Source organism: Homalodisca vitripennis, chromosome 4 (genome assembly GCF_021130785.1).
Source record: "Homalodisca vitripennis isolate AUS2020 chromosome 4, UT_GWSS_2.1, whole genome shotgun sequence".
NCBI classification, from domain to species: domain Eukaryota; kingdom Metazoa; phylum Arthropoda; class Insecta; order Hemiptera; family Cicadellidae; genus Homalodisca; species Homalodisca vitripennis.
The window spans coordinates 115748071-116019419 of NC_060210.1; the positions used below are offsets into that span (position 1 = coordinate 115748071).

Here is a 271349-nt window from a genome sequence, read left to right on the forward strand (position 1 = left end):
AATCCTAATGCATACAGTAATAATGAATTTTTAAGGTAGGTTTAGTTTTTTTAATAAATTATTATTACAACAAGTCTAGTTTGACGAAATTGTTTTTAAATCTAGACTAGCTGAATATTCTGAACGGAAGTTATTCTACTAATATGCAGAGCAAATTGCTCCCTAAATTTACCTTTGCTGTTTCCAGAAGTATGATTAAATAAGCATCTTCTTTTCAAACTGTTCATTATAAATGAATTTTGCCAGGGGGTATTACTATTATGTATCGTCTCTATTAATATTATTCTAATAATCCAATGACGGCAGCAAAATTTGAAGTTTTCTTTATCAAAAACAGGTTTAAGACCCTATAATTTAAAATGTCTCTTTGTTAAGTCTGCGTAAAAATCCAGCTTTTCTTTTCTACAAATTGATTCAACACCAGGAAAAATAAAAACAATTGTATTTTTATTGTTCAAACTGGAGCTAAAACTTTCATGAAAGAATGATATTTGCATGGTTGCCAGTTTTAATATATTAGTAGGCTACTGTAGATTAAATGTCTGGTAATCTAAGAAAATCTTAATTCTAGTGATATAAAAGATTTAAAATCCTGGGTTTTTAAGAACCCTTGTCAAGAGCACACTATTATTCGTCCTTTCCAGGTTGTAATTTGTTTCACTAATTATGAAAATATTTTGTTCTGCAGTAAACCCAAAGGAGAATGTCAATCTCTTTGTCTCCAGACAATGCAGCGGTCAGATAAGAGCAAACAGGGCGGTAAAACGTGGAACTGGGACGGCTTCTTCTACAACACCTTTGGGAACTGTTGTTGAGGGAGGGAACGGTATAACGGCTCTGCACATAACTTAATCTTATCCATGCATTTTATTTTCTAGTGTTATTCTTTCATATTTACAGATATTTTTGAAGATTTAAGATCCTTTTTACTTTGATCAAAGTGAGAGATATAATGTGTATCTTGTATGTTTTTGTTCATCCTATCATCGCTGTTGTCCACAAATTAAATAACTACTGTTAAAAGGAAATCATTAAAAAATAAATGCCCATAAGAAACAAAACAGAATGAATGAAATCTGTATGAAAGAATAGTAAGGATTTCGGATTTTTTATCTATGATCGTTTTTAAAACCTGAAGAAGAGGGTAGATTTCAATCATTGAAAATTCTTTGTTTGAAGTTTATGTTTGACGATGGAAGGATTGTGAAGGAAACAGGATTTTTCCAGACATTTGCCATCGTTCAGTGAAACAAAAAAGAAGAGATCATATTGCAGATCTCAAAACATCGAATATATACTTTATGTAACATATAATGATGGTACATGTTCAAAATACTACCATCGTTTTGAATTATCAATTACAAGCTTTAAACAAAAAACCTGTTTTCTTATCTGTCTGTTTTTATCTTACTTAACTGCAGCAATTTAGTCCAGAAATGAATTTAAACAATTACCGGCCTATTGCCCTAGTACCCGTTATATCAAAGTTAATAGAGACTATTGTGAAAAACCAATTGGAATATTACTTTGAGTACAATAATTTGATTTCTTCATCTCAGTATGGGTTTAGGAAAAATCTTTTAACTGTTAAAGCTGTAGAAAATATTGTCTCTTATGTATTGAATAGCTTTGAAAATAAGGAAGAAACAGCTGCTGTGTTATTGGATTTAAGTAAGGCATTTGACGTTGTACCTCATGATGAACTCATTCAAAAATTGAAATATTATGGTTTGGAGAACAATGCTTTGTCTTTGATTATGTCTTATTTGAGCAATAGACTTCAGCTTGTCATAGTAGGTGACCAGAGATCAGGACTTAAGAGCAAGCGGGGTTCCCCAGGGCTCAGTCTTGGGCCCCTTCTTGTTTACTGTCTACATTAATGATCTCCCTAAATTTGTCCCTGGTAAGGTTGTCTTGTATGCTGGTGATACTACTCTGTTATCATCAGACAGAGACTCAAAATTAAATGATGTCGTTACGGGCTATATGAGGGAAAGGTCCTATCTCTGGTTCTCTGCTAATAAATTAACTGTCGAGGAAATTGTCTTTAGTTTACGTAATTCTAAAAATAAGTTTGTAAAACTACTTGGTATCAATTTAGACTCAAAGCTTAGCTGGGGAATCCATACAAACCATTTATGTATTAGATTAGCAAGAGTAATATTTCTACTAAAAAAACTAAAATTGTATACAAGTCTTAATCTTGTCATTAGTGCATATTACGCTTTTTTTAATGTACACCTTCTGTATGGGGTTTTACTGTGGGGCAACTCTAGTGGAGCCAAGACTGTGTTTAAGTGGCAAAAGAAAGCCATACGCTGCATAGTAGGAATTAGCGACAATGAGTCCTGTAGGCCATTTTTTGAAGAACTGGGTATACTTACGCTTCCATGTATATATATATTACACAGTTTAGTTTTTGTTAAGGAAAATCTCGACTCTTTCAATCTTAGAAGCTTTAACCATGAACACAACACTAGAATTAAAAATACAATTGATGTACAATATGCTAGGTTAAGTAAAACTCAACAGAACTATGCAATAACCGGAGCTAGGCTATTCAATAAGTTACCATTAAGTGCTAGATCAATTTCTGTTGGTAGGTTTAAGAATGTTGTTGCAGAGTGGCTCAAGAGAAAAACGTTTTATTCTGTAGATGAGATTTTTAATGCTAATTTTAGTGCTTACAATTTTAAATTTTTAACATAGATATAGATTGTATTTATTTTAGGCTCTGTAGGCCTACTTAGTGATATTTTTAATATCATATTTGACATTGTCAATACAACTTTGTAATTGTTGGACGACAATAAAATTATTCTGATTCTGAAATCCATCCTTTAAGCTGATAGTAAAAAACTGGACAAGTCCCTCTCAAAATGGTATTGCCTATCTATCCATCTGTGCTATAACTAATGATAGAAAGGTCCTGGAGACTTGGAACAAATGTTTCTCTTAGATCAAGGAAGAATTCTAATGATTTTGGAGTAATAATAGCAAATTGCAGTAAAGTTACAGTCAATTTTGTCATAAGTAAGACTAGGCAGGACATGCAAACACACTGATGTCAGAAACATAATATTTTGTGTTACTTGCATGGGTACAATCGAAACTTTTCCTCAATACAAATGATAAAAATATATTCCAAACTAGAATACTACATTTCAAGAATTGGAATCCATCCACTCCTTCAGGGGTTAAAAAACACTGTCCTGCACCCTCAGAAACATGCTTGATTTTTATTATATACAACTTGTTCTGTTGAGTTAGATGTCTGCAAATTTGTCACCATATACTGATTTGTGTTTGGATGGTAACCTCATGTCTAAAGGTTTTATATAATGTTTGTAACTATATAAAGATAGCAACTGCCTGTAATTTTTTATCATTCTGTATAAAACACTTGAGAAAAATTTCATTTTTTGACTAAAATACTAAATAATTGTATTTACTTAGAATAAAACATCAAAACTTTTTAAATAGTTAGAGGGTATTTACAGAATGCAAGTATAATTTCAGTGGATGGATGAATACACCACATGCATAATATATTGGGTTTTGAATCAATACTCCGAAATTATCTGTCAGCACCATCTGTACTTTTAATTCTTCTGTAAATATGAAAGAAAGTACCAACAAAACAGTAGAAAACATTTACTAACTAATATTATAATATTCTTTAACTCTGACTATAAGTTAATGGTCTATAAATATGTATTTATGATTCAGTATATTGATATAAACACTGTAGGGAACCTTTGTTAGGGTTTCTCTTTATATATGTTTTATACTAAATAGGGGCATTGGTATGTATTTTATATTTTGTATCAGTGAAAATTTAATTTCAATAAGTTTGAATGTAAAAGTTTACTTTGTTCATGAACTTATATACTATTTTATACAGTAAAGTACAAAAGGTAGTGATAAATAAATACGGCTCACTGTCATAAGAGGAATTTGACAACATATTGAAGTCACTCAAGCTTATCCCCCCAACACTGACTGTATGAAGGAGGGAGTGGTGGGGGGAGGTGAGCCTTCTGTAATCCGGGATGACATAAACAGGGATTTGACTTCCAAACAGAATAACTGTCATGTAACAAAACCATGTATCGAGTAGTGAGGAACAGATATATTTCAAAAATATACAAACCAAGGACATTTTACATTTATATACTTGGAATGCCCGAAAGAGTTGTTTTATATATATTAAAACTGTATTGTCAAATGACTATCATTTTATATTTTTACAGTTGTAATTGTATTTTAACTGTAAATTGTATATTTAATTATAAAAGTAACAAGAGTACTTTTGTAAAACAAAACTAATATAGAAAAGCATCAGATTCAATAAAAATATTACATTTTTATATTGTATGCTATTTTCCATCTCAGGTTATTATAATAAATTACGATTTCACCAAATAACAATTTCCAATTCTACCACTCCTTCACCCAAGACATAAATTTTCTTCAAAGCATTGCAACTTTATGATCTTGTGATTTTTATTTCGGAAACTTAGCTTCTTATGTTTTATGTAATATATTCCGTTTGGGAATTCTATTAAAATTGAAGTTTTAAAAATTCTTAGTTATATTCCATTCTCAAAAAACTCCCAAAAATCCCTGCAATTTCCATGCATGTATCTGCTAAATATCCCAGCATTATTTTTCCCATTTTACAGACCTTTGTAAAAAAAGTTTTTTATAGTTGTTTCAAGATGATTCACTCTAATAAACATGTAAAATATTTATTATTGTAATATATTCGCTATAAATAAGTTGCCTAATAAACTTGTTTTACATTTTTTGACTTCGTATTTATAAGAGGTAAATTTTTATACATTTTATTTTTATTTTCTACACTAGAATGAAATTTAAAGTTAATAAACTTGTTGTACTTATGTGATATAAAAGAGGTCAGAAGAAATCAATCAAGATCAACATGATCATTCCAGGTATAAGTTTTACAGAATTACAATCAAATTGTAAACAATACAAAATGCCTCAAATGAGCAAGGTATTTTTTGCTAGTAAATCTCATTTTTTGGGCAGTCTCTAAAGGGTTGAATAAGGAACAATGAAATTCAAAATTCAGATTTGAGAATCAAGGTACTTGGAAGATCTGCAACATTCTGTTCTAACTATATTTAATGAAGAAATAGACTGATGCCGGAAAGGTGTTGAGATATGTCATCTTCCCCTAGGATATTTTAAAGGCCAGCTGTCAAAAATAACATAAAAAATAAATAGAAAGAACAATAATATTTAGGAATAAATGAAAATACTTCTCCAAATTCTGGTCAATACAATTTTTATTTAACTTCTCTGATAAATACTTATATCATGGTATATATAATATTTAACTATCAACAATATTTTTCCTAAATCTAGTTTAAATTCCTAGTCAGGCAGTGTATAACAAATCTTTGATTAATGTATAAAAAGCACATGAAATAATATAAATACGTCAAAAAGTAAACAAAAATGATAATAAACACCATTATCATACTACAAGATTGTAAAAATTATAAATATATATCCGATAGTACAAATAAATGTATAGTACCATATTTTTCCACAAGTAAAATATTGTTAGTACTTTTTTTTCATGTTTTAGTGCAGTGAAGATGCGCTAAGCAGATAGACATAGCAGTTGAATACAACCTAATCGTATGCAACTTATACTATTTAGATTAGTTTATTTTTTTGATAGAAGAAAAACTTATTTTAATGTGATAAACAGATCATAAAGTTTTGGGCGGAGAAATTCGGAGTATGAGACATTGTTTAATATATTAAGGCACATATCTGTGCTTAAAATTCTAATTGAGCGTTACTCTAGTGGAATGTCTATTGCACCAAAATTAAGTTATTATAAATATCAAAAGTAAAGAAAAATCACTGAAGCACACCTATGAAATAAGATAACACTATTCAATAAAAAAGATTATTAATGTAAAAAATAATATATTTGTGTCTGTCAAAATCCAAACTACTATAAAAAAAATATTGTGCGTTCCTAAAAGTAGCCACCAAAGTTTACCAAAACTATCACAGAAAGACATCAGAAGCAGCATACATAAAAATAATGTCACATTTTGAACTATTCAACGAAATGAGTAATTTTAAAGTCCTATTTCACTATATTTAAAAATAACCAGAAATTTTAAATATGTTACAGATTTATAGTACAACTTCTCTTGATTTTGGTTAAGCTATCAAAGACTAATTTTGACTAGACTTAATATTTAACGTTATGTTTCCTTTACAATGTTAAAGAACCAACGGACGTTTTAAAACCTACTTTCATGCACTAGGTTCAATACTTTGAATTTTACACGTGAGAATTACAAAATTAAGTTATTTCGTAAAACATGTTTAACTTTTGATCCTTCCCTGGCCATCATTGTGTCTTGAGTCTGAGAGACTGTCGGCAGAGAAGGTAATGTTACTGTTGCTTGCAGCCGTCCTTGGGTTGTTTCTTCTTCTTCTTCTCCAGGCTCGAAGTGCGACGCTGACCCTGTATTGGCATGTACGGAGGAACTGGACCCTCATCGTACTCTTCAAACTCTGTTAACCAAGACATTATTTTATCATTTTCACAAAATTAATCAGCCCTTAATCCTTTGAGCATTTATCAAAGAATAGCTCTGTAATAACAAACATTTTTAATTTTGTCAATGTTATTATGAAGTTGTCTTCTTTATGTATGCACAGAGGCTAATTGTCTTTACTGTCAATGGACATACTTAATAATATACAACATAAAAATTTATTTTTATTAATTTTTATGGCAGTAACATTTTACGATATAACAAATTTAGAATTATGATATAGTATAATGTGTTTTTTATGTCATCCCAGTGCTAGGCAGATATTTTAATTCGTGGTAGGAATGACAGTGTACTTTAAAAAGTTAGTCAACAGGAAATATCAATCTATTGAGACAATATATCAATACAAGTCTGGGTTATGTCACCAATTCAAGCAGCAGCCTGGATGTCAATTGTTTTCTCTATGCATATTTCTACCAAAATTAAGTGAAAGACTTTAGTTTATTAAATAACATATTTAATTAAGCACAAACAACCAACTGGTAGATTTATGTGAGTAGAAACTGTATAAATTGGTGGGAAAATATTGCATTTTTTACTTTGTTTTAGTGATTAAGTGGGGTTTGTCATTAAATTCGGCTAAGAAAATATTACATAACTATAATTTATGTGGCAGACTTAGTATACTATATATAACATCATTTTATATTTGATACTAGTAGAAAAATACTTAACCATGATACATTAGGTTGGACTAGATTTTTCTTATAATTTTAATTATCATTAGTTAGATAAAAATAGTCATCCAACTAACTAAAGTACTAACTAAACTATGTATGTTTGATTTAAACATAAATACAACTAACTTTACCTAAGTTGTACATGTTCACTATACATAAATTATTATAATGTTAATTGTACTAGGAAACACTTAAAATTGTTACAGTAGGTACAGCCCTTGCTGGGGACTTCAAGCACAAACACACCAAGAAAAGTTACCTTGGTAGGAACTAGAGAGGGTGGAGTGGGGAGAGTAGGTGGGGTCGATAGCCATAGCGATGTTCGGCAGGGGAGACTCTCCAGGACTCAGCACCTCTATAGCTTCCGGATCAGGATACCTGAATAACACAATTCCACATTAGTGGTCAATAGCCATAGCGATGTTCGGCAGGGGAGATTCTCCAGGACTCAGCACCTCTATAGCTTCCGGATCAGGGTACCTGAATAACACAATTTCACATTAGTGGTCGATAGCCATAGCGATGTTCGGCAGGGGAGACTCTCCAGGACTCAGCACCTCTATAGCTTCCAGGTCAGGGTACCTGAATAACACAATTGCACAGTGGTATACTAATGTCTATTTCATTACACAGTATGAAAGTAAGTCTAAAACAAAGTCAATTTTTTAAATTAATAAGCTTATGAAATGTATTTTTGATCTGATTAACTGGATTTTTGGATGAACATGACAAAAAATGGCTTAAAAGCAAAACATTTACTCGCCTTTTCATAATGCAACAATTTTTTAATAATAAAAATTTAAACATACTCATAATAGAATGTAAATTAATCACAAACCTTTAAAAGGAGATATATCATTTTTTTTAAGCAGTGTTATTTAATATTACATGCTGTATCTGTATTTTAGTGTGGAGGAACTTAAAGCTCCTATGGTAACAAACATTTTACTCTAAACCACTCCATTGTCATGAGTTCTTCCTGAAGGAGCTTTCAACTCAATAGGTCCTGAACTAAATTTTCAGTTATTAACCCTGGAACTGGCAAACGCCCGATATCGGACGTTTTAGTCGCATCCTAGATGGCAGCGCCTGATATCGGGCGTTTTAATACGTCTTTTATTTCTCAATGTTACGTACTTAAAACACGATCAAAGAGTATCGGTATTGATACCAATCGAAACAGGAAGGTTCAGTTTATGTAAATAATACACTAATAAATAATTTTATCGTTTCGTTATACGTCCATACATTTTATAATCTCTGAACTGTTTGTTTACATTCTCCCGCGTACCGCACTAGTTGTGCGCGCAACGATGAGTCAACTGGTTTATTCGGCTATTGTTATTTCGTCAGCTGCATGGTGTTCTGTCTGGTTTATTGTTTGTTTGAGTTTGTTGTAATGATGGTTGTGTATATGACACAATAATAGTAAGTTTTTTGTGCGTGTTTACATAATGGATCGTAATTTCCGCGATCGTTCAAATGACATTCGAGAACTAGTTGTACATTGATACCAATCGAAACAGGAAGGTTCAGTTTATGTAAATAATACACTAATAAATAATTTTATCATTTCGTTATACGTCCATACGTTTTATAATCTCTGAACTGTTTGTTTACATTCTCCCGCGTACCGCGCTAGTTGCACGCGCAGCGATGAGACAACTGGTTCATTCAGCTATTGTTATTTCGTCAGCTGCATGGTGTTCTGTCTGGTTTATTGTTTGTTGTAATGATGGTTGTGTATATGACACAATAATAGTAAATTTGTTGTGCGTGTTTACGTAATGGATCGTAATTTCCGTGATCGTTCAAGTGACATTCGAGAACTAGTTGATCATGAAATAAGCAACGATGAGGATTCCGATTTAGACATTCAATCAGAACATAATTAAAAAAATATATAATAAAAAATTAACACATTGGAGTCTGGCTCGCTATTTGCTGTTTTTATAACCCGGTCTGCATAAAATTATTGGTTTTCAGATTTTTTTTTTAGAAAACTCTAAAATATTATGTATAAGATATTATATTTTCTTGAAAGTTCTATCTTTCCTCTTTAAAATGATATGTAAAACTGTATTCCTATAAAATCTAATAATTTAAAAAAAAAAATTCAAAACTTACATTTTTTTAAGAAAAATAAAAACTCCTGCATGTCTTGTGTTACTTGAAAACTAACTTTTGAATAAATAAAACAAGTAATTTCAATTTTTTTAAAGGCATTTACTATATACATATTTACAAATAATTATTTTAATTGCCAAAAAAATTTCAAATGCTAAAAAAATTATTGTTGTCGTAGACAGACTGACGACGCGCCAGGCCACGCGTCAGTGTATAAACAAAAGCCTCAAGCGGGTATGACGTAATAGCGCCTAGCGGAATTTTTCTGAACTAACCATTAAAGCTGGCTTTCTAATGCAGCAGACGGCACTCGAATATCACTCGAGCAACTCCGTATATCAATGTTTTATATATATATGTACCATATATGTTATATATATATGTATGTATATATGTACCGTATATCAATGTACCAATGTTTTATAGATCAATGTGTCAAAAGTTATTTTTTATAAGTATGAAAATAATGTTTTAGAATAAGTTTAGTTATGTAGTTTTTAATCATTGACTATGTACCAGTTTTTATTAGATTGTGATACCAGAAAACGTATTGTACAATAAATATTTGTCTATTGTCTATTGTCAATCGGCAAAGCTGTGCTCGAGTCACGCTCGAGCGCCGGCCGGGGGTTTAAACAATGGCGCTCGGGTCTGGCTCGAGCGTAGACTCGAATGTGTTAAAAAATAGAAAATTAATATAAACTAATAGTTACAAGATTGTACAAATCCAAGTGGGCTTTGAAGTTCTTACTTTTGTTGGTAAGTAGTACTTTCGAATGTCAGTGTATGATTTTTGTATTGTTTACCACATGTAAAAATAAATACCTTATAAACTATGTGTTGATTATTTTTACTCAGAATTAAATGCTCTTCCTTTTCTATATTTTGGATTTTGCATATCACTAACAACAACAATTTTACAAATCAAAAACTTTGAACTAACTTTTCTTTTTTCGAAATTTTTTTTTTTTCATGAAGAGTTAGAGTAAGGGTATTTTTTTGTTTTAATTATATTATGTGAAAAATGTTCCTTGAACAATGCTGAATAAATAAATATATAATATGACATAGGTACTTTATAGTAAACATGTAATAATAAAATAAATATGAGGCAACGTATGAAGTACTAAAACACTCTGCCACTGAGAGAAATATGAGCGACAGTTCCAGGGTTAAAAAACAGTATGTTGGTGACCATTTTGCATTTCAATATTGTGAGTTTGAGTACCTGTGCCTATGTCTGGGGCTGGTCTCATGCTCGGAGGGGGGGTGATGGTGTGGAGGGGGAGTAGTGGGGGTCTCCCCTCTAATCTCCTCCTCAGCTGCTGCAGCCTCTTGCTGCTTCCTCAGCAACGCCTTCTGCTTGGCTCTCTCCCTCGCTCTTCTGGCCTTTGCCCGCTCCTACCACAGACATCACAATTTACTTCTTTTTGTCAGGGAAAGAAAAGGGAAGGATTAATAAAATCCAAAATATTTTTCAGAATCATAAACTAAGAAAAATCTAATTTATTGAACACAGCAATGATTTATAAAGTGTCAAATAGATTAAACTTCTACACTTCTAGTATAAATGAACTTCAACAGTACAAAGTTTTGCCATTTTAACTGATTATCAAATTTCTCAATGGTATATGTAGCTTGACAACACAAACTTTCATTTATCCCATTGAGACTCTTGTTATCTATGGTACAAAGCAGAAGTGAGTAAATGGTTTCATACATTTCACATTTGTATCATAAAAATCTCTCTTTACATACCATAATAATCCACTAAACTCTAACATATCTAAATTAACAAATTCCATACTTTATTCAACTTTAGAATTCATTAATTACACAAATTATTTATTAAATTATCTACTTACCCTCTCTTGCAGCAGTTTGGCTAACTCCTTGTCCTGGGCCTCTATGGCCATCAGCCTGTCCCTGTCCAACTGGTCTAGCTCCTGTCCACTTAATCTCTCCTCCTGCTGCTGTAGCAGTCTAGCCAACTCCTGCAACACAAATGTACATTCACACGTTATAGCCAACTCCTCCAGAATGTGTGGGTGTTGAATTAAACATTGAGCACCATGAAACCTCCCAGTTCTAATACAGAACAAAAACCGTATACACTGCTGTGGTGGGAAGGATTGATTCAATGCGAATGTTGATTTTAGCTCCAGTTCACCTTCCTCTTATGTGCAGCATCTGAAATCTGATGCTGTTGCAGACTTGACTCCTGAAATCTGAAGTCATGTTCATCTGAAGGGATCAAAAAACAGTTGGCAAAGAACGAAGATGCTCAAAACGAAACCCCCTGCATTGTTTCAACATCAGAGACACCTAGACTACAAAAAGTAGTGGGAAGGGTTGATTCAATGCACATGTTGAGTTTAGCTCCAGTTCACCACCATAGTTGCGTTATGTGTAGAAGACTCGATTGCTCCACCGTGCTTTAGGATTGTCATCGTATTGTGCACTCAATTTTGTGCACTGATGAGACAATGAGAATACCTCTTCACCTAGATTGCACTATTTTTTTGTAGTCTAGGTGTCTTTGATGTCGAAACGATGCAGGGGGCTTCGTTTTGAGCTTCTTCGTTCTTAGTCGCCAACTGGTTTTGGATCCCTTCATACGAACATGACTTCAGATTTCAGAAGTCAAGTCTGCAACAGCATCAGATTTCAGATGCTGCACGTAAGAGGAAGGTAAACTGGTGGTCCAGGAAGACACACACCGCTTGCGGTGGCAGAGTCACCAAGGACAAGCACTCGGCAAAAGACTGCTTGCCGATTCTAGCTCCGGATTCACCAGATGGCTGATGGGGCTGGGGAGGGATCGGGTTAAGCAAGTGATTGCCTTGATCACTGGACACGGCCACTTCAGGAAACACCTAAACACTCTAGGTTTACGAAATGAGGACTCGGAGTGTAGACTCTGCAATAAGTCTGAAGAGACTGCAAAACACATAATACTGGACTGTGAGAGACTGGGAGCAAGGAGAAGGGCTCTTTTCGGTGATAAACAACCAGGCGACGAACCAGATGCTAGTATCGGGGAAAAGCTTCTTAGCCTAATTAAGGGCAACGAAGATAGGCTTACCCCTCTAACATCAAAGGGGCACACAATAAGCTCAGGTTGACGTGTGAGGATCTAGGAATCCACCCCAATATCCCAAAGGAAAAAAAAAAAAAAAAAAAAAAAAGGTAAACTGGAGCTAAAGTCAAGAACTGTATGTTTTCATGTTGAAAAAATATAATTTAAATTATGTATTCCCTTAATTTACTCTGTTGTTGCTTGCAATGCAATTTTGTCTACGCAATTAAGATTATTATTATCCACCATGTAAACTGAACATCACACAAAGTGTTTTTCATCTAACATACAAATGTAGCTGACTCCAAAACTTAGATTTCAATAAGGAGGTTCCAGACACCATGTAAAATAGACAGGATATTTAGGCTGCAATATCGGACATCAGACTTAATACTGAAGGAAATTTTTTTTATAGTTGAGAACTATTATGAATGCTTAAATTAAACAAACTAAAACAAGTAGAAAAATAGTGGTTTCAACAATACATAATCTATTCTAACCCAGCATTTTCTATAGCGTAACAGAAGTTACCTTCCTAACAAACGTTCATACCTTCCTTACAGCACTTGCTACCTACATTCATGTCTCTACAGATTATGATTACATTGACGGTATAAATAGCTAGCAGCAGGTATCTAAACAAAACAGGTACAATTCTACTTTGATTTTAAAGAGTGATATTTGCATTTAGTATCGAATTAGTCTTATCCTATGAACAAAACCAACTTCCTGTAGGATACATTAACCTTACCACTTGAGGTTTCTTTCTTCGATACTGCTGATGACCGTAAACGATGAGACGTTCGAAGACGCGGGCCGCGCAGTTGACGAGTGTAACTCTAGTCACGAGCTACAACGTGCACTAGAGCCCACTCGCCACTCACACGACCCTACACCGAGTACATTCTCGCAGTAGCAGTAGTCTTCTGGTTACTTCTCATTGTTTGGAGTAGCTGTTCACTTCTAACTTCATATTAGTTCATCAAACTTCATGTTGAATAATACACCTTAAGTTTATGGATTCTTTTGATGAACAAAATTATACAAATCGCTATACTTCCAGTTTTTAATCTGGCAAAACACAGATCTACAAAGACGGTTTTATTACGTGCTTTTAAACAACATTTGGAGTTTTTGTACCACTAGTGAAAATTTTAAATAAATTACAATTGCAAAAAGAAACAAAAATTACAATACACCAATTTGTCAAAAACTTAACCCATTGCCATACCTCCCATATCTGTCGGTGCTGGGCCCTGTTAGGCCAGCAAATATTACACAAATTGTAGTGTTTTAGATAAATAACCGTACAAATAGTAAATATTAACATATTTACAAAAAAGTTTTACTGAATTGTTCAGATTTACACTGACTTTTATGTAGATACCTTTACAAATTATTTAAGAAAAACTTATTTTATTTTTAATAAACAATTTTACAATTATATATTTTAAAACTTCCTTTTTTAAAGCAAACATTTTTTTCTACATTGAAAATAATTTATGCCATTTAAAAACTAATTTATTTAATGAATTAAACATACTTTTATGCAAAAATAGGGCACAAATGTTAATTTTGCTACATAAAATATTTTTTAAACATGAAATAAAAATGTTTGCGATTTTTTAAAAATTCAGCCTACACATTGTTAAATATACTAAAATTTACCACTCTTATTTACATGCCCTATATAAAAAACATTATTAATCTCAAAATCACTTCTTATACGTTTTTGACTCATTTTGAAACTCAAAATAATATGAACGTAAACAATAACATAACCTTGTTAGCGCGAACCGGCAACTAGAGCTATAGAATTGCGACGTAGACGGCAACACAGCTGTCCGCTGCTCTCAGCTGTTGAATTGTTTATACTTATTGTTCTCATCAATGACGTAATTTATTTCATTTAAAAAACCTTTCTTTAATAGATAAATTAATGTAGATTAACAGACAAACATTAATTTTTATGTTTTTGTTTGTATTAATAATATATATTGGATTTTATTAACGTATTACACAACTACGAGATAACTCGTAGTTGTGTAATACCAGATAACTCCTTTTTCCATACTATGAGATAACTCGTAGTTGTAGGCCAATGGGTTAATGTTATCAGTATATCACATGAAAATTCAAATTCAAATATTTATTGCACATTGACATTTGAATAATTATATCAGTAATACAAACAGGTGCATGGTCAAGTTAAAAAAAAGTCTAACTAAACTACAAGCGTTGCAGTATGTACTGCATGAATTGTCTATATAGTATTGTCCATACAAAATAATAAATCATCCTTATTTTACATAGACTGAAGTGATAATATGGTGTAATAACAAATAATTGCATGGGTTGGGATTTTAAAATTGATTAGTTATATTATTTGAAAAATCTTTCTGCATTTAATTTACACTGTAATAAGCCTTTTCCATGAGGTTTTTAATACTATTTTGAAAATTATTATTTTTAAGCTCTTTTAGTGATTTTAAAACTTTACGGACAGTATTCATGAGATTTAATAAGTAATTTTAAAATGTTCAGAGATAAATCACTTTGAGTGCACATTTGTACAATGGTCCAATCTAAGTGATAGCAATCTCAGAGCAGACCAAGACTGTTACATTACAGGTATTTAAAGTTCTACTCTTTTCTGGTGTTTCATTTTAATTCATTACTGAAAAGAATGTTCTCCACAAACATAATGAAAAATCATAAAATTGCACTAAGAAAGATCATATTCATAATTAACGTTTCTTGATTTAGAATGGTTTTGTGTCAAGAGAATTGGAAACTATATTAAGCAAACACCATTAATAAAACTTATACACTGATTTTCAAAACGACATCTGTAAACTAATGATTTAAAACTTAACTTTACAATGTGTTTCAAATGCACAACACCTCCTCATTTGTTAATGGTTTCTAAACAAGCTTGTTTAAAGATAGCGAGTGACATGGCAATAATAAATATTGATTGACTCTATAGACACAATGTTGTGACAGTTGTTTGTTACAAGTTCTCTTTCCTTGTTAATAACATATTTATACATTCTCAAAAACACTTTGAGATATGCTTATGTTTACATGCATTTTACATTAGAGTGATTCTGAAATGCATATATTAACTTCTCATTTTAGTTCTTTGGATACTTATTTAATTTTAAATATACTAGTATTCTGGAAAAGAATATTATTTCACATCTAAATTATATAAAAATTAAAATTACATATCTGTATATTTATACAATTTTAGGTCTTTTTTCAAACAAATAAAGGTTTGTTTCCCATACACATTGTTCAAATGAATGTAAATACATCATAAAAATAATCCTAATAACTAAACCACCATAAGTTTCACTTTATAATCAAACTATGTTTATTTAGTACAATAATTTAATAAACTTAAGCTGACACATTATATAATTGTTTAGTCATTAGACAATTCAGACTACAGAAAAATAGCTAGATTTAGTAAAAAGGCAGATACTTTTGGAGAATTTGAAAATTTACTGTTAATTCACTTATACATTAATCTATGAAATTAATTTAATTTATAGATTAATAATTTTATTTTATTGCAAACAAGTTTAATTAATTTAGTCACACATGTAAAAATATATGAAACTGTTAATATTGTAAAACACTCAATTTTGTTAAAGGTTGAAATGAAATGAAAAATGCCTTTTTTGAAGAGGTGGAATTAGCCCTCTCTGCCACTCAACCTCATATATAAACATTTAATATAAACATTCAAATTAAATAAACTGTTGCCTGATAAATCAAATCTCATCAAGATATTATAATGAATAAACTTGTTCAACATACATCACAAAACAATACATTTTTCAAATTATATACAAACATAGAATAAGACATACACTTGGATTAATTTTTATTAGATAATTTACCACTGTGACAGATAAAACTACTGTCTTTTCCATTTGAAAAATCAACGAACAAATTATTCATTAAAATTATATCCACAAAAGCAGCAGTTAATGGAACCAGGGAAAATGTTTTAAAATCTTACTTTATAAAATTTGTGCAATGCACATTTACAGACAAAATCAAACTACCTTACGTAACACATTATTACACTAAGAAATACAATATCTAAGAGCTTTCTATGTAGCCTATTATTAATGAAACGTAAGTGACTAAATATACAAACTCATATAGTGTATTTTTCTAACCAATACACAACATAGTCAACAGTCAATCTTTAATGCATTAGCAGTACATTTGTATAGCAAACATCATTTTACAGTAACAAACTAATATTTGGATGGACTCCCATACCACAATTTTCTCATGCAGACATACATATTGTTCATTTCCATTCATCCATCACCAATTATTTCCCCTTTAATTCAGAATAATTCTAATGATTGTGTAGTCTCCCAGTTTACTACTTACAACTCACACACATTATGAAATGTGTGGATGCTAAGTGTTTCAACTGAGTTTTAAACGCCTTGATCATTAGGACATGTTTTATATCATTTGGTAATATGTTGGTCAGCCTGTAAGGGCAAACGTTCATAAATAGCTGTCTTATGACTCGTAGTCCGGTAGTTAACAGTTAACTCTGACTCTAATCTGGTACAAGTGTATGTCAAGCCATAAGTCAAGGCACATATTGACAATATAATATTTCCAGAATGTAGACTCTTGGCAGAGTCAACATCTTCAAATTTTTGAAAGATGGCCTGCACGACTCCCTGAATTTCATCTTTGCGATTACACGGATTAATTGTTTTTTGCAGTTTAAATGCTCCCAGAAACTGTGTATTTGAGCAAACACCCCACAGCACCAATCCGTAAGTGGGGTGGGGATCAAGTCAAAATCAGCAGTCTTCAGAAACTAAGTAGGGTAGTATTTGGCTAGGAACCTCAAAACATGAATGCCTGGGGATAATTTGAAGCAGACAAAGTCTACATGAGTATTCCACGTCATACCTCGACCTAAGTGAATTCCAAGAAATTGCATACAGTATACTTCATTTAGTATGGTATTGGTCACCCTTTCCACTCGTGTGTCGGACGTCGTCCGACATTGCTATTTTACCGTTCCACTCGTATGTCGGACGCCATCCGACATTGCAATGACGTCAGCTTTACTTTATTTTAGGCGGACTACGATGTTTCCGATTTGTGCTGCGATCGCACGGCATTCTCAGGAACTAATAAATGACAGCTGAACTACGATTGGTCGGCTGCTGATTTATTTTGCTTTGTCATTGTAGTCACGTTTCCTAACCAATTTTCAAACGCGTTCGCATTAGTGACTCGATATGTCGTTAACAAGTACATCTTTTCTTTCTGATTCAGAAGTTATTGCTGAATTAGAATGAAGAGGCAAGGAACATCAAATAAACATACAAAAGCCAACAGTTATCTGTCAGTATAACAAATATATGGGTGGCTTGGACCAAGCAGACCACTATATTGCTTCCTACAAATTTTCCCGTAAATCTCTGAAATGGTGGAGAAAGCTATTTTTCTGGATGTTGGAAGTGGGAATAGTAAATAGCTTTCTCTTGTTAAACACGAATGAACAAAACCATGGAGAAAAAACTATTCAACACAGGAATTTCAGAGAAATCCTCATCACTGAACTTGTAGGCCATGTCCGTAACCCTATGAGTTTGAAGCGGGGTCGTCCTTATTCAATATCAGTACAAAAAGAAGAAAGGCTAAACAAACACCCAGCTCATCCAACAAAAAAAATCTAAAGACTGTGCTGTTTGTAGCAATAGAAAGGTGCCAGGAGGAAGAAAGGAAACACTTTACTATTGTAAAACCTGTTCAAAAAATCCTGGTCTTCATCCTGCAGAGTGTTTTGAATGATACCATACCGTGCTAAAATATAAAATTATTAGTGTAAGTATCAAATTTTATATCTCTATGCTACAAATTACAAATAAAATAAAATTATTATACAATATAATAATCTATATACTTTATTGACTTCCAGTTTGCTAAAAATGGGTTTTTACTGAAAATATGCTAAAATAAATACGAGCTGAGGGGACAGACTGGTGAAAAAAATCTGAGTGGAAAGGGTTAAATTACCATATTCGAAGTCCACTGAGTGCATAGAACAGTTTCGAACATTGAATCACATGCGTATTGCATGATTGCACCATGTGTCAACGGTGATTTTACGTCATTGATATAAAGCAGGAAGAAAATGGGACTGAGAATGGATCCTTGAGGGACTCCAAGGGACATATTTATGGAATTTTAAATCTGTATGACTTGAGTTCTTTGACTTAGAAATGAATTAAGCCACAAGAGAGGCACACATCAAACACCATGGGGTTCTAATTTCCCAAGCAGTGTGGAGTGGTCAACACATTCAAAAGCTTTGAAAAGGTTGAGAAACCCATCTACTGTGCTATTTCGGCCTTCCAAACCCCCCTACAATCATATTAACAAGACTCACAATTACATCTGTTAATGGTTTAACCTTTATAAATCCTAACTGGTAATTTGAGAGTTGATTGTGTTTGTTCAGAAATTGAACCTTTTGTGTTCAAAATTACACACATTACTACAGTATAATATTTGCCACAACTCAAACAGCAACCTGTAACTTAGAAACAAACAATTACGATTTAATATCAATGTGTGATTACTCTGCATGTCACACTGAAGACACAATGCAATTGTCTTGTTGAGTGCAAGCGGTCAACAATAGCTGCTGCAGAGAGCACTGTGTAGATTAGAGTGCCTCACAACTTCCCTCCTCCTAAGATAACAAATCATCAACACGTGATGTATCGATGACACAGATATGTGTGGATCAGCATCAACAAATGTGACAACAAGTACACTCAGTCACAGTCCCATTGATATTAATAGCATTTCATCCTGGGAATTCCTCACATTGGGATACTGCTCTAATGAACATTTCTAAACTTGAAGCATACACAGTATATCGATCAAGCAAAGTCAATGGCATATGTACAAGATTAAAATTTATGTCAAATAATAGTTCTGCAGATTTCTATGAGATTCATAAACGTGTTAGTAATAAATAATAAAATCGGGTTCTAATCCACAAATTTAAAACATTCAAATCTATATTACGATTACTCTTATTTAGTTCCAAGTACAGTATCATAATTCGTATATTAATTCATAGGCTGAGAGCTTCATTCCTCCATGGTTGGAATAAAAATATGGGTCCTATTCTTTATAAATAATTTGATCTATTTTCTCAACAAGTTGTAAGAGTCCTCCTTGTAGGTCACCTTAAAGAAAGCTATTTAAATTTTTGGTAACTGAATCTTTTGCTTAAAATACAGTAGAGAAAGGATGAGCACTCATTTACTAGTACACAGATGAAAAATTTCTTGTCATGTCAAAGGTCAAGTTTCTCATAATCTATATCTATCCTCTTCATTACTTTTACCCACTTTCCGTTCAACTTCATGGTACTGACAATATATGTATACAATACAATTATCTGTTATATATGTATTTCCTTTTTATTTATGTATCAATCAAAGCCCATTTATAAATATAAAATTAGAATTAATAGATAACAAATTAACGTTCCGCATTAAGTATTTAATAATTTTTAAACTGCTACTGCAAATCAGTTTTTGTAGATCACAATAATATTTCCATAGTCATTTTCAATTTCACACTAACAGCCATGTTTCAATGGCCACCTCTTGACAAAAAGGAGTATAATTTCAAACTGAACTAAAAAGAAACTTTTTAGTTTTAAAAGAACGTACCTCATCCCGGAGCTCCTGTGCCCTCCTGTGTTCCTCCTCATTGAATTCTCCCTCATCATCCACCTCATCATCCTCCTCTTGCTGCTGCTGGGGAGGTGGAGGAGGCCACTCTTCCCTCACACTCAGACCTCTACCAACACGACAAACAGTAAATAATCATCTGCCGTCAAAACACACTCATTATTTCAGAAAATTTAGTGAGATCACCTCATCAGACATGTCTTAAAGTACTACCTCAGGTATTCCAAGGCCAAATTAATTAGATAAAATACTAAAAGTATTACAAAAAGCAATCTTTATCAATCAAAACACGTCATAATTGAATCTAAGTGCGTTCAATAAAACTGTGTTAGTGACAAAACTGGCAATTTTAGCTACTCCTAATTTTGGTTTTGTTTGGTTTCATAATGTGTGTGCGTATGTGTATGTATGTTTTATTTGGTCACCTCTACTGCATGAGGAATTGAAGATTTTGAAGGATAATATTGCATTCATTGTGACAAAGATTATATTGAATACACTATTTTGCACATCAAATTACTAATTGTTGAACAAATATTGAATTTTTACCACTTACTAGAAAAAATTTCTTCACACAACAAGATCGATTACAGTCCCAATAATCTAGACTCCACAAATCCGGTCACCAAATCCAGCCAATCCAGATGGACCAAAACAATATCATCAAATTAAAGTGTACTTTAATCTGTATAATGTACTACTAGTAAACAATCTATGGCTACTGTCTTTACAATACTGCCTTGAAACAAATGTGTTTGACAGTGAATTTTAGAAAACTTTATATATATATATATATATATATATATATATATATATATATACTGTATATAATTTATATATATATATACGAGGTGTGTTAGAAAAGTAATGAGATTGGTAACACTGCGGGAGATCTGGCAACGTTGTGTCTACCGGCTGACGCTAAACCTGTTTATTTATCCCTTCCACTTCCTCAGTCCGAGTTACAACTCCGTACAGTTAACACATTAGTTTTGACAGCGCCATTAGTAAAGTTGTGTTTTAATTGTGCGTCACAGAAATGGAGCATCGAAATTTAGAGCAACGTTGTGCAATAAAGTTTTGTGCTAAACTTGGTGAATCCGCGAGTGTGACTTTTGAAAAGTTGAAACAGGTCTATGGGAAACAGTGCTTATCGAGAGCACAAGTTTTCCGCTGGCACAAATCATTTTTTGGAAGGCCGAGAACACGTTGAAGATGAACCTCGCTCAGGGAGACCTTTGACTTCAAGAACGGACGAAAACATGGATCGTGTGAGGGCGCTTGTGAGATCAGACCGTCGTTTAACAATAAAGATGATCAGTGAACAGCTAAATTTAAACACTTTCACCGTGCATCAAATTGTGACAGATGATTTGAACATGCGAAAGGTTTGTGCCAAATTGGTGCCGAAAAATCTCACAACTGAACAGAAGGACAATCGAAAAAATGTGTGCGTTGATCTTCTTGAGAGGATTGCTAATGACCAAGAATTCTTCAATTGTGTGATCACTGGTGATGAATCCTGGATATTTGAGTACGATCCTGAAACAAAGCGGCAAAGTAAAGAATGGCACACTTCGTCATCTCCTCGGCCGAAGAAATGTCGAATGAGCAAATCAAAGATCAAGACCATGCTAATTTGTTTTTTTGACAGGAAAGGTATCGTACACAAAGAATTTGTTCCACCAGGACAAACTGTCAACCAAGTGTTTTATAAAAGTGTCCTTGAAAATTTGAGGAAAAGAGTGATCCGTGTGAGACCGGAAATTGCAGACAAGTGGATGCTTCATCATGACAATGCTCCATGTCACACGGCCATTTCCATCTGTGAATTTTTGAACTCAAAACGCATTACTGTTGTTCCTCAACCCCCCTATTCACCTGATTTAAGTCCTTGTGACTTTTTCCTCTTCACGAAATTGAAACATGTCCTAAAAGGACGTCATTTTGGAACTCTGGAGAACATTCAAAAGACTGTGACCGACCAGTTAAAAGCCATACCAATTGAAGACTTCCAGCGCTGCTACCAAGAGTGGGAACGACGACTCCGCCGATGTATAGCTGCCCAAGGAAACTACTTTGAAGGGGATAACATTGTTGTTTGAAAATAATAAAAACTTTGGTTAGTATGAAATCAGTCTCATTATTTTTCTAACACACCTCGTGTATATATATATATATATATATATATATATATATATATATACTTTTCAGTAAAAGAGCAAGTACTTTTCACAGTATTAAATAGATAAATTTTAATAAAAGATCCAACAGATTAATAAAAAAAAGAAAGCATTAATGAGTTTATATATATATACTGAATATACTGAAAAGTAGTCAAATAATTTTAAAATAAAATAATTAGTTTCTTTTCAGAATCAAAAACTGCTAAATTTGTGTTTGCATAACGATAAATCACTTTAAATATTTTGGGTACAATATAATTATTGTATAAGGTATTCTGTGTTCTTTGTGCACTAAGACAAAAATTACCTACCACATAGGATGTTCCTCGTTGCTATTTCTGTAGATTTTAAAAAGTTTACCTAACTTTCCAAATAAAAATTTTGAAAACAAAAACCACAATAATAAGTTCCTTAAAATGAAGATGAATTCATTGACGTCCTAACTCTTCTCTGTATATAAGGAAAACTAAGTCATGCAAACTGTCTGAAACCGCTATATTGCACAAATCTTACAACTGACTATTACCTGAACTGAGCTGCTGCAAGTTCAGTAACATCAGGCAGACCTACGCTGTTAACGTCCCCCAGTGGTAGATGGGTTGGAGATGCAGGGTGGACCATGGCGGGTGGCAGTGGCGGGGGTGGGGGTGAGACATGGTTCTGTCTCCGTAACTCCTTCTCCTATCAAAGTAATTTCAACATAAGAGACATGTTCACTTGCTTACATCATAAAACTGAAGAGTCCTGTAAACTGGAACAGCTTTCAGAGGAAATTTGAGATTAGAAGTTTGGAATGTGTCTGTATTTATTCAATTTTTCTTTGGAGAAGAGTTAAGAAAAAGTAAATATCTATATATGTAAACTTCCTTTTAAAACCTTTCAGAATTACATTTGAACGAATGCTCTGAAAAGTATAAACTAGCTAAACTCATGAAGAAATGGAATAATTTTTCAAGGATTGTTTTCTGACATTAATGCTATTGGGCTTTAATTTCTGTCTGTTTTTGTCACCATACCTCTTTATCTGAATCCTCACTGACATAATCTTCATTTGAAGGCTTGAAAAAAGAAAAGGGTGAAAAGTACATTTAAAAAATGTTTTAGAATATTTAGTTGTATGATGTCTATAGATTTAACATGCAGAACTTAGCATAGCATTATTCCCACTACGTCTCTCTTATCATGTGTTGATCACTTGAAGCCTGGCTATAAACTCATAAACGTACAATCTACTCTTTTACATACTATGATGAGAATCCTGCCTACTGAAAACTGTAATGTCACAGAAATCCACGATAAAATGGACTCTATATAATTTACTATGTATGGAGGAGTATCAAAAGGAGGTCAATAATGGAGAAAATATTTGTATGCAACATCACAAAGATTAGACTTTCTTTAATTTTGTAAAAGTCACATTCATTCAAATCTCAACAAATTTGTTAATGTAAAATTTTAAGATTCTGCAAAAAATGTCCTTAGTGTAACACATACGAAAGCTGGTACTTGTATACATATTATTAATGACAACAATATTTTAATACAAGATCTCTATTCTACATTTTGTTCACAAATACAATAAGAGTTTTACTGATGACAAAGAAATACGAATTGAATTAAGAAATAATTGTTCATGTATCTAAACAATGTTACCTAATTGTAAAGTCGTGTTTTATGAATTTATTACACTTGAAATTTGTACATATAAATTAGAAGTTCAATGCTTAATGTTTAAAAATTATTAGAATAAAAACCGCTAAAACAAGATTTACAATAATTTTACACTCTTAATTTATCTTTTATTGTGTAGAGTTCATAAATTTAACCATTTTATTTCTAAGTTGCAAAATAGAAGAAGGTTAAATGGCATAGGGACAACATTGAGCAATGGTTATATTAACCACACAATTAACCAGCAATTGATTGATAGAAACGTAGTTCAGATGTATCTAATCTAAAGAACAATTGTATTTGTAAGTTTTCTTATTTTGCAATTTTTATTGCCTATTGGGCACTGAAATAAATATGTAAAATGAACAAATATTCTAATGTTTCATATGTTACCATCTATCCTCTAATATCCAACCGGGCACAGAAATTCAGCCATGAACAATACTACAGTAGATATATCACTCCACAAAACGTGACAAGCGCACAACACGATTGTGACAAATATCATCATCAATATTAACACTGTATATCTGTATAATGCAACATTCAGTAATGTTCTTATATCTGTTACGTTTTCATGAGCTGGTATCACATTCAGGAAGCATTGGTTATGGTTATGTGATACGTATTTCTCAGTACTTCCTTAGACTTAGTTCTAGTGTTGAATCAGATTTAATAATATGTATTGCTCAGGATTCACATACTTATTTCATATGGATGAGGAAGTATATTAGTGTTAATCACACGAAAAAGTCTTTCGATGTGTACTGATAGTACAAATAAGAAAAAAGTTTTAGGATGTTTAGTTATTAAACCGTATTCACATAATAAAAGATTAAAACCTATTTTAAAATTTTGTCACCTTTTCAAACATATTTTAATTTGTATAGGTTTTAGCTCACTTTTCTGGATTATCAGCTAGCTAGAATATAATTTATTGGCTGAGCTTTAGCAAAGCCTATCACTTGTATGGGTGGAAAAATTTCATTTCTGTCTGTCTGTCCGTGATATATCAAACCTTACAATATCAAACTGTCAGACAAATTTGTGCATAAAGCTCCAATTCTATATGAATAATACTGAGTTAAATAATGTCATTCTATAGGATTTGTTTGAGCATTGGCGAATATTTGTACTGGTTTGATGGGCAACAATGACGGCAACGAGAAAATAGCAGACTAAATAAATTGGTAAAGAAACTCAATACACCCATAAAGGATTAAAACATACGTAGCCTAACTATGCCAACACAAAACTTTTACTGTTTAAACAATTATACAAAGCCCAATTAATGAACAAAAATCTAAACGTATTATTTTGAAAAACATGTCAACAACGTTATATATAGAGTTTAAATTTTGCATGATACTTCATTTCTACAAGAATGAGTTACATGATGCCTCTTTTTCGTTGCATGATTATCTGTCCGCATGACATCTCAAGAGTAAAATTAGCTATAACATGCAACTTCAGCAAATCCTGTTACAACAAGCGGTGTGAGTTACTTCTACTTTGTATAACCGGAGCCAGATATACTATTTAAATGTAACATTTGGTGTAGTTTTGAATGGTATTAGTAATATTAAAAATATGTAGAATTTATGTTACAACCCAAAAACACACAAATAATAAAAAATCTACATTATTTTAGCTAAGAAAAATAAACTAGCTAGAGCAGACAATATTTTAGACACAAAAGAGTGAGCTGATGCTCACTTGGCAAATTTAATGTCACCAAAACAAATGATCTTCACTAGATGGATGTGTGTTGCTCATCAGATAAAAAACAAACAAACAAGACAAAACATAACTTACAGTCTATGTAGAATCACATAATAAAATTATATTTTTACTAAAATAAAAATATTGGATCCAATTTATTGAAAAATTACCACACAATCATCTAATAACAGTGACATTATATGTTTAGATACATTTGCAATATACTGCTAACTACTCAAGACATAGAAACAACATTTCACTGATGCCATAGCAGCAAAGGCAATGCAGACAGCGTCCAAATTAATTTTATGAAACGTCTTAAAACTGTGATAAATTGGCGTAATTGTCACAAGTATTGAAACTGTAATTACCAGTAATAACATCTCACTTTGTGCAATATTTTGACAAACTAGACAGCTGATAAATGCAGACTCTCAAAAATACTTCTCAGTTAGAAAAATCTTCTTGAAATAATTGCATCTTTATAAATTCCTTAGAGACATTTCAAGCGAGTAAACTGCGAAAGACTTTAATTCCAATTAATTCCACACAGCATACCATATACATATTAATGTAAACCATGTCCTTATTGACAAATCTACTGTCTTCTATTGAAGCTCGACTGACATACCTGCATCTGCCGTGCAACCCTGATATCATGCAGCTCTACGCGACGACGCCTCTCTTCCTCCTCTTTTTGGATCCTCAGGGCCAGTTGTCGAGCAACAGCCGCATCCCTCTCCTCCCTGCACAAAGACTGCCCCTATAGCTTCCAGTTTACACTATTTAGATTATGATGCAGAAAGTACATCCTACGCAATGCCCATGTAAAATGTGCTCTAAAGGTCAAAGTAAAACCACATATTTCCAAAACATGTTTAAAAAAATTTACAAATTTAGAATACACCCTTATACAGCCTCCAATTATTTTTCTAATAACCAATTAAATGGTAAATTTGAGATGTCCATAAGTAACACTACAGTAATATGGGACTCTTCCTCTACCTTCCCATCTAGGAGCTACAGCGGGAATTTTTGGCCAGGGAAATTATACAGAGGATTCCACTTTTAAATATAATTTTGTAAAAGATGTAAATTATAGAAAAAAAAAATAGAATTTGTTTCCATTTCCCTACCACTTTGATATTAAACACAAATTTTTAATTCAACTCCAGCACAATATGTCAATTTCAAGAGAAAAACATTTCCTCGAGACAAAGCTTTATTCACAATATATAGCCTATTTTAGGTCATTTATATATGATCAAAACTTTTTTTTCTGCAAGTGCTACTAAAAACTGGAATTCTTATGTTAAGCATTATATGTTACCAAAAAACATATGCCTATTTAAAAATGTTTGAAGAGTCCTTAACTCGGAAATAAATACAGTGTTTTTAGGAAAATGTTTAGAGAACAATAGATTTATTTTTACCACCACAATATACCCTAGGTAACAGTTTCACATTTTTTCAGACAAACAATGTACATTTTCCATATAGAGAAGACATACAGTGATATTCAGCACGTCAAAACCTGATTGGTACATTCTACCAGCATCAAGACAATGTTAGTTACGAAACAAGCACAAATTTGAAACAAAAAAGTATATAATCTCAAAGATATTAATATCCAACACTCTTTAAAATGAGCAACAGATCATACTACTTTCACTTGGCCTAATAATGAACATATGTATACAAAAAGGCTGACGGAAAGACACAATGTTATTGCTTTCTCCACCATTAAATGTTTGCAACAACAATAAATATATCCAAAGTAATGAATGTAGAGAAATGACAATTTTATAGGCTACACTTCAGAAAAATGCTAACAAAATGTCACAAGTAAACTTGATACCATTACTATTCATAAAATGTATGAAGGTTACGATTTAAGTAAGGCAGTAACTTAAGAAAAACTTAACACAATCCTTTTATAAATGCAAAAAAGTTAATTACACCATTTTCGACCCTTATTATGTCTATTCCCATAGGGAACAAACAAATAGTGTGAAATTGAAAATAAAACTAAGGAAGGAGAACTAAATGTGAAGATACTAGGCTAGATAGAAGAGAACGCAAATACAAGAGTTTGCATATCAATTGTACTATTTTTAATTGAAAGTACATCAGATCAAGCTAATACTAACTGTTCCATGACCATTTGGTGATACTGTGCAATGGCCTCCTGCTCTTCTCTCTTCTGCTCGTCGCGAGCCCGGGGGAAGTCTTCCCTGACGATTGCATTACGGGACTTGTTACCCGTCAGGTGCTGTTCCACTGGAACACAATCGATAAAATCAGTTTGGGAATCTTAATTAGGCATTTAATTCAAAAATTAAATTTTGTCTTCTGACACACTTCAGTGTTCCAATCATTATAACACGTAATATGTTCCACAATCATTATTGCATATAATATGTTCCACAATCATTATTACGTGTAATATGTTCCACAATCATTATTACACGTAATATGTTCCACAATCATTATTACGTGTAATATGTTCCACAATCATTATTACGAGTAATATGTTCTACAATCATTATTACGAGTAATATGTTCCACAATCATTATTGCACATAACGTGTTCTACAATCATTATTAGTGTTTTTTTAATAAAATTATAAAACTACTTATAACCATACAGCGTGTTAGAAATTAAAACTGCTTGGAACCTGTTACAAATTTAAACTATTATGTATTAATTTGTTCAATCAAAACTTAGCAGTATACCTATATACTTTTTTATATAACCTTGCAATGTAAAGGGTTTGTTTCAATTTAATGAAACATTTTAAACTGGTAACAATTACTTTCCAATATTACTCAACAACAATAAAACCTCATATAACCATAAGGTGCCCAAATATAAGATTTCATGTAGGATTTGTAATGTTTATATTTAACAAATTTCAAATGATTTTACAAAAAATGTATGTGTACTGTATTTTTTTCTAATCTTGAGGTACAACCTTTTTAAACATTTAGTAGTTGTTTTTTCACCCTGTTTATATTGAATACTTCAATGTATATACATGAGTATTAATCAAATTTAACATCATAATTTTACATCAAAATTTAAGTTATGTGGGTCTGATGATGTGTACCTTGAACACGAAAGGTCTCACAAAAATAAAATTTGATAATTATTGGAGTATTTGTTTATAAATTAAGTATTATATTTCAATAAGAAGAAGCTAGTAGAATGTATCATTATTTTACTTGCTTTTTTAAAAAATTTAGACTGACTCAGCCAGACCCTCTATCGTATTTGCTATGAATAATAACACAACATACTTGTACATAACCAAAAATTAGTGCAAGTTAAAAATACTATTAAATAAAAAAATGATACCAACAAAAAATACATTAGCTACTGTCCTCTATTTATTTATCAAGTTACCACATTTCTAGGTATGTTACAATATGATACACATCGCTAAAAACTTTTCTACAACTTAAATCACTTTTCACGTTGTACATTTTTAAAAGGAAACATACCCTCTAGTTCTCAGTACTCTCAGTGTTCTGATAAACAGCTTAGAGTGACCTGACCCATGAGGAGGAGAGAGTTGACCTACAAAGCCAGCGGCGTGACTGATCTCTGTGACCTTTCCATTCCCATTCCCGTTCCGACACACTTACTTGCACGATCCTCGCTTATCTACCTCACTTTAGATCAGATTCAATCTCCCTTTTCTTCACAATATACATTTCCTGCAGACCTTACTATCGCTTGTTTTGTTGCATTCATTTAACCTGATTCAGTTAAAGTTACAGATATTATTTTCATTTGTAGTTAACAAACTAGATTATTTCTGTACAATTTTGAATTGTTTCTTCTGTCTGAGAGTGTTTACTTTCTTATCCATACATAGTGTAGGAAAAAATGTTGTGATTAACTTAAAAACTTGTTTTGTATAGTGGAAATATTTGTTTTGAAATCAAACCGTTATAATATGGTTTTCACATGAATATTTGGCTAAGGCATGGGCATAAGTACGTAAGCAACAACAATGAAAAAAGCATAATGTTGACCATTTTTATACTATAAATTTAGTCATAAATATTTAAATAAGTATTTTAATGTTTTAGGAATTTTCTGGTGCTTTACCCAAAACCGTGTTACAAGCTAAGGAAGCTAAATCTTTTAACAAAAACTCTCTGATGATTTAGATTAAATGTTCATTGGTTAGAGCCTATAACAGATATATAAAACATTGGGACATAAATTACAGGTTTCATAAAGAGTATTTTCTAAATGGTCTTTTTGTACACCGCACCTCCACAGGCACTCCAAATTATCTTCTTAAAATCTTTTCATTTATGTATGTAATGTTTATATGAAATTGAAACCATCGGAATCCAATCAACATCCCAAATTTGAACTCTGTAACGGTGTACAAATGGCAAATGTCAGACATTTTGATATAAATGCTTTACTCAATCAAACTAAACCATTTTGTCAGTGATATATCTTTATCAAAGGAAACAGATATTACTATCTCTATGTAATGTATCTACAATCTTACATACCTACTGATAAGATAGATCAACAATCCAAGTTTATCTAAACCAACCCAGGTTGCATTATATGCTATCATAGAAGTTATCACTTAAAGCTTATACACCCAGTTTCATGGATTTGCACCAATTATGATCCGAAGCTCGTAACAATTTGTAGGATATATGTGCATCATGTTGGACTATTTTAAGATGAAATTTAAAAAACCTATTTTTTTCCGTTATGTATGTACATGGAATGGACCTTTCATTCAAGGCTAGTCTATCTGGGTAAACTTATTTAACATATTTATGCCAATGTAGATCTCTACATCCACACGCACTCTTTTTAAATGCCTGGCGTGGAGCTCTAGAAACTCATGCTGCGTTTGATTTGTATAAGTTTAGTCCAGTCGCATTTTTAATAGACTTATTAAATGTATGTTACAGCATTTTGAAATGGTATTTAATGCTTTTCGTGCTAAAAACAGTTTTATTTTTTTTACATATATAGTGCAAAGTACATATGACACATTAAAAAATCAATAAAATCACGATTCTAACTAACGTGTTTATATTTCAATTTCACACCAAGTTGTCTAACAAGTTTCATGTGCAGATATTTTGCACTTTATGGATCCATGATAATAGAACCTTTCAATCGCTTCAACGGATTGATTACACATTTTTACTTTTTTAGACTTTTTTTAACTTTTCATGAAATTATCTGCTATTATTTGACTTTCATATATTTTGTACCTCACAATCTAAACATGGAGGAAAAGTTGTACAAAGTAAGTACATGACCAATCTATCAGTTGTACATATCATTTAATACAAAAATCATGATTTGGACTTTTATACAAATTATACAAAACTACATAAACCCATATGTTTTACTAGCATACTACCCAGAATTAAAATTAAAAAATATATTATTGTTAAATGATAATTTTTAGATTTTTTATATTTTAACCCATTTTGCCAAGCATTTAAAGGGAATTAAAAACATCAAAATATTGCATCAAAAATTATATAAATTCTTTTTGTAACTGTACATAGTATTTTACTAAAAGACACGGGAGATTTTAAAATTAAAAGAAATTAAACACACCAGTTATTCACTCTATTTATTTGCATGCCAAACTTTATCAACATCAGTCTATTTGTTTAGACAAAAACGATTTACACAAAAGAAAAAAACAGTTTTGTAAACTGTCTATTTTATTTGGATGGTCTCAAAAACTGACTTGTATCACTGAGAAAAAATTGCATCTTTTAGATCTACACAAACCTTTACCTAACAACATGGAGAAGAAAGTGAGAATACAAAGGATAATGAATTAAAATAAATAAAAGGAAATATTATCTGAGGCACTATTTGCTTTTGTAATAATGAAATTGCCTTTATAAATAATATAACACATGTCCTTTGTTATCTCAAAATACGTTAGGCCTTTCTTGGTGATTACAAAAAAAAGCAAAAATATAAAGTAAACTAACATGTCCATTTTCAATCTAGAATACAATAACATTTCAATGGATCTTCACCTTTATCCCTCCAAAAAGGGTAAAAGAATCCGTACAGTTTTCAAAGGTTCTGTATCTAATTTAATAATTAAAATAGGATTATGGATTGTTACAGAAGCTATAGAAGCCTCCATTTCTTCAAGTACAAAGTACAACTAATTATTTATTATACGATTCAAGATCGATATGAAAAGAAATGCATGTTGAGAGGTTATTTATGATGTGTTCAGAATTCAACTTGATTACTAACAAAATTATAGGTAAAATCTTTAAGATTAAAATAAATAATGGAGTGCTAATAGCTTAAACTGTAAACAGCCACATAAACAGCCACATCTGATAATGTGTATCCAGCCACATAAAAAACCACTGTACAAGGCCAGTTATTAAAGAGATAGTAGGAACTTTCACCAAGAGAGCTTGATCGTTAAAAACTCATCCAATCTGGGAGTTTCACGCGGTGTGACCTCATCTCTCACACTTTCTCCCAGAGAATGTACCAGTGACTCGCTGGGTGCTACAGTCTTAGCCTACCTTGACACTGCAGTATTCTAAGTTGATGTGACTCATTTTTATGAAAATGTCAAATTGTGTATTGAATCTGTGACTAATTTTGTAACTAAGAAGAAAACTTTGGACATTCTTAATAAACACAAGAGAGCTAAAGAAGGAAGTTGAACAAAAAAATTAAATGCCTCATTCTTATTAATTTAGAAACGTAAAACTGTAAATATGATATATGAGCACTAAGCTCTAAATATTAGAAAAACAAACTTTGCCCACAATGGCTATGTTAAGGGTATTTTTAATGTCAAAGAGTACCTCTTTAGAGTAAATCTTTCAAAAATTACCATATTTCATATTTGGATTTCAAAAATGTAATTAATTGGATACCAAAAATAAATAATTTGGATAAAAACATGTTTAATATTTACCCATTGTAGTCTATAAAAATATCAAAATCAAATGGTTATTACTACTATGAATTCTAACTCAAAATAACCCAGTTGGTGGAAAAAGTGCTGCAGCTACTACTTTTATGACTTTTATGGGACATTTCGTTGGTTGTGACAAATAAATTGTTGTTAAATGCACTTAGTAGGCCTGAGATATTTTGTCTAAACTTAACACATGTATAGTTTATTAATGTCTTAAGATAAAATTAGTATGAAAATTATTCATTCCGATATACTTCCATTATTAATAAATAATAAATCCAAACGGCCAGGCTAGCAATGATGTGACTTTGACTATAGCTGTAAAGGCAACTAATGTATGACTATGTTGATGCTTGTACAATCTGAATGACAAATAAATAGTTATTATTATCATTACTACTAATAATAGTGCTTAAAAAATACAAAAAAAGACTTTTGTCATTGTGTAACATGTACAACTATCCACTTCACTAAACACAATCCTGTCTATAGTCGTGTTTATAAACAGGTAAGAACCACCAATTTAAATTGAATTTTTGCATGATCTTTTAACTGATTGTAATAATCTCTATTATTTTTTCAATTTCACAACTGTCAAATTTAAGTTCATAACTTTTTTTGTTCACCTGAAACAACAATCTTGATTTTTACATGAAAATATATCAGAATATCCTAGAAATCTTCATTTTTTTCATATTATATAACATCCATTTTATTACGGACTCAACAAGACTTTCTTAAAATCGTGACATTGTCCTTACATCTCTGTAATAACTCTTGTTAGAATGGTCCTAGTTTTGAAACTTGGTACATAGGTCTCCAAGGAAGAAATCTATTGGTTTTAGAGTTAAAAAGTCAAGGGGCAGTCTGTCCGTCTGTGCGATAACTCTCGATAGAACTGTCCTACACTTGAGATACATGGGTTCCTCTTGTTTACAATAGCTCGTCATCGAATTTTCCTAGAGACTTTAATTTTAGTACATAGAGGATCTTACTTGGATCTTTTGGTACAAGGAAGATCCTATTGATTTTGGGGTGAAAAAGTAAAAGAGCAGTGTGTCCGTCTAACTGGTCTGCTTGTGTGATATCTTGTTACATTCTGTCGCGTCCTTTGCTATTCCTTTGCATCGGTTTATAATGATGTGGCTAATTAACCCTAGAATGGTAACGCGTAGTCTCTCAGACGACGCAAGCTACAAAAACCGGTCCAGGTGGTAGGTGCATGACGTGACCGACCCCCCATCACCAATACCTTCCCCCTGCCAGCCAAGGTCAATGCTGGATAGGGTTCCATTTTATTTCATTCACTCAGTTCATTTCAGTGAGTCCATAGTCGTCTCGTAGACTACGCGTTACCGTTTATGTAACTTTTTTGTTCCTGAGTAAATATATGAAAAGTTGTTTTGTGCGAATGTAGTGTTAGTTTTTGTGATAATTTTTACCGTAGATGGTCAAGTAACCATGGCTGATGCACTGAACACTAGTTTTTAAATAAGAGAAATACTATCTGAACTTGAACGAAGTGATTGTGATGAGCAAGAAAGTGATCATGATGAAACGTTTTTTTTTTTATCATTTTAATCAACTCATTTGTTATTTATGTCCATCAGGCATTGTCAAAAAAATTAAGCCAATGACAAGAAGGGCATTTGCTAAAGAAATATGTGTTGAACTAACAACTCCACACATTCAGGGAAGACAAAAACTGCCAAATTTATCAAGGAATCTCAAACGCAACATTGAAGATGTCGTTGGCCCATCAACATCTGAGGCTCAAAGTGTTATTGAAGAAGCAGGAACAAGGAAGATTTGTGCAGTTTGCCCAGCGAAAAAAAGGAGAATGACTCGATTCCGTGCACAAAATGTTATAAGCATATTTGCTTGGAGCACCGAGGAATGCAGTGTGTAAAGTGTTCCAATAAAGACTGAAATCAACAAAAATCAGGAAACATGACCTCTAAGATGTAAATAATGTCATTTGTAAATAAATTTAATTTTAATTAAATTTTTATAAATTTTTATCATTTTTTTCCCTAAAGTAGTCTGAGAGACTACGCGTTACCATTTATGTGTGGCAAATAGGCGTTACCATTCTAGGGTTAAGGAGAATACTGTTTAGCCAGTGGAGACACAATAAGCGGAGTGACAATTTCATGAATGGCTATGATGGAGTAGCCGAGAGGTCACCGGACTGGATGCATACAAGATTCCATCCGAGGCAGAATGTTAGCCATGCTCTGTGGGTAGAGTAGTGCGGGTGATTTCACACAACTACAGCAGTTTCCTGGCGTGAGGCCCATTGTTTCAGAGTCACGGATGGCTGGTCTAGGCCTGCGGAAACTGCTCTAGCTGGCCTCGCTAATGGCCTGGCTTGCGACACAATTGCCAGATACCTGCAGAGTGACTACCATTCCATCATAGGCTTGAACAATGCTGGGAAAATCTAGTCTATTTTAATTACTATAGTCTTAAGAGTTGACTCATGACATTAAGTTTACTTTTCTTTTAAGAAAATCTATATTGAAACCTTGTACCTCTGTTTACTACACTAGATTGAGGTTTTTTCTTTAAATTTTTTAATGGAGACTGTACGTTTCAAAAACGTTAACCAAGACCATCCATCCTTAACATCTGGGTGGTCTATCTCAAGGGGTTTTGATAACAACGAGCCAAGTTTGGGTCCTAGAAAGATAATGACTATGGGAGAGATAATACACACAAATTATAATCTATGTAAAAGATATAATAATCTGTTTGAAATTAACTAGTTAAATAAAAGGAGTTTGATAATTAATCGCCAATAGAAAACATTTTTTATTGCATAATTAATACTTTACTTTTTTAAGTTTGATGAATAACAAAAAAGAAAATAAAAAGTATGTATGTAAATAAATAAAGTCTGAATCTCGGCGGACCAAGTAGACTACTTTATATGATTCTATATATATAAACAAATACATACAAACACATATCGGTATATATTTTAATTAATACCGATATTTTGATTTTTTTTTATTATTATTTTGAATAGCTTAAATATTTAACTAAGTTACATTATTTGTGTGGTTTAATTATTAAATTATGTGTAATATATTTGTGTGAATTTAATTCTACTAGTACAAAAATAAGTGTTATCGGCGGTGTTTTCTCATAAAACAACGGTTGTTTCACTATAATAGACTCTTAATTGATAAAATTAAATATGAAACACTGTTAACGTGGGTCGGCTGTAAACAGTAGGCTACAAATACTTTTACAGTTTAAATGTTTATTCATGCATGTGGAGTAAAAAATAGATAAATATTTATCTTTGCATATTTTTATTCTGCCAATTACTTTTATTTAAAAAACCCCCATTACTGGATTTGTTCACAAGGACCTGCTTCTTCTTAACTTTAATGAGTGTAGTTTACATATACACGTTTACTTCAATAATGTTTATTTGAGCCAAAAATGATTATTTTAGTGGGTGAGGTAATTTTTCCCTCTTAAAATAGGGGTGCCAACTCAACACTTAAATGTAAACCTCCACCCTCAATTATCTCATTTTAATTTCAAAAGAAGAATGGCAAAAACTAGTGATCTCTGTTTTAACCCTGTCTAAAATTGTAGTAGATGTGATGAATTTTTTTAAAATTTATTCAGTCTTTCAAATAACACTACAGAATTAAAGTAGACTGAAAATGGTTAGCTGGAAGAAGAGACAAACCAAAAACCATGAAGTGTATATTTATAATCGTACTCATTCAAATATTAAAAGATTGGGCTTGACTCCATAGACACTAGTATAGAACATATAAAATCTAAAAAATCAAAAACTCTTAGTTATAATTCAATAAAAATACCTTCTTCTTTCTGTAGCCTGTAGGCAAGGGCACCATCTTCATGGACGATCCACTCCTTGCAAACTGTAACATGAACAGTACACATTAACAATGCCGACTAGAAGAATACACACAATCACTCAAACTCTAAAGGTTTGTAACTAATATGACACAAATCGATTAAGGTGTTTGCAGCCATACAGTTTCCCACCATTAAGCATTGTTTGGTTTTAATGAGGGGCTGATATTCCATCAATGTCTGTAGTTTATAAGCTCAAGGCAGCTTCTCCAACTCAGTTAAATAGTGATACAAAGTTCTAAAACCTTTTTACATGTGAGAAATAATCAATGAAATTTAATCCATTTTTGGTAACAATCGACCACAAATTAGACTTTTCGGAAATAATTTGTTTTAAATTTTGGTTGATCTGGGACTAAAAAATTGGTTTGTTACATAAGCAAATGGACTGAAACTAAACCAAGAAAAAACTAAATTGGTACAATTTTGTATCACTCGATCAAGTTGTCACAAAATTTACCTACTTCTTCTGACTGAGCCGAAAGGACTATTATGATTAAAAAAGAATTTTTAGGTTACATGGCATATATATCTAATAATGTCATATAAGTTTAACATCTGTTTAAATAGTCGACAGGTGTATATTTATTTGATTTGTTTATTATTTAATTAGAGGTTAATGTTCACACTGAAGATGGTTTATACCGAAACACGTGTCTGAAATAAAGGAATTTTAAAAGGGTTGTAGTTTGCGATTTATTATTCTAATAATACACATATGCAAATTACATGCACTGCTAGTTTATAAATTTGTATTGACAATGCCAATTTCAAATTGTTTTTGATCAACTGCATTTAAGTTCTTGATTCTTGATAATCCCTATTTATTAATAAAATCATGTTTTTCTTCCTTATCTACATATTAACATAGTATAAAAAAGGTTTTTAGTATTAAAAAATTCTAAAAAAAGCCTAAAACTGTTATGATAACATTTATTTACCACTTTAGTCTTTTGTATACACGTATATGGTTTGGTCTACAGTCATAATAATTACCTATAGATATCAATATAAATGTTTCCAAGTATAAAATAATATGTTATTTACCTAGTACTATTACAATAAACTCTAAATCTAGAAGCAATTTTCACCCTGGTGATTCTTAGTAAGCTGCGGCACTAAGTACCTGATATAGCATCCTAAAAACTCAAAGCCATTATTAAAGTCTGCAATCTATACGATAAGTGTTGCGAAAACCTTACAGACTAAAACCGATTTGAACTGTTATGTTCTTTATAATTACCCTCAGATATCAATAAAAATTGTTTCCAAGTACAGTATAACATAATTTCACAATAGAACTCCAAACTCAAAACCAAACTTTTTACCCTGGTGATTCTCAGTAAAGCGGCATCAAGTACGTCATATATATTGCAAATAAACATGCCTGTTTAATGTCTGTAATCTATATGATAAGTGTTGTAAAAACTTTACGGACTAAAAGCTGTTATGTTTTTTTATAATTACCCTTAGATATAAATAAAAACGTTTACAAGTGTTAAATGGTTTGTTATATACCTAACTTCACAATAAATTATAAATTGAAAAGTAACTTTCACACTGGTGAGGAATCAACTAAATCACATAGTATCGCAAATAAACAAGCCATTATTAAAAAAAAGTCTGCAGGCTATACGGTAAGTATTTTGAAAACCTTAACAGACTAAAAAATGCTCCATACATAAGGTTCACGTGGTAGTTAGAACCCAAAGAACGAGTCTCATGTCCGACAACAGTTACAAGACACCCATATTCCACGAGCTCGAGTGAATCTCTCGAGTGACAATAATTGTCGACAAAGGTCCACGATCTCGAGGAGCGAGCCCAGCGAGCGCCAAGGCCGCGGCTGCGGCAGGCAAGATTGACGCGGAATGTGACTCTCTGTCCGCCTCTTTGTGACTCACGTCTTGCTGACCTTGTTCTCTCTGTACCCTACTGTCCGTTCAGTGTCCGATACAGAGAACCATGCCGCGAGCCTCACTCTGCGCAATCACCTACCTCTTGTGGCATGTCACAATGTAGCCTACCAGTCTGTTCTCATATGTTACATTCCGTCTTGTATTTCCGGTTGTGATTGTACTAGTTCACAAACTTGTTCACATTCTTTGATTCGTACTAGAAAGAAAAAGACAGCATCACCATGCGCTTCAACTACAACCAATAAGTTCTCAATTTTTGAGCAACGCACTATACACGTACTTACTGACATGTTAACTCTACCGTGATTTAATTCTAAACCAATATACCAATTCCAATGACCAAATATCAGCTCCGTCCATAGTGCAATGGAAAATTGACCGAGTTCACCTTTTTTGGACTTTTTGAGATCTTACTCTAAGAAACACCGAACCTAGCTGCTAAATACCGATTCGTGGGGCGATTTAGTCCCAAATAGAATGAAACGAGAATGTTGTTCGAATACCTCATGATCATTACATTCTACGATACTTGTAGCAAACACTGCTTACAGCTTATTAAACATTTACACGGAAAATAAGTTGTAAACGAACGTTTGCAAAATAAAAAAATATGGTAATTTGCAGACAATCGTGCAATAACAATCAGACATCTAAAAATATTGTTTGACACATCAGTAATAACAATGTTTTGGCCTTTCAGTATTAGAGCTTTTCCATGTTATTTATCAAACTGAACCATCTTTTATTAGTTCAATGTTAATCTTTAAAAAGATATATAGGTATACATCCAATTTTTTAAAATTACGCCATTCAACTATTTTTGGTGTTTTGTTAGTATAGCTATTTATAAACTTTAACATCGCAATGAATAATCTGAGGAATTTTGTCTTAAATAACAAAAACAAGATTAAGAAAACTAAGCAAACAACAATCAGGCATCTAGCAAAACCGTGATCAAGCAGAACAATGGTTTAAAACAGATGCTGTTAAGAATATTCAAGATGGCATTCAATATTAGCAGCAACTAGCTAACCAACAATTGTATGCTGGGGGATAAATTAAAATAAAATTATACTATTCATATTACAAATCAATTAATTGACATTTATCGTCCAGATACTTCCCTTTTTAAAGTCTTGGTTCGTTTTCTTAGCATTACAACATTAATTATTAAACCTATAGTTACTTTTTTAATTTAGTTTACGAAACTAAAAATGTGACTCATCATTTTTCAAGAACAAAATTTATTAACTAAATGTTTATTTCGTTAAATAACATCGATCATAAAACATAACTATACATTAATGTAATAGTATGTTGAGAGCAGCTAACTATTTATGCAAAAGCCTGATGTAACATATAAAACATTATCATTTTTCAAAGAACAAAATTAATTAACCACATTTTTATAACATCGATCATAAAACATAACTATAAATTAATTTAATAGTATGTTGAGAGCAGCTAACTACTTATGCAAACGTGTGATGTAACATTAAAAAACATTATGCGTCGCATTAAAGTAATGCCAAGCGTAACGTAGGCTAGTTATACACACAACAAACGAGCAACTGACATCCATATTGATGAGGTTAGGTTACTTATCTCACGCACATTTCCCGCGTTCTCGCGCGTCCGCCGCGCCGCCCTGGCAACGCAGGCTGGCAACCACTACACGGCGTACACCAACATCAATGCCACTCACTATAGCTTGTACATATCTTTATAAAGGCCTGGTCGCAATTCCCACGGGCCTGTGAAACATCGCCATACCGGTCCCGCATGTGTCAAGCGAGCTAAATTACCTGTATCCGTGATAACTTGCGTAATCATTATTACAAAAAGTAACTTCCAAATTATTTGATCAACACACTGCACCGCTACTGTTACTTGAGGGTTACTGGTTGCGATCTGTTGTAGAGATAGATATGCTCCAAGGTCTGATATTCTTATCAAACAGGCAAGAATTACTTAGATATTCTTCGTCGAGCAGGCATGACCGATTTCCCATTGATTTTACGTACCATGCAATGTCTACAAAATTATAGTAATTTCAAACGTCAATAATTATGCACTATTTCACGGAAAATAAAATATCGGATAAGTAATGTAATAAATAAACCAATGTTCTTTGTTTGAAGTTTGTTTTTTACGATGGAAGGATCGTGATGGAAACAAGAATTTCCAGAAATTTCCTTCATAATAATGTTTACAGTGTATATATTTTTGCCCCAACAGATTGACCCTGAAAGTGCTAGGAGTGTTTTTTTCTAAAATACCCAGAGATTTTCTCCACTAATGCAAGTATTTTTTAATTTAAGATATGTCATTTGAAATTAATTAAAATTACTAATGTGTATATTATTTTTCAGCTAATGACATAGATTCCAATAGTTTGTCTCATGCCAAAACAGTTTAATTTTTTCCCCAAAAAAGTATGTCACTTTTTAAAAACACTTTTTTCAAGTTTTTTGTTACCTCAAGGTATGAGAAATCTGAAAATCAAAAATCTAGTTAGGTAGTCAAAATGTAATGACATTATGCACCTTTTTGATTAGTAGTAAATTAAAAGCATACTACTTTTTACACAAGTGAAAAATATTTCTTATAGTAGGCTACGCTGATTTTTTTACAGTGTATATTTTTGTTTTCCTACTAGTCCGATTCCTGTTGTAAATCGTTTTGGCTTGTCAGAAAGCTGCTTGCAGGGCACAGGACAAACTAACAGAATCCAGGGTTCTAAATTACACATTTAGACGTGTTTCAATAACCAGAATCCTCAAGAAATCGGGAACCTAAAAAGCAAAAATAAAACATTTTTAGATCTGCTTTACCTTTTCCCATCATCAGAGCGTCGCGGTATCTCAGTCTTAATTCATTGTACACAATAACTTTACAAAGATAGTATGTATTTCTAAATACATTTGGAATTCATTTTTGCTACAAAAACCCGGGCATTTTCTACTCATCTAGGCGGAATCCAACGACTACTACTGCTGGAGTCAAGACCTGTCTCTCCAGGGGCAGGCAGGTGAAGGGATTCGTCGCCACAAAGTAATGATATCCGAGCACAATAGACCCGTAGAGTTAATGATACCGGTCGGCGTAGGTAGAGAAAAGGGAGAGGGGGGAGGGAACAGGCCGAGGCAGGTGTTTAGACAAAGCACAAAAAACCGAACCGAACATTCCTTTCACTTCCTGTCCGCTGCTACCAACCCACCACGTCACTGCCAGTGAACACACTGCTGCCAACTTTACCGCAGAGAATAACCGCTCTGCGCTGGTAGGTCCGGTGCCCCGATCTCTCTCTCCCATGTCGATGTCGCCACGTCATTGACACAACCGAGAAACTGACCTCACTGGTCAACTCGACTCTGTGTCCATCACCTCTTCTCTGCGGCGTCAGATAACACGAGAACAGGATTCTGCAGCTTCCGGCGAGCAACTCTGTGTTTTCTCCTTGTCAAACGACGCTCGACTTACTCGTTCAAAAAGAGTTTGCAACGTCTTATATTCGTAAACAAGCATGTTCCAACTTGCGGCTATACGACTATAAATATTTACAATGTTTAAAAAATTATAAACGATAATAGGTGTGTTTATATAATGTAGGAAAAGAGGTTTCGCAACACTTTCACGAAATACAGGTGAATAACGTGGCGTTCTCCGAACACACTGTAAAACAATCTGATGCCGTTATGAGTGCTGCGATGATCAAGTAAATTGCAATGAGACGTTGAATATATTTTTTGAGTTTTGATCATGAATAACAGCTTTCAAAAGGATATACTATCAATTTAAGCTAGAAGAGAATGACAACGTGTACAAAATAGGTAGGGGGGAGAGAAATAGATCATGTATCCTATAAAATATTTTCTCTGTATTTGTTAAATGACAAAATATTACTACAGTATGGCCGGCGAGAGATGACTACTGAAGATTAGACATTTACTACTACGCTCTTGCAGTTAGTCGCCAGCAACCCTTACAGCCTGCTATCTACCTTGAGATATCAACTAATGCATTGCAATAAAAATTGGTGATTTGGTATAATATTAGAAGACCATTATTTTTTGAAGGAGTTGTCTTACCGGGTACCTAAAAAACTACATTATGAGAAAGAACTGACTTTATTTCACTTACTGTGAAAATTGCAAGTCATTACGACGATCGGTTCATATTTTCTGTGATGTCGGTGAGAAGGAGGCCACTCTGCCCCCATCTACTACTTGTTATTTCGTGATATACGAAGGTTTAGATTATGATAAAATTATTACTAGTGGAAGTTAAAGTTACGAGCGCTCACGTGATCTGAGCTTCAATTTGGGGACTTTCTCGAGTGACGTTTTTCTTTTTTCGCCTGAATTGCCGAGTCCGACGTCATATTACATTGGAAAGTGCCGATCGGTAATGTCCCTCGCCATCTGTGCGGACTTAGGTGGGTCAGCGCCACCCCGCACTACTGGCGAAAAAAACCCTTCGAGATAGTACCTACATTCGAATTCACGTGAGCAGTCATTAACTTTTTATATTTATAATACATTAGTGTGTATTTATCTACTTATATGGCCTAATAACAAATAGTAGATTGGGACACAGTGGCCTCCTTCTCATCGACATCACTTCCTTTTCAGAGGCAGAAAACAAGAACCAATCGTAAAATGACATTTAATTTTTAAAGTACGTCAAATAAAGTCTGTTCTTCCCAATAATATAGTTTTGTAGGTCCCCAATGAGAAACCCCCACAAAAAAGTGGCCTCCAGACAATACAAAAGTAACTAAAAATTATATACAATGTGTTCATGTAAATGTGTCATGAAAAATAAATGTAAAATCGCCTAAACATAGTATAAAAAATGTGATAAGTTAAATAGTGAAGTGATAATTCTAATGTAACTTATTTCTGTTTACTAGAAGTTGTCTGTCCATTAAGTATTTCATAAATAGACTACAATGTGTTTGGACTCAATTTTCTTTATGATATAAAAATTAACCTGTGTAATATAATTAATTGAATTAAATAAGAATTGACACAACTGTGCATTGTACATCAGTAACAAACTCGATAATTGAGATAGCAGCTGTTACATTATGGGCTGTAAACTTTAGAGGCCATTGCAATCCTGACACAGTATAAACAGTTTTAAACATGTTTTTGTTAAAAAGAACAATTAAAATTTGTTCTACAAACACACTAATGGACTTTAGAAACAACGACAAAATTGTACGTTTGCAATGGTTAATACTTGGCAAAAACCTATAATAAACAGTGAAGTTGTGCTAGTGCAAATTTTCAGGTGTTATCCAGATAAAATAATATTTATACTAGCCAGAAATGTGTGTATGCTTGTTTTTATGATTATTATTATTATGAGTTTTTACCATGAAAATCAAAAGTAGTGAAAATCAAGTTAGTTATATACTGTAGGCAATGAGTATTCCACAATAGATAGCTACCAATAAAAGTTAGAATCACTATATAAAACTTTCAAAAAGTGTCAAGTCAGAGCCTTTTATTGCATACGCTTATATTACTACCATCACTCACTATAATAAACCAGTGTGTTATCTGCAAAGTAATAAAACCTGAAAACTAAATTAATCCCAAACTAAAATCTATATACATTTTCTAATACATATCTCATATGCTTGTTCTCTCTAAAGCATATTGTTTAATAATTTAATTTTTATGTTAATTTGTTATAAAGTTGTATTAATAAAATTTGTATAAATGTAACTTTACCTTTTTAAAAAGATCTCTAATGTTGGGAATGCAATATATTATTTCTTTATTTTTTGTGTTATAAGAATGCTGAGTTACCTTGCTCAATATATTTAAATTTTATGAACCGTGGTAAATACAGATAAACTGTAACTATATATATAAATTACAAAGATGTAAACTTTTATAGAAAAAAATAGATCACACACCATTTTATTTATTTATTAAAATTTTAATACTCTACTTTCACCTTAAGGTTCTATCACTGATTCCAGTACATGTAAATTAATCATTCACTGTTCATAGATCGCCAATTTACAATTTACATTATGTTGATTTAGTATAATTATGTGTTTTTCCTTATTTTAACAGCTACTATTTAATTTATAATCTACAGTTTGAACCAACTATTTGTTTTTTAAATATCAGCATAACATTTGGGTCTGCAAACCATAAAATATGTTCTGGGATTTTGAATTGCCATTAAAGGTCTTAGAATTCCTTCTTTCATCCTCATAAATGTTTGGTGATTTCCCATTGATTCCCTGTTTTGAGGTACTTGATAAGAGTTTGCTTCTGGCCCGGATTGGCTATCCAAGACCATGAGTATCCCTTAAAGTTTTATTATGGCATATAACAAATTACAGCTTCACTTGCATAAATATTATCTGGTAGCCCACATCTAGATTTTTAGAATCTGCACTTTGTTCATTTATTCATCGGCCATTGAAAAACCATATGGAATTATTTATTATTAAACATAATGACATCTTAAGTCATTTAAAATGTTATATAATTAATGTTATACATTTTCATTATTTATTTGTTGTTGATATATGTAACTGTAGAGCCAAGCTATCTGTTATTAATTCACATTACCAATTGACTTTACACGTTGCTGCATTCTGACACTGTCTGCACCAATACTATTCCCTGTTAAATGTCAATAAATTGATTGATTGTTATCACTTCAATAATAGAGTATTTGAGAACCTTCAGATCATAGCTGGCAGTATTCTCTAGACTTTGTTTTATGTGGGTTATGTAATAATTCTGAGCAATTAATCAAAAACATTCAAACTCTAAATGTTATTGTATTCACATTACTCATTTTGAAACAGAAAAGTCATGTCATGTCAAAATAAAACTCCACACTGTAAAAAATTAGTTCATAATCTAATCCAAATGTGTTAAAATTTATATTGCAAAATACAACGACAATATCTGAGGGGTTAAAAACACAACAGTCCAAATGTTGTATGAGAAGTGGCTTTAGGTATCAGCGGTTTCCAAAAACAAAGGCTGGTGTATTACTAATACATTTCGACAATCCTGTCTACATTATTTTTACATAAGACTTTGGTGGTCTTTGGGTCTGGTGTAAAAAACCAGATGATATCAGATCACAGGCTGTTCTGATTACACAAGAGGGGTAGGGAGAGTACAATACATGTGAGAATGTGGGTTGTACTGGGAGTGTCCATTACAGGCCTGTCTCTGTTCCTTACATTCCAACACTGGCTACTGTCAACGCTGACAACCCAGGGTCAGTTCATTAATAAAACTTTTGTCAACGCTGACAACCCAGGGTCAGTTCATTAATAAAACTTTTGTCAACGCTGACAACCCAGGGTCAGTTCATTAATAAAACTTTTGTCAACGCTGACAACCCAGGGTTCAGTTTATTAATGAAACTTTTGTCAACGCTGACAAACCAGGGTCAATTCATTAATAAAACTTTTGTCAACGCTGACAACCCAGGGTCAGTTCATTAATAAAACTATTTCAAAAGACATTAATATAGTGAAAACTACTCTTAATGTTACTGTTACAACAATTCTAATCAACCTTAAAAATGCTGAAGAGAGATAAATTGGAAAATTTATATTATAGCACAATTTCGACTCTGAGAAAAAGTACCCCTAATTACATAACCATTACAAGTCATCGAGGGATTTTCTTAATTCTCGTGTTAACAATTGCCTAGATATAGCTGGCAGTTGAAACTCTGCTTTTTTATTCAATTTTGATTTTTAGGGACAATATTACAACATGGTTTAATATTAACGTGGTCAGAGACATAGATGTCTTTACATTGAGAATATTCATCATTGATGACCATAACGAATCTTTACCACCAAATCATTAAATTATGAATTTTAACAAAATATAGCCTACTACTATTATCGTACTAAATTGTAACATCTCTAGCTAATAACTGTGTTTGATTTATGTGAAAACTAGACTTACGAAGTTAATATACTAAATAGATTGTGATAAAATAAGCGACTAACATTTATGATATCAGAAATAAATATTAAACAAAATTGAGAAATGACTGATCCTGAGGTGATTGGGGTACAGCCAAGGTAATGCACGCTATTGAAGTCTCTATACAGGGTGTCCGGCAACCATTCGAACAAACTTTGCCACATTGTTCAGCAGGCCAAAACTAACAAATAATGCAATATAACAGGTGCCCTATTTCGCTTCGTTTAGCGTCTGTCTGTCTGTATGTGTTTTTTGGGGAAAAAATTACTACTCAAAAACCACTTAAGATACAGAATTCAAACTTAACAGTTATGTTAACCTAGTGTTGGTCCTTTTCAGTGAAAAAAATAAAACAAATATCTCATTGCATTTCAAAATGGCGGCCGTTCAAAATTTTCAAATTGTATTAGCTTTGAAACGGCTACTTTGACAACAAATTCAACAGGATAACTTTTTTTAGCATATTTTATTACCAATTCAACAATTTTTGTTTCAAAAAGATTGAATAACAAATAACTGAGTTACAGCACCTAACGTAAAAACAGGTTAAATCCATGCATTGCAAGTACATACAACAATGTAGTGGATTTTTACGAATAAACTTTTTAAGGTTCTTTATTAAAATAGTGAACAATTATTATAACCTGAAATTTAATATTTATTTTTTAAATTTGTTTTAAGGTAAATTTAAAAAAAGTTCTTAACCAATTGTGAATCCTGGTTTTTACATCTTAAAAAAAATGTTAATAGGGCTACGTTATGGTTGGATATAGGGTTTTCTTACATGGCAATTATGTGAAACAGCGTAATTAATTCAATGTGTTTGAAAAATTTTATTGAACATATTTTTTATTAAGAAATCAATGATTACATTACTGTAAAACTTTCATAATCGTTGCTCAAAGTGGCGTCCTTGTAACTCGTTGCAGATTCTGAAGCGTCGTAAGCATGATTCTCTCACCCCTTCAAAAGGATTACTGTCTTGAATAACTGCAGCAGCCTCAACAACTCTAGCTACTAGATCCATTTCATTCTGTATGGGAGTGGTATACACTAATTGCTTCATGTGTCCCCACAAGTAAAAATCAATGGGTGTGAGGTCTGGTGACCGTGGAGGCCAACGGATGGGACCTCCACGTCCAATCCAACGATCTCAATACACTTCATTCAAATGTTGTCTAGCAATTAGGGAAAAGTGGGCCGGTGCTCCATCGTGTTGGAACCACATTCTTTGTCTAGTTTCAATAGGAACATGTCCCAACAGCTCAGGTAAGATTTCCCTCAAAAAAACTTCATAAGTTCAGTCTTTTTGGTATAATGTGTGGCCCAATCAAATATCCGTCTACTATTCCAGCCCAGATATTGACAGAAAATTTGTGCTGAAACTTACGTTGCACAATTTCATGAGGGTTCTCTTCAGCCCATAAATGGCTGTTTCGGCTATTAAATATGCCAACTCGAGTAAATGACGCTTCGTCAGTAAAGAGAACATACCTTAAAAAATCGGGTTCATCAAATAATTTGTGAAGGAACCATCGAGAGCAGTCTACCCTGAGAGGAAAATCTGCAGGTTCTAAGGCTTGTACTTTCTGATGTCTGTAAGGGCACAAACGTTCTTCATTTAACACTTTCCAAACAGAACTTTTGCATACATCCAAATTATGAGCAATAGCGCGAACGCTGGTGGAGGGGTTTTCTTCTACGAATAATAAAACCTCTTCTTCAAAATCAACAGTCCGTACGGATTTTGCCCGTTCTACAACATTATTTTTCAAATGTCCAGTTTCCCTAAGACGAATATGAACGGCACTGAAGACGCTATGAACTGGGTGCAGCCCATCTGGAAAGCGCTCTCTGTACAATCTGCTAGCTAATCTGGCATTGCCTCCAGCAAGTCCGTACACAAAGTGAATATTAGCATACTCTTCAAAAGTAAAACGGTTCATATCGTACAAGAAACAAAGTAATAAAAGAAATTTAAATTAACAGGAATTACAAAGAAGAATAGAACATTCAAACAGTGACAATCACGTTCAAAACATAGACTTGCTCAACAATGTCTTGATAGTTTGTTTATTAGTTTTTCTTCATTTAAAACACCTGATTTGGTTGCTGATTGTTGGTCAGCTGTTTTCATGTAATATTATGCTATTGTTTTTTTAAGAGCATTGTGAATAGTTTGTTTCTTTTTTATTTGTGTGTGTGTGTGTAACACATTGATTACTGTAAATGGAACAAAAATGATAGTAACTTAATATTTTTTTTAGGTTATAATAATTGTTCAGTATTTTAATAAAGAACCTTAAAAAGTTTATTCGTAAAAATCCACTACATTGTTCTATGTACTTCCAATGCATGGATTTAACCTGTTTTTACGTTTGGTGCTGTAACTCAGTTATTTGATATTCAATTTTTTTGAAACAAAACTTGTTGAATTGGTAATAAAATATGCTAAAAAAAGTTATCCTGGTGAATTTGTTGTCAAAGTAGCCGTTTCAAAGCTAATACAATTTGAAAATTTTGAACGGCCACCATTTTGAAATGCAATGAGATATTTGTTTTATTTTTTTCACTGAAAAGGACCAACACTAGGTTAACATAACTGTTACGTTTGAATTCTGTATCTTAAGTGGTTTTTGAGTAGTAATTTTTTTCCCAAAAAATACATACAGACAGACAGACGCTAAACAAAGTGAAATAGGGCACCTGTTATATTGCATTATTTGTTAGTTTTGGCCTGCTGAACAATGTGGCAAAGTTTGTTCGAATGGTTGCTGGATACCCTGTATAAAGTATTACATAAGAATAATAACCCATTCTCAAGATTTAAAACTTGCTTGCTAAAAGATGGTAAGAAACTGGATTTTAATTTAAATTTTTGTCATGAATAATTTTAATTAATTCTTAGTGAATATTATTATTACAATATTGTACTGTACATAAAATGAGTACTTTTCTATGTAATTTTCTATGGGTACTATTCTAAGTACCCATAAATGTCATGAAATGGTATAACTGCAGAAAGATGAAAAATTTAAAGTATTCTGTAGGCTTAATCATTATGAATTCATATGACAGAGATCTGAGGATGTTGAAAAACCTTGCACAAAATATCAAATCGCTATAAGACACAATTTTAATAAAAAATACTGTGTTGTACTAATCAAAATAGTTCTTTTATACAGTCTGATGTACATTTATTTCTTTCTTCCAAATTTAATAAAAACCTGTCTTTTGAGAAAATTTAGTTTTTCGTACAGTGTGTAGTAGTTTGTTTATTATACCTGTATGGTACACGTACGTGGAGAAGTTTTCAGCTATTATGATTTAACAAAAGTTTGGGCGTCGTGGGCTCTTAGACTATTACTCTAATTTTACATATCCACAGATTAATTCATGGCCACAACAATTCATGTTACAGACAGCACAGACATAGAACAAGTATATTAGTCTGTGCAACAAAAATATTTCCCGTTTCGATGTTTTGCAACTTGTCACGTCCACCTCTTTTTTTGAGGTCTATCCTCATATTGTTTTGTTGAGGCTGACGATAAAATAGGTCAATAACTTAAACTCGTGTTTTGTTTCAGGCCATTAATTCATATTCATTATTTAGTAAATACTCTTAAATAAATTTTAATGTCACATGGTAAGGAAATATAATAAAATTATATGTTACAAAAATGTATAATTTCCACAGGAAATAATAAATGGTTCAGACTCACCTTAACTATGTAACTACGACCTGACTGTCACATGTATTTGAGGGTCGACTATACACTACACAAGAGCCAACGACCTACTTAAGATATTGTTTATAGCTAACTTTATATTTGAGGTAAAGTAATGAAAATTCATCTAACCCTGAGAGTATAACCACCATACACCCAACATCCAACCAATATATAAAACATTGTAGATCTATTTAGGCCTAGCTCATTGCTACTTCCTCTGCTTCTTCTGTACATTACCTAGACCATTTACTGTGAAGTAGCCAGCTGAGTTGTTCAACTGGCTGTAGTATTATAAGTTTTAATATTATTTACATGTATTAAACCTTGCACTCCAAAGGCTAGCAGCACTACGAAAGGTTGCAGACAGCTTGCGTTAGTTTGTCCTCGCAACTCGTATGTCCAGGTAAGATTGCTGCGCTACTTTCAGTGACAGCTCGGTGGCCATATTTGTTGTTTGAATCCAGATCAGAATTATTTTTCAATATCGTCCGCGTTATTTGCATAGTAATTTAAAATGTTTAAAAAAAGAAAAGAAAACTAATTTAACATTTATTTTTAATAAATCTTTCTAATACAAAAAAAACTACATTTGGGAAATTTAACTCTTATACATATAGGCTATTGTTAAAAAGATATGGAAATAAAATGCTATATATGAAGTAGGCATTTACAGTTATGTTATACTCAGACGTGAACTATTTAAAATTTTTCTCAGTCTTTTTACAGAATAAAACTTTTAAAAATACACACCTATGTGTAGTCAAGAATAGTTAGAAACGTCTTTTATAGGTAAACTGCTTGCAAAAAGACTCTGGGTGATTTGAGTGTACGCAGGGGGGTGGGGTAAATGCCCCACCGCCGATGTGATGCCTCACTCTCCCAGTCTCCCCACCACTGCACGGCACTCGCTCTATCGGATCATCTGATTGATCCGGCTCATTCGGTCTTGTTCACTGCTGCAATCCGTTCAGTGCAGAGCTACTGAGCCTTCCCGCTAAAGCGTGTTATACCAGTCATCATGTTGACCGAACAAAATTTACGAATGACAGAGTGAACAAAAGGATCCGCTTGCAAAAAGTGACCGAATAGAAGAAGAAACAGCATATCTTATAGTGAATAACAATAAATGTATTGTTTCAGGAATCTAGTAAATGTAAATATATCTATTAAAAACTTACTAATAAAATGTAATTGAAAGTTATCAGATACATTAGTAAATATTTGAATTGTTAATACTTATGAACAATGGACTTGGTTGATTGATATGCCTTTAATTTATTATAAGTGAGGTTATCCCCTTACAAATATTTTAAATAAATTACTAAAAATCAAACAGACACATAACTTAGCTAGTTTGAAAATAATTTATTTTTATAAATAACAACATATTTTAAACATCTAACAAATTAAGTTCACATTACTTTTCATAATATCCAGGCCTCCTACTCCTTCCGTCGAGTTATACAATCACGGTTTTATTCTTAATCGGTCAACAGTGAAGGACAGAAATGACCTAGTGTAGACTAACGTATAGATTTATAGTTTTAGTTAGTTACAAATGATAAGCAATTTTTTTAGGAATAAGATCCTTAAAATAAATTAGGCTAATTAAATTTATTCAGTTGGCAGGAAAAAGTGAACGAAACGTTCAAGGTGAGCTTTTGAAACAATCTGATTCAGATTACTTGTTCACCTAACTAACCCGTTCGAATTGAACGGGTCAAAATTGAACGACACATCTCTACTGGCCACTGCGTAGCTAACCTCGGAACAAAATGCAAGCTCCCTGGATATGTCTATGGCCACATGAGTCTGTTCAATTAATATTTTACGCTTAGACTGTGACACTCGTGTCACAGGTCTATACACAAAAATAAAATATGGTTAGAGTACAGGTAAGTAGCTGTAGTGTAAACAAAACTGTGCGAGCGAGACACAAACCACATAGCTGATAAACAAAAAAGAGGCTGGTCCCACTCCCCACCACTGCTTGCCACACCACCCCGCCAGAGGGGGTCCCGCCCTCCTGCACGGTACTGCTCAGATATTTGCTTCTGCGCAGGTTTCTTTTCAAGCGGTTTATAGGCCTATATAGTAAAATGTTCTAGGTTTCTATCTCTTTTATCATTTTAGTGTATAGGCTCACTACGCATCATTCGTCTTATTTGCACAGTCAATGTTTATAAAATAATTATAGGCCTAGGCTTATTTAAAATGTTATGCTTTACCTAAAAATTACTTTCAAAAACAGCTGCTCGATAGGTTCCAGCAATCACCATTCATTAGACAAAAAGAGAATATTAGAAAATAACTACTATGTTTAGTGGCCAATGATGCTGGCCTTTTAAAAATTGGCCAGTACAGCTGGACACACAAGCTGAGATAACATTACGGCAAAACTTAATCTGTGATTCTGAGAAAATGGCGGTTGCCAGTAGAGCTGGTGTTTTTAAAAGCCTACCTTATTTCCTTTTAATTTTTCTGGTAGTGCTGAGTACACCTAGGCCTAATAGACCTATTTATAACAAAAAACTAGCCTAATTTGTAAAAATACTTTAATTTACTTGTTGTGTTAGGCCTATTATGTATAGACTAGTTGATTGCATAAATATTATCGATACTCATTATAATTCAATATGGTAAGCTACATACTAAAAAAGAAGAAATTAAAAGTCCAAAATAGTTCAATAATTCTTTTGCAAAGGTCTGCAAAATAGGTCATTAGTAGATACATTCTTTATTCAATCAATCAAATCCTAATTTTTTACATTTTATTTATCTGATACTTTTATTAACCTTTTGAAGAATTTTTCACACAAATAAAAGAGACCTTATGGCAGCTGGGGACCTAACTTGCAATATTTCATTTAATGTTTGTTAAACTGTTAATACAACTACATTCAACTAGCCTAGATACAACATGAATGTAACAAACCTTCTGTTACTCGCCCTGGTTTCGGCAGTGTATCTGATGTTCTGGTAGGCCCTGAACGGGTGTTGGTCTCGCTCATTGCTCTTACTTCACACTGCATTGTTTATGCATTACTAAACATACGTTTCACGGTAGATCATGTTGCTGTCTTAACCACATTCGATTCAAAAATCACTTATTCCGCTTTACTCATGTCCAAACATGTCACTTGAAAATAAATAACGGTCAACTGTGAATGAAGAAATAACGAACATTAAACAATAAAAATCAATTGTACTTTTTGGTAATTAATCTTTCCGTTATCCTTCCGTTTTTTACCTTCCTAGTTTTAATAATTATGTAGAACAGAAACCAAAGACGAGACGAATTTACCGACACTGTCACTACATGAAGTCTGGTAAAGGAATGAGAATATGATAGATGGGGGAAGGGACCAAGGGACTAGTAAGTGGAGGTGGGCCAGGACCTGAGAATACAAAAGAGAGAGGGTATTACTCTACCACCACACACATAACCATTGCGGAGCGCGGTGGAAGGGGCAGGGCAAATAGTCAGAGAAGGAGGGAGAACACGAATTTTTTACCTAGTGTTGCCAACACAACTAACTAAACAGTAATACACTGTGAGTACTTTGAAGTACTCGTCATTGCTACGATTTTATTTTCTAATAACTGATGATTTGTATGTTATAGTTAAACGGGCCTAATATTGAAATCTTATTTAAAAATTGCAAATGATCAATCTAATTCATGATTTATTTAATAATATATTGGATTTATATCGCTTTGAATCACTGTAAAAGAATTTATGGTATCTTGATATCTCTCTATACTAATACTAAAGAACATAAATTTAAGCCTTTTGTATTGTTCGCTTTGAATTTTATTGTATTTAACTGACAAAAAAATTTAATGCTAGCAGTTTTACCAATATTTTAAAATACTGTTCTACTTCTAGACCGTATAGCACCGGAACTTGCGGTTTGTGAATTGTCATGATGCAAGAACTGAAAAAACCCTCAGAGGAAATTGTTTTAAAATAAGTAGGAGTAGTCATTTCCTCACAAACTTTCATCCTTTCTTTATGCATTAATTACTACGAAGGAATCCTAGACAGTTTCTATCTAGTAGTACAGTACAGTACGTACATTTGTTTTCATTTAAAAAAAGACACCTTTTAAAATTGTTAATTTTGTTTAAACCTTAACGTGTTTCTTTATAATATATAGAAGTTAACATTTTTTATTTTACTTAATGAATAAAATATGTTGTTTACTGTAATGAGGTGGCCTATTACATTGTAATACTGTTTAATGGCATTAAACATTTGCACCTTATATTTTCACTAAAATCCAGATTTATCAACTTTTTTCGTCCTTGGCGTTGCTTACGTATACATGTGCATCTGTGTTCCATGAAGAAGTTCACATTTTTGAACAGCCATCAAATGAGTGTATACGTTAACCAATCTGTACGAATGTTTACATACACGTTGGACGTATAATCAAAAGAGTACCAACTAACTTTGGTATCTGCAGTCTGCAACAGAAACAAAATGGCAGATGCCGACTTCAAAGCATATTACAGGAACAAGCTCGTGCAATACAATGACGTTTTATTCTGTTAGAAATGTAATAATAATTGTTATTTTTCATTTCATTTCTACAACTGAACAGTAATATTTTAGGCACTTGTTTTTATGATGGGACACTATAAAATAGAAACAATAACGAATTTTTATTAAAATCTAACAGAATATACAGTTATTACTATGGTTGTACTTGCTGCCGTAGTCGTATGACCGCGTATGTAAAATATTCATATTTTTTTTTAATTTTGAAAATTATACAGCAACTCTTTAACTATAGTTTAAGACTAATATTATGCAATTCTGACGACTATAACCTATAATGTAAATTATTTAATGAAGCACTTCACATTCAATTTCGATAAGAATTTCAGTATCTACATAATCACTAAAGTACGGTAGTTAATATGAATGCTTCTTACTAACTTTGAATAGCTTATTTTATTGTATAGGCTAAACTAAGCCAAATATATTCAAGAATGCATTAAAGTACCTCTCTGCAACAGAATTATTGAAAAATGTATTTAAGCAGGAAACTCAAGACAAAAGCCAAATTACGAGTACATTTACACATGTTGCAATTTTTTAATTTTGTAGGTGGGGTTAATTAAGGAGCATAATTTACACAAGGGGTTTAAGGAAAACCTTGTATAATTGTAACATGTAGCAGTTAAAACCATGTTTTTTCAACACTGTTATTTGAGACTTTTTGCAACTTTAAAGACCAGTGGGGTGTAGTCTGGTTGAATTTTTGGAATAAGAATGTTTCCCATATGTTTCAGTACAATCGGTTGAACAGCATGACAACACATGAAAGCATAACAACCAGACAAATTCACTTTTAAAAATATTAACATTAATTAAGATAAATGAAATGGATCTGATAATTTAAAATTTAATTTGCAAAGGAGATCGATTCAAAATTGTATTTATGCGTAATACAGTATAAAACTGTAATGAATGGATAATAAGTATGATATACAAATAAGTAATAAGTATGTTAACAAATAAGTATAATATACAGCATAACTGATCATATATTAGATTTATTACTGTGTAAAGTTATATTTTAAGTATTAATAAATATTTGATCATTATAATTTTATACAAATTTTCAGGCTCCCAATTCAGAGTTGGGGGAAAAATATCTTCCTTTTGTTTTCTTAATGACAAACCATAGAAATACAGGTGTTTGGTTATACATTTCTTTTTAGAATACTGTCATTGGATTATATTATACATGACAGGAAAAAGTACCTAAACAATGATTTTTTTTAAAGGAAAAGTAGTGAAACCGGGTTTTCCAGCTGGTGAAGAAATGTGTGTTCCTTATATAAAAATACGATTTACAGTGTAAATGAGACATGAAAATATGAAGTCAACATTTTAAATTTTACCCTGTAATAATCAGCTGTTATTTTGTTTTGCATAACTTTTCGAGATCAGGTCTGTGACATTAATTATCCCTAATGCAGACATGACCTGACTTGCAGTGTCTTAAGGATAAATAAATATAAACTGTTTTTACTAATAAATACCTTTAACCCTTTGAGGTCTCATAAAAAATCACACCAACTATCCCCAGCTTGTATTTATTTTTCTCCAGTTTTACAGCTTTTTTTACATTATACAAACAAAATGTTTTAAATTCAGTTTTATGTAATATTTTTTTATTTTTGTTAATAATTACAAAAGAACCTTTACATTATTTTAAAACAATTTGTTTATGTTTATGTGTAAAATATAAAAATAAAATATCAAATTTATAAAATGTATTTTTTATTTCACAGACATAGCTAAACAATAGACTAAAATTGCATGGACAAAATAGCAAAACACTACCATTAGGGACATGTTTTACTTACTTTACAGGTTATTTTGGTGTGATCATTTTCCTCACATGGGATCCAACCTACACTTTTCATTTTCAGTGCCTCTTGTATCATAAGTAAAGATCAAAGTAGTATTCATTTAACATAAATAGAAGTTCAAAGTGTCGATTAACTCAAATGTAAAACAACAGTTAAAAAAATGCTGCAATATCTGGTCGACCTATAGTCGACTGCCCTGCCGCAAGGGGTTAATTTAATGTTTTAAAATTTTGTTTCTGTTAACGTTGCGTTGTACCGTACTTGCTCTTCACAGATAACATGAAAATGATACAAAAGATGATACTAAGAATGTTTTGAAATTTCAATAAAACTGCCATTTTTGTTAGTATCAAATTTTGAGACAGGGTTTGTAGCATTGTGTTCTATCAATAAAGACCTTTAATTTGATGTGCTACTTGACCTATGCTCCCATTAAAACTTTTTTTCTGACTCTTTGCGGGCCGTCCCTCCTAGAAGCGTAGATGGAGCGTCCTCCACTCCATTACGTGTTAAAAATAGTTTTCCATGTGGTTAAATAAATATTTAGCTGCCCGAGACTTCACTGACACACTGTATTACAATGTACAGTATATATTACTGTAACCAGTTCCGAGTCACAGTTCATCACTACAATCCAAAAGTATTGACGTAATTTGTCTAAATGTGTTTAACAGACCATGTGAGATATATTAGTTGTGATAATTAATCAAATTAAGTTAGAAATTAAAAAAGTATAATCCTATCTTGCCTAATTACCATCTGTACATCATGTGTTTATGTTTTTTTTTTTTCTAGGAAAAAATTACAAAAAGTGTATGTTTTACAATGCGGCCGTAACAAATTTCTAAACTGATATAAATCTAATACAAAAGATTTTATGAAAAATTCATATAGAATTTTTAAATATGAAAATTGTGGTGGGGAAGTGTTATATATCAACACTACTCTGGTTAATAGTATACAATGTTAATACTTCGTTCTCCCAAGTGGCACAACCTCCAGTCTTGAGGTGAGCAACATTGAGGCATGTGTAAGTTGTGGTGGGGAATGTGTTATATATCAACACTACTCTGGCTATAGTATACAATGTTAATACTTCGTTACTTTATTACACATTATTACAATTTTTGAATCAATTTCCATTGTAAAGTAAAATTTAAATTAGCATTGCCATTTCATTTATCCTTACTAATATTATAAATGTGAAAGTAAGTTTGTTTATGCTTTCATGTGTAAACTGTTCAACCCATTGTACTGAAATTTTACATGAACATTCTTAGCATCCTGGCTCTAATATATTCAAAATCTTATTCTAAAAATCTCTTTGGGCTATACCCCACTGGTGTCTAGAAAAATCCCATCTTGGTCTCTAAAGTTGCATTACAGAAAAAAGTATTATTAATTGAAAGAGCCTGTTAAATGTAATAAACCTTTTTGTGTAAACATTGTTTTATGACAGCAAAACTGTGTTTAATTAATTTAACCACTATTTTCAGTTTGTTTACATTTATAGTGTGAAAGCATGAAGTAAACTTGATAGTAACTACATTGGTTGATGCTACATTCAGCACAGAGTAAGAAAATATCCATATAAAAAAATTAAAAGTTTCAGTAAAAGTATACTTTTAACCGTACATTTTATGGAATAATAAGTACGTAGTGCTTGGTCAGCACTTTAATGCAAATGTAAAAGACAAAGTTACTATCTAGCTTTTATTATAAATGTAATAACTGTTATAAAAACCATTGTTGTTGCCTTTTGACAGAAGTAGGTTTCTCAGATATGTGTATTGTATATATTTTAATCAAGGTTCAAAGGGTCTGAACCTCCCAAATTTTTTATTTTTTTCAATTACTTTTAGTAAACTTTTTTTTTTTTTTTTTTTTTTTTTTTTTTTTTTTTTTTTTTTAAAGGAGAAGCCGATCTCCTTAAGTCTTAAGCCGATCTTCAGAAGTTATGATATGAACTTCTGAAGATCGTTCTCAACAAAGAAATGGGTCAAGAACTTTTTAAGGAACAAAATGGTGCCTTACTATCTGTCCACTAAAGGAAAATATTAGTTATCTGGATGCCCTCTAAAACCTGGCTACGTTATTGGTTTTCATGATCGGGAAACAAGGTAAAATTAACTGTGGAACAAAAATGTTAAGACCAGAGTAAATTACAATTATCATAAATATATACTTTTTACCACATTTTCTTGATCGTGGGAAGATGGCAAATTCAACATTGGCGTCGGAATTCTAATTCATGTGAATCAGAAGTGCTCATATACATGCAAAGCGTAAGGAATTGCGTGCAAAGCCGCTGGTAACTGCTAATCACATATACATATTTGTTTACTAGAGGCAAAATTAATGCAATTATGGATCTTTGTGGATTGCAGTTGAGTATTTAATATTGTGTGCATTTCTGGACTGAGTTAATAGATTGTAAACAAACAAAATATTAACAAATTCTGCCTGCGTTTAAAACAGTAGAGAAAATACACTACCCTTCCTGAACACGTTGACTGTGGCAGATGTCTTCTGGTGCTAAAGCTGACACAATATGTTCAAGGTCACTCAGTAAAACTTGTAGTGAAGGTATTTAAATACAGTTTATTAAAGGATCAAACGTATTAAACAAACAATATTCTTTTAACTCTAATATTGTTTTTATTCAGAATTGCAGAACATGTGAGCTGATTCTGATGAAGAAGCTATTGGAAGTCAGGTTTCATTGGCACAATTGGTAGGCCAATAACTAATTATCAAGACTTGATTGACAGCTGCGAGTCAGAGCTGCTATCTACTGAGCCTAGCCAGTAGGAGGATATTTACAGCAAATAACCAATAGTAATAATAGTATTATTGTCTAAATTGTTCGTTAAGATGGTATCTTCCAGATATTGTGTTTAACAGTTGTAACCCCTCCTCCATACTTAGTATAAAACAATATAGTAATAAAAATCACAAATTTTGGATTTTTTACTATGAACTTTTTGTGGAACTTCTGAGTCAAAATTTAATCCTCCCCAAAATGTTTGCTATCCAAATACATTGGTTGCAAACAAACAATTTGATCTGTTTTTTTTTTTACAAAATTTAGCTTGCGCTTTAATACGTTAACCTACTTTTTGAGTATATGTTGGTTTTGTCTGAAAGCTTAATTAAACTCAAAATTATATCTCACGATACTGATTTAATTTAATGTTCACCATTCTTAGTCCATAGAACATCTAAAAGATTTCATACAAATTCCCACAAAATATGAAAAACCCAGCTGCTTTTTTTTGGATTACAATGTAAATGAAAACATAACGCATTAATAAAAGTGTCCATATTATTGAAATACATGGTATAATGCACATTTAGAGTTGCACTATAAATGCTTACATTAAAAAAATTGTCAGGTACAATTTTGGATATTGTAAGCAGTGGTGTGTAAATAAAACTATTTAATGGGTGGACTGTTACACTGGGTAGTTTAGGAAGTATAAAATATCCTTCAAAAACAGAAACTCAGGAGTCTTTCCATTGGAAATTTTTGAGCTTTAAGGCCTCATAAATTTGTTCTACCTTGAAGAAAATTACAGGGTGCAATTTTAATGTCTTTCAAAAATTCGGGGTGGGGGGACTTGAACCCCCTTGTATACCTCTATGACTTGAAGGAGGAATTTTAGTAGCAATGCTAGTGTATTACAGATTCCACCATAATGTGAGCAAGATTAACCAACAAAATTGGTGTAATCCTAATCAAGTCTTGAGGCAGAGGTTGGTGGCAAAGTCTGTGTGTGTTTTCAATGGCAACTTGAGGCAGGTTAATTTCATTGGAAAAACCAGTTTATAATCAATATTACAATGAAACTAGTGTGAGGAGTTGTCATTGGCTCTGGTGTATTCCTAATGTTACAATGACTCTGATGGATGAAGCAGATTATTCTTGGTAAAGCTGATTCACTCTTAAGAGCCAGCCGTAGTGAAATGACCTTGAACTTTACCCATAAGATCAATGTCCAAACTTCAAACACTTTGTTCGCAGAATTAAAGGAGATTTCTCTCATTTTAAAGATCAATGAAGTGCAAAAAAGTTTGAGGTTTTTTACTGAATCACCAGTAAAAATATTGTTAAAAATTAAAAGTTTTTTGATAAATGTTTTCTTTCAGATTAGACATCTACTTTAATTATACAATTGAAAAAAGGACATAAATGAGTTTGAAGATTAACATTGTTCTCATGGAATTAAAAATCAAGATGATCACCCAGTACAGCCAGCCAGCTCTTAGGATTGGAAAAAGTGAGAGTTTATTGATTGTACAATTGGGAGAAAATATGAGCCACTTGTGTGTGGTAACTTAAAAACACCAAATGTATTAATCTGCTCCATAAGTTATTTTGATAAATGACCATTGATTAACAAATATCTCATTACTTTCAGGAAACCAAAAGTGGTTATAATCTAATAACACTGATGAACTAACTTGTGAACGTAAATAATCTTTCTTCCTTACTTTTGATCATACATTTTCAAGATTTCTTATTTTGGATAATTTTTAATGGCTAGCAATATCTCAGCAACTTAAATATGCATATAATGATCCCTTTAAAATGAGACACCTCTCAAAACTTGAACATATAGAAATTTTAATAAAATTGCTTAAGGTGGTGCAATTGATTTTCTTTATTTCACAGCTCTTAGATATAAAAATAACTCATGATCCCATGGGTCCATAAACACCTTATGAAAAGTTTATAATATCTTCAGATTCAGTCCTCATTTCTTGAGCTTGTTTAAAAATTGTCCAAAATAACTTTTTTTAAATCTTACATATACTATACCTTTCATAACCTAATGATCGTAAATGTCCGAAATCTTGTTCCCCTTTTAAACCTTCCATTGTCAATAACAAACTTTACACAAAGAATCTAGGATTCTCTTTTCCTTTCTGGATCGTTTGCATTTCATGTAAATGCAAAAATGGATCATTTTTCATCAAAATTCCTTCCAACTTCGTTTGCTATTTTATAGAATTGTTCGGTTGTTTGTTACAGTTCTTTGTACAAGACATACTCTTACTTCAATATAACAATATAAACATTTCCTGTACAAACATTTCCATTATCGTAACATTGAACTCACAAATTAGCAGTACGTAAGTTGAGGTCTTTTAATTTTTCATTACTTCATTTAAAAATCAGTAGTTTCAGTAAGGGTATGAAACACAGTCCTGCAAAGCATATGCTAACAACTTTTACCATTTCATTTTGGATACCTTTTCCTAAGTAATGTACCTTTATTTCAGTGTTAGAAGCCGTTCGAGTATGTCCATGCATTGTATGACCAAATAACCCAAGATATGCCAGGATTTCAAAAAAATTTCCAATGCCCGGCGTGGAATTTTTGATGTTTTCTCGAAGTGCTAGATTCTGAGCTCCTAAAACTTGCACAAGAGCAATTTAATCTTTCCACTATTTTTCTTCCTGTTTAATCAGGTGTGTAAATTATTCTTTTCATGATTACCTACAGTTGCAGTTATATTTTTCGAATTATTGGTCTCCTGGAAACATAACCTGGTGGTGAGATTGCATTAACCCTCTCCTGGATGTTCACCCCCAATCACCTCAACTTAGGTCCGATCCACCAACTGCTTCATGATTGCTCTCTGCTTTGTGCTGCAATCATACGGCTACGTTTGGAATTGCTAATACAAATATCTATCAACAGTTCTGTTGTACTCATTTATTGCATGTTTTTTATGCTTAGTGATGCTATGTAGGAGTAATATATGAAATATTTTATTGATCTCTTTAATGACAGTGATTTAGCCATTTTTCATCAAAATTCCTTCCAACTTCGTTTGCTATTTATTTTATAGAATTGTTCGGTTGTTTGTTACAGTTCTTTGTACAAGACATACTCTTACTTCAATATAACAATATAAACATTTCCTGTACAAACATTTCCATTATCGTAACATTGAACTCACAAATTAGCAGTACGTAAGTTGAGGTCTTTTAATTTTTCATTACTTCATTTAAAAAATCAGTAGTTTCAGTAAGGGTATGAAACACAGTCCTGCAAAGCATATGCTAACAACTTTTACCATTTCATTTTGGATACCTTTTCCTAAGTAATGTACCTTTATTTCAGTGTTAGAAGCCGTTCGAGTATGTCCATGCATTGTATGACCAAATAACCCAAGATATGCCAGGATTTCAAAAAAATTTCCAATGCCCGGCGTGGAATTTTTGATGTTTTCTCGAAGTGCTAGATTCTGAGCTCCTAAAACTTGCACAAGAGCAATTTAATCTTTCCACTATTTTTCTTCCTGTTTAATCAGGTGTGTAAATTATTCTTTTCATGATTACCTACAGTTGCAGTTATATTTTTCGAATTATTGGTCTCCTGGAAACATAACCTGGTGGTGAGATTGCATTAACCCTCTCCTGGATGTTCACCCCCAATCACCTCAACTTAGGTCCGATCCACCAACTGCTTCATGATTGCTCTCTGCTTTGTGCTGCAATCATACGGCTACGTTTGGAATTGCTAATACAAATATCTATCAACAGTTCTGTTGTACTCATTTATTGCATGTTTTTTATGCTTAGTGATGCTATGTAGGAGTAATATATGAAATATTTTATTGATCTCTTTAATGACAGTGATTTAGCCATTTTTCATCAAAATTCCTTCCAACTTCGTTTGCTATTTATTTTATAGAATTGTTCGGTTGTTTGTTACAGTTCTTTGTACAAGACATACTCTTACTTCAATATAACAATATAAACATTTCCTGTACAAACATTTCCATTATCGTAACATTGAACTCACAAATTAGCAGTACGTAAGTTGAGGTCTTTTAATTTTTCATTACTTCATTTAAAAATCAGTAGTTTCAGTAAGGGTATGAAACACAGTCCTGCAAAGCATATGCTAACAACTTTTACCATTTCATTTTGGATACCTTTTCCTAAGTAATGTACCTTTATTTCAGTGTTAGAAGCCGTTCGAGTATGTCCATGCATTGTATGACCAAATAACCCAAGATATGCCAGGATTTCAAAAAAATTTCCAATGCCCGGCGTGGAATTTTTGATGTTTTTCTCGAAGTGCTAGATTCTGAGCTCCTAAAACTTGCACAAGAGCAATTTAATCTTTCCACTATTTTTCTTCCTGTTTAATCAGGTGTGTAAATTATTCTTTTCATGATTACCTACAGTTGCAGTTATATTTTTTCGAATTATTGGTCTCCTGGAAACATAACCTGGTGGTGAGATTGCATTAACCCTCTCCTGGATGTTCACCCCCAATCACCTCAACTTAGGTCCGATCCACCAACTGCTTCATGATTGCTCTCTGCTTTGTGCTGCAATCATACGGCTACGTTTGGAATTGCTAATACAAATATCTATCAACAGTTCTGTTGTACTCATTTATTGCATGTTTTTTATGCTTAGTGATGCTATGTAGGAGTAATATATGAAATATTTTATTGATCTCTTTAATGACAGTGATTTAGCCATTTTTCATCAAAATTCCTTCCAACTTCGTTTGCTATTTATTTTATAGAATTGTTCGGTTGTTTGTTACAGTTCTTTGTACAAGACATACTCTTACTTTAATATAACAATATAAACATTTCCTGTACAAACGAGTTTCGTTTAGACTTTGTTTAGCTTATAAATTTATTACATTTTTAAAATACCATCTATTATAGAGAATGTGATAATATTTCAATGGTTTGTAATATGTTACAGTTTTGTTCGAATAGAGTTGTTAAAATAATAAAAACACAAGTGTTCATCCATGGTGGAGCAACTCTATCAGTCCAGCCCAGTAGGTCAAAAATGCGTTGTGGTAATTCAACAGGGAGAGGGTTAAATAAGTTTGTAGCAAAAGCAGAAACCTGAAACCTCACATTTTGAGTATTGCAGTCATGCATGATTGACATATTCACAATTGCTTAATTAAAAATTGTGATCATCAAATAGGCTAGCCCGCACATTACTCTTAAAAGCAAACATTTAGATAATGACCATCATTATTATTATTGTAAATTTTATATCATTATAATAACCAAATATAGTACTTAAAATGGATATTTTAATGAATCGTACAAATAAGACAAAAACGTGATGGAAATAAAGGTTTACCACTAGAGGATGAATGTTACAATATCACAAAAAATACTTGTGTCCAGTTTTATTTTGAAGATCTGAGTACAAAATACAAACTGTTCTTATTTTATACAAACTCATTTTTTATAAAAACACTAAACTAAACATTATCGTTTCACACTTACACAATTATTTAAAAATAAAAAAATTAACTAAACGTATTATGTTAAAATAAGAAAAGAATTTAAACTACTCACTCACTCAGCACTCATACGAAATTAGTTGAACACTCAGTTACAGTTTTGTTACAAAAGTGCAATAAATTATGACTTGAACTGAATTGAAAATGTCACTTTTCTTATGACTAAATAATAACACAATTCATTGTACTTAAAGACTAAGCGTATAAGTTCCGTAAATATTCACATTAGATAAGTATGAATATACATGATCGATTGCGAAATTACTCTATAGATAAAAAATCACAACAGAATTATTGACCGAGTTGAAATTGAGAAAATAAATAGTTTTTGAAAGACCGTTTTACAATTATTTATGCCTAACTAATATGAAATGTACAACTTTCCTGAAATATACAACGAAATAACAGTTATAAAATCTATACTGAGGAGTTATTGGATCTTAAAATGTATACCTAATATACGCTTGGTTTTAAAAGATTATAAAATAAACAGCATTTCAATCCGAGCAGATATCATCAATGAAATGTAGACAGCTTTGACATAAGAGTAACTAACTTAAGTTGAGCTTTACATAATATATATATATATATACCTCAATGTGGAAGAAGTGATATAATCGGTTGACTTCTGTAAAACAAGAAAACATCCAATGTTCATGGTAGTTTGAGGATCAGGTTCAAACACAATAATATGGCAGTGATTAAATCCTGTACATTGCTTCTGGTTAATTGGGACAAAACTAGCCCAAAAGTCTGTTACTTCAAGTTATAATAATGTATCCAATTTAACAATTTACCCTACCATGCCTTGTGAAATTTATTGTATTCCAAATTCACAGTATTTTACATTAATTTGGAGAGTATTTTAGAGTTAATTTTAACATTGATGGTGTTAATTCAATTAATTTTCTAGGTCACCATTAAGCTAGGCAGGTGAGTGCTTTCAGAGTGCTAACAAAAGTCAGATTTAACCTACACTGGTATATAGTCGCTTTGAATTCATTCAATTCAAAATTCTTGATTCCTTGCTGACTTAGCGCTTCCCTGAAGAAATTTTATTCAACATAAACTTACAATCATGCAATGGAGTTTATCATTAAATCACACAAAATCTATGCCAATAAAACTGCTACATTTCCAACATGATATAACACTCAAGATTGCGGCAGAAAGCAGTTTTACATCATGCAAAGTTTCTACAACAACTAATAACAAGAATCACAATCAAAGAATAAACAAATTATTTAAGTTAAAACACCGCTGATGAATTGCTGACAAACAATTAATCTTACTCAATTTGTGATGTGTTACTTACAGTTTAAATGAACTAAAACCATTTCCTGTTAGTCTCTCATAATTATTTGTTAGAAACAAAACTTTTATTGTAAATAAAAACAACTAAACACTCCTGAAACAAAATTTAAAAAAAAAATTACCTTTGGAGGTTATGAAGTAGTGTAATATAGAGCATCACTGGTACAATAACGATATGATACAGCAATAAAAAAAATGTAATAAATCTCAAAATTGTTCAGAAAACATTCCCTCATCCATGTACAAGAGAACACTATCTAGACCCATGGTACTAGTAATCAAGGAAGAACAAATTCCTAAGTTGTAAACAGATAGATCCTACAAGAACACTTCCTCAACACTATACTAGGGATCCTAGAACATTTTCAGGATTCTAGACTTGGGGCAATTCCTCACCTACAGTATGTCAAAGGTACACATTGCAGGATATTTTACTTTTGACAATTTGTCATCATCACTAATTCAATGGAGACAAAGAAGAGATTTCTCACACATAATCCCATGTAACCATGAGGTAGCGAAGCTACACCTACAAGTGAGTCTAAGCATTAGATCAGGCCAGTGCAAGATTTTGCATGTCAGTGCGCAAGATCTTGCCCAGGATTGCTACAGTACCGAGACATGCAAACACTGTCAAGTTATTAACGAATGAAAAGAATGTAACCAGATGTACAGCAAAGTTTGGGATTGAATGTTAAAGCCACAGATATGAATGTTGTAAGGAAGAGGCAAAGGTCCTTTTAGGACTAAATGCAGAGTCCTAACTCATCCTTCATAATTGTATTGAATGACTGGAATGAAGAGTTTAGAAATAATTATAAATTGTAAACAAAATGTATAAATTGTTCAGTTTGATTCAAACTACAAAGGCAAAGATTTGATTTGATTAAGATATGATAAAGAAATATAAGCCACAGTATTGAAGTTACAGATAATAGTTTCATGAGATTATTAACTATTAGTCAATTTAAAATCAATTACATTTTAAAAGTGCAATTAGTGCAATTATTCTAAGTTTTGTTTTCAAGATCAGTGGAACCATTACAACCCATTAAAATACATTTATTTTTTACTGTACTGAAAAACTAAACACCTGTGAACCTTTATTTTTTTAAAGGATTTCTGAATAATAATGATTATCTGTACACTCAAGGTATTAAAATGTTCAATTTAAGACTTTTATCTGGACCTGAAAGTACTTTTTCATAATATTTTCTATTTCCAATTAAAAACTGAAGAAAGTGGAAAAGTTTTTGTTAGTAGATAAAACAATGGCAGTGCTTTTGTTTAGTACAATACAAGCAAATCTAATATAAAATAATACAAAAACAAGTAAAATACCACAAATTTACTGGTCGATTCAGTCATTTAGCTGACAACAAAACCGGTTTTTAAAAACATCATCTAGAAGTATAAGGCGTTTAAAATATTAAATCAAGGGATTATTAACGTAATACTACACTTTATTCATACAATAGGATGCACTTTACTGTTTCAAATTTAACTAATTAACGAAAAATTTTTAATTTTACTAGTTTTAACTGAATCAAAACGAATTCAAGCTGCCACTTAGTTTTCTTTACCAATTTCACTGATGCCTGTAAAATAACACTTGGCCCTAAAATGTTTAAGTTGTTTCACTTTTAACTGAATCAAAGTGAAATAAAGCTGCCACTTGATCTTTTTTACTGGTCTCACTGATACCAGACAATAACACTAGTCCTAAAAGATTGAAATCAAGTTAAAACAGAGTTTTTATCATAAAAAAATAAAACGCTCTAATTGTTATGTATGGGTAGCATACAAATTGGACTACAATCATTCTTGTTGTATATAAGTTAAATAACACAAATGTGAACATGTATTAGTAAAAATGTAAATGATTTTGTTTACAGTGTTACAGTTTACCATTGAAAATAAACACATGCTAACTTAGTTATTAAGAACAATCCAAAATAGATTAACAGGAAGAATATAAATACATTCAAAACAAAACTGAAGAAACTGCAGCATCGTATTCCTCATCAAATTTAAAGTGGTTAGTCTCAGTCTTAACAATGTTTAATATGACTACACTTTATAACTGGTTAAAGGTTAACATATACATGCTACTAACTATGCTATTGAATGTAGAACTGTTAGTCAATGTTATTATAAATAAATAATATTATGTCAGATAACTTAGTGAAAACTATTAAGTCCTAAATCACATTATTTAAAACACTGAAAGTAAAATATTGCAAGCACACTACACATAAAATCCTAACTAATTTAATGTGAAAATAAGGTGTTTCATTACATTTTAAATAACAATACATTTAAATGAAATGTATATAAATAGCAGTGGAGAATTTGTATTAAAATCAAATCAACAGGTTTGAAACAAACTAAGCTCTCACAATGAAGTGCAGCTTTGTTCTAATGATCAGGACCGTATTCAGACCGCTTATTTCGGACAATTGTACCGGGGCCCAGGCCAGTCCTGACACACTTGTACAGGGATGGGCCCAGCCAAATATCTTTTCCGGGGCCCGCCAAAGCTGAGTACGGCCCTGCCAATAATATGTGTATGTTTTAACACATTGTATGCAGCAAGCAGACACATTATGGTGTAGAGGGTGAGACTTAAGTTTGACGTCACTCTGTAGAGGTCAATGAAGATGCTAAGTATTAAAATATTACTGAAACTAATCACTTACCATAAGAGATTTGTTTCTCTCAAACCTGTTTCATTTCATTTTCAGTAAGTAACACATACAAAACCATACTCACTTTCTTTTTTATATTGTAACTGTCAAATATAAAAAGAACTGTCTAACTTTAATTAAACAAATAATCTTGTCACCTCTATGCTTCAAGGTGCTATAACTGTTCTTATTGTACTAAACAAAATCAAACAAAACCACCATTTCAATTACAACATGGTGATTTTGTTTGGTCTTACCGGAAAGTTTTAATGTTCAAATTAAAATGTACTTTAATGTACTAAGTCAAGATTCATTCTGAAACAAGGCAGCCAGCTGTAGGACAAAAAGATCACTTAATACAACTTACAGCACAGAGATAACAGTCAAAGATTATGTAAGGCACAGCAGCAGAGATGAGGTATGGGCAGGAAAACAGGATGTCCAAGAATCACTGGGGGTCTCAGATACAAGTTTTAGGTATGTATGCACAAGTGTAGATTTAAAACTTGAATTTGAACACGAAAAGTTAAAGCATTGATAAACAGAGATGGAATAGAATGGAATATAAATAAATTCAACTTCATCTGTACATGTATTTAAATGTAGGCAGCTTCGAACAGAGAGGAAAACATTCAGTTAGATGGTGCTCTGAGTGTATTTGTCATTTTCCGTTAGTGTTCCTTTACAACTGCGTTCCACCAGACCCGTTCCATTCCTGTTCTGCACAGATGTACCTACAAGGGATTGATGAAGCAAGGGGGGGGGGGTGATGCTGAATGCACCACTCTTGTATAAAATATGTTTATGGTTAGTGGGAGTTAAAATTGCGCCTAAAAGAAGGTCCGTCATATTCGTAGGTTTTCTAGGAGATCAGGTGTTGACGCCAGTGTAGAGGTAAGTCGGCCGAGACGTGAGGTGAGTGAGTGGACGCTAGACGTACGTGGGCGTCAGTCACGACTGCCGAGGGATGAGAGGTGTTCGCTCCTGTGTGCGCAAGGAACTTTGACCGTGGGACCATACACTTCTGTCTGGATAGCCTTGACGTCGCATTTGTCTGAAACACAACAAGCTGTTAAATGAGTAGTTGCTAGTGCTTTCTCAAAATATTGTTTGAAAATGCCTTTTAACAAAAACATAACGTTAACCTTTTAATGAATGGTAGTTTGAAAGAATGGTAGAATTATGTATTATAGCAATTTATAAACCACGATCTTTTGGTATCTGTAATTTCAGAAAAATGTTTCAAAATTCAGTTAAACTTTGAAGATTTTGTAAAGGAAGTTGGTGAGGATTTTTCTTAAAACGTATTACTGAGCTTTAAAACTATTTATTATGTAGTTTTTCTTTTTACATTATTAGAATATACACATCTCTTAAAATGTGCATGTATTATGACTTTATGACGATAATATAATAAAATATAATATTATAGTAAATTATAATACTATTTAATTGGTTACTAAAAAACTTAAAATAAAGTTACATGAACAAAAGATACATAAAAACAATAATTGTTATATTATAATAAAATAATTTATACAATTTTATTATATTACAATATTTGAAACCTTTATTTGTTCATATATTGGAATCTGACCTTGTATTGACAAATAATAGCCTTGTCCAAGCAATTTTACTAATATTTGAATTTTGTCTTAGCGTACTATTAAATACTGCCTTCAAAAATGTAAAATGATACATAGTACTAAATTCTTTAATAATATTATTACAAGTAAATAATTTTCATCACTTTCCATTTTCCAAGAAAAAAGAAAATTCCCTACACCATTTCCAAAGAAAATGAAATTTTCCTATATGTATAGAGTTGTACTTTTACCCTATAAAACTGCATTTACAACCAATAAAACTTGATTTTTATATATTTTTATAGTATAATTTATTTTTGAAATATTTACAAGAATTTGCGCCATGTACAAATTAAGTTAACTTTCAAATGTATAATAGGTTGGAGTGAAAAATTCTCTTTTTATAAATTCCTCTCTAATAAAGCGGAATACTCACATCCTGGACCCTAATGATGGGAAACGTTATTTTTAAAATATAGCTTTATTCTTCAGATAAGCTTAAAAAAATATAAAAGAACAAATTAAAATTTTTTTTGCTAGAGCTTAAAATTCATTCTTTGCAGTTACCTTGAAACGATAAAAATAGTTTTGGACATGCTGCTGCATATTTTCATACCACACAAAAACCTGAACTTTACAAAATAATTCTAACATCAGGTATTTAGCAAAAAGTGTTGACATAAAAGCCATATAAACTATCTTGCCACACCAATCAACTGTCTGATCTGTGTTCTAATTGGCTGAGAGTTCGGAGCAGGATCTTGTATGGCATTGGGGGGAGGGGGGAAGAGCTGGTAGGAGGAGAGGAGTTGGCGGGTAAAAACAAGACGCAAATCCCGCTACAGGTGTGAGAGTTGTGACGTCCCTTTATGTGTTGTTCCATATTTTTCAGATACCAGAAACTAAAAATCTTCTACGATTGTATTCTAAAATTGTCCTATAGTAAGACAACTGTGGAATAAAGTGTCTTATTTTTATCCTAATTAAAATAGGCCAATACACTTTCAAAGAGATTTAGATTTTTTAGATATCTAAATACACTAGAAAATAATCAACAAAATAGTTATGTACAACACATATGGCTGCTAAAGGTGAATGAAACAATCACGGCATAAAAACTTAGCACAACTGGCTTGGCCGGTTGCACAATCTACAGCGGTCAAAGGGTTAAAGCTACGTTTTCCTAGCTCCGCGACTGGTCTTACTCCGTGCTACGTAATTAAGGCCAAGTGCGCAGCGTGTTTAGTTGAAGCGCACTTAAATACTGCGCAGCGCAAATGTGTTTTCCTAGGATTTGTCATTTTACGCAGCGTAACGCACGACATACACTCTCCTTGTCTAGTTTCATCTTTTGAAGAAATGTAGAGTTTTCATTCATATGGACTGGAAAAGGAATGTTTTGGCAAAGTTATTGCTCTTCGCAGACAAGGAAATGGACGAGGATGTCGACATTGCTGTTACTCTTTTATAAAATTTTATACAATTCTATTTTTTCACGTTTCTGGCTACGGGAGAATCATTCCGATCATTGACTTTCCAATACAGAATTTCTGTGTCTACAATATCAAATTTTGTCCCAGACGTTTTGACAGTGTTGTCAAGGACAAAATAGAACATGTGCATTTGCCACCACCATCGGAGATTGATTGGAAACAGAAAGCCGAAGAATTCTGGGTCAACTGAGATTTCCCAAATTGTATATCTGCAATAGACGGAAAACACGTGAGGATAGTTGCACCAGCTCATTCAGGATCCCTTTTTCACAATTTTAAGAACTTTTTCTCCATTGTATTGTTTGCTATGGCTGACGCAAACTGCAAATTTGTACTGATCAATGTCGGAACATACGGCAAAGAAGGAGATGCTGGAATCTTAAAAATGTCTAAAATGGGGAAATTGATTCTAGAAGTAACTATTTTCCCACCTCCTGAAAACCTACCTTCTTCTGAAATTAAGCTACCATTTGTTGCAGTAGGAGATGAAGCATTTAAACTGGATAATGATGTCATGAAACCCTACATGCACAAATAAGCAAACGAAGATGTTCATAAACGACACTTTAACCCTGGAACTGGCGGTCATGTTTCTCTCAGTGGCAGAGTGTTTTAGTACTTCATACATTGCCTTATATTTATTTTATTATTACATGTTTACTGTAAAGTACCTATAACATATTATATATTTCTTTATTCAGCATTGTTCAAGGAACATTTTTCACATAATATAATTAAAACAAAAACAATACCCTTACTTTACCTCTTCAGGAAAACAATGTTTTTTAGAAAAAAGAAAAGTTAGTTCAAAGTTTTTGATTTGTAAAATTGTTGTTGTTAGTGATACGCAAAATCCAAAATATACAAAAGGAAGAGCATTTTATTCTGAGTAAAAATAAAACAACACATAGTTTATAAGGTATTTATTTTTACATATGGTAAACGATACAAAAATCATACACTGACATTCGAAAGTGCTACTTACCAACAAAAGTAAGAACTTCAAAGCTCACTTGGATTTGTACAATCTTGTAACTATTAGTTTATATTAATTTTCTATTGTTTAATTTTTTATTATATATTTTTTAATTGTGTTCTGATTGAATGTATAAATCGGAATCCTCATCGTTGCTTATTTCATGTACAACTAGTTCTCGAATGTCACTTGAACGATCGCGGAAATTACGATCCATTATGTAAACACGCATAAAAAACTTACTATTATTGTGTCATATACACAACCATCATTACAACGACCTCAAACAAACAATAAACCAGACAGAATACCATGCAGGTGACGAAATAACAATAGCCGAATGAACCAGTTGACTCATCGCTGCGCGCGCAACTAGCGCGGTACGCGGGAGAATGTAAACAAACAGTTTAGAGGTTACAAAACGTATGGACGTGTAACGAAACGATAAAATTATTTATTAGTGTATTATTTACATAGATTTAACCTTCCTCTTTTGATTGGTATCAATGTACAACTAATTCTCGAATGTCACTTGAACGATCGCGGAAATTACGATACATTACGTAAACACGCACAAAAAACTTACTATTATTGTGTAATATAGACAACCATCATTACAACGAACTCAAACAAACAATAAACCCGACAAGAAACCATGCAGCTGACGAAATAACAATAGCCGAATGAACCAGTTGACTCATCGTTGCGCGCGCAACTAGCGTGGTACGCGGGAGAATGTAAACAAACAGTTCAGAGATTATAAGACGTATGGAGGTGTAACGAAACGATAAATTATTTATTAGTGTATTATTTACATAAATTGAACCTTTCTCTTTCGATTGGTATCAATAACGATACTCTTTGATCGTGTTTTAAGTACGTAATATTGAGAAATACAAGACGTATTAAAACGCCCGATATCGGGCGCTGCCATCTAGGATGCGGCTAAAACGCCCGTTATCGGGCGTTTGCCAGTTCCAGGGTTAACTACGCCACTTGTCGTGCTATTTGGTATTTTGTGTCACATTTTCAGAATTTTTTTCACACTAATAAACTTGAAACCAGAAACAGTCGACTTAGTCATATTCGTAAGTTACAGTCTTCATAACTGGATCAGGGATGACTTTATTGCACGCAACCCCAAAGGACCAGTGACTCATCCGCAGCACGAACTTCCTACACAAAACACGATCCCTTTGGCTTATGTCGGAGGCTATGCTAAAGCAGAAGGGTTTAAAGTAAAAAGCAGTTTTACTGATTACTTTAATGGAGCTTACTACTCAAATAAAATAAAAGCTCTGTATCAGAAAAAAAATTTTGTAATGTGATCAAACTTTGTAGCTTAGTAATTAAGGGGAAGAGAGTTTATTTATTTTAATGTTCACTACCTCAGGTTAAATAACGCCAAATTTAAAGATTTGTATTACCATCAGTAGAACTTGTACATTATCTCATCTGTTCACTATAATTATTAATTTGATTCATCTAAATTTGTTCAAGTTAACATGAAAGTGTATATAATAATAATATACACACAGTCGTCAGCCCTGCTGCGTGGTGCGTGATTGACTGCTCTCGAGGCAGTGCTCCCAGTCGCGCAGCAAAGACCACGCAGCGCGGTTCAGGCTTAAGCACGCAACGCGTAGGTAGGAAGACACCTTCATTGGTTTATAGAGAACCGGTGGTTTCGTCAGTTACGGAGCACGGAGCACGCAGCGCAAAAAGCCCAGTCGCGGAGCTAGGAAAACATAGCTTAACACAAAATAGTACTAGAACTAATTTACATGAATAATCAAATTGATATAAAATGGGACCGACAAGTAAACAATGAAAACTACAATATCTACTCCCCTCTCCCCCCACACAACTCACCTGTGGTGAACCTCATGGAGGTAGAGGGTGCTCAGACTCATGTCAGTCAAGGGATCACCCTCTGCCATCATACTGGTTCCCAACGTTGGCTCCAGGCAACTGTAACATACACAACACATTGCTTACTTACGCTTTGTCAACAGTCCAAGCAGTTTCTTACACGATAGGGCAATCTCGATAAGTACACTATGTTGATTGATCCTAAACACACAAGCCCAATAAATTTAATAGCAATAAAATAAGTAACAAAATAAAAATCATTTGAAATATAAAAGAATGTCTTTAAATTAAAATAAAATGAAGTTTGCTTTCTTAAGAAATTCAAAATTTCTAGTGTAATTCTAAACTTAAGCAAGGGTTTTCAAATCTCTTAAAATATTATAGACCCATGTTTCTCTTATCAATTTTTTGTAAGCCCATTCAAAATAATTTAATAGACTTATAATTTGCCTGGAAACTACTGAGTTTTTTCATCTTCATAATTAGGTTTTATAAAAGTATTAAATATTAATATGCATTATAAAATCTTCTTTCTCAGATTTGCATGAATAGTAAACACCTTTTTAAAATATAAGTTTTGTTTTAAATATAAAAAGTGCATTTGGTACCCATCAACCGTGACCTCAATTTAACAATAAACTATATAGGCAAGAACTCGTTAGCATGTATGGATCATTACTTCAGTAGTTTTACCATCATTTTCATAATAAGTAGAAATTTGAAAGCCTAAATCCACAATGTTGGATACAACAGAATTTGCACAACATTCTAGTGTTTACATTTATGCAAAACATTTATGCTACTATCCTCACTGTCCTAAAGTCGGTACATGACTGCTTTTGAAGAGAAGGTGGTAACCAACTATACTCCAAACTCTAAAATGAAGAATTCCTCTTTAGAATTAAGGCACTATTGGTTCATCAACTAATGAAAATTTAGTGTGGAAGATAAAGTATCTTAACATCCACAATTTTAGGCTGGCTGATGAGTTTCTGAACAATTTAACAGCAGTACAATGAAACTAACAAAGATAAAAACTATTATTATTTATGTTAAAATCTTTCCTAAAAAAAATCTTCCTGAACAAAATTGTTAGCCTTAATCGATTTTTCTGTGCGTGCTTCAAAACAATTAATAATTATATTAAGTTATCTTGCTAGGACACGTTATAGTGACCCTAACACATAAATACTTGTATTCTTTAATTGCACTGTTAACCCTTATAACGTCAGTATATCTTTTCACGACTTCCAGCAAACGGCACAATATTTAAAAAAAAAATTTTAAATGCGGAAAGTTCATTTTTATTTTTACTTTCTATAATTATGGTAAGTATAAAAAAGTTAAAATTTTAAAATTATCTTGTACGTACATATATTTATGGGACATTAAATTGTAGATATAAATAAAGTCAAAATAAAAGGCACACAAAATTTTATTAGCTAAACTATAAACATTACCAGACAATTATATAAATTACACTTGTGATAAATATAAAAAAGAAATGCATGATTGTAAATATACAACTAACCTAATAGTGTTCTTTTATATAAACAGAAAACACGACCAAGGAAACCGACTCAGCGATGGTTAGACACGCACTACCTGAAGCCAAACTGCAAACAAAAGCGCGCGCGCTGTACAGCGTCTGTGCCGTGTGGCGGGGAGAGTGTTTAGACACCGCGTCTATTGTTTCAAACAATGTAACGCGACAGCTATATTTTGACGCTTGACATAGGTCAATAACCCACACACATGGTTGACGCATACCGTTAGTGACATTGATCGGATTTAAAAGGAACTTAAATTTGCTGTAGACGCAGTTTTGTGTCGATGCGCCGTACCGCGTCTTTGCCGTTTAGAGATAGTTTGTCTATGCGCCATACGGCGTCTGTGACGTTATAAGGGTTAAAATACTTTCAAAACATGGGATTTTTTACATCTTTGCTATTTTTCTTCTGATCATTCTGAAGATAGTAACCCAATAGTATGAATTTAAAAATGTATAACAAAACAAATCAAGTAGGCCCTACTGGGCTGATAAGAGTTAGAAATAGATTGAATAAAAAATTTCTTTTGACAGAGATTTTTCAATATTCTAACAGTATCTATCCCCCAGCAGGGATCACTTCTGGCTGGTTTATACCTTCCAGTTGAAGCTACCACTGGGCACAGCAAAAACCAATGTGTCACTTAAGCCTGGGCAACCTTATGGATGTCCAGGACCAGCACATCACTGACCGAAAATGTTGAGATTCTGGGGTGCAAGGGTAATTCGATAGATCTAGTCTTCTGCAGGAGATGACTGTTAGATTTGGTGGGATTTATTCCCTGAGTATCAGAGGTTCTTGCTAGCCTCAAGGGTGTGCCACCCCCTGCCTGCTTTGACTGGAGAGGTTGGTTCAGAGTTGGCGGCCTCCCCTTTCTCCAGAGAGACATGATTTTGAGATTAGTGCCCTAAATACTTCCTCATGGATCTCGATAGGAGGTGGTCCCTGCCCCCTAACCTTAACCTTCCTGAGTATCCTGTCACTCCAGAAGCAATGCAAAGGTCCTTATACGACTAGGTGCATGGATCTTAATAGGAGGTGGCCCCTACCCCCTAACCTTAACCATCCTGTCACTCCAAAAGCAGTGCAAAGGTCCTTATACGACTAGGTGCAATTTATAAGCTTCTTGCCCTAAGAGAACAAAAACAGTACATCTAAAACGTCAACCTGACTAATTTACTCACCTGAATTGAGGGTTATGTGCGGGTCCTTCAGCACGGCTTGTTGGTATCTGTATATTGCTAATGGGAGAGAGGGGTCCAACGGAGGAAGAGGAAGGCCCTTGCCGCATCATCAGCATCTCACTCAACTAGAACATCATCAGTTTATAGATTAATTTAATTTGCTTATTGTTGGGTACGTTTTGAATAAATGTACTCAGTTTTCATCCCGATGAGGCTATTATTACCTATGAACACACTTTAAAAAAGCACAAAAAGGCCTAGTAAAAACCACCTTAGATAATCTAAATCGTATCTTACTTATTGCCAAAAGTCGTAACCAGATTAACTTTTTTTCTATTTCTGGACCCAAGATCACATGAAAAAAATGGGCATCAAGAAATGCCTAGTAAATTTCATGACCTTTGAGAAAAATGGTGTGCTTTGAGAGGCCTTAACAGCCCAAAAATCCTTACATTTTTTCATAGCTATATCCATGTTTATGGTCAAAGCCACAATTTTTTTATTTTAGCCACAGTAACAGACATCCTTTTTGCCCACCTTATCTTCCTTGCCAGGCCAACGCCATTTTGCTTTGTTGTTATCTCTCTACTTGGCTTAAGGATTTATTTCTTTCTAGCTAGCAATTGTCATAAAATTACAGTAATAAACAAACCGAGATATTCAATAGTACAAAATTGTCTAATTCTATCTATAACTCTAAATTATTACCCTTTTTAGAAACACAAATCACAAATGTTACGACACATTGAGAACGATGACATATGATGCAATAAACAGCTGTCACAGACCGGTTACCGATTTTCCACAAATCACATAACCTAACAAGATACAATAAGTATCTAGAGACAGTGCCCAGCAGAAAGCTTGTAATAAGCTGTTTAAAATAATATATAGTGTACCATATTTCACACTGAAAAATCTAAATTCCCGGAGTATATGTCATGATATGACTACTTAAGTTCATCATTACGTTCAGTTAAGCTAAACATCGGTTTCTTATGTCAATGTAAAACAAAAAAGACAATCAATGGAGTGGATCAAATCAAGTCATCACAAAACCCACAAAAGTCGTTCATGTGCACAGGTGCTTAATTTTTTTGTAGACAAATTTAATTATAAAAATATTTTTAAATCAATACTTAGTGGTTTTTCCCTAAACTCTATGGCGTTGCATATTTAGGCAAATTGGGCTAACATAAGGCAGTATGCTAGATGCCATAAAAGTACAAGGGTAAACACTAACTGGTAAAAACTGTCCATTATATTTTGCAAAAATGTCAATTGTTATCCCACTACTAATATCCATGGAAATTAAAAACAACACAGCAATTAGTACTTTAAAAAAATAATCAAAATTTCATTTTGACACAAACATTTTATTTGTTTGTAAAATTAAAATTTCCAGTCTCTTCCACGTTGTGCAACATTTGGAACATTGCCAAATGGATAGTAACACTTACCAGTGTGTCTGCGACATTCGTACGATCCTGTTACCAATGATAGTCCTGTTTTCTGTTATGGTTATATATGGAGCAACTCTAGGACTCAACATCTTCTATCTCCACATACAAAATTATGACCACATGTTACGCAGCACTGCAATGCTAAATCAACTGCGAGCCCTTCGTCAGTCTTTCCATAACAAGCAGAAGGATGAAAAAGGAGATAGGAAAGATAAAGAAGACGGACCAAAAACAACAGAAGAAACCACTGAATATGTCCTATTGTGAACAACCACCAAAATTGTAAATTGTCCAATATATATTAAACAACCGTAAGATTATGAATTAAAATTACAATTTATTTGATCAAAGAAATTGTATAATTTTTGTTGAAATTTTAATTATATAAAAAAAATTTTGTTATCAAAGAAGCCAGACACATCTTTTGAATTTCTTTTAACAAAACATGCAACCCTCTTTAATACACTTGTAACATTATCCCTAGAAAGCTAAGGTTCGTAAAACAAACGTTAAAGCTAAACATTCGCCAGGGAGAATACTATTGATAAAAACATTTTAATTTCATGTAACAATTATTTTAGTGAGAAAAAAGTAACACAAAACTTTATGTACATCATTGATAAAGTTTTTTTTTCTCAACTGAACACTTGGTGCAGTTCTCACACCATTTCCCTTGGTGTTCGCCACATATTGCCTTTGAGCAGTGCCAGCAGAAATGGGTGGTCATTCTTCGCTTCTTTGAAGGACAAAATGCACAGATTTTTCTTCCCTGGACTGAGGACCTATTTGGGCAGTAGGAATATCATCTTTAAGGATGCTGGCGATAGATTCCTTTGGCAAAGTCGTGATGCGATATCGATGTTGAAGCCAAGGCTGGACAAGTTCACAGTACAATTCTCTAGCAAATTCACGTCTCGAGACCGGCTTTGAGCCCTGAGCAGTCATGTTATGTATGTAAATTACATAGCAATTGACTAACATTATGTTTATTATGCCATAAAAACACACAATGGCCATCTTCTAGTTTTTCGGCTGCACGACATGTTATTGCACATCTGATCAAGACTGTCAATGGTGCCTTTGGTTGCGTTATAACATTCGATAATCTCTGGCTTCTTGGTAGTAGGATTGATGGATGATGGTTGTTCATGAGTAGTTGAGAGCAACAAGACGACTCTGTTACTCTTCCTTTGTACGACACCATTGTCTTATGCCCGTCAAAACAAAACATTGAAGACCCAACTGGTCAATCTCCAGGTTCCTTCAACTCTGGAGGAATTTCAGGTTTGTTCCGATGTAAAGTCCCAACTAGAGTCATATGTATTGGTGGATTTAGAAGTTGTGTTGCTAGTGAGACCGAAGTGAACCAGTTGTCTATGGTGAGGTTCCTATTTGAACCATAGACGCTCTGCGTCAGCTCCTTCACGAAGAACTCAGCTTGTGGTATATTCCGAGGAGTAGTTCCTTTACCCGGATACGGCATGGCATTTATCATGTATTTAGAACCTGTATCACAAACCGTCACAATCATGACTACATACTTTGCCGGTTTGTTAGGGATGTACTGTACATTCAAAACTTACAACGACCTCTGAATGCCAACAGCTGTTCATCTATTGTTAAGTAGGATCCTGATTTGTAATTGTCTCTACAGGACTCCACAAACATGTCCTATACTTCCCTTATTGGAGCAAAGTGATCTTGCTTACATCTTTCATCCCTTGTTTCATATGCATCAAATCAAAGGGCCTCCACTAAAAAAATCAAATCGTGCACAGCTAATTGTAACCAAATAATAGTCACCACAAAATTCTACATTGAACAGTTTGTTAGAGGGCATGTGATTATCTTTTTGACTTGCTGTCAAAATCAGCACACCTAAAAATGCATCAAACTCCTCTCTAGTAATTTCTGAAATTGTGCTTGTAAAGTTGGTGTAGTTTACTCGTTTTCTTCTTATTCCAGAGTTAGTGTGCCTAATAATACTGTCTTTCATATCATGTGTATAAGATAATAAAAACACATCCAAAGGGTTTGTTTTGTTTCTTGCATTGACAGTTGGACCTGGTCAAATATGTACCATATTTCTTGCAGATGCTCCAGTATTGGTTGCTTGTGAGGGAATGTTACTCCACAAGTGTCCGTTCTTGCCCCGCATACGCTGGTTAGGACACAAAAAGTGATGTGGATCATGAGGAACTGGTGGTGGTCCATTAACTGCAGTTGGTTGTGATGCAGGACAAGCTAAAGCTGCTTGAGGTCCAGCACTGTTGTTGAAGCAGGAAAACTAAAGCTGCTTGAGGTCCAGGCACTGGTGGTGAAGCAGGACGAGCTAAACCTGCTTGAGGTCTAGGCAATGGTGGTGAAGGACGAGCTAAACCTGCTTGAGGTCTAGGCACTGGTGGTGAAGCAGGATAACTAAAGCTGCTTGAGGTCTAGGCACTGGTGGTGAAGACGGACGAGCTAAATCTAACTGAGGTCCTACTGCACTTATTCCTACCATAGGAATGTCTGTCGGTGGAGGATGGCAATAAGCTGTAATGACAGCAACGATCGTCTCATCTATAGTACACATAGATATAGAGACATACCTGTCTCTCGTGTAGCAATTTTAGCAGTAGGTTTTTCCAACAGGTCATCATTATCACTAGCAGAACTAGTATCTGGTGACAAATAGTCCGGGTCAGCGTCTGTATCATTACTGTCGTCTATACCAGAGTAGTGTTGTAACTCAGCGGCGTCATCTTCTTCAGACTCAACGTCATCAGATAAACTTTCATTCAAACATTGTAGAATACGTTCTTTCTGATCACTATCCATTTTGATAGTTCACCAATAACTATATTTTAACTATTACAATACAGTTATACTATTATTTACAAATTATTCATTTACAAAAACACACAGGTACAATAATAAAATCACAAAGAAACACTAAACTTTCGTACATATGACGAGCATGTAAAAGACTACTATCGTCAGCAAGCCGGCAACAACGTAAAAAAACAAAACGTAAAAACAACATACAAGCTAACGTTTCGTCTCCACGACTACGCATTCGACATATTGCACAAACTATACAAGCGTGATAGCTACCAAACTACTCACGGACCCGACTGAGGGGTGAGTGGCCTTACGTGGAGAGGAGGGAGTGCTCAAACAAAAACTTAGTGCGACCCACCTGATAAACCATAACGCGTCATCATAGTGATGACGCCTTAGCTTTCTAGGGTTAAATAAACTCTTACTATCACAATTTTGTTTATAATATTCATTCTGTTAATAAATAATTTGTTCAAAAGATTTCATTATCAAGATTTAAGTTTTATCCAAATCAACCTATAGATTGATATTTATATGTACCATGTTTGATGTAGTTTTAAATTTTGAACATAAACAAAACTAAATAAATTTTGTAATAAAGACATTTTAATTTCATGTGTTTGTAAAAATTGTTAGCATTTCAACGACTGATTGGTATGTCTTTTAACTTAACTACATTGCAGTAAGAAAATTCAATATACGTGACACAAAGAGACACAACAAAATGGATAGTGTTTTTATTGCATATTCAACACTTAACTGAAACCGTTCCTGAGCTGTTGGACGCAACTACTGGTTCTTTCATTTGATTTTTTTCCATAATACATTTATAACCCGGGATCACTCGCGTGTTTTAGACTAACACCGTTACTCGCGTGTTAGGTTGAATCTAACATTTGGAAAATATTGAATAAAAACTCATTTTCCATTAATTTTTTTGTTTTTATTGTACATAATTGCATCTTAAAACAGTACTTTATACATTATTATGAAACATTTTAAATGGTTTGTTATAAAAAAAATATACATATTGATTATATGAGCAGTTTTGAAAAAATGCCCTCGAGTGCCAAAATAAAAAAAAAGATTGTAATATTCTTAAAATGTACATTTACATAAACATGTACAGTCTCTGATTATCACAAGGTGTTCTTGATCATTTACTCTGCATCTTGAGGGTTTTCTGCAGCTGCGCACTGGAAGCATGTCAGCACTGTAGAAGAAATATGCTCTTTGCATACTGCGTGGTTACAACCACTACATCTGGCCTGTGTATACCTGTTTTTTCTAATAGGACAGTATACACATCGGGTTTTTTGTCCGTCTTCTGGAGGTGGTGCTGGTGTTGTTGCAGGTGTTCCCACAATGCTCTTGATCTTTTGGCGAAGTGAAATTGATAAGTTCGTCAGTGATGACCGTCTTGTAATGTGGGGGATTGCAAGTGCTCTAGCCAACTCGGTTAAATACTTCCGTCTGGGCATTAGAATGTTTGTGTTACTCTTCAGAATTATCTGGCTGTTAATGGCTCCAATATTCAACAAAGAACAAAATACAGTGAACGGCCATCTGTTACTAATCCTTGAAACACAATATTCTGTTTTCATTCTGTCAACCACATCTACACCTCCTTTTTGTGAGGTTGTAAAATGTGATTAGTTCTGGTTTCAAATTATCACCACTTTTCTTCGTCAATCACTCCTTGTTTGTGCATGGTTGATCCGACTAAAACATTTTTATTTCTCTTTGGAATGTATGAGGCTAGCATACAGTTGTTTGGGCTTTTGGAGAAGGCAAATATAGTACTCTTTACTGGACGTTCACGTAAATTGGTCGTGAGTTTCTAAAGGCAATTGGCGCTTATTTTTACGAACAGTTCCTACTACAGTAAGTCTGTGATTTGCATAGAGGTCATTAGCCAATGGTATGTCCATGAAATAATTATCCATTGTAACATTTCTTCCGGAGTTGTCAATGGGTTTTATCATACGTTTTACAAACACTCACTACATCATTGCTTAAATCAAACTCTCCTGGAGGCTGTTTTTCCAGGATAAATCTCGAGGTTGTTTGTAAAAAAAAGTCCTTGCATCAACCAGTGCGTAAATCTTTATCCCGTATTTCGCGGTTTGTTGGCAATATATTGCCTGAAGTGGCACTTGCCCCTAAACGCCTCCAACATTTCGTCTAGAGTTGTTAATGCACCTAGATTGTAGGTGTCTTGACATTTTTTTTACAAATGCCTCAAACACGTCCCGTATTGGTGCTAAGTTATCCTTAGTTGATCGGGCAGGTCTTGTGCTCTTCTTATCAAATCTTATGGCCTGAATGAGTGTTTGGAAACGCTTTTTAGACATCGTAGCCACAAAGAAATCAGGAGCAGTGCCATCATTTGCCCAAAGCTCATCAATATTCAAATGGTTACCTTTCTTGACACCAGCCAAATACAAAATACCAAAAAATGCATGTGTAATTCGCAAAAAATCTGTTTGAGGGCAGTCTTTTTCTCCTCTTGTGTACTTTTGGCTCATAACTAACAGCTGTTCATTTGTTACAACGTACTATTTCATCAATTAACGTGTTCGGGAAAAAACAATTTCCACGTGTCATAAATTGTGTTAGAATGACGTGCCATAGCCTTTACTCCAGGTAGTGTTGTAATTATATTTTTGCCTAGGTGTTCTTAAACTGGGAGGTTCATGTACATTCCATCCCGTGATTTGGTCTCTTCCTACATAGTACGGTTGTAAGTTAGAGACTAATGATAGATTAGGCCTACTTACAGTTGGTGGTGTCGTAACACTGGGTTCACATGGATTAGCACTTTCAGTAACTTCATTAGGTTCATTCTCGAAGTCTGACTGCTCTGAGTTGGTGTCTTGATCATCAATTTCAGTTGTTGCATCCAAATCTGACACGTCATCGTGCAAACAAATTCTCCTCTTCTTCTAACCAACCCAAAATGTGTTCATTGTTCAATTTTTAAGTATCTGTTTATAAATGTCACTTAGTTCAAGCAAACAGATTAACTACACCACAATATTAAAATTAAATCAACAAAAAAACTAAAGTTGAACACAAACAAAACACTAACGCGGTTACTCGCGTCGTTAGGTAGCACCTAACAAATGAGACAACATCGTTACTCGCGCGGTAGGTTGGCACTAACAAGCGCGCGTATGGCTAACACTCCCCTCCCCACCAGTTACCCCCACCACACGGAACTTACTCTTTTCGCGCGAAAACATGCTCACAAGACACTTCAACGAGGAATAGACAAAAAGACGAGAAAAATATAGTAACTTTGACTAGTAATATTGTACTCCATTTACCAATGTTAGGTTCAACCTAACAGCGCGAGTGATCCCGGGTTAAAACAATTGTTTGGTTCTTTTTCAAAAATCATATATGAAATTTTACTTCTGCTATCCAGTATATATTTTTGTTTCCTCCCTCCAACAATACAAAATTCAACAAAAAATTTACAAAAAATTGTTACTAACAATAATATGCAATTATATATATATATATATATATATATATATATTTTGATATAGTAAGTATAAAGACTATTTTTATTAATTTATGAAAAACGTTTTGCAAAGTCAAAAAATTGTCTTCCAACTCAGCAGTGTTTTGCAAATTCTGGATTTTAAAAAGTTCCAAAATACTACATCAACTGTCAACAAATAGAATGTTAAGGAGTATGAAGTAATATTGAAAAGAACACTCAATTTATAAGAGAGCTAATCAAATAAGCCATTGTTAATATCCATGGAAATAGAACCACTTTTACTGAAAGCCACATCTGTCCATAAATTATCGAGGCTGCAAAATTCTCGTTGACTCTTTCTCCAAAAATTTCAGACGAACCAGCGGACATGTTGATCTGGTTGCTATTCGTTGGAATTTTCTTCATGTGCTGCATTGGTTCCCTCTTCTCCTTCATCCAATGCTGCTGACATGGGTGGACTCTTGGGCTGGATAATTTTGTTGACTTTCATTGCAGCCGTTGCCACCGGTGCAGTATTTGATATGAGCTCAAAATTTTCATACATGGAGCGTAAAAACACAAGAATGGGTAGGTATGGTGCCTCAATCAAAAGAAGCATATTTTTTAGGAAAGACAAAAAGGAGAAGACAGCTGAGAAAGATAAGGAGAACACAAAGGAAAAAGAAGAAGAAGTTACTCATTTATAACACCTTTTACCACACAAACTTATTGTCTATGTAAAAATAAATATTTTGACTTAAAAAAAAAATGCTACTAGAATAACATGAGCTTTATTAATTACTATAATTTTATTGTTTTAAGCTATAGAATTGCAATTTTTAAACTGCCAATCCAATATTTTTTTTCATATCACTTTGCAAAAATAATTTAAAAAGCAAATGAAAGATAACTTTTACTCATTAACTGTATGAGCCTAATAGATTAGTCGAATAATACAGGGAAAACCCATTTTCAATTAAATTAAACATGTATTGCCTTTTAATTTTAATAACATACAGATGTCAATACTGAGAACATGAAGAGAAACCATGTTTTACAATCATTCAGGCTTACTTCGATTGTACAAATGACCAAACCATAGGGTTCTACCAAATGAAAAGATTACTGAAGTTTGGTTTCTAATCTTACTGTAGCAAAACCGGTATTATTTGTATTTAATATACACGTTTTATATCATTTTAGTCAACAGATTTATGAAATGATCACTAGTCATCTCCAGTGTTACCATCACATTTGTTTTAGAACTAATTTCCCGAATTCAGCGCACAATTATCATTTGGCGCACAGTGCTATTTCCAGCATTATCGCAGCCACCATCACACAAAAAAATTGTATATACAGATGTTGAACAATAATTGTTTAATATTTTGTAATTTTATATTGTTTACTTAAGATTATAAACCATACAAATAGTCCTTCCACCTCAGTTGCACGAAGTAGGTAGGTTTTGAGACAGTTAAAATATAATTTATTTGCCATGGAATTTACAATATGTATTTAACATCGCAAAAACCGCTCAATATAAAAAAGTTTAGGGAACGTTATGTGCATTTCATAACACAATTTTTTATTTCGTCTATGTCCATAAATAACCAAGCTGAGAATTAAGAATATTGTAACAGCTGTCCTAATGGAAAATAGAGTAGGCTATCAAGCTTGTCAACAAACTTATTTGAGATATTCAAAAGATCAATTGATGTACCAAGTTAGAACATGTTTGAGGCTTTTCTTTTTAAACAATTATCATTTCAACAAGCGTGGTTTATATATGTAATTTCAATAAACATTGAATCACAAAAGGTACTTGCTCCGCTGAGAGAAATTTTTTTTAAATATATACAAAAACTTTGGAACAGGGAGTGGTTTTGGGTTCTGGGAATGTTTAGTTGCTACAAAAAAATTTTCAGTAAGTGCCTAGTAGTATGAGGACAACTGCAATAGGCTGATTTTGTGACAAAATCTACGTAACGAAAGAGGTAGCACACAGGTGATCAGACTGCCCCTTAAACTTTTTTATGTTTAGTAGTTTTTGGATTTCTTTTGGTCCGTACTGAACATTATTTTACATTCTCTGCACAAGTTGTTGTTCTCAATGAAGGATGCAGATGTTGTAACATTGTTCACTGTCACTCAGATTATTCACCCTGTGTATTTTGCTGTTTACAGTTTATTTATCATGTTTGTTATTTTCTTGTCATTTTGAGATATATATAAAACAATGTCAAAAAATGTAACAGATTTCTTTTATTAACTTTTTTAGATAACTACCACTATTTGTTAGTCAAATCTCAAATAAGCACTTTTTTATAAAAATATTAAAAAAAATTATCAATATAAACTTTAGTACATATAAAGGGCGAATTAGACCACCTGGGCCACTTATTTGTAGTGGTAAAACCAGTGAAAATAGAAACTCTGTTTCAATTGAACTCCTATTTTGTGGCAAAAAATTCTATAAAATTATCTTAAACCCGCAAAACTCTGTGAGTATTTTATTTGGGGGGGGGTGGGGATGTTTTTAAAAACAATTAGTAAAAATGGAATATATGGTACCTCATTTTAAAGGTATATTGACACAGATCATACAATTTTTTAAATTTAGCTTGCTGTAAATGTAAAGAGTATTAAAAATCTATAAAACTAGCAGGTTTTTTATTGTTACTTTATTATAACTTATGAAACTCCAAATTTTACCTAAAATAGTTGATTTGCCCTTACAAAATATAACTTAAAAGAAATTTCCTACAAAAACCTCCCCCCCCCCCAAAAAACAAAATACCTCTTGCAGCTTTTGGAGGGTTCAAAATAATGTTATATAATTCTTTGGCCACAAAATAGGGGTATACAGTTGAAATTTGAGTTCATATCTTCACTTGTTATAGCCCTACAATCAGTGGCCCAGGTGGCCCCTGTATTTCTGTTTTCAGGACAAAATTTCCTACAATTTGGCTATTCTAAATTTAAGATGTACATATTATTTCACTTTGCAAGCTATTTTTTTGTTTTTGTTAAAATGTTTTTTTCTTAAGCAAGAATTAAAAAAAATTATAATTACACAAGCTGAAACCATAGTTCATTACAAAAAAATGATATACAAAACTTTATATATTACTTATTGTTAATATAAATTTTACAAGGAGGATCTGCAACACTACACAAAAAGGCGTGCATTTTACAAAATATAATGAACGCCCGGAGTTATGAAATTGCAATTGTATGCATATCCTCAAGGTAAAAGAATTCATGAAATGTTGGACTAAAGGAATGGGTACTTTAATTTTAACATAAATAGTTAATTATTAATCAAACTTTATGCATGAATGTGTTTCTTTGATAACTCGGATGAATTGCATCATGCGTTTTGTTGGAAAACTAAACATGTTTTACTGCATTCATGTAACTTTTCAGTACCTACATTGTTAGTATCTATGGATACCACATACGACTAAAGCTATATTTTGTATGAAAGGAAACCTGCAGTTACACAAAAAAATTCTAGTTCTCAAGTATCATGTTCTAAATTCTACCCTCACATGGACATATTAATTTGGCTGCTTCTAGGTGGAATAATTTTTGTGTGCTGTAGCGGCTTCTTAGTCTCCTTCGTCTCCCCTTGGTGTTTTTTCTGTTGACATGGCCGGTTACGTGGTGTGGGCTATAGTGGCAGTGTTCTTGGTGGCCGTATGTCTAGATGTGGCTGCGAGAATGTCAGCTTCGGGAGATCGAGGTTACAGACCACCGGTGGACACCGCTGAATACTACGCGCGCGCCAGGACAGCCTCTCATATCAAGAGAGACAGACTGAGACGGCAGGTGGAAATGGAAGAAGAAGACTTGAGGAGGAGAGAAGCAGACTTGAGGAGAAGAGAAGAAGAGAGGAGAAGAGATTAGACAGAAATTAATTATCACTGGTTGTGTGGATACTATGATCGTACATACTCATTTTCTGTTACATAAATGTTGTTCAACTTTCAATGCAAATAAAGTGAGTAACTAAACTTAATTGTAACAAATTATAAATATGCAACTGGCAAAACACATGTGCTAGAATACAATGTTTTAATATACAATGATGCACCTTTCAACCCTTTTTGATCGATTTTATTGTGTACAGTGTACATTTCAAATTTGATGAATTCATCTTCAGGTACCTGACAAGGTATTTTATTGTTGGTGAAGCCTATCACTCGGGATGGAAAAATGTAATTTTTGTCTCTGTCTATTCACAAGGTATCTCAAACATTAACTGACCTATAGACTTAAAGCTTCATTTATATATTAGCAACACTGAGTTCGATGAAGGTGCATGTCACTCAAAGGGCTTCGGCTGAGCGTTACCAAATATTTTAACATTCTTACACGAAACCATGATATCAACGAGAAAATAGAATAAAATGTATAAACAAGCTGAGTACAGTCATATGGAATTTTAAAATGGAATACACTAACACATGTAGATTATACATACTGAAAAAATAAAAAAATAAAATGGCAGTCAAAAGTTGATGACAATATATGATTTCGGGCTCTCTTGTGTTGTTGTACGCTCTCTACCTTACTGAAACTTTTATTACTTAACACTGCAAAGAAACCTCACTCAATGGACAAAAATGTGAATGTATCATGAGGCAAGATATCTTGATAAAGATTATCTGCAGGCTTTAAATGTTGTATGAAACTTCATTCTTACATAGACAAGAATGAGTTATATGATGGTGCATGTCTAACCATGAAATTTGTCTGAGCATTATTGAAGTATTTAGTAAGCTGACACAATTTCATTTTTGTCTGCCAAGGTGATGTAAAATTTCTTTTCTGTATGATGTATGTCTGTCTATCTGACCACAGGACAATCTCAAAGCCTACAGGCTTGAAATTTTTACTTTCAACCTTAGTGGAGGCTGATATGTGGGTGGCCAACTTTGTAATATCTTAGCCACTTGGGCCAGTAAAATTCTAAACATGTAATTGTATAAATATTAGAGTTGGAGACATAGCTCGGAAACATTTATGGATACTGTAGGAAACACTTACCCCGACACCAAGGGAAGACAGAGAATTGTCGTTGATAATTAGCTGCATGGCGGGTGTAACCGTCTCCTCCTTGCGGGCCGAGCGCACCTTGGAAACAAATGTCTCTGCTTCCGTGGGCGGCTGCCAATCCGGATTAGTCAGTGTGAAGTGGATCAGTGACAGTTCCGTCTTGCCATCCTCCGCCTGATACAAACATCATCTTTATAAGTTATGATTTGTCACTACAAGGTATTTACTAGTGAATGACCTAACCCAGATCTAGGAATGTTCTGTTCTTTTAAATACTTACAATTTAATGAACAAGACACAATCAGTATAAAATATACTCCCAATAGTCCCTCCTTTAGCAGCTACAGAGTGAAACGTATTATACTTTCGGGATAGCCCTCATATATATTGCTGGTTGGTCTCCACATGGTTTAATTTATTGGAAAAACAGCCCTTGGGCGTAGCAGATTGTCATGTACAATAAAGAAATTTTCCCACCATATAATATGGTACACGGTCAATATAAATTGAAAACATGATTTAAACTATTTTTAAAAGATACAGTGCACCTAACTGATACTTTGATGTCATCATTCAGTTTACTGAACCGAATGAACTGACCTTAGATAGCCTACCAGCACTTGAGCTACCATGTACCTGATTGTACTGGTTAACGCAAGGCGGCAGAGACTTTTTGGCATGCCATGTAGGATTGCCATGGCGATGCACATCCATCTGAGCGAACGAGCAGACGTCACCAACACCCTGCACTTGCACCGTGAAGTGTCGCAAGAAGTCCACGATGTCCAGAGCCTTGGGTCGCAGATAGAAGAAGAGAATGAATGGTGTGATCACAGGCGACAACAGTTCCCCCAGCAGGTATGTCTGTAACATTTGGTTGGACATGGATATTAAATCTGCAACATCAACTAATTTCTTCAGTACAACTACTTGCACTGTGAAGCGTCACTATAAGTCCACTAGCTGGTTTACAGAAATGGCAACCTACCCCACAAATATTTGTCAATTCTTTTATATAACCGCCATAGTCTTTATCCATCCAATCGTTTGCATCATTTTTGGAATTATCACCACTTTCATAAAGTATGAGTATATTAAATATGAGATGTTTCAACAAATGTACAAAATATAAAATATATTCTGGTGATTGCTTTTACCATTTTACTGTTCTGAAACAAATGGCAAGCCACAGTGAATCAATGAGAAATTATAACTGAGATCACTACAAGGCATAACGGAAACTACATAAAGGTGTTTCCACCATTATTCGCTAGATAGCATATGCATTCAGTTGAAGTATTATCTCTGCAAACAATAGAGTTGCAACAACAGTAAGTTGCACAGAGTAATTTGGGTTACTGCTGATGACAAAAGACGGAGTTTTGAGTAACATCCATGGTTACTTCTCAAGGGGTTAACAAGCACGAGTACTCACAGCTTTATACTGGAAGAGCTGGGAGAGTTCGTTGCGTACTCGGGAGGTATGAGCATTACCCCGCCAGTTGTCCGGAAGATAGTGCACCTGGGCCAGAATGGCTGTCATCAAGTTCTCGGGACACCATACCAGGTTTTCGTCGGGGATAAATACCCTGAAATAGACAGATGGCATATTAGTAGTGATCGCAAGATGTCAGTTTATATCTTATAATGCGATGACAGAAACTCTAAAACTCCTCATACGTTCTATGTGATTGTAAAGGCAAGAGGCAAGCAGAAAATGCCACAAATCGTGTTAACTGTTATAGTGTTAAATTCCTGATGGCGTAAAACTGTTGGTGTATACATATTACTGCTGGCTCAACAAATCATGAAATGTTCAATTTAAATTAATTCTCTGTTCTTTATTCCAATATTTTTATACTATGAGGCATAATACATTCTAAGTGATAGTATTTTGACACACTTCTGTTCTCAAAGTTCATATAATTAACAACTAAACTCTTGATTGAAGTTCATGTAACGAATAGACTATTGATTAAGTTAAAATATTTAGTAGTAACAATACTTGAAATCCACTTTAGGAATGTTAATTAAAACAAATACCTACGAAAATTAAAAAGTCCAAATGTAAACAGTGATTGATAAACACAGATAACTATGCCACAATAAAATCACATTTACTTGATTTTTCTATAACTTAATTTAATTATAAGTGTTTTAAAATTGTTTGAAGTATAAAACTTTAGTACAGGATTGTTTTACTCTACTCTTTGTCAGCTAGGCAAAAAGTCCAGAAGTACAGTTTTTACTAAATCCTCTTTTATCTTTATCTCAATCGACTGGGCAGTGAGCTGTGTTGTATGATTTACCTGAAACCAGCTATGATGGCTCCGAGTACAGTGATGGCAGTCAGCACATGATCCACAGTCAGGACGACCCCACTGTACACCGTCAGAGCCAATAGAACAGCTAAGATAGATGTTATGCTGTGTGATTTACCTGAAGCCAGCTATGACGGCTCCAAGTACAGTGATGGCAGTCAGCACATGGTCCACAGTCAGGACGTCCTTGTTGTACACCGTCAGAGCCAGTAGGACAACTAAGCTATTTGTTATGTTGGGTGATTTACCTGAAGCCAGCTATGATGGCTCCGAGTACAGTAATGGCAGTCAGCACATGATCCACAGTCAAGACGTCCTCGTCGTAAACTGTCAGAGCCAAGAGGACAGCCAACATCGAACCAGCTACAAATACCACATTCCTGGACAGCCAGTGTTTCATTAAAAACTTCCACTTTCAACATTTTTCTCAAGCATATATCACTTTCTAGAGACAAATTGGAACAATAAAAGAAAAAAAAACTGGAATCATCTAGACTCGCATACACTAAAAGAGAAATAAGAACGTTCCCAAAAAATTATCATCCCTGTGAAAAAGAATGAGCCAATGTTCTTTATCTAAGCTCAGAAGCCCTTTCTATACGTTGAAACTAGTGACAGATATTTCATATCCCCCTTGAGACAAATAGTCAATATAAGACAGCACAATCTCTAAATTGTCATCTAGATTGGTTTTAAATTTGATACTGATTCCCAACGTACTTACTTGTAACTATAGACAGTCCATCCAAAGTAATATTTAATTTCCATTACATGTTTGTATTTACATTATAAATTTAATTCCAATACTTTGTTAATTATAACATAAACATACATTAGTTTCATTACACACAAAATTACATTTATGTTATTGGTCTTACATATAAGCATTCATATGATTAATAATTTTGCAGTTCCCGAAATCAGGATTCATTTCTACCAATTCAATGTAAAAATCTCCAAAATTGGCCAAAAATACAGAATAAAGGCTGTAAAAATTATAGAAACAACTATTGCAAATACTGTAACAAACTGTAATGAGACATTAAACTTGTAAAAGACATTTTTGCAGTTTCTGAATTAAAATATGGGAAGAGAGTGGAACAAAAATCAAAACCTTCTAACTGACTCAGAGACATTAAATTCGGACATGATATATTCTTTATATAAAGAGGGCGGAGCTAGCGTTAACACTTGAATTTTTTTAGTTCTACTTTCATTAGCCACTTTAACTTTTATTAACATTATCATGGCATCAAAATAGTTTGCCTTCTAAATAATTTCTGCATCCATGTTAACATTAACCTCGGCATTGTCAAACTCTTCACACTCAACACTGTAATCTAATGCACAGTATACCTTTTCTTTCAAAACACGATTTACTTTTTTAATTTTCGTTGCCATATGAGGCTTTACTGTGACTAGGAAATGCATGAAGCTTTAATGGAGAGCATCCCAAATTGGCTAAAGTTTTATTAGAATAATCAATACTTTGCTTTTTAATTTGTACTGGAGTAAATTCGACATCTGGAACTTCTTTGTCACTTCCAGTGTTGTCATTTTCTTCGGTTTTTTCCCACATAAGTTGCAACATGTTAGGCATAATTTTTGTCCTGGTTGTATGTTAATTTCTCTACCAGTTAATGATTTCACTAAGGCCATGCTTACTGGCCTCAATGATTTGTTGACAGTTGATTTTTCGATAAGGCTTCTGTTGATTTTACCAAACACGATTAGTTAGTTACACTAAGATTGTAACGATGTGTCTTTTTTATGGGTCTCGGAAATTTTTCTGCCACATCCTTACGTAAACGCTTCAGATTTCAAAATTTACAAAAGCAAACTTGCTAAAACTTTTTCTAACAGGAGATTTAAAAACTTTTGAACCGGCAGCTCAGACAACCTAAAAAGGTTACAAATATTCCAAATCACTTCCAAAATGATCCTAAATTTATAGCATTATAAAATTGGGTATGAAATTTTTTTAAACTTGCCCTTAACTGAGAAATTATTGTCCAGGCCACCTAGAATAGTATTTAAGAGACTGCAAAACTTGAAGAATATGCTTTTAAGCTCAAAATTCATGTTAGAAAAAATTCTCAAAATTTATCTTTTGGCTGTGAACCATGAAATAAACCACGTTGTGGTATTTGCAAAATTATGGATAAGACCGATTAATTCCAAAGTAGCGTCACTAAGAAAACTTATCCAATAGATGGTAAAGTGGACTGTACCTCCAACAATTCAATTTGCCAGCTAACCTGTAGGTTTTGTCCAAGGACTACATTGGGCAAACTTCAAATTCTTTGCAGGTAAGAACGACTGGTCACAGTCTTTATATTAATCACAAAGACGAAATAAAACCCCCTACACTCCTACATCATAACAAAAGCTTTGAGGATTGCTATAAACTCAAAGCTATAAGCAAAATTAAACTTTGTGAAAAAAGATCTTGACATGTTTGAAACTAGGGAATAATGACACCACACCAACTTTATTGTATTAAAATCGAAACAACCATATGGACTCATTTGCCAAACTATTGTTTTCCACTTGAATCCTTAGATTCTGATCTACAAATGTATCTAAATTAAAAATTGTCATTTACATTTAGAAAATTTATTATCAAGCCTTTCTTCTTTTGTTTGTTTATTTTATTCAATGTAAGTTTATACATTGTACTTGAGAAAGTTGTAATTACAATGAAATATTGTACATTAAATTATTGTAGGTTTCTTTTAAACCACTATAAGAGTATATATATATTTAATTTAGGTACATTTGTATATCAGAATCTAAGGATTCAAGTGGAAGACAATAATTTGGCAAATGTTGAGTCCATATGGTTGTTTCGATTTTAATATAAGTTCGTGTGGTGTCATTATTCCTTAGATTCAAATCATTTCAAAACCTTTTTTCAACAAAGTTTAACTTTATTTATAGCTTTGACTATATATAAAGTTTTCAATAAACATTGAGTCTCAGTAAAGCAAGTACTTTTTGGGATTTAATTTTCGTTGAATATTAAACCAGACTATACCACTTATATCAATTTAACAAATGTTGAAAGATATTTGGCCTATCGATCATATGTTAGTATGCTTATTTAAAAACATATGTGAAAACCCACTGTGAAACCATATTATCATAATATTGATTTTTTTTTAATTATATCAAAAAGAAGTATAAATCCTAGAGCAATAAAACTTCACAGGTCATAAGAAACAAATGTGCAAAGTTTCATGCAAATCAGAGATGGTGGAAGACATTTCATTAACGTATTGGGTGATCTGATATGGAATGACCCTGGTCCGAGAACGAGTCCAACAGCAGCAGGCCAGGAAATAGGAAGGTCAGATGTTCAGGCCAAATCCAGTTGGCCCAAGGCCAGACTATAATACAACAAACATGTTTCTTGCCATAAACAAGCACCCAAGACAGGTTTTTAACTCTAGCCCAAACAACACATAATTCTGGCGAGTGCTAAACAAGAAAATAACCTAACAACTTTCAGAAAGGGACACCTAGTTTGGACGTAGAAAAGTACATAGTCATCTTTACAAAACTGTTATTGTCTCTATGTCCAAAGATACAACCCCTAACTGCACAAGATAAAGAAAGATAACACAAGTGACACAAATGATCTGCCTTTGGGATCAAATGATTGGGAAGCTAAAAATTAACTAACCATGGAGTAAAAAATGAAAAACAAAGGGGTGCCAGTAATATCAAGCCCATCAAACACGCTGAGTCATTTTCCGATGAAGGCACCATTGAAAGTGCCGAAGAGTGCCAACGATACAGCACATTAAGAAGTGTCAATAACCACAATTCAAGTTACATCATCAAGATTCATTGAGTCATATATATATATATATATTGTCTTTTTGCTGTTAACACGCAAAATCATTAGTAGAATTTGCTAATTCTGTACTAAGCTATAATATTTCTTGTAATTAATTTAATTTTAAATTTTGCCTAGGCTATTGTTTATACATATAAACATATATATATATATTATGTGTTAACAGCAAAAAAGACAATTTTTATGGTTTAATTATGCAAACAAACACAATAATAAAAAGGCACTGGTTAAAATAGAATTAAGAAACTGACCGTTTAGTATTAAATTTAATAACAGATTAACCACTTTGTCCTATATAGAAATGCCAGATTTATTAGTAATAAATCTACACTATGTTGCCACACTAAGTTATAAAGTGGTTTCACAAAGTTTTAATGAAATTGTTGCTGTTTTTATTTGATACCTTAATATTAAGACCTTTAATTTTTTTGTTACCCATAAACTAAGGAACAAGATTTACCAAACCCAAAGTCTTATTCCCCCCCAAAAAAAGAATAAAATCGCTTACAAAATATTTTTCAATTTTTAAAATTGTTTCACACTCATGTAAAACGTTATTTCACATAAAATCTTAAAAGTTACTAGAAAGCACATTTAATTTACTCTACGTAAATAAAATTCTACTCATATATACAATTTATTTCATTAATATTAATTATAAAAACAACATACTTTGGACATTTAAAAAAATCTTAGAATATGAATTTTAAGATTTTTGTGACCATTCTTACGGACAACTAAAAGAACAAAGTGGGCAATACGACATGCAAGCAATTTTTATTTAGTATTAAAAACAAAACTGAAAACTAACATTTTTCAAGACAAGGGATATAACTTTAATGTGTACTCACTTGGCAATGATAGTCATGACAGGGGATGTGAAAATGTTCATATACTTGGAGGCTGGCCGGTACGCACGGTTCAATCTGGCGTTAAGTTCGTGATCGAGTTCATTGAAGTGACGTAAGTACATGCGGGCATACAGTGACCAGCACCGAGACCCCATGAAGCTTGGCTCCCGTTTTATAGTCTGCACAGAAATATATTATTGTTTTGGAGACTTTCTTCGCTTAACAGAGGAGTCGGATGTTCATTGAAGTGGCACAAATACATGCGGGCATACAGTGACCAGCACCGAGACCCCATGAAGCTTAGCTCCTGTTTTATAACCTGAACAGAGATATATCATTGTTTTGGAGACTTTCTTCGCTTAACAGAGAAGTCGGATGTTCATTGAAGTGGCACAAATACATGCGGGCATACAGTGACCAGCACCGAGACCCCATGAAGCTTAGCTCCTGTTTTATAACCTGAACAGAGATATATCATTGTTTTGGAGACTTTATTCGCTTAACAGAGAAGTCGGATGTTCATTGAAGTGGCACAAGTACATGCGGGCATACAGTGACCAGAACCGAGATCCCATGAAGCTTAGCTCCTGTTTTATAACCTGAACAGAGATATATCATTGTTTTGGAGACTTTCTTCGCTTAACAGAGAAGTCGGATGTTCATTGAAGTGGCACAAATACATGCGGGCATACAGTGACCAGCACCGAGACCCCATGAAGCTTAGCTCCTGTTTTATAACCTGAACAGAGATATATCATTGTTTTGGAGACTTTCTTCGCTTAACAGAGAAGTCGGATGTTCATTGAAGTGGCACAAATACATGCGGGCATACAGTGACCAGCACCGAGACCCCATGAAGCTTAGCTCCTGTTTTATAACCTGAACAGAGATATATCATTGTTTTGGAGACTTTCTTCGCTTAACAGAGAAGTCGGATGTTCATTGAAGTGGCACAAATACATGCGGGCATACAGTGACCAGCACCGAGACCCCATGAAGCTTAGCTCCTGTTTTATAACCTGAACAGAGATATATCATTGTTTTGGAGACTTTCTTCGCTTAACAGAGAAGTCGGATGTTCATTGAAGTGGCACAAGTAAATGCGGGCATACAGTGACCAGAACCGAGATCCCATGAAGCTTGACGGCCGTTTTATAACCTGGACAGAGATATATTATTGTTTTGGAGACTCTCTGCACTTAACAGAGGAGTCGGATGTTGCATCTCGTCCATGTTAATTTTGACAACTTTAGGTACACGTTTCTCAAAAACTACAAAAGATATCAACGTAACTTTTTTATTGTGTACTTTACTTTAAAAAAGTGCAAATTGAAAGGAAAATTTTGTAAAACATTCCTTATTTTCAGAAAAAACTATGAATTTTTTGGAAGTATACAAATTTTATCCTAAAAATATAAATGATGTATTATTTAAAAATTAATTCTTCATAGTTTGTAAAACCCTGCATTCAATTTGAAGAGCTACATGAAACCTATAGAACAAACCAAAAATAAAGCCAATGTCTTTAGGAGTTCCTAAAAAAATGTGCCAATATAATATTTCACAGTAAAATATAAACAAAAATGCAAAATCAAAATATAATACTATCTATACCAGAAGCCGCCAAAAACCCTACAAATTAAAACAAAATATATATATAAAACTTACATTGAATTTGATTAAAAGTACTGTCCTTGGCTGGCAATGCACGTATTCTAACATTTAATCCATGACTGGAAAAATTTCTGGAGGGCTTCTTTCGGAAGGGCTTTAAGCTGCTTGGTCATGGACCTTCTGCTTTCTTTTAATGGTGTCAAAATGTTTTCCTTTAAGCACAGTTTTAATTTTTTGGAAGAACCAGTAGTTGACATGATGTTATCGGGTGAGTATTGCGGATGTAGACAAACAAAAACACTTTTTCCGGCCAAAAACTCGCGAATGAGATGCAAGGTGTGACACAACACTTTGCCGTGATGAAGAAGAAAGTCATTCTCCCATTTTTCTGGTCTCTTTCTTCGTATGTCGTTTCGCAGATATTGCAATACATTATAAAATTCAGAGTTCACAGCTGTTCTCCTTGCAACAAACTCTGATCGTGTTATACCCTCACTATATATATATATATAAAAAAAAACAATGAGCATGATTTTGATATTCGATATTGACTGATGTACCTTTTTAGGGCAAGTAGATGCACTGGTTTTCGATTGGAAACAGCGTTTTGGTCTCAGGGCCTTATCCTTAGACCAAACTTTCATCTCCAGTTACAATTTTGGCAATAAACAAAACTAATGTTAATGTGCATATTGAAACTTGTTGCTGCCTGTCTTAATAAATCACATCATATGGAAGTAGTGTCTGCAGCTGCCACTATAAAATTCATTCACCGTATGTTTTGATCACACCATGTAAGTAACCAATATAAACTCCCCCTTAAAAATTAAAGTCTTTATTTAATTTGAAATGCATACACTTGATTGATGTTTACCACTATTTTGTATAATGTATGATTACCCACCTGCCACTACTGTTACATAAATGAACTAACTTAATTTTAATATTGAGTATATTGCTGTCTAATGCTAACATGGGTAGTAGAACAATTTATTGAGATTTTATGTTTATGTAAAAATAGATTATCTTAAACTTCAAAGTTTAGTACGCATAGTTAAGCCTACAACAACAAATAAAGGATATTTGTTAACAGTTTTTTTTCAAACATCATGTACATGAATGCAACAATGAAATGGTTGCTAAGTGTTAAGAGACATTAAAAGAACATTTCAAAATTTTATCCATCAGTGCCAACATCTCAAAATTCTAAAATGGATCTTCTACTTTGGTTACTAATAGGAGGAGTCCTGGTCATACTCTTCACTGGAGGGTTCGCAATATCATGCAGGCGCTGACATCATGATTCCCCCCCAGAAGGCTGATCTTCCTGATGCATGCCACCAGATCAACAATGCACCAATAACTTGTGTCAATATTACAAAACTGTAAATTATCATCGTTGTTGTAAATGAATAAATTATGAACTTCCTTTGACAATTTTTGTTTAGTGAACTCGTTTAACGCTTGACCCTAGAACAGTAAGTTTTATAAATAATTACTCGATAAATACGCATTCGCAACTTTACAGCAGATTTGATTTAATTTGAATTTTTTTTTGTAAGTATTTGTAGAAAACAAATCATGTTTTATTATACATACACAAAAATACACAACACAGTTTCTTTTCTAGTAAAACAAAACTATGAGATGTTTTAAATCTATGACTGTAAAAATATTGTAATGAATTAACTTAACAATACTTTTAGCCAGATTTAGCAATTTTTGCTAATTGATGGAATTTTAAGCAGATAGTGAGATTTGCAAGATACCTGAGGAAAAATTCTGGGATTAGAATATTTTATACTTTTGAGTAGTGAAAGTTAACATTTGAAAATGTGCTGAAGTAGAGAATAATGGCATGGGATTTATTTCACTGTCACCAGATCTACTTCGGGAAAATGCTCTCTATGACTAGCATTGAGTAGCCTATTAACTTACCTCAGTATAATTGAAGAAGGAATAGAGGATCTGCCACAGCAGAATGAAAGGGAGCAGTGCCAGGTTGAGCAAAGAGCAGTATGTGATGATTGTTGACAAGCGGTTTGCCATTTCATGCTTCTTGTTGCCTTTCTTGTAGTCGTCCTTTAGGTTCCAGTTCTCAAAAGGCGACCACGGACCCCCTGAACGTGAACGTTTTATCATAATAATAGAATTAGTAAAAGTGAGAGTAATCGAAACAACAGTTTAAGTCTTTAAAATCCAGTCAAACTGAAGACAACTGTTCAGGCTCAACATGCTAGTCTGTCGCTGCCTTTATAGCAGGTAACTACTAATCCCACATAAAACATCTGATTAGAATGGAACAAAACACTCACACTAGCCTTACTGCTTTCAATAACTTAGACATAGTTATTAAATTATTGTAACTGCTACACTATAGCTTGAGTTACAGACTAAAGGTTGGATTATTTTTAGAAGAAATATATAGACTGATGATTTAGCGAATGGATTAGCTAAAAGCTAAAAGGTTCTCAAATGGATTTTATTGCTATGACCGCAGATACACAATAGCTGCCTCATACTTTTACACATTTCTTAATGACTTTCTTCTAAAACCTTTGTTAATAAATGCTATTATAAAGTTAATAAACATTTTCCTAAAGAACTTTAATTGAAGAAGTTCTAATCTCAACAATATACTGTTGGAATTTTTATACATTTTTAAAAACATTATGTAATTATTAGTTATAACATTTTTATGAAATGTTTTAATTAACTAGTGTAATAAATACTTAAAACATAACATTTTCTTACACCTATACTGGATTAACAGTGTGTTGAGATTCATGCCCATAAACTTCCACATCTCTGAGGTTATAATTGAAGTAATTGAAGAGAGAAACTGGGAAAGTCCACGTTAATTGTCTGAATTCCATGGATAAAAAATTATCCACTGGTCATATAAGTAGTGAAACATTTATTAACGATCCAGGACTCAGTTAAGTTAGCACTGCTGTTGACCGTATGTGAACCAGCCTGTTTGATGCCAGTATGTGTTTGCAGCCAGTATGATGACAGTGCAAAACTTTCTTTTAACTTTAAGTAAATCCAGTATATGTTATCAACAATATCACTGCAAAATTTACTTAAAAATATAAAAATGCCTATAGTTCAAAAATTTTAAATGGTAAGAGAGGGCTCCCATACACATTAAATTAAACAGAAAGTAAAACGTATGTAACCACAGTGCCAAAATATTTATTTACATGCCGTTCAATCATTTCACTATACAGAAAGTGAAATCTCACTAGTACATATTACTTACAGAAAAGGATAAAGTTTATGTTGAACTTGAGACCATGTGAGAAGTATATGACTGGTCCTACCATTGGAATATTGAAGTGGACTGGAAGTAATGATTTGTTAACCATCGCTACCATGTAGTTTTTGAACCTGCAAATACACACACACTGACATTGTATCAAACTTAATTACAATACACATTTTGATGGCATATCTGACAACCATCTGCTCTGACCCTTATGTCATTTGGTGTATCAGAGTGCTGTACATAGTTTTAATAGGAGACTTACAATTCGGCTCTAGAATTTGGAAAAAAGCATTTGATGGTTTAATTTAGTATAAGTATAAATAACACAATTCTATTTGAAGGACAAGTAACTGAGAGATTACATAGCACCATGGCAATGGTCTGTGTGTTCTTGGTTGTTACTACTAGAGAAATCTAACTCGGAGATTTCAGACTTAAGTAACCACCAAGAAAGAAGTAAACATTATTGTCAATCCTTGTAATTTAATACAGAAGTAGTGTTAACTGTAAGTTTCCCTGATCACTGAGGCATCCACATTTTTCATCTCATTTCCTAAAACTTTATAGGGTCAATCCATTTCAAATCACCCAATAAAAATAAAATTTGTTGCTCAACATTTTTAATTTGCCTAATTTTTTTATTATGAGTTCCCTATGGGTAGACAATCACAAAACACTATTTGAAAAAATTTTACAAGCCGTAGTTTTTTCCAAGCGGCCATTTTTAAAATGGCGGTTTTGCAGATTTTAGTAAAATACGCAGTTTGCGAAAAGTTTAATTGCCAAGCTATTTTTAAAGATATCAGAATAATCCAATAACCAGTGTGTTCAGCATAAAATGAACTTCAATTTGACATTATAATAATGTTTCTTTTGTGCAAGAAAGTCAGTCAAACTTGTTCTGCAAAATCTCTGAAGAAAATCGTCAATTGTTACTTTTTAAGACCCTAAAAGTTTAAGAAGGAAAAGAGACTCACTACTAATATTTTATTTCTTTGTTGAAAACTAATATAACTACCTACTGAAAAAGTTTTAGCTCTGAGAACGCTCTCTCATTTTTTTTCTAGAGCTTTTCAAAAATGGCAGAAAGCCTAATAATGTCAATTTTCTAGGGTTAATAACTCAAAAGGGACTGAATGAAAATAAATGAAAGTTTTACAGAATGTTCTTTATACAAATAGGAATATCTCATAAAAAAATTATGACTGAGACTTAACTACATTTAGAGATATACAGCATTGAATTTCAGTTAAAAGCGCTACCCTTTTTCTCGCTTGTGCGGTACCAAGTTAGCAAACAAGGGCTTGTTTAAATCATTATGTTAACAATAAACTTATATTTAATGCTCAAAATATTATATTCCTTATTTAAACCTACTTAGGATTTACAATAAAAATAATTTAAAACCAGAAAAATAATGGTATAAATAAACAATACTAATAACCACAAAATAGCACTTGCGCACTTTAGGAAAAATAATTTGCTTAGATCTATTATACTGTCAAAATGTATATGCATTTTAATTTATGTTCTAAAATATAATATTATCAAATACATTTTATAAAATACATGATGTAAAAATATGTGTTAGTACCTGAAGAATATTTTAAAATAGTAACTCATAATCTTACACAGTGAGAACAATAGGTAAGAATCATAATTCTTCAACTTAACTTACCGATACAATTTTTGTACTACACTTGCATACAGTATCCACATAATATTGTTCTTCTGTGCATTTATTGGTTTCAATTACTTTTTGGCTGCAATTTTCATCAGTGAATTAAATAAAGATGATATTTCATTACATAGTTTCTCATTTATGTTATGTGTCCTACCAGACACAGTTGTTAGTTCCAGTGGAGTCACCTTTTGCACTATTTTCTTAGCAGGCACCCAGGCAGTGTCATTTTTGGAAAGCTGGAAGGCAGTTTTTGGTCCAGAAGGGTGAAAGAAATGCACCAATACACAATTGTTGACTTCATCTTTATCTTTGATTTTACCAAGCCACCACTTGTCATCATAGATACAAGCAACATAGTCATTACTCGTAAAAGATGATACATTTGTGAAAAGTATCGATGTTTGATGATCATCAAAGTTTGAGCCTGCAGAAGTAACAAAACATCTTATTTGGTTGCCACTTATGGGGATGTATCCTGTGATAGCTTCTTGTTCCTTTCACTGGTAAATAGCATTCAAATCTCTCAGTAAGTTTTGTTTCCATTTGCTTGATTTCGGCTGAAGGAACAAAAATATACTGAACTCCAGTAATATTTTCTCAACAATATTTGAACATATCTTGTGGAGTCAGGATATGTTCAGTGTAAGGTCTTTTAAGTGAAGCTAGTGTAACTTCTCGTTTCGTGGTTCCCCAATACCATTGCAAGAATTCTTCCCGTGTGATGAGGCAAAGAAATTCCATTCTGTTTATAAACCGAAATCATTTTTGTGTAGGCAAACATTAATGAAGTTTTTCTTATTTTTGTACTAGCTGCTTGCTCCAACGCTAAAGTAAATTACCATTTCAAAATTAGGGTTTATCTTCTTTATTTCACTAATTAGGTGATGTTAAAATGTTTACACAGTCGTGGTATTGTGATCAAGATGGTCACTAATTTTTATTGTAAATCCTAAGTAGGTTTAAATAAGGAATATAATGTTTTGAGCATTAAATATAAGTTTATTGTTAACATAATGATTTAAACAAGCCCTTGTTTGCTAACTTGGTACCGCACAAGCGAGAAAAAGGGTAGCGCTTTTAACTGAAATTCAATGCTGTATATCTCTAAATGTAGTTAAGTCTCAGTCATAATTTTTTTATGAGATATTCCTATTTGTATAAAGAACATTCTGAAAAATTTTCATTTATTTTCATTCAGTCCCTTTTGAGTTATTAACCCTAGAAAATTGACATTATTAGGCTTTTGGCCATTTTTGAAAAGCTCAATTATAATGTCAAATTGAAGTTCATTTTATGCTGAACACACTGGTTTTTGGATTATTCTGATATCTTTAAAAATAGTTTGGCAATTAAACTTTTCGCAAACCGCGTATTTTACTAAAATCTGCAAAACCGCCATTTTAAAAATGGCCGCTAGGAAAAAACTACGGCTTGTAAAATTTTTTCAAATAGTGTTTTGTGATTGTCTACCCATAGGGAACTCATAATAAAAAAATTAGGCAAATTAAAAATGTTGAGCAACATGACCTGGGTGATTTGAAATGGATTGACCCTATAACTGATACCATACTACAAGGATGGCCAAAAACAGCCACCTGAAATACTCTACCAACCTGACTCCCATATAAGGAGCTAAAAATTGACCTGGCATAGTTGGCTTTGTTATCATTTCTCTGCATATCTAGCACTGGCTACTAAGTAGTGATTTTATTCATAACTATTTTGACTCTCCATTAGATACACCATAACGGGCCATTAATTTGCCATTGTTTTACACTTTATTATTTGTTTAGTTTTTAAATATGCAGTATCTAAATAAATTATATTTAAAATTCTCTCTGTCTAGTTATTATGTACGATTTTATGAATAAAACAATACATACTTTAACATTTTCATAAAAATCACTTATTATTAAATATCAAAATAAAGAACATTTTTATATTCAAATAAATCCATATGCATTTTCATTCACATGACGTTAGCTTTAAACTATGTATAAAATGTACAATTTTAAAAACATAGTTTTCTAAAATATAAGGAAATATAAAGCTTAAAAAATGTTATATATGAACTACACTGGTAATAGGATTTGCAAGGAACAAAATGATCTGCCAATATTTACACAATAGTAGGTTACTCCTGTTAGTAACAGCTTTTGAAAATGGTTTTCAATAACAAAGGAACTTATGTCCTTATCAATAAAGAGTTGAATTAACAATATATATATATATATATATAAACTTGGCTGTCTAATTAAATATTTTTTATAGATAAAACAGTTTTATTTTATAGACTAATGCAAAGATACCATGATAAAAATTGGCATATTGCAAAATAGTATGCAAATAACATTATTTTTACAAAAAACGGCATCTTTTGTGATTAAAAAATTTTTGAAAAGTTTTATTTTGAAAAAAGTGTAATATTGTTATGTTGCATGTGATATTAAAGTCCTTTAAACTTGAAGGAAATTATATCAGTTTAACTTTCTAGATCAATTAGTGTTTCAGATTTTGCTATTTAAAAGCAACAAAACTGTATTAAAATATTGTCTAATTCATATTTTAATCTTTAACAAGCAAACAATAATTTGTAAAAAACATCAAATTTTAGATATTCAACATGCATGTTGTGTACTACTATTAGTAGACAAACGAAATCGTAAAACCCAGAAGCTCATGGTCTAAAATAATTTTTATTGGTTGTTTTCATATGGAATGACACCAAAGAGAATTCCAAAATCCATTTCTCCGCTTAATTTGAGACGGTTTCATAGTGTTCACAGTGACAAGTTTGATATAGTTCATGGTTTCAGTTACCGCAGAAATATGTAAAGTATAAAATGATTGAATGGTTGTCTTACTTAATTTACGTCGTGTTATATTTATGTTAATACACTTAAAGGATTTTTCATTTAAATACAGGAAATTTTATTTTTGACAGGAGGTGTAATATAATTATATGTTAGTTCAAATTCTAGGAATGTTTAAGTTATTATGTTGGTAACATACCTTTGTAGTTTATATGTTATATTAAGTATTTGATTTTCACAGCAAGAATCTGTTTAATAAGAGTATGGCTATTTAATTTTGTATGGAAAATTACAATTAATCCTTTCAGTGCCAATGACACCATTAAGATGTCCAAGAAGAGCTAGCATCCATTTAACTGGACGGCTATAAAAAAATTACAGAAAATCAAAATAAGGTCTAATGTTTGTAATATTGTTGTTTTTGTATTCACTGTAAAATTCTAAAAAACACTTAATGTAATGTGTTTGAACTAAATATTGCCAAGTGAACACTAAATACAAGTGGCATTGAATATCCGCTCTATACTTCTTGAGACATTATGACTCACTCAGCCGTCATCTCCTGCCTGTCTTTGTTATTGTGCCGTTGTGTACTGTTTTATTTACCAAGTAGTGTTAGTTGAATTCTTTCAAACAAATGAAGTAAAATGAAGCGAAATAGATCACCAATAAGTGAGAACACTGTTCGTGGACTGTTACATGAAGAGGACGTAAGTGATGGTTTTTTTTTTAACGTCAAGTAAAACAAAACTTAACAAAATTTACAATATCAAATACTAGCAAAACGTCCATGTTTTTAATGAGAAATGTGCAAAATGTGTTTACATATTCTTGTTTTTAATAGGCCTAAATGTTTAATTTTTGCATTAAAGAGTTTTTTATGCAAATATGTGTAAATATCAATTGTTTATGTATTATAAAAAAATATTAAATATTGCAACACAACCTTTTTTTTATAAACAAGTGTAGAAAGTTTATTTTTCAGGTAGTTCAGTGAATTCAGTTATACACTATAATACCTGTGGGTGAGAGAACTATAACACCATATACTGTGTGAGGAATTTTTTAACTGTCATTTTATTGGAGCAAAATGGAAAAAAAGAAAATAATTCAAGGTAAGTCATTATTTATTACTAATATATAATTTTTTAATGCTTGCACAATAAAATAGTTTTATAGTTAGTTTAAAGAATATTTATATGAAAGGTAAAAAAACCAAGCATTTTAGTTCAAAATTAACAAAGTAACATTTAATGTATGCGGCTGTAAAAAAGTAAAGTTTGTTGGCCTGACTCTCCTTAATACAGCATAGGGCATATTCTTTGGCACTTTTTGTAAAGTAATCTAGAAAAACTTCTGGCACTGAAAGGGTTAAATAGTAGATCCATTATGTAGATATACATTAGATTTAACACTTATTGAGTGAATATGGGAAGGATGAAATATCTCACAATTTGAATTATGTAAACAATTTTCTGGTCAACAAATTATATGATGGTCAAGTAAAAAACTTGTAGAAAACCAACAAAATCAAAGTACAACAATAAGAATCCTTAAAATTGAAATTCTCATGCAACTCTCTATGTTAATCTTATGAACAAGTTTGTTACCTGAGTATCCGATGGTAAATATCCAGCTCTGTAAGATCCGTCTTGTGAATACACATCTGTTGCTCATTTTGGACCTCCCGGATCCTCTTCTGGACCTCGTGCCATGTGATATTGTCTAATTCCGACTAGAAACATGGAATAAACAATTTGATTGCTTAATTTACGAAAAAACACTCCAATAATTAAGAAATTTTATTTCTGTTAGTGGTACAATTTTATTGTTCATACCTCGTTACATTACATTTGTACTGTGTTTTTGTTTGTGATGTCTCTTTCTTTAATGACAAATATAATTTTGTCTGTATACTTTTTATGATTGTTGAATCAATATCAAGAATCAACACAATCCTAAAAATAAATTTTAATTTAATATAAATAATAAAACCCTTTATATAGACCCCAAAAAGTAAACAGACAACTATAATGTTCTCTACCCATTGACAAATTGCAGTGCACTCAAAAATGTGTACTTTTATGTGTCCTTTGAATCAGTAGACCCTAGAAGATAGTTTCCAATTTAAGTCTGCTGATTTAACTAGCAACAATCCCTGGGTTTGTCAATAATCCTTGGTAAACTTAAACTGTTTTTATTTGTTTATACATATTTAACACATATTTGGAAATAACTTCTAAAGATATTAATATTGAAGGAGTAAGTTATCTTTTAGTAAAAATTTCAACATCATTGAAATTTTTTAATTTTTTTATTATATTCAAAATTTAAAAGATGTCTAACTTAATTTTTAATTTTAAAATCAGTAATAAATATCACTTAAACCTTTTGACGCACCTAGTATGTCTGTCACTTTCCGCTTAAGTACGTTTGGACATATTCTGTATGTTCCTTGACACTAGTAATTTTCTAAGTAATTAGTGGTTATGATCATTCAAATCGCAAACTATGTTGTACAGAATTAAACCAGCATTCAATTTTTAGCTCTGAATTAACACTATTGAAGTAAATTCTATATACTTCATCGGCCTTTGTTGCGATCCAGCTGTGAGCTGCCGACATTGTTCACAAGTCAGCTGTCTGGTTATTGAATTGTGCCGCTTGTGTTTACATCATCTTTGCATTAATTTTACTTTGTTTTGAACACCTTTCAAGTTATCACAATTATAATAATTATGTGGTGATTAGTTTTAGATGTGTAATGCAGAGTTTTGAGTGTGTGTAAGTGAACCATGTCTATTGTCAGTATTCAGTCTACATAAGAATTATGTTAGTTTGTTTTTCATTTATCTTGATTACAATTGTTCTACAGTTATGGCTGGAACAAATAATATCAGAAGATACTGACACGTAATACAGACTGTTCGAAAAGAGTTTTAGACCTAAAATGTAGGCCTAGTTCTAAATGGGAATATTGATATAAAATTGAGTTTGCTATTCATGAATTAGGAGGTGCAGATGCAATGCATATAGGCCTAAATGATGATCCTAATCCTAAGAATTGTAACAGACATCATTAAATACTGTACCAGGGTGGCCACTCAAAACCTCTTTTCAAGTCCCCAGTTTTCCAGATCAAAAATTTCTGATTCTCTAGTATATTTTCAAACCAAATAAATAACTGTAATGCTGCATTTAACCCTTACGTAAAGTTCAACGGAACGGTTTATCGTCACTAGCTGTATTTGCAAAAAATTCCACAAAGCTGCAATGCTCTAGCATTTTGTCGCTAGCGATATGCGAGAAATTTGGTGACGGTTTATTACTATCACCTATTTTAAGCTCCTTAATTTTTATCTCTGTGTCTTTCGATGTGTCAACGAAAAATCGTGTATACCTAATAACTTTCCTTTCTGTGATGTTTAGAAAATACATATATCCAATACGGAATAAACGAAGATAACAAATAAATACCAACACAGCGCTACCATGGAGCAGACTGCAGTCCAGCATTGCGGATCACAGGTCTGCAGTGGCCAAACTTTTGGTATGAGATCGCGCCGGTACAATAGGTTGGTCCATCTGATACTTCAGCAAATACTTTCATCCCAACTCTACTTAAGTAATTTATCTTTTTTGGGGGAGGGAGGGGGAGCAAGCCTAAGAATACCACACTACATCAATGTCATTTTTAGAGATTCTCCTTTTAAATGATATAAATAGTAGATTATAAAATGAGCTTCCAGAATACATTCCCATGTATGTAAAAACGTATGGATATATTAAATTTACTTTTAGAGAGAATCATTTATATACAACAACACAGTAGGACATAGAAATAAAAATTAGCAATCACCAGTTTTCCGCTGACCAGCTAACGTTAGCACATAGATCCAGGAGACACGATGGCGTTGACAAATATAGACTTAGAATAAAAACATCAATTTAGGTATTATTAATAAATCCCAGTATTTTGTTACTATATGTTTCTAAATATTTTTTTATACACAAAGAACTACAAAAACTCATTTCACCTATCATTAATTTGCATACTGCCGATCGTTTTGTCCATGAATAGACGGATCAGACTCTTGACGATACGCCAAAATAAATATAATAAATACTGATTATGGGTAAAATATTATTTGTTAAACTATAGTAGTTTGTTACTTTGGTTATCTATCTACACTGTTTCATATGGAAAGTACAAAAATGTTTTAGCAATCGGTAATTTGAGTACTGCTGATCTGTAATCATCCAGGAATAGATTTTTTCTGATTCGAGATTCAGCCTCCTCATATGAGTAGTATATTGTGAAAAGCATATATAAGCACTTCAGTTGGTATCGGAATTGAGTAAAAAGAGCCCCGGTATCATCGGAAACGATCCATCCTTAGTAAAAATTCTGAGGACAAAATAAAACTCATATCCACGCATGTTTCCCGGAGTCCAAAATTCATGCATAATGCACGCTTTAACAAAGATCCTCATCATTGGCAGTAGGCCTCGTCAGAGTCCTGCGAAAGTACCATGGCTCCCAATATATATCCCACTGACGGCCAATACATGAAGAATACACCAGAAAGTTATCTGCTGTGGAAATTACCAAAGTACGGTTAGTTCGCGATCTGTAAAATAAACAGATAGACAATAGTACGGAACAGTATCTTCTACAGTTGCTCCCAGAATACGAGCACAATTGATGTTATCAATTACTGGCTCCTAAATATTTTGTGTCAAGCCTTTAATAAAATGCAAGAATAGAATCACCCCATCATGTCAAAACACAACTACAAAGTAAATAGACCCACGAAAGACTGTGGTTCGTCACAACGTGTTTGTTAGATATATATATATATATATCGTATGGGGGACAAAGGCAGCTATCCATAAATAAATAAATTAAAAATTACAATTATTAAAAAGTACGTAAGAACAAAGTTTTTGAGTCATAAATTAAAAATAATATTAAAATCTCCCGTCACAAAGCTAAATCCAAATTACTGAGCCAGTTTAGAGACCCATCCTCTAAACCACTCAGACCAGCCAGACCACCAGAAAACAATCGCAAAGGGCAGTCGTTTACAATGTGCTCAATTGTCTGAGAGTTTGCGCCACAATCACACGTCTGGTCGTCAGTAATACCCCACTTGAATTTCCAGTGATTGCTTCTCCCAACCCCAGTTCGAAAACGATTCAATAAAACCCATTCCTTTCGAGGAATTTCCAAGCCACCCGCTGCTTTCGTAGGATCGGATATCAAGAACTTGTTCCGTCCATCGAATGATTCCCAGGATGACGCCCAGTTAGCATTAGGCGTAAAGTTCTCCTCTATCAACTGGGATGCTGTTCGTAGTGATGGCTTGCGTGATTTGAGCCGGCTATCTTGCTGAGGAAGGTCGCGCGTAACGGGCAATTCGGGATTGGACACGATCTTATTGAACTCTCTCAGAAGAGCCTCTTTGCGTCTAATCTCAGGTGGTGCTATATTGCTCAGCACTGGGAGCCAAGGTGTTGGTGTTGCCATGAGAGTTCCAGTAATTGTCCTCATGGCCCTATTAAGAACGACATCGACCTCTCGCACATGTGCACTATTAAGCCACATAGGAGCACAATATTCAGCAGCGGAGTACACAAGGGACAAAGAAGTGGTACGCAGTACTTTAGCGTTGGCTCCCCAAGTTGATCCAGCAAGATGCTGTACTATATTAGTCCTTGTTTTCATGTTTGCTGCTGTCTTTTGAAGGTGACTTTTAAAAGTGAGAGATCGGTCTAAGGTAACTCCCAGATACTGCGGATGTTCATTATGTTTCAATTTGACACCATCAAGAGTTATATTTAACTTGTAGTTCGCCAGTCTGTTATTTAGGTGGAAACATGATACTTCAGTTTTATTAGGATTTGGATTTAGCTTCCAGGCTCTAAAATAATCTGCGAGGACTGAAAGATCATCAGTGAGTGCCTGTTCTGTTTTCTTTATGTCATTATGTTGGTAGGCTAAGGCAATATCATCCGCATAAATAAACTTTCTGGATAACGTTGTTGGGATGTCGGCAGAGTACACGTTGAACAACAAAGGAGCAAGTACTGAGCCCTGTGGAAGGCCGTTTTTAAGTTGCCTGAAAGAACTTTCCTCACGGCCAAGGCATACTTTTATAAGCCTGTCGCTAATCATTGAATTAAGAAGCCGCAGAAGGAAAGGGCAAGGAATTAGATTATAGAGCTTTACTAAAAGGCCTTTTCTCCAGACAGTGTCGTAAGCTGCAGTAAGGTCTATAAAGGCTGTAGAGGTTTTTGCTCTCCTTTCAAAACCATTCTCAATAAAAGTTGTTAGCGCAAGCACCTGGTCACAGCAGTTACGACCAGGTCTAAAGCCAGCTTGATCTATAGGAATGCTGGCATTGAGAATGGGAAATATTCTATTATAGATCAACCTCTCCAGCAGCTTATAACACACACTCAACAGGGCTATGGGCCTATAGCTCTCAATACGCTCTGGGTCTTTATTGGGCTTCAAAACTGCGATTATTTTAGATCTTTTAAATGCTGCAGGCAGGTTACCTGTAGCCAGTATTTCGTTGAACACTGTAAGAAGCCAGTATTTAATTTTGATTCCTGAGTACTTTAGGAATTCTGGGAAGACGTTATCGATAACGGCTGCCTTCCCAACTGACAGAGCGGAGATGGCCACTTCAATTTCATCAAGTTCAAATGCTCTCGATATTTCCAACGGAGCTTGCCGACTGCTTTTAAATTCGTTTAACTTGTAGTTAACCAGCTTGTCAGATGGGTGGCGAACTGACTTGGACAAAGCAACAATACGCTTTGCTATTGCACAGGGTTTCGGATGTGACAAAGAACTGTTCGTCGAAGGCTTGCCGGTGGAGAGCTTTCTCAAGAGGGACCAAGCTTTACGGCTACTATGGGTGAAGTTAAGATTTTCCATTGTGTGTACCCACTTTTCTCTTCTTGCTTTCTTGTTTGTTAGATTATAATAATGGCTGCGAAACAAAATGACACAAGGCTCCTTATACGTTTATACGTGTTGGACTATTTGGTTTGAACAGTTCGAAGCATCCGACCAATCGTCACGTGTGCGGGGAAGTCGTTCAGGTAAATAGTTGATTGGAGAGCTGACGGGATTTCCAGCAGTCGTCCAACCAATCCCGTTCTGACAACGAAACTGACATGCATGGTTGATTCGGTCTGCTGGTTGTCTGCCGTCTGTAGACTGGCGACAGTATTAAACTGCGTTAACATTGGCAAGTAAAGTTGCGAGAAAATTTATACAACTACTGTTGCAAAATGTGAACAAGATAAGCAATTTTACTCACGAGAACTATCGCAAGTACTTGATACAGTTGTATTGCTGGTTGTTCCGAGAGTCTGTTCATACAAGGCAGTGATGTCTCAGCAATGTTTATAATTGGAATTGTAATAGTCTTGGAAAGAACTGTCCGACACTGGTTGCAACAGCGCTAGCGAGAGCTCTTGCACCCGTTGAGACACTTGTGCAATTTTTTGTCAGTGTAAATACAGTTTAGTTGAGGTTTGGATGTAACCGTGATATCAAAACTTTCTTTGTTTTAACCTATGTAATCTGATAACCAATCGGAATGTGTGCGGGGAGCAATAATTCATAGACAGAGGTCTCTGCCACGATACGAGTGGTAAGTGGTGAGCGCTGGATTGAGCGGCGACTTAAAAGTTTTATGTTTGTGCACATATTGTGTATGACAGACGAGACCTGCAGGGCGGTACCACACAATGTAGCTTATCTGATGCCAATTCTAGACAATGTTTCTCCTACTGCTCAGCCCTCAGCTCATTCTGTCATTGCTGTGCAACATTCCGGACGCAAACGCGCCTTTCTTGGTGTTACTTGTTATAGCTTAGCCCCTATTTTCTTCTCCATAAGGTATCTTATCAGGCCTGGTAAAAATCCAATTGAAATTCTGGTGTACTCACAACACCGAGTATGTCAAACTGTCATTTATATTATTCAACGAACCGAACTATTAAGACTGTTTATAGCCCTACTTCAATGATTGAATAATACTTAAATACGTGAAACCAGTTTGTATCGCGGTCACTACCGCGTTACCGCTTAATGCGTACCGCTCGTTTAGTGCAGATATCCGGAATGGTCGGCCAATTTTAAATTGTCCAATGCATTGTTAGTGGTTTTTTTTTTTTTTTTGAGGGAGGAGGGGGCTTGCCGTGGTACAGGCGTAGAACTAACCAAAATGAACTCCACTACACTAGTGAAGGCAACCCTTAGATGAAGCTCACGAACATATGTCGACATTCAATCACAATTTCATGATCCATGTTGTGAACAATACAATGTTTTGAGATTAATAAATTCTTAATTCATGAAGCTGTCGAATTATGTCTTGATTTTATAAGTTCTTGGAGATGGAAAATTTATTTTTTTAATTTTCCCAGTTCTCAGAAACATTCCTGGCTTATTCCTGGTTTTCCCGTTCGGAAGGCCACCCTGTGTACTTACTATGACATGAAAAAAATTATGATGGTGAGCAAACATTTATGGGTATGTAAAAATAAGATTGTGTATGTTTTTACTTGTAAAAACAGTAAACCTTTAGTAATACACTACATAAAATAACTAATACCATATCTTAGCACCAAATGATGTATACAATATTGAGCCGAATTGCCAAAGTAAGTCTCGTATATGGGGGTAAAAGAGGTAAATAAGTAGCTTACCAAAGGTCTAATATAGTTTTAATCAATAATAAATACCTTGAAAATATTGATATTGAAATTCAGTGAAAAAAGCCATGGCATTAAGAACCTTATTATACTACTAAGAATGGAGGTATCGAGTATTCGAATCGACCCAATACAATACTCCATTCCCATTCACCTCTATTGAGAACAGAATTATTACTGAGATAATGAGAGCGTGACTTACGTCGTGTATCTTGAGAGCGGAGTTGAAGAATGCCTTGATGTTCCAATACTGGAAAGCGTGGTAGACGACCCGCACACATTGTATGAGCCAGAAGACAATAGACATGAAGGTGACCACCCACCAGATGGCACTTACATTTGCCACACACTGGTCCATTGGTAATATTGCATCACTAAGAGCGATTTTGCGCTGACTGGCTGTATGGTCCGTCTCATTGTTTCTGCAACAAAAACAACGTGAAGGATAACACTTTATGTTTTATAAGATGATCTATGCACTCTTGAAAAGTCTTGACTAACTGATACAGAACAGTAAACAACTGTTTAAGTATAAAAACCTCAACCCTTTGAGTAAGAAGATCCCGCACTAGTTACGTAGTATCTTCAGTCCCACTGAAAACCAATTGGTTTGAAAGAATTTACTGTGGATCTAGATTTAGCAATATGTTATCTAACTGAGTTCTTTGGGAAGCTCAGATGACCTTACTGATTATTTAATTTTATAAACGACCCTATTTTACTGATGTTGTATTTAACGTATATAACAAAATATTCTGTGTGCGCTAGAAACTATCAACTCTCCGTTGTGGTAATTACCCAGAAGAGGGTTAAGTTTACTATTAACAGTGAATGATTTGAGAGGAATATAGGATTTCTGACACTTGCCATCATTATGTTACATATATATTTTGGTAAACATTCGCATAATTATGTTACATAAATTTAAGTAACACAAAATGATGTCAAATATCTAAAATCCTATTTCCCTTGTTACAAAAATGAAAAAAAAAAAAAAAAAATGTTTTACGCAAAACAATAAAAGGTTATAAACTTCTCTTTCCTATGGTACAATGTTTTTAAGGTTTCATATTAATTGGAAACATAAAATTGTAAAGTTTAAGCTTGCACTGCAACCAATGACAAAATCTGTTCACCACCACCTCCAATCTATAATTTGATTGACAGATTCTGTTGCCATTTTTAAGGTTATGATACAAATTAACCTCTATTGTGAAATAATCTCTGACGTTAAGGTTTCTTTAAGGGCACTGAAGATTACAAACCTTATCCCGTACAATTTAGAAGTAACTGATAGTCAAACCTACTTCGACTGGCACATATACTTCATGTTTCCTTAGATTACAATAGACTCACAAAAACATAAAAAGCCATTTTAATTTATCACTTAAATTGTACAATTAACTAGATTTGATAATAAACAGTTACACTAGATATATATTTTTAACTAAGTTATACACCTGGCTTTTGGAAAATTAGTTTTATGCAACAGATTTTTTCCAAGTGACAAGTATTTCATCTTTTTTAACCATAGTAATATATTTATAATATTGTAATACACTCAGGGTTTAAGCTGCAATCGCATTTGTTGCACTTCGCAAAGAGCCGAAAAAATGTGACGCTACTGAGAAAAGCTCTCGCAAAATTGCACCAAAAGCGACAAAGAGCTAACCGTGTAAAAGGTATATCGCAATTTAAAAACAGTTTAGAGCATTAAAAATATTTTTTCAATGATACTATAAGATTATACGTTTTGTCACCACCTTTAACTTCATGTATATAAAATATAAAACACATGCGGCGCCGCTGGTCAACAAACTGAACGTTAACCAAAAACTAACTAATAGAGCTAAAATTACGGGTGTTACATTAAACTTAAAATTGTTTATTTCTGCCTCTAGACGTACTAAGCAAATTATTTACAACCAAGTTCTGTGTCTGTAAGAATGAAAAAGGTACTGGTTTTGGCGCTTTACTATTAAACTGCAATTTTTAAAGTTAAATTTTTCATTGTTAAAACTGCCATTGGAGGTCCAGAGCTCATATGAAAAAAGCTGATGGGAAATTGTCTAATATATTAAAACAATATTTAATTTACTACAGCTCATTTTTGAACTTAAGGGTGCGAGTCAATCCCGCATGATCGTCATAACATCGCCCTTGATGGTTTGACGGGTTGCGCGTTCCAACAAGCATGAGTCAGCCGCAGCAAATTAACAAAATCTTTAACTGAGTTAAAGTGATGTAAAAAACTATAGTTTTAATTGTGTTTACAAAAATAAATTGACAAATACCGAGTTCTTCTAACCGAACCCGGTTGAGAATGAAAGTTAAAATGGTTTAAAAACAACTGGTTCGACTTTTATCCATATAATTCAAACATTCTAAGATTATACACTCCAAATTAGTACTCTTGTATAAAACTTTGGTCTTATGTACTAATACTACTCTAGCTGTAATATGCAATGTTAACAAACACTTTGGCTACCAAACGTCTCAGTGTATGGTAATGTGATTGTCATCACACAACACTACTGTGCCCCTCAGTAGTGAATGTGATAGGATTAAATGTTTTCCTGGTTATGGTATTCAGGTTGTATCATTGTAATTTGGTTGATATGCACCAAAAGAAGTACCATTTTACGTTCTTACCAACATAAAAACTTTAATTAATTGTTTTAAACAATTTAATTTATGTTTAAACGCAAAAATAAACAAGCTACATTTTATTTTAACTCCAGTAATTTTCACTGAACTAGTTAGTTTGTGGTTAACGTTCAAACTAGGTTATCTATACTTTTTGATGCAAGAGTAGTATCCAATGAATTGCCATGCTTATTGGTATGACAGCAGTGCTGATGCGCCATGGCTGACAAGCATAAAAAAAGAACTTACGCTTCTAAACATCTTGTTTTGGCGTCTGTAACTAGTACTGGACATTTTTTGAGGTTATGTTATAGTCTGATTTTATTTTGAAATGACAGACATTCGTAAAAGGTTAAGTATGACCAATTTAAACAATTTGTTAAGATCTTTATTGAGAGTACTAATAAAAAGTAATCCATTTCAATGAGGTTTAAACATTGGTGTTTACAAAACAAAGAAGGCTAAAGATTAAATAATGTTGGTAGGACCTAATTATTTTTTAAAAAGATAAATTATGTTAAAAGTACCTTTTTTGTAAAAAATAACCATACTATTTAATGTAATTTTATATTTTCAATTAATAGAAGACTTTTTTTGTACATTTTTACAAATAAATTTAAAATTGTATTTTTCTAACCATAGGCCTACTGCTTTTAATATAACCTCTTAAAAATCTTTTAATTATTGAGTTTCTAAATATTTCAACAACTATACAGGGTGTTCCGTAACTCTCTTGACAAAGGTATACCACGTTATTGCTCTGAAGAACAAGACAACCATATTTCACCATATGAACGTGGGTCTCTGATGCTTAGTTTTTATAAAAGAATGAATATCTTAAAAACTAATATCAATCATACTAAATATCATTAGTCCTGTTTTTCAATATATTTTTAATTTGTAGTTTTACCAGATATAACAATAACTTTAATAAGAATATTTTTAGTATTTAGTTATTTTATACATATTGACCATTCTCAATACATGTTAATGTCAATAAGAAATAAATGATTTTGATTTGATTTAAAAACTAATCAATTAAATTACACAAAGTTTGACTCAAATGTTTATAATAACAAGACCAGTCACTAAAAAAATATAATGAAATTATCTTTAGTATTTCCAAAATGGCGGCCATTAAAACTTTTAAACTTTGAATATCTTAAAAATTAGCATTTTTTTTCAAGCATTGTAAGAATAACAGTTTTTAAAGGATTTGATCACAAATCTAATGATACCAAAATTATTTAAATTGAATAATAAATAACTGATTTATAACAGATGTATTCTGACAAGACATGGCCAACATTCAGGTTCTCAGTGAATAAACAATACAAAAACTAAATGGCAGCTCTGGACAAAGGTCTAGAGAGTTACGGGACACTCTTTATATATAAATAAATGTAAATATTGGTTCTGGAGGCTAAAGTATTTTAGAAATTCAAATGGTTTTTCAATCTTGGATTACCAATGTTATCAGTAAGTGCTATGAGACAAATATTTTTACTAAAATGTCTGAAGAGCTTGTAGCATTTTTGCTACAAAAATTTTCATCTCAGCTTCAACCCTGAATATATTATATCATGTAACAATGATTTAACTATATTTTTATAAGTTTAATTATGCAATATACTTATATGAATATTTTAAAATTCTCAAATGGCAGAATTAATTAGGTTAGTATTTTATTTAATATGAGTTGGTAACAAATACTCAATCTAACTTTGTCAATGCTTGACAGATTTTACCAATGGCTTTGATGTAACACTTATTCATTAGATGAGTTTTTTAGTTCTAATAATCTTAATAATCTTTTAATGCATTTTAATTGACAAGTTGTTAAACTGTTTACTGATTGTGCTTTTATTGTTTGTTAATTGTTATTGCATTTTAAATTCTATTTATACAGACAGTATGTTTACTTCTTAATTTATAGTCTATATTTATTTATTAAGATGTTGACCTGTTGAAGTCTAATAGGTTGTAGCTGAAAAACTACCTTCTACAAAGTGCATTGGTACAATAACTGTTGTTTGACTAAGAACTAATGTATTTCAGTTTCTGGGCTCTCTTTAATTTACAATAATTTATGTTTACTTATAACATTTTAAACTTTTAATTTTTAGATTATAGATTTGTTTTAATAATCTATCAGTGTATTAATTTAATGAGCCACCATAGACTATATTTTAACTAGGCATGTTTCAGTACAAACTGTTGTACTTGGACTTTGTCAATGATTGTAATATATTAGTATTGTAAGATTCAACTCACCGGAAGAGAATCTGGTAATCGACACAGTTCAACATAAAAGTGGACAGCAGCAAGATGAATATAAATTGCACAAGTTCCAACACCTCCTGCAGCAAGATACACTTGAACCCGTGTTTCTGGTGGTAGCGGTAGATGTGGGTGAAGAAAGAGTCCAAGTCTTCCACATGATTCCATCGAGCAGCTGAAAATAAATTCAACGTTCTGGATTGGCAACAGTACTTATGTGATCTTTCAGTGGGAGACAAGGCAAAATCAATCCATAATTTGAAATTTGTTTTTGACTATGGAAGGATTGTGAAGGAAACACGATTTTTCCAGATATTTGTCATCGTTCAGTGATATCCATTATGCTAAATATTGAACTGCGCTTCATTGCACTTTAAAGTCCTCTCCTCCAAGTATACATCAGCGTAACTGATGACTATTATACAGTACTTACTCTTGCTGCAGTATAATAAGAGGTCACTATCACAATAGAATCATAGTATATCCTTAAAAACAGTAAAAAGAAACTAAATATTAAACGGTTTTTTTTGTTACATTTTATATATACACAACATAGTCAGTTTTAATATAACATAATTCGTGTCCACACTTTTGTTTCTATAGTTTAGACGATCATAAATATGGTTCTATTGTGGTGGTGGTGGCCTCTTATTATTTTATAGTCCTTACTTTTTGTGTTTGCCATAATTTCATAAAAATGAGCCATACAAGATAATACATACATTGTGTGAAGTCATGCTCGTCAAACAAAGTAATTACAAATGTAGACTACCTCAAAATAAATAGACTACAGGACATGTTATCTAACAATTTAGATTAAGGTTATAATTGCCAATATTAACTGAAATAGCACATTGCATTTTTCCAGCAATGACAACGTAATAGTTTGTCACCTACTGCTTGTAACCTACGGTCTATTGCAACATCATATTATATACAAAGTGTCTCAAATTGATTGCAAGAGAAAGAATTTACATAAAATAGTGAATTAAATGGTCGATTTTAGGCTCACTATTTGTATATTTTATTATTTCATAAATTATCTGTGCGTTTATTTATATATATATATATATATATATATATATATATATATATATATATATATATATATAAGTAAATTTTTGAGACAATTCAATTTATTTTCTTACTTTATTTTTCATTGTACATTGGTACTTTGTTTTCATTGTATATTTATATTAAGTAGTACTGTTATTTATATTGAAATAGACTTCCAACTATTCAATAGCAATACAAAACTATTAATAGCATTAAAAACAAACACTATTATAGTATTATTTATTTAAAATGTTCAAATTACTTGTAATTCATGTTTTTCAGGCACTCTCTTAAATAATGGAAGTACGACAAAATAATACAGGGTAAGTTTTAGAGAATTCTCACAAATAGGCCTATTTAGATACCTAAAACTTCTCATATATTAAAATACAAAAAAGTTTAAAAAATGGTCTTATATTTGTTTTACAATCCTTTGCAGTATCAAAAAGTTAACTTTATAAAGTAAGAAGAATTGAATTTTAAACTAATAACTAAATAATGCAATTTCCATTAAAAATATCAATGAAGTTAAAAGAGTTAAAATTGCACTTAAAAACTGTGACTTGTAAAACTTTACATATCATATGGCAAGTATGTAAAGGGTAATGAGAAATATAGTTGTAAAGATTAAACATTATTTTCATATATAATTTCTCTACAAAACTAGGATTAATTCGGTACTTAACAACAATCTCACAGAATTCTCCTTATAGTCGCAACCAAAGTTTAATAAAATCTAAAATAATTAGACATTATCATTTTTCCAGCATCTTGGGTGATAGGCTCCACTAACGCTCATACAACAACGTACAATGAATTGTACACAATTTGGTTCGTCTTTACAAAATAAATAACATTGGTGTTTAAACTTTTTGTGTTAAATTTGAACCATTGGCTTAGTTTCCTAAAGTTATTGTATTAATTATTTTAGAACAAAATAATTAAATATGTTAAAGTTATGCTAAAAAGCACATTTTTAAATCTTAATATAAATATTATTGGGGCTTGAGAAAAATTTAAATACAAAAGTTGTATGTCTAAACATTTCTATCTACTCTTGTTGTGGAGTTTTTATTCAAAACATAACAATTTTTTAGTTAAGTACAACATTTTCTGAATACAAATAAGCAAATTTTAAAAGACTTTTACTATGAAAATATAATCATTTCCTGTGAAAATGTAAAAAGAAGACACCACAAAATGCCATAGAGAAAATAAAAGTAATATTGAGGAATAAAAGTTTGGAGAATTTTAATATTTCATTCAACACACAAGATAGGCCATTGTACATTGTGTCACACATAAAAAGGAGTTACATCGTTTTCACCACAAAACCGCATATACTTTCAATGAATTCATATTCTACAATAAATAATAATACTAATATTACAAGGTTTTTTAAAATTTAATTATGTGTTTTATTTGTGTTCAAACATTAATACTTGTAAAAGAATGATTATGTTCATGCCACACATAAATTCACTTTGCTGTTTCTTTTATGAACAAACACAATTAGAAATAACTTTTCATACAAAAGTTCCATATTTTTTAAATGTAGAACATAAATTCATTCCCATTAGAACAACCAAGGTGACCCCATAAACCGAATAGATAGAGGTTTCCAAACCATATTATTTGAACATTTTTTCCTTAAGTTCGTTCCTAAAGAAATATCCTAGTTTTTTGGGATTTTTTGCCCAACTTGTTTATAAAATACCTAGTAAGTGATATTTCATTAAGATATTTAAAAAAATTAAATAATAAATTACATTTTCCGCTTTCTGGAACAACTTGGATCCTTGTCCCTAAACCTTGAGGGGTATCCTCGGACTCATCGTGTTCCTCAGTGAACTGTTGGTAACTGGTTTCCATAGTTTTCATCATTGTGAATCAAACCTGCAACATCATGTCTCATTACACTCAGAATCTGTACAATCGTGAATCAAACCTGCAACATCATGTCTCATTACACTCAGAATCTGTACAATCGTGAATCAAACCTGCAACATCATGTCTCATTACACTCAGAATCTGTACAATCGTGAATCAAACCTGCAACATCATCTCTCATTACACTCAGAATCTGTACAATCGTGAATCAAACCTGCAACATCATCTCTCATTACACTCAGAATCTGTACAATCGTGAATCAAACCTGCAACATCATCTCTCATTACACTCAGAATCTGTACAATCGTGAATCAAACCTGCAACATCATCTCTCATTACACTCAGAATCTGTACAATCGTGAATCAAACCTGCAACATCATCTCTCATTACACTCAGAATCAGTACAATCGTGAATCAAACCTGCAACATCATGTCTCATTACACTCAGAATCAGTACAATCGTGAATCAAACCTGCAACATCATCTCTCATTACACTCAGAATCAGTACAATCGTGAATCAAACCTGCAACATCATGTCTCATTACACTCAGAATCAGTACAATCGTGAATCAAACCTGCAACATCATCTCTCATTACACTCAGAATCAGTACAATCGTGAATCAAACCTGCAACATCATCTCTCATTACACTCAGAATCTGTACAATCGTGAATCAAACCTGCAACATCAATCTCTCATTACACTCAGAATCTGTACAATCGTGAATCAAACCTGCAACATCATGTCTCATTACACTCAGAATCAGTACAATCGATCACATAGAGGATTGGCAGCCTCCCATAGAATTGAAGGCAGAGAAGAGTTGACCGATTGTATCGTTTTCATCAAGGAGAACTATAATTATTTATTTACATTAATTCTACCTATTGACAACACTAGTAATGTTGATTAACTCAATTTTATTAGTTTAGAGCCTCAGGCAACTATGTGGAAGATATAAAATATTGCATTTATTGAACAGTCACTCAGAATTCACAGTGTACAGGTATAATTTAAAAAATGTACAATAAAAAGAAAATGTTAAACATTTTGAGTTTTTGAAGAACCTCCCTCTAGAATTATTACTCAAGAGACAATTCATACGATGCTAGCTCTGGGATTTCAGGCTCAAGGAGACTCAAGTTTGAGATCAGGCGTTTGCATGAAAATATTCTAAAGGAAAATGATAATAATATTTTTAAAGCCAAATTAAAAAAGTATATTATAAGCCTTAGTTTATACTCGTTGGAGGAATTCATGTCATTAAAAAGACCAAACTAGCAAATATTTTTAGTAATAAGATTGGCCATATGTATGATGGCATTTTGACACTATTCTTGTACACTTGATGTATTCAAATGAATAAAGATATTTGATTGATTGATCAAGACTGACTGTCTCTAAAGACATGAAGCTAATAAAATTGTTTTTCATCATGCAAGGAACCTGGTTTTCTCAGAGCATGATTTTTAGAATGTTTGTTTCTTACTTCTTAACTGCTAAATGACGTCATCTCAAGAGTTCTCTGAGTCAAACAATGATCGTCAAAGTGACCAAAAGAACATATCAGGTGTCTAAGTTGTTGAGTGAGTTACAGAGGATCTATTGAGGGTATTAGTGCTCATCTTATATTTCATATAGTCTATTATTTACTCCCCCTCTCCTTTCTTTGTTTAAATTGCTGCTACTGTAAAAAATATACTTATTCAGCCTCTAAAATATTGTGAAATCAATCAATTTCTTGTCAGACACACAATCAGAGTAAAGACAGGGAGTAGGTGTAGAGTGAGAAGAGACATTTGACCTGAAGCCGGCACTCTTGTGTAGTACATATCTCCAATATATATTTTTTAATGGTTTTAATTTATTAATATTAAGCTAATTGATTTATATTAATTTGGATTTTAATTACTATACAAGAGAATTATTACACACTACTGTCACTATACTGCACAATTTTATTATAAAAATATGATTTCTTCTATAAATTATATTAAAAAGAAAGACAATGCTGAGTTTCAATGATTTTTATTAAAACTCTTACTGTGTTAAACGCAAAAGTGTGTGAGAAAGATTATTAAACCTGAAAGCCATTAATACAAAAATTATTGATTAAAGAAATTAAATTATATTATGATCATTACAGTTGAGTAGATATTATGATAGCGAGAGGGTAATTAGTTGAGAGGCTAAGCATGGTCTGTCCTAGACTAGATAAGCCTGGATATTGTGTTGCAGTGGTTTACATCATTCTTTTGAAAAATATTCTCACATTAGCACAAAAATAATCCTTACTTCAATATGAAATGAAATAATGGGAATAATCATCAAGGCCTTCTCTATAGTGTTTATAAACTGCACTCTAGCAAGTGATTTTACACCTTCAAATGATTTTACAATTGTTTTGTAGCTATCAGGCCAAATCATGAGCAATATTAAAAATTTCAACCTTTTTAACTTGATGTTCTGTCAATTTTGCAATTTCTAACTAGAAATAAAAAAAAACCATCAACAATGACTAATTCATTACAAAACTTTAGGTGACTGAATATTGTATTAGTTTACTAGAACAATGCTTTCCGGCCATAACCAATTTCTAAATTACGAAAAGGTAGATTGTAAACACAATTAGTAGATTATTTTATCATATATTATAACAAAGTTATTTTTTATCCTAGATAAATATAAACAAATTTGGAACTCTACATAAAAATACAAACCTTCAAACCCTACAATGGTTGCTTTCTAGGATTAACCTTATGAGTTTATATAATGCAATTTTAGTTTTAAGTTGATATATATAAATTGATACTCCACTCACTGAAAAGGGTAAAAGGGTAATTTTTTATGTTTGTCTGTATATGTCTATATGCACTAGCTATAATTTAATTATCAAACCCATTTTGATCAAATTTAGAATCAGGAGTAATTAAAAATATGTATTAGCCTTTTTAAATTTCAAGTTTTACAGTTTTATTCTAGAAAATTACTATTGAAATTACATTTAATTATATAGTCAAATGTAGTTACAATGGCCGCTTTCTAGGATAAAGCTTATGTATGTTTATATAATAGAAACCAATAGGTGATTATAAAAAAACCCAAAACAAAATTTATTAAAAATAATTCTTATAACAAATTACTAAAATTGATTAAATTTAATTTTTTGCTCTAAAATTTAGGTAAACTGAAATAGAATATGGATTGACATATGTATATCACATTCTTTTTGTGTATCTTAGATAACTTATTTAGTTTTTATCATATCTGTTATCTTTAGTACAATGAATAAATAATTACGTGTAACCAATAATATAATTGAGACATAAAAAACACTTTTATGTTAATAATAATATTGAACAACTCGCAGGATTGTTAAAAGATGTATAAACTGCACTGCATGAAAATTCTCATTCAACAAATTTAATTTTGGTGTGGTATCAAAACAATACTGGAATGATGGGTATCCAAATTTCAACCATCTTGACTTTCCTGAACGCAATGGCTACGGTTTTTACAAATTATAATAGTAAAAATGTGAGTATGAAGTTAAAGATGGGTTATTTTGAAAGGTCAGTTAGGAACAAACATTTTATAACTCAAGTAACCTGTATATTAGAAAGTATTTAATCATTTACTGAACTCTTCAAGACATGACTGAATGATTCATAGTATTAAAGATACAAGGAAACCAGATTGGATAAATTGAGTTTAGATTCTAGAAATTAATGATAATAAAACCAAGCCAACTGATGTGTAAACTCGGCATACTACTACTTAGTAGATCATCAATAGTAACGCATCAGACAGACAACACTAAATCGTGTGATGTACTGATAGTGTTACTCCTATACGCAGCAGTGCCATATCAGGCACAAAGAAGAGGCTATCTTTGTCAATATTATGAGGATAGTTATGCAATGCTGGCTTGCTTGTGATGCAATGTCTTTGTTATCATTACAACAATTCCCGTCTGAGCAATACATTGATTATTGGGGTGTTATGTTTATTATTGTTTACTCACTGTTTAGCACTTTATTTATGTAATGTAGAGATAAGATTCAACAAAACAGTATATTGTTATTTTAGACAATAATGGGCATTATGGCTTTTGGCCCTTCATTAACCCTACAGTAAGTAAGCCATGGTATTCCAACCGTTCAGCCTCCATTTGCATATTCACATGGAATCTTCTGAATAATTATAAAAACAAACTTGCAACACAATATACCAGTATTATAATAATTGTTTTTTCAGAGAAGTGCCTACAACTTACAAAACAATTTAAAAAATAATAAATAAAACTGTAACTTTAGGACCTATATACCAATTTATCTTTAGTTCAAGATCAATATGTTTTATATGTATGAAGAAATATTGCTGTTTGTTAGAGGCCCTAACGTAAATTTCTGGGGAAATGAGCAAATTCGTCTGTTAAATCTCTTTATTATGTTCTCCTGAAATTTTAAACGTTTAAAAAAGTGATTGCTTCCAAATGTTTTTAGCCCTTAAAGATAATTTTACCTGCTAATAAAAACATTAAACAACTGAAACGTGCCTACATTCACACACACAGTCATATATATCGTAATGAGCATATATACAACTGTATGTAAATTCTGCCAAAGTAAACAGCAGAGACACGACACAGGTCATTAATACTCAAACAATACCAAGTTATATAACAAGTTATGGCTGAGAGCTTTTGATAATTAACTGATTAAGATAACAAACATGAATTTTACTTAGAACACAATAACTTATAGACCAATTCAATTCGAATGGTAAGAGATTGGATTTTATACAGTTTTCTGCTAATAAAATATTTGCATCGCACAACACAATATATAAAAGGTAAATATTTAAAGCTTCTATCTCTCCTCTACTTATTCCAATATTTTTCAGGTACTGATATCAAAACACTGATAATCATTGTTATGTAATGAGTACTTCATTTCGGTGTAGTTGACATTTATAGCTGCCATCTTGGATTCACCAATTCTGAGGCAAACCGCTTTTTAAACGTAAATATGATAGTGTAACACATGACTTCAGACTAAATTCTTAATGCTGATTGTGTATTCAAAACCATTTCTGTTCAATATTTGCTCTTAAGATGGAATTGAAACAAATTTATTTGATATCAACTTTGCCATGTAATATTGCCAATAATGTGTGTAAATACCAAGATCATAGTATTCAAAAGACAACTGATTTACAATAAATCTTATACACTACAGTAACCGATAATACACATCTTTTTATAATTGTTTAACTAATTTTCATTATATAACTGTGTGATTATCATTGATGCCAATTACTCATAGGGCTGGTAAAATTTCTCTTTTGTCTGTCTATCTGTCCGTACAGGATACCTCGAGGATTAATTGCAGTCATATTGGGTCTGTAATAAAACTGTTAATAACAGTAGTTTTACCAACTTTGGTGTAACCTCAGATCCACAAACGACTAATAGATGTACCAGATATTATTGAAGACCAGTACGGAGTATTCATACGTTTAAAATAATTTATTTATCTTGTCAGCTATTGAATGACAAGAAGACAACACGCAAGTGTCAGTCGGCAGACTATCTTAATGAGACCTTGCGCTGTGAATTTGCAGCGGCAATGTACGGGTAGAATCCAGCCACCACTTGTTTCTTGTGTCAATAGTTTAGGATTAGCGAATGTGTTAAATGTACTACATTTGAACAAGTCTTGGGTGAATTTGAGCTCTAAGCAACATTCAATATTTAAAAATCTTTATATTCATATAGTTAAGAAATTTAACCACTAAGATATATAATACATTTTTCTAATTAATTTTTTTACAAACTTGTACTTTTTAATATCAGTAAAAACGTGAAATGGGGTTTTTAGGTTTACTTGCAATACCGAGAAACCAATTCTTCTCGTGAACTTATTCTTGATTTAAATTGGCTCAATTTCAATTAAATTTGTTGGCCTATGAAATGGATATTTATTTTAAATTATTTACTTTTAACAGTGTTAATGCTATATCCTTAAGCCCTTCTTTCTAAAACTCAATTTTTACACTTTTTCAAAATTCAACTAACATAAAATACAGCAAGGTACTAATGAAGTATTTTGACCTCTTTAAAAAATAAATATTTTTGGACCTCTTCATGCAGTGTGAAAATAATAAACCAAGGCCTACACTCACTGTGATGTGACTACTACATATGAAAATCTCAGCTCATAATTACAAATAATTTTTGTAAATGAATAAAAATGTTTGTTAAACTCATCCAAACATTAAAACACAAAATGTTCGTTTTGTTGTACTTTACAATGGTTACAAATAAATCAATGAGTTAAATGTATTTCTGGTTTTCATATTTACAGCTTGATGTTTGTTCAAATAAATGTGCTCCTAATGCCACAATATAGTCAATTGATTTTATTTTCTCACAATTATTTAATGTCATTGTATTAAAAATGTACTTTACCCTTGAATATAAAATACGTAAGTTCTAAAATTTCCTCAAACATTCAAAACATTATTTTTGTTTAAAACAACTCTTATACAAAAAAGTTTAAGAAAATGTGGCTAAACCCCAACTAAAAGCAACACTTTATAAAAGTGATAAAAATGGAGGAACAGATGTATTAGGTCATATTAATGAGAAGAATAAGTAGGAGAACAAATCAAGCCCACAGGTCATCAAATGGTGAGCAATTAAAGTGCTTAACATGTACACCACTCTCCTGTACAGTTTTTAGCCAAAATTTTAAACAAAAAATATTACAAGTGAACAAAAATTAATAAAGTAGTAAAAATAGTAACTGGAAAACTTATTTAATCAATTGTAGAGAGGTTTGTTGGTGGGTTAGTTCAATGCGAATGTTGACTTTAGCTCTATATTTTCATCTGTCACTTAGAGCAGTGTCTGAAATCATGAGACTGTCACAAGCCTGACTCCTGCAATCTGGAGTCCAAGTATGTCTAAAGAGATGACAGTAAGTCAGTGAAGAAGACGTTGAAAAATAACTCTTTGCATCATTTCGACATCTAGACTACAGAAGCCGTCCAGTGTAATCCATATTAGTGTTCTCATTGAGTGTTGCTATCAATTGTGCACCTGATGAGACAATGAGAACATCTCTTCATATGAATTACAATGGATAGTTGCTAGGAAATTAGACAGACCTCTTTTGTAGTCTAGGTGTCTCTGATATCGAAAAGATGAAGAGTTTGTTTTTTAACTCTTTGTCACCTACTTTTTTGTATCTCTGCAGATATGGACTCTAGATTCCAGGAGTCAAATCTGTGGTAGTGTCACATTTCAGATGCTGCACTAAGCAGAAGGTTAAATGGAGCTAAACTCAAATAAGCAATTTATTGTGTTACTCATCAATCAATTATATGATCAAATTTGTATCAAAAGCAATTATAAATTATTGGTCAGAACTTTTTAAATTAATATTATTTTTTTAACTCAACATAAAAAGAAACCATCAAAAACAATAATTATTTAAAATGTTGGTGTATAGGCTACCTGGCAGTTTTTCTCACACAATGTTCCAATTTATCTTCTTTATAAATTTTACTTGATGGTCTGCAACTTTTGGTAAGGATTATACTTTTTTCAAGGGGCTTCTTTTAAATGCCCTTCGAGAACATTCAAGTTTCTGAGTATAGTATCTGTGGTATAGAAGAGTTGAAATTTGTCAAAATGATAATCGAAACAACAATAATGACTAGGAAGCTTGAATTATTACAGTATGTTTTTATCTAGATCAGTTGCATTTGTAACCTAGTTCCTTGCATTACATGCTTTAAAATGAGTAATGGATTATAGAGCACCTTCTGTTGTTTGGCCATGACCATTTCGGCAATCAATGTTTATATACAAGTTTAAAAAAAGTGTAGTACCTGTAGTAAAACAATGACATGTTTGTTATAAATAAGTTTATTTTAACTGATGACAATCAATACCTAAGTTATAGATGAATAACACTTTGTAATCAAATAACTGATTATTAATATTAAAATCGATCATTTAAAGGCACCCTTTATTAGAATCTACCTGCGCATTATTTTGGCTTGAAAAATAAATAATTACAAAATATTACGCCATAAATCTATTTACTCTCAGATATGTTATTCATAAAGGAAGAATTATTCATGCAAATAGAATTATTCAATCATTAATATTTTTGTATTCGGAGGTTCTTTTCTTATAACAGCATTTTAAGAATAAAATACGTTTGTACAATTCTGTTGAAAAAAAAGTTAAAAGCAATAAAATTGTAGCACACTGGCGTATAGATGGAGCCAGCATTCTACTTATTTTTTTTTTACAATGGAGAAATAGCCTAAACACGCAATAGCTTTTTAATAGAGCTATAATTATTGCTTTATTACTTATTCCATACTTCGTAGTGCCGCAATGCCAACATTTGTTTATAGCCGTTGACTGGGAATAATGACTGTAAATGTTTACATAAAGGTTAATAAAAATAGTATTCAGGCTACGACAATTAGTTTGCAGCAATAGAGAGAATTGCTGGTGACCCCCAGGCTCAGCCGATTATTAACCCTTTGAGTGCCAACGTCCGATTTTACCGGACGACAAAAGTTGGCCGAAAAGTGCCGACGTCCGATTTTACCGGACGTTCGGGAAAAAGTCACTAAAAATTGTAACCTTTAATATTTTAAAATAATATCATATTGAAATGTTTGTGAAGAATCGTTCTTTTCAAAATAAATTGTTGGTACACTTCCGATCAAACTTTAAATTATGAAACTCACATATAAACATTTTTGGTTGCCATAGCTACCAGAAACAATGTGACAATATTTTCTTAAAAGTTGTATAACTTACTCATTATTGAAGATAATAATATAAATGTTTCAAGATTTACAGACAATTGCATACACTTTCCAGTGATATGGACTAAAAAAGGATATGAATTTTTTTGGTCATAATAATTTGGTTGAAAAATGAAATTAAAAAATATTTTTTAATTTTTTTAGGTAAGTCCATTTTTGGTATTCCTAAATTTAGTTTTATGGTAACCTTGTTATTTTATGTTAATTAAACAGAGTTTTCAGAGAAGAATAAAAAAAGAATCATGTTGATAGCTTATTAAATAATCAAACTGTGAATTTTTTACTAAAACCTTGCAAAATGCCTGAAAAAGGGCTGGAACTTTTAGGTACACCCACTAGAAAAATACCTGGCACTTTTCAGTATACCCACTCAAAAAATACTTGGCACTCAAAGGGTTAAAATCTTCATGACCTAATTGTTTTGAAATTTTACAAGTGTGGTCCTATGCCCAATAGTAAATATACAAAGTAGAATCGAAAAGTTCCTGGGAATTGATTTAAATATATACCCAGCACACATATATGTGTTGTGTAATTACGAATTTTCTATAAAAATGTTAAACTGTTTTTATTTAGCATTATTTTAAAATGAATGAATTTTATTTTCCCGTAATTTCGATCTAAATTTCTTTAATTGAAAAACTGTTGCAAGCTGGCCAACTCAGTTGAAGAGATTATTTCTACTTCTTCCTGAGATATTCCAGATACTTTCAAGTTGGAGTCATTTGCATACAAACATAGCTTGCTATTTACACTGTATATTCATTTATTATTTATATTAAAAAAATATAATATGAATAGAAGAGGTCCAAGATTAGAGCCATGCAGTATTCCCCTTATACTTTGTTTTAATATGAATAGAAGAGGTCCAAGATTAGAGCCATGCGGTATTCCTCTTATACTTTGTTTTAAGTCTGACTTATAATTTAATATTAACTCATTGTTGGCTATGTATATGATTTTTACACTGTTGTGTACCCAAGATGTATGATTACACCCTCTGAATGGAAGACAAAAACATCTCCAAGGAAATATACAGTTTTCTTGAACAAAAACAAAGGAAAGGTTATGCTGGAAGTGTTTTTTTTTCTACTAGTACAAAGGTTTAGATAACTGCCAGTTCATTACAGAGGAACAAACAGTGACAAAGAACATTATATGGAAATTCATAGCTGCTTAAGAGATGCTATCAAGAGGAAACGCCCTGAAAAATTGGTGGGAAATAATTTAATTTTGATTTATAACAACGTCCCTGAACATCGGTCTTTTTAGTGCATAATTATTTAACAAAGAACAGTGTTACCACACTAGAACATCCACCCCAGTCACCTGACCTAACAGTAGATGATTACTTCCTGTTTCCGTGGTTGAAAACATTGCTTAAGAGAAAACTATTTGCAGATGTTCTCAAGGACACGGTGACATAAACAATTAAAGAACTTTCACATAATGATTTTCAAGTGTTTTGAACAGTTGTATGAACATTGGGGCAAGTGTATTGTTGCAGGAGGAGAGTATTTTGAAGGCAAATAGATTTGTATACTTTTAATTTTGTTCAATAAATATATATGTTCCTATTTCGGGAACTTCTAGACTACCTCGTTCAGAATATATTTTATTACCCGATTCACCCCTTTGGGAGAGCACCATTACCCATTTTAATCAATCTAATGTTGGATGTTGCTGATGTCAGCCGTTACATCATTTCGGATACGTAAAACAACAATAATGTTGAAATCAGAGGAATTTGACCCAAATAAAAAACAAAGTTCAAATCAGACTGGCACAAGTAGTTCAGCCCATCAGTGCGGGGCATACGAAAAACATCCCTCAAGGTAGTACATATCACTAAAAGATCAAATTGTAGGTGGTCTGATCACGAATGCCTCCGGCCATTATTGCTAGCTAGGAAACGCAACTTGACAAAACAAACAAACATTGTAAATTCACCAAACCATCACTTCCTTGTAAGAAAAGTATGTAGTTCCACTTTTAATGTTCTAAAGAACAAAGTACGATATATCTGGCTTTATATATTGATATGCCTAAATTATAACCATCAATATAACCAACCAAAACTGATTAATTAATTTGAAAAATAATTAACTTGTATCACCAGTATCAACTGTAAATACTTGATAATAACATTTTACTTTTTAATAAATGACTACGTCGAATTCAAAATGACGATCAACTTTAGAATACTTATGAAATTGCTATACAAGATTATCAAACGTTTTTTTCTTGCCTTCAAGATATAGGTGTGGTACCAAAAAGCTCATTATGTGGACAACCACAGTCACAGACATATGGAAGGCATATTTGGGGTCGAGTGAATGTGGTTTTGTGTATTTTACCATCAACCGCAGTGACAAGTTTTTAGACCCGGCAACTCGTGCTAAGACAGTCAAAAGCTCATTGAGGGCCATGAAACGAAGTTTAAAAATGGCATGCTAACCGACCTGCTTGCAGATAACCTCTTGAGTATTTGTACAGAAGAGAGGTATGGTTTTCTGGAGAGGGTGCGTTTAACTTCTTGAAAACCGTTAATCATTGCTATTTAGAAGAAAACATATAAATAGTTCTGCAACTTTCCTATTTCCTAATTTAATTGTTTGAGTGGTCATTACAGTTCCTTTATTATTTGTGATGTTGTCACTGTGTATATTATTAAACTAAATTATTTTAATTTCAAACACAATTGTTATTTATAAATAATTGATATCAATTGAAAGTCTTGTATTTGATATACGAATATTAGGCCTATGTATCGATGATTATACTAATCAATACAAAAAACCGGGGGTACTTATGTATTATCACCACCGCAGCAAAAATTTAATACCAAGAAACTGTTAAAAAGGTAATGTCCTCCGGATAATACCAAAGTACCATTATTAGTTTTCTAGATATAAAAACATAACTGAACTATAACTTTGAATACTTATAACGTTATTCAGTTTAACATTTTGATTTTGTATTATTCGGTAGTTTATATCTAGTCTTCCGTTTGGTTGAAATATAATGGTTTTCTCCTTAATAAGTCAAACACTTAAAAAATAGTTTTTAGTTTAAAATTTAATTACAAAAATTATCTTGCAATAACTTGTCAAACTCTGTAAAATTATTAGGAATATAATATATTAATCAACATCTAACCTGAGGTCCAGATATTTGTTACATTTCAACAAAATTATCCAGAGTTGTTTATTTGTTACGGCATCTCACTTTCTGTACTCCTCAAAAGTATGTTCGTACTGCCTATTTCACATACTTTCAGTCAATCATGAGATATGGCCTGGTCCTATCAGGAAACTGTAGTAAAATAGACATTATTTTATTGTTGCAAAAAAAAAAAAACTGTTAAGAGAAATAATCAAGGTTGGTATACAAGACATTGTAAACCCCTGTTTGTGAAGATGAAAATTCAAACTGTAATAAACCTTTATATATTTGATCTTACTTTATATATAATGAGAAACCCACGTTTAATAACACTTGCCAATGATGTACATAGCTACAACACCCATAATAAAACACAAAACAATAATTAACTTTCATAGATTGGGTAAGTCAATCAATAGTCACTCAGTTATTTTACTTGAGATTTACAATACATTGGAGCATCTCATTCTTAAATACACTGTAAAAATATTTAAACACAAATTTTTACCATTGGTTGTTAACATCTCCATTTTATTCAGTTGAGGAATTTCTCACCACAAATAATTTATGTTTCCAATCTGTTGTAAGTTTTGTGTTTGTAATTACATTTGTATAATTTTATATATTGATTGTTAAATGTTATATTGATTGTTAAATTTTATATTCATTGTTGAGTTTTATATTTGTTGATGAATTTTATATTTATTGTAGAATGTAATACTTATTAATAATTGTTATATTCGGTGGGGACTTTTGTAAAATTGTATACATTTTGTTATAATCTTGTCGCTTTTTATAATTGTTAATGCCTTGTTCTGACTAGTTTTAATGCAGCCTGCTTAAAAAAAACAAAAAGGACTAGAAAAACTGTCTCAAACCACTAAGTTTATATAATGTTGTTGTAAATGCTACTGTTGGATATGATTTTTATTGTATTTAGTTTGTAGAATAGGGGCCGTTCAAGTATTACGTAAGCACTATGGGGGGCGGGGGGGTCTTTGCTTTGCTTATTTTGGATGACATGGGGGGTAGGGGAGTCTAGATGATGATTACGTCATCGGTAGTTATTTTCTTTTTTACACGAATGGCAACCCACACTTTGTCTTTGCTTGAAAACGAAACGCATTTTCGGGGATTCCCGCAAGTAATACATACGTTTAGTGAACAGTGCGCGGTAATTCCCCTACTCGCGTTAGAACCGAGTAAGGGAATTACCGCACACTGTTCACTTGTCTAAATTTCCTCTATCAGTGTATTGTTTCGTTTGGATCCTATAGCGAGTAGACGTATTGTAAGCATAGTAAAGCAAGTTAACATTTGTGTTACCATTCATTCCATTAGCCAAAGTTTAATGTTTAAAGATGTCGTTTCAAATAGACAAATCCAAGTTATACAAAAAATTGTTTGAAAGTTTAAAAAAATCTCATACAAGTACGAAAGTACAAAATGTACAAAAGTTAGTTAACAAAGTGTGGCGAAATTACAAATTACTAGCAAAATCCGACAAGGAACTACATATTATTGTATCTAAGAGAATCGAAGAAGAATTGCAAACGGCGACTAAGAATAAATCCAATCTACTACATTTTTTTTCTAAGGTGAGTGACGAAATCATTTTAGGTACCTATGAATACCTACTAGAAATATTAGAAATCACCAAAAAGTTTCTCTTTGCTAATTAGAAAATATTATGGCCTATCTTCAAGTATAGAGGTAATATTCATTATATAGATTTATTTCTTATAATTGATTCCGTCAATTGGTCACAAAATACAGGATGTTAGTTTTATACATATATATATATATATATATATATATATATATATACCTACAGAAAACTATACTCTATTCAAATAGGTATTTAACAGAATGTAAACAATCTTTATACGTCTTTTTATTGAAATATGTGGTTTAAAATTGTAAACTGTGTAAAACCTGTTTTAATTCATTTAAAAACTCAACAAATATTAAAATTGCTTTTCTGTAAGTACATAAAGGTGCGTACAGACATCGCGAGGCGTGCGCCGCGAATGGTTCGCACGTATACATGTGCCGTAGCATGCCTCAGGTTGATGTATGCGAGACGAACCATTCGCAAAAAGCCTCGCGATGTCTGTACGCACCTTTACAAATATCTGATTTTATAATTGCATATTTCAATAAAAAGACATATCAAGATTGTTTACATTCTTTTAAATACCTACTTGAATAGAGTATAACACCCTGTATTTTGTGACCGGAACGAATTGCTCGTTTAAAGATATTAGATTTAAAGCCATAGGGTTTTGTATTTACCATATATATTGCCATACGTTGTATTTATGTAGCTTAATAAGAGAATCTTTAGCAGAACCCATAGAAAGTTTTTATTTTTAGGCAACCTGTAAACCTGCAGAAAAAACAGAAATTACACAGCCAGCTTCAAATATTAAAAAACAGGAAGAAGATAAAATAAAAACCGGTAATGAATCACAACAGCAATGCGAAATTAATAAAAATACAGATAAACAGAGACCAAAACCTTCTCAGGAAGCTATGAAAAATAAGATTGCTCTACTCGAGAAAAATTTGAATGCTTTGTATTCTGCCAGAGATACTATGCCAAGCCGTGCTGAAGTTGATAAACAGATCATTAAGTTGCGCGAGGAAATAAAAACAGCAAAACAGTCTTTAAACAGGAAGGTTCAAAACGCAGTTGCCCAGAAGAAACACAGGGATGGTATGAAAAGAAAGTTAGAAGATTGTCATGAAAATCCAGAAATGAAAAAAAGACTATCTCTGAGGGATTCAGTGGGACGTCCTAATCTTGAAAGTAATCAACCTTTACTATTGAAAACAATCGCGGATATAGCTTTGGGAGTGCAGCAGATGATAGAAGACAAACGGAATCAATTCGCAGCGTAAAAACTCTTGATGAACTCACACAAGAATTACGTAAAATGGGATTTGACATTAGTCGCAGTGGGACATATCTTCGTTTGATTCCCAGAAAATCTAATTCTGCAAAGGGACGAAGACATGTATCGACAGTCCCTGTTAAGCTCATTCGGGCTCAAACTGATCACCACAAGAGCCACTTAGATAGCAAGTTCGCTGAAACATTAATCCATTATTTAGAGAACATAGCATCCATACTAGGACCAGATCAAGTATTTTTCATATCTCAAGATGATAAAGCTCGAGTCCCTATTGGCGTAACTGCGGCAAATAAGCAAGCACCTCTTCTAATGCACATGGAATATAGAATCAAATTGCCTGAAACGATTGGGTAATCGCTGAGCGTCATAAATTAATACCATCTGTTTATGCTGGTATCAAAATCACTTCCAATATGCTAGGACAACCGCAAGCCGTTGGATATTCTGGACCAACATACATCGAAGTGGAAAGCATAGTTCATCTACTGCTAATACTCATGCTCAGGATTTCGAGACGCTTCTCGAACTTGAAGAGTTTCGACCATTAGCTAAAAGTGACCATGGACTAGTAAAACCAGTGGTAATCATGACGGTTGATGGAGGACCAGATGAAAATCCGCGTTATCAAAAAGTCATAGGGTTTGCTACACAACACTTTAAGCGACATGATCTCGATGCATTGTTTTTAGCTACCAATGCTCCCGGAAGAAGTGCGTATAACAGAGTAGAGCGTAGAATGGCTCCTCTTAGTCGGGAACTGGCTGGTTTAATATTGCCTCATGACCATTTTGGGTCTCATTTGGATGAACGTGGCGTTACAATTGATGAACATTTAGAAAGATCTAATTTCGAATTTGCAGGAAATGTATTAGCTGAAGTATGGAGTTCAATGGAAATTGATGGCTATAATGTTAATGCAAAATATGTTGGGGCAGGTGAACAAGATCTTCCTGATTTTCTAGACATTAAATGGTATTCAGAACATGTGCGTGAAAGCCAATACTTGCTCCAAATTGTAAAATGTAGAAATACAGAATGCTGTCGTCCAAGAAGTGGCCTATTTAGATTACTAGACAACAGGTTTCTTCCACCACCTGTAAAAGTAAAACAAACAGTTGATGACTTGGTTTTAGATGAAGGAGGGCAATTTCTTAATCTTCCAGTCAATTTAGCTCTACGCTTAAGTGCTTCACTCAAAGATTTCCTGCAAATGCCATACGATTATTTTTGTCCGACGGTACAATTGAGGCTATCAAGTCGAACATGCAAAACGTGTGGTCTTTATCATGCTTCCGTCAAGTCACTAAATCGTCACATCGAAAAGATCCATAAGAAAGTAAACACGCACACTGATAGGAAAGTTAGACCTGTAAGAGTCGCTGCTCGTCGTGCTAATGAACTGATGTGCATTATTCAAAATTTAGAGCACCATGATGTTGAATGGCTCGATGAGAATGACGTAGACATTCCAAAATCGGATGAAAGCGAGCAGACTCACAACACTGAGCAGCAATCGAAGCAATCCAATGTCATCGAAAACTTAGAATCATGGATTCGGGTTTCATGGACTGAAGACTGTTAATTTAAATTTAATATATGTACCAAAAATTTAAAATAAAGTTTGTTATGTTAGTAAGATATAATATTTTTGTCCTTTACTCTATGTTGAATACCGTTTCAGTAAAATATAATCTCTATCCTAAATCTATTTTCTTATTTTTCAAATTATAATTATAACGTTATAAAATTTAAAAAACAATACATTAATTGACAAATATTTACGTAAGCATGGGGGGAGGGGGTAAGAGCTTTGCTTACTTTTGCTGACAAGGGGGATGGGGGGGTAAATAATTGCAATAAATCTGCTTACGTAATACTTGAACGGCCCCATAGTACATTGTTACTTGTACTTTTGACTTGGCCATCTGGTGGAAAACAGACATTGTCAATACTTGTAGAAGTTTTAAGGCAATAAACATGATTTGAGTTAGAATAAAATGTAGTGTTACAACTCGAAAGAGTGAAAATGTAGCTTTCTAAAAAGACAACTTTTACAGTTTTAAAAAATGAATAAAAACTGTTTATATTTGTTTTAATTTCTATTTTATATTTTAATTGATATTATGTTTCATAGTGGGATAATTCTTTCAAGGTGCTATTTCTCATTTGAAACTGAAAAAAATATACTGGGTCATTCAACCAGACCATTTCTAAATAAGTGAACACTTAATTTATTTTTTAATTTAAATGCAATTTAATTAAAAAATATATATATATTTGCTTAAATTACAGTAGGGTCATTCCACACCGATTCAACCAGAAAAAAATAATTTTTTACCCACCATCTCAGATTTGTACAAACCTAGGTAGCTTTGTTCTATATGTAAAGATAAGTAAAACTACCAAACTTTGAATTTTTATCTAGCTTATTTTCCAGTTATGGCTCTTCAAAGTTTTTACATTTTTCAATTCCCGCACTCTAGAATCCCGCATACATAATATAGAAAAGAAAAAATTTCTCATTTCCTGATTTGACACTCAATCTTTATGGAATTTTAAAGGCAGGTTCCTTGAGTACTAAGGAATTCGAATAAAAATTACCTCACCGTCTAAGTTGAACCTAAAATATTATAAAAAAATTAAATTTTAAATTTTTTTTTTAGTTTTAAAAACACAAACATGTTTAACGTTAAATTCAATATCTCAAAAAGGGAATGAGATAATCACGAAATCTTTTTTTCTTAAATTATCTGTATGGTATGGGCTTTAATGTAGTAAAATAATTATTTTGTGTATTTTGTTCCTTCTATTTCTTAAGTGCATTACAAGTTTCATTATGTTTTTTACAAGTGATGTGAGGTTTTCTCAATCCCAATGAATACCTATAGCTTTTAAATGAAATGTTAGCTATTACTAAATTTCAATATTTATTTGGGAAGTATAGGTTTATAACAAATTATTGTGTAATAATTGATCATATTTTTTAATTTTAATCAGAAAAACACAATATATAAATTTAATAAGAAGCAATTCTACATTCTGAAATATAAATGTAAATATGTTCACTTGGAAGTTTTGATTGAATGTAGTATGAAATTGAAAGTTAACATTCATGTTATATTCAAGTCTAAAAATACACAAGCAGATAGTTTGGCTCAACAGGCAGCAAGTTGCTACAGGAAATTTTCATGTCTTGACAGGCTGCAGTTACTCTGTAGTCCAACTGTTGATTATGAGTCAGTCTATTGCTAGTGTTCCTTGAGTAAACATTGTTATAAGTGGTGTTTATCCTTCTTTAGTGTATGGGTGAATTTATTTATGTTTGTTTAATTAATGTTTATTTATGTGAATTCAAGTAATACAAATTTAAATACACAAAGATAATTAGTTTTTAAATTACATTTCCAGTTAATTTGTTTGGTGAAATTGTGTATACTGAATTGCTTACATTTTTGTTTTTTCATAATCCATGAAGAAGAATAATTTAACTTGCTTTTAAATAAAGTTTGATTTAAAATGGAAAGTATACTACACTTGTATAGGGTTATTAAAACTGACAGAATGCCACAGAACCACTTATGTCACAAAAAAGGGGTTGGAAAATGTGTGTGATCTGTCTGAAGAAGAGCTTAACTTGACTAAGATAAGAAATGAATTAGATAGTAAAAAATAATAAACATCTGTTTTCATCATAAGAGTTTACTATTGACAAAGTATGAATTCCTACAAAAGGTGTGCTGTGACCCATATAAAAATCACAAGAAACCCATAAAAAATAGTTTAGGGGTAGTACATTTACATCAGAGTGAGGCCTGTGTCACAAAAGGTCTAGAAGTGACACCTGGGAAAATGTTATGTGCTAATTGCTATAAAACTATATTCTCAACTCCAATTAACTGTGAAGAAGAATCACAAGATGATGATGATTTTATGATGTCAAATGAAACAAACTCAATTACAAAAAGAAAAAACTATTGTTTCTTTAAATGTTTCTTTGACGGATGTAGGATGTTCACCTTTCAAATTACAATTGAATGAAAACTCCAAAATTGGTTATGCTCAAAATAAACTAGAAAAACTACATACAAATGTTAAAATGAAAATTGAGACAGTTTTAGATGTTGAAGTGCCATCAAAAATACCTAAATTACAACAATATACTGAGCAAAAAACAGCAGAAATGGACTTACTTCTTGAGAACATAAAAAGTGAACTGACCAAACTTTCGACAAAGAAGAAAATACTCGTACAACTATTGACAATTCCCGCATCACTGAATTGGTCAAGAACAAACATCAAAGATACTATTTAAGTGTCCGATTATTCTGCGAAACAAGGAAAAACTTTGTATAAGGAAAAAGAGTTTTGGGCAGAACCTGAAGCAAGGAAAGGAAAGAAACTGAGTCCCGAGGTTGTTGAGTTAGTTGTCAATTTCTATCGGAGTGATGAGTAGTTGAGAGTTTTACCCGGTATGAAAGATGTAGTAAGCTTAGGGAAAAAACAATATGAGAAGAAAAGATTAATTTTAAGTAATTTTAATGAAATGTTTGCAAACTTTAAATGGGAATATCCTGAAATAAAAATAGGGTTCTCTAAGTTTGATACGCTTCGCCCCAAATGGTGTGTTCTGGCTGGTGCCAGTGGAACTCACTCTACCTGTGTATGTACTATCCATCAAAATGTAATAATTCTAATACATGCAGCACAACTAGAAGAAAGTTACAAAGATCTACAAAAACTGGTTTTGTGTATAAATTCAAATCAAAACTGTATGTTTAGGCCATGTGAAAAATGTCCATCTAAAGAAAATCTGACTACATTCTTACAAAAATTTGAAAACTATGAAGAAGATGATAGAATAGATTACAAGCAAAGGGATGCTACAGATCGGACGAAGATGGTAACACAAACATCAACTATTGATGAAATTGTTGATAAACTGACGTCCAAAGAAGAAAAGTTAATCCCTTATTCTTACATTGCCAAAAACCAGTCAAGCTACTTTAAAAGCCTTAAAGATGCTTGTGAGTCAAATATAGCCATCATATCAATGAGTTTTAATGAAAACTACTCATTTATGATTGAAGATGAGGTTCAGGGTAACCACTGGACCTCAGACTCCTGTACTGTTCATCCAGCAATCATCAATTTGTGTGTTGACCAGGAAAAAAAAGTCTCATTCTACTGTATCATTTCCGATGACTTGAATCATGATGTTTGTATGGTTTATAAAATTCAAGAAAACCTAATAGAATTTGTCAAGGACAATTTGCCTAACATCACAGACGTTCATTATTACAGTGACAGTTGTGCAGGACAGTACAAGAACAAATACGACTTCGTGAACCTTTCACTTCATGAAAAAGACTTCAAAATTAAAGGCCAATGGTCTTTCTTCGCTACAAGCCATTGCAAAACAGAATGCGACGGTATTGGAAGAACTGTTAACGGTTGGTGCGAAAAGCAAGTCATCAAAGGCCTCTTGACAATACTGACTGCTACTACCTTTTTTAATTTTGTCAATCCAACATTGCCAAAATCAATTTCCAATTCATCTCAAGACTCAGTAGATCAGACTCGTTGCAAGCTCGAAAAATGCTTTGAAGGTCTATATACCCTTCCAGGTACTAGTAGTTTTCACAACTACAGACCCCTTGACTGTTTTGGAACTATAGAAGCAAGGCGAGTCAGTTGCGACAAAAAACCAAGTCTAATATTCAACTTGAGAAGAGGATTAACTTTAAATGTTAAAGAAGAAGATCTATATCCCTCTCACTTCATTGCTTGTACATATGACAACCTGTGGTACTATAGAATAATAAAAAATGTTGCCAAAGAAGATGGGGATGTAACAGTAAAGTTTCTTCACCCAGCAGGATTATCCCCTTCTTTTTACTGGCCCAGACGAGAAGATGTATATGACATGCCAATTTTACACATCCTTGCAGTGGTTGAGCCTCCACACACCTCAATGGAAAGAATTTACCAGAGTGCACCAGATTAGTTGAAAATATGTTCAAACAAAAAAATTAGTTCATTAGCTTGCAAATCTTCTCGGTGAAATGGGTCTAATGATATACATTTGGTGTGTATAAGTACAGTTTTCGGTATACTTAATTTGTACGTAAATATTAAGTTTATATTTTATTACTGAACCTATAAATTATATCTGAACTCAAATGTTTTCAATTCACATTGCTTACTATTAAAAATACTTGTCCAAATATTAAATTGCAGTTTATATATTTCCTTTAAAGCAATATAGTTATTCATTGTTATTTAAAGAACCGTACATCTCTTGTAAATATTGAAACTTGCAATGCATTTTAGAAATAAGCCGAACAAAGTACACAGAATGTTTGCTTTTACTAAATTAAAGCCCATATTGTGCAGATAATAAAGAACATTTTTTTTTAAATATCTCACCTCAATATCTCCCCATTCCCTTTAATTTGAGATTTTGAATTTAATGTCAAACCATGTTTGTGTTTTTAAACTAAGCAAAAAATTAAAAAATGTAGTGTTTTATAATATTTTAGGTTTAACTTAAGACTATTGAGGTAATTTTCTTTTTCAAATTCCTAAGCACTCAAGGAACCTGTCTTGAAAATGTCATAAAGATTGAGTGTCAAATGAGGAAATGAGAAATTATTTTCTTTTCCATGTCATGAATTGTTTGGCACTGCCAGAGTGTGGGAATTGAAAAACATACAAACTTTGATGTGCCATAACTGGAAAACTAAGTGAATTAAAATTTCAAAATTTGGTAGTTGGTAGTTTTTCTTATCTTTACATATAGAACAAAGCTACCAAGTTTCATACAAATCTGAGATGGTGGGTGAAGAAATTATTTTTTTTTTTTTTTTTGAATTCCACGCCAAATGACCCTACTGTAATTTAAGCAAATATTTTTTTATTTTAAAAAATTAAATCTCATTTAAAAAATTAAGTGTTTGCTTATTTGGAAATCAGTGATAGCAGATGTATTTTATAAATAGCATTTAGGAATCTCATGAGTTTAGATTATGCCTACGAGAAAAAGTAAAAATATAGGTTTACACCAAAAGTAATATTATTTTTACAGTTTTGTGGATAATACAATAATTTTGGTGTAGGCTATGTGTACAATTTTTGTTGTACATTGTAGGCTAGAATCAGTTGTTTTGAGAAAATATTTTTCAAGTGTTTCTTTGCATATGAAACTGGTTTAAAATATTTTTGCTAAGTTCCTTAATTGTGTTTTATATAATAAATGAGCAATATATGCATATTTTGTGTTCTTAATTAAACAATTTATTTGAAAATAAAATAAAATAAAAATTAAGAGCCTATTTAAAACCATTCATTTAATTTTAGGCTTACAGATGTTTCAAATGGTCAAATGTTAAAAAATGAATTAAATAGGCTTGGCATTTTTCAAAAGTACCTCGAGAGAAATCTCTGCCATTTCTCGGACAAACTTTTTTCCTAAGCTCTGGCACTAAAAGGGTTAATAACGTGAATGTTGTTACTGGCGTGGATAAAAAATAATTTTGAAAATAATGCAAACAAATTGAACCAAACTTTCTACAAATGAATAAATACTGTAAAAATCAAATGTAAATTTGATAAATGAATTTGAACGTAATAAACGCAAAATGTAACCATAACTTCATAATTTTGTGTGTATACACTATCTACTTGCATACCAAGTGGTAACCTCCGATCACATAAAAATAGCTTTTCTCAATTTAAAAATAAAACACCATCACACAACAAATTCATACCCTCACTCTGAAAAAACAATGATCAACTAAAGAGGAATAAATTAATTTCCTAATATTTTAACTGCTCACGTAATCCACCATCAAACACATCAATAACTTTCAAAACTAACTGAATCAATTGCAGTTAATGCGCACAGTTGTGTAATGGACATATTTATATAGTTCAATAAAGGGGGCTCATGGTACCCTCCCTAAGGGGGAGTCGGGAGGTAAAATGTACATCTTTGTATATTTACTATTGAACATGAGAACACACCTTCAAATTTAAAAACAATTAGATCGTGGGAAATGGGCTAATTAATCCCTAAAGCCTGGGAGTCACTGTTAACATAAGGCCTAAGTCAAGTAAACCTCCTTAAATGTACAAATTTTCTATCTGACATCCATTTAGATTACATCACTACAAGATCATTGTGAGTCACAAATTGCAATTTTTCTTGATCTTCAACAAATTAACTATTAAAATTAATTTCTTAATCTAATTGTCAAGATCAGCTGATGTTGTTAAATAAATAAATACATTTATATGTAGCCTCTATTTACCTAAGTTTCATGTTCAACTTGATGTTCAATGTGATATAAATAATAATAAAAATTGATCTATAATTACTTCCAAGTGCCCCTGACCTCTTGTCAATACAATAACAAACTCCAAACTTTAATTTCAAAACAAATAAAGAATATAACCTTCAAGAACTTACCTTAAAAAGGCCTTGGTCATAAACAGTTCATATTATCCTGCCAGTTGCACGTTGTATCTGGAAATAACCACGTGCATTTCTGTTTCTAAACTTCCGAACAACACCAACCTGTCCAAGAAAAGAGTGACAAGTTTAAACAAAGCAACTATTCTATTTCCCTTTTTCAAGAAATCTGCTATTGACAAACAATATGAGCAAAAAAAAACAAAGCCGTTCAATAGACGAACGAAACTGTTTTCCGGAACAACATATGACTCTCAGCTGATTAGTATTGGTGCTGAAAAATAACTAGCCAACAAGCAACACACGATACAAATGTAAATATAACATTTCCTAACTTCTTTTTTTGTATTCTTTTTATAAAATATATTAGTTATTTTAAGTTGTCCATACAGCTTACCACAGTCTTTTATTTATTTAAATTTATATGGTAAATTTACAAGAAAGGCCTATCAACGTAAAAATTATAGATTCTGGTAAAAATAACTTTTTGAAATACTTATAAACTACGGAAATGGGTACTATAAAAAATATTTGCATTACACAGATGTTTTTTTTTCTATTGCATTTGACATGTAGATGTAATTATTGACGGATTAGCTTTATGACTGGTAAGGCAAATGGCGTAATCCAAAGGAAACTATTAGGCTTAATAAACTCATTTCGGCGTACACACGAGAAAAGTAATCATGGTTTATTGCAAAGGAGATATTTATTTAACTTTACGGAAGAAATTTTATCATAGAGTAAATCGTTAAAAGAAACGATTCTTCGGATTCTTTACTGATAGATTACTTAGACGTGGAACGGATCGCGCATGCAGAAGTGAGGGAGATGTTTTTTGTGAGAAAGAGGAGCAAGGCAGAGGATGGCAGGCTGGATCCGGTAGACCACATTATTGCATTATTGCATACATGAGGCTGCGCGTCTAGGATTTTAATGTACTCTATTACCTGACGTCGTCCGCTAACAAAACAAAATATTACTAAGAATAAATTATTTCCGAGTTGTATAAACAACTTATCTTAACAATGTACTAAAGGAGTTAATCTAATAATACAGTTTTCGTCGTCGGTGATTCGTTGTTTGAAACTGCCAGGACAATTGGAACCGCATCCTTCGTTGTCACTGACAGTGCCCTAACTTTCATTGTCGCCCCAAAGTTAATAACACTCTTAATCTCTCCGAGGCATAATCGACGATCCTTTCATGCCGTGAATATTCTTCTTACACTTTTTTCACGTGTTCGCAGCGGGGTTTCTAGTAATCTTAAGCAATTAAATCAAATTTTCTTTCGCTAATTCCATAACACCTTTTTGAAGATTTAATGTTTTTTTACCGTGATTCATATCAATTTTATTAAGTTGAGCTCGGAATGGTATGAGGATAGTCTTACTACATGGTGGCTGCTTCTTGTAATGTAATATCTATTTTATAACTTTTAAACGATGGATTGTTAATTTGTATCAGGTTATACAGTTTAGGTTTTAACATAACTAAACTGTGACTAATATTTTTCTCAGCCAACTATTTGATCATATAATTATTTTTAACTTTACGATGTTGGTGCCATATTTAATTGTACATTCTTTTGTTTAACCACTTTGTGAATAACTAAAACAATGTTCTTCTTCACATTTGGAACAGTCTTTCTTCTATCCATTTCTTACAATCCTTAAAAATCGTATCTTAGTAATAATCACCTGCCTTCTTTGCTGATTCAAACGAGACCAAGGTATTATAGGAACAAACCGATCTTTATCATCGGTGTGGAGAACAATAACTTGTTTCCCTTTCTGTCCCAATTTAAATACCACAGAAGACCTGAGTGTTTTTCATCCATGTGTACACAAATTTATGACCTGCATCACAAAATTCTTAAATTTTACTTTATCAACTAATTTTATACCGCAATTATATAACACATTAATTATTCTATTAAACGTTTCTTATTTCTGTCATTTTCCACTTTAAACTGAAATACAAAATAGTTTTGTAAACTGGATAATATGTAATGAAACTAAGAAAACCTTTTTACAAACTAAGGCTTTAATCAACAAAATTCAACTAGATAACCTTAAATATTCAATCAGAATGTATAAACAATTACTTAATATCTTCTTTAAAAATAACAGATGATCTAGTTATGTTTACATGGAGTAAATTATATAACATTCTCCCCCACTGAATTTAGGAGGTAGTCATTGAAACGTTCAGGGATCCTTCTTATTCTTGATCCTCTTCGAGGAGAAACTATTTTATTTTCTTGATTGAACTGTTCAGATTCAACTTCAGTGTCTTTTGAAGAATCTTCCTTATTTCCTTGTGATGCATCTTCATGTTCATCCTCCACCTCCTGTTCTTCCGACCAATTGGATAAGTCTGTCACCATTAGACTTTTATCACCTCGGGGAGCTAAGTGTTTTAGTGAAACAGTAGATTCTCTTCCATTGGGGTAACGAATTAGTGCGTATTGTGGATTTGCTTCTACTAATTCAACTTCATCAACTAATGGTTCGTATTTGCTGCTTCTTACATTACGCCTAGTTAGTACTGGACCAGGTTGCAGTAACTATGCTGGTAGTGAAGTACCTTTAGTTGATCGGCGTGGATGTATGAACATTCTCTCGTGTGGAGTGCAGTTTGTTGCTGTGCATAGTAAAGAGCGTATCGAATGTAGAGACTCTGGAAGTACAGACTCCCAGTATCGTTGGTCCAGTCCTTTGGATTTTAGTGACAGTGTAACGGTCTTCCATATAATTCCATTATACCTCTCAATTTGTCCATTTCCTGCAGGATTGTATGGACTGGTCAAACTTGTAGCAATCCCCTTTTGATGAAGATATGTCCTTATTTCATCAGACAAAAATGATTTGCCTCTATCAGAATGGATGTAATTTGGTATCCCATAAACAGAGAACAAGTTTTCCAAACATTCTATCACAGTACTCGAAGTCATCTCTTTGCAGGGGTAAGAGAATGGGAAGCGAGAGTACTCGTCAACAATATTTAACATATAACGATTTCTACTTGACGATGGTAGTGGTCCTTTAAAATCAATATTGAGTCTTTCAAAAGGTGAAGTGGCCTTTATCAATGTGTTGGTTTGTTTGTAGAATCTAGGTTTGACCTCTGAACAAATAGGACAAGATAAAGTCATTGATTTGATCTCATTCAAAGAATATGGCAAATTCTTGCTGCGTACCCAGTGATAGAAACGCGTTATTCCTGGATGACAAAGAGCCTGGTGCATTTCAAAAAGTTTGTTGTCAGTCGTAGAGGCATTACAGATCCGAGAGAGTGCGTCTGCAGAAACGTTTTCTTTACCAGGTCGATATTGAATGTCGTACGAGAAAGGAGAAAGCTCTAGTCGCCAGCGCATGATTTTGTCGTTTTTAATTCTGCTAGAATGTTTTTGGTCAAAAATAAATGACAAAGCTTTTTGATCAGTTAAGAGAATAAATTGTCTCCCTAACAAAAAATGTCTCCATTTCTTAATAGATTCTACGATGGCCTGTGCTTCTCTTTCTACTGTGTTGTTCTACGAGTGTTGTTTTTCACTTCCAGACAAAGTCCTAGAAAAGAAGGCAACAGGACGTCCATTTTGGCTCAGTGTAGCAGCTATTGCAACTCCTGAAGCATCAGTTTCGACTATCAATTGATTTTCCGGTTCAACAGTCACAAGAAATGATCTTTCTTTATCCTTCTTAATATTTTGAAAATCACTAGCGGCAATGGAGGTTGGTTCAATAGGAAAATTCTTACAGCTTACTAAACTTCTAATCTTGTCAGAAAACCTTGGTATCCATTTGGAGTAGTATGATAACAATCCAAGTGTTCGTTTAAGAGAAGCAGCATCATGAGGCAGAGGCATGTCCAAAAGTGGTTGTAATCTCTCTGGGTCGGGGCGTATAGTTCTATTTCTGATTTGATAACCAAGGATAGATATAGTATCTTGAGCAAATTTACATTTCTTCAGGTTCAATGTTAGATTGTATTTCTTAGCCACAGCCATAAACTTTTGTAAATTTTTATCATGATCTTGTTTACCCATTCCTCCTATTGTAACATCATCAATATATGCGAAAGTACCTTCGAGTCCTTCTTCTGAAATAATCTTATTTATAGTCCTTTGGAAAGCGGACACGCCGTTGGTTACTCCAAAAGGAATGCGTTTGAACTGATACAACTGCCCATTAGCTTCAAAAGCGGTAAGTTGTTTTTCATGCTCTGGAATTGGTATCTGATGATAAGCACTAGACAAATCCAATGAACTGAAAGTATCAAATTTAGAAATTTTTAACACAAGTGATTCGATATCTGGCAAAGGATAAGCATCCAATAATGTAAATTTATTTACTGTCTGAGAATAGTCTATTACAAGTCGTTTCTTGTGGTTTTCATTTTTGGTAATGAGCACTTGAGCTCGCCATGGAGAAACACTTTCCTCGATAACACCATCTTTCAGAAGAGACTGTATTTCACATTGTATAAATTTTTCATCTTCCCCAAAAAACCGCCTTGTCTTAGTCACAACAGGTCGACAATCTTTAGTCATGTACTGAAATAACGATGGTGGTTCCACATTAGCACAGGCAACGTTACAAACGGAGAAAGATGATCTTGGTCCCCAAAGTCTACAGTAACATTTGTATGTAGTTTCATGATATCATGTCCTATCAGTACATCAGTACATAACCTTTCAATTACAAGCATTTTGATTTGTTTGTAAGCATTGTCTTGTACATACAGATATACCCTAACATACCCTTTAATTGGTGAAACGAGTGACGTAGATGCCATCGACACCTGTTTGACTTCTGGAAATGTTTTAAGGTTGTTAGCCTTTACAAAACTACTATCAATAAAACTATCAGAACTTCCAGTATCAACTAAAAACTTAAGCAGAAATTCCGTTTACATTTCCGGATACAATTGCTTTAGATAATACTTTGGGTGTTACTGCTGAAGTTATTACGGGACATGTTGTTAAAGAGGCTGAATTTATCTTACCTTTTTTAAGATTCTTAGATAAACAAACTCTGAGAAAATGACCAGTTTTGGAGCAACCTTTACAAATAGCATCTTTTGCAGGGCAGTCATCTCTTGAAATATGTCTTGCTCTTCCACAAAAATAACATTTCTGTCGGAGTCCGTGTGCTGATACAGCAGCAGCAGTAGAATTGTCTTCCTGAGTTTTTAGTTTGTCTGAAGGAATATTTAAATTACTACTCGTATCAACGTTGTGACAATATGATTGAGGTACACCTGAAGTCATAGAATAAGCGTCCGCATGTTTCTGAGCTGACTCTAAGGAACGAGCTATTTCTTCAACTTTTTCCAAGGTTAAAACGTTATGTTCCAGAATACGTTGTCTGATTTGAGAAGAATTTAAACCACTAATAAAGGCATCTCTGATAGACTCATCACTATAGGTTTTAGCATCGACATTTACGAAATCACACTCCTTACTAAGAGATTTAAGCGTTTGCAAATAGTGATTTATTGATTCTCCTTCTTGTTGTTTATGATTAGCAAGCAAGTGTCTAGCAAAAAGTACATTTTTCTTAGGTATGAATAATGTTTCTAAAGTTTGTATAGCATTGTTGTAATCTTTACACTCACTGATAATTTCATAGTTTTCATAGGTTAGAAAGTTCACTAGTACTCCCAAGTTTCTTATCTTCTTTAACTTCAGCATTTTCTATGAATGTATTGAACGTTTGAAACCAATGTTTCCATTGTTTAGAAGCATTTGTTGTTTCAGGGCTGCATGCAAATTTCTCAGGTTTCAGTAGTTTTTCCATTACAGAGTATTGAAGTTAGTATAGCAAAATTGTTGATTAAATTGTAATGAAACTAAGAAAACCTTTTTACAAACTAAGGCTTTAATCAACAAAATTCAACTAGATAACCTTAAATATTCAATCAGAATGTATAAACAATTACTTAATATCTTCTTTAAAAATAACAGATGATCTAGTTATGTTTACATGGAGTAAATTATATAACAGGATACATTCAGTTCATACTGTATTATTTCTTTCATTACTCATACAATTTTATTTAATGTTGGCCTTTCCTCTTCTGTTATATGAAAGTCATATTTTACTATAAAATAAATATTATGTTTTCAAATACATTTTGAGTACGTGTAGTTACTTGAAATTGTTTTACAGGCCAGAACTGTTTCATTATTACTACAAATTAGTTAGGTTTGGCCTATAGTAAGTCCATATTATCTTCTATTAATACAGTAGATGTAATTTATAAATATTCCTTGACAATTTCTTAATATTATAATTGTGTAATAATTTCTTAATATCCTAAGAAATAGAACAATCAAAGATGATAGAGACTAATTCTGAACCATGTAACCACTTTGTGGCAATTAAAAAACTGGCTTGTTACTAAATTCTAGATAACTACACCGGATCTAGAGGCAATAGAGAGTTTAATACGATTTCGTTTGTAGTTGTAATGATTTTGAAAATTTGAAATACCATACCATAAATGTTTATTGCATATAAACTTAGGTTGAAGTTGGGTAGTATATTCCTAATACCACCATGAGGATGGTGCTAAAGACTGGTAAATAACGTGGTATATTCTTATCATAGTGATGCCGACGAGGCCAGTAGACAGCAAATCCTTGCGATATGCAGATGCACCAAGGTTGCTGGTGAAAAAACTAAATAAGTGTGATTGCTGTGCCCTCTGTATAACAGTTATCTTCACTACACTGGATGAGGTGTAGATAAAATAAAGCGAAAATAGTACTAAATGTTTATTAAAAGAATAACGAAACTTATCCGATTAATTTAACATATTAACACAAATAATGCACAAGTTAGATTACAAACTAAACCGTAACTAAAACTTATTCTAAATCAATAGTAATTTGTTGAAAAGTAGGATAAAGTGACCAACTACATATAATTTAGAAGAGCAAATACCTTTTTATATTTGCTGTTTCTGTGAGTTCTCTGTGCACATGTTATAATTCACTAAAATCCTAATTCACTAAGCAATTTATGACACATAACTTTTATGAAAGCTGATCATCAGCCACACTAGATTTTAAAATGGTTAAATATAATTACTTTTTCAGATCTGATTTGTTTAGCTAGACACACATAAAACTAAGTCAGATACACAAATAAATGGCTGAATATTTGGCTGAAAATGACGAGCTTCAGTCTCTTTAACCTGTTACCTAACGGCAATACAAGTAGTATTTACATGTCTGGCGGTTAGTTGTAAAAGTGCCAAGCTTAAAATATGGTTTAAAAAATTGTATGTTAGTCTTAATGCTCGTGAAACTCTCCCACTTTGACCTCCACACAAACTACAGAGGTTAAAGATCGACTTTTTTGAAGTATTCCTCATTCGATTTTGGCAAAATTTTATATGAGTGTTCATACGATGAAAATTGGATCTCTAGACTATACCTATTGTAGAGACTTTATCAAACACACAACTTCTAATTTTAACTTAATCATCTTTCAAGCTCGTGTCTTATTCTTTCAAATGTTTTTCCTTTAGTTTCTGGCATTATAAACCACGTTAGAAATACACCAATGATACAGGCTGCTGTGTAAATATAAAAGTTAACAAATTCCCCAAACAAATCTGCCAGTGTAAGATAAAACTTCAGAACAAATATACCTAAGATAGTAGCGTAAAACGAGAATACACTAGATGCCATTCCTCTTGTATTAGAAGTGAATAGTTCAGATGCATAGGCAATGTTGACAGGGAAAATACCTACAACCGAAACTCCTGCAAGAATTGTAAATGCTACAGGAGGGATCCAGCTGTAAGGTGTCATTTCTAAAGAAGAGTGAGACTTCAAGAGGTAGAACGTACCTGCACTGAACATGCAAATTGCAGAGAGAGAACAAGAGAAGTACAGTAATGATTTACGACCAAAAACATCAAGAGTAAAAAAGCTTCCAATGCTACCTATCACCATCATTATTCCTATAATAATGGTACAGTTGTCGGGAGAAATCATGAAATAATCTCCAGCTGCTTTTAATGTCTCTGTTGAGTAAGAGGAGAGAGCAATAAGCCCACAGAATAACCTTAAGAAGCCGACAATTAATAAAATCAAAAGTGCTTTTCTATCTGTGGGAGTAGCCACCAATTCATTCCAGACCACTTTCCTTTGTTGATCCTCTTCGACACATTTCTTCATTCGTTCTAACTCTTTGTCAACCTCATCTTCATTGCTTTGGAGTAGCCAAGTCAGTGATTTATGAGCACTGTTTACTTTCTTCTTCATGAGGTAATAGTAAGGACTTTCGGGCTGAAATATAAAGGCGATGAAGAAAAAGATGTTTATGGATGCAGTCGCTAACGTGTAGTTGAAATATGATAACATTGGTCCTAAAATGTATTCAAAAAGGTAGCCAAACCACCAAAAGAAGTAGAAAATGCTTGTAATAGCTCCACGGTACTTAGGACTTGCTATTTCTCCCAAATACATGGGCATCACAGTGTAAATTATGCCCACGCCTAGTCCTTGAAACACTCTGGCAATGTTTATTATCAGTAGACTCTTGGTGTATAGGATAAATATCCATCCGATAAGGAATATTGGTGCTGAAATTAATATCACAGTCTTGCGTCCGATACGGTCTGCTAGAAAGCCAGCTGGCAGAGCACTGATCAGGGTCCCGAATTCTGGCATGATGAGCATCCAAGATACTCCTTCTGTATCCATCGGAATCTCACTGTCAGGGCTCAGGAGCTGGGGAAGAATTGGAGTCAGCCAAGCATAAGGAAACGCACATGTTAGAACACCCAGACTTGCTGAAACATAGTTAAATCTAATTAGACACATTATGAAAATTGGTTCATTGAATAGTAAATCATTCAGATCATTTGTTGGTTTATAAAGAAAATACAAAGTTGACAAATAGAAGGTACGTTATTGAAATGCCTTTCTTTGGGCGAATGAATAAAAAATAACATTATTTTATACGAGGAGGTTTTGACAATTATTTAGTCTTCTCTTACAATCATCGTCATTGCATAACTCGTAATGATTAATAACATATATTGAAGATGGAAGATATAGTGGTTGGTGAGGATGGAAGCGGTGTTTGGAAATCTAAATCGAAATGTTCAGATTTATTACATGTTTTGCATCGTATATCTTACGATGACTATTGTTGATCATATCATGACCGTTGATTTATCTACGTTAAGCAGCAGTTTATAAAGCATACTTTCATTCTACATTGCGCATTAGGTGTACTATAGATGACCTGTAGCAATTATCGAAGTGATTAATATCACTTAGGGATGTTATTTTTAATTATAAAAATAAAACTCATTCAGTGAAGTTAAAATAGTCAGCCCAAATAATTTGTTACTTACTGGCAACTTATTGCAGTGAAAGCTTCAAAACCAAATCAAAAATATTTCTTTGTTCTTTGCCCCTCAAGAATTATATGGTATCTTTATATCACTTCATATGAAAAGGTTGTTGGATGGGATGGGATCCTAACAAATGATCTTAAGGCTCACCTTTTTACTAGACCTCTTACAAATTTGGCAAACCAGTTTTTGAATAAGGAAAATTTTCGAACAAATATAATTTTCTGTAGTTATAGAGCAAATTCTCTCCTGCGTACCTTTTCAAAAATATTCAAAAAGATAATGTTTTCTCAGGTTGTAAGACTACTTGAAGCAAACTTCAATCTATCTCCAAGCCAATTTGGATTTCACAAGGGCATTTCAACACAAGCACCTATTTACAGTTTTGTTTTATTATTATAGTCAGCTGGATTGCGAAGATCTTGTAACTACATTCCATGCCATCTCAACAACGCTTTTGATTTTGTTGATCGCGTAGTACTGCTCTATGAAGTGGACTTCTATTGGCTAAGAAGGAAGTGCTAGGATTGGTTCATCCTACCTTAAGAACCGAAGACAGTGGGTGATTACGTTGACATTCAGTCCATCATCGATTGTCCTGGGAGCAATGTAAAATAGACTACAACAACGGCCTATCTTAGGGCCTCTGCTATTCCTTCTATATTTATCTTCCTTCAAAGGAGTACCGGTGACAAAATAATAGTTCCCTTTGCGGAGCTTACGTTGTCTGATACACACTGATATTGGAGACGTACGCAAATGATACGTTTCAAGCATAACCCTGATAACTCTTCAGCATCTGATCCTCAAAACCTTTAATTTCTACTGGAGGGTTAGTGTTAATGTGAACGATCCTGCAGAACGAGATCGTCAAAACCTCTTACCGAACCTACTTTCTACTGAAGCTGAAGGAGTTGTTTTTGACATAAACGATCTATATATGTTTGGTCTGTTTCATTTACAACTGTTAAATTTGATGAAATCATCCAAAACGGCACTTAAGTATAATAAAAATAATACTTAATTGTTCATTGTCAATGGTTAGTGATAACTTTTTAAATTGCATTAAAAGAATTATAAACTTAGGCTCATCTTATATGAACTGTACTTTCATTCCATAAAAGTCGTCAGTAATGTCATCAAAATTTTCTTTGGCTGTCGTTTCAGATTCAATTGATAACATCGTCAGGAATACTAGCCTTTCTTGACCCATGGATGGTCTTAAACATATATTAATAAGTTCCAAGCGGGAAAACTCCTTTTGGGCACTTGTCACAGTAACAGGTATATTCAGTAAAATTCTATACGTAACGCGTTAGGAAATGGGTTTTAAATCATGTTAATAAATCTCAAAATCCCTGCAGCTGTTTCTACCTAAGCCACTTTCTACCGTTCCCAACATCTATGGAATGTCTATGGAATTCAAGTCCTCTGATAAAGTGTAACCAATCAATATAAAATTTGCAAGGTAATTGAGATCCATTGTTGTTACCAAATAACTTACAGCAAAAACAGAATGCTTGTTACTAGTTTTACTGTATAAAAGACATTATCTATGCACCTCTTCTTCGTTGCTCATGACTCTTTTGTAATACTTAGGTGAAAATGTGTTTTTTACAAGTTTTTAGGAAAACTAAAATTAGTTATTTCTACTTGCAAACGGCCCTTTTGGATGATTTCATCAAATTTAGCAGTAAAAGACGAAACAGGAACATCTGGATCGTTAATGTCAAAAATGATCCCTTTAACTTCTGTAAAAAGTAAACTTCTTTTAGGCACGTATATCACTGTTATATTATTTTAATTCAACCAAAACCTTTACTATTTTTGGAAGAAAGTATTATTTTTTGCCTGGAACGGTCGCTTCATTCGCTTCACCCTAAGTACGGCACTGCTTATGCCAGCCAGCTCAAAGTCTTTGTCGGCACAGACAGGTATTGAATAAAGCTTAGACTTTAATTTGGTATCCGTAAAAAAAACAACTCGTCCCCATTTAAATATGGTCCTAAAGAAACATTCATATCTCAGTTTGTACTGGTAATCGCTGGAACTCAAAAATAAAAGCTTTGTTGATAAAATGTTCCTGAGTTCCTGGAGTGAAAATTAAATGGAGGTAGGGGCTAAAAATCAATTTTCAGAAACATTGTATGCGAGGTATTGGTGTAAAAATTTTAACTACCATTATAATTTTCATTAATGAAGAAATTAATAATTTTTTGATATCACTAATAGTTCAAGTCCTGCAAGGTTTGCTATTTTAGAAAAGGTTGAAAATGTATTTATAATACAAAGGATATTTGACATTTCTTGTAGGAATGTGGCCCATTAAGTAAGAAAAGGAAATCATCGAAAATTCAATTCTACCCCAGCTTGTAGGTCATGTGAAAAGGGATTTTTGTAAATAAAACATTTTTAAGCAAAAGATAACCCTATAAGTCTTAGCATAGCTCATAACTTTTTCACTGACTAGGATCAATCTCGTTATATTTATTCTCTTCAATTAATCAAGTTGAGCTAACTTACTGAATTATCCCTAAAAAATTTAATTAGAAGTACCATTTTAAGTCTCATTAACATTTAAATTACTGTAATTGTAGTCCTCGAAGTGCTATATTACAGTGATTAAAATAGGCATATTGTTATAAATTATACTGAAATCTAATTGGAAATAAAATCTATAGTATTTTTCTATAAATGACAACACTTAAATAGGTAAATGAAGTGACTAAATACCAATTTATTCTCGTGCTTCAAATTTTCCAACTCCAATATCATAATGATTATTTGTACATCCTTGTTTTTGACGTTTAGAGAATGAAACCGCTATGACGTTCATTAAGCTATAATGTTGCCAAATAAGTTAAAAAGACTCACCAGCAGAACCAGCCAGGAGTTGACGGAAGAATCCTGCATATTCAGCGAACTTGATGCTGTAAACCATTGCTCCTTGACCCAGAGACTTAAACTATGTATCGACTAGTAAATGTTCTCTATTATTACTATAACTGTACTTAAATAATATTAGATAAAACCACTAAATACTGAGAACAAAAACTGATAATCTGCTTCAAGTACTGCTCTTCAAACTACAAGTATAATTTGGATTAAGCATATGCAAATATTAAATGATTAAATATATCTATTCAAAGAAACTAACAAATCTCTGCTTTATGTAGTACACTACATAGTAAATAGGAAAACAATGTATTTCTGAAAAAATGTGTATGATAATTTTATGAAGATTTTGATTACGGTAACCTCTGAAGGCATTCAACCACTATGCCCATTTGTATTAAATGTGGTTTGAATGTATATTTTATTCTAATATTTCTAGATATTTTTTCATAATATTTCAATATTCTATATTTTACTTTACTAAGAACTTTGAAAAAATAATTAAATTATCTCATATCAATGCATTGCTTTTAAATTCGCAAGTCATTATGACTCCTAACAAACAAACCTAACTGTAACAAAGATCTCTTCTTGGCAAACACATTTATATAAAAGTTGTGTAAAATAAAAACCACACAACTATGATGTTCTAATTCTTATTCTAAATATTAAAACGTAATTTTATTTTAATGTTGTGGTGTTCTAGTTTATTTAAATTAGCGGAGATTCAAAATAATTTAGCATGATTAGTAATACACCCTTGGAAAAAGGTAGCCCATTTGGAACTTCTTTTCTACTTCTTTTCTGACATTGTATAGTTGTCTTGGAAGGCAACAAAGAATCGTAGTTGAGAAATTATGCATTTTGTATGTATTCTATATAATTGTATTGATGGTGATTTGTTCTATTACGATTTTTTAGTATCAGTAATAAGTTGTAAGCTGTGTTCTGTCATATTCCTACAATGAAGATCCTCCATCAGAAAATATATTTTAAAGTGTCTCAAATCACCAAGAATCCTAAAATAAACAATATCACCGGAAAGAATATTGCTCAACGTCAGTGGCGTAGCCAGAAATTTCGTTCGGGGGGGGGGTCCGAAACCGGGGGATCCGGGGGACGTTTTGTGTGTTATTTGCCAGTGAATTCACTGGTAAAAGGTAAATACCAAAAATATGGAGCTTTAATAACTACAGTACACCGCATAGAAAGTGGAAAGATGTAATAAGCAAATTCAACTATCACATCAACTCTAGTACTACAAATTTTCTTGTATACCTACAGAATCTTTACGAAGTTCGATTCTGGCCGAGTATAAGGCACCAAAATGGTGTTGGATTCACTGGATAAGAAAGAAAAAGAATAAAACAGAGCTTTCACTCAAGCGTATAATTGACCCAACTATATTCTGTGGAGAAAATGAAATACCCCTTCGGGGACATTGGGCCACTGACGGCCGAAAACCCTTTAGAAAAGGAGGGCAATTTTCTAGCGTTGCTCGGGTACAGATCAAACTAAAGGTCGGAAAATGCACCGGAAAAACTCTACTGATTAGAAGTTCGGCTACTTTGGATTTCACTGATTGATGTATTTATGAATGAGTTATAATGGCGATTTTGTGTATCATTACACTATAGACGAGTATATAATTACCGGGAAACAAAATCAAAAAATCACTTTCGGTCGGAAATAAAATGCACCTGAAAAGCTCTAATGATTAGAACTTCAACTACTTCGGACTTCAGTTATTGAGGTAAACGAGGTATTTTTTATTGAGTTAGGACGACGTTTTATTATTATCATTAAAGTGTACTCAACTACCTATATAATTTTCGAGAAAAAAAATCACTTCCGGTCGGTAAATACCGATGAAACGCTCTCTACAGATTCAAGTTTTGACGATTTTGGATTTCACTGGTTGAGTGGTTGAGGTAAAAGTGGTACAGTACTTATAATTATGTTAGGACATTGATTTTAGGTAAATTCAACACCGAATAATAAATATATAATTATCGAGAAAAAAATAAAAATAATTACTTCCAATTGGAATATACTAAGGAAAATGAAATAATACCTCAGTCAGTGAAATCCAAAGTAGTCGGAACGTCTTATCAGTAGAGTTTTTCCGACCGGAAGTGATTTTTTCAATTTTTCTTCGATAATTTTATAGGTATCAGTCGGCGTTCAATTGATACCTAAAATCAATGTTTTAACATAATTATAAGTACCACTTTTATCTCAACGACTGAACCACTGAAATCCAAAATCTGAATCTGTACAGCTTTTCCTCGGTATTTTCCAAACGGAAGTGATTTTATTGTTTTTTCTCAATAATTATATATGTATTAGTCGGTGTTGAATTAATACCTAAAATCAACGTCCTAACATAATTCTAAGTACCACTTTTACCTCTAACACTCAACCAGTTAAATCTAAAATCGTCAAATCTGTACAGAGCTTTTCTTCGGTATTTACCGATCGAAAGTGATTTTTTCTCGATAATTATATAAGTACAGTGTACAGTTTAATGATAACAAAAATCGTCGTCCTAACTCAATTGAAAACACCACGTTTACCTCAATCACTGAAGTCCAAATTAGTTGAAGTTCTAATCAGTAGAGTTTTTCAACCAAAAGTGATTTTCTATATTTTTTCGATAATTATATACACATCTACAGTTTAGTGACACCTAAAATCAACGTCGTAACTTAATTCTAAGCAGTCATTTTACGTCCCCAAGACGAATTTGAACGAAGTGGTCGCTAATTTAAACTGTTCACCGTGTTACGGTTCAGGTTACTTTGCGACGTCACTTGACCGCGCCTATACAAATACCGTGATTACACTACACTATCCGAAAGGCAGAGCCCAAAAGTATCGTTTGATACTTTATGATTTCAACGAAAGGACAATTATATTTTTAACAATGGTCACTTTAATCAATTAAATCAATCAACTGAATGTTTGTAGACAAGATTAATGATAACTTTCCTTTTTTCTCCTGCTCTATGCTTTATTTTTTAATATGTGTTAACATTTCGGGGGGGGGGGGGTCCGGACCCCCTGGACCCCCCCCCTTCGCTACGCCACTGCTCAGCGTCCTAGTGCAGATCATCCAGATAAGGGTTGATCAGGGGGTTTTTACTGTTGATCCCCCCGCTTTTATACCTAGATTATAGCTTTTGATAGATAATTTTAATTTGTCCCAAGAGGCAGAACATATAATGGGATTGATATGACTACAAGAGAATATAGATAATAGTACAGACACAATTAATTAATAATTTCTCGCCTTATATGGACAAGGCGAACACTTATTTTAAATCTACGTTACAATAGGCAGTTTACAAAGTTGTCGGCGATTATGTAAGTTTGTTACTAGCTGTGTGAAGCAACGCCGAGATATATAACATTACTGTTTGTGTAGAAGGCAATGGTCAATTTTTCCGACTCTATGAGATCCAGGACAGAGATCTATTATTCATATTTTTCAATGCATAAGGGTGTTTTATGTTATTTATAATAGATTGCAATATGTGTTCTAAATATTAATTATGAAGGGATATTAATATTTATTTTTTATTTTGCGTATTCTAAATCAATCATTTCCTTCATATTATGTCCTTGATTAATTAATGGACTTTGACCAGTTGCTAAAATTTACTTATCGAGTGACAACCCTGAGCTGTATCTTTTTAAAATTGAGTTTCTACTGATAACAGTAATCTAAAATTTAACCCTCCCAACGTCCTACTCCATTAATATAAATCTTTATTTATTTCATAACATTATTGTTAGTTTAAAGTGTTTAACTGATTACTGTTTTCAAAATTCTTCTTTGTTTCATGTTTGGCTCCTAACATTTTCCTAATTTCTTTAACATTTCGACTAATGTTTGTTCTGTGTATGAGAAATTATAATATTACCCAAGATCATTTAAATTATATAAAATCTACAAATTTAGAATATTTCAAGAATACAAGTATCTTACATTAGAAATTTGAGCATATCAACTGTTATAATTGTAGAATAAAGGAACTTAATTGTTCTATTCAATTTTACATATAATTTTAAATACAACTCCTTTAAATATTTATATTAAAACTTTACTAGGAAATAGAACCAGAAGTGAAATATTCAGGAAATATCCTCTAGAGTGTAAACAGTGAATTATTTAACATTATAGCAACCATAAAAGCATTTTAATTTCACTTTAAAGCATTTTACAGCATAGCTAATCATCCTTTTAAAACATAGTAATATGTCATTTGGTTTGGAGTTCTATAAAGGAAAACAGCAATTAAGGCTTCATAAGTGATCAATTTGACATTACAAACCAGAGACAAATATCGATGCCCACATACATAAGCCAGCATTCTCGCCTTTGGGTGGTATTACAAACCGAATAACATACCCCCCGAAAGCTTTCCTCTGAGTGAAGGAATAAAAAAAGACGTTTATTTTGTTTAGGGCATTATGTAGTTCTTTCTTACAATTAACTTTACTGATAAGAAACAAAGCAAAGATCCTGAAGATAACTCCTCTTTAACGTAGGAGTAATGATGTAACAGTACCTAAAGGGAAAATGTACTACAGTACTGGTACTAAATTAATTAAATAGTTAACTTGAATCATATAGTTAACAGCTTAGATTGTAGGCAATAAATATAATGTTCGAATTGCGTAAATTTTAAAACCAGCTGAGGTTGTTGTAAACTGTCCTCTGAGTTTCTGATTCCATCTGAGAAGATAATAAGTTAAAAATATTTCAGGAATTTGTATTGACTTAAACGAAAAAAATTATCGCATGCACTCATGCAGTGATGTACTCTGTTATTGTGAGATAATAAGAGCACTTCACTTATCAGTATTAATCTATAGTAAACGACGACATGGTTACTGAGAAAATTTTAAACCAAAATATTATACCGAGAACTAACTTAAAAACTCAATCTCAAGTATTTGATCTTATTTACCTAATTGGTATTATATTGTGATTTGATATTATTTGAAGTGGTTTTATAAAAAGTGATCAGAGTATTTTACGGCTATTATGTCTGAATGTTCTCTATTTACTCCATAAAAATTAAGATGTAGAAATTACAATGCACTGCTTTTAAACTTTTAAATGTGAATATGTTACAAAGCCCAAAATAGTAATTTAAATTAAGTTAACAATTTAAAACACAATTTATCAAGTAGATTAGAAAAGTACCTGTTGCGATCGGGACTAATTACAACATTCTCTGATCCTCAGACACTTTGACTGGGAGAAACCGGAACAAAACTAGCCTTTCCCGTTTCCTGAAGAGGTATGATTAGGATAGTGCCTGTTAAACCCCCCTCCCTCCCACCGGGATTTCTCGGGAAGCGGCCCCTAACTGCAACCCTAACCATCCTGAATATCCCGTCACTAAGGAAGCAGCTCAGAAATGTCCTTTTAGGACTAGTGGAATGAGGGATTTTCTCATGTTCTTGACTTAAATAAACATCAAAAGTGTTGTTTGTAGGGGTTTTTTTCCTGAAAAATGAAAGTTTTTCGTGCAGAACTAATAATGTTTAATAACATATACTATTGATGGTTGGTGAGGATGGAAAAGATAATTGGGTGTTTAAATCAAAATGTTCACGGATGTACACGAAACTGTCCACTCCAGGAACGAGAGTGGTAGGGGTATGAAATGAAATCTCACGGCAAAACTGGACCTCTGGACTTTGTGGATCTTTCCGTATGAAATTTAATTGTGATAAGGTAGAAATAGAACAACTATATAATGTACAAGCTAATATTTGTTCAATAAGTTGTTATAATACTGAACCGGTTCAACTTTACATTCTTTATTTGAAGTTTGTTTTTGACGATGGAAGGATTGTGAACGAAATAGGATTTTTACAGACATTTGCCATCGTTCAGTGGTACAAAAATACTTCGTTTTGAGATCTGCAATCTGATCTCCTCTTCAGGTAAACAACTAGCCTAAAATATATATACAAACAAGGTTAAAATAAACAAATCATACCAGAGCGTTCACTAACTCTAAAACTTGCACTTAATACAAAACTAAACACAACACTACCTAATTATTAAAACTGAACTACAGAATACAGGGTTAGTTCATACTGTTTTTATCTGTCTTTTTTTACTTAACTTTACAGTTATTGCAGTATAGCTTAACTGCATCTTGGGCTGTTTGTCTCACTTAGACTTGGACTATATTGTGTTATTCAGTCATAAATAGTTTATATTATAGTTGAATCATGTAAATTTTGTATTTTAAGCTCATTGTGTAAATGGGTAACCGCGAAATGAATAAATAATTGAGTTTCAGAATAACTTGCATCAAATTTATGCTATAAGGCTAATAAGTATGTAACAACTCAATCAAAACATAAATAACAACACACGAAATAATAAAGATAAAAACCAATAAAACAGTTAAATTGCTGTGATTTAAAATGTTTTAAGGCAAGTAAAATATAGAAACACAAATCAAATATATAAAAGATCTATAACCTACCAACTAATTAAAAAAAGTACCTACTTAAAATACAAATCCCTTAGTGACATCGTAGTTGCTGTTGTTGTATACACTTTTCATTTTCTTTTTAAACATGTATACAGTATAACGTACTCTATAGCAGTTCCATGGTCACTGGAACACAGTGTACCATTCATTTATTTTTCTTCCCCTAAAACAGTTCCAGAACGACGTTCCGGCATAAGTACACCTCAGGTGCAGGTTCATTACATTGTGTGGCATAGTTTATCTTACGATAGCTACTGTTGATTATCATTCATCATTGATTAATCTAGATTGAGCAGCAGTTTAGAAGGTATAAGTTCACTCTAAATTGCGCATTAGGTGTACCGTAGATTGACTGTAACATTGATGTGGATAGTTGTGTACAGGCGGAGCATCCGTCATGGTTGTTGATTATCGGTGTTGCTGCTGCGGAGAAGCTGATACAAACTTCCTAAAATCAACAATATTTTTTTATTTTTTCCATCAATATATTGTTGGTTTTTCTTAGTTTATGATTACAAATCTTAATATTTGCTATGATTTCATCGGTACTAATTAACTTATATTTATTTCCCTGTTTTAGTAGTTTTTTTTATCACAAATTTTCTGTCTTGTGTGAAATGATCAAGTATTGTGCACAAAGTTTTGAAAGAACGTAAAAAATATCAGAGAGAAGCAAAGAAAATTCATATTACTTCTCATAAAATACGCCAAGGAAAAAATGCAGAGTATATTTTATTATTTGTTCTATATTTAATTTCTATAAATAAAAAAAAACTTTATACGTGAACGATATGACTAAATATAAATTTTACTTTCCTGCCCCAATTTTCTAACTCCAGTATTTTAAGCATTATGTATATTCTGGTTTTTGACGTTCAGAGGATGAAACTGGTAAGACATTGATTAGACTATAATGTTGCCAAATAAGTTAAAAAGACTCACCAGCAGAACCAGCCAGGAGCTGACGGAAGAATCCTGCATATTCAGACAGTTTACAAAATTGTCGGTGAGAGCTCACATTATACGACACTTGTGTAAGTTTGTTACTAGGTTTGAGTCAACACCAGGATAAACATTACTGTTTGTGCAAATGTTAATGGCGAACTTTTTCAACTCTGTAAGATCTAGTAAAATATATTCCTCATATGTTTCGATACATTAAATCTGTTTTATGTTATTCATAATAGCTTGTAATATGTTTATAACACATTATTTTGAAAGCATATTAATATATATATATATATATATATATATATATATATATATATATATATTCTAAAACAAAGACCCTCCCTCCCCACTTCCTTCCTTGATTCAATAGTTGGTTGTGACCAGTTGCTAAACGTTACTTATTCAATAAGGACCAAGTGCTGTACCTGTAGAAAAACGGAACTTCTATTGGTACCAGCAATCAAAAATATTTATTTCGTTCATAAAATTATTATTAGTTTAAAGTTGTTAACTGATAACCGTCTTCTAGATTCTTCTTCGTTTCATATTTTGTTAAAAATATTCTGCTCATATTCTTTTAGAATTGGAGCAATGTTTGTTCTTTGTATGAGTAGTTGTAAATAAACTATTTCCAAAAATCATCTAAATTATATTAAATTAATCTATTAATGTGAACATTTTAAGAATACAAAAATCTTACACTATAAATCGATGAGTACCAACGGACTCATTATTGTTATACACAGTAAAGCAAGTAATTCTTGTTTTATTTTAAATATAATTTTAAATGCAATGTCTTAAAAAATATTTATATTAAATCTTACGAGGGGTTTGAACCAGAAGTGAAATTTTCAGAAAATTTCCTCTAACACTATAAACAGTACAGTATTTAACAATAATGAAACCATTAAAGCATAATTAATGTATCATTTTCAAATGTAGCATGTAATTTGATTTAAAGATCCCTAAAATAAAAATGCTATTAAGGTTCCATATGTCAGTTTGGTACTGTAAATTACAAACCAGTGCCACAGATTGGCGCAAAGTGTGTGGAATGCCCGCATACATATGTCAGCATTCTCGCTCCTAGGTGTTACTTTAAACCAAAAGAACATAGGATTTAGTTTTCTAATAAAACTTGTTTTAATTGGAATTTAAAAAGTACTGTATGAATTTACAGAGTAAATACTGAAAAGGTTGACAAATAGAAGGTGTCTACAGAAATGTCTTCCTATGAGTGAATGTATAAAACGGACATTTATTTTACTTGGAGAAATTTGGACCATTATTTAATCCGTTCTTACAATTAACATCACTGATGAGTAACAAAGCAAACATAGTAGTAATGCAAACATTAACGTATAAATAATGATTGGTAAGTAACTGGCTTTAAAGCGAAAATGCTTCACAGGGTGGTACCAAATTAAATACACATAGTTAATTTGAATTGTGCAGTTACCAGCTAGTCTTGGTTATACAATAAATTTTCGAATTACAAACATTTTAAAATCTGAGGTTATTTACTGCATCCCGGATTTTTGACTCCATTTGGGCAGGTACGAAAATAGAAATATTTCAGGAAGTAGTATTTAGTTATTAAACGGAAAGCTATTGGCATTTTGGAAATACAATTGTGGCAGGTAAAATATATTCGGGCAACTGCTTTAAACAAATTGCAGTCTAACAATTACATGCACTTAGGCCGTGATGAGATTCACTCTGTTACGATGAGATAGTAAAGAGCACTTCACTTATCAGCATTAATCTATTAGTAAACGACGACATGGTTACTGAGAAAATGTTAAACTAAAATATCATACTGAGAACTACAAACCCAATTTCAAGTATTCAATCTGTTTGACCTAATTTGGTATTATATTGTTTTTTATTATTTAAAGCGGTTTTATGTAAAGAGGTCAAGGTATTTTATAGCCACTGAGTATGGATTTCCCCTATTTAGTCTCTAACAATCGAGAAGTATGGATTATAATGCACTGCCTTTAAATTATGATTGGGAAAATGTTACAAGTTCCAAAATATTAATTACAATTGAGTTAACAATTTCCAAGTACATTTAGAACTTCACTTGTGATTGGGAACATGGAACTAATTACGATATTCTCTTAACCCCAATCACTTTGACTAAAAGAGAGCGGAGTAAATCTTCCCTTTATCCTAAGATGATACGATTGAAGTAGTGCTCAATAGCCGCTCCCCCTCATGAGATTTATACAGGAAGCGGCCCCTAATTCCAACCCTAACCATCCTGAATATCCCGTCACTAAGGAAGCAGCTCAGAAAGGTCTTTTTAGGACTAAGTGCAATAAGATATTTTCTCACATTTTTGTCCTAAGCGCACAACAACAATGATATTAGTAGGATATGCATGAAAAATGGGAACTTTTTCAGGCAAAATTATTAATGCTTAATAATATATACCGTATACTTGATGACTACTGTTGAATTTTGAGTTTAGCTCCAGTTCGCCTTCCTTTTGCAGCGTCTGGTATCTGACGCTGTCTCAGACTTGACTAGTGGAATCTGGAGTTATGGTTATCTGAAGAGATCCAAAGAAAGTCGACGACGAAGAAGCTCAAAACGAAACATTTAAATCGTTTCGACATCAGAGACTCATATAATTAGGTGAAGTAGTAATCTCATTGTCTCATCAGGTACACAACCCTGAGACAGCATCAGATACCAGATGCTGCAATAAAAAGAAGGTGAACTGGAGCTAAACTCAAAATTCAATTCAATCAAACCTTCCTACCATAGCTACGTTATGTGTAGAATACTGTTGATCATACCATTCATTGTTGATTTACGTAGACTGAGCAGCAGTTTAGAAAGCATAAGGTGTACCGCAGATTGCCTGTAGCTTTAAGGTGGCGAGTTACAGCGTTGCTGTGTAGCCTACAGGCGGATGATCCGTGATGGCTGTAGATATCGGTGTTGCTGCAGTATAGACGCTGATGCAATCTCCGTACAATCAACAGAACTTTTTATTCTTTCTTTCAATCTTTTCCCGCTTTTGTTGGTTGATAATATATTACAAATCTCTACATTTGCTGTGATTCCATCTGTAATTAATTAACGACTAATTAACTTTATTAAACTGTTTCTTAGAATTCTTTCTTTGTACGTTTTTAGCATAAGAATTAACTGTAATTTGCTCAAAGCCCTAATCTTTTTTTTCAAACCTAATAAATATTTGAAATTTATCCATATTTAATATTAATATCACGTAGCGCTATTATTTTCAGCTGTAAGAATGAAACTTAGTTCAGTGAAGTTAAAAAAGTCAGTCCATATGATATGATTTTTGTGTTTCTTGGTCGATAATATACAAATCTCTACATTTGCTGTGATTCCTTCTGTAAATAATTAATGACTAATTAACTTGTATTTATTAAATTGTTTCTTAGAATTCTTTCAATGTACGTTTTAGCACAAGAATTAACTGTAATTTGCTCATAGCCCTAATTGTTTTTTAACCTAATAAATATTTGAAATTTATTCATATTTAATATTAGTATCACGTAGTGCTATAAAAATGAAACTTAGTTCAGTGAAGTTAAAAATGTCAGTCCATATGATATGATTTTTGTGTTTCTTGGTCGATAACATACAAATCTTTATATTTGCTGTGATTCCATTTGTGCTAATTAATGCCCTGTTTTATAAATATTTGTTCATACATTTTCTGGCAAGCTCAGATCGAAGTGGCATAAGGTTTTAGGGAATTATCAAGTATCTCGTGTACAAAGTTTTGAAAGTAAATGTTCCCCGAGGGAAGTCAAGTAATGCATTACTCCGCATGTGTAATATTAAAAATTATATTTTGTAATAATAAGTTTAAATTGTATTATTTAGAATAATTTGGTTAGTATTTCTATCCTCTGTCAAAATAATTGATAAGCTATGTTGAAATGCACTATGGAGTTAGCCGAGGAACAGGTGATGGCCGACTAATTGACATCAGCTGAGGTCACGTGACATAGACTGTCGGCATAGCGTTCCCTGTACAAATAAGGTACACTGAATCCCAATGTAAACACATGTCTCTCTCGCTCGAAGTCGTTGTTCAAGATCTGGCCCGTGGGTGGGCAAGGGGCTCTCTCTCTCTCTCTCTCTCACTCACTCTCTCACTCTCTCTCTCTCTCTCTCTCTCTCGCACTCGTCTTGTTCTCTTTATCTCGTTTTTTGTTAGAGTTTCGTTTGCCCAGGGATGGATGAGTCCTTTGTTATACCACGTGTCCCCCACGATATGACTATTGTGAAGCCAGTGTGTGCTGTTGTTAGCTGTGTTGCCAACCTTCCATCTACCTACGGACACCGAATCGACACAATGAGAACCCTACGAGGGATGCAACCCTACCATGCCGCGCGTGTTTGTGAGAGGAGAAAAACCACGTCGGGAGTGGTAACATTTTAGCCCCTTTCTGTAAATTGCTCACCTCCCATCCTCATATGTCGCGAGCAGCGACTCTCATCTATGTACTAGACTAATGTATATGATGACGTTTATTTACTGGACTAACTTACTTTAGTACACGTAACAAACTTTTTCTACTATTGTTGCGATGGCCGTCTTGCGCCGTTTAACCCAAATTTAACCTAAGTATCGTTAGTAATTAATTTTGTTCAATTTAATAATTTACACAATAGCAAATAACATACCTTATTTTTTATGATCTTTTATATAAAATAATTAGACTATTGGGTATTGTGGCATAATTAAAGTTGTCTGTGGCCTACAAATTACACAGATTATTTTAGATTTGATATATAATAATTGTTTTAAAAAATATATAAAATAGTTTATTATTATTAATGATAACTATCATAATACCGTTGTGAACAGCAACTAGAAACAGACTCGTCACCACGCACAAGCCTCTATGGCCCATGTGAGACTAATTTCATGCATATTACGTGTACCATGCTTGTTTGTAAATTTTGAAATAAATTTGATTTGATTGTATTTATATGTATCTTTTAAATTTAATTCTATCGTACCAGACATTGATTAGCCCTCCGAGTCCGGATCTATTGTTTTTTACTTATCTCTCAAATACTCAATTCATTCACCTCATAAAACACGAAACAAGGATAAACGCAGAGTCAATTACGTTATTGTAACAATATTTCCGTACATTTAGAGACGCTCGTGTATTATTTCGCGAGTGCACTGAAGAGCTGAGGGATACTTGTCCACTATACGATCAAGGCTCGTTTCACATCCAAGTAATCTATCAGTAGCTATTTTTGCATTTAACCTGATTGAATGCATAATTCTTTTAACAACGTACAAAAGTTGGTAAAATAGTCCGTTTTTAAACAGTTAATTTACTTATTCAGTAACTGTTATTAATGGATGTAATTTTCGAAATATCGTAATTGTTCAACAATTCTTAATATACTAAAAGATTAGTGCAATCAAATTAATATGGACTACTTCTGGATCAAATCTAACCACTTTTTGATAATTATAAAACAGTTATGGCCTGTAAAACAATTGCAAGTAAACTACATCGGACCCAAAATGCAGTTGAAAGCTTAACATTATTTCGTTTATAGTTACAATGTTCTTGAAATAAGCTATGTGATATATTTGTAAATTTAGAATACTATACCGTAAATGTTTAATGCGCACAATATGACAGGTGAAATATCATATATGAAGATAAAGATAAAGTTTGGTTATGGCGTTAAAAAATGTTTTGGAATACATTATTTGGTAATATACGAAACATTAAGATTTGGACAGGTTGTGGTATGAATTTGTAAATTTTTCACGTCTTGTTTCAATGTTTTCATTAGGAATGGGCAGCGCATAATGTTGCTGTGAAGCAGATATACTCCCAATCCCAAACTGGTAGGTTGAGGGTGGGTATAGATAGCCGCTTGGTGGATGGCGTGCGGCTGACGCATGCGCAGAGAAGCATATCCCCCTCTTCGCCCGGCCACGTGGTGCAGTCACAGGTCGCATTCGTTTCGTTCAGTCTTCTGCTGCTCGTTCTGTTTAGTAGTATCTGACAATTGTGATTGTTTTGTTTATGTGCGACAGTACGTTGTATTATTTTAGCAATTAGTGATGGCTGATCAAGGCAACGAACTATTTAGTTCAAAATTAGTGAATAAGGTTAAAAAGAGCTAAACTCGAGAAAGAGTGTCTAATGTAGCAAAATTTATGAAAGCCTAAGCCGATGCTGACCGGTTTTTGATTGACGTTAAGAAAGTTAATGCGAGAGTAAGTGCTGCCACTGGAGTTTCAGAAAGGACAGTGACAAGGATTAAAAGCGAGAGGAAAAAAGTAGAAGAATCTGGCACATCTTTCGAAACGCCAAATAAAAATAGAATCTTACCTAAAAGAGTGACGGGGTTAGACGACTTTAATTTGGGTGTTGTCAGGCGTATTGTGGATAATTTTTACCTCATTGAAAAACAACTTCCTACTTTAAAAGGTATACAATAAAAAATGCGATCAGACATTAATTTTACAGGATCTAAAAGCAGTGTAAGCCGCATCTTGCGACGAATGGGCTACAAGTGGAGGAAAACCAAAACAAACAAAAAGATATTAATGGAGACTCAAGATATTTCCTACAAAAGATTTGTGTTTTTGAAAAAGATTTCTCAATACAGAGCTGAGCAACGTGCAATTATTTATACAGATGAATCATATATTGATCCAACACACGTCTCCAAAAAAGGCTGGTCGGATGATTCCACAGCGGGTTTAGCTGTCCCGTTAAGCAAAGGAAACCGCCTGATATTTTTACATGCCGGGGGTGAGATGGGTTTTATAAAAGACTGCTTAGTTTTGTGGCAGGCAAATCACAAAAAAGGAGACTACCATGATAATATGAATCATGAAAATTATAAAAATGGTTGACAGAAAAATTAATTCCAAACTTACCGCCTAGGAGCGTTCTAATAATTGACAACGCTTCCTATCACAACGTGGAAATTGACAAAAGTCCTACTTCAAATTCAAGGAAATGTGATATGCAAGCATGGTTACTTGAAAAAAATATTCCATATTCACACACTATGTTAAAGGAACTTTATGAGATTATAAAAGCTAACAAACCAGCCTACAAAATATATGTTATTGACGAGCTTTTAGGTGAAAAAGGACATGTAGTCCTTAGACTACCTCCTTATCATCCAGAACTAAATGCCATCGAATTTATCTGGGCTGAAGTAAAAAATTGGGTTGGTGCTCACAATGTACGTTTTAAAATGGATGAAGTTATAAAATTGGTAAATGATAAGTTTGAGTCTATAACGGTTGATACATGGAAAAAAATATGTGAACATGTAAAGCAAAAGGAATTAGAATATAAAGGGAATTAAGGACCAATTGAAAATGTTATCGAATCTTTCGTTATCAATCTTGGTGAGGATTCAAGTGAAGAAGACGACTTCCTGGAATCTGAGGATAGCAATGCCGCAGATGGAAATATGTCCGGAATCGAAGAGCTGGGCGATTAAATTACATGGTATGATTTTATTATTGCATCACATAAATAACTGTAAATGTAAGCGATTAAGTAAAACGCTTAATTTACACTTTTATAAGTTTTTGTTTGATGTTTTATTGTTTTTAAATATCACATTTAATTAGTAAGAATGTGCTGTAAAATACATGGTTAAAACTTTAAATCATTACAAGGGTTTGCTAATGAAAACCGGTAGGCTAAAAAAAACCTTTTATGTAATTGAAACTATTTCTAGAATTATGGCTGTAAAACCCCGTATCTAATAGTATGTGGAGTAAACAACAGTATACGTCAAATTATATTAAATTGTCGCAGTTGTCAGAATTCATGCATAAGCTTGACTATAAGGAGTTTGGAACGGGCAAAGAACAGAGTGGACTGTACATACGTCTTACCACGACGGCACGGGAGGGGAAATGTAGGGGGAGAAGTCTGAGTCTCTCGCTCGCTTCCCTCCCTACGCGCCAAGCACGGTGCTACGGTCTGTACCATATTCCCAATACCACAATGAGGATGGTGCTCAAGAGTTGACGAATAAGATGGTGTACTCTTTTTAAGGTGATGCCGACGAGGCTAGTAATTTTCAAATCCTCGCGAAATGCAGATGAGTCAGGGTTGCTGGTAACAAAACCGAATACTTCCTTAAAATTAAATGAGTGTGATTGGTATGTCACCTGTAATCAGTATAATAGTACTGTCCACTATAGTGAGTAGAGTGAATATATTTTATGATTGTACTCGGTGAACATACATGTCCATCCAGGCCATCTAACATCTATTCTGACAGCTTCGCTATTTTAACCTGATTCATAATTACTTATGCATAATTCATTGTCCTACAGTTACTTTGAATAGCGTTCATTTACCACAAGTAACAGTAAATTATTTAGGCATGCGCTTAGACACACACGTGGAGATCCCACACTTGGACGAAGAGACAGCTGTTAAACTTAAAAACAGATAAAATTAATTGGCTACTTGGATTAAAATCAAAGCTCACTCAAAGCTTAATATTATTTCGTTTATAGTTACAATGTTCTTGAAATATCAATCAGAATTGTTAAGAAGAGCTGCAACAGTTCATTGGTATGTACTATTCAGTAAAACATTATATCAAGATTTGAACACCCCAAGAGTTAATTATCAAAAGAAGGAATTTTCAAATTCAATCACAATAATCCTTCAAGATTAGAAGATCACCAAAACCACCTTATATGGTAATTCTAATTGATAATTCTAAGGACGTGCACAGACTCCACCGATCTGCTATTCTGGAACTACCTTTTAGGTTCTTGAATTAATTACGAGTGGTTAGTAAGTGGTTAACATCTAACTCAATTTTAATTATTAATGTTATTTCTATATAATATTTACTTATTGTTCTCCTCAAATTGAACACATTGTAAATAAATAAAATGTTATTAAAACAGTTCATGTTTTCTCCCTCTTGCTTATTGTTCTAGGTGTTCACTTTCCAAGGATCCCTTGCTCAAAACTTTATATTTCACCGATACCATAGAGATTATAGTTGTAATAATGCCACTAATATAATATACTATAAGTAATGAATTCGTCCACTTAACCACATAAAAGTTGAGATTTATTTAATAGAATAATATAAATGCATGATGAGTCATGTGCTTAATGTAAGTTTTTGTACATTGTAGAGTTTACTGACAAGTTTACTGGACTTGGGAAGAAACTAAATTTGTAAGAAATGTTATAACTGAATAAATAAATGGACTGGATGATGTATAGATCAAATAAGAGCGCAAAGAGTACCAACTGTTTATTGAAAGAGTACAAAACTTCTATAATTAATTTAACATATTAACACAAAATAATAATGTACAAATAGGTTATTAACTAAACAGTAACTGAAGTATTATAAAATCAGTGGTAATATTGCTGTTCGAGTAGGTGAAATTGATTTCAATTACTCGTAATTTGGGAAAGCAAACAACATTCAATATGTACTATTTCCATGGATTCGAACTGTTAATTTAATTGAATAATGGTAATTGGGTTGGGAGGACTTTAGCTTTCTGCAAAACTACGACAATTAAAGTTTGGGACATCCCTCTCCCAGATTACTGTACAAGTAGATGGTTCAACATAATGTAGGATTTTGAGTTAAACGTATAAAATTGTTTATAACTGGAAATGTATTTATAATAATTGCCGATCTAATTTTTTTTCAAATTAAAAATTAGTTTTTACACTTTTACTGCAGTTTAACTATTTTTGTTGTGAATGAAAAGTATCAGTAATTCGTAGTGTATTAATTCTTGGATCTATAGTTGTCACTTATTATTTTAAATATTTTCTGGGCATAATTAAGTTCATTCGGCATTTATAACTTCTCATAATGAATATGATATATTTTACATTCATTGAGACTATTTTATGCTACTTAAGGTATCAAAGAATCACAAGTAGCTGTTATGTTTTGATAGTGAAAATATAAATTTGAAATTTCTATCATCAGTTGAAGGCACTAGAGGATAATGAGATCTCAGACACGAAAATTATTATTTTCTACGTTACATGTGTGATTATGGTTGCCAAAATGCAGGAAGAGATGAATTCACCACACTGCAGTTAATGAAACTGTCAATAGTATTATACTCGCATTCTTTACACTCTCTACAATCTGTTTAATTTTTTCATGCAATAGACAAAATAAACAGGCTTTGCTGTGTTACATACGAAATGTAGTCTTAGCAACATGCGTCAATATGGCAAAAGGTTGTAATGTGTTTTTATTTATTTTATGACTTTCTCGTTGCCATCATGGATCTCCATAAGACAAATGTAAAAATATTTAGTAAGGTTCAGTCAAATGCTATGGAGTGACATACACCATCATCGAACTGAATGTTATGTATATTACAGACTAGCTGTATTCCATGCCTTTGCACGCTTTTCGTAAGCTATGCCCATGCATGAGCACTTCTGATTTAAGAGAATTATATTTCCAACGTCGATGTAGAGTTTGTGTTGTTGGCACGATTAAGAAAATTTGTCAAAAGTGTACGTTTATATTGTACACGTACATGTACTTTATTCTAAAGCAGTCTAGTCTAACACTCAAGATTTAAGTTCGACCAGAAATTATTTTAAACACAAATATACATCATAACCTAGCGCCTCCAATGAATGTTTGGCTATGTAACATAAGCAACTGTCTCGTAATTGCAGTTTATAATATGCAGGCGCCTTGAAAACTTTAATCTTTTTCAGTGCCGCCTAGTGGCTAGTTACATCAATGGGCATAGCATATAAACCTTCTCCATGAAAAATGCATACACATACAAGTTTTTTTTAATGATCGGCCAAGTAGTTTATGATTTCATAAAGGACATACAGACAAACAATTATATATATATATATATATATATATATATATATATATATATAGATTATATTCATGCAAGCAAAATATTAACATTGAAATATACTACAAAACTAGATAACAGGCCATTGACGCTATAAAACTTAAGATGCAGAAAGCAGGCGGTCATGCGTAACTTAACCTAATAAAAGCTATAAATACAATAAATACTATTCAATAGTTAAAACATGCAATAAAATAATAAATAAGTGAACAATATAATAAATAGTCAATAAATAAGTTTATATATATATGTACATGCAAAATACAATACATAGGTCAGTTAATTTATAAGTATTAGTATACATTTCATATCTAGTTTTAGCCATTTAGAACCCGAGATAATCTCTTTAAAATGTCTTCTTGTTGACTGTCAGTCTATGACTTCCCAGAGAAGGAGTTATCACTATCAGTAGAAGGATCATAGAGAATGAAAACTTGGTAGTATGGTCCCCTTAGTCCATGGTATCATTTTAGCATTGCGTTAAATGTGCTAATTGTAATAGTCTACATTTATTATCACCTTGATTTATTATTTACATTCAACCACTGTCCAATACTAAAGATGAATGTTATAGTTACTTATGTGTCTAATAAAATCTATTTTTGGGTTCTTTACTAACTGTTTCATTCTTAATGTCAGAACCAAAAGGCACAATTGTAACGTAAAACTTACATTTACATAGGAGTACATCACACCACATGTTATGTTAAATTTTGCTGAGATTTCATGCAAAATTTAAACTATAGGTTATTTCATTCTTGAGACGTGTTATGTTATCTTGAGAAACATAGAGTAATATAGAATAGAAATTTGTAATTTGCCTTCCCTATCGGCTATAGAAATGAAGCATCAAGCAAAATATTCTGCAGACAATATCTCTCTTGAGATATTTTTAGGATAGTTAAAATGTTATATAATTCTATTCAGTTTCTTTAAAGATGTATTTATTCTGCAGATTTTTCATTCCCATCATGATTACCAATAAAACAAATGTAAAAATGTTTGCTAAAGCTAAATCAATTGTCATGAAGTGACATGTAATATAGTCAATCTGGACGTTGTAAATTTAGAAAAGATTCATGCAAAATTTAAAGTCTTAGGTCAATTCAATCTCAAGATATTGTACAGACTGACAGACAGAGAGAAATGGAAATATTTGTACAGCTTTTTATAAATTTTAAATATTGTGATTTTCTTGTTGCCATAATGGTAATTCATAAGACCAAATTAAAAAAGTTTACTGTCGCTCAGTTAAAGTCAAGGAAGGACCATCGTTATAGTCTATATAGAGATGAAGCGTCTTGCAAAGTTTTAAGTCTATAAGTCAGTTTGTTTTTGAGGCATCATTCAGACAAACAAACAAACATAATTGTAATTTTTCAAACAGCTTTTTCCAAGTTTATGCCACGGACTTTTCTTCTCTGATAGATCTTCGTCCCCAATGGACCTTCCCGAACAAATTACTGGCAACACTCATAGTTTGACTTCATTTCACAGAAACCATTTTAGTCCATAAACTAAAAGCCTATTAGCGTTAAATAAGCATATGAATTATGGATTTTCATGCTATCGGTAGAGTAATTTCTCTAAACAAAAAACTGATCACCAGCTGCACTGTATTTCATTTGATTGAAATGATTAAATACAATTCCTTTTTCGGATCATATTCGTTTAGCTAGACACACATAAAACTAACTGTCAGATATATAAATAAAAGTTGAAAAGCGTAAACCAACCATATGAAGGCTGAACATTTGACTGAATATGGCGAGCTTCAGCCTATTTACCTAATAGTAATATAAGATAAGTGTTATTAACATGTTCCTTGGTTGTAAATGTATCAAGCTAAAAATCTGGTTTAAAAAAATGGTATGATATTCTTAACTCTGATATAAAACCCTTCCACTTCGATCTCAACCGTGGTTGAAGATTACCTAATTGTTTTCTTGGAAGTAATTCCGTAATCAATTTTGGTGAAACACTATTTGTGTGCTCCAACAATGGCTTTCTAGACAATTAATATTGTAGAGCCTTTATTAAACACACAACTTCTAATTTTAACTGCTTTATCTTTGAAGCTCGTGTCGTATTCTTTCAAATGTTTTTCCTTTTGTTTCTGGCATTATAAACCACGTTAGAAATACACCAAGGATACATGCTGCTGTGTAAATATAAAAGTTTACAAATTCCCCAAACAAACCTACCAGTGTAAGATAAAACTTCAGCACAAAAATGCCTAAGATAGTAGTGTAAACCGAGAATACACTAGATGCGGTTCCTCTTGTATTAGAATTGAATAGTTCAGATGCATAGGCGATGTTGACAGGGAAAATACCGACAACCGAAACCCCTGCAATAATTATAAACGATACAGGAGGGATCCAGCTGTAAGGTGCCATTTCTATAGAAGTGTGAGACTTCAAGAGGTAGAAAGTACCTGCGCTAAACATGCAAATTGCAGAGAGAGAGAGCAAGACAAGTAAAGTAATGATTTACGACCAAAAACATCAAGTGTAAAAAAGCTTCCAATGCTACCTATCACCATCATTATTCCCATTATAATGGTACAGTTGTCGGGAGAAATCATGAAAGAATCTCCAGCTGCTTTCAATGTCTCTGTTGAGTAAGAGGAGAGAGAGATTAGCCCACAGTAGACTCTTAAGAAGCCGACAATAAACAAAATCAGAAGTGCTTTTCTATCTGTAGGAGTAGCCACCAATTCATTCCAGACCACTTTTCTTTGTTGATCCTCTTCGACACATTTCTTCATTCGTTCTAACTCGTTGTCAACCTCATCTTCATTGCTTTGGAGTAGCCAAGTCAATGACTTATGAGCACTGCTTACTTTGTTCTTCATGAGGTAATAGTACGGACTTTCGGGCTGAAATATAAAGGCGATAAAGAAAAAGATGTTCATGGATGCATTCACTAACGTGTAGTTGAAATATGATAGCATTGGTCCTAAAATGTATTCAAAAAGGTAGCCAAACCACCAAAAGAAGTAGAAAATGCTTGTAATAGCTCCACGGTACTTAGGACTTGCTATTTCTCCTAAATACATGGGCATCACGGTGTAAATTATGCCCCCACCTAGTCCTTGAAACACTCTAGCAATATTTAATACCAGCAGACTCCTTGGTGTATAAGATGAATAGCCATCCTATGAGGAATATTGGTGCTGAAATTAATATCACAGTCTTGCGTCCGAAGCGGTCTGCTAGAACGCCAGCTGGCAGAGAGCTGATTAGGGTTCCGAATTCTGGCATGATGAGCATCCAAGATACTTCCTCTGGATCCATAGGAATCTCACTGTCAGGGCCCAGGAGTCGAGGAAGAATTGGAGTGACCCAAGCATAAGGAAATGCACTTGTTAGAACACCAAGACTTGCTGAAACATAGTTAAGTCTAATTAGACGCAATATGAAAATTGGTTCATTGAATAGTAATTAATTAAGATAACTTCTTGGTTTACAAAGAAGATAATGAGTTGACAAATTGTAGGTACAACTATAGCAAGGTCTTCATATTGGTCAATTAATAAAAAAAGTCCTTTATATTATTTAGGGAAGTTTTGACCATTATTTAGTCTTCTCTTACAATTATCGTCACTGCAAAACTCTTAATGAATTATAACATATACTGAAAATGGAAGATATAGTGTTTGGTGAGGATGGAAGAGGTAATTGGAAATTTAAATCGAAATTTTCAGATTTATGACATGTTTAGCATCGTTTATCTTACGATGACTATTGTTAGTTGATGATGTCATTCATCGTTGATTTTTCTAGATTAAGCAGCAGTTTATAAAAAATAAATTCACTCTATATTACGCATTAAGGTATCGTTACCACAGATGACCTGTAGTATAGTGTTATTGAAGTGATGAGTTTTAGCGTGACTGTGAACAGGCGGAAGTTCCGTAAAGAATATTGATCGGTGCTACTCTTGCATCAGTTCTCATACAAATCCGTACAATCAAAAGTTTTTTCTTTTTAATTCTTTTTCTTTCAATATATTTTCCATGTATATTGGCTGATAATATTACAAATATTTATATTTGATGTGATTTAATCTGTATTAATCAACTCGGGTTTATTACCATATTTTATAGTTCTTTGTTCTTACCTTTTAGCGCAACAGTTACCTGTGATTTGCTCATAGTGCTAATTTTTATTTATTTTGAAACCTAATAAATATTTGTAACATATTATACTGAAATGTTAATATGTTATTTTTATTTTAGTTATGTTATTAAAAATAAGTTCAGCGAAGTTAAAATAGTTACCCCATATAATTTGTAACAGGAAAATATTTAAATTATCAATCCAACCATCAAAAATCTGTCAAAGAAGGAGTAGCCTACTAGTTGTTTGATAGAGCAAAGAGCTTGTGCTCAGATAAAGATGGATTAAAAGAGGAATTTAAGAAAGTTGAATCGGATCTCAGAAGCAATGGATACCCTCAATTAGTAATAAATAAGTGCAAACGAACCAGAAGAATCATTCCTGAGTCAGAAAAACAGAATTGTGATAAATTTGCGTTTATGTCAATCCCTTATGTGCCGGGATTATCGGAGAAAATTAGAAGAGTAGGTAGAAAATACAACATTAGAACCGCGTTTAAAAGACACAATACTCTTAGATAAAGTCTCGTAAAAACAAAACCAAAAAATGGCATATAGGATCCAAAAATCTGTGTTTACAGTATAAAATGTAGTTGCAATAGGGAAAACATAGGCAAGACAAAAAGACCACTAAACGTAAGGATAAAAGAGCACGAAGAAAACACGAGAAAGGGTCTCACAGAAAAGTAAAAAAATGCACACAATTGTTGGTCTGAAGACCATCATATGAATTGGGATGAAGCCAACATAATACATCGGGAACCACATTTCTTCAAAAGGAAATTAATTGAGGCAACATACATTAAACTGGCAGACCAACCAATCGGTCAACCATCAGTCGAGATTAGGCCGCTTTGGTTGCCAATTCTAAAAAAATGAACTAAAGAGAAAACCAAAATTGTATCAAACGGATCAGATATTTGTAATAAACCAATGTGGAGTTACAATATGGTTTTAAGAAGTTCATCTCGCATGAACCAATAATAACGAAAGGGCCCATTCCTGTCCCCTTCCTTTTTATTTCAGCCATCTTGTTTTTGTCTGCCGTGACGATTACCATTGGCTAGTGCCCTCTGGTCAGTCGTAGGTGATTAGTAGACGAATGAAGACGTATTGTGACCTGTATTCCGTAGTTCAGTTTTAATGATTAGTGTTGTGTATAGTTTTTTTATTAAGTGCATGTTTATAGAATTAGTGAAGTTGACAAACAACATGGTGGTTGTGATTCCTGACTTAGGCGTGCCACAACGCTTTGGTAAGATTTGTTTATTTTAATCTTGTATGTAATTATGTATTAGGTTAGTTCTTTACCTGAAGAAGAGATCAGATTGCAGATCTCGAAAAGTAGTGTTACTGATTTCTTGTTTCATTGAACGATGGCAAATGTCCGGAAAAATCCTGTTTGCTTCACAATCCTTCCATCGTCAAAAAATAACCTTCGAACAAAGAATATAATTTGTATTGGAACTCCTCTCTGCTTACTGGCAACCTATTGCAGTAAAAGCCATAAAGCCAAATAAAAATCCAAACAAAAACAACATTTCTTTGTTCTGTGACCCCTCAAGAAGTATGTGATATCTTTGTATCACTTCCCATGAAAAGTCTTTTGGATGGGATGGGATCCTAATAAATGTTCTTAAGGCTCACTTATTTACTACTTCGCAAATTTGGTAAACCAGTCTTTTTTTAAACGAAAATTTTCCGACAAATAAAATTTACCGTAGTTACCGAGCAATTTCTGTCCTGCTTACCTTTTCAAACATATCCGAAAAGATAATGTTTCCTCAGGTTGTAAGATTACTTAAAGCAAACATCATTTTATCTCCAAGCCAGTTTGGATTTCACAAGGGCATTTCAACCCAAGCACCTATTTACAGTTTTATCGACTTTATTATATCTCAGCTGGATTGCGGAGATCTTATAGCTACATTCTATGCCATCTCAGCAAGGCTTTTGACTGAGTTGATCACGTAGTACTGCTTTATTAAATGGACTGCTATGGGCTAAGAAGAAGGTGCTAGGATTGGTTCATCACACCTTAAGAACCGAAGACCTTAAGTCTACAATCTTCTGAAATTGCCACTTCCACGAAAACAGAGTCTCTTTTGTGTCGTTAACCCTGAACAATTGTCAGAAAGCTCTAATTAGAGGAGTCTATATTCCCCCCAGCCAGCCTGTTGCTGCTTACATGGATTTTTCTAGCTCAGCGGAAGAGATCGTGGCACTCAACAACTTCGCTCATATCCATCTGATCGGAGATTTCAATCTTCCTGGTATCAGCTGGACTTCATCCCAGGTCGTGCTCAACCATTCCGCAATTGCGATCTCCGAGATGGCCGAGCTGCTTGGTCTGTCGCAGGTAAACCATTTGGCAAACGATAGAGGGGTGATTCTGGATCTCGTCTTTACTTCTTCTAGTTCAATGAAGGTCACTCGAGACGTTGATCCTCTTGTTGCTGAGGATATTCACCACCCGTCCCTAAGTATGGAGCTGGATCTTCCAGTAAAGAGAAATATACATTCTTTCCTCAGACCTGATTTGAGAAAATGCAACCTTCAAGCAGTTTTCAGCGAACTTCAAAGAATGAACATAATGTCATGGACTATGGTTGACGATGGTGACGCTTCCTTTGCCGGCTTTTGTAAGACTATCGGCGACTGCGTAGTAAGGAATTCTCCTCTCAAGAATCAAGAATCAAGAATCAAGAATCTTTATTTTGTCGTTGACATAATACATATGTATTGACAAAGTCATATTACAGCTTGAATTAGCTACAGTCAATTCTTCAATAATTTATGACATAAAAAATTATAAATATTTGAATATATCATTAGCTAACAGACATGGGTTTTAAGTTTTACTAGGCTATAATAAATAAATAAATAAATAAATATTGCACATAAAAATAGATATTGCACATAAAAGTAACATACATAAGAATAAATTATCACAGACAAAATAATTATTATGAAAGACAAAAATAGCATAAAAACATTGAAGTCAAATAACAAATAAAACTGCACATAAAAGTTTAAATATAACATATACAACAATATTGCATCAGCTCATAAATTTAAATGTATCACAAGTTTCAGTTATAGGCATATAGTTATCTAAAAAATATCTATTTGTTCCAAAAGCAAAAATTCTTGAACTGAATAGACTGGATTATTCAACAGCCATTCATAAAATTTTGTTAATAAGAACTTTTGATTGTTAAAGTAATTGCTAATTTTAATATATTTATTAATTTTATTATAGATTTTAAAAGACATTTCTACGTGACTATTGAGTGTTTTCTCTAGCCTGGAATGCGTCCTTGAAATATTACTACTATTTCTGGTGTGATAAGAATGCACATCATTTTGAAAAGTTAAAAGTGGGCATTGTTTCAGTGCATAAGATAAAAGTTCATAAATATACAAATTAATTATTGTTGGAATTTTTAATAATTGAAACAGCGGCCTGCAGTGGGCATCATCTACTGCATTTGCGAGAATACGAATAACCTTTTTTTGAATAATTAAAATCTCTTTTGTTCTACTGCAACCACCCCAGAAAATTAAGCCATATCTATAGATACTCTGAAAGAATGCAAAATAAACCATTTTTAAATAGCTCATATCAACAAGGGCTTTAAGACGTCTAATCAGATAGACAACTCTAGACAGCCTAATTGACACATGATCTACATGGGAATTCCATTGAAGTTTGCTATCTAAATGCATCCCAAGAAACTTGACACACTCATCCTTGGTTTGTAAATTTTGGTCAAAAGGCCTCAAACTAAAGACTAAATGTTGGGTTTTATCAGAATTCAACTTGAAATGATTGCTTTTAAACCAGATTTCCCCCTCATTTACCGCACTGTTTATTAGATGGGAAAGTTCGCCCATCATGCCAGCGGCTGCAAAAAAGGTGGTGTCATCCGCATATAAAATTGATTTAACTGGATATGAAATATTTGATGGTAAGTCATTTATTGAAATCAAAAAAAGTAAGGGTCCAAGCACAGAACCTTGAGGTACTCCATGCTCCACCCTCACCCTGTTTGACCAATTTCCATTAATACAAACAAGCTGTTCTCTATTGGTTAAATATGATTCAAAAAATTGTAGGGCAGATCCTTTAATACCGTAAAATTCTAATTTTAACAACAATTCCTGGTGATCGACACAGTCAAAAGCCCTGCTCAGGTCGCAAAAGGCGGCCCGAGCAAAAGCCTTATTTTCAAAAGCCTCAATCACATTTCGCACCAAGTCATCTATGGCATTTAGGGTTGACTTGCCACTACGGAAACCATACTGTGATGTGCAAAGCAGATTATTATGTTCTAAGAATTCATTAACTTGATCAAAGACAAGAAGTTCAAGCAACTCTGAAGAAACAGCCAGTCTTCCTTTCCCATATGGTTTTCCAAGAAACGTGTCCACCTTACAATCTTGAAAAAGATTCTTCACAAACAATTCAAGTTTACCTTCGATGTAACGATTTACCATCGATTCGCAGCCGTTAGATCTGAGTGCAAGTCATTGACAAAAATCTGTTTCCTGCGCTATGTCAACCACGTTCAAGAAGTGCTACCATCCAATCCCAAAATATTTTGGACCTATCTTAAGGCCTGCAACAGATATGATAAATCAGTGATGTCCTTTGAAGACACCACATCATCTGATGATGTTTGCATTGCAAATATGTTTGCTGACTTCTTCTCATCGGTTTTCGGTACCAGCCGAAGCTCTGCTCATACTGAAGACTTTTCTGGTATTGATGCTATTTCTATATGTCTCCTTGATTATGATGATGTCCAAAGTGCCCTTACAAATCTTGATGTATCCAAGGGGCCTGGTCCCGATTCTATATCGCCTGCAGTTGTAAAGTATTGCGCTGAACTCTTAGTATTGGCTCTGACTAAACTATTCAATATATCTCTATCTAATGGCACATTTCCCGAATGTCTGAAGTTTAGTCACGTTGTGCCAATTCAAAAAAAAGGTTCAGTGAATGACATCGCAAATTACAGACCAATTGCTATCCTACCAATTTTTGCTAAGATTTTTGAGAGACTTGTGCTTGACAGGTTGAAGTTTAGAGTTCACCATCTTATTACTAACAAACAGCATGGTTTTATGTCTGACTGTTCTCCCGTTTCTAATCTAGCCGTCTTTCAGACTCATATTATGGACGCACTCGGAGAGAGAACTCAGATCGATGCCGTTGAATTGGATTTTGCCAAGGCTTTCGATCGAGTCGACCATGTCCTACTCATCCGCAAGTTGTGTGAGTTTGGGATCTGTGGACCACTGCTCAAATGGTTTGCGAGCTATCTACATGAGAGAAAACTTCAGGTTCGCTTCCATTCCGCTCTATCCAAGGAGTTCATTGCTACTTCTGGCGTACCTCAGGGTTCACACCTGGGCCCCACTTTGTTCAATATCTACATTAACGACATAACTCGAAGACTGAGCTGTAACCACCTACTCTTTGCCGATGATTTGAAATTGTATGCGAAAGTTACTACACATCAAGATGCTATTAATCTCCAGGAAGATCTGAATCGGGTAGAGGAGTGGTGCCTGGAAAATAGCATGGCTCTCAACCTCGATAAGTGTGTCTGTATCACTTTCCACCGAACCGTCTCTCCAATAAAATTTGACTATTCTCTGAGCGGCATAACACTATCAAGAGTTACTAAAGTAAAAGATCTTGGAGTGACCATTACATCTACACTCAACTGGGATGCACATGTTCGGTCGGCTTGCAGCCAGGCATTGCGCAAACTCGGCCTGATACACAGAATTTCACAGCATTTCACTCATATACTCGTACTCTCTTTCAAGACTCTCTACTGTACCTTGGTGCGCCCACATCTGGAGTACTGCTGTGTGATTTGGTCGCCACATCAGAAATATTTGATTGAAGATCTGGAGAGGGTCCAGAGGCGATTTCTCAGGCTGGTGGGGCTAAGATTGGGCTATGGATACCTAGAGGTCTCTACACGCGAAGTGGCATCCCTTCTCCAACTACCCGCTCTTGAAACAAGGCGCTTCTACCATGATGCAATATTCTTGTTCCGCCTCGTTAACTCTACTGTAGACTGTCCTGAGCTACTGGAGAGGATTTGCTTCCGGGTTCCTGCTGGCACTAGATCCCAATATCTATTTGCTAGATCCTTTGTTTCCTCATCATACTTGGCCAACTCTACGATGCAAAGAATTCAGCTTCATGGAAACCTTCTTCCTAACCACATGGATTTCTTCGCTTCCTCATTCCTAACCTTCAAACGGAATCTCCAGACATTTATCAACCTACAACACACTGAAACCTCTTAATCACAACAAACAAACACACACACACACACACACACACACACACACACACACACACACACACACACATGCACACACGCACACACACACACACATACACACACATTTGAAAATCTATAGCCTAAATTATTTATCAATTGTTATCGTTAATATTCTATTATTTACATTTGTGATTTGCATTATTTATCTGTTATTGTATGTACTGTTTACTGTTATTATATACTTATTACTGTTATCGCCAAGTTATCTTTAAGTACTATTGTTATTTTTGTTATTACACTCTCTCATTGTTAACTTGTTGTTAGAATTAATACTGTTATGTTACTGTTATATTTCACTCTTCTCTATGTAATTTTGTTCTGCCGTTGAAAATAAATAAATAAAAAATAAAAAAGACAGTGGGCGATTACATTGACAGTCAATTAATCCATCATCGATTGTCCTGCGAGCAATGTAAAATAGGACTACAACAAAGGTCTGTCTTAGGGCCTCAGATATTTCTTCTATATTTATCTTCTTACAAAGGAGTACCGGTGACAAAATAATAGTTCTCTTTGCGGACCTTTCGTTGTCTGGTACACACTGAGCTTGGAGACGTACGCAAATGAGACTTTTCAAGCATAACCCTTCAGCATCTGATCCTCAAAACCTTTAATTTCTACTGGAGGGTTAGTGTTAATGTGAACGATCCTGCAGAACGAAATCCTCAAAACCTCTTAGTTTCTACTGAAGCTGAAGGGGTTGTTTTTGACATAAACGATCTAAATGTTTGGTCTGTTTCATTTACAACACTGTTAAATTTGATAAAATCATCCAAAACGGCACTTAAGTATCATAAAAATAATACTTTATATGCAATTGTTCATTGTCAATTGTTAGATAACTTTTTAAATTGCATTAAAAGAATTATAAACTTAGGCTCATCTTATATAACCTGTACTTTTCTTGCTTTCATTCCATCAAAGTCGTCAGTAATGTCATCAAATTTTCTTTGGCTGTCGTTTCAGATTCAATTGATAACATCGTCAGGAATACTAACTAGCCTTTCTTGATCCATGGCCATTATTATTTTTTGCCTGGAACAGCCGCTTCATTCGCTTCACCCTAAGTACGGCACTGCTTATGCCAGCCAGCTCAAAGTCTTTGTCGGCACAGACAGGTATTGGATAAGGCTTAGACTTTAATTTGGTATCCGTAAAAACAGCAACTCGTCTCCATTTAAATATGGTCCTAAAGAAACATGTATATCTCAGTTTGTACTGGTAATCAGTGGAACTCAAAAATAAAAGCTTTGTCGATAAAATATTCCTGAATTACTGGAATGAAAATTAAATGGGGGTAGGGGCTAAAACATCAATTTTCACAAACATTGTATGCGAGGTATTGGTGTAAAAATTTAAACTAACATTATAATTTTCATTAATGAAGAAATTAATAATTTTTTTGATATCACTAATAGTTCAAGTCCTGCAAGGTTTGCTATTTTAGAAAAGGTTGAAAATGTATTTATACTCGTAATACAAAGGATATTTGACATTTCTTGTAGGAATGTGACCCATTAAATAAGAAAAGGAAATCATCGAAAATTCAATTCTACCCCAGCTTAAAATAGCTCGTAGGTCATATGAAAAAGGATTTTTGTAAATAAAACATTTTTAAGCAAAAGATAACCCTATAAGTCTTAGCATAGCTCATAACTTTTTCACTAACTAGGATCAATCTCGTTATATTTATTCTCTTCAATTAATCAAGTTGAGCTAACTTACTGAATTCTCCCTAACACATTTAATTAGAAGTACCATTTCAAGTTTCATTAATATTTAAATTACTGTAATTGTGGTCTTCGTAGTGCTCTATTACAGTGATTAAAATAGGCATATTGTTATAAATTATACTGAAATCTAATTGGAAATAAATTCTATAGTATTTTTTCTATAAATGACAACACTTAAATAGGTAAATGAAGTGACAAAATACCAAATTATTCTCGTGTTCCAAATTTTCCAACTCCAATTTCATAAGGATTATTTGTACATCCTTGTTTTTGACGTTTAGAGAATGAAACCGCTATGGCGTTCATTAAGCTATAATGTTGCCAAATAGTTAAACATACTCACCAGCAGAACCAGCCAGGAGTTGACGGAAGAATCCTGCATATTCAGTGAACTTGCTGCTGTAAACCATTGCTTCTTGACCCAGAGACTTAAACTGTGTATCGACTAGTAAATGCTCTCTATTATTACCATAACTGTACTTAAATAATATTAGATAAAAGCACTAAATACTGAGAACAATAACTGATAATCTGCTTCAAGTACTGCTCTTCAAACTACAAGTATAATTTGGATTAAGCATATGCAAATATTGAATGATTAAATATATCTGTTCAAAGAAACTAATAATTCTTTGCTTTAAACACTAAATAGTAAATAGGAAAACAATGTATTTCTGAAAAGAAATTATGCATTTTGTGTGTATTCTATATAATTGTATTGATGGTGATTTTTTTCAATTTGTTCTATATGATTCTATATGATCAATTTGTATTTTTTTAGTATCAGTAATAAGTTGTAAGCTGTGTTCTGTCATATTCCTACAATGAAGATCCTCCATCAGAAAATATATTTTAAAGTGTCTCAAATCACCAAGAATCCTAAAATAAACAATCTCACCGGAAAGAATATTGCTCAGCGTCCTAGTGCAGATCATCTAGATAAGGGTTGATCAGGGGGTTTTTACTGTTGAACCCCCCGCTTTTATACCTAGATTATAGCTTTTGATAGATTATTTTAATTTGTCCGAAGGAGCAGAACATAGTATAATGGGATTGATATGACTACAAGAGAATATAGATAATAGTACAGACACAATTAATTAACAATTTCTCGCCTTATACGCACAAAGCGAACACTTATTTTAAATCTACGTTACAAAAGGCACTTTACAAAGTTGTCGGTGCTTATGTAAGTTTGTTACTAGTTGTGTGAAGCAACGCTAAGATATATAACATTACTGTCTGTGTAGAAGGCTATGGTAACTTTTCCGACTCTGTGAGATCCAGTACAATCTATTCCTCATATGTATCAACGCATAAGCCCGTTTTCTGTTATTTATAACTAGCTGTTACTCGCGGCTTCGCACGCAATCTTTAGAAGCGAAGTCCTTATATTACTTAGTAAAATCACTTATGATGTAAAATAATGGAATTCTATGAAAATTTTAAAACGTAAGTAGGCATACATCAAGTAGATATTATTTAAGTTCATGGTAAATATTATCATAGTTTTATTTAATTAATATATCATGTTTTGCACGTGTAAGAGCATTTCTGGTTCAAATTAATTAATTATATTTGAAATGGCACAGCTGAGCCTGCATTATTATTCTGATCAATAAAATACAAATGCACAGGTCTAAGAAACGTACTTCAGTCAAAAAACGTCTATTTCTAGCATTTATCATATATTTCAGGTGTAAGATATTCCGAGTACCATAGTAGAGTTTGCCTTGTCCTAACGAAGAAAAAAATATACTTACGTAGGACCGAGAAGCCTACTTTGGTTAAAAAGTGCCTACTTCAGATCGTCTAAATTCACTTACTATGACACATTTCAGCTTGCAATATTTCCTTGATCAAATTCTAGATACGTTCGATTATGCTGTTCTCGGAAATCTACTTTGGTCAAAATCGTCTACTATCGGCTTCTGTAATCTATTTTAAGTTTAAATATTTCCATGGAAATAGTTGTTTGTTGTCCTGATGAAGAAAATATACACATAAGTAGGCCAAGGGGAAGTAATACCTACTTCCTATGTACTTTCGGTATAAGGGGGAAATCCTTATTAAGGTTATGCAACATTCCAAATTAAATGTCATTATAGTTTTCCGTTACTCTTGTTTTTTTTACTGTAGCCAGGGAAAGAATGAACTGTTGAGGCATGTTAGTGTTCATTACTCTGTTTTTCCAAAAGCCACTGTTAAAATGCCATATCACAATGTCATGGAAGTCCACCAGTAAGTAACTTGTGTGAACACATTTATAACTTTGTTCATAAGGTTGATTACATAGCAGTGTTTAAATAATATTTAAAATGCATTAGATGATTTAAATTCGTCACTGGCGCGATCTGGAGTAAAACTTTGATATTAACTTTTTGTGTACTATCTACATTGCACTACTGATCAAGCACTGTTTAGTTAATATTTGATCAAATTTAAATGTAAAAAGATGTTTCAGAAAATTTACCGACATAAAACTGAAGATGTGAACAGATGTTTAGTGCCAGTTTTATTTGGATTATGAAAAGTAAAAACTACAATTTTTCTAAGCAAAGACCCTGAAGATAACTCCTCTTTAACGTAGGAGTAATGATTGGTAGGTAACAGTTCCTAAAGGGAAAATGTACTACAGTACTGGTACTAAATTAAATAGTTAACTTGAATTATATAGTTAACAGCTTAGATTGTAGGCAATAAATATAATGTTCGAATTGCGTACATTTTAAAACCTGCTGAGTTTGTTTACTGTCTCTTGAGTTTCTAATTCCACATGGAAAGATAATAAGATACAAATATTTCAGGGATTAGTATTGACTAAAACGGAAAAATTATTGCATGCACTCATGCCGTGATGTACTATGTTAATGTGAGATAATAATGAGCACTTCACTTATCAGTATTAATCTATAATAAACGATGACCTCGTAACTGAGAAAATGTTAAACCATAATTTTACAGCTATTATGTCTGAATATCCTCTATATAATTTTTAACAATTAAGAAGTATGAATTGTAATGCACTGTTTTTAAAATATGAACGTGAAGATGTTATAAGGCCTAAAATAGTAATGAAGTTGAAAATGTAAAAACACAATTTATCAAGTAGATTTAGAAGAATGCCTATTGGGATGGGGGAACATTGATCTAATTACATAATTCTCTGATCCCAAAAACCTTTGATTGAAAGGTGCTGGAACAAAGCTAGCCGTTCCCGTTTCCTGAAGAGATATGATTGAGAAAGTGCCCGTCCCCTCTGGGATTTCTACGGAAAACAGCCCCTAACTCCAACCCTAACCGTCCTGAATCCCCCTTAAGGAAACAGCTCAGAAAGGCCCTTTTGGGGTTAGTGCAATTAGAGAGCAGGAGTTTTCACTACACAACAGGAGTCTAGGTTTTTTCTGAAAAATGAAAGTTTTTCGTGCAAAACTTATAATGTTTAATAACATATACTATTGATGGTTGGTGAGGACGAAAATGATAATTGGGTGTTTAAATCAAAATTTTCACGGATGTACTCGTAAATTTGTCCACTCCAGGAACGAGAGTGGTAGGGGTATGAAATGAAATCTCACGGCAAAACTAAACCTCTGGACTTTGTGGATCTTTCCGTATGAAATTTAATTGTGATAAGGTAGAAATAGAACAACTATGTAATGTACAAGCTAATATATGTTTCAATAACTTGTTATAATATTGAACCGGTACAACCTTACCTTCTTTGATTGAAGTTTGTTTTTGACGATGGAAGGATTGTGAACGAAATAAGATTTTCCAGATATTTGCCATCGCTCAGTGATACAAAAACACTTCGTTTTGAGATCTGCAATCTGATCTCCTCTTCAGGTAAACAACTAGCCTAAAATATGTATACAAACTAAGTTAAAATAAACAAATCATACCAGAGCGTCGTGACACATGTTGTCAGGAATCACAACCACCATGTTGTGTGTCAACTTCACTAACTCTAAAACTTGCACTTAATAAAAAAAATAAACACAACAGTACCTAATTATTAAAATTGAACTACAGAATACAGGGTTAGTTCATACTGTTTTTTATCTGTCTTTTTTACTTGACTCAACTTTACAGTTTTTGCAGTATAGCTTAACTGCATCTTGGGCTGTTTGTCTTACTTGGATTTGGACTATATTGCGTTATTCAGTCATAAATAGTGCCAATACTAATGTTTATATTATAGTTGATACGTTTATATTATATGGTTGACTACAAGGAAAGCATGTTAAGTTCAGCTCTAGTTCAACCTTCCACTTGTGCAGTGTCTAAAGTCTAACAACGCTGTGACATATTTGACTTCTGGAATCAACATCCACCTGAAGAGATCAAAAACAGTCGGTGACGAAGAAGCTCAAAACGTACTCTCTACATCGTTTCGAAATCAGAGTCACCTAGACTCCAAACAAATGTAATCAAGATGAAGTGGTGTTCTCATTGTCTCATCAGGCACACAATTGAGTCACTACGATGTTTCTGAGACGATTGCAAATCACGGTGGAGCAGCCGACTTATCGAAACATAACGTAGAGCAATGGTGGGAAGGGTTGATGTAATAAGATTCCAGGAGTCAAATCTCTCACAGTGTTAGACTTCAGGCGCTGCATTAAGTGAAAGGTGAACTGGAGCTGAACTTAACATTCTTATTGCATCAATCCTTCCCATCATTTCTCTACGTTATGTTTACAAGAAAAGTTTGGTGATAGCACAGATACAATTAATATTATCCCATGCATAAGGCTAGAAAGCATATGTTGAACACTACTCTTTGTGGAAATGTTAATGGTAAACTTTTCCAACTCTGTAAGATGCAGGAAAATATATTCCTCATATGTTTTCATATATTCAATCTGTGTTATTTTATTCATAATAGGTTGTAATATGATTAGAACACATCATATAAGAAAGCATATTAACCCTTACCAAACTTATCCCTGGAAACCTCGCAAACGAAGTTTTTATTTTTTTTGTAAAATATAGTTCGTAAAACTGCCGATTGAATGAGGTAGAATGTTGTCCGGACCTCAGACAACGACTGCGCTCGATTCGTTGTTCTCGAATACCCGTTACCGATCCGAAACTGGTTGTCATAGCAACTGAAACGCCATCCTGACCTGCTGGCGCGTCTTACGGGATTTCCCGCGTGGTGAGGGCGACCAGTGTTGTTCACGAGACCTGTGCGTAAGCTTGATCCTGTGTTGAGTTTCGTGTTTTACGTTATTTCTGAACATTTTTAGAATTATATTATTTCAAGAATTGTGACTTCAATTTAAAACACTTCATGCTTCGAAGTGTTTCATTCATAAAATAATTTTTTAAATTGGCAAATTTCATGTTTAGTTTTTTTTTCTATACATTTTAATCTGTAAAAAATACAAAAGTCTTTAAAAAATTCCGTTTTAATGTTTTTCCTTTCTATACTAACTTTAGAAATATTAAATCATACAGAACTTTAAAGAAATTAAAAATTAATTTTTTATGTTAATAGCACGCTACGGGAAAATATAGGAATGTGTATTCAGCGCTTAAGGGTTAATATATATTCTAAACAATTTATCTCCCCTTTTCCTTCCTTGATTTTGTAGTTGGCTGTAACCAGTTGCTAAGTTGGGCTTATTGGGTAAGGACCACGCACTGTACCTGTAGAAAACGGAGCATATATTAGTAATCCCAGTAATCAAAAACATTTATTCTGCTCATAAAATTATTGTTAGTTTAAAGTTGTTAACTGATAACAGTTTTATAAATTCTTCTTCGTTACAAGTTTTAAATATTTTGCTCATATTCTTTTAGAACTGGAGCAATGTTTGTTTTTAGTATGAGTAGTTGTAAATAGACTATTTCCCAAGATCGTCTAAATTATATTAAATCTATAAATTTGAATATTTCAAGAATACAAAAATCTTACATTATAATTCTGTGAGTACTAACAACATTATTATTATACAGTAAGGCAAATTAATTTAGATTTTTTTATTTGATATATAATTTTAAATAAAATGTCTTAAAATATTTTTATTAAGATCTTACAAGAGGTTAGAACCAGAAGTGAAATTTTCAGAAAATTTCCTCTACGCTATAAGAAGTAGAGTATAACAATTACATGCACTTAGGCCGTGATGAGATACACTCTGTTACGATGAGATAGTAAAGAGCAATTCACTTATCAGCATTAATCTATTAGTAAACGACGACATGGTTACTGAGAAATTGTTAAAGTAAAATACTCTACTGAGAACTACAAACTTAATCTCAAGTATTCAATCTGTTTTACCTAATTTGGTATTATATTGTTTTGGTATTATTTAAAGCGGTTTTATGTAAAGAGGTCAAGGTATTTTATAGCCACTGAGTATGGATTTCCCTTATTTAGTCCCTAACAATAGAGAATTATGGATTATAATGAACTGTCTTTAAACCATGAGTGGGAAAATCTTACAAGTTTCAAAATATTAACTACAACTGAGTTAACAATTTCCAAGTACATTTAGAACTTCACTTGTGATTGGGAACATGGAACTAATTACGATATTCTCTTAACCCCAATCACTTTGACTAAAAGAGAGCGGAGTAAATCTTCCCTTTATCCTAACATGATACGATTGAAGTAGTGCTCAATAGCCCCTCCCCTCATGAGATTTATACAGGAAGCGGCCCCTAATTCTAACCCTAACCATCCTGAATATCCCGTCACTAAGGAAGCAGCTCAGAAAGGTCCTTTTAGGACTAAGTGCAATAAGATATTTTCTCAGATTTTTGTCCTAAGCGCACAACAACAGTGATATTTGTGAGCTTTTTCATGAAAAATTATTAATGCTTAATAATATATACCATATACTTGATGAGTACTGTTGAATTTTGAGTTTAGCTCCAGTTCACCTTCCTTTTGCAGCGTCTGGAATCTGACTCTGTCTCAGACTTGACTAGTGGAATCTGGAGTCATGTTTATCTGAAGAGATCCAAAGAAAGTCGACGACGAAGCTCAAAACGAAACATTTAAACCATTTCGACATCAGAGACTCATATAATTATGTGAAGTAGTAGTCTCATTGTCTCATCAGGTTCACAATGCTGAAACAGTGTCAGATACCAGATGCTGCAATAAAAAGAAGGTGAACTGGAGCTAAACTCAAAATTCAATGCAATCAACCCTTCCTACCATAGCTACAATACGTTATACGTTATACGTTATGTGTAGAATACTGTTGATCATACCATTCATTGTTGATTTACGTAGACTGAGCAGCAGTTTAGAAAGCATAAGGTGTACCGCAGATTGCCTGTAGCTTTAAGGTGGCGAGTTACAGCGTTGCTGTGTAGCCTACAGGCAGATGATCCGTGATGGCTGTAGATATCGGTGTTGCTGCAGTATAGACGCTGATGCAATCTCCGTACAATCAACAATATTTTTATTTTTTCTTTCAATCTTTTCCCGCTTTTTTGGTTGATAATATATTACAAATCTCTAGATTTGCTGTGATTCCATCTGTAATTAATTAATGACTAATTAACTTTATTAAACTGTTTCTTAGAATTCTTTCTTTGTACGTTTTTAGCACAAGAATTAACTGTAAGTTGCTCATAGCCCTAATCCTTTTTTTTAACCTAATAAATATTTGAAATTTATCCATATTTAATATTAGTATCACGTAGTGCTATTATTTTTATCTATAAAAATGAATCTTTGTTCAGTAAAGTTAATAAAGTCAGTCCATATAATATGATTTTTGAGTTTCATTGTTGATAATATACAAATCTTTATATTTGCTGTGATTCCATTTGTGCTAATTAATGCCTGTTTTATAGTTATGTGTTCATACATTTTCTGGCAAGCTCAGATCGAAGTGGAATAAGCTTTTAGGGAATTATCAAGTATCTCGTGTACAAAGTTTTGAAAGTAAAAGTTCCCTGAGAGAAGTCAAGTAATGCATTACTCCGCATGTATAATATTAAAAATTATATTTTATGAGAATGAGATTAAATTGTATTATTATTAGAACAATTTGGTTAGTATTTCTTTCCTCTGTGTAATAATCGATAAGCTATGTTGAATTGCACTATGGACTTAGCCGAGGAACAGGTGATGGGCGACTAATTGACATCAGCTGAGGTCACGTGACATAGACTGTCGGCTTAGCGTTCCCTGTACAAAAAAGGTACGCTGAATCCCAGTCTTCTAAAATGTAAACACATGTCTCTCTCGCTCGAAGTGGTTGTTCAAGATCTGGCCCGTGGGTGGGCAAGGGTCTCTCTCTCTCTCTCTCTCTCTCTCTCTCTCTCTCTCTCTCTCTCTCGCACTCGTCTTGTTCTCTTTATCTCGTTTTTTGTTGGAGTTTCGTTTGCCCCGGGATGGAAGAGTTCTTTGTTATACCACGTGTCCCCCACTATATGACTATTGTGAAGCCAGTGTGTGCTGTTGTTAGCTGTGTTGCCAACCTTCCATCTACCTACGAACACCGAATCGACACAATGTGAACCCTACGAGGGATGCAACCCTACCATGCCGCGCGTGTTTGTGAGAGGAGAAAAACCACGTCGGGAGTGGCATCATTTTAGCCCCTTTCTGTAAATTGCTCACCTCCCATCCTCATATGTCGCTGCTAGATGAGAGTCGCTGCTCTCATTTATATACTAGACTAATGTATATGATGCCGTTTATTTACTGGACTAACTTACTTTAGTACACGTAACAAACTTTTTGTACTATTGTTGCGATGGCCGTCTTGCGCCGTTTCGCCTCTCCGATGGTTTTAAACACCTGTAATAACCCAAATTTAACCTAAGTATCGTTAGTAATTAATTTTGTTCAGTTTAATAATTTACACAATAGCAAATATCATGCCTTATTTTTTTATGATCTTTTATATAAAATAATTAGACTAATGGGTATTGTGGCATAATTAAAGTTGTCTGTGGCCTACAAATTACACAGATTATTTTAGATTTGATATATAATAATTGTTTAAAAAAATATATAAAATAGTGTATTATTATTAATGATAACTATCATAATACCGCTGTGTACAGCAACAGGAAACAGACTCGTCACCACGCACAAGCCTCTATGGCCCATGTGGGACTAATTTCATGCATATTACGTGTACCATGCTTGTTTGTAAATTTTGAAATAAATTTGATTTGATTGTATTTACTGTATATGTATCTTTTAAATTTAATTCTATCGTAGCAGACATTCATTAGCCCTTCGAGTCCGGATATATTGTTTTTTACTTATCTCTCAAATACTCAACTCATTCACCTCATAAAGCTCGAAACCAAGGAAAAACGCAGAGTCAATTAGATTATTGTAATAAATATTTCTTTACATTTATAAACGCTCGTGTATTATTTCGTGATTACAATGATGAGCTGAGGGACACTTGTCCACTATACGATCAAGGCTCGTTTCACATCCAAGTACTCTATCAGTAGTTATTTTTCATTTAACCTGATTGAAAGCATAATTCTATCTAACAACGTGCAAAAGTTGGTAAAATAGTCCGTTTTCATACCGTTAATTTACTTATTCAGTAACTGTTATTAATGGATGTAATTTTCGAAATATCGTAATTGTTCAACAATTAATATACTAAATTAATATACTAAAAGATTAGTACAATCAAATATGATATGGACAACTTCTGGACCAAACCTAACCACTTTGTGATAATTATAAAACATTTCTGGCCTGTAAAACAATTGCAAGTAAACTACATCGGACCCAAAATGCAGTGAAAGTTTAATATTATTTCGTATATAGTTACAATGTTCTTGAAATAGGCTACATGATATATTTGTAAATTTAGAATACTATACCATAAATGTTTATTGCGCACAATATGACTTAGGTGAAATATCATGTATGAAGATAAAGATAAAGTTTGGTTATGACGTTAAAAGATGTTTTGGAATAAATTGGTAATGTACGAAACATTAAGATTTGGACAGGTTGTGGTATGAATTTATTAATTTTTCAGGTCTCGTTTGAATGTTTTTATTAGGAATGGGCAGCGCATAATGTTGCTGTGAAGGAGATATACTCCCAATCCCAAACTGGTAGGTTGAGGGTGGCTACCATATTCCCAATACCACAATGAGGATGGTGCTTAAGAGTTGACGAATAAGATGGTGTCCTCTTATTACAGTGATGCCGACGAGGCTAGTAATTTGCAAATTTTTGCGAAATGCAGATGAGTCAGGGTTGCTGGTAACAAAACCGAATACTTCCTTAAAATTAAATGAGTGTGATTGGTATGCCTCCTGTAATCAGTATAATAGTACTGTCCACTATAGTGACTAGAGTGAATATATTTTATTATTGTACTCGGTGAACATACATGTCCATCCAGGCCATCTAATATCTATTTTAGGTTTCCAGGGGTTTTCTTATTCATAATTCATTGTCCTACAGATACTTTGAATAGCGCTCATTTACCACAATAGTAAGAGTAAATTATTTAGGCATGCGCTTAGACAGACTTACGTGGAGATCCCACACTTGGACGAAGAGACAGTTGTTAAACTTAAAAATAGATAAAATGAATTGGCTACTTGGATTTAAATCAAAGCTCACTCAAAGCTTAATATTATTTCGTTTATAGTTACAATGTTCTTGAAATATCAATCAGAATTGTTAAGAAGAGCTGCAACAGTTCATTGGTATGTACTATTCAGTAAAACATTACATCAAGATTTGAACACCCCAAGAGTTAATTATCAAAAGTAAGGAATTTTCAAATTCAATCACAATAATCCTTCAAGATTAGAAGATCACCAAAACCACCTTATATGGTAATTCTAATTGATAATTCTAAGGACGTGTACAGACCCCACCGATCTGCTATTCTGGAACTACCTTTTAGGTCTTTGAATTAATTACGTTAGTGTTAACAATGGTTAACAACTAACTCAATTTTAGTTATTCCTATATAATATTTACATATTATTCTCCTCAAATTGAACACATTGTAAATAAATAAAATGTTATTCAAACAGTTTCATGTTTTCTCCCTCTTGCTTATGTGTCTAGCTGTCCACTTTCCAAGGATCCCTTGCTCAAAACTTTATATTCACCGGTACCATAGAGATTATAGTTGTAATAATGCCACTAATATAATATGCTATAAGTAATGAACTCATCCACATAACCACATAAAAGTTGAGATTTATTTAATAGAATAATATAAATGCATGATGAGTCATGTGCTTAATGTAAGTTTTTGTACATTGTAGAGTTTACTGACAAGTTTACTGGACTTGGGAAGAAACTAAATTTGTAAGAAATGTTATAACTGAATAAATAAATGGACTGGATGATGTATAGATCAAATAAGAGCGCAAAGAGTACCAACTGTTTATTGGAAGAGTACAAAACTTCTATAATTAATTTAACATATTAACACAAAATAATAATGTACAAATAGGTTATTAACTAAACAGTAACTGAAGTATTATAAAATCAGTGGTAATATTGCTGTTCGAGTAGGTGAAAATTGATTTCAATTACTCGTAATTTGGGAAAGCAAACAACATTCAATATGTACTATTTCCATGGATTCGAACTGTTAATTTAATTGAATTAATGGTAATTGGGTTGGGAGGGACCTTAGCTTTCCTGCAAAACTACGACAATTAAAGTTTGGGACATCCCTCTCCCAGATTACTGTAGAAGTAGATGGTTCAGCTTAATGTAGGATTTTGAGTTTAAACGTATAAAATTGTTTATAACTGGAAATGTATTTATAATAATTGCCGATCTAATTTTTTTTCAAATTAAAAATTAGTTTTTACACTTTTACTGCAGTTTAACTATTTTTTGTTGTGAATGAAAAGTATCACTAATTCGTAGTGTATTAATTCTTGGATCTATAGTTGTCACTTATTATTTTAAATATTTCCTGGGCATAATTAAGTTCACTCGGCATTTATAACTTCTCATAATGAATATGATATATTTTACATTCATTGAGACTATTTTATGCTACTTAAGGTATCAAAGAATCACAAGTAGCTGTTATGTTTTGATAGTGAAAATATAAAATTTGAAATTTCTATCATCAGTTGAAGGCACTAGAGGATAATGAGATCTCAGACACGAAAATTATTATTTTCTACGTTACATGTGTGATTATGGTTGCCAAAATGCAGGAAGAGATGAATTCACCACACTGCAGTTAATGAAACTGTCAAATTATACTCGCATTCTTTACACTCTCTACAATCTGTTTAATTTTTTCATGCAATAGACAAAATAAACAGGCTTTGCTGTGTTACATACGAAATGTAGTCTTAGGAACATGCGTCAATATGCGTCATCGAACTGAATGTTATGTATATTACAGACTAGCTGTATTCCATGCCTTTGCACGCTTTTCGTAAGCTATGCCCATGCATGAGCACTTCTGATTTAAGAGAATTATATTTCCAACGTCGATGTAGAGTTTGTGTTGTTGGCACGATTAAGAAAATTTGTCAAAAGTGTACGTTTATATTGTACACGTACATGTACTTTATTCTAAAGCAGTCTAGTCTAACACTCAAGATTTAAGTTCGACCAGAAATTATTTTAAACACAAATATACATCATAACCTAGCGCCTCCAATGAATGTTTGGCTATGTAACATAAGCAACTGTCTCGTAATTGCAGTTTATAATATGCAGGCGCCTTGAAAACTTTAATCTTTTTCAGTGCCGCCTAGTGGCTAGTTACATCAATGGGTATAGCATATAAACCTTCTCCATGAAAAATGCATACACATACAAGTTTTTTTTAATGATCGGCCAAGTAGTTTATGATTTCATAAAGGACATACAGACAAACAATTATATATATATATATATATATATATATATATATATATATAGATTATATTCATGCAAGCAAAATATTAACATTGAAATATACTACAAAACTAGATAACAGGCCATTGACGCTATAAAAACTTAAGATGCAGAAAGCAGGCGGTCATGCGTAACTTAACCTAATAAAAGCTATAAATACAATAAATACTATTCAATAGTTAAAACATGCAATAAAATAATAAATAAGTGAACAATATAATAAATAGTCAATAAATAAGTTTATATATATATGTACATGCAAAATACAATACATAGGTCAGTTAATTTATAAGTATTAGTAAACATTTCATATCTAGTTTTAGCCATTTAGAACCCGAGATAATCTCTTTAAAATGTCTTCTTGTTGACTGTCAGTCTATGACTTCCCAAAGAAGGAGTTATCACTATCAGTAGAAGGATCATAGAGAATGAAAACTTGGTAGTATGGTCCCCTTCCCTTAGTATCATTTTAGCATTGCGTTAAATGTGCTAATTGTAATAGTCTACATTTATTATCACCTTGATTTATTATTTACATTCAACCACTGTCCAATACTAAAGATGAATGTTATAGTTACTTATGTGTCTAATAAAATCTATTTTTGGGTTCTTTACTAACTGTTTCATTCTTAATGTCAGAACCAAAAGGCACAATTGTAACGTAAAACTTACATTTACATAGGAGTACATCACACCACATGTTATGTTAAATTTTGCTGAGATTTCATGCAAAATTTAAACTATAGGTTATTTCATTCTTGAGACGTGTTATGTTATCTTGAGAAACATAGAGTAATATAGAATAGAAATTTGTAATTTGCCTTCCCTATCGGCTATAGAAATGAAGCATCAAGCAAAATATTCTGCAGACAATATCTCTCTTGAGATATTTTTAGGATAGTTAAAATGTTATATAATTCTATTCAGTTTCTTTAAAGATGTATTTATTCTGCAGATTTTTCATTCCCATCATGATTACCAATAAAACAAATGTAAAAATGTTTGCTAAAGCTAAATCAATTGTCATGAAGTTACATTTAATATAGTCAATCTGGGACGTTGTAAATTTAGAAAAGATTCTATAGCAAAATTTTAAAGTCTTAGGTCAATTCAATCTCAAGCCCCCCCACCCCCCCCCCCCCCCACCCCCCCCCCCCCCCACCCCCCCCCCCCCCCACCCCCCCCCCCCCCCACCCCCCCCCCCCCCCACCCCCCCCCCCCAGTCATCCATTTAAGAACAGTAAAATAGCAAAAACAATGAGCTGATTCTTTTCTTTGTTTCATTCCTCTTATTTAGTGAACTAATTTTTCTTAGATTGTGAACATGATATTTATGGTCTGTAAGTGATTAGAGAATACACTTTTATGTAATTAGCGATTGTATAGAATAGCACAAGAAAAACAGATGAATTTAAGCAGAGATTTTTGTGACTCTTGTTATGATAGTGATAGTAATGTAAACTATAAGACGGATAAGGACTGTCAGCTAGCCAAATCACCAGGATACAGCATGGATGTATCATGAGTATGGCGTTGGACTGTGTATCTTAAAATGCTTCCAAGCCTTGCACACCATTAAACGTACACGTGTACAATTTATTGACCATTAAATTGATCTGAAAATAAGTTCATTTGTTATGAAATATTAATTAATAGTTTATAGGATATTTATCTAGTTTTCTTATTTACAGTTTCACTTACAACTAAACACTTAAGGCACACTGGTTGTCTGGTAATTAATTTAACAATTAATACAGTTAACAAACAAGATGAAGGATTCGATCTACGATTCGAAAGATGTGATCTACGGGAAATTCAATGAACCCTCGAAGTGGTACATAGACTTGTCTATTGTTAGTATGATTTAGTCCAGCTATTCTTCCATGTTTCTTTTTTCAATCACAGACCATATGTAACATGGCATATATAATTTTACTAACAATGGAACACAGACAAATATCTTATTAATAGTTACATTTGTCACTTTAGGGAAGGAGTCAAAACCACACTTATCCTAACCATTGAATAGGTAACTGAAGTAACCACAAGTAAAATTCATAATCTGGCTCTTAGATTATTCAATTAACATTCACACAATATCTATCAATGATAGTATCAAGATAGAACAGTAAAATTATTTCATCAATTCCCAACTATACAAAAAAGCCCCCCCCCCTCTTTGATATCATCAGCAAATATTGAATTCTGTGTTTAATATCTGTAAATTATGCACATAGTCATAATTAATTTAATATATATTTTGAAAAATTTACTTCTTTGCCAATATTTAGAAACAATTTTAGTATGGTTCGAAAACACTGAGACGTCTTAAGTTGACGTTTCATGTTAACAACATAAGCCATTTAAAAGCCTTTATTGCCAATTTTAAAGTATCAGCAGATTTCCACAGAAAATACAATAAGGCAAGATCATTTTACTCCAGTTGACGCATAATTATAAATTAAAGATTTTAAATTTGGTTTTAAAATATATTTTTTCTACATAAACACAATATTTGTAGTCATACTGTTAGAGTTTATGAAACTGGAATATCTGGATACATCAGAAAATTTTCTGAGAACCATTGAGAAGTTGGAAATTTTCTTTGATCAACCAAGCAGCACAAATTATTGTTTCAGTTACTTGTTACATAACGTAACAACAAATGCTGATATCTTTTACACTAAATGGTTAAGTATACTACAGTGTTTGTTCCTAACGTTCCAAATATGTAATTTATCTTTTAATCTGAACTTCTTCTTGTAAGAAGTATTAATTAACAGTGTAAATACCAGTAAGTCCGTGATAATATCAAACTAAACGTTTTACGGCGTTAGTTTTTTACGTCTTAGATAAGTTCTTTAATAATTAATGAAACTTTATAAGATTTTTCATTAAGAAATCTCTTAAACTTTCAAGCGGAAACTGTTCATATTGTCAAAAATTATTGGTTATATCTTGATTATTATTCACCATAGAGCATGACAGGAATGGGGTTGAAAATAATGAAATCATTTACAGTAACTTATTTCTACAACTTTTTGATATACTGTAAATTTTCAAGATGGTACTGCCGTTCAATGTTTTGAGAATTGTACCTTTAAATCAACACAAGTAAATATGTTTAAAAATTATTCGCAACCCAATCCTTAATTTTAAAAAAATGTAGTTTTGTGAAGCTAAGAATGAATAGATTACCCTTGCACATTCATTCCCTGCCCACAACTAGCTAACAGCTCTTTCACATTTTAATGTAACTGATTGTAATTCTGATGAAGAGTCCCAAAATACCTGTTTCCTTGCTCTTCATATTGGAAACAATTCAAACTTTGGCTCCCCTCTTACTTTTGTCCTCGTCCCTCAAGGTAAATTATTGTGTCAGCTCTATTCCAGGTAATTTACATTATATGATGAGTACTGCAAAAGTATTTAAGTAAAATTATACATAATTGTTTTGTATTTAAATCCGTTATTTCTATGTTTGCCCTAAATGTTCTAAAGGAGTGTTATGTGTTTTACACTCTCTGAATTTAGTAAATTAAATCAATTATGTTAAACTTTCATTGCTAAAAAAAGTCCTCTAGGGGATTTTCATTTCCCTGGAAGCGTCTCATCAGAAATTCTAAAGCACTAATTTTTGTAGGTTTACAGGGTTGCTTTGTAAATTTCATAAAAAATATATATATATTTTTATAGCATATATTGTGTTTATTACTTGACATGTGAAAAAATATACTACATAAAAGTATTTACATTATAATAAAATATGACAAGTTAAAAAAGTTCGAAACAGCCATATTGTATGAAAATTATTCATTATTATTAATAATGAATAATTATATATTATAATTATTATATTATATATTATTATATATATATATATATATATATATATATATATTATAATTATTATATATTATAATGAATAATAATATTATTAATAAATAACTCGGTTAGTGCCCTTTAAGTGAGGAATGGTGCTCTGTAAAACCTTTACTACTTACTTTTTATTTTTGTTGCAAAATAAACTTGGTGTTAAAAATAGGAACTTATATTTTAACGCATTATTATTACAACAAATTTATATAGTGTTATGGATTTGAGAAATAAAAGTGGAAAGTTACACAATCGGCACTAAGTGGGTCAGTCAACATTTCCAAGGTTAAATTTTAAGCTGATAATTACATTTAATAGCTGAAATTACTGGATCTTTGTTCTTGATTTTATCCAGTAAACCAACCCATTTAGTGAGAACAAAAATATAATCATAAAATTGTGCAGACCAACCAATTATGCTTTATAAGGAGTGTTAATTGACAATATATAAACAAGTAAAATATCATTTCAAGAACAATTCACCAAAACAATATACAAAATACATACAAACAAATTTCTTAGTTATCAAATAGCAACAACGAGCTTGTGATTTCAGTTGTGATTAAGCAATTAATCAACATAAATAACTCGGTTAGTGCCCTTTAAGTGAGGAATGGTGCTCTGTAAAACCTTTATTACTTACTTTTTATTTTTGTTGCAAAATAAACTTGGTGTTAAAAATAGAAACTTATATTTTAACGCAATCACAACCACGACTAATTTCCGGACATTTTATGTCTGTAAAATTCAATAATAATGGCAAACAACTATAATAGTTGTTTTTTTTTTACTAAATGTCTAAGTATAACAAGAAAAGTATGTAGGCTTCTCAATTTTACACAAAACAATTATTTCGGTATGATTTTTCAATGTTTCTCCATTTACCCAAAGGGGTATGTAAAAATTAATTTATGTTAAAAATTAAGCAATTATGCGCCCAACACAGTACATGATAGTTTGATGTAATTATTTAAGCATGAGATCAAATTAACCAAACCACCTAGACAGGAATACAAGGAAATGCATAACGTGTACCCCATTTTGCGCACGACGCACTTTATGAATGGGGACGCGCTGTTATGTTCAGTAGTGTGTACGCGACTGCAGTAGTGAAAGATCACGTATACCTGATGGGGTACTGTTGTCATGAACATGTTAACATTCATTTTATACATTTTCATAAAATTACTCATTTTTCAGTTGTACCATTTTTAAAGTCCTCCATTTTGAAACCTGAGATGATAAACCAGATTATTGATGTAAAAAGGCACTAGACTAAAATTTTGTAAGGTATGAATTTTATACCTTCTATAAAAAAAACATATTAAAGATAGCCATCTATAGTTAAAGATGTAACTGTTTTTAATTTTTAAAAAACATAGCCAGATGAGAAATCAAATAGTGACATATTATAGTGTAATTTATGGACCCTGCACCTTCTTCCAATAACAGATTATTGATACTTTCCTCTGTCATATTACAGGAGATTGTTCTGCTTCAGTTCATCAACTGTGTGATGAGGTTTCTGTCGAGTAGAATTGACATTTTCTGTGAAATTCTCGACAACTTCTTGGGGAAAAGGTGAGTGGCTACAACTTGACCAAGGATTTGACCTTTTTCAATGTTATGTATGAATCAGAATCAGTCTTTATTGTTACATCAACGTTTATACATAGCATTGCTATAGAAACAGGTAACATTGTCATAAATTAATGTAATAATATACATACACATATACATTCATACATATGCACATCACAACCCACATAAACATAATAAACATACATATAAGAGGTCAAGACAGCTTAACAAATTTAATGTAATCTATGTTAAAACACAAATTTAAAATTCAGGATCCATTAAATACTTATCAACACTATAATAGTTTTTTCCAACAAAAAATCTGTTAGTTTGCTTTTAAATGTTTTTGAATTGATTAAATGTTTATATTTTTGAGGTAACTTATTGTATAGTTTTTTTGCCGTGTATATTGGAGTTTTTTCTACCAGACGCAGTCGATGTATGGGATATTGAAAATTAGCTTTAAATCTTGTATTGTAATTATGATCAAAGTTATCACTTGATAAGCTTTCAAAATTGGATTGTACTATTAGTAGGGTTTTCAGAATGTATAAATTTGGAACTGATAGGATTTTTAATTCTTTAAACAGAGGTTGGCAAGAAGTTCCAAATGATGAAAAGGTCATTAATCTCATAATTTTTTTTTTGATCTTAAAAACTTTATCAAAGTCAGAAGATGATCCCCAAAATTCAATACCATATTGAATTATTGAAAAAAAGAAAGAGTAGTAAATTATTATTCTGGTTTCCAAATTAATTGAATTTCGTAACACTAGCATTTGATAACATGCCGAGTTCAATCTTCTAATAATATTTTCAGTATATAGTCGGATTTATTGTCAAGATTTGTATTTTGATTTCAAATTGCACTGTTGATTTAAATCTTGGCTATTTATTAGATACAAATGTGAATCTTTTCTGTATAGTGTTATTATAAGTGTCATAAAATGTTATTATAGTTACAGCAAATTTCTTTGTTGATGTTTAACATTTGTTAATTTAATTTTATATCCTATTTCGTTGTGTACCATACAAATTAGTGTTCGTAACAAGATGTAATGGATTAGGTATCTGCTTGATTATTTAATTAAAATTAATTGCTAATTAAGTGATTAGATGAATTCCTATAGTTTTAAACTGTACATTATATATATATAAATACGTACCAAATATACATAAAACACACACCAAGTAAGTTATGTAAGTTTGGTTACATACGTTGTACCAAGTTGGTTAACTTTATGCTACGTTTCTTATTGTATTAAATGAGTTATGGATGTAAAAAATATAGTGTAATTCACCCGGATTTACAAATAACTATACATTAAAAAACTTTAATGTTAATTAAGTTCTTGTACAAATGCAAAAAACTTTAAACAACGTTTAAAAAAGGATTTAATTTTTCAACTTTGTTCTTTGTAAACAAGGAAGTTATTTATTATTTCTTTCAGGAACATTTTCTGTGGAGAAACATTGTAGGGAATTGTCCAAAGATTATAGTTGTGTTTTGAAATTCTTGTGTTCTGAGAGTATTATGGAACATAGAATAAAACACGAACAATATAACAATGCGTAATATTACATCATTAGCACACATTTACGCAATCACTATGAACGTAATATTATGTGTAAACCGTGAAGGTTTGGATGGTGACAAGGATGGAGATAAGTACCAGACACTTGAGAGTGTCTACACACTGTGCAATTTTAACCTTGGTCCACACTGTGCTGTGTTAACCTTAGCCCACTTTGCTTCGTTCACATCTGACATGTTCATAGCCAAATCCGATGGGCATTATTGTAGGTCTATTTGAAATAACAAAACTTGTTATGAAAAATTATCATTTTGAGTTTTTTAAGTTAATACAATGTTTACAAATATATCATTACATTTCAATGCTCCCAATAGCTTTGTTAGTAAACGTCTGAGACTTTTCTTTCAATTCATTATGAAAAATTATAACAACTCCCAAAGTCCTACCTAAATCCTTTTTGTGAAGTTTATAACATGAGAAGGTTAAAGAATTGACTCAGTATTGACAACATTTGGTTTAATAGAAAATGTATATTATTTACAAGGCTATAAGTACTTAATTGACTAATCGGAACCAGTATGTGAATTAACATACAAAAACATGGAAAATAGAGGTAATATTCTGAACAAAAAGTTATCAAATACAGTGTTCCCCAAGGCTCAATATTGGGACACTTGCTATTTAATAGAGCTACCAGACATAATTGTAGTAAATAACCTTTATTTATATTTTGATGACACAAACATTGTTGGTGAGGAAAAAGATCCAAAAATAGTTGAAAAATCTGCTATTAACTCTCTATACTCAATTCGTTTTCAAGTGAAACAATCTCCCAGTAAAACCAAATTCATACAACTTAAAACATATCAATCTAAATACAATTTTAAGTTTGACATAAGATTGGCAATACAAATATATTAGAAGAATCAACATTTCTGGGCTTATTAATTGATAAAAGTTTAAGTTTGAACAAACACGACGTGCAATCTATTACGAACCAAATACCCTCTACATGCCCTCAAAAAAATGTCAAAAAATATGCAACCAAGACATTTTGAATAAAATTTACTTTTATTCATTCTCATATTAGTTATATACTATATACGTAATCTATATATTAGTCATATAGTCTACGGTGCAACTTAAAAAAATTTTGACAATCCTAAAAATATTTTTTTAAAGCAACCGGGACAATATTATATTTAAAGTGGAAAGAAACCATAAAGCACCTATTTTCTAAACTAAAAATAATAAAATTTTACAATTTAAACCGGAAAAAACACAAAATATAATATGAAGGCCAATCCTGTAACTCATTATTATAATACCAGGAATATGTTAATCCATTGGAACCATAACTTGGAATTATATAAAAGATAACAACCTACATGGGCTCAAAATATGTGTATTTAATAGCCCCCAAAATTATACAAAAAGAAAAAAATCAATTTTTCAAACAAAATCTTAAAAATGCCTTATGGAACATCCTTTTTATTCGTTTGAAGAGTTTTAAAAGTTCAGTGATTGTCTAGGCTTATTTTATTTAATTTTTTGATTAAATAATATCCTTTAACACATTGAATGCGGCTGGCACCGCACGGTGCCGCGCTTCGGGTGTCCTCGGGTGCGTTCGGCACCGGGACGGTGTCACGCCACCTTCTAGATTTCACAACGTCAGTGCTGTTTCAGCTTCTGCGTGAGGAAGGTATATTTCGCGCCGCGTTGTAGAGTACCCTTGTTTGTTGTTCCACGTGGTTCGGGTTGAGTTCATCGGCTAATCTGTGTGTGTTTGGTGTATTGTTATAGTTGTAGGGGCTGTGAAACTTCGTTGTGAACAATGGATGGTCCTAGTTCTAGCCAAATAAGACACTATTTGAGTGAGAGTGATGTGGAAAGTAGTTCTGACGATTCTGTGGCGTCTGCCGGCCCGGGAGAGTGACATTGACCAAGCCCAGCTTGACGCGCCGCCTATTGTCAATGTGGTGGCGCCCTGTGGACATCGAGGATGAGGACACGGATGACCAGGAAGCTGATCAAGTGATTTCTGACCCAATATGGTCACTTCGTACTGCAGGTATGCGAAGAATTCCCTTCACAAAAGAAAAACAAATTGCTTGTACCTGCCCCCGGAACAAACGATCCTATCGATTGGTTTTTTTTACTACTTGATGATTACCTTGTTAGAAAAAATTGTGTGTCTGCCACTAACAAAAATGCCTGGGAAATATTATTTTCCCCTAACCTCAAAATAAAATCAAGAATAAATAATTGGCAGGAAACTGACAGTGGCTTGAACTGAAAAAATTTTTCGGGCTAATCTTTCACATGGGAACTGTAAAAATCAATCGTCTAAACGATTACTGGAAAACTGATCGTATGTTTAATTTTGGATTCGTGAGATCCCAAATGAGCAGAGGACAGATTTCTCCTGATCCTAAGATGTTTAAATTTTTATGAAAGTGACGAAGAGACTGTACCTGATGATCACCTCTACAAAGTCAGGCTTTTGATTGACTATTTCAATCAAAAGATGAAAACCATCTACTACCCAAGTCGAGAGTTGTCGATTGATGAAGGAATGGTGCTATGGAGAGGACGTCTGCACTTTCGACAATACATTCAAGGAAAGCGCCATAAAATTTGGTATCAAGATTTACTCGTTATGTGAACCGGATGGACTTTGTGTAAGTTTCACTGTGTATTCTGGGAAGGGAGGTGAACTTGGAGGAAAAGGTCATGCTAGCAAAGTAGTCAAGTATTTGATGAGGGGAATGCTTGGGGTGGGCCATTCATTGTATATGGATAATTATTATATCAGTTACCCCTTGCAACCGAGTTACTGAGTGAGAAAACCTACTGCACCGGCACAATGCGCTCAGGACCGAAAGCATGTTCCGCTAGATCTCAAGACAGCTCGTCTTGCCAGAGGAGAAAAGGCAGAACGGTACGCCAATGGTGTTTTGATAGCAAAATGGTGCGACAAGCGTCAGGTGTTGTACCTATCCACAGAGTTTGAGAATGATTGGGCAATCTCAATGAATAGGTATAACCAACCTCGCCAAAAAGCCTCTTGCCCATAATACAGTACAACGCCCATATGAAGGGTGTGGACCGAAATGATCAGCTTATGAGCTATTATGCCTTCGAACACAAATCAATTCGCTGGTACAAAAAGATCTTCGTCCATTTCCTTCAGACGTTGTTGGTGTGAACTCCTTCAAACTTTATTTACAAACCAACCCAAGGAAAAGATCGCTGTACCACTTTAGATTGTCCATCATCAACATGCTTTTGCCTGCAGCAAACGCAATCACACCTCCACTCCGGCCTAGACAACAAAACAACTGTCAGACACGTATTGTCAAAAATGGACACACCTGACAACACAGGAGAAAGGATGAAGAGAAAAACGATGCAGAGAATGCTCAAAGACAAAGAAAAGAACCATGACCCTTTTCTTTTTGTGCCCAGTGCCCTGGCGAACCTGGCCTATGTGCACTGAGATGCTTCGACAAGTATCATGAGTAGGAAAGAAAATGAGGCAGGAAAAAGTGGAAATATTGTAAATATTGTATATAATTGTGTGTATGACGGTTACAAATGAATGAATACTGTAAACAATTTGAACAGTGAAAAGTGTTGTGCGTGGAAAGTGACGGACGCGACTGAACACCGTCGGGTGTCCAATGGCATCTGACCTGCCGAGTGCGGCCGGCACCTTCCGGTGCCGCTACTATATTGTTGCTGTATATATGTATATATGGACATATACACATCATTGATGGTGCATATGAAGTCTCCACATAATAATGGTAAGTAAAAACCTAAAAAAAATATTTTCAGCATGGGCTTGTATTTTACGTATTTTCTGGGCAGCAGTGAATGTGTTAAACTGTGTGAATTTAGAGTAAGGTTGTTTTATTATATTAGCTTAATACTGTACACTGATACTATTCAATCTGTATTTTTCTATGTGTAAACAGTGATTAATAAAGATATTTGAATTTGAAAGGTACATGACAGTAAACAAGAAACCGTTGATGAGTTGCTAGGCTTTGTCTAAATCTGAAGACTTGAGAGTTGTGGTATCTTCCTCTTCACTGTCTCCATCCAGATCTGGAACAATACCACATGTTTTTTATTAAATCTCTGATATAATTAAATATTATTTTACCAGATAATGTAATGTTCACTATAAACAGCTTAGTTTCGTCAGCATTTGCATTGTAAAAAAAGTACCTTCTAACATTCATGCCTTACAGAGTGCCTACAAAGAAGCCATTGAAGGAGAAGCGTATTGTTCAAATTTTGTGAAAAATATTAAACAAAAAATTAATGTCTAACCAAACCCAGCACTGAAGAACTTGTTCAGAAACATCTATCTCATTTCATTACATCTATCTCTTTTATTTGGAAACATATATCTCCCAATGATACATACAATAACCTTAGTAACTCCAAAAGCTGTGACATTTATGATATGTCAAATTTTCTTATAAAACAGTTGATAACAACTATATCAGAACCTTTTTCATACTGTTTAAACCTCTGTCTACTTGAGGGAGTTTTCCCATATAAACTTAAAATAGCTCGTATTTATCCTATTTAAAAGAAGGAGCCCAAAAATGAGCTAAATAGTTACCGCCCAATATCTGTTATACCAATACTGTCAAAATTATTTCAAATTTTGGTGTATGATCAAATTAGCATTTTTTGGAAACTAATAGCTTCCTGAGTATGTCACAATTTGGCTTTAGGTCAGGAAAAAGCACCTTTGAAGCAATAGACAGCCTTGTTAAATTTGTGCTAAATGCTTTTACTCAGGTCACTGTGACTCGAGCAAGGCATTTGATTGTGTAAATCACAATAACGTCTTATGAAATTAAATTATTATGGTTTAAGTGAGACTGTTGTTAAGTTCATACTTAAGTAATCATAGACAGAAAGTATTTGTCGAGGGAGAATGGTCATAAGAGCTCTTGATTGAGTATGGCATTTCTCAAGGCTCTGTTCTCGGACCACTTTTGTTTCTGGTAGCAATCAATGACTTACCTTTCTCAGTCAATCCCAAAACAATATTATATGCAGACGACACAACAATTTTAAATAGTAGTACATAATTTTTAACCTGAGACAAGTAAACTACAATATTTACTCTGATATTGAGTTTTTGGATAGTGTAAAGTTGTTGGGTGTTTGTGTGAATGATCATTTAATATGTTGACCCCACATTGATCACCTATCAACCAAACTCTCCAGGTTTGTTTATCTCCGAAAATGTCTCACATGTTGCGTACACACTGATTATCTAAGAATGGTTATTTTGCTTTCTTTCAATCAGTGTTCAGATATGGCCTAATTATGAAGAGAAAATGCAACAGGATAGCTGAAATTGTTATTATACAAAAGAAAGCCATTAGAATTATAGTGAACCATTAGCTCACTAAAGACCAATTTTTATTTCCAATAAAACTCCATTTATAATTAATATATATATGTTTGATATTATACTCTACATTCTTAAACATCCTGATATTCTGATGACATATAGTGACAGACATATCACTATAGATAGAAATATAGAAAATGTATTTATAGATTTTTATAGCCTGAATAAAACTAAAATAGTCACACAGTAATCACTTTAAAGGTCTACAACTTTTTAACACATATCTAAATATAGTTATAATGAATTTAAAAAAAATTTATTCCTGGCTTTTAGTAAATCCATTTTATTCTTTAACAGAATTTTTTGACTATGGAACTGTTAGTTTCTAGATATAACCTATTTAGTTTAAAATAGTAGTTTAATGATTATATTTTAAATGTCATATGTCTTTTATTTATACAGACTATATTTTTAAGTTTATCAATGTCATATAATTTTGTTATAGTAATTTTTGAGGCTGTGTTTTACTTGTTGTTGTTATTCATATATTTGTTATATTCCTGTTATTTGTTTATTTATTTAAATTAAAATAAAGAGTAATATTTAAATTGAGGCGTGACTTTTTTGGCAACTTTATTTTTTTGTACCAAATTTGTCTTATCTGGATTTCTGCAAGTTTTATATTTTATACATGACTTGTGTAAAAAGAAATATCTGAACAATGGCAAATGTCCGGAAAAATCCTGTTTCCTTCACAATCCTTCCATTATCAAAAATAAACTTCAAACAAGAACTTGTGTATATTGTGTCGATGCTTGTGTAAGCTTCATGGCAATAAATGTATCCTTATTCTTATCGGTGACATGTTCTTCAACTAGCCAAGAAGCATCATAACATTGCCAAATTGTTGCCTAGCTTTGAGGCATAGCCAATACCAACTAGAATATGAGGCCAGAGTGATCGAGTGTAATAGATCATAAGTGGCCAATCAACATTCTTATATTTGGCAGTTCAACAGGTCGTTCAGATTAGTATATGATTGTCACTTTTAACAGCTGTTAAATGACTTTTTTGTTCTTATTTAAGCCCCAGCGTCTTAGCTATGCCGGCTTCAATGTTCACTGGTTTTTATTGTCAAAGTATATGATTGGGCATCCCTGGGATTTGAACCTGTGATCTCTCGGTTAGAGAGCCGAGACTATAACCATTAGTCAACGGAGGAGGACCTGTTGAATGTCATCATATAAATAATAAATAAATTTTTTTATAACAGTCTGCAGTACATGTAAACAACCATGTACAATTAATATTGAGCAACAGATGATTTCTGAGCACATATGTGTGCACGACTAAGAGGAAGAAATGTGTAACTAGAATTAACAAAGAGTATGATTTCTTTCATGCAAGCCACATCTGACCATGATGAAGAAGACAGCATACTGTGTAACTATTATAAAGAATTAATACATAGAGAATGTCCCTGAAAAATGTTTAATTACTCGATGTCCCTTTATTTACTATACATAACATCATGCTATAAACTACTTTTTAAGGATAGGCCTAAAGATTAAAAAGGAACATAATGTTTCAAATATAATAATAATAATAGTTATTTGTGAGTATTTTGAGTTTTTTTTAAGTAAAGACAGAAAGTTTTATAACCAGACTGTAATGTGATCCACAATCAATTTAATATCCCCAACCCTTACTTTTTCAATAAAGCTATTTAATACTAAAATAATTTCATGCATTAAAAATTACTACTGAATTAATAAATCTTAAAATTTGAATTGAGTTAGTAATGCTTTAACACTGTGTAAACGCAGTCGTAAGCGTAATCTGTTTTTAATTGAGTGTATAAATATCTGAATTCATTATTATTAGAAAAATCAAAATATAACAATTTATTGTAACACACTGATCACAATGTGCAGTTAAAACACCATTTGAGCTTTGCTGAGTTGACCACTGAGGCCTTATACTGTGATATGTATTGTGTCCAAATAATTTGTGTTTAACGTTGAACACTGAGGCCTTATACTGTGATAGGTACTGTGTCCAAATAATTTGATTTTAACGTTAAACACTGAGGCCTTATACTGTGATATGTATTGTGTCCAAATAATTTGTGTTTAACGTTGAACACTGAGGCCTTATACTGTGATATGTATTGTGTCCAAATAATTTGTGTGTTTAACGTTGAACACTAAGGCCTTTTACTGTGATAGGTATTGTGTCCAAATAATTTGTGTTTAACGTTGAACACTGAGGCCTTATACTGTGATATGTATTGTGTCCAAAATAATTTGTTTTTAACGTTAAACACTAAGGCCTTATACTGTGATATGTATTGTGTCCAAATAATTTGTGTTTAACGTTGAACACTAAGGCCTTATACTGTGATAGGTACTGTGTCCAAATAATTTGATTTTAACGTTGAACACTGAGGCCTTATACTGTGATATGTATTGTGTCCAAATAATTTGTGTGAACACTAATACTGTGATATTGTGTCCAAATAATTTGATTTTAACGTTGAACACTGAGGCCTTATACTGTGATATGTATTGTGTCCAAAATAACGTTAAACACGGAGGCCTTATACTGTGATATGTATTGTGTCCAAATAATTTGTGTTTAACGTTGAACACTAAGGCCTTATACTGTGGTGATAGGTACTGTGTCCAAATAATTTGATTTTAACGTTGAACACTGAGGCCTTATACTGTGATATGTATTGTGTCCAAATAATTTGTGTTTAACGTTGAACACTGAGGCCTTATACTGTGATATGTATTGTGTCCAAATAATTTGTGTTTAACGTTGAACACTAAGGCCTTATACTGTGATAGGTACTGTGTCCAAATAATTTGATTTTAACGTTGAACACTGAGGCCTTATACTGTGATATGTATTGTGTCCAAATAATTTGTGTTTAACGTTGAACACTGAGGCCTTATACTGTGATATGTATTGTGTCCAAATAATTTGTGTTTAACGTTGAACACTAAGGCCTTATACTGTGATATGTATTGTGTCCAAATAATTTGTGTTTAACATTGAACACTGAGGCCTTATACTGTGATATGTATTGTGTCCAAATAATTTGTGTTTAACGTTGAACACTAAGGCCTTATACTGTGATAGGTACTGTGTCCAAATAATTTGATTTTAACGTTGAACACTAAGGCCTTATACTGTGATATGTATTGTGTCCAAATAATTTGTGTTTAACATTGAACACTGAGGCCTTATACTGTGATATGTATTGTGTCCAAATAATTTGTGTTTAACATTGAACACTGAGGCCTTATACTGTGATATGTATTGTGTCCAAATAATTTGTGTTTAACGTTGAACACTGAGGCCTTATACTCTGATAATGTATTGTGTCCAAATAATTTATTTTTAATATATGACAGTTGTCCCAGCTGTTCGGTGTGGCAATAACACGCTACTATGTAATTGAGTTTTACTCAAAGGACTTCTAATGGTGGCACTTGATACAGAGGTGACCATCCCATTGGACTATTTTGATCATTAGAAAAACCCATGGGATTTCAAATTTTGTGCCAGATACTCTTGAATAAAATTAATGTCATCTTACTGACATCCAAATTCCAACTGTATTAAGATGAACATGTGCATGAAATTGTTCTAATGACCATGTATTTGTTTTTAACGTTGAACACTGAGGCCTTATACTCTGATAATGTATTGTGTCCAAATAATTTATTTTTAATATATGACAGCATATCAAGAAAAAATTACGTCAAAAAAGTATTTAAAAAAGAGATCTTTTGCAATAAGAAGACACTCTGCTAAATCCCTATTTATGACATTTCCAACAAAACAAACTCTAAATAAAAACTGCATTTTAACATTTTTGCAGAAAAGGAAACAAGAGACAACTCACTGATATTGGCGACGATCCTGTCCTGCAACGTGACCTCCTTCACCACTTCAATATCGTCGTCGCTGTCGTTCACATTTTCATTACCATTGTCATTTACTTTTTCATCCTCTTTGGCACTATCATCGTCCTGATCTATGACCACCCAGCTGTTGCCCAGTTTCCCTGATGGCTCCCATGGCTTTAGCTCATCCTGCACAACACATGGTACAGAAGAACCTAATGATGGAATCCCTCAGTTTTCCTATAGGTTTATTTGCTATGTCCTACATTAAATATTGTAAGTTAATATGCTCTGAAATTATCTAATACGACAATGAAAAACTAAAAAATTCCTTAACTCAGATACTAACATGTTTCAAAGTGTTTTAAATAATTCACTAGAGTCCCGATTAATGAAAATCTAATTAAGTGAATTTCTGAGATAGTAATATAATTTATATAACTGCACAGTAAGAAAGGAGCTAAAAACAAACCTCATTGTATTTTCAATGAAGTATAACCGATTTGCAGGTGCACTTAATTAACATTCTTTTATGCTATAAAAAAGACAATTTTTGTATATTATTCTATACTGACTGAATTTTTGTTCAATTGCATTACCTTAGTCCAGAGGTTCCCAAACTTTTTTGGCCCACGGCTCCCTTTGAGTACAGACATGGCTTTGCGGTGCACCTAGTATAATTTATCCGTTTTGCATTGCACTTACATTACAATAATTAAATTTTTAGTATAAAAATGTAATAGTTATTTGTTATTATACTTTACGAAGCATTGTTAATAAGATTGTTATTACTTTTTTAACAACACACCAGGTTTACCTTGTTCTTACAATGGTAAAAAACATCATTAAACACACAAAAGTTAGATTGTACTTGATTTATTGCAAAAAAATGTAATAATAATAACTTAAAACAACCATAAGAAAAACACGACTCCCTTTATAAGAAAATTCTATAATAGAAATGAAATGCTAACTTGAGAAATATTATACATAAATAACAAAGTCCATAAGTTTCTGTTTCAATGGGACGGATGCGCTTGTTTGTCTTTTATAAGCTCATTGTACCTGGGTGTAAATTTTGATATAGCAACCCGAATTTCCTTTTCAATGTTAAGCTTTGCTCTATACTTGGATTTTATCACTGCAACAGCGGAAAAACCACACTCGCAAAGGTAAGAACTTGCAAATGGAATAACTGCACGCAAAGCCTTTTTGCTCAACAGCGCCAGAAATTCGTTTTCAATACCATTCCAAAACTCAAACAGGGATTGGGACTGAAATTTTGATTTCAATGACAAGTCCGTTGAAATGTCAATTAGCTGTTCTGCTTCTTCATTGCTGAAGTTTTCAGGCATTTCAGTTTGAAAAGGGTCGTTTACCCACTGCTGCGCTTTGATTTCATCTTTTGGCAGGTAGTCTTCAAAATAACTTTGTACTCTAGACAAGTGCTGAGTCAACATTGTTTTCATTTCTTCTTTCAGAGTAAGATGGTTTTCTTTAAGAAACTGATTCAAAGTTGAAAACATCAAACAATCTCCATTCTTCAAACTTTTTTCCCAAAGCATAAGTTCTTCTTGAATGCTTCAACTTTACTGGTCCCGTATTGTTCCCCTGCAAATACTTGTTAAGAATGTTCAAACGTTCAAAAATATCTGTCAGGAACGCCAGTTTAAGGAGAAAACTTTCATCAATAAACATATCAGCAAGAGCATTATTGTCTTCACTCAGAAAAATGTAGATTTCTTGCCTCAACTCAAACAATCTTAGCAGAGAATTGCCCAGAGATAGCCATCGAGCACTGCTATAGTACAAAAGCGACGAGTGTTGAGCGCCTGTGTCATTACATAGTTTAGAAAAAATCCGGGCTTTCATTGGTCTTGTTTTGATAAAATTTATTACTTGGATCACGGTTTTTATAACTGCACTTAACTCTGAACTGAACTTTGCTGCTGCCAGTGCTTCTCGGTGTATAAATACAGTGTGTCCAAACAGCGTTTTGGGCTTTTTCCCGAATGCGATATTGCAGTCCTTGGTAGTGGCCTGACATTGACCGGCCTCCATCAGTACACACCCCAACACAGTCTTCCCAGTTAATATCATTCTCCGCCATAAAATTGTTAACAATATCAAACAACTCTTTACCAGAGGTGCCTCCTTCAATTTTCTTACAAAACAACAAATCTTCTATCAACTGGTTTTCATTCACATACCTAAAGTAGCAAATTAAATTAGCGTCTTTGTGACTGTCAGTAGCCTCGTCTAATTGAATTCCGAACTCTTTACCTCTCAAACTATTTATAAGCTGGTTTTTAATGTCCTCAGATATGTCATCAATCCTCCTGCTTATTGTATTGTTTGACAGAGGAATTTTAAGAAGCTGCTTCCCTGCATCCTCGCCAATCATTATCTTAGCCATGTCAACAGCAGCTGGTAAAATAAGCTCTTCCGCAATTGTGTGAGGCTTTTTGCATTTTGCAATGTGATATGCCACTTTGAATGAAGCTAAAAGTGCATCACTGTTAGCTTTGGAATGTTTAGAAAAAGAAGCCTTTTGTTTTACTGCCTCAGTTTCCTTTCTTTTAAAGAACTCTCTTGGTTTCCCTATCAAGTTTGAGTGGACAGTTTCTAAATGCCGTTTTAGTTTACTAGGCAGCATAGATTCGACTGATAAAACCTTCATGCAAACAACACATTGCGGGCGCTCTTCATTATTAATTTCAATACAAGAAAAACCAAAATCTGAATACTTATCGTCATATTTTCTGTATTTTGGTTTACGGCTTCTCTCAGCTGCCTCGGCATCGCTCTTTGCAGAAGTTGACGCAGAATCACTATTTTGTTTACTTCCTTGTTCAGTTTTATTTGAAGATAAGAATCTTTTCATTTTAAAGAACAATATAATAACCAACACTAAATAAACTGAACAAAACTACAGTACAACTTCACTACTTTGATTATTTACTTCACTTGTGCGACTGTCACACTGTGTAAACATAAACTCGCAACTTAAATCTAAATCATAACCTCAACAGAAGCTAGACTGCAAGTAGTAGTAGCAGACTGTCCGCCGGGAACGTACGACGATTTCCAAAAATACACGAAGGTAGTTCCGTTGCCTAGCAACGAGTTCCAAGAACAGAATGACATACCGAGATGCAAAGCTCTGTTGTCTGACCTTGCCTAGTTGTTTTGTTTGTGCAACCGGCCAGCTGGGCCAGTAAGTAAGGTTCGGCAGGGGGAAGAGGGGGTAGTAACTCCAAAGCCGCGCGCACAGACTGGTCCGCACTGTACTGTAGTATGATGACGTTTAGACTCTTTGGTAGACAACGGCGGCGCACCTAGCACTAGCTCGCGGCGTCCGGGGGCGCCGCGGCGCACACTTTGGGAAACTCTGCCTTAATCCCATCAAATTTGGTTAAACGAGACTAGTAACTAAACAACATGCAACATTTTAGGCTTACAAGTTAAAACTGAATAAAAACATTTATGTATTTTTTCTAGCCTATACTAAATTAATGTTTCTAATTTGGTTTAGTTTCAAAGAAAATAATAAACACAACTATCGTATAACTGTTGTATAACTCTGACATCCATTTGTCACTTTGAAACAAAATAATTATCCCAGTAAATAAATAAATCTATCTTACGTCTCAAGTTGGCAGTCAGTTGTATTCTTTAACTAAGTTGTAGTGAATTTCATAAGTTGATAAAATACTTTATTTAAATCTATTTTAATTAGTAATCGCATTATAAGATCTGTTTGCTATGGGTAATAATGTTTCTATATCACAGTCGTTGAAGGATATGTTGACTTACCTTAGAGAATTTCCCACGGCTAGGCAATAATTCTGCTGACTGCTTTCCTACAGAAATTATACGAACATCATCATCACTATCTTCATGAGAATCTTCAATTGTTTCTGGAAGAGGAAATACTATTAATTGATAGTGAATTTGAGTTGAAGACACAAAAAATATATTTTAGTAAAATACTTAGGTTTTATTTCTCTGATCTTTTATCTTGCTACATGAACGAAAACTTGTTAGTTTTACAATTGTACACAGAGTGTGTCATAAGTCACCCATAATAATCAAAGGAGTTATAAAGGTTTATCAACGATCAGCCTACGTAACATTTAACATAACTATAATGTTTTTCAATTTCAATCAGTGGCGTATATAAAGAGTCATTTCGGAGAGGGCTGACACATTGGTTGGTTTAGGAGGTACAAACTATCCTCCAAAAACAAAGTCTTGGGAATTTTCTCCCTGTAAATTGTTGAGCTTTAAGGCCTCGTAAATGTGTTCTATCCTACAACAATCCATTGGTGCAATTGTAACATTTGTCTTTAAAAATTTGGGGGGGCTAGAGCACCCCCCTTCTATTTGCGATTTATTGAAACCTTATTTTTTTATTTGATCCAATGATATTTTGGTTTTCTTAACCCTCCGGGTGATATGTGTTTCTACCCATGGTGATAGACCTATTTTAATTAAATGTGCGCATGTTAAAAAAGATAGTTTTTAATCGGCAAAAATTGTATTATAATATAAACATTTTCACAACCAGTGCCTTATTATACAAATACCAATTCAAATACTCAATCTATATACATAATAATGAAGCTTAGTAAACATTATAATCCTCTAATGATAAATCCAAATCAAGTTCTGGCACATCTATATCACTAGTATCTTCTAAATCACTTATCATCATCTGAATTGTCTCTGATTTGATCCTAATCTAATTTGTTATTCATTGCAACTAAATAGAGCACAATTCAAAACAATAACATGGCAGACACCATTACTGTAATGTGTGACATCAACAGAAACATCAATTTATCAACCACCAAAACAATAAACTCAGGAATCCATACAGAATACTAAAGAAACTTTAGGATTTTTTGACTATAGCACTATATCCAACAACAGTATGTTAGGTTTCAACAAGAACTGTTGAAGGAATTAGAGTTTCAAAAAGTGCTTACATAATCGTCACAGTCACAATGATACCACCCAGGTGGATGACATAATCATTGATAATAGGCTGATACTATTATCACCACAAGGGTTTATCACAAAAATCATATGATTGGAATTAACTTGAGTTAATAATGAATGTTTCAGACATTACGTTTACAATTAGGCATTCTCACAACATATTCTTGCTATAACACGTTCATTGGCATTTATGTGGTGTCCACAAAATAATTTGAAACTTTTCAAAAATAAACATAATGGGATAATTTTAGTTTTATTGGGTTGGAGGAAAATTAGGATATGACTTGTGATATTTATTTGGATGATAACATCTGTTGAAATTTTTAAATTAAAAAATTATACATAAATTTAAATTTTCTAATTTGTTACATGCTGATAAAGAAAAATTTTATTTTTTCATTTCACTACATTTGTATGCAACGTTTTTATTTGTCCCTATTTAAGCAGGAACAAGTATAATTTACCAAATTTCAAAAAAGTAAAATCTGTAATACTCAGTATGACTTTTCTTACATATTAGTGCAAAATCTTGAAAATCTGCACTTACATAAAAGTTGTCTCTCATATTTGGCAAATAGCTTTTACCAGCTATAATGAATAAAATCAAGATGCTTATTTGATTTATTATGTATAAAATAAGACTAAGCACAATGCCATATGTCAACATATAGTAACAGAACAATGAATATTCGGAAAGCTGATTTAGTCGGCCCTTGGCAATCAAAGGGTTAATTCATTTTAAATATTAAATTTTATATACGTTCTTAAATAAAATAGTTTAAGAATTGTTTTATTTACAGAGTTCATAAATCATACAAATTTATCATTGTAAAATCTCTAAAAGTACAGGAAAATATAACACCATTTTAAAAATTAAACAAATGGACTCCTGTTCATTAACTTTCAAAGAGTAAAAGAATTCTGAACTATGGGCAGCAACCAATAAGAACCATTAAACTTTGTGTATAAAACTGCAGATATACATTTTAAAATGTAATTTGGACTTCATGAGAAGATAGATAATAACCCATGTATTCTAGAGGGTTATTACCTAACTACTTGCCCAATCAAAACAAACAAACCACAAAACTAATACAAGTTCAACACTAAACATTTAAAAATTTCTTATTTAACATGCCTTTTATTTATTTATTATAATAATTTTACAATAATAATTTGTCTTCTTAGTTAATAGCCTCTAGTGTAAAATATAACATTATATTAACATAAGTTTCAATTAATTGTGAATAACATTTTTTGTAACACTTAATGCTTATAAAAAAATTAAGTTCATAAATGCAAATAGTCAACTGTAGATGTCACCGAATTGTGGCCTAAAGGTTAGCTGCAATATTATCAAATCGACAATAGATTTACAAGTCATTAAGATTAAACTAAATAATGATTTCAATATCTAATACTCTTACAGTAAAATTTTTAAAATAACTAAAACAAATGCAAGATTATAATGGATATGTTTTTAGTGAGACTCCAAAAAGAGTTATACATTAAGATAGTACCCAGTCATATTTTTTAAATAATACATGTGAATTATTTATAATAACTTTTTGATATCTTGTAAAGATTTTTAACTTGATCAATGTACAAGCATCAATTGTGACAATATTCATTTTCTGGATATTTTATTTATTGATATTATTAAAATGTATATAAAAACAGTACACAAAAATAAGGTACTTTTGTGTTGATTCTAATGGTTTTTATAACAATGAGACTAACCTTCTCTATTTGTGGTAATCGTTACAGAACCCTTGGTCCGATACATTGCCTCTTATGGAAGGTTAAGAGTGAGAGTGAGTAATAAAACAAGATCTGAGATATGTGATTGGTCAACAGGAAACAACCTGTCTGACACAACAGCTCCTGACCTGCTAACTCCTGACATCCCCACCTCCATACTGATGTTTCAGTTTGATTTCATCTCTACAGAATCTCTTGCTGATTACACCATAAAAGTATACCAAACCTCAAAACTAAAATTTTCTGACTTTTCTAATTATTTTTTCTTTTAGATTTTCCAGATCACACAATATGTTTTTAATAATATTTAAATATATAAATGTGAATATTCCATTCAGGCCTTCAGATTTTTGTTTTATAATCCCAACTTTATTGTACAAACAGTAACATAACAAATCTACACATTAGTAGTGTTAAAAATTTTAAGCTGAGCTGTTTTAATATAACTTGAAACATATTCTCTTCAACATGGTTGTTTTCAGATTTATACATTTTTAATCAATTGAATGAAAGAAAATAATGTATTTCTTAATGTGGGTTGAATATTCAAACGAACAAAAATCAATATTCCAATATATTTTGCACACAAAAATTCAATTCAAGAAACAAACTTTACTGTAACCACTTATTCCAATAGTCAAATATAGTTAAAAATTATATGACACAAATAAAAAGATTCTTGAGAACATTTTTTTATTAAATATGGAATTGGTAGAACCACAGATCCCCAAAGTGAACTAATCCCATATTAATTTACACTCTTTATCACATTTACAAATTAGTGTTATTTAGCGCTCGTTAGCTTTTCTTCAGCAAACTTTTTTATTACATTAACTAAAAACCTTAAATAAGTTCAAAATTAAAATAAATATTTTTAATAAACTCAAACATGTTGTATAAATATGTAAAACATATTAACAAACATTATGTTGTGTTTTTATTGTAATTATGCCAAATTTGGTAAAGTATAAAAATAAGTAACTCCAAAATATAAAAACACCCCTTCACATATTAAAATATTTACTTTTTATCTTCCATAAAACTATAGAATTTATACAAATCTAGGTTGGGGCATTGTTTGGTCCTCATATGATTTAAATTGTATTTTTTAATGTCAAAACTAGATCTTAAGAGAATTTCACGCTTGCCATTTTTAATCATTTAATAAGGTATCAATTAATCATACATTTAATAAAAAATGACAATATCCTTTTTCTAATATTTTATTAATAAAAAAAATCATGATTTTTTTCTGCAAAAATAGTAATAAATGAGTTTAAGAGTTCAAAAAGTTATTAAAACAGGATAATGTCGTGGTGAAATTTATAACAAAGAATGACATGCAGACTTTCAGTAATACCAAACCAACTGCAAGATCTATATGTTTTAAACTTCATTATGAGTAAAATACAGTGTACTCTGTCAGAATAGCCTAATACGTTATTGTCAGAGATCTATTCTATTATGTAGGAAGTAACAAAAAGGGATAGCACTATGTTACAATCTCGCTCCTCTGATTAGTTCATATTACACCAGCTGATTAAAAAAAATTAAGTACACTCTCGCTAAAACTTATCAAGCGAAAATACTAGCTCAATTGGAACCACATTTGGAAATAAAACAATTAACATGTTGAAAATCAATAATTTTAAGTTATTAGGAAAATACTTTAAACATTTTCATACGAAATAATGAATATTGTTTTTAAGAAAGTTAACTTACACTTTCTTACGTTAATGCTTCGATTTGTGAAGATGAATTTACTATTTTATATTGCTACATTAGAAAGTACTAAAAATACTGTTTGTAATCATTCAGAAGTTCTAAAATTCATTATACATATGCATAAGATTATATGGCTATAAGTTGAATGAAAGTATATATTTATAATGGACCACTGTTCCCAATGTTGAATAAACTAGCTCTGCAACATTATTCAAACCCAAAATAAAAAATATGTGAAATTACAACAGCACTTGACACAGTCAAGGGAACATATTTATTTAATTATTATTTTGTATAGATTATTTATATATTTATTTAATTATTATAACTTCATTGTCACCTGTTATTACCTTATAGGTAACTACCGAGAATTTGACAACTGTCCTTTAGACAGAGATTTCTATATTTATATTAAGAAAATGTTAATTAATTGTAAATTTGACTTTGTCAATTGCACAATTTGTTAAAAGACAATTCAAATTCTTGAAGATTCTTGATCATTACACAAGAGGATCTATCTATTACCAATCATTCAACTAAACTGAATCTAAATCATTACCTTCCACATCCATCTTCGTTGGCCTTGGTCGACCACTACCCTTTATAAAGAACGTGTTCCTATCTTGGGAGCTGGACAATATCCTCATCAGGTTGATACAGTTAGTTAATCCTGCCACAGGCCCTTCACTCCTGGTAACATATTACTCACACTTTACATTACAGCTCTACAACATTGTAACACAACTGCTTGAGGTAAATACCCAGGGAGCAAGACAATATTTGTACCAGGTTCATACAGTCAGTTAATCCTGCCACAGGCCCTTCACTACTGGTAACATGTTACTCACACTCTTATTACTTAAAGCTCTACAACATTGTAACACAACTGCTTGACGTTGACGTTGTGAGCAAAACTCTACAATATACCCCCCCAATAATAATAAATAAATGTTCAAATCCTAAAATTTCTTCTAAATATTTGAGTAACATGGGTCAGGACTTCCGAAAGGCTCTCAGTTACTAAAATTGTTCAGTTACTCAGAGCAGGTCTGTTCAATCTCAATTATCATATCCAGGGAGCAAGACAATATTTGCACCAGGTTGATACAGTAATATGAAGCGTTCATTAAGTAAACATTGGAGGAAAAACCTGCACATTAATAATTACTAGCTGTAGTATCATTTGTCCAAGCCGGAGGCTACTGCACAAGGAATTAAAATTGCTTAAGACCAGTCCAAACCTAGCTTGCAAAATTTACTAGATCTTCCTCTGGATTTGAACCTGAAATATCTTAAATCTAATGGACTGCTGGCCACTAAATCGAAATTTTCTAAATGCAAAGACGATGGAATAGATCAGTGTTCTTTGCATAAATTAAGTCATTTCAAATTAAATCAACCACAAGGAATGTTTTTGTTCCCATCACCTCACATTTTTATAAGACTTGGTATGATTGTTCCATTCATTAATGCAAGTAAGCATGCCAATTTTTTGCATTATTTCTAAAAGTTTACATTACGTATGTCCTAAAGTTTAAGAAATATTCCAATTTTTATTGTTCAGCCTTGGAAAACTAAATTTCTCTTCTGATGCAAAAACATATCTTTTTATTTACCATCCAATTTTTATGATATGTTGATTTATAGATAAATATATCAAGAATGATTGAAACATAAATAAAACCACAAATCATTTATTTGGACCTAGAAAAAAATTAAGGTGTCATTTGTAAGAAAGAAAAAGCAGTGTTTCACAACAAATGAAATATCTCCCAGAGGGAAAAGAATAATCATGAATTTCTCTTATTGTTTTTGTATTATTACATAATATATATGTTCTAGCACAAGAAACTTTAAAATTAGAAGCCATTTTACTCCTTTGTTATTTGTTTCAATTTCAAAACCAAAAGTTCAACAGTTAACAAAAATATACTACTAACTGTAAATAAAAATTAATATATAAAAAACAGCACTTGGTAGCTAGGGTTATTTAAAGTTTTTTTTTTTAATTCCAGTTAATTAATTAACTTAAGGTTTACAATTGTTTCCATTGAAATAGACGTACAAAACTTTCTAAAGAAAACAACCATGATTATTCCCATCAGCAAAACTCTACAATATCTTATATATATAAAAATCTTGAGTCACGATGTATGTTGCCAATAAACTCCAAAACGACTGAACCAATTTCAATCAAATTTCACATGTATCCGTAATTTAGTCTAACTTAGAAGATAGGATAGTTATTATCTGAATTATTCGCTTATGTCGTGAATATAAACGAATAAAATGAAGAAAAGTTTTCAAAGCGCCTGCACATTATAACCTGCAATTACGAGATAGATACGTATATTAAACAGTGAAACACTATTTGAAGGCGCTAAGTTATGATGTATAATTGTCTAAACTAAATTTTTGGTTGAACTTAAAGGTTGAGTGGTAGACCACTTTGTAATAAAATACATTATGCATGTACAATACATTTTTGACATATTTTCTTGATCGTGACATCAAGGTAAAATCTACATCGGGGTTGGAAATATAATTTACTTCAACCAGAAATGCTCATACGCGGGCAAAACTTACGAAAAGCGTGCGAAGCCGCGGGAAACAGCTAGTACTATTATAAATGTTCAAATCCTAAAATTTCTTCTAAATATTTGAAATAACATGGGTCAGGACTTCTGAAAGGCTCTCAGTTACTAAAATTGTTCAGTTACTCAGAGCAGGTCTGTTTAATCTCAATTATCATATCAGATTTTCGTTAACATTTAATTGAATTATATATTCTAAAATATATAGTCTTATGACATTTTTTCTCTCCATTAATATTATTTTTATCAATGAAAAATAATGTTTAACAAAGTCCACTATCAATCTTGATATAGCTTTGCTATAGAACATTCACAATTACTTAAAGATAATAAATTGCTATTAAGGTCTAACCTAGCCTTGAGATCAGCTTCCAGTGCTTCTTTGATCTTGTCGATTAGCATGACTGAGAAGCCACCAGATCTGTGTGCACACTGCAAGATGATGTCAGGAGCCGCCAAGGCAGAGCCACCCAGGTGGAGGCCACAAAGTTCCCTGTACGTGTTTACTGCCAGCACCAATTGTGCTTGAGATACTCTTTCTTCTGCATTGGTTGGATCCACCATCACTCGTTCACTACAACATTACAGTTCTTAATTAGTTATATTTGTGTACACATAACAGTATTGCCATAATGATGATTATTGTACAACAAAATACAAATGTTGTATTTACATAAATATTTGTGACAGTAAAATCGTTAAAAATAAGACCACAAGTAATTTATTTTCCTTTAAAATTTCAATTGTAAATCCCACAAAAAGCATTTTTATACATAGGCTAATTTAATTTTTAGTAAAATTTTCAATGGAAATTTAAAAAGTTTTATCTTGTAGATATTTTTCAAATTTACTGAAAAAACTGCATACATCTATAAATGTTTTGTCTTAACAAATAACAATAGTACAACAAGAAGTGTTCACCAAATTGGATTATCACTTTTAGCTGTTGATTTTAAAATTGTAATGAGTTGGAAATGAAAACGTTTAGACTTTACTCATTCAATACTTTTAGCAACACACATAAAACTAAATTTAATTATGAACTTGAAGAAATAGAATTTTTTTAATACTTGCATAATTTCACATATATGACCATAACAGTGCTGTAGTACATCATTATGTATAGTTTATTTTTGGAGTTTGGAACAAAATACTTATGGTGACATAATGTCTACGATCTAAGAAGGTTGCCTACAATCATGCTTAAAAAGATGTTAATATTAAACCACAATTATAAATTACCCATTGTTGAAGACCGCAAAGGCAATGGCCACTGGGTGATGATGCAAGCTGATAGGGAGGGGATCCTTCTCGCTGGGGCTGTGGATGATTACCTGCTCCCCGGACAGGGTGAAGTCAGGGCGACGGAAGTGCATCAATGCTGCTAACGCAGCAGCTGAGCAGCAACCCACCAGGTTGCCATCACTATTCAGAACATTGATGTCCACTCGTACATTCCATACCTGTATGTTCCAACTATTATCATTTCTGATGCTTCATACTAAAAGTTTCCTAAATTGTCAGCCACTCTTAAAATTTCTTTTCTTTAAGAACCAGATACAAAAGTATAATTTTCATAAATCGCTTCTATCTTTATTTGTTATATAACAAAAACGTATACGAAGTACAAGGGCTATCCAGAAAGTAGATAACGTTTTGCTCTGTAGCCGCTAGGAGCGGAAAGTAAAGGCAGAGAAAGTGACTCTCGTTATGGTGATACTGACAGTGGTGAAAACTGTTGAACAGATAGACTGTGTTATCTAGGCCTATCATCGCCAGGACACAACATGGATGTATCATGAGTATGGGCTGTGCATCTTATGAGCTTTTCACACCATTAAAGGTACGTGGGCTATCCAGAAAGTACATTAAATTTCATTCTGTAGCCGCTAGGGGCAGAATTATCGTGGCCATTTTGATGTCAGGGTGTTTCTCTGTTCAGTAGCTACCCAGCCGTGCTAGATACTGTTGCTGTGAGAGGTTACTATCGCTCCTTCTTGTTTTAGAATAGCACTTTTTACTACGTAAGGGCTCTGAGGTGTAATGGTAACACTCACCCGGCAAGTGAGAGATCCGGGTTCGAGTCCCAGCAGATTCTTGTGCGGGTACTTTTTGTGATTCAATGTTTATTGAAAAAATTAAATTCGGCTATTGCTATTTATACAAATTTAATTAATGTAAATAAGTCTTTTTACAGGTATTTGGTCTTTTGATCATATGTTTGTTTGGTTATTTAAACATATATGTGACAGATATGGTCAAATACAAAATAATTTAATCGTAAAAAGTAAGGGCTCTGTGGTGTAATGGTAGCACATTCACCCGGCAAGTGAGAGATCCGGGTTCAATTAAGCTATTGCCATCTATACAAATTTAATTAATGTGTGTATATATATATATATATATATATATATATATATATATATATATATATATATAAAATTCAATTTTTTCTTGTAATTTGTTTTTTATTTATAAATGTAGTGTACTTTCTAGATAACCCTTGTATTTAAGGAGAGGTCATCATTCCTTTTTAACTTTACTTTGCCCTTTCCTCAAGACCTTAGATCTGTTGCTATATTTAAAACGCAATATAAAAAAGAGTAACCAGTTTTTATAACAAGATTTTCAAACCAAAGAAGATTGAGATCATGACATCTCTGGTGCAGAGAAAGAAATAAGTACCTTTTCCTCAGCAACTATGCAGAGGGATTCCAGATCAACGCATCTGGATTCCTTGAAGAACTTCTCCAGGAGTCGATTGAGGTGGACACCCAGCTCTGATTGTGGGCCAGTCTCAAAGTGTGCTGCAGCCATCGGACTGAGCTCAACATTAAGGTGCAACAGGCCCTCGTTGGGTCTGGTGGCCTTGGGGAGCTGTACGTCACATGTCGCCTTGGCTAACACCCTGTCATACATATGTAGCGATGTCAACAACTCACACTTTACATCTTCACAAACATACATTTTTTAATTCAAATAGTGAAACCCAATGAGTTAATTTTATTCGTGGTCTACTGGATTATTAAAAACCCAATAGTACAATAATTTTTATGTCAACAAATATTTTAGCCTAGTCAAAATACTTCACAAATAATGAAGTTTGTTATTAAAAGGAATCACAAAATTCCACTAGTGTACACCCACATGAGAAATAAACATGATATAAAATTTAAAATAAAAAAGTATACAGTATTGATTAAAAACTACAGTGACAATGCCTGTACTGGACTTCAAGCAGCTCTGGTATGATTTGTTTATTTTAATCTAGACTGTAGTTATGTGTTAGACTAGTTATTCACCTGAAGAAGAGATCAGATTGCAGATCTCAAAACGCAGTGTTACACATTTTATAACATACAGTATTAGCCAAAATAAACAGTACTGAAATGGTTATATTTTATTATGGTAAACACAGTAATATTACATATAGATTTTACCAATAAATACAAGTCAAAGGAAGCTAAATCGGTTAAACTCGGGTATTAACATGTTCAGTATGACCCCCTTTCAGTTTGAGGCAACACTCATGCCGTTCTTGTAGGTTTTACATAATTTTTATGAAAAGGGGTTGTTCCATTCTCCTAATAATACACATGGTAATTTTTTCTTTGAGTTGAACGATGGTATATGGTGGGTCCTCGCGGAAAATGTTTTCTTTCAACATTCTCCAGATGTAGGCATCTAGTGTTGTAAGATCGGGGGAGTGGGCTGGGCAAAGAAAGTTTGTTCTAAGGGAGATGAGACGGTTGCCAAAGGTTTGTTGGAGAAAAGCAATGTTGTTAACGGCAGTGTGACTGGTTGCACCATCTTGCTGGAACCACTGTGAATTTAACGGCAGGTTTCGTGCACGACGAAATCTCCTGAGGTATCTTACAAAACGATCAAGAATGGCCCTACCTATATCGATACTGATTTAGAGTAAGAGTCTCTCCATTGTTGCCTTCAAAAAAGTATGGTCCCACTATACCCCTCTCATGGCCCTAATTCTTCCTCATGGATCTTGATATGAGGCGACCCCTACTTCCCTAACCTTACCCATCCTGAATATCCTATCACTATCACTCCGGAAGCAGCGCAAAGCTTCTTGTCCTAAGAGAACAAAAAAAAAAAAAAAAAAAAAAAAAAAAAAACTCTCAGACACAGCGCACCGAATGGTTACACGCTTACTATGCTGTGGCCTCTCTACAACAATGTCAGGACGTTAAAAATCAAAGGAAACGTGTTGTCTGCTTATTTATGAAACCATTAAGGCGCACATGACATTCATCTGTAAACCATACATCACTCAGAAACTCAGGTTCTGCATAGCATATTGCTAACATTGAAGCACAGTACTGAACTCTGGCTAGTTTGTTTCTACAGTTTGGTTGTCCAGTTTGTATCCTGTAGGGAAAACCACCAATGTTTTTGAACATTCTTCGCATTGACATATTGCTAATATTTAGTTTAAGAGAAACTCGCATTAGGCTTCTTTTCGGTGACTGTAACACTTGCTGCAACACTCTTCCGTGGTTTTCATTTGTACAGACAGTAGTTGGGTGACCTGAAAAGCCCTTTCACTGTATCAAAACATTACCTGTTCTTTGAAATTTTTCAACACTAAGAATCACAGCATTACTAGGCAGGTTTTTGTGGAAATGTTCCTGAAAACGTAATGCAGTGTATGACAAGCTTGGCCTACCCGCACGTCCAATTCCGTATGAGCGAAAATATTGCTATACGATAAAAACTTTCTCTACCGTTGTTAGCACCATGTTTGCAAAAACTAACCTCAAATCAGAAAGAAGTAATTAACACGAAGCCGTGGCTACAATCGACAATTGAATCAGCTGATCAAGAAGGCAGCTACAGCTGATTCAGTTTCAGTACTGTTTATTGTGACTAATACTGTATAATGATGGCAAATGTCCGAAATCCTATTATTCTTTCAATCTTCTCCAGTTGATAAATCATGAGATTGATACAAATATTACAGCCTTTCACTCAAGGATTTTTTCACTGTAGTAGTGCTAAAAAATTTGAATTTAAAAACTATTTTTTTATCAATATAATTTGCTAAATCACAAGATGAACCAAAGAATAGAAAGCAAAATGATGTAAAAAACAAAAACAATGCTTTTTAATTGTTAATCTTTAAACTCATACTAATAGTATATACTATTACTGTATATACAGTATAAAGTAAATTACTTCACCAATTACTAAGGTAATTTGTTACTTACTTTGTTTCACCAAAAGATACTTGACATGATCCCCATTCCTTCCCAAAGTGAATATCAACAGGTCTGAACTCGTCGAAAGCTCTGCCATCAAGCCTCTATAAGAAAATAAGGTTACTTATTTTATAGGATTTATACCAAATGCTTTTTTTTAAACTATAACCTACACAAAGATTCAATTAGAACGTATTTTAGTGTTTATTGTTTTACATTTTACCATATTGTACAGAGATTAGTAAATGCATTACCATAGATCATGAGACATTATTATTTAGCTTATTCTATTCATCCTCCTCGACAAAACTAAACTTTTTCTAGGGGAGGAGGAATAATGACCACAAGTAGAGACATTCTAACCCTCAAAGACTTTTCTACATGCTGTTTTTGGGTGATTTGCAAACTTTTTTACAATTGAAACATACGTATATATATATATATATATATATACACACACAAGGTGTGTCCAAAAAGTATCCGACCTTGACGTCTGGCATGAACTGACGTTACTCGGCGGCAACAGCAATCTGGTCCCCTTCAAAGTACTCCCCTCCACAAGCCACTACCTTATTCCAACGCTCCTCCCACTTCCGGAAACACTCCTTAAATTAATTTTGCGGAATGGCTAACAGGTCCTTCATCGCATCATTTTGTTTTATGTTTTCAACATAGTCAAATCTTTTTCCTTTCAAAGGAATTTTTAATTTCGGATATAGCCAGAAGTCACAAGGTGCTATGTCAGGACTGTAGGGAGGCTGTCGTAGTTGGTTGATGTGTTTGACCAAAAAACGCTGAATAAGATTTGAGGAATGAGCTAGCGCGTTGTCGTGGTGCAGGATCCAGTCACGGCTTGTCCACAGTTCAGGTTGTTTCCTTCACACTGCATCTCGTAGCCGCCTTAGGACCTCAAGATAATACTCCTTATTCACTGTCTAGCCTCTTGGAGCATATTCGTGATGAACAACGCCGTCCTGGTAAAAAAAAAACTGTCAGCATTGTCTTGACATTGCTTCGACTTTGTCTTGCTTTTTTCGGCCGTTGCTCTTTGCGAGTTTTCCACTGTGAAGATTGAGCCTTTGTCTCAGGGTCTTAACATTAAACCCATGACTCATCACCAGTAACTTTTTTAAATAGCCCTAGGTCACTTTTTATCAAATCCAGATTGTCCTGTGCGATTTCATGTCGACAGTTCTTTTGGTCTTCTGTCAGCAGCCGAGGAACAAATTTTGCCAAAACACACGGTTCATTTTTTAAATCTTTGTGTAAAATGTTACAAACTGACGATTTTGGTATTCCTAAATCTTCTTCCAGCTCTCGGACAGTCAATCGACGATTTTCATTAATTGCTGCACGAACACGTTCAACATTTTCAGCGTTTCTGGCCGTTGAAGGCCTGCCAGATCGGTCATCACTCTCCACTGATATGCGGCCATTTTTAAACCGCCTAAACCACTCTTTTATTTGTGTATCGCCCATAGACACGTCACCATAAACTTTCTGTATTATAGTAATCGTCTCTGATGCTGAATAGCCAAGTTTTTGGCAAAATTTAATGCAAATACGCTGCTCAACACGTTCAGTCATATTGAAATGCGATGCACACACACGGCAGTACTGTACGGAACAGAGCGCTGTGACTCACTGAGTGACCGGATCGTATTCAGTGCCTAATATGGGAAGGAGTAGGCTCACCCCTCCCCTCCAATAACCGGTTCGAGCCGGTCGGTTACGCCGCGGCCGCCTACTGGTCGGCGGTCGGATATTTTATGGACAGACCTCATATATATATATATATATATAAAAATATATATAAAAATATATATAAAAATATATATATATATATACACATACAAAATTACGTTGCAGATAATTCAAATTACAGTATAGTTTGGCTGTTTTTTTTATCTTAAAAAAGTAATAATTTAATGATAAATAAAAAATTATTTAGGCTGTGTATATTTATTTATTTATATATATATATATGTATATATATATATGTATATATATATATATATATATATATGTATATATATATATGGTATCATATTAGACTGTATCGTTTTCTACATTTTATAAATATACACAGCCTAGATAATTTTTTATTGATCATAAAATTATTACTTTTTAAAGATATAAAAACAGCCGAACTATACTGTAATTTGAATTATCTACAACGTAATTTTGTTTAAGAAGAGGCCACCACCACAATAGACTCATAGTATATCCTTAAAAACAGTAAAAAGTAACTAAATGTTAAACTGTTTTGTTTGTTACATTTTATAGATACACAACATAGATAGTTTTTTATATAACGAAATTCGTGTCAACATTTTTGTTTCTATAGTTTAGATAATCATGATTCTATTGTGGTGGTGGCCTCTTATATTGTAGCCGGCCTACACTCATTATTCAATTGTTGTTATTGAACAATTGGGTAGGGTACGATAAGCGGACCCGGTTTTTTTATATCGAAATTGGCAAATAATATTACTTAATCATAACCATCTATATAATAAATCGATACTAATTGTTTATTTTGAACAGTTAACGTAATATTTCAATTTTACATAAGTAACATTTGATTATTAATAATGGCAGTCAATTTTAGAAAAACTACACGACATTACTTTGAAAAATGATTAGACGTGTTTTTCGTGATTTCAACATGTTGGACTCGTACGGAAAAATCTATTATGTGAAATATGTGGGAAAGAAACAATTGTAACTTTGAGAGGAGCAAATATGGTCGGCTTCAGTTTTTCTAATTTTGGTTATAATAATTTGTTTGATCACTGTGAGTATTAAATTCATATTTTAATTTAAAACATATGATTGTTATTGAGGACTATAAATACTTTTATATCGATTGATAGTCTAGGATTTGAGATGCGAATATTAACTTAGGTATCGATGGTTACATTCTTCGATATAAAAAACCGGGTCCGCTTATCGTACCCTACCCGAAAAATTCAATATAGCCTATTATGAAACTTCGATATTGTATAATAATTATAGGTAAATATTAAGATCAGCGACTACCCCTCCGATTGCCGTAAGGTTTTTCGTACTAACACAGGTTAACGTAATTTCACCGAAAAAAATAGTCCCCGATTATCGCTAACATATAAAAACCAGTTTTACGGCATGTAACAATGTTGGCAATACAAAAACACATAAATAACAAGATTTTCGACTATCAAACTAAAAAAACAATGGCCCGACCATGGACGTTTTGATGAAAAGAAAGTAATGAAGTTATATATTTAATTCTTTTAGACTTAATTTTGTATATGATATCAGGCAGATGGTGTCCGTTGTGCTCAGTACACTTCGCTAAACGGACTTTGACGTTTTGTTCACCTATTTTTCCAGCATATTTGTTAGGTTTTCATATTTATGTATACTAATTAATTTAATTTACATATTAATATATTTTCTTACTGATAACCAAAATTGTGTATTTTATTTAGAATTGCTCATTGTCCACCATTGTTTGATACCATGTTAGTCATAAAGGAATCTATTTTCATTGTATCTTTGTACACAAACACACACATGTATCCCAAATTATAGTGGTCCGACTGTGACGTAGAATAAGATGACTTGTGTCGACCAATCACAGGCGTCCTAGGAGACACAGACGAGAAAAGCCCTTAGAGGCATCTTAGGCAGTTCTTTTACAGACTCTGTATCGCTCAGTCGTACGTTAAAACCAGCATTAACTTAATATGGGCCGTGCCCCCTTTTCCTTGTTGTTGTGAACCTTTGAGCTGTTTTATGGCAATTAGAAGCCTTGCCACTTCATCGTGTAATTGTCGTTAACCCCTTGCCGGACTTTATCTTTTTAACGAGCCAAAAGTAACTTTGTCCCTGTGGAACATCAGCGTTCGTGAGTGAACCGAGGATAGTATCTGGTGAATGTGGAATCTTCATACATCAACAAGAACTCCAACAGTGCAACATTCCTTGGAAGCAACCCAGGTCGAACTGCAATCAACTCAACTTCATTTGTGTCAAGGTATCAGACACTGGACGGTGCAAGGTAACAGTGCTTAATAATTCTTATGGTCCTTCGTAATTAGAGAAAATTTTCTCCTCAATCAAGATTGTTAAAGCTTCAACTAATTTCAAACATTATATTGGACATTTAATAGAAACGAAAACCATTTTAACTCTTTGTATTCATGATTTAACTGTGTGCTTTTGTCTAATAGTATGTTCTTTGATCTTATTCCGTATTTTTATTTTTCCCCATTTGAACTAACAATTATTCTTAGAAGCTCAACAGTAATTTTTTTAAATATTAAAAAATGAACCTCAATCTTGTAAATCAACTTATAGGCTCCATTTGCTCAGTTATCGAAGTGCAGAACTTTAATAGTTATTAAAACCTCTACCACTATACATTATATTGTTTCATTTTGAGTTTAATATTATACATTTTTATTGGTCCTTCGAACAATATTGACTGGCATTTTGGCGATAGTTTGAAGAATGTAGTTCTTCAGTTGAGCCAGGATTCTGGTACTATCTTTATAAACTATTGATTTGAGGTAGCTCATATAAAAAATAATCGCAAGTGGCTAAATCAAGGCGACTTTGCTGGCTAATGCAGATTAACCCTTATGGAGATAAGATGTACTGGAAAGTGTTTCCGCAAAACTGCCATTGACACTTAAGTTGTGTGTGTTGTTGCACCGTCCTGCTGGAACCACACATCTCCCACATCCATCTCATTGAGTGTTGGCATGAAAAATTCTTAAACCATATGGATGTAACGATCAGAATCCTACGAAACTACCTGTTTGTTTTTTTAACCATGGACTAATAAAACTTTTATTATATCACCAGTCTCTCTGAAGTTGTTTATTCATGGAACCGTAGACTGCTGAACAGAAACACAACCACAGGGCGCAATATTAAAACGGGTATGGAATGCATTATGCTTCATCAGCGAACATGTGCTCTACCTATGTACTACTCCATGAAAGATAAACTAGGTGGATCAACAACCTTACAACCCACTTTCTCGAATTTGCTCACCTCTCCCATCATCCTCAGAACAGCAGTCGCTTCAAGTTCCTCTGCCCCATACTGTACAATCGTGATAGAGGCAGCAGGAAATTGACTGCCTTTTTTTTATAAACCTACAAATTTAAAACATTTTAATAAATAATCAACCGTCACTATTCATTTATGGCAAAGCTAAATTGTATTCATTTCCCCAAATTTTAAAAATAAAACTGTACCAAATTCAAGGATTTGCTTTGATAATATTAATTTGGCCGAAATTGGAACAGGAAGTAGAGTTAATAATACTTGAAAAATTAAACAAGAATATACATGTATAGAGGTTATGGAGTATAAGGTAGCATCTGACTGTTATGCATGTTGGATAATGTCTTTAGCATGAAAAATTGCAAATTTATTGATTTTTTCTTTAGTTTACTTTGATTTATCGGAAATGTCTGTTTAAGGCTAATAAAAAACATAACTTAGACAGCATTATGATTAACTAAAACAATAGTTAAAAGTACACACCAAAAACTATATCTTTTGCCAAACAGTTTCATCAATATAATTTAATTTGTACAAAATCAGCAGTCCTTAACAATTTTCTAACGTAATATTATTAAGTTAAAAAAAAAAAAAAAAACAATTATAATCAAATTGAAAAATTGTTAAGATAATATTTGGCAAGCAAAACTTTATATTCAATGGATGAGGAGTATTTATAGATAACATGATCTGTAACACTAATTATTTTCTCTTGTCTGGTAATGCATAGCCTACTTTAATTTTTCGTACATGATAGTTTTATTTTAATACTGATGTTACTTTTTTATTTACTCTGTGACCTTTATAGGATATTTTACAAGAGACAATGTTATTACTTTGTACAATATATAATTTATTCCATGAATAAATGTTTATTTTTAGAATTGAAATTTATATTGAATAACTTTCTTTGTCTAGGGTGGAAAATGTTGTGCTGAACATAGACCTCGCCCCCACATTCTTGGCCATGGCCGGGGTGGAAGCACCTCCACACATGGACGGTCGCTCTTTCTATCGGCTGCTTTTCCGGCGCAAGAGGCTGCGCGACAGTGTTCCATGGCCTGACACATTTCTTATCGAAAGGTTTGTATGTCCTGGACAATTTGTGTAGATTGGGTAATAGATATGGGTTCTTTGACAATTCAAAAAAAATTTTTTCATATTTAACCTTCAACTTTTAAACTTATTCCAATAAAAAATTTCTATTTAAGTAACATGCTTAAATTTTTTATAATTTTATTAAAATTTACAAAAGATAAAAACTGAAAATTACCACAAACTCAAGCATTTTAGGTCTCTTTGTGTTGTTGGTCGATGGTGATGTGACTAATTTATGTCACTGACAGTTAATATTAAGTGTTTTAAACTAAAAAATATTACCTCTGAAGAAATGTATCCTTTGGTTTTTTTTACCCTTTCGCTTTTTTATATTTCAACTTTGATTAAGGTATTATAGCTAACAACTGATTTCTTTCCTTTAGAAATTCCTTTATTTTTCATGAAGAACTAGTTTGTGTTCTTATACACTGGACATTGGCTTTTGTCTCCTGAATGAATGTAGCACTTTTTATTTCAAATTAAAAATTAAAACAATACTGCTGATTGTGTATAACCAAATAGACAGCTCCTAGAACCTGGGAAATTCCAGACACAGATATAATATTTCCATTATTATACATTCTATTCCAAAAGAAGTAAATAAGAATAATTTTGTTTAATATGCAAATTTTCTTCATTTTTAAGGTATGTTTATAATATTTTTATAACATTTCGCTTAAAAAATAGAGTAATTTTATAATCACTATGACATTAAAATTTATTACTTTTAGGAAACTACCCATTTAATTGTATTAAATACATAATGGTAATTTTGTATCAGTTTGAAAAGTATTAAAGCAAGCAAATGCAGCAATTATTGTATTTAATTTAGCATTCATGAAAAAAGACCTGTTCTGTTATTCCAATAAAACTGTACTTTTTCTATTCACATTATTTCTAGTGTTTTCAAAATTAAAATGTTTACTAAGTTTAGTAAGGAATCCAGAGAAATAAAGAAACCTCGGAAAAGGAATTATAGATGAACAAGCTAACAGTAAGGCCTACAGTCATCAGCATGGGCTATGGGAGCACCTCGGTTTTGAAAAAACAAAAGAGAAATTATGTAAATTGTGGGTAAAAATGTGGTATAATGAATTAACAGTAAATGTTGATGCAAAATAACAAACATTGATGTGTGTTTGAAATTAAAACATTGTGATTACACTGCCTGTAATAACAGCTAAACAGGAGGTAATTTATGATCAGTAAAAGTGTTTTGAATTATAGTAGTGGCAGGCGAGAGACTGCAGAGATGGCTGCGGAGACGAAACTACAGGAGTCTCTCACTAACATCGAGAAGAACCTGACACAGACTTTGGAGCAAGTAGCAGCAGGTGAATCATCAGCTCAAACACAAAACAACCACAAAATTTGTACGTTCCATGTGAAAGACAACAAAATTCATCTTTATATATATATATATATATTTCTTGTGTTCGTGTGTATGTGACTGAACTCCTCCTAAACGACTGGACAGATTTTGATGAAATTTTGTGTGTGTTTTCAATGGAATTCGAGAATGGTTTAGATTCACAATTTGGTCCACAGGAAAATGTTTTTTTAATTAATTTTTCATTTGTAAGTAGTTGTTGATTTTGGAGTGTTTTACATTGGATCCGCCAGACTGTGCTACGGCACAATACAAAGTGAACTGATACTTAACAGCTGTTAATACTGTCAGCTGAAGTTCGTCAAAGAGGCAGAAACATTTAATATTTTGAAAATTATTAATGTAAAGTGCTTGATCAGTAGTGTAATGCAAATTGCATAGAAGAAGTTTGTACCGAATGACGATAACACATGGGGGTGGTGACTTCTGAAGTCGTAGTAATAAATACTCGAATTGCAAAGTTTACTTATAAGTTCAATTTAATTAATGAAACTTACAAGCACCACTTTTAGTTGGTAAATTAAATGTATGCCTTGCCACGTTGCTGCCAATTAGAGTACAAGAACTAAAAATGTATATCTGATAGGTGGGCCTAAAATATCCAATGTTCTATGGAATTAAGCCTATGATATTTTACTTTATAAAACTTTAAGATTTTACTTCCCTTCGCAATATGTAGACGCACAACCCGGGCGTCGGCGTCTTGGCACGAGACATTGAAGCTGTAGTCTAAGAAGGGTTATTTCTAGTCGGTAATTACTAGAAGAGGAGTAGAAGTTATGAAAGTGGTAGCCATCTACTCAAATAATACGTGAGCTCGCCTAAAACAAATTCGACACCACAACTTGTATCCATTTCAATCAAGCAAATAAAAGATCTTCAAGGGTAAGTTACTTTACTATTTACAACTTTACGTTACATTCATTTTTATATGTTTGGCATCAAAGGGCTAATTTAATGATACGAAAATATAAATTTTGCTTACAGACATAGCGCGCGAGGTGAAATCGGTCACGTAGTTGGGCTGCTACAAAGGGTTACAATAAAATATTCATACACGTGCCAATTAGGTAGTTAGTCCGTCGATAATTTAGTTCCGGAACATTGGATAAAAAATAATATTAAGTTGTACTGGCTAACTAGGTTGTGAAATGTTGCATTATATAAAATGGAACTAACTAATGGTACAAGTTATTGCCTAATTTCCAGTTTAGATTGCACCAATGGTCAATAAACTGTATAACGGAATGAAAATACTATTAAACGCTCTTATGAAACACCTCATTGCACAAAGCCGTGAGTGTTTGCACATAAGGTAATCAAATTTGGTTAGATCGAAGGTAAATGAAAAGAGCCAAGAGAAGATGCTTTATGATCAAAATTAATTTTTTTTAATACATTTTCTTGATCGGACCACAAGGCAAACTCCACAATAATACTAGAAATGTCTTAGAAGAAAACTAATTTTAACATACCGAATTTGATTCTTTATAACCTAATTAGTTTATCGAGGTTCATCTCTATAGATTAATTGTACTGAATAACTTATCAAAGCATAAACCACGAAAGATAGAGGCAGAAAATATGGTACATACCTTCATTATGCGTCCAAGAGGCTCATGACTATCAATAATCTCAGGAATGTTTAGAATATGATAGAAAAATAATACGTGAATATAGTGTACTGGTTTTCAACAGGAAATTGCGTGTGAAGCCGCGGGCAACTGCTAGTATTTTATAAAATTTTAAAACTAAGCTTCTCCCGGTTAAATTACCGCGATGCGTCTCTCGTGTTACTGGGCTGAATTGATTGACTGCTCTGTCATAGGAGAATACATTTGCATTTTTATTATTTTAACAACTCTATTCAAACAAAACTATTATATATTATACATAATTGTAAGTGCTATTAAATTCTCTACAGTATGGCAGCATTTAGAAAACTGATTAAGCGTATGTGGTAAACTAAATCTAAATGAATACTAACTTGTACAAGAAATGTTTGTTTGTATTGTTAAATTAAAATAAATCTGCATGTCTTGTATAAGGCAACATAACAATACTTCAGTAAAGCAGTAGCTACAAGAAGTTACAACAGATCTAGTAATTCTATAAAATAGTAAAAGAAGTTGGTTGGAAGGAATTTTGATGAAAAACTGCTAAATCATTGTCAATGAAGAAATTGATGAAACTTTTATTATTTATTATTTATATATATTAATATATTATTATATATTATATTATAATATATAATAATATATATATTATTTCTAGATATCAACACTAGGCATAAAGCATGCAATGAACAAGTACTGCCATTAGATATTTCCATTAGCAATTCCAAAAGAAGCCACGTGATGACAGCACAAAGCAGTTGATGGTGATTGGACGTTAGCGCTAGGTTCCCCACCATGGCAAATGCCCGGGAGAAGGTTAAATAACCTAAGTGAGTTTTAATTGCAATCAAAAGATTTACAGCTCCGTGACAAGATCTGTCACATGTTTAGAATTCAAAGCCAATAGGTCTTTTTTTAACACAGGGCAAGTTTCCTGGGCCTGGTAATTTACCTCTCAACCATCCGGCTTATTGTGCACCCACTTCCAGGTTTAAGCTGTATCGATTCCCAGGCCTTCACAAAACCAGAGATCTTCTGAACAATGCTTGCCTGTTCCAACCCCTCTTCAGTATGCCTAAGAAAACCTAGGGATCTTGAGCGTTTGTTCTGTAATGCCGGGCATTCAAATATGACATGCTCAGCTGTTTCATCCAATAGTTACTAGTGTATTCAATTTTGTTTTATATTTGTCTGAGAATATTTCTCATTATGTGAATGATGAGGTTGTAGAAAAATATTGAATTCCACTGTGAAGCAGTTTTAAATTTGAAGCAGAGTTTTCTTAAGTTACTAAATTGTAATCTTAACTCTCTATAGTGAGTATTTCCTACAACTTTTTCGTAAACGTTGTAAAAACTCAAAATAAAAACCTCTTTACCGATCATGGACCTCAATTGAATAAGGGAGAATACATACCTAATGTCTTCGTACACAAATAATGATAACATTATAATCTAATTCTTAGTATTATTGATTAGACTAGAGACCTGAACAGAAGTTTTGATTGTTCTGTGTTTGCAGCAGAAGATCCCCAGCTGGATAACCAAGTGAGTGTGGTAGTCACTGGCAACAAGCTGGAGCGTTTAGCCCTGGAGTGTCAGAGGTCGGAGCTGCAGGCTCCTTGCCGGCCGGGACAGAAGTGGCAGTGCATAGCTGATGGCAACAGGTGTGCATTAGTGTTAACGTTACAGGATATTTTGTGGCACAACCACTTGTTCGTGAAGTATGCTGGTTTAATATTCCCGTAGCAAGTTTGAAGGAAAAGAATCAAATATCTAAGTAGTAATTATCATAAGGTAGGAGTATGCCACAACAGAAATTGCTCAACAAGCTTCGCTGAGGCTCAATGCAAAATCTCAAGCTTACAGCTCATTGCATTATTGACACATAGAACGACGGACAATCATACGGAAAAGAAATTTTACATCCCTTAGCTAACAAAAGAGAAATTGTAACTGTCATGCAAAAACTTTAAGTTTGCAGATTAAACCTTTCTCAAGATATTGTACTACATGATACGTTCACATTTTTGTTCATTAAATTTGGTTTCAGTACGTGTTTAAAACTCGTATGTACCCATAGTTCCATTATTGGGGCAGTATTGAAGTCGAGAAAGTAGCCGGTGTCTTGTAAGGTCCTCCAGTTCTTGGGTCTATATGGGTTAAACATGCTAGTACTCTGTCACTATAACTCGTAAGTACCCATAGTTCCATTATTGGGGCAGCAGGGAAGTCCAAAAAGTAGCCGGTGTCTTGAAAATTCCTCAATTGCTTGGGTTTATATGGGTAAATAATAAAAGTTTACACACCATAAAATGATGTATGTGTTAGGATAGTTAAGCTACATGTGTCAATGTATGTCACATGTTTTCTATGTGTGCACTAGAGTTTGTTATTTATTCTACTTCACTAAATGTATTTATTCTGCTATTTTCTCATTGCCATCATGGACCATAAGACAAATGTAAAAATATTCGCTAACGCTCAGCTAAATCCCATGCACCATCATCGAACTCAGTGATCGTCATATAGAAATGAAACTTCATGCACAATTCCAAGTCTATAGGTCAGTTCGTTTTCGAGATATGTGGACAGATAGACATGACATTTTTCAGCTTCCCTGTAGGTTCACTAACGCTCAGCCAATAATACAATATCGTAGTTGCATAAACACAAGTGTAAGCTGAGGCCAACTCTGCTCAAAACTAAGATAATGGTGTGTAGTGGTGTATTGTTTGCTTCTATAATTGCGTAGTGACGTATTGCAGGTGGCATAAACACAAGTGTAAGCTGTGGCCAACTCTGCCCAGGAATAAAATAATGGTGTGTTGTGCTATTGTTTGTTTGTAATTGCGTAATGATGTATTGGAGGTAGTGAAAACACAAGTGCAAGATGTGGTCAACTCTGCCCAGGAATAAAATAACGGTGTGTTGTGCTGTTGTTTGTTTGTAATTGCGTAATGACGTATTGGAGGTAGTGAAAACACAAGTGCAAGATGTGGTCAACTCTGCCCAGGAATAAAATAACGGTGTGTTGTGCTATTGTTTGTTTGTAATTGCGTAATGACGTATTGGAGGTAGTGAAAACACAAGTGCAAGATGTGGTCAACTCTGCCCAGGAATAAAATAATGGTGTGTAGTGCTATTGTTTGTTTGTAATTGCGTAATGACGTATTGGAGGTAGTGAAAACACAAGTGCAAGATGTGGTCAACTCTGCCTAGGACTAAAATAATGGTGTGTTGTGCTATTGTTTGTTTGTTTAATTGCATAATGACATAGGTATTTATTACAGATGGCGAAAACACAAGTGCAAGCTGCGGCCCACTCTGCCCAGGACTAAGGCAAGGAAGTGTGCATGTTTCACACCAAGTGGAGTTATGTACACAAAGTTAGAAAACGATGACTTCACCACTCATGTTACTAGGCATTATGCGAGGTAAAAAACTACATATTCCATATACATTTATTGTATAAATACTAAGTATTTAAGTTTTACACATATTTTTATTCCTTTTAGTCAGTTATTTTATTAAATCAGGTTTTTGATGTTGTTACTTTGCCAATTGTTATTCCAAATTAATGCATGCTGAGTAAATAGTAACTTTTTCTACGTAACTTAACTCACTAATATTTTAATTATTACAAAATTATCAAATAGTACTATTAAAAAAATTATGGTTTTTGTATAGTAACTTCAAAACTATCTATTTGTATCGTACTCTAGAAATTGTGAGTTCTGTATCAGTATCAGTATCTATTCACCATTAACACTTCAACCATCTTTGAAATAAATAAGTAACAACTATTTTATTTGTTAAAGTTTTTCTCAGAATAGAAGTAGTATTTAAGAGTAACTCATGGCGCATTGAAATTCTTTTATAATTAAAATCTAAAAACAGAATATTTCTAATTCGAGTGAAGTTAATAAAAAACAACATTTAATAAATACCTACTAATGTATAACTACAATTAATGCAAAATAAACATCTAATTTATTATAAATAAGTATACCAAAACAAATAAAATACACAAAGTTTTGAGTTTATTTTCAAAAAAAAACCTTAAAGGCATACCTTCCTTAAGATATTCAAAGAAGCAGTGGTACTCCACCACATTAAACTGTGAGATACCTTTTTCTCTTAATCTTTCTTATCCTGGAATCCTGGATGTAAATTATAGTGGGTACTTTGTAGTGAGACCTCATCTTGGCATATGAGCCTCTCTCTCAGGTACTGAGGTTCCTCAAGATAAATAATATTTTAGATCATGCAGCTTGTGAGTATCCAATACACAGTCTCCATGCATATAAAATATTTCCTTATGCCTGCATTCAAAAGTTTCTTTAATTTTTTTACTTTGTATCATTTTAAGTTGATGTGGAACAACAGTAAAATTTGTTTTGTTAGAAAAGGCTTGACACACTTGTTGCAGGGGAGGGAAGGGAGATGACGCACTTTTGCTGAGAGCAGGACGGACAGCGAGAAAGACGAGTCACAATAACAGCGAGCAGAACGACGTGCCATTGAGCATTAAGACTCCGACTTCCCCTGACAGTAGCGAGGAGTTCAAGCGAGAGATGGCTCAGTGGATGGAGAGTCAGAAGGAAGAACAGTTCTTGGGACTCGCTAGCGAGAACTTGAGAAGAATCAGACGACACTCGAGAATCACAGGAGTACTAGATGAGCTCCTCAACGTCAGAGATAGAATCCTCAATTTTGAGGTAACATCATACTATGTGTTATTACAGGCTAAATAAAACACAACATTCTTCTTAGTGCATAAAACTTCATAGTGTACCAAGCCAAGTTACCTATTGATTTATGTTTAGAAATTGCTAAGCTTTTGGCAATGAAATTTAATAATTGTTTCTTGTTTATAAGATTTGTTCTCAATGTGGTAAAACTATAAATTGCAAATAAGTTTAGAGTTGTCTGCAAAATACACAATTGAAATCAAACGTACATATATTTCATTACAATAATAGATCATGATAGCTGTTTATTGCTACAGATTTTGAGATGGATCAGTGATTTTCCTCACACGTAAAATTGGACTACTTTCACACAGGCTGCTCTAATTAACAGTATTGATTTTGGTTCATAGATGTGAATGTTTTTACTGCGGCCAAAAAAAAAAGAGTCCCACTCTACTCTGTAGCTTATCTTTTCTATTATATGTTATGTATAAGGTGATAAAACAACTGCTCCATGTTAATTTTCAAACAATTTTGAATAGATAAGGAGACTTGCAAATATTTCTAGGTTAATAGATCATACTCTTTAGCATGCTGTACATTTTTTAAGGGATCCTCAGAAAAAAGAGGAAGGGCATTCCATAATTGTCTAAACCTTGAGGGATATGGAAACCCCTTCCTTTAAAGTTTATTTTTGACAATTGAGGATTTAGATGGATAACACCAGAGTTTTTATATGCATTAATTTGTTACTATTCACATTATTTCCATATTTAGCTGGTTAATTATAATTATTTTATTTTTTGTGAAATATCCTTAAGTTCTTTTATTTACATTAATCCAACAAAATTATTACTAACTTAGAAAATTTGTACTCGGTTTTTTTCTTTTAGTATGGATTATTGTATGGTTCATTCAGTTTTATGTATACATTACTGAAATACTGACTTGTGAATTCCTATCTTTCTGAAGGATGTGGACAATGGAACATCGGAACTGAACTGTACAGTGGGTAGCGTGAAAAATATCAGCTGCAGTGATTCTGTGTACAAGAGTCCAGAGAGCTGGAGAGCCACACAACAACGGCTGGAGTTGGAAATTCGAAAGCTGCGGTCCCAGCTGGAAAAACTCAAGGTCAGTGAAAATATTGATGTGGTTACAATGATTAGTTTGTGATAGATAAATGGAAACAGTAAATTTTAAAATTCCTTGGAAGTCAGCATAAGGATTTGTCAAGTTGATTTACAAGCAAGTGGCTTGTCTGGTTTATAGGAGCATGTATGCAAAAATAAGGGCTTGTTACTCAAGATAGAATGTTATCCACTTCAGTCAGAATGTTTGAAATTCACTTGTAGGTTTGGATTCTTGTTTGTTTCTCGCCTTGAATCCTGGGTTAGAAATTTATTCTCAGTACTAGATGAAGTATTGATGATGGCTGAATTGTTCAAATCTGTAAGTTCCATTTATCAAAAAAGCTTGTGAGTCATAGTCAGGTTTTGACTAGTATTTTATATCTGCTAAGTCCTCTGAAGACGTCTGGCACCATCAGATTGTACAATGTCTTCATAGTTTCCTGTGTTGGTTTGAATTTATGATGACGGTACTTGCACCTCACCTAGATAAACAAGAAGTCAACATACTGACTTCCCAATTACTTAGACAATACTTTGTTAGACAATATTCTGTTGATCCTACAGAAAGTACGAGGGAGGATCAAAAAGTTTTGCAACTAAGGTATGAAAAAAGGCGATAAAAATATGAAACCAATTTACTTTTCTACATAATCACCCTTTAATTGAATACACTTGGTGAACCTGTTCAGAAGACTAGTTACGCATTCGTAAAAAAATTTTCCTCCGGGTCTGCAAACCACTGTTATGTGGACTCCAAGTCCTCAAATCTAATTCCTTTAAGCTATTTTTTCAACTTGGGAAACAGGAAATAATCACTAGGTGCCAGGTCTGGACTGTAGGTTGGGCGTTTTAGCTGCTCGAAACAACACTCCTGTAGGCAACCTGTGTAACGAGAGACTGATGAGCTGGAGCATTGTTGTTTAGCAGGAGAACACCTTTGCTAATATTCCCTCGTCTCATTTCCAAGATGGCTTGTCTTAAATTCAAGAGTAGTTCGGTATAATAATCCTCTATTATTGTTTTTTCTTTTGTCAAGGTAACCAATCATCAGTATACCCTTGGAATCCCAGAAAACTGTGAATATAGCTTTTTGACTGATTTCTGAACTTCCTCAGTGGTGGATATCCCTTATGTCGCCACTGCATTAACTGCTGCTTGGTTTGAGGATCCCATTGTTACATGAACATAATTTTTTTTGTACCTTTAACACCTAAATAGCATTTTGTGTGTAATGATTAGACTAAATAAATTAAGGAAATTCCAAAGTTATAAAATGTATAAAAAAATGTAAGTTTAGGTACTTATAGGCTAAATTGAATCTTCTTTTTTCAAGAAATAATTAATAAATAATAATGATGGTATTTACAGGAAATAAAGAAGTTCTTGAAGGATAAAAAACCGTATGACAGAAGTGCTGAAAATACAGACGAGGACACTGAGAGCGCCACAGACGAAACTGGAGTCGAAGAAGAAGATGACTTCTTTGATGAAATATTTGATGAGGATGAAACAACAATGGCACCTATAACAGAGAGAAGTTTTGGAAAACACCGGAGAAAAAACAAGAGCAGATTCTATGATTTTGGGGTGAACGGAACGATCTTAGGAGATGTCAGGAGAAATTTTTCGGAAAGTGGGAACGATGACGGTGAGAGAAATGCGAAACGGAGGAAACACAAACTCGTGTCTGAGAATACGGAGGTGAATACATTGAGCAGGCATAGGCATAGGCACAAGAGTGAAGTAGATTTGCGAACCACTACAACCACCGAACCTTCTGCTAATCTACCACTGCCAACGAGCCAGGGCAAAAAGGATTGGGTAAGTAGCACAGATTTTTATTGATATGAGATAGTAGTCGTAGTTGTAATATAATGTGACAAGCATAGCCTAACATGATATACATTTATCAACTCTCTGTTAGCCAGGTCCGGGGCCAGGGAGGATAGATGTTACCATCCTGGAGCCAGTCCTGAGTCAGACACACACCAGGAGACCTGTAGATCTGTTTCCTCCAGACACATGTTACTGCGACCCATACCTGTGAGTGACTCCGATCATTGCAAGTTGTTTCTTTAGGTCCAGATTATAGTATGCCATTAGAGTGCAATTTGCTTGTTGACAAAGTTTGTCTGAACTTATTTCTCCAAAGCAAGATCTTCATTGGTACTAGAGTGCGATTCGTTCTGCGAGAATTATTTAAAAGCAGTATTAAGCCTGTACTTACAGGTAGCATTCTAAACCACTAAATACGCTTAGCAATACGCATAGATTTTGGCCAAAGACACATCACTGAAATTAGTAACTAGGACAAGTCAACAGAATTTTCTAGTGTTTCATAATGTCCTGTAAATGGTACACCTAGGGATGGTGTAGGATCATGTTGGGAACAGTTATGTTCAGTGTTTGATCTTTTCTGTATTCTTGTCTTCGAAAAGTGTTTTCTATGCTTAATATTTCCCAGAAGTAACATTATTCCTAAAACTGTGATCCAATTCAAAGTCTCAAATAACTTCAGATATACAGTGTTTTTTTTCAGGAACCTTAAAATAATGTACCACAGTCAAAATCCATAAAATTGAATTTTTCAGTTTATTGGCAATTTCCTCTGGAATATTTTTGTTGCATAAACAATGGAGGTCCATGGATACTTGGATACAGTTTACCATTATAAATAAGAATGTTCCACCAGCAAATACGTATAAGTGACGTGCACGAACGTAGTAATATTTAAGTTCCCGTAAGTTTATTGTGATAAACTTGTACTGTTGCACCTCAAACCTCATTAAAAACTGAGTTACATTATAGCATGGTGAATCTGCGCTCCCGCCTTTTTTATTTCATTGTACCTGAGCTGGATTGTATTACTGCAAATAACACAAATAAAAATACATAAACTGAAATTAGAACATCCCGAAATATATTTATAAATTTACTAGTGCTAAATATACAATTACTTAAACAACCAAAGTCAGCTTGGTCTTCAAATTCATGTCACACTCACTCATTTTACATTTTATTTATTTATTTATTTATTTTGTACAATAGCTACAGGAACATTATCCCAAAAACAGCTATATTGAAAATACAAGTTAATAATAATTATATTTACAATATAATATACTATAAGTACGTATATGAAGAAACTAAAATTACAAAATCATTATTAGGCTGAGTAAAAAATTAACTGTTTCTGTTTACAGCACGAGAAAAAAAATAAAAATATAATACAATACATAATAACAATTTAAAACTTTAACAAAACTAGGTTACTACCTTAAGTTTAAAAAATAATATTTAGCTTATTTACAAATGAATTAAAATTATTATTAAATATATCCAATTCATTTTTATACATGTTTAACAACCTAATACCTTTAAAACATGAAAAAATTATAAAACTGGCACTGTAATCACAACGTGGTGTAAAAAAAAACCAAAGAGGGTCTCAGATTATTTCTTGGGACATGCAGAAAAACCTTACCAACTAAAAAAGAACTATCAACTAAGTTATGTAAAATTTTATAAATGTATAAAATAATAGATCGGTTTCGTCTTGTTAACAAAGTTTCAAAAGAAAAAAAATACTTCTTAAGGACAGTTGTTGACAGGTTTCGCTCACAAGAAACATGAAATCTTTTAAAATATAAATACCTTAGAAACTTGTTTTGAATTAGCTCCAGAGAAGCAATGCTATGTAATGAATAAGGGGTCCAAATTATTGCACAATACTCCAGCCTACTTCTTACGAATGCATTGTATAGTTTAATGACAGGATCAATTGAATGAAAAAACATCGTGTTTCTAATTACAAAACCCAACATCCTATGGCATCCATTAATGATAAAATTAAGGTGATTTTCAAACGTAAGAGCCGAGTCAAAAATTACGCCAAGATCTTTAACATGAGTCACTAGTAGTAGCTTAGTGCCATTATAGAGTATTCTGGTAGAGTTAAATATTTTTTCCTAGTATAAGTCATCGCAAAACACTTCTTTACATTTAAAAATAGGTTGTTCTCTAAGCACCAAAGGCTAAGTAAATTTAGCGTTGATTGCAGTTCAGCAACGTCGTGATTGTCTCGAATCTTTCTATATATTTTTAAATCATCGGCAAACAAAAGGCATTTAGACCGTATTAAATAATTAGGAAGATCATTAATATATATCAAGAATAGTAATGGGCCTAAGTTAGATCCTGGGGAACACCTGAAGTGCTAATGTACTTTTTAGACATAGTGTTAGACACCATAACAAACTGACTTCGAAGCTTTAAATAAGTCTCAACAAAACTAATAAAAGGCGGGGATAAATTAAAACAAGATAATTTACTTAACAAAATATCGTGATCTACTTTATCAAACGCCTTAGAAAAATCTGTATACACCACATCAACCCTGCCACCAGTATCCAATTCAGATGCTACGTCAAAAGAAAATTCCATTAGATTAGAGACTGTTGATTTACAAGGAAGAAAGCCATGCTGCTGGGGAGATATATCAGATTTTACGTTATAAAAAAATATAGTTATAGAGAAGTGATTCAAATATCTTAGCGAATGTATTTAACAATGAAATCGGACGGTAATTTTTCAATGTTTCCTGATTTAAAAAATTGGGAACCACCTTAGCTTCCTTCCAATTTCTCCGGGAAAATACAGATTTTTAAAGATAGATTGAACAAATAGCACAAAGGATCACACAGCACCTCAGCACAACCCTTTACTATATATGTAGGAATACAGTCAGGTCCAGAAGATTTCTTTGATTTCAATTTTTTGATCGCTGCTAACACATCTAGAACTGTAAACAAAACCCCTTGGCTGTTTTCCCTATAAAAGTTTTCAGTACTAATATTGTTAGGTTTACTTCCGGAGTTAACCGAGAAAACTGAAGAAAAAAAGTCTGCAAACGAATTGGAAATGTGATCAACTGGAAACCACTTTGTCTTTAAATTTTCATTTCGAAAGAGCCCAAATCTAAATTAGAAGAAGAGCGTCTGGACTTTATAAAACTCCAGAAAAACTTAGAGTCTACATTAATGCAATACTCAATGTTTCGAATATATTCTCGATAAGCCAATTGTATTTTCAATTTAACACCTCTCCTGAGATCCTTAAACAAACTTTCATGGAATTTAGAGAATTTTCCGTTTCCTCCAGCACATTTATTCTTTATCTTTATAGAATTAATAATATCCTTTGTAAACCAACACGGATATTTACTTTTAAAGATTAATGGTTTTTTAGGTACACATTGGTCAAAAACGGTAAAAAATTGTTTTATAGAACACATCCACAGCCCTATCTACGTTATTTATACTATACACTTCATCCCAATTACATTCTCTAAATTTATTAAACATACTGTAAAAATCAGCTTTCTTTAAAAAAATAATAAGTGTTGAGTATCAGTTTATTTTTAGTTAAATTATTAATAAGGAAGGATTTGAAAGGAAAACCTACACACAACGGCGGATGGTGCCCGTCTAGAGGCAATAAAGGACCGTTTACAGTAATCAACAGACAGTGATTTGATATTACTAATTATTAGGTCAAGAGTAATACTGTTACAGTTAAGAAATCATTGTGAGATTTAAGATCGTTGCATTGCCATAAAGTGATATAGATTTTTAACTACAGTGCTTCCAAACAACATATTACAGTTTAATCCATTAATTTCGGGTAGATTAAAATCTCCTAATATTAACAAATTATCAAACATAGACTTACTTTTAAAATCCTCAAAAGAATTTAAAGTAGTCATCATACAAACTACGATTACTGTTAGGTGGAAAATAAACAATGTTTATACAAATAGATATATTTGAATGAGGCATTTTTAATTGTTAGTAGTGATTTATGATATCAAATCAAATATTTTTTTTAATATAGATGGTTATAAATATATAGATTTTGAAAATAATATATTTCTTCACATATTCTCGTTTGATTTGAATTTTCCCACATCCCTACTCTCTAAAGCTTAACCCCTAAAAATAAATTCTTCTTCTTGCATTTCTTCTGCTCCACAATTGATTACAGCATTTGTATATGGCATGACAGTACATGAAACATCATGCAACACTTGACTGCCTAGGTCATCTCACAAGGATGAGAAGGACATTGCACGAGAGGCACGTCGACGGATGAAGGAGGAACGTCTGCGCAGGAAGGAGCGGAAGTTGAGGCGGAAAGCAAAGTTGGAGAGCGAATGTCTTGCAGAGAAGATGAACTGTTTCAACCATGATAACCAACACTGGCGAACCCCTCCCTTTTGGACAGGTCAGTTATTATTCTGATTAATGATAATTACATTTTGAAACTTCAAATTCATTTTTTAAAGTTGCAATATATAAATTCTTCAACAATTTTTTTCTTTAATCTTGACCTGTATTTAACACTAATGTTGGTAGTAAGTTTTTTTTCATGAATAGAAAGCTACTTCCTTAAATGTCTGAAGAGAATTATAAATAATTCAGCAAAAATACATGTATTATGCCAAATAAAACCTGCATTTTTGGCAATATTGTTTCTTCATTATCTTTAATTGCAGGAAATCTAATTCTGTCCAATCTACGAGTAGATCTCTACATTTTTTAATGAAACTTGTTTATTTTTAAGTGCATTCAGTAATTACAAAAACTCATATTTTTTAACATTATTTAGGCTTGATATATTTCCATATACCTGTATGTGCGTTTATCATAAAATTTCTTACTTTTTCCTCCATTCACAGACTAGATTTTGTGAACCTTGGGATAATATTTAGAATTCCGTAGTAGAAGAATGCTCTTCTTGCCCTCTTATGTAGTTAAGTATCGACAAATTCTAACACTTCCATTACATCAGATGAGGTATTTCCACACATGTAGAGTTTCAATTTTGGTGATTAGATTGTGTATGTTACAGAGGGGTCCTTTTGTTTCTGTATGAACGCAAATAACAACACTTACTCATGCCTTCGCACCATCAACAAGACTCACAATTTCCTGTATTGTGAGTTCATTACTGGTCTCGTCACATTCTACAATCTTCGTCTCGGTAAACTAACAATTTTTATTGATCTGATAATAATGATAATTAATAAGTTTTTCTGATTATAAAGGTTTATAATAGCAAGTTATTTAGCCTTCAGTTATCGTTGTTTGTAGCTTTTGTAGTTGCAAATAGATTTGTTCTTTAAATTCATTACTTAATAAATTAAGTAATGAATTTAAATACACTTAATTTTTGCAACTGTATCTTAATTCCTATCTTTAACTATTAATTTTCTTAATTTCCAACATTCAAGTTCAATTAACCCTGGAACTGGTGGTCATATTTCTCTCAGTGGCGGAGTGATTTTAGTACTTCATACATTGCCTTATATTTATTTTATTATTACATATTTACTATAAAGTACCTATGTCATATTATATATTTTCTTTATTCAGCATTGTTCAAGGAACATTTTTCACATAATATAATTAAAACGAAAAAATATCCTTACTCTACCTCTTTATGAAAAAACCTTTTTTTAGAAAAAAGAAACGTTAGTTGAAAGTTTTTGATTTGTAAAATTGTTGTTAGTGATATGCAAAATCCAAAATATAAAAAAGAAAGAGCATTAAATTCTGAGTAAAAATAAAACAACACATAGTTTATATGGTATTTATTTTTACATGTGGTAAACAAAACAAAAATCATACACTGACATTCGAAAGTGCTACTTACCAACAAAAGTAAGAACTTCAAAGCTCACTTGGATTTGTACAATCTTTTAACTATTCATATTCATTTTCTATTTTTTATTTTTTTATTTTTTATTATGTATTTTTTTAATTATGTTCTGATTGAATGTCTAAATCGGAATCCTCATCGTTGCTTATTTCATGTACAACTAGCTCTCGAATGTCACTTGAATGGTCGCGGAAATTACGATCCATTACGTAAACACGCACAAAAAAACTTACTATTATTGTGTCATATACACAACCATCATTACAACGAACTCAAACAAACAATAAACCAGACAGAACACCATCCAGCTGATGAAATAACAATAGCCGAATTAACCAGTTGACTCATCGCTGCGCGCGCAAGTAGCGCGATACGCGGGAGAATGTAAACAAACAGTTCATATACTATAAAACGTATGTACGTGTAACGAAACGATGAAATTATTTATTAGTGTATTATTTACATAAATTGAACCTTCCTCTTTCGATTGGTATAAATACCGATACTCTTTGATCGTGTTTTAAGTACGTAATATTGAGAAATAAACGTTATATTAAAACGCCCGATATCGGGCGCTGCCATCTAGGATGCGACTAAAACGCCCGATATCAGGCATTTGCCAGTTCCAGGGTTAATGATTTGAAGGTTTAAACTAACTTTAATCCAAGCCATAATACAAAAAGGAAGTGAATCCAACCTATATTTTTGGAGCTTTCGACCGAGTAGCATATCAATCCATGGAGACTGCGATGGAACGTTTTGGAGTTTCCCCAGACGTAGTCAAATGGATAGTAGTCCTCCTAAAAAGCAGACAGGTGAAAGCTAAGTACGGGGACGAATCAGCTGCGATCACGGCCCAAAGAGGCTGCCCCCAGGGGGGAGTCTTGTCTCCTCTCCTGTGGGCGATGGTAGTGGATGATCTCCTAAGCAAAGCAGAGAAGAGGGGAATAAGGCTACTATGTTAATGTGGACGACCTAGTGCTTATGATTAAAGGGAAAAACATAGGCAGGCTGGAACGCCTAATACAAACAGAACTGAACTTCATAAGTAACTGGTGTCATGGGGAAGGTCTGCGGATCAACCCATCAAAAACAAATATGATTACTTTTACCAGGAAAAGAAAATTCCAGCTAGCAAATCCTGTCCTGGAGGGAATCAGCATTAACCAAACAAAGGAAGTGAAGTATCTGGGTTTAATCCTGGATGAGAAGCTCACTAGGAACTCCCATATTAGAAACAGGACATCCAAAGCAATAATGGCCCTTGGGGCCTGTAAGAGACTCTTTGGATTTAAATGGGGACTTAAACCCAAAATGATATATTGGATTTACGAAACCATAGTAAAACCAATGGTCACATATGCTGCCTTAGTGTGGTGGCCGAAGGTAGAACAAACAACAGCTGCAAAAAGGCTACAGAGTCTTCAAAGGTTAGCTTGCTTAAGCATCACGGGAGCAATGAGCTCCTGCCCAACACTAGCAATGGAAGCGGTCCTGGGGTACACTCCTCTTAGCCAGGAGGTGATGAGAACAGCTGCAGAAAATTTTCCTGAGGCTGAAATGCTAACCAAAGTATCTGATACTATGGTTAAGAAATACTCCTTTGAAAAACCATATACGGTCTCTATCGGAAGTAGGGAGAAATGGATTAAAAGGGAGGCCTACCCTAAAAAAGGAGTCCTGAAGTTTTTCACTAATGGTTCACTCCTAGACTCTAGGGCAGGATACGGAATACATGGACCTGGAGTCGACATGGCTGTGCCCCTAGGAAGACATGCCACGGTTTTTCAGGCGGAGGTCATGGCAATAGATTCATGTTCCAGAAGACTCACACAGTTGAGGACAAAAGGATTATCATACCTAATACTTTCTGATAGTCAGGCTGCACTGAAGGCACTGGATACCTGTTCGATTGATTCGAAAGCGGTCTGGGAATGCAGGAATGCTCTAGCAGAGCTAGCAACAAATAACAGAGTAACACTCGGTTGGGTACCGGGTCATGAAGGTATTCATGGGAATGAAAAAGCGGACATCCTCGCCAAAAAGGGAGCAGAATCCACATTGGTGGGGCCTGAGCCAGGTTGTGGGATAGCCTTCTCCAACATTAAAGCTCTGGTCAAAGATTGGGAAAAGAGGACAAGACACAAGAATTGGAGTAGAGCCCTCAGGTTTAAGAATATCCAAAATGTTTATCTCTCCTTACGCAAAAGGGTGGACAGCTCTCCTAGACCAGAATAAGGAGGATATAAGACTGATATTAGGAATGTTGACAGGACATGGCCCTCTGAGGAAGCACCTTTTGAAGGTAAGCCTTAGTCAGAGCAGCGAATGTAGACTCTGTGGAGAAGAGGAGGAGTCAGCGGAGCACATTTGGTTGGATTGTCCTGCCATCGTAGAGACTAGGAAAAGATACTTGGGAGCATATCTCCTCAGCCCCAAGGACATTAGAGAACAGGAGCCCTTAAATCTGATTGGCTTTTGCAAAAGCCTCGGTCTTTGAGGGCACAAATTAAAGTAAGGGAGGCGCAAAGGTCCTTTTTAGGACTAAGTGCGGGGACAAACTGTCCTCTTCCCTCAGGAAGGAAAAAAAAGAAAAAAAAACCTATATTTTTTTATTTATTTATTAGAATTGCTCAATACATCCAGTGATGTGTTTATTTTATTACTTTACCTTTTGGTTAAGTTTTTCAGAATAAAACACAATTATTTTAGTTTTCAACCAACTTTTCTTGTTTCTAAAACATCAAAAAACCTGAGAAACCACATTATATGTCTTTCATTTTAGATCTCTATACAAGTTTGTGTGTGGGTTCTATCTATTAATTATTTTTTGTGAATCTATGAGTCTTTCTACTGTTAAGAAGTTAAGTTTTTCTGTTCAAAATTTTATTCATATTTTTATTTTATGTTATATAATTGTAAAATACACACTTTAATTATTTTTACCTACTTTCATTTTTTTAATATAAATGTTTGCCTACTATTATTTATTAGTATGAGTCTTTTTAATATGTTATGTTCTTACTATCACATATTTTATAACATTTATTAATATTTGTATTCATACATTATTTATAATAAATATTATTCTATATTTATTTTCATTTTTATCTAGACATAGCTGTTAAAAATCTGAATATACTTACACATGATGAAAAGAGAAAATCTATTGCATCATTGTATGTTTAATGATCAATACAGTGCAGTCTCTATAATCCGGCCGTGCGCTAATATGGCACGTCCAGTAATCCGGCACTGTGCGAGCGATGACGGGTCGAGTCAATGCTCTTCGGTTGGTTCATGTCACTGCAAGCACGGATGACTCACCGGTCCGCTGCGCCGCCACTAGTCACTCGTCAGTTGCTTGCCTACTTGCGCTCTGGCTATAGTACTACTGTATACAGCTTCGTTCCGTTGATGTGTTTGCTTGTGTTTGTGTTTCGTTGACGTGTGTGCTCGTGTGTGTTATTACGATATTTTATAATAGTTGAGTGCGATGTCGGAAAAACGTAAACATGTGACATTAACAATCGATAAAAAGTACGAAATTCTAATACGTTATAGAAAACGTTTACTTTTGCGTTATGTTAAACTATACTTTAACTGGTTTCTAATAAATTTCAATGTACATTTGTATGTTTTTCGTACGTTTTTACCCATACATCCATTAATCCGGCAATTTCGGTAATCCGACACTACCAATCCCGATATACTGCCGAATTAGCGAGATTGCACTGTAACTGTTAATACGATCAGATAATGCGCTTCCGTGGTTGAGGCGACAATTCTTAAATCTTGAACTAAGTTTCTGTGTAATTATTTTACATAACATTTGTTTTTAATGGAAAATAATTTATATTCAATACAGTATTTTCATTTGTTTAAATGTATACAAAAAAAGTGTAAACCATTAGTATTAACAGATAGTCATATTTTTAATCATTCATCACCATTGAGACACTACAATCTAGGTTTTTTTAGTGAAACATGTAAGGATTTGAGACAAATGTTTTACACAGTTTTAAACTAGTCCTATTACAAGACACGTGGTTGATTACTCCCAGCTTGTAAAGTGTTGTTTTGAGATTTACCTGGGTATGTTTAAATCACCATAATACTTACTGGATTGTCATCTCTCTTGCAGATTTTTGGAGTAATTCTAACCAATGTTTTGCAGATCCGTTTGAGCAATGGAACCGAGCGTCTCTCCTGACACCTGACGAGCGATCACAGATGCACGACACTCTGACGCGACTCAAGTCGTGTCGCGGAGTGCGTCAGTGCACTGTCACGAGGCGAGGTACCACAACTGCCACAATACCTCTCAGTAAGTAATAACAATATTTTTTTTAAACATCTGTTTTTATTGGTCATTTTTTAATTCATCCCCATAAGTGTTGTGGTAGTTCTAAAATTCAAGTTTTGGATCTTAGTTGAAATATCCATTTTGATGCTATCTACTTAAATAAAGTAGATTCGGAAAAAGTATTTTGTGTTAAGAATAACTTAGCAAACAACCAATTTTTGACAAGTTTGCCACACATAAGTATTGGTGAATACATAAATACTTATTTTTCTTATTTTAACGTTTTATTTTGTTAATTTTTCAATATTTTTTTAGTGTTTTGCTCAGTTAATCATTTATGTGTAAAAACGTTAATTTTATTTCTCTAACAATGTTTCATCCAAAATTATAAAGACTAATACTTTTTAGGCACAAAGAATTTTTAATGAAATAAACTACAATGAAAGGTCCAGTTTTAATTAAATAAACATGCGTAATTTTAAAATATCTCCTGGGAACCTTTTCTTTAAACAGTTTTTATACCCAATAAATTTTTATGTTTATGAAAAATATCATACTTTTGTATGTTTTTAAAGATACATTTTTAAGGTTTATTATTTATAACCGATAGAATGGTTTAAAAAATGGTGAAGCTAAGACGCAACAATTCTTAACATACTCTAGTCCGTTGTATTTGTATTTTAAAAGTGCTAGTAACACTGAACATTTAAATCAATTTGTTTTTTAATTTTTAGATAGGACTTAATAATTATTGTTTCTTTCAAATTGAAGTATTGATTTTCATCTCAAAATCACAAAATGGCAAGTTTGACTGTAGTACTGTCCGTCCTCAATGATAACAAAAAAACAGTACCGTAACAAAGTTATCAACCACATCATAACTATGATTGAAACTTAAGTTAAACGTATTGATTGTGAAAAAATCAATACAGGTACCAAACAGCATCCTCTTTATTTTGCTAGTTTTTTATTTCAAAATACCTGTTACTTTGTGGATAGCCTTTGTACAATAGAACTCTGATTATTCAGATCAGATTGAGAAAAAATTTTAAAACCGTGTTGTTAAAGGCTCCATTGTAAACTTTGTATATGTAATGTACACATTGTCATTGATATTGTTTTTCCATAATAAACACCATAAATGTTCTCTATTGTTATCTTTAAGTTTCATTTTCTAAAAGAGGCCTTTTTTTCAAGAAAAATCCAAATGTCCGGATTTTTTATTATTTGGATAGGTTCCGGTCCCTATTAATTTGAATAATTGGAGTTCTACTATATTATGATTTTACTGAATACCCTCCACCATTGTGAGGGGATTTCCAATGGCAATGTAATCAGCTTGAAATTGTCAGCCCAAGAGTTAAAAGCTAGATGAAAAACTTTTTTTATTTTCCCCTTGAGGAAGAGGGGAAAAATCCCTTCGGATTCTCTTTGGGTACCATTATTCTTGCTTTGTATTTCTCCAGCTCAGTGAGGAGCATTATCAGCTTCATCTTTCTTGTCCTATTCTACTCCTCTTTCATTTTTCTTTTGATGATCTTCTGAATCTTAGTAGATATCTCATGCCAGTTCCTAGTACTTTCCAGCATTGTGGCTAGTGTTTCTAGGAGTTAATATTCCTACTACGGCTTCCATTTCCCCATCTCTCGGACAACCATCTGCTGCAGATGAAAAGGATGTGCTCTGCAGTATCCTACTCCTCACCACAGGCTGCATCATCATTTCTTCTCCTCTGAAACAGGAAGTTATAAAAGTTTGTGAACTGCCACTCTCTTTGCCAGTAGCTCAAGTGGCGGAAATACTGCTATGACAAAAGAGGCCTCAGTCGAGACTGTCCTGTAGCAACTCGCTACTCTCAGGGCTATTTTTCTTTGCACCTTGTCTAACTTTTTCTTCATCTTTAGTGCAGAGAGCCATACCGGAGCTCCATAAATCACTATTAAAGTTACTGTTGATCACAACAGGCGTCTGTTATGTGGCAGAACTCTATTGACGTTTGACACAAGTCTCGTTATTTCAGCCGCTATTCTCTCTGCCTGTGCAGTTACTTCCACCTTTCCTAAGGACCAGTTCCAATCTCGGTAAGGTGATCCAAAGACAGTCTGATCCCTGATCTGCCCAATTCCCTTCATCCTTTCTACTCCTGAACGAAGTTCCTTTATAACAATCTTTTCCTCTGGTGTGCCAATTGCTGTAACGTACATGGTGTGCTCCATTCCTTGTTCAAAGCGATTTTCAGATATTAATGTGGATTTTTTCACCAGTCTCACTAATTCTCCAAGATTAAAAACTGAACCATTGTTTGTGTTTTCTAGAAACTGGAGACCGGGAGGACAAGGAAAAGACTTCGTAACCGACTGAACACTTGGCTTCACTCCGATCCAATGCAGCACAGTATTTGTCTCCTCACTTCGGGTTCAGTATTATATGTGATATTTTATTTCTATATGTTGATACGAATATAACATGTCACGTTTCACTTAGTCCCACCAAAGTTTCAATATGTATTATCAAGTATTAGATTTATTTCTTGCGTCTTGGTGTAATAGACTCAGATTATTATTCTAATACGTACCGTGTTAAGTCCTTTCCTCTTTTTCTTAACAACTAACCTCCATTCATCACTATCATATGTTAAGTATTTACTCTGCTCTCACACATTCAGTGTATGAATTAGTATTAGATATTTAGACTGTTAGTATTAATTATTATAATTTATTTATTTATTTTATAAAGTATTTATGATATTAGGCTTTTTTAATTAACTCTGATGTTAAAATATATTGCCATAATCACATTCTTAATAACATTAATTTTATATTTCAATTTTATTACGAATAGAAATGTTTTGACTATTATGTTTTGTATGGTAATGCCACTGATATGCAATGCAGTATTAGTTTAAGATTTGTATTTCACATTTTATTTTAAATCATACAGAATGAATGAATATTAGTATATTTTTTAGTTTAATTTTAACACTCTTCTTTAATGTTTTTCAACAATGTCTACACTGCTCATGTGTAATAAAATGTATATTTTATACAGCTTGCCTTAAAAATGATCTTTGCAACGAAATACTCAACGCCCATGATATATTATATTTAAAAATAAACGATTTACAAGTTGGTGGTGTATGAAAAGTTATAATAAATTTAACATTAATTGTATCCACCAAAATTCAAGGTTTATATTATGTAATTTGTCTTATTGAGTTTTAGACTGATATTGAATTATGTGTTAAGTACTTGAATTTATAACCAACTCTATAGTTAGTACCTTGATGATGTATTTGTGTAAGGGTTGCATGTCTAGTAGAAGTAAATATAACTGTGGATATTATATATCTAGCAATAATAGTGTGTTAGTACGTTTATTATTTATTAGTTACACAGTTCGTTTGTAAGTTTGAATGAATAGTATGTAATGTACTACCCTAAGTAATAAAACAAATTACCGATTTAAAAATGCAATTTCTTATAATTCTTAAAAATAGGATGGACAGGAAACTTTATGATAATTTGCAAATGTACATACAAATAATTATATTTTCATAAATGTTTACAAATAATAATGCATAAATATTTATTTTTATAATTGTAAATTTAATATTGTTATATTTCCCTGTTGTTTTTATCAAATAAACTTGCTGTTTAAAAAGTCGTTATCTATCCAAGATGATAATATGCTGTCTCTACTGACTCAACAAGTAAGACAGAAATAGATAAACACTTGGATGACTTCAACAAGTCTCTCAATAAGAAAGACAGAAATAGGCATATACTTAAGTGACTCCAGTAATTAAACGAGTAATACAGAAATAGGCATGCACTTGGATGAATCCAGTAACTCAACAAGTAACACAGAAATACTTATACACTGGATGACTTTAGTCACTCATAACTAACACAGAAGTATGCCTGTACTTGAATGATTCCAGTAACCCAACAAGTAACATAAACATATATATATATATATATATATATATATATATATATATATATATACTTAGATGACTTCACTGAGTCTGTCAATATCTAACACAGAAATAGGCATGCACTTGGATGACTCCAGTAACTCAACAAGTAACACAGAAATACTTATACACTGGATGACTTTAGTCACTCATAACTAACACAGAAGTATGCCTGTACTTGAATGATTCCAGTAACCCAACAAGTAACATAAACATATATATATATATATATATATACTTAGATGACTTCACTGAGTCTGTCAATATCTAACACAGAAATAGGCATGCACTTGGATGACTCCAGTAACTCAACAAGTAACACAGAAATACTTATACACTGGATGACTTTAGTCACTCATAACTAACACAGAAGTATGCCTGTACTTGAATGATTCCAGTAACCCAACAAGTAACATAAACATATATATATATATATATATATATATATATATATATATATATATATATATATATATATACTTAGATGACTTCACTGAGTCTGTCAATATCCAACACAGAAATAGGCATGCACTTGGATGAATCCAGTAACTCAACAAGTAACACAGAAATACTTATACACTGGATGACTTTAGTCACTCATAACTAACACAGAAGTATGCCTGTACTTGAATGATTCCAGTAACCCAACAAGTAACATAAACATATATATATATATATATATATATATATATATATACTTAGATGGCTTCACTGAGTCTGTCAATATCTAACACAGAAATAGGCATGCACTTGGATGACTCCAGTAACTCAACAAGTAACACAGAAATAGGTATATACTGGATGACTAGTAACCCATAACTAACACAGAAATATGCATGTACTTGAATGACTCCAGTAACTTAAACATGTATATTCGTGTATGATTCACTGAGTCTCTCAATAACTAACACAGAAATAGGCATGTACTTGGATGACTTTAGTAACTCAATATCTAACACAGAAATAAGCTTATACTTGGATGACTCAACAAGTAATACAGAAACAAGTATATATTTAATTCTTGTATGATTAAACTAAGGTGGGGTTATGCATTGTAGTGGTAGGAAGATCGATGATCTCAACAGCTGCAAGACTAGGTATGGATTGCCCACAATGCTAAATTCATGGAAATCAATCACGTTGCGGCAGGAGTGAGTTTTTCATATAAACATGTGACTCACCCTTCTCAGAGGGTGAGATAAGCTCACACAGTCTGCTTACTATAATATTAGACAAAGCATTACCTCGTTTACCATTAGGAATTCTAGCTCAGAAATTAAATTTGATAGACACAAATTTTAAATTATTCCAAACAATATTCAAAACAACTATACTATTTGAACAGTATGCATATATAAGTAATACAAACGTTAAGGAACTGTAAAAAAATGTTAGAATTGCCTAATATTTCATATTAAAAATGTTCAAAGTACCATGTTCCATTGTACGTTCAATTGCAAAAGCATCAAATTTGTAGTTTATTATTACAAAATAACAAACCAGTTAAAACAAGATAAAAGTTGAAATAAGCAGTTTATCTATAAACTGAAAGGAAGACAAAAATAACAAAATCTTTTAGTTGAGAGCTATCTTGTATAACATTAATAAATTTAAATATGTTGTGTGCCTAATATCACCAATTAATGTTATAAATCTTGTCCATCCAAACCGTTTTAGAGATTTCTGAGAAATATTGTTATACCTAGCAATTTTTCATCATATTTAATTTGTTTATAAATTTAACTGGTTTTATTTTAGATTTCATTTTAAAGCAGCTTTTATTGCTTTTAAAAGTTGTTTACAATAATGAAAAATTTTAGACATTGATACATTTTTGGTATGAACAACTGCTTTAAAAAGTGTGTTATGTTCAAGGAACTTTTTGTTTTCTATAAACAAGCATTAAAGTGATAAAAGAAACTTATTTTTATTTCTTTTATAAATTAAAGAAAATAAGATGTATCACAAAATAAACAACGATGAATAAACTTAGATCTTTCAAGACATACTAATTTGACAATAATCTGTACAATGATATTAGCTCTTAAATAACCATAATAATAGATAGCCTCAGAAGTAAATTTCAACTGTCACTTTTATAAATAATAATTTTTATGAAAAATTTGCTTTTGATATAATTTATCCGAAACCTGGCGTATCCAAAATTTACTGTCCTTTGATCCAAAGATTCAATTAATATAACTTGTCTTTTCATATTATTTATTATTTTAAAGGCACATGATTTAAAAAGAATCAAAATTTAGAAATCCATACATTTTTCATTTTGAAAACGAATTTGAGTTCAACTGTTACTTTTATAAATAATAATTTTTATGAAAAAATTGCTTTTGATATAATTTATCCGAAACCTGGCGTATCCAAAATTTACTGTCCTTTGATCCAAAGATTCAATTAATATAACTTGTCTTTTCATATTATTATTGTAAAGGCACATGATTTAAAAAGAATCAAAATATTAAAAATCCATACATTTTTCATTTTGAAAACGAATTTGAGGTTTGTTTTGCCAGTCATATCACACACAATTCCTAGAGAAATGCAGAAGTTAGCTCTGTTGTAAGCTCAAAACCTGCTAAATCACACTTCAAATTGTAGCAAGAGCACGCTTGCTACACAATTGACAATTTTGTTCACTAATATTCAAGGAATACAAAAGTGGACTCATGTTCTTTAATTTTGGCTTTATAATCAATAAAACAAAACACAAAAAATGTAATAGTGCACTTATAAAATAAATAAGGGAAATGGTATATCATCCGACCTTACCTTTATTTCAACGAACAGTCTTTTACTGATTTCAGTCATTTACTTAAAACTGTTCATATGATTGGCCCAGCCCTACCCACAAAATTCAAGTCCGTCTTCAGATACAAAAAAAGTTTTGTGTTGTTTTCAGAACTGTTTTACAATTTGTAATTATACTATATTGGTTTTTTCATAATTTTATTTAAAGAACGAAAAAATACTCTTTATGAAAATCACGCAAGTAGTTAGATATTTCTTATAGTATTTCTATGTAAACCATATGTGTCACTGCACTTTCTCTAAAGTATGGTGGTATTCACAATTTACTAACTACAATTAGTTTTATCCTGTTTCCGAATTAGAGGCAGTGTGACTTGAATTAACCAAAGTGTCAGTTTAATGTGGGAACAAGTTTATGAATACTGTAGTCAACCCTCCTTCTGGTGTCCACTCCACGTCTTATTGATTCTATGTTTGAAAATTGTGAAAAAAATAATAACACAAACAGATACATAAAAGATTCAGTATGTTATATTTTACTGTTCTTTAAATTAAGAATCTTACAGAAACTAAATACCTGATGTCTTCTTCATTGACCAGCGTTGCTGGATTGAAAGCGTCACAATAAAATAAATAACTAACTAAATTTTACTATTAAATTGAATTTAAATTATTATTATTTAATAATAATAATAATTTGAAATTAATTAATTTAATTTGAATTATTTTTTATCATTAAATTGAGTGTTTAGTATTATATGTACGACGTTTGGTAAGGAAATAACCAGTCTGTTGCTGAAAATAAATTTTACTTACAGATATTTTCAATTTGATTTTATCCCCTTCAATGTACTCTCCTCCTCGATCTTTACAATGCTCCACACGAATTTTCTGCTATGCGTAACAATGCTGAACATCATTTTCCATAACCCTATTCATGACTTAGTCGCTTTTTCTGTTACTGCTACAACAGTCTCAAATCTCATTCCTTTCAAAGGTGACTTGCCACAGGGATCCAAGTTGGGTGAGAAGGGTGGATGATCTAAGACGGGGATGTTTTGTTTGTTCAAAAATGTTTTCACTGACAAAGCTTTCCGAGCTGGAGAATTGCTTGCTGGAAGATCCACGACTTGTTTTTCACAAATCGTTCCATTTTCTCCGTACACGCTCACGTAGGGTAGTCAGGACGTTATAATGTAGTAATTCTGATTCTTTCTGCCCCTCAGGTACCTAATCAATGTGCACGATCCCTTAGATGTAAAAAAATACAATCATCATGGCCTTAAATTTTGATTTTGTCATTCATGCTTTATTACCATGAAGAAGTCGGGGATTTCAAATGCATTGATTGACTTGGTTACCGTACAGTTGTTGCAATATTACAAACAATTCACTTGCAGATTTTCCAAGTTTGAAAAGAAATTTGATTGATGTTCACACGTTTACTTTTATGGATAGTCAAATTTTTTCTGATCCTGAGACAAAGAGTTAACTTCTTATAATTGACACTATGGGCGTAATAAGTACGGGAGCCAGACGAAACTCATGGAGGGGGGGTCATGTGACCAGCCTCACAATACTCAGCCTTATTGCGTTTGTTCTGTGGCCTCACCAATACTTATACTGTTATTCCTAACTACACCTTGTATTATATAGTATTGTTTATTTTCATAATAGTAGAAAGTCGAAATTTTAAAAATGTTCAACTATTCTTGGAAGCTTATTACTTTTGAAAATAACAACTTTGTTATTGCCATTGGTTTCTAGATTTCATGCAGTTTCTAGAAAGAAGCCTAAGTTTGTTGCAATGTTACAACTGTTGTGAAGTTACAAGCAAGGTCAATACAATTAAGAAAATGTTAAAGTTAAAAAAAAAATATATATTTTTCTTGATAAAAATAGTAATGTCTGCCCACAAATACTGTACAATTCAAAAAAAAAAACGATCATGCTGATAAAGATACAGAAATACAAAAAAACTAAAATATATATTCAAATTATGAAATTAACATCCGTGTATTAGTAGGCAAACCGAACTGACTTTTTGATTCAGAAAATTGTGAGGCAAACATGATGGCTGTTTATATTATTGATAAAAAAGAAGAAAAATGTATAGGATATCCATTTCACAATTTTACTTTTTGAATAGTGTCTTTATCATATTGATAAGTTGGCATTCAACAAAGATACAAATGCATTTAAATTCTGACAAGTGCCAGAACG

At 32.9% G+C, this 271349-nt stretch overlaps 6 protein-coding genes across 9 annotated transcripts; 1 reads left to right on the plus strand and 5 right to left on the minus strand.

The window, feature by feature from the left end:
* Positions 1 to 5297: 5297 nt before the first annotated feature.
* LOC124359974 (coiled-coil domain-containing protein 50) lies at positions 5298 to 53802 on the minus strand. The gene is made up of 10 exons (XM_046813181.1): positions 53317 to 53802; positions 36677 to 36739; positions 28008 to 28137; positions 26489 to 26603; positions 22991 to 23145; positions 20258 to 20387; positions 11290 to 11418; positions 10653 to 10825; positions 7557 to 7675; positions 5298 to 6573 (listed from the first exon to the last, which is right to left on the minus strand). Exons 1-10 carry the CDS (start codon positions 53411 to 53413, stop codon positions 6452 to 6454), a joined length of 1233 nt encoding a protein of 410 aa, XP_046669137.1. The 5' UTR covers positions 53414 to 53802; the 3' UTR covers positions 5298 to 6451.
* An 11143-nt stretch (positions 53803 to 64945) lies between these two features.
* Positions 64946 to 147186, minus strand: LOC124359975 (autophagy-related protein 9A). 2 transcript variants are annotated; one of them, XM_046813182.1, is made up of 15 exons: positions 147019 to 147186; positions 123486 to 123612; positions 120655 to 120835; positions 115937 to 116156; positions 108606 to 108730; positions 102493 to 102620; positions 101166 to 101347; positions 97614 to 97792; positions 93149 to 93280; positions 92015 to 92168; positions 91216 to 91443; positions 90571 to 90753; positions 77740 to 77864; positions 75006 to 75104; positions 64946 to 70132 (listed from the first exon to the last, which is right to left on the minus strand). In XM_046813182.1, exons 2-15 carry the CDS (start codon positions 123598 to 123600, stop codon positions 70030 to 70032), a joined length of 2154 nt encoding a protein of 717 aa, XP_046669138.1. In that variant the 5' UTR covers positions 123601 to 123612; positions 147019 to 147186; the 3' UTR covers positions 64946 to 70029. The 2 variants fall into 2 exon arrangements, with proteins under 2 accessions (XP_046669138.1, XP_046669140.1); XM_046813184.1 differs by lacking the exon at positions 147019 to 147186 and adding an exon at positions 146861 to 146881.
* A 6815-nt stretch (positions 147187 to 154001) lies between these two features.
* On the minus strand, positions 154002 to 159346 carry LOC124361161 (facilitated trehalose transporter Tret1-like). Its single transcript, XM_046815201.1, has 2 exons — positions 159280 to 159346; positions 154002 to 155835 (listed from the first exon to the last, which is right to left on the minus strand). The coding sequence occupies exons 1-2, from the start codon at positions 159344 to 159346 to the stop codon at positions 154517 to 154519; spliced, it is 1386 nt and encodes a 461-aa protein (XP_046671157.1). The 3' UTR covers positions 154002 to 154516.
* Positions 159347 to 180706: 21360 nt separating this feature from the next.
* LOC124359976 lies at positions 180707 to 190344 on the minus strand. The gene is made up of 2 exons (XM_046813185.1): positions 190255 to 190344; positions 180707 to 181072 (listed from the first exon to the last, which is right to left on the minus strand). Exons 1-2 carry the CDS (start codon positions 190319 to 190321, stop codon positions 180792 to 180794), a joined length of 348 nt encoding a protein of 115 aa, XP_046669141.1. The 5' UTR covers positions 190322 to 190344; the 3' UTR covers positions 180707 to 180791.
* Positions 190345 to 213659: 23315 nt separating this feature from the next.
* LOC124361162 (exosome complex component rrp45) lies at positions 213660 to 240426 on the minus strand. Its single transcript, XM_046815202.1, has 9 exons — positions 240397 to 240426; positions 235378 to 235472; positions 232838 to 233060; positions 231395 to 231615; positions 230505 to 230726; positions 228118 to 228248; positions 222885 to 222988; positions 219068 to 219257; positions 213660 to 213878 (listed from the first exon to the last, which is right to left on the minus strand). The coding sequence occupies exons 1-9, from the start codon at positions 240424 to 240426 to the stop codon at positions 213811 to 213813; spliced, it is 1284 nt and encodes a 427-aa protein (XP_046671158.1). The 3' UTR covers positions 213660 to 213810.
* An 836-nt stretch (positions 240427 to 241262) lies between these two features.
* On the plus strand, positions 241263 to 266047 carry LOC124359977 (extracellular sulfatase SULF-1 homolog). 3 transcript variants are annotated; one of them, XM_046813186.1, is made up of 12 exons: positions 241263 to 241512; positions 242755 to 242900; positions 246055 to 246199; positions 247826 to 247969; positions 248965 to 249253; positions 250199 to 250360; positions 251728 to 252180; positions 252284 to 252402; positions 256457 to 256641; positions 257269 to 257400; positions 262256 to 262405; positions 264700 to 266047. In XM_046813186.1, the coding sequence occupies exons 1-12, from the start codon at positions 241397 to 241399 to the stop codon at positions 264735 to 264737; spliced, it is 2079 nt and encodes a 692-aa protein (XP_046669142.1). In that variant the 5' UTR covers positions 241263 to 241396; the 3' UTR covers positions 264738 to 266047. The 3 variants fall into 3 exon arrangements, with proteins under 3 accessions (XP_046669142.1, XP_046669144.1, XP_046669143.1); XM_046813188.1 differs by having other exon boundaries at positions 241264 to 241512; positions 242755 to 242861; positions 246058 to 246199; XM_046813187.1 differs by having other exon boundaries at positions 241265 to 241512; positions 242755 to 242861.
* Positions 266048 to 271349: the final 5302 nt, after the last annotated feature.

Excerpts from the sequence above, each read along its gene's own strand:
- LOC124359975 (XM_046813182.1), bottom strand. The coding sequence starts at position 123,600 with ATGATGAAAACTATGGAAACCAGTTACCAACAGTTCACTGAGGAACAC. Across the intron at positions 92,169-93,148 it reads GCCATCATAGCTGGCTTCAG|GGTATTTATCCCCGACGAAA; the intron begins GTAAATCACCCA and ends TGTCTATTTCAG. Across the intron at positions 70,133-75,005 it reads CTCCATGAGGTTCACCACAG|ACAAATGCGACGTCAAGGCT; the intron begins GTGAGTTGTGTG and ends GTTGTGTTTCAG.
- LOC124359974 (XM_046813181.1), bottom strand. The coding sequence starts at position 53,413 with ATGCAGTGTGAAGTAAGAGCAATGAGCGAGACCAACACCCGTTCAGGG. Across the intron at positions 11,419-20,257 it reads CACAGGAGCTCCGGGATGAG|GAGTTGGCTAGACTGCTACA; the intron begins GTACGTTCTTTT and ends TTTGTGTTGCAG. Across the intron at positions 7,676-10,652 it reads AGCCCCAGACATAGGCACAG|GTATCCTGATCCGGAAGCTA; the intron begins GTACTCAAACTC and ends TGTGTTATTCAG.
- LOC124359977 (XM_046813186.1), top strand. The coding sequence starts at position 241,397 with ATGGCCGGGGTGGAAGCACCTCCACACATGGACGGTCGCTCTTTCTAT. Across the intron at positions 246,200-247,825 it reads TGCATAGCTGATGGCAACAG|ATGGCGAAAACACAAGTGCA; the intron begins GTGTGCATTAGT and ends TATTTATTACAG. Across the intron at positions 250,361-251,727 it reads CCCAGCTGGAAAAACTCAAG|GAAATAAAGAAGTTCTTGAA; the intron begins GTCAGTGAAAAT and ends TGGTATTTACAG.
- LOC124361162 (XM_046815202.1), bottom strand. The coding sequence starts at position 240,426 with ATGATGGGAGAGGTGAGCAAATTCGAGAAA. Across the intron at positions 233,061-235,377 it reads GTATCTTTTGGTGAAACAAA|GGTGTTAGCCAAGGCGACAT; the intron begins GTAAGTAACAAA and ends TATGTATGACAG. Across the intron at positions 222,989-228,117 it reads AACGAAGATGGATGTGGAAG|AAACAATTGAAGATTCTCAT; the intron begins GTAATGATTTAG and ends TTCCTCTTCCAG.
- LOC124361161 (XM_046815201.1), bottom strand. The coding sequence starts at position 159,346 with ATGGTTTACAGCATCAAGTTCGCTGAATATGCAGGATTCTTCCGTCAA. Across the intron at positions 155,836-159,279 it reads ACTCCTGGCTGGTTCTGCTG|CAAGTCTGGGTGTTCTAACA; the intron begins GTGAGTCTTTTT and ends ACTATGTTTCAG.
- LOC124359976 (XM_046813185.1), bottom strand. The coding sequence starts at position 190,321 with ATGGTTTACAGCAGCAAGTTCACTGAATATGCAGGATTCTTCCGTCAA. Across the intron at positions 181,073-190,254 it reads ACTCCTGGCTGGTTCTGCTG|CAAGTCTTGGTGTTCTAACA; the intron begins GTGAGTATGTTT and ends ACTATGTTTCAG.